The sequence below is a fragment of the Notothenia rossii genome (genome assembly GCF_949606895.1).
Source record: "Notothenia rossii genome assembly, chromosome: 2".
Taxonomy (NCBI): Eukaryota; Metazoa; Chordata; class Actinopteri; order Perciformes; family Nototheniidae; genus Notothenia; species Notothenia rossii.
Genome location: NC_136904.1, coordinates 66,650,743 through 66,939,100, shown reverse-complemented (window position 1 = coordinate 66,939,100; position 288,358 = coordinate 66,650,743). Strand labels below are relative to the sequence as shown.

At 40.8% G+C, this 288,358-nt stretch overlaps 6 protein-coding genes and 1 long non-coding RNA gene across 11 annotated transcripts; 5 read left to right on the top strand and 2 right to left on the bottom strand.

The window, feature by feature from the left end:
- The first annotated feature begins 8,171 nt into the window (after window positions 1–8,171).
- On the top strand, window positions 8,172–128,979 carry LOC307030687 (tomoregulin-2-like). Of its 2 annotated transcripts, XM_079667267.1 has the most exons (10): window positions 8,172–8,909; window positions 20,094–20,203; window positions 53,289–53,418; window positions 69,612–69,638; window positions 106,632–106,728; window positions 117,224–117,372; window positions 119,432–119,479; window positions 119,741–119,870; window positions 124,486–124,644; window positions 128,204–128,979. In XM_079667267.1, exons 1-10 carry the CDS (start codon window positions 8,720–8,722, stop codon window positions 128,298–128,300), a joined length of 1,137 nt encoding a protein of 378 aa, XP_079523393.1. In that variant the 5' UTR covers window positions 8,172–8,719; the 3' UTR covers window positions 128,301–128,979. The 2 variants fall into 2 exon arrangements, with proteins under 2 accessions (XP_079523393.1, XP_079523394.1); XM_079667268.1 differs by lacking the exon at window positions 119,432–119,479.
- A 20,515-nt stretch (window positions 128,980–149,494) lies between these two features.
- LOC307029048 (caveolae-associated protein 2-like) lies at window positions 149,495–176,037 on the top strand. The gene is made up of 2 exons (XM_079664626.1): window positions 149,495–150,211; window positions 172,318–176,037. The coding sequence occupies exons 1-2, from the start codon at window positions 149,663–149,665 to the stop codon at window positions 173,173–173,175; spliced, it is 1,407 nt and encodes a 468-aa protein (XP_079520752.1). The 5' UTR covers window positions 149,495–149,662; the 3' UTR covers window positions 173,176–176,037.
- Window positions 176,038–177,524: 1,487 nt separating this feature from the next.
- LOC307028096 (SOSS complex subunit B2-like) lies at window positions 177,525–182,664 on the top strand. Its single transcript, XM_079662865.1, has 6 exons — window positions 177,525–178,705; window positions 178,886–179,024; window positions 179,214–179,285; window positions 179,713–179,797; window positions 181,046–181,097; window positions 181,766–182,664. Exons 1-6 carry the CDS (start codon window positions 178,612–178,614, stop codon window positions 181,960–181,962), a joined length of 639 nt encoding a protein of 212 aa, XP_079518991.1. The 5' UTR covers window positions 177,525–178,611; the 3' UTR covers window positions 181,963–182,664.
- Window positions 182,665–185,819: 3,155 nt separating this feature from the next.
- On the top strand, window positions 185,820–189,665 carry LOC307030525 (C-X-C chemokine receptor type 2-like). Of its 2 annotated transcripts, none has more exons than XM_079667014.1 (2): window positions 185,820–185,941; window positions 187,878–189,665. In XM_079667014.1, exons 1-2 carry the CDS (start codon window positions 185,935–185,937, stop codon window positions 188,924–188,926), a joined length of 1,056 nt encoding a protein of 351 aa, XP_079523140.1. In that variant the 5' UTR covers window positions 185,820–185,934; the 3' UTR covers window positions 188,927–189,665. The 2 variants fall into 2 exon arrangements, with proteins under 2 accessions (XP_079523140.1, XP_079523139.1); XM_079667013.1 differs by having other exon boundaries at window positions 185,840–185,941; window positions 187,851–189,665.
- A 10,932-nt stretch (window positions 189,666–200,597) lies between these two features.
- LOC307030508 lies at window positions 200,598–202,628 on the bottom strand. The gene is made up of 3 exons (XR_013805674.1): window positions 202,252–202,628; window positions 201,340–201,402; window positions 200,598–201,238 (listed from the first exon to the last, which is right to left on the bottom strand). It is a non-coding gene; the product is annotated as an uncharacterized lncRNA (long non-coding RNA).
- Window positions 202,629–210,790: 8,162 nt separating this feature from the next.
- Window positions 210,791–257,675, top strand: spegb (striated muscle enriched protein kinase b). Of its 3 annotated transcripts, none has more exons than XM_079666310.1 (41): window positions 210,791–211,894; window positions 224,449–224,532; window positions 225,026–225,092; window positions 225,256–226,745; window positions 226,914–227,057; window positions 227,169–227,351; window positions 228,103–228,269; window positions 228,482–228,570; window positions 230,168–230,343; window positions 230,464–230,724; window positions 231,643–231,801; window positions 231,980–232,169; window positions 232,289–232,518; window positions 232,964–233,083; window positions 233,187–233,291; window positions 233,821–234,027; window positions 234,124–234,247; window positions 235,648–235,820; window positions 237,218–237,330; window positions 237,416–237,584; window positions 237,733–237,829; window positions 238,156–238,356; window positions 238,468–238,525; window positions 238,646–238,723; window positions 238,834–239,006; window positions 239,087–239,113; window positions 239,249–239,401; window positions 239,887–239,929; window positions 240,067–240,135; window positions 240,247–242,929; window positions 243,052–243,195; window positions 246,647–246,763; window positions 247,120–247,287; window positions 247,446–247,568; window positions 247,812–247,976; window positions 248,588–249,410; window positions 250,458–250,697; window positions 250,771–250,994; window positions 251,881–251,956; window positions 252,215–252,364; window positions 254,698–257,675. In XM_079666310.1, exons 1-41 carry the CDS (start codon window positions 211,477–211,479, stop codon window positions 254,951–254,953), a joined length of 10,737 nt encoding a protein of 3,578 aa, XP_079522436.1. In that variant the 5' UTR covers window positions 210,791–211,476; the 3' UTR covers window positions 254,954–257,675. The 3 variants fall into 3 exon arrangements, with proteins under 3 accessions (XP_079522436.1, XP_079522435.1, XP_079522437.1); XM_079666309.1 differs by having other exon boundaries at window positions 243,046–243,195; XM_079666311.1 differs by lacking the exons at window positions 225,026–225,092; window positions 225,256–226,745 and having other exon boundaries at window positions 210,793–211,894; window positions 243,046–243,195.
- Window positions 257,676–267,059: 9,384 nt separating this feature from the next.
- Window positions 267,060–279,666, bottom strand: LOC307029659 (uncharacterized protein; the record flags this gene model as incomplete). The annotated part of the gene is made up of 6 exons (XM_079665738.1): window positions 267,060–267,699; window positions 267,836–267,926; window positions 269,390–271,290; window positions 271,394–271,480; window positions 271,619–271,660; window positions 279,575–279,666. The coding sequence occupies 6 exons, from the start codon at window positions 279,664–279,666 to the stop codon at window positions 267,060–267,062; spliced, it is 2,853 nt and encodes a 950-aa protein (XP_079521864.1).
- Between the last annotated feature and the right edge of the window lie 8,692 nt (window positions 279,667–288,358).

The window sequence follows — 288,358 nt, the reverse complement described above, 5'->3', positions numbered from 1 at the left end:
GTAGTGCCCCCTATTGTGTGGTAGTTACATAGTTTCTCCGAACTTCACGAATTTTGGAACAGACATTCCTCATTGAATTGCGGACATATTTCTATTTGGCTTCCATAAGCCCCGCCCCCCAGAAAGTCGGCCATTTAGAAAGATTCTGTTGTGTTTATTTTATTATCTTTGCTTTTAAATGCCTGTCTTTAAATGTCATTTTATACTGTGCTTCCACTGTATTTATTCTTAATTGTCTTTTATTTTATTTTGTAAAGCACTTTGGGTTGCCGTGTGCTGAAAGGTGCAGTATAAATAAACTTGCCTTGCCTTGCATAATTTCCGGAAATGTCACCAAAGACACCCGGTTCCTAATACTGCAAATACTTCAATATTGCAATACTTTCATGAGTGGTCCTTACACACCAAGCAGATTTTGGCCTTCGATAGATGTCGATAGAAGTCTGGGCGTCGATGAGCGTCCTGTCGCCCTACTCAGATTGGTGTGTCCCACCCAAGCGGCAAACTGTGGGGTAAAGCCGGTACGCCAATACGGAAGTGCCACACACTGCAGTTCATATATTGGCCGTTAGGGACTGACTGCAGAAAGGAGCAATTTCCATAGACCCCCATGTTAAAATGTCCAACTTTACATTTGCGTTAAGTGAAATTTGAGTGCTTTATTTATGTGTTAATGATTTTAATCAGCTATGTTATGAATGTTAAGGCTTGGGTTAGCGTGTAAGCGAGTGGTAGCTACATCGGTGCTAACGATGCTAATCGTAGCCTCCAAGTTAAAATCATAGACTGTATATATAAAGGTTAAAACGAAATAGACAAGTGTTAAGCGTTAAGTGGGATAATACTGTTGAACAAACAGCTTCTGTTTGAGGTTGATAAAATAAGGTCATCCTTGTAACTTAGAGAGATATTTTATTATGTAGGTAGGAACTGTATGCATCGCTAAGGTTAATTTAAATTGGCTATGCTCAAGTATGGAGACAAGCTAATGTCGAAGTAGTGTATGTGAAATCAACCTCACAATAAGATGTGTTGTATATTACAATTATTAATGTCATATTTCAAGATGATTACTAAGATATTACAATATGGTTGGTTAAGCTGGAGTTCATTATTGAGCTTACACGTTAACGTCACAGTCATCTGAAGAACGAACCCAAAACTTGTTGTTTTTATTAATTGCATTACCAAATGGGTATCAAAGAAACAGTAAGCATTGGTAACACAACTTCCAAAGTTACAGTAAAATAAAAAGGACCCTGACTCGGACAATACACAATCCAACATGTTCAACAGAAGATAATCAGTTATATTGTTTGTGTAACAGGGACAGTTATGTCTCATTTGTATATAATATATTATGTAAATATGTCTATATAATTACACAAAATCTGTGTTTATTCTTGTTTCATCTTGTGTTAATACCTGACGCAGTAGGACTCACATCAGTATGTTGAACTATAATTTTAGCGTGTACCCCTACGTTCCTTATGTATGTGACACTGTTCCCCTTTTTTTCGCGGGGTTCATGCATCGTTCTCCCCTTTTGATACTGATCTCTGTGGGAGAGGTAGGCGGCTCTTCAGCCAGAAGCAATTTCCGTGTTTTAGTGTCGACTTTATGCACTTTAAGTTACTTTTTATTACTTATTTTTGTTGTAGTGTCTCACGGGTGTTCACAATGTATTTCTGTGTTGTTTAATTTGTATAGGGGCACGTTAAAGAGAGTACTGACTGGAGAAATGTTTTCTTTCTGTCGCTGTTTCGTCAGGTATGTTGTGTTACTTTTTACGTTATGCCCTTTTGATACTGATCTCTGTGGGAGAGGGGCACGTTAAAGAGAGTACTGACTGGAGAAATGTTTTCTTTCTGTCGCTGTTTCGTCAGGAGTGAAAATAAATGTACATCCTGAATGAATACACGTCTGGGTCGTCGTCTTTCTACACAACACAACGCAGAGTCAGACACAGCCGGTTACATTTGTACACATGGTACTTTACATATATATCTGTTTGTTTAAGGCAGGGGTGGGGAACCTTTTTCCTCTCAAGGGCCATTTCAATTTTTTCAACATCCTCCGAGGGCCGTACAAATTATTGACCTCTGCTTAAAAATACTAAAATCACAGCCCATTAATTTCGCCTTTCTTTCATGCCGTGCAAAGAAAAAGCAACCTCTTAATCCAGATATCTTACCATGACTCGTGCATGCATGCACGTGCACGGTGTGGCATGACCACCAAAACAGAAAGTATATTGGACACAAGATGTGTGCAAATGTGTTTAGTTTCCTATCCATGTGGACATGATTTAAGTGTGTGGGGGGGGGGGGGACCTAACCTCCTCTAGAGGGGTCCTCACCTCCTCCAGGGGGGTCTGGGGGGCATGCTCCCCCTGGAAGATTTTTTTTTAAATGTTGAAGTTGTAAGCATCAATCTGGTGCACTTTGAGAGCAACATTAGGAGATCTGTGGATACATCTCTCAACATCCATATGAAACAGAACTCTAAGCAGATTTATTTGTCTTTATGGATATTTTACAAATCACTCCCCTTTCAAACTGTATTCTTGTTTATTAATAACAACTTGTATTTACTGTCATATAGTATTTTATACCTGTTTACTTTATTCTCTTGTTTTTTTATAACTATAATGATCATATAAAGTTGTGTCTTTACCTCACTGGTTGTAGAAAAAGCTTCTTATATTCGTTAACATAGCTAGCTAACCAGATGCTAATAACAACAAAGTTATTGACTGTATGATCAGTATGACAGATGAACAGATCGCCACTGGGCTTTCAACTAAAGACACAGCCACGCAAAAACTGCGGCATGTGTACGGCTCCTTATGGGTACTGCAATTTTTGGAAGTGCCGAAGCGACGTTCTGGTGCTCTCCGTCAGAACTGCACCCCTGTCAGACAGACGAGACATATACCACGTGATGACACGTTAGGCTCGTGTTGTGTTCAAGGACCCTGACCTTGGCCAGGAAAAACAGTCACTCGCTTGTTTAATTTTTTTGCGGTCTAGATTTCTTTAAAAAAAAAAATCTTTTTTACGTGTGTTTATAAATTACTTCGAGGGCCGTACCAAATGGTCTCGCGGGCCGTATACGGGGCCGGAGGTTCCCCACCCCTGGTTTAGGGTGTCCAGGTGATGCAGACAGGCTGGACATGAGTGAGGGACAGAACTGGACTCCTCACAGCAGTGAAATTCAGCTCAGGTACAAAGACTCTTTTTTTCGTACTGTACAAAGAATCAAGAAAGATATTGGTTTAAATGAATTAAGTATTGACTTTAATACACTGATATACTGTACATTCCATTAAACAATACTAGATCACCTACACATCAGTTAAGTTGAGGGTTTTTTCCATGCAAAAAGTTACATTTAGATATTTAGCAATATGACTTTGTCAGCTTTCTAATTTAATGTATTAAAGGCAAAGATATTTAACACATAGTGAGAACTGCTACTATTTATCTCTCAATATTGTCTGTAAAAAACGTGGTAAAAGTTATTCTTTCAGTGAGACAACAGAGCAAGCTTCTACAGTTGCACTACGTTTTGATAACAGTTAAATATTATTTTGATAATAACATATATTTCAATGTTGATGAACTTCATACTTTTCATTCATAATCAGATTGTCTTTGCAGCTCACTGTTGAAATAAAAAAATAAACATTAAAATTACAAAATAATTATATCTACAGCCCCTAAACACACAAACACACTGCTTTCATAAATAACACACTTGTTCTGCAATAATATGTTTTATGTTTCCTGTAATTTTTGTTAGGAAAGGACATGCCTGAAAGACACAACATTTTCTCCTTCTCTGAGGGTCAAGAAGAACATCCAAGAGGAAAATTAAAAGCTGATGTTATGAGATTTTAAGACCAGTACACTAAGAAACTACTTTTATTGTAAAAACAGTCAGCTGATCGAATGCACCTATTTCCACATCTCCATCAGCTGATTATTTATATTTGCCTCACTTTATGAGCTTCACATCACTTGTGCCTTGTACCGCAGAGTTTGCAACGTGACAAATAAATGGGGCCAATCTTCGGTCAGATGTGAATGTGTAATCTAACATTTTCAGTAAGAATAATGGACAAAAGGACTGCAAATACAAATACAATTTATTGAAATGTGAACCAAAAGTTAATCAAACATGTTTTATATAAAAATCCCATATGGACAGAAGGTGTAAACCTATTAAATGTATAAGTAAACACATTTAGTCAAATAAAGTGACAGACTAGGCCTGTGCAGTTGGTATCAGCTTTGCCCAGCATGGGCTCCTCCATCAGGCTTGGTCCTCCTCGCAGACGAAAGACCCTCAGTCCTCTCCGGGCCAAACCAATAGACAGGACGTCCATCACACGGAGGTTTCTCCCTGAAGTCTCTGCAGCTCTCTGGACACAACGCTGTCTCAATCCGTCCAAACTGAATATGAGAGGGGGAAAATGAAAATAATAAATGCTTAGTTTAGACAATAAGAAACATGAAGTTGACTGTTGAGTTGCTCAGTTTTTTTAGATTGTCAATACTATTACTGTATAACTAATATATCAGGTTAAGAGGCACATTCAAATAAAGATTGGTCTTTAAATAAATGTTGTCTTTTGAATTGTTTGTCTAAAGTCAAGGATCTAGAACTGGTACTTAGTTTTAATGATACAGTCTGGTTATTATGCTGTTTGGAGGAGGCCTCACAGATAAGAGCACTAACTAGCTACCATCACATGTACCTTAGCTTGACTTACATTTATTAAACGTATAGTTAAGTGATATCAAAATATAAATAACTAATTTCATGCAAATATATTAATATTTGCTTGATTCCAGTGTTGAATTTAGCACAATTGCATACAAACGTTAAGGGATTTTAAGATTCTGAAGTATTATGCTAAAAACTCAATAACTTAGATTATTATTTATAGTTTTGCTGAATAGTTTCATGTCCGCTTACCTTAGAAACGTAAAATGCCACGGCAGTGTGCAGATGGGGAGCATGATAGCTCTGGAACTTTCAGCTCGGTGGCAGCAGGTCCCGCCTCGGCTCCGCCTCTTTGCCCTTATTTGGAGCAGGCTGGAGTAGGCGGGAGTTGAACTCTGACGTCAGTATCGAGCCGTTAGTGGCCGACTCCGCCTACTAAGGGCTTCTCGGCAACTCTGCAGAATCCTATGGGTGACGTCACGGACCCTACGTCCATTTATATATAGTCTATGGTCCCACCCTGTCGTGTCTTTTCGGCCGTGCCGACACCTGCCGCCGCCGATTCAACATGTTGAATCGGGAGGGTGTCGGCAAAAGGCCGTCGGCCAAAGAAATCACTCTGATTGGCTGTTCAGCTTAGCGGATCAGTGCATGAGAAGCGAAACACAAGTGAAAGACCCAAACAAACTATTAAAGGTCCCATGTCATGGCCATTTCGACTGATCATAATTCCATTGTTGAGGTATACTAAAATAGATTTATATTGTGCAATTTTCCAAAATCACATTGGTTTCTCTGTATAGTATGTGTATTCACTCTCTGTCCTAAACAGTTTGTTGGAGCCCCTTCCCCCCACCCCCCCCCCCCCCCCCCCCTCCCTATGAGCCCAGCGGCCGTCTGCGAGACACCGAGACACAGCGAAACCCAGCCCAAACACACACACCCGCAGCCTGGCTGGGAGTTTGTGTCAGAGTTCCCGTTAGAATATTTTTTCGCCGGTCAACATGTCCGTTAACACGGGAATAATAAACGGACCGCTCTCTCCCTCTCCTGAAAGCATGTCAATATCATGCAGGTTGCGGATCAGTAATGAGTAACTCGACAGTAAAACTAAACATATCTATAACTAGTTTAGGTAGTTTGAGAGGTAATTAAAATAGCTCCGTGTGATATTCTAACCTGAAGTGTGTGTTTTGTTCCGCTCACCGCTGCAGGTGATCATGCAGAGCTGCGTGTCGACTCGTCAGCAGCAGCTGATCTCTCTCTCCCGTCAGATTAGACTTTACTCTTGTTTATGTCCATATTGATCAGATCTAGCTAGTTCTAGCTAATGATAGGACTACCTGCTTATTAAAAGACACCTAAACAATAAGCGTCGCTATGCAACCGGTTGAGGCCGCAAAGTATAGCGCAGCATTATGCATTTGTTTACATACCCACCGGAACCCCGAGGCATTACCAACAGATCAACGCACAATCAACCCATACAGGACATCTCTTTCTCCACATTAAGTGTTAGATATTAGAATGTACTATTCTTATCTGTCACATACTCTTTTGTCTGTCACATAAGTGGCGCAAGTTGCTCAACTGATGCGGTATTGCGTTAAAGGGAAATTATTTTGACCGGACACTTTGACCAACGAGGCATTCCGGGGCAGCATAGACAGATATTTTCTGTGTTAGAGTTTTACTCGCTACAGGGTGTACTTTGAGGGTTTGTGACTTTGCAGATCGTTTACATGCATAAACACCTTCATAACACACAAGGGGATGGGTAATAACCGGAAAAGCATGACATGGGACCTTTAAGAAGGCAAATCTGGTATTTAATTTATCTCCAGCTCTCAACACAGGTTCGGGAAAGCCCCATGAGCTTCTCGCTGTAGAGTGAAAATGGAACGCACACGCTATTTGTTGTTTGTTTATATCACGCAGTCTGTCTTCCGGTTGCATCTTTTGAATGACGAATACACACTACCGCGGCCTGCTTGTAAAGAGAGTTATTGCCACTCACGCATGCGCAGTTCGTACGTGCTACTTGGCCGTCGGCTGAAGTCTTTGCGGTGTGTTCCAGTGCGACTGTTGGCCAAGACGCAGGAGACGTGAGGCGACACAACAGTCGTGTTCCGTCGGGACGTGTTCTTTGGTGTCAGTTTGGTGTGTAGGCCCCTGTAGGCTCCATCATTATAAGGTTAGATGATTGGCCAATATTGATTAGACAGAAATGAAAACCTTAAAGGTTATTACTTTACACTACAGGATGATTGAAACCTTTTTAGAACAGCAGTGTTGAGTGGGAATTCTCACCAACTTCGGCACTTCACATTACAGTAATTTAATTCAATGACACCATTGAGAATACAAATATAGCCTTAAACCAATAAGTGTCACAAGATGTTCACACTAGATTAAAGAAATTCCTAATGTGCAAATGGAGCCCTGACATGAGATGAGTTGCAGCATGAGATTGTTGATGGGGGGGCATCGTGTGACAGTCATTTATAATCATTATCACCAACACTTGAGATTCGTCTTGGTGCACCTTTGTGTGTTTGTGTGTAAAGAAATCCATATTTTTTCCTCATTACGATGCCAAAAAATACCTCTAGCGTGCAGGTATGTGTGTCCGTATGCGACTAGTTGCAGCGGCAGATAAAACATGACCCCATTACCGAAGACAAACTACAGATATTCCCATGTAATGACCTTAAAGTGAAAAGCAATAAAGGATGTATTTGTTTACAGGCAGCTGCAGCTTTGCTTCCTTATAATCATGAGGTCAAGTGTCTTTATAGTCGTTACGGCTCTTAACAGCAGCCCCTTTGTTTTCCTGGGCTTTTCCATGCGTGTGGCTTCTAATTTCCGCGGTTCAAAGAGGGTGAGTGTTCTCAACCTGATGTTGGCCCCTTTAGCTCTGCACAGATGCCGTACACTTCCTACGTCTTTTTTCCTGGCCAAATGCAAGTCAATCACTGGCCGCATCCTGCGTGCCCCGCGTGACACAGAGAGGTTATGTCCAAACAAAAAAATGAATAATATTGAGGTCTCTCTGGAATGCCTGGAGGCAGAGACCCAGAAATAGCGTCTGTGTCGTTTCAAAGCGGGGCAATTATCTGAGGCCTGGCTGGACGAATCGATTTCTGCAGACTTTTTTTTAAATGCTCCTAGCCAATTATAAAGGCAAGCGCATCCCCCCTTCTCTTATCCTCCCTACTCCCCATTCTGGGTGTAGCCAATACCTACCAACTGATAGCGCCAGGACTGTGGTCCCTTTTCCTTCTTCACCTATCTCTCATTCTGACTAACTCTCTTTTTTCCACCAGTAAGATATTCCAATTATTACAAGAGCAGCCTCCCCCCCCCCTCCCTTTTCACATCACGTGATCATAAGCACAGTAGAAACCAGCTGCTGGTGAGAGAGAGAGGGAGAGGGAGAGGGAGAGGGAGAGGGAGAAACTCGCAGCGCCACTGAACGCACCACACATACAAAGTAAACGAAAGGACCGCTCCGCTCCTGCAGGAGTTCTGCTCGTGTCACCCGTGGATACTATCACCCAATCGTCTCCGAAAACCTCTCCGTGGGATTTTTCTGGCTACCTCCTCCTCCTTTTTGTATCACCCCCGCTTCTTTTCTTTTTTTATTTCTCATCTTTCCTCCCCTGTTTTCACCCTTGAGCATCCTCAGGCTTCCCGCAAGTACCTCTACCTTGCCTGGCTAACTTTTCCATCCCACTCCTCCATCGCTCACCAACCCTCGGCAGTTCTCCCCCCCTTACACCACCACCTCCAACCACCGCCACCCTCTTATTGCAGCTTGGAGCCACTCTTCCCCCGGGGCGCACTGCTACATGGGGCGCACGGTGTCGCTCGGAAAATGGTCTGCTGTCGGTCTCTAGGCGCCCCGCTGAACCTGCCGGGATTGGAGTTGTCGGTGCGAGTCTGCGTCTCTTCCCCAGCTCGCCCGTGCGGTCTGGGCCAGTGAGATATGGGTCTCTCCGTGGCGGCGCAGGCACCGCTCTCGGAGCCCCGGCGGCCGCGCCAGTGGAGCGGGACGGCGGGAGGCTGGCTCCGGATCACCCTGGTTTCGTTCCTCGCCACTTTACCTGTGGAGCAGCTGCGCGCCTTCCCGTCCTCTCTCAGCGACTGCCAGACGCCAACCGGCTGGAACTGCTCCGGTGAGAGTCCTATCATACGGGCAGAGTTTTGCCATCTTTGTGCCTTACAATAAAGACGCGTGTTCTGACTCTGCAAAGTTTAGAGGACCTCTCAGATAAGATATCATTGTGGGTCGTTTTCCTTCGTGTGTTTGGACTCTGCGGTGTGATCCCGAGTTCCGCAAAGCCCCGTGATGAGAGGATGCAGAGTTTTCTTTTGGGGAGGGGGGGTTGCTTGGATGTGCTGGTTGAGTTTGTCTCGGAGCATGGCAGCGAGGCATGTCAAAATTATCACCTGGCAGGCACGGATCAATGATTTCGATCCGAGAGAAACAGCAGCAGTGAGGGGCATTTTAACGGGAAATGTAGCTGGATAAGGACTGGGAAGCGGGAAAAACGCGGTGTGCGCCACAATAATAAAAGCAACACTGTTATTAACAGGAGATAGTTGAGGTTTGTGTACTTAATCTGTCACTTACATTACAGTCAAATTGGAGATATTTATACTAATCATGCATTAAATTCCCTTAATTTCAATAAAACGCACTGATAAATCTTATTTAATTGGCTTTTTTGATATCCTAGTCGTTCCATCAAGTGTACCTTTAAATACAAATCTACTTGTTCTCTTTTATGGGACATCGAGCAGTAAACTTGTTTTCTCTGCTCCTTGCCCAGAGCGATAAAAGCAGAAGGAGCGGACCAGGCTGCAGCGCCTCCTCGCCTCCCTCTGTAAATCAGAATGTGCCGCCATATATTTCCCCTGTCGCCTGTCCAAGTCTGAGCCCTTAAAATAGCTCCGAGCCGATTCCACACACACTCACGGCCACGGGCAGTATTGATATTATAGCTCATAACAGCCACACGTCAATATGGAATCATGACTGCCGTTTGCAGCTCCCAATACCAGCAGGGTAGGCTCGGATGTTGAACTAAAGAGAGTGCTGATATCAAACATCATAGAAAGAACTCGCAGGAGGTTTCAAGAAAACAAATCTATGTATAAGAAACAAGAGACCTCATTTGGATTTCAAAATGAATTTGATTATGATTATAAGTTAATTAGACGGAACTAAAACTCAAACATGTGAGGGTTTTAATGTAGCCTATTAGTGATTTAAAAGGAAGAAAAAATGTGAAATTAGACACCCCGGTAAAGTATACAACAGTTGAGAATAGGATAATTCCCTAAAAGTAAAGCTTCAAAATGCATGGTGTAATCCCTTAAATGCACAATTTTAGATTTAAATAAAAAAAGTCTATTGATTGATTCATTCATCTATTCCAAATGTCAGTGGTTGTGATGCATGAGCTGATTTGTCTTTAATATGTTAATTTGAAGTGGTTTTTGGTGTGTGAGCATATGTTTATTTAGATGCTCCTTAATGATTATATTGGAGGATGCTTTAGTGTTGTTGTCGCTGGTGCTGATGATCTGCTCGTGACTGATAATAGTGCACATCCTGTATGTACACACTTTTCTCACTTCCTGACACTCATATGCATCTCAAGGCTTTTATCCAACACGCCTTGAGGAGGCTTAAGAGCATATACTGAGAACAAAGCACACGTACACACATGCCCCCAGCATCAATTACAATTAATAGGACAGAACAGGTGACACGTGGTCTGTCGTAAAAAACTCCTTTCAGAAATAATAACTATAAAAGAAAAAACTCACGGTAATTGCACCGGGCTTAATTATCCACTCCTTCCTGCATATCATGCACTTTAACAACAACATTAATGTGTGACAGTATTCAGCTAGGGAGAATGAGCCAGGCTGGAAAAACGGCTTTGTGATGAGTTCCGTGTCACCTCGGTGCTAAGACTCAGATAATTATGGGCTGTAGTGTCATTAAAATGGGGATAGGGGTACCATGTTGAGCAGTACTGGCTTTGAACTCTGGATGACTGAGATTCTGTTTGGTGGAATAGAAGAGAAAGGGAAGAGCGTTGACAAAGATTGGCATTCTGGTTGGTTTGTATCTGTGGATGGTCATGAATGACTGTCATTTGAAGGCAGATCTGAGGCAGATCTGAGCATCTTGACACTAAGTTAATCTTTGTTCTGTGGTGAGCCCAGGGATAGACTTGGTCTTGAGATGTCTGTGGTGAACAGAGTGTGTCACCAAGATACATGCATTATAAGGAGTGTTCTGGAAAATACATCTTGATCGACTAAACTGTTACAGAAACAACATTTGTTCCTATTTCTTTACATGCTGTATGTTTTTGCAAATTAATGCATTTATTGATGTTATGTTTGGGTAATGGAACCCGTAATTTATACATAGGAAGTGTTAAAGTAAAACTTCACAAGTCTTCTAAAAGAACTGTGAAACCTTTCTGTCACCAGCCAACGTATTGAGGAAGTGATATAACTGCAAGTGAAGTGATTTTCACTGAAGACATTTCTGACATGCCAAAAGCATACATAAGAAATATTATTTAGCTATTCAGTTTTAGGTTATTGATCAAGCTGGCTCGCTGTCACACTGTCATGGCATACTGGGATAGTACTGATGGTTGGAAATAAGTTATTTTAAATTTGTTTTAGATTGGAATTTTCTACATCTTTTAACCAGGAAAATATACTTGTTTTAACGGATTACTCTTACAAGAAATACCTTACTGTAGGGGGGAAGCGTGGCACTGGTTCTGTCATACTGTGGGTGCACATTAAAAGCTGGAAAGTACTTTGAAGTACTTAACATTTATGACAGGTAAATTCAGTTTTTCTGTGGCCACTAGAGGGCAACACAAAATGCTGTACATATATTGTGAAATACAATATTTCACCAGGCATGTTCACACCAAATATTCAAATATTTTATCTAAAGAGCCTGATTTAAATGCCAATCTCACAGTCAAATCATCGTACTGGTGGGAAAACGTGGTTCTTTGTATCTGGCTGGCATCTGTCCCGCACTTTTTACGCGTAAGAAAAACTGCTTCGTTCCACTAGAAAAAGGACAAAGACACAACAATGCGATTCGACAATCAGTCTAAAATAGGCAAGAGTTGACCAATTAGATTTAACTTGATGTATTCTTGGTCAGTTACACCCCTACTAGTTATTTGTGAAATGTTCCCATTGGTTTATCAGAACTTTGTTGCTGAAATCAAATGTCTGTACTTCTGGCAGTAACACTGATGAGAGCCATGAGACTCAACCTAAACAGTTGTGGGCTGTAAACCAAAACATTGTGCCTGAAAGACGCTAAAACACTAAAAAAACTGCTGAGTCAGGGGATAATGTTCTCCGGGTTCAGGACAAATTCATGCTCGATATTTCACAAGCCCAATAAGCAATGTAGTTTTTGAGGTCTTATTAAGATGCTAATTTACCTCCATTGAAAAGCTGGTTCTCCATTAATTAAGCATCTGCATGGAATGGTAATGGGGAACCACAGCTTTTCAAATTAATTGGACAGGTTTTTTTTATATCCTTTCGGCACAGTTGACTGTGTATTCAGCATTTTTTGTAATCATCACAGTGGTGGCATTTTGCCTATAGTCTTTTTTGGCTTGTAGGCCTATTACTTTAGATAAACAAGCAGAGTCTGTGTTATCTTTAAAAGGTGCACTTAATGAATGTTCAAGAATTTGTGCCATTTTATTCATCCGTATCAAAAACAAGTTTAGGTGTTAATATTCATCTCTTGCCTTCCTAAGTACCAGTTGCTCCCATTTCATTTTTAGGATTCCATGATTGCAGTATTCCAAGAATTTAAATCCAATGATATGATACCGTACATTCCCTGTGGCAGAATTTCTGAGCAAGAGCCACAATCCCTTCTTCTCTGAACCCCCCCCCCCACCCTTGATTTTGTTCACTCTGAAAGGCCATGTGACGCTTTGATAGTTGAAGTGACAGGGATGAGTGCAGAATATGCAAAGCTGCCTGTAAATCCCATCAAGTGGAGTGAATTACCAGTAGTCTGGAGAGAATTGGCCATCTGCTTTCAAGAGTTGTCAACACGGAGGTCAAGAGAGCTTCCTTTGCAAGCAGGTCCACACCTTTGAGAGACAACAGCGGCAGAAAAACATGAAAAAAGACACGTAGGGAGGTCTAATCAGAAGAGTTACTAATTAGCAACGAGCATGGAGGGAGTTGTTTTGTTGCTTTGTTTCCTAAATGTAATGCTGTAATTAGAGCACCCGTTCTGATCAAGCTCATTAATAACTTGTAATAACATAATAATGGCTGAAGTGACTCTCCCTATTTGAAAACCTGTTGCAAAGTCATAGAATAAAGGGCCCCTGGCTTAAGGGAGGTCACGAAAGGATGTCTCACCGCTGTGGTTGTTCAGCCTTCATTATTAATTTAGCCTACTTAATTATTTATCAGAACAATGCTTAAGACAGGGAGGAAGGACTCCTGGTGCTTCTTTAGTGTTGTGAAATTACAGGTAGGTAAGGAGGAGGAGATGCATTTGGCTGACAAGCTCTCTCTTTTAGACAAGTAAGTGCTTCGCTCGCCATCTTAATCGTTAGCATATAAACATTCCCTTTTCAATATTTGATGTTTGCTAGCTTGTTTTCGTTAATTATTCAGCTCACTGTAATCTCCTCCTGGAACGGCAGGAAGTGTTAGTTTTCCAGGCCTCTGACACAGGGCAACTCAGGCTGTGCACAGAAACCCCCGGATCAACCAGCAGCATTTTATGGAAGACGGTATGCAAGAGGGAGTTTGCTCTCTAATCAGTGCGCTTATAGTGAAATGGTATCAATTATAAACAATAATTTTTCAAGATAGTAATAAGACAAGAACACACAAAGCAAATGAACAAGACCCCACCTAGAGATTTAACCACAAAGAAACACATGTAAACAACGGTGGGTCATATGTTAACACTATTGCACAGGAATATGTCCCTACAATTGATTTATGTAACATTAATGATGTCGGAATAAGAGTATGTTCCATTTATAGAGTATTTTAGATGTAAAAAAACATGTTAAAAAGCTAATATTTCAGGTAAAAATACTTCATATTTGACTCAATAAGAGGAAATTATATATTTGTTATAGCCATAACAGCAGAAATGTGGACAAAAAAATGACTTTGCTTCATTATTTTGAGTTGGATTCGCACAGCTGTGTCAGAGTAATGTATCACTTTTTCTTGTACTAGTTTAAGTATGTATCTTAAATCTTTTGATATTGTACAAGCTGCGCAAATTCCAGTCCCTAATGTCCACAATTTTCCGAAGAAAATGTGCTAGCTTTTCCGCCCAGAGCTTTATCTGAAACACATGATTTCTCTCTCTTTGCAGTTTGTCTCTTTCTCGTACTGTGCTGTGTGCACCATAAAAGGGTTTCAGATTGTATTTTGAATGTGTGAGACCATAGATGTGTAAAGAGAACTTGAGAACTGCGCCAGGCATCGAACCAATTGGACATATTGGCCAAACCGAGGACTTAGATCTTCCAAGTCCGTCATATTTTGCCAATTGGCCCACAAATAAGAACACTGAAATAGCACTTCATTAATTTAAATAATTATGTTCGAAAAGTTTGAATTACTTAACAAATCAAAAGTGTGTAAACCGTTTGCATGCAAACTGAGACCAAGCAGTTCAAGGAAATTCTAGTGTGCCTGCATTATGGGCACATTACATGACATGTTACTTGTTAGACGCTTTTATCCAAAGCGACTTACATACTCAATACTGTCGACAATCCCCACAGGAGCAATTTGGGGTGAAGTGTCCCAGGGACTCAACAACATGATGACTGCAGTGGGGTTTGAACCTGTGCTCCCCTGATCCGAACACCAACGCTCTATCCACTGCACCACAAGCCTCCATATATGCTAAAGACCAGGAATAAACACTTTAAACTGTTTTCCTTATTTACCCTTGGTGAGACACAACTTACTTTCAATCAGTACCCGCATTAACAAAATATAAGACAGCAAAAGGGTAGACTATTTCATAGTTTTCTTATACAATACTATTATTTTCACTACAAGTTCTGGTACTGCCTGTAATGTGGTAGCAAACTTTACAACGTTGTGAATTAAATTGTCAAAACATGACACACTACAACTTCATCTTGTCCCTTAACACAGGTAAAATGCTTGTAAAATATAGTCCATCTTGTGCGTATTGATACATAATTTTCTTACTTCATCAGCGTGAAAACTAGCATTAGGAGTCAGATTTCATATTGTATAACTTGATCTAGCTTTACATGTGACACCATGTCTAGTTGCTTTGTTTACAGTTAGAAAAGTACTTCACAAACATGTAAATAAAGTGTACTGCGATAGATTAGTTTAAAAATACTCTTAACAAATCACTTTCTGAAATAATAAAGCCCCTGGTATCAAAAAATGGTTTGGTGTTCAAAAACTTTGATGGATTAACTGACTTATCAAGACTTATCAGTTATACTGACAGTTACGGTGAATTTATATCTTGGGATGATCCTAGTTCTGCACATTGGGAATGTTAATCTTTGAAAAATAATTCATATCTTGAGGATGTAGTTTAATCATGATTTTCTTTGCCAAAGTGTTTGAAGGAAAGTGTTTTGCAACACTTACTGACCCCTTTCAGAATGTTTCTTTTACTACACTGGCACGTTATTATTTCTGCAGTTTTTTGGACAGGCTCCCTGTAGATGTCAGAACTGAGATTTAGCTCAGAAATGGATCTGAGGTGTTGGAGACAATAACAGTAAATGCTTTACTTTGTTAAATGGTGTGGATGTGGATGCTACACTCCTCTCTGAAAAATCCATGGGTGTGCAGAGCTGTCGGCAACCGCTTCTTTACCTGCTCCACAAGGAAAACCATTTGTGTTTAGAAAACCCAAGAAGCAGAGTAAATGTGAAGAATTTAAAAAGGAGCTAACGGCTTGAAATTCACTCATCATGTTTAGATTTAAGCTACACTTTGAGCTGTTTCTTATAGACAATGTACTTTTCTCTGCAGTGAATCTCCCCTTATTTTAGCAATGACTTATGCTCCTTTTTTAGTGGCGTAAAGAAAGCTTTTTTACAACAAATCTTGCTCTAGTGCTGTTGATGTTCTCTGAAATTATGCAGTCCGATTGCTGAATTTTAAACAGTTGCTACCTCTCTGTAAAGGGAGTGTAGCACTTGCATGTGTGGGTGATTGTGTGTCATTTATAACTGTGACACTAACCACATTTTTTTAAGAATATTGCGTTCCCAAGAACTTAGCTGACAAGTATGAGAAATTGCCTCCCAGGTTGTAACAGTTCTGTAAATCTATATTTTCAGGCGCTTTAAAGCAATCAATGTCATATAAATAATTGAGATTGGTGGTTTATTTTCTTTGGAACCAAAACCCTGTTGGCCCAGATTTTTCTGAGAGGTGATCATCTGGGACATTTATTCTATTATGTGTTATACTTGTTTCACTCAGAGGCTTGACATCCCTAACAAAAGCTGATGCGTCCTTGTAAACATTCCGCGGAACACTCTTTTGTCATTCTAGTGTCGACAAAGTGTCCTTTTTATTTCATCTATCAGTCTTGATTGCTCTGTTGCTCATATAACCAGCTGCAATGAATACCTAAGTTGTTGTTTACAAGTGATACATGTGTTCTTCTTGCTCATGTCTGCTGAAGATATCCAAGCTGCACATCTGTTTATTGGTAAGGAAGACGGATTAACAGAATGTTCAAGATTAACTTTCTCTCTTTTTCCTTTCATTTAAAAACAATTGCCTGCTGTCCAAAAAAATAAAAAATCAAACGATGAAATTAGTAGCTTGGAGTGACCAAAAACAAACCCATCTTACAAAGCTTGTGAGAAAAAGGATCTGAAATGTTCCAACCATTTATATACACCTAGCCAGCGGTATGATCGTCATTATAACAATGCCTCTCTCCAGTGGGCATTACAGTGCCAGTTGCCTGGGTGCCAATTTGTTTTGGGCTATCCAGATTGCCTGGTATGGCCCTCTTTGGGCTAAGGGCTTTGTTCCATCCATGCACTCCAAGCGTCAATACCTCTCATGTCCCTGTTCTTGGCTCAATGATTGTATATTTGCATGGAGAGCTTGCACTTTATGGCCATTCAGGACCCTGGCAAATGGCAGGTTCGTTTTAACACTGGGCCTCTTTTCCATGGGGTATTATTGCCTGATGGGTTGTTCCATGCCAAGGAGGGTTTTTAGAAGTGGAAAAGGGGCATTGGTTATTAGAGTCAGGTTACAGAAGGTGCAGAGTCTGTCTCCAATATAATAAGACTAGCGTGATGATGTTGAGTTTCTCTTCTTTCTTTTGGTGATTGAATCTGTCGGTTTTTTACCAGGGCAATAGGGATGTAGTACCATTAAACTTGAAGTATGATAGGACCTGGAACAAAAATATAAAAGGGTGATTTCAAAGTGCTCCTTTTGATGGAGTTGAATCACTTGTGCAACTGTGAATGTCTTTTTGTGTTATTTCATTCTGTTGTGCCAACTGATTGTGTGGTGGCTGTCTTTTGAATACAACTATTTGAAGGATGGTTGAACCTTACACAAGTATGACTAAAACATACAGTAGAGCTACATGCTGTGATAGTGGGTTGTGAGAGTCAGAGGACATGGTGCGGAGGTGTCCTTGAGCCTGACAGTGACACCATACCTTCTCCAAGAGAGCTTTTAAAGCTGAACATGACATGTTTGCTCCCTGTAGAATAGGGATAGGTATCGTTGGGATTTTATCGATACCATCACTGCTTATTGATACTGGTATTTATTGATACTCTACTCATACCTTCATCATTTTGTGCAAATAATAACGTGATGTTGCGTGAAAATATGTGAAAGATTAAATATATATTTATTTACATAAATAACTGTATTGTTAAAGTCTTTGAGAAGAACAAAAACAAAAAAGGTAACAAAATAACTTATAAACTAAGATTTTGGATGTCTCATGTGTTTTTTATTCAGCTATTATTGTGGTATTTCAGAATGAATCAAAGCATTAAAACATGAGGCTCAGTATTTTAAATGGTTCGAACGCCTTCATCACATGAGTGTTTCTCACCAACCAGAACGTAGCGTAACATACATACAGATAGCAGCCATGATGTCCAGCAGCTTACCAGTATCATAAGGCTGACCAATCAGGTACCAGTACCAATTTATTACCGGTTATTGATACCCATCCCTACTTTAAAAACATAATCACTAAAGAGTGTATCTGTATGAGATCAATTTAACACTCAATTAGAAGTTGTTGATACTCGAGTTGCAGCCTGGTAAATTACCTGACATTCAAATATATTTCTTCTAAGAGATGTTGGAGCATCAATTAGTATTTGCTTGATCTCAGTCAAAAAGGTAAAATAACTTGCATGCAACCATTTTCAGTCAGGCTACAAGCATGAACTGAGACAAATAAAGGCAAAAACTGCACATTGTTCATCTTTGAACATCAAAGATAAGTATCTTTGTTCACCCTCTGCTTGAAATTCAAATTACACCACACATTCTGGACTGCAGGCTTTTCTTGAAATACAATATTTGTCATATTTAATGCTTCATTAAACGGTTTTAAATGTTTAAAACTACCAAGCCCTAACGTTGCTGCTGCAAAGCCACATTTGAAGTTAATCTCTCCTAATCAGCTGGAACAGTAATATATAAGGTGTTGCATTGTTATCATTGTATCAGTTTCCACAGTTCTCTTTGCTGTTTTGCTGAAGAGTTGGACATCTCTGGCTACATATGTATTTCTCTTTAATTCAGGCGAGTGAGACACAAAATAGTAAGACACAGACACTGATATGTTATATAGGAGCTCAAGTGTCCCTGATGCACTTGATTTACGGCGGTGGTTGACGTTTAATCAAATTTAGATACAAATAAGACGCTTTGGAAGAAACACATGTGTATCAAAAGTGACAGTTAAATTACGTCATGAAACTACAAATTGGCCGATAAACATTCAAGGCCAACAGTAAAATACAGAGAGAGTTGGCAATGATAATTGCATGTGATGCCAAACTTAATTGCAAATCAATTATTATAGATGCTAAACAAAGATGCTCAACATAAGAAAAAATAAGGGTTACATTCCAAACAGCAAAGCAGCATATCATTCCTGAGTGCAATGTAATTTTTATTTGCATAACTGCTGGTATCAGTCAGGCTCTAGTGTATTTTAAAGCTGATGTAGCAGATTGTATAGATGCATAATAATGACTTATAGACTAAGCCCTCCAAAGATAGTTTAAACAATCTGATAGTCAGAGAAAGAAATCATGATTTACTGCACAACGTCCCAAATCAGGCTGTAATCCGACCCATGTGTTATCATCAGCAGTCAGTAATTTGTCATTATAAACAGAGCAGTCTTTTTGCTCATAACCCCCCCCCAACAGCTGAAGTCTTAAAGTTGATAAAAAGTAATGCTACTGGAAATGTTTTGTGTTCTGTGCCAAATCTTCAGCCACATAGCAAATTGGAATAAAGCCTTTGCGTCTTTTACCTTGAAATTAATGAGATCATACTGCTGGCCAAATATTCCCCCCAAGGATAAATCATAATGCTCCAACAATAAACATGTCCGACTCTATTTCAGCTGGAATTCAATCACATTTAGATGTACTTTTGAAATGCAAAAGACTGCATGTACATAAGGTTGTCTTTTGTAAGCAATCAGTTCAGGTAGACTAATAGCCCTGGGCTCAGTCTAGTCTCATGCCCATGTGACTCTTTGATTTGATTCAGGATGCTTTGTTGGAGTCATTTGAGATCCCTAACGCAGCCTGAATCGGATCATATCCCAGGTTTGCCTCTCCAGGACAACGCCCAAGAGTCAACCTTGTTGTACACAAACAAATATCACAGGACAAACCTAAATAAACAAGTAGAGAATCAAATGCTACCGCCTATGTGACGTTGTGGGCCGATATATTTAATCAGTGCTGTCCACCACCATCATCCAAACACCAAATGAAGGAATAACTTTTGTTCATCCCTCCAGAGACAGGTTTTTTTTTAACCGTCTTTCATCATTTTGGCAGCTAAGGACAAGCATGTGTACTAGCATTGTCTTTTTTAAAGTGCACAGTAAGTGATCAAAGAGTGCATGGTGCTTTGGGAGCCATGACTAATGGTGGACACTCATTATGGACGACCCTGGATGGGCCGAGGTTACAGTTGCTTGAGGCCTGAACACAGAAACACTTAGTCACTGATGTCTCTTGTTGGCTTTGGTCCTCCAGGTTTTGATGACCGCGACACAGACCTGTTCTTGTGCGACACCAACACATGCAAGTTCGATGGGGAATGTCTAAGAATTGGGAACATGGTGACATGCATTTGCGACTTCAAGGTAAGATCTTTTTATACTTTTTTTTCACTGTTCTATTTTCCTTTTGAGGTGTGTTTGGTGTTAATGGGAAGTTCATTAAACAACCTATAGAAATGCAAAACGGCCTCAGTTTAGACAACATAATTATGTCCTTCTGCTTACCGCATCATTTAAGAGAAAGCATTTCATAACATTAAACCGTAGGCAGGGGCACCGCCAGGGATTTTGGGCCCCATGAAAAGATATCACATCGGGCCCCACCACCAGGCCCAGGCCACGCCAACCAAGCACAATTGCTGTAACCACGCCTCCAGAACCCAACCCCCTCATTTATGCTTTAAATAACTCTACCTGTACAGGCTCGCCTCTATCTTGTCGTCCAATACTAACCGCACAATATTTACTGACACTGAGCGGTGAACATATAACACTGTGCAGACTGCAAATTCTATTGCAACATTCTGCTGCAGTAGAATTCACTATTTGATATAACACTAACATTCCTGACAATAGACCTCAATAGTCATCTTTTGTGGTGTACATGCCTTTTTAATTAAATTTTTCAATGGAACATTCATAAATCTAAATAAATATAACTTAAATATACATGACCTCTTAAATTAAAATAAAGTGAACATTAACACCAATATTATCATTTATAAAATGCTATAACAAAATAAATAACATAAGCAGCAGATTTTTTCAATTAAAATATACATACCAACTACAAAATAAGCAGGTATTAAAGTGTAAATGGACAACAAAACGGAAATGGAAATGAAAAGGCCTGATGGTGGTGCTAAATTAGAGCCTATTACCTGTTCTGTCTTTTTCTCATCATGCGTCTTCTGTGTGATCCAATATCGTTACCATAGCCTTTCCCTTCAACAGTTATTACGAGCCCTTGCTCAGCCTTCACCAAGAGCCCAGCGCCTAGCCTTCTTACAGGCAAAGTCACTGATCAAGTCCTTGAAATCCAGCTTTCTAGCCAACTGGCTTTCAATGGACAGCATGGCAAGACTGCAAAGCCTTATGGGGGGACAGGGCTGCTGAGCCTAGAAATGGATCTGTTGGTCCTGACACCAGGGGGAGGGACAACTGATTTAGTATGAATAGCTGCTAAAAATGTACCTGCATTTATTAAATGTGAGCTAAAAGAGGAAGGAAATGAAAAACCTCTGAGTTTTCTGTGAAGATATTGACAGTACTTAATGTCAGCAAAACATTACAATTATTATTTACAATGGACTAAGCTTAGCTAACAGACTAATTTCCACCATGGACCACCCACCTTTTCTTTTGAAAAACTGGGTGACATACTGTCGCCCTTTAGTCCCTCTCTCCTGTCTTTTCTTACTTGAAAGCTTGACTTTGTGAGTGGTTGAGAGATGGCACACACATAAGTACTAGCACCCCTCCTCACATGCTCCCACTCTCTGCCAGAAAGTGCGGTGCCGCACAGCATTTGGAGGCAGGACCAAACCATTACATGTAAATAGAGAGGGGTGTACAGAGGCTTTGAATAATTAACTTTTGGCAGACAAAAAGTGAAATGAATCGTAAGTGTAGTGAGTACATTATGAATTTAACGTTATATTAATGTTAATTGTTGATGGTTGATGAAAGGTTACTTAAACATTTTTTCTTAATGTTCTAAAATTGTTTGGGGCCCCTGTCAGTCATGGGCCCTTAGAATCGTCCTAACCTTTCACCCCCTTACGGCGCCCCTGACCGTACGAACACAGATTGTCTTATTATAGCTTTAGCTGTAAATGCTTACGGGCTGTCAAGCTTTGGATTTTCTCACATGTGGAAGCAGTGTGCATTGAGCTGTAGAAGGAACAATACTCTGCATTCAGTTGAGAAATGTTTGTCTTTTTTTGAAACAACTCGAAAGCAAAAGCACAAAAAAAATGTTAAGAATGGATTAAACGGGGTCTTATATACTTACACAAGATGCAATCGTTAGCATTACTAACTAGCTCAAAAAACACTATAGTAACAAAGTCTTACTTACACAAATATTTCATTAATAGCTGTTATTGTTTGTTAAGAAAGCCCTGTTTATGACTGGCATATTCTTTGACTAGTATTACTCCACTGTCTGGAGATCAACATTAAACGCTTTTTTTGTTACGCTTTTGGCCAACGCAGGGTTGGGGTAGATAATCCATTTGTATTCTGTCCACGAGAAAATAACCCTACTTCTCACTTGATTTATTCAACATTTTCCTGTTCAAATCTCCCTCAGTAAAGCATGATGTTTATTTTGTTGATTAAAGTCCTATTTAGTACAAAGAGACAATCAAATGGGTATGATTTAGGGCATGGCTAACATCCAGTTGGGGAGTTAGATGTATTAGTCTGATAATTTTTACCTTTTTAAAGCAGGTTATTCATTCATGAAGGCAAACTGTAATATTTATGTTGGCAAAAAAATGTTGTTCAGTGTTCATATGTCGGGTCCACCCTCTCATGTCTCTTCTGGTTCATAAAAAATAGGATGGCGTTGGCCAAAATGCCAAATTCCAGATTTCAAAAAAGTCTTTCACAAAACATTGGATGACTTAACATGGGCTACTTCATTTTAGATAGTGGAAAATAATAACAAGTGAGGGGAATACAGCATTTTTTAACCAATCCATCGAGCCAAAGTTAGGTTTAATAGGTTATTAGCCATAACCGATAACATCTGGTTTAGTCAACGATTAATCAAGTGTTGTGGGTTGCCAAATTACTCGTCCAAGATTTTGCCAAATAGATAAATCATCTTTCTTATAGTCTAAAAATGTTTGATTAGAACCCAATATATAGCAAAGGTTAGTGTATGCTTGCATAGTACATCAACAACAGAGTAAATGCATGAAACAGAGGAGCTTAGATCAGTTTAATACTTTTATTAAATGGTATTATGTTGCTGTATCTACTTGAAACTTAACAGGTTTCAATTGTCAAGTGTTCACATCGTGATATTCACAGAAAGTGCTCTTTAAGAGCAAAAAAAGCTTACGTTAAAATATACTTACTTGAAAATGGTTGAGATGAAAGGTTACATGTATAAATACAATTAACATAGATCGAAGTCCATTGTCTTGATTGGACAATATTAGCCCCAAGGGGTGGTGGTTTACGGCTCCTTGTGAAATTGTATTAGACTATGTTGGACCACTGTTCACTCTCCACATTCATAAACAAGTCTTCCCCCGATAAGGCTAAAACTGAAAGACCCTCGTTAATGGCATAAATCTGAGAAATTATACCCTTCTTGATTATGACTCATACTTAACTTTACGACCACACCGATAATAAATAAGGAGCAAACCAGTCAGCCGAGTATTGATTTTAGTGTAACGTTTGCCAGACTAATACGCTATGCAGAGCCCTACATAAATGAAGCCGCAGAGATCTAAAGACGTAGCATGTGTTCTCATCCGTCGCTTTTATCAGAGCGTCATCAGCGCAGCCAGGCACTCGGCAGGCTGACACTCGATTGGTCACCAGCTTTTATCTCAATTTCGTACTTCCCTGGGAGCCAACGTTAACAGAGGCCTTGCAGATAAATGACATTACAGCTCCATTCCTCTTCAGGAGATCTCACACTGATAGTGCTGTCGCTGTACACCGAGCAGCTCTCTATGCCTTTAGAAAAGAGCAGGTTAGACCACAATTTCTTGCTTAATACCGCAGGTCTGAGGTCAGCTCATCCATGCATCTTCTGTTTGTTTGTGGGGGAGGTTTTACCGGATACCTTTGTTTCATCAGTCAAAACGTAAATATGACCTTCCTAGCCTAGCAACTGTTGCTTTGTACCGGAATAATCAGTCACTCTCAATCAGTGTCAAATAAATGGGTCCAAGATTCGTCTCATAGCGGCAGTTCATTGAGCACTGTTAGCAGGGACATGAAAGTTGTATAGATTCTAGTCTTGGATGGATTTTCTTTGTTCTAGCAGAATATATGGATGTGTGCGTGCAAACTCTCACACACAGACGAAAAACTCCAAGGAAGAGACATGCAAGGAGCTCTGTGAGGAGGAAGTGAGTTTGATGTGTTGGAATCAATGGACACTATTCATTGCCAAGATGCATTAGATTCGTCTCACACTGGCCCTTGAAAGAGCCAAGACTTTCACTCACTAAGCGGAGTCAAATAGCTACAGAGCAACGCACTCTCTCGTACCTGAAAATGAGTTTTTTCTACGAACGCCGTAGCTTGACTAATCACTAACAGTCCTTTGTAATTCATCTCACAATAGCTGTTGGGGATAGCTATTGTTGCCATTTTGGTTTTGTTAATGTCAGGTCGCAGTGCTGATTCCCAAAAGAGTCGCCCATTCTAAAAATATGTGTGCTCATGGCGCTGAAGCACTTCAACTAGAACTGCCCACCAAAGGCTAAATGGCACATCTCATTCCTTTCTGGTGTTTTGTAATATATTCCTGTGGTTTGGGAGGCACGTACAGTGTTTCTCATTACAACACTGTACAGTATGCAGCTCTGATTTTCTGCTATATTTTGTACCGTTTTGTTCCAGAAAATGTTGCCTTGAGTTCTATATGAATGCAGGTTGGATACAAGATACAGAAATGTTTTCCATTGCCAACAGATTGTCCTGTTGCGATTACGTTATTGACTTATTGTACAATATATAGACATTACCTCAATCATTTTCACTTGCCTCTATATTAGCCATGTGTTTGTTTACATATAGTTGTCACCAATATTTTTCCAACAAGGTTTTTCATTGGCGTCTTGGGCATTACATCCATAATAATGTCAACAGAGCCATTTTCTTTGATTTGTTTATTTAGGATTTTTTTTCCTTTTTTTTGCATCCCAATTCCAATGTCTAGATTTCACTGATCTTTGAAAAGGTGAATTTGCATTATATTTTCTTATGTTATCATTGTCAAATTGATACATTTTACAACATTCTTTGTATTTATTTCTGGGACAATTTCAATCAACAAAATTGTCTATCATGACAGGTCTTCAAACATAGAGTCTTCTGGTATGCTAACATTTTTCTAAAACATTTGACAAGTTAATTGCATAACATTAAGCTGTTGCCTTGACAAATGTATCCAATAAAAAGTGTGCAAATGTGTATCTTTAAAAGTTTATTGGGCAGTCATTTCTCAAAAATACTTGAATGACATGTGAAAGACAGAAAGTAGTGTAGAGTAGGGTGGTGGAATTTACCCATTAACCAATGAGGAGCAAAATAATCCATACATGCATGCTCTGGAATAGGATTTGAATTAAAACTGTAAATATTAATATTGTCCATCTTTTTTAAATCATCATTTTCCAACTTAGTATTCTTTTCAACTATGAAGTTATTAAGAAAGTTGAAATCTAAAGAAAAAAATCTATGACAGTAGTTGACCATACGTTTTTGAACATTGTGCATTAAATCTTGTGAATTAATGACAATCTGCCAACAGTTAGGGAAAAGGGCCAACTATAGAAAAATTCATCAAAACGAGAAAAAAGATTATTGGCAGAAAACGCACCCGATGCATCCAATAAAAACATGTGCCAGCACATCTTTTGTGCTTAAGTTCAATTTGCGGAAAAGAGTCTTGATGTTGACATTTGTTTGAAAGGCGTTCAAGTCGTAAAGGGCAGGGAGTTGGACATCTCAGTGTGTAGTTCTGGAATAGACACAGCAGGATGTGTACAAATGAGATGCAGCAGATTGTTAGTGGAATACTAGTGCAGACGTCCAAGATTTTAAGGATTCTCCTGCGGAAGATTTTGCAGATGAATGGGAGACATATGTGAACACAGCAGATGTAATGTGATGGGTGATGTAAGTCAGGATTACTTACAGCTCAGGGCTGCTGACAACAGGCCAAAAGTACTTCCAGTTTTCTAAATAGGAAAGATTTACTAAATGTGTCAATGAAACAAGTACATTGAAGTTCGCTGCAAATTATTTTTCTGTGGTTGGCAGGAGTAACCTCGCACGAACTGAGTTGTCCTGATATAATACGGCTTAATAATGTCTGCATGAGTTTTGGTTCACAGTCAGGGCACAGAATTGTGGCGCCAGAGACATAGCCTGCAGCCTGGTAGGATATATTTGGGTTCAACCCAAGAATGGTGCTGTGTTGTTTTGAATGTTTTGCAGAATAAACAAGACAAATACTCCCAATTGTATGCAGTGATTCACAGGCTCATGGTGGTGTGGTTTGATTTCCCAGGCCCTGTTTCTGGCTTTGGGCTTGTAGGGAGGATGCTTAAAATGTCGTCGTAGAGGACATCGAGCTTGTTTGTTGAGATTTTTTGGGGTAGTTCAGTTCATTACACTGTATTGAATGATGGTGATGATTGTCATTTGGGCTAAATGACATAGAAATGTTCATTCAAGTGCACATGAATGATTGTGTCAGTGAGCATTTCCACATTTCTGTGAGTAAAAGCACTACAAATAATTAACAGGTGATCCATTAAAAGCAAAAGGCAATAGTTATTGTGATTACACGCTTCAAGAAAGATTTTCAAACTGCATTAAAGAAAATATCCACCATAGTGGTATGGGTGCAGGATAGTGTTTATAGGGTAGTTACATTTAAATGAAAAAGGCAATAAAATCAATGTTAACTCGGAGAATTTGATGTGAGGGCTATTTTTTAAACAGAAATGCTCTGATGATTTTATTCAAAAGTGCTTCGAATAGTGTAGTAAAACATCCATTATTGACATTGCATTCACAGAAATGTATTATTTGTTTCATTCACAGATATTGCCGGAGCACATATAAATTAAACACTTGCAGTATCATTGGTTATATTGGAACATTTAACACAAATGCAGTCATGAAAATGTTTTAATGGATAATGTTGTTCTCCCACAAAAGAAAACCATTACCATGATCTCCACCTGACTTTAAAACCAAATCGTTTTAGTTGCCTCAACTTAACTTTGTAGTCCCATTTTGTCATTTAGACTTGGTGTACCTTTTTCTCTAAGCCTGCTTTTTCAAAAATGTCAGGGATGTTAGCTCCCGGATACAACTAATCTCACTGGATTTAACAGCTAAATCTGGTGTTCAATTTCTGTCATTTCATTTCCTGCCAAAAAAGTAATGTCTATGGTTATATAATCCCAAATAAAAGCTGATTGCGGAAATATATAAGTATCCGTTTGTATGTCAGCCAATGAGTTACAACACATTGCAGTACAGATATACCAAACTAGGTTTAGAGTCACTTTGAAACAGTTTCCCCATTCCTTGAATTATCCACGAGAGAACATTGTGAGTTCTATTTTAGATTTTAAAATGTCCCATCAGTATGTATCATAGTCACAAAAAAAGTGTATTATGTGTTTATGTTAAAACAAAATTACTTTCGTCCAATAAATTCTAAAATTACAAATACTACATCAGATTTCTTCCATTCCCAAATATCAATATCTGTGTTTTTAAAATCCAGTATTGATCAGAGCTGTAACAATCCTTCAATCTGGATTGATGTAAATGTCAACAATCCAATGTCATCTATAAAAAGCAACCACATCGATACACATCAACTTTAGTGAATGCCTTTATTTTGAAGTTTCCATGGCACGTTTTTCATCATTTGATTCCAATGGTTCCTACAGAGCCAGGTCCTAAAATTGTAAAATCATATTTAAATGCTTTTTGTGAGTTGATATAAATGTAACTGATGGTGTGAAATGGGCATGCTATATGGTCTCATATTGATAACAGACCACTGAAATGAAATGAATCAAAGTTGTATTATGGCAAACATTGTCCTACGCTAGAATCGATATTGTGCGATATCTGCATTCAACTAGTGATTTACACCCTTAGCATTGATCAGGTCGTAGTGGGCATATGTAGACGTGTTTGGTGCACTGGACGTGGGAAGATGAGTAAATGTACTTCACAGCTTCACAGACTGGGAACATATCAGCTTATGTCAAATTAGTTCACACATTAATGGCGTATAGTCATTTGGAGATAGTAACCTCTGACATCATAATGAGCATCCGACATCTTAAAGTACATCCAGTCAGCATTGCATGGTTATTGACTTCATATAAAAGAACTTCGGGTAATGCTGGCAGCACATTTGGTCTTCAATATACTCCCTGCTGATTAGTTGATGTGGATACTATTCGCTGTAATGCCTGACCTCAAGTTGCTCTGCCACCTTTCACTGCCGGAAGCCGTCCTAATGTTTGGGTTGTGATGGCTGGCCTGCTGAAGCTCGCAGCACTACAAAGAGGAATGAGCGCTAATGTGGGTTCATGATGTTGATGGAAGGGTGTGGAAGGGCAGTGCGTCCTTCACATTGCACTAAACAAGGACTTGTGAAAATGCTTTGGAGTGCACCTTTCAGAAAACACGCACAGGCCACAAACGCTTAGCTCCTTAAAGTGCTAAACCGCCCTCTCCCTCCATCTTACTCCATCTTACTCTCCACCTCCACACAAATAGGCTTATACGATACAATGTAAAATAATGATAGGGTTACACAGCTACACACACATTCACCGAGGTCCAGGTGGTACTGACACCAGCGTCTGATGCAGACCCCATTCCATATATTTGCATTCATTTACCATCCTTTTATCCAAGGCCATGTGAACGGACAGGGGCTGAGATTTTGAGTAATGGTGAATTTATTTTACTGATGCAAGCCCATATAAGCGGCTGCACTTGGAAGCTGTAACAGCAGAGACCCTGCCAAAGATGATGATAAGCATTTATCTGTGACGAACGAGACAGAATGTAAAAGGCCAACCTCATCTCAGGGCTGGACAAAATCAGTTACTGCAATGAGATCGCTGAAGAAGGACCTTCACTTTATTTTGAAGCCACAGCTAAAGGCTAAAGGCAATTGGATAAGCCCGACTTTTTGAAAATAAGTACTTTTTTAACAGCTTTTGTAGCAGATTGTTTACTGTTGATTTGTTTAATGGCCACATTGACCCAATGGTAGTTTGATACCTTTGATATTTCTTCATGTAAAAGCAAGTTTATCTCCAGCGTCCACAAGCCTAAAAAAAAATATTTTTTCCACAGTAAATCAGTTTATTTTTGATTGAGTACCCCTAAAGTGTGCAATTCAGTTTCACACTGCTGCGGTAGATACAGCTGTAATGTTATATGTACATTTGTAATGATTCCATTAATAATCAAATGCTGGCAAGTGGACAACTTTGCTAACACAGCCAAACTGAATTCAAGTGCAACAACACAAGACACAGCTAGTTAGCTTATATGACTAACCAGGTCTGTTGTCCATAGGACTGAAAACATCCTTCGTCCAGCAGTCCGAAGCTCAAGTGCTTTATTGTGAGTTCTAAGTTGTGGCAGAATCACTGACTGAGCTTACAGCTACTGTTAGCATCAGTTAGCCTCAATTTAGCAACAGGTTAAGCTTTCTGTTCATCATGAAACTCCGTAAATCACAGAGGGATGAGGCAAAGCTTCTAAAATAAATCATAGCGAGAACAAAAAACATGAACATTATTTTGAAGCAGTTTTTTCCCACAAGAACTAATAACACAACATTAGTTAAAAATTCTCTCATAACTGTAGCATTACAATTGTACTGTTACGTGTACCTCGCGTTTCCTAGGGTTGTTTGTGTTGCTAATAAAAACAAAACGATTAGTGCTCATTTAGGAGGTATTTGCATGTATATACAACTGGTCTTCTTTCATTAGATTATTGAGGTTTTTTACAATTCTACAAATGCTAACAAAGACATTTTAAGAAAGACAACTGATTTGATAATGCTGTTGGCTGTTAATAAAGTCGATTCAATGCCCTGTTTTCTTTGCTGAGCGTTTAATGTTGTCCTCTTTTACAAATGATAAACACTGGATTTATTTATCAGTATTTAACATAGCCTAATCCTCTTTGTCCCAACGCATTCAACCTTGCATATCATACAGTTTCCACATTGCCAGCCATCCCTCCCTTCCCTGTCTTTTCCCAATGTCTTCTGCACTGCATGTTGTCCTTAAGCGAGATTCTCTGTGCTTGTAAGACTGTTAAAAGCGTTCGATTTTCAGTTCATCCAAATTAAAAAATACATATTTTACAATCTACTCCTAGTGGCTTCCGTCCATGCAGATGGATTTGGTTTTATCTGCTGAGGTTTTAAAATATCCATCGGAGATTTCTGCTGCAACTGCATTATAATTGTGGTGATTGAAATGGTGTAGTTCTAAGCATTTTGTTCTGCTTTAAGATGATTGAAATTACTTTATACAGAAAGTGGAGCACTTTTGATTATCCTCAATAGTTCTTGTAAAGGTTACTGAGTTTTAAATTGTAATTTCTTTTGTGAAAGAAAGGTGAATTCCGATTATCTTCAGTTATATTAGAATGGCAACAGAAGTATCAGAGTTGGATATCTCAACACCACAACATAGACAACCAAAATGATCCACAGGGCCAAACACCAACTGTGAGAAAGTGTGTTTGCTTTTCTCGTAATTTGGGTACATTTATTGCTCAGGTTTTCCCATTTCTCCCGTCAAATTGCTCTGTGGTGAGAAAACACCTCCTCTTGTGTTTGCATGGAAAATCTACCAATTACAGTGAGCAAGATGAACCCAAGTTTCTGAACCCCATTTACTTGGGCTGAATATCTGAAAGCATGCAGCTCTAACAAAGCAGGTGATAATGAAGGAATTGAGCGTTTGTCACACGCTGGTGTGTTTCATGGAGTGAGCAATTGACAATTGACAATTGACAGTTGACAATATTTAGTTTGTTTGCCATTATGTACTATTTAGTTTACCATACATCCATACATTGTCTCTCGGACAGGGATTTCTTTATTAATAATTTAGTAAACAGCATGTATGATTTGTATAAATGTGTGTGGAGACCGAGGTGCTATAACATTGAACTGGATTTCTCCACAGTTAAAGCAATGTGCTGCTGCAAACACAGTAATGGGGAAGATTAAGTGATATTAATTTGTCCAAAAGTGTTCAAGTGCATGGTGCTAATTTTTCTCTTTAGAGGTCGCTCTCTCCTTTGTGGTTCTGTGTGCCACTGATGGCGCCACTTTCACTAACCAGGGCTTGATTGTTATATGTTTTTAGTTTGTTATTTTGCTATGTTTTCTGTTTTTACATGATGTTGCATTTCCTCAATTATTACACTCTCTTTGATGTTGTGTTTCCTAACTTATTAGTTTTAAAATGCATAATTTGTTAGTTTATCATCTGGGGGCATCTGTATTAATGCACGGTACATTATTGGAATAGGTTTTGATCCCGTTATTCAATTAGATTTTTTTGTCCTAATTAGAATTTGATTAAAACACCGCAATGAGGCAGAATTTGCCCAAGAGAGGCTGGCTCTTTTCACCTCAACTCCATCACCAAGGCATACTGTATATTTAATACATTTATCAATGACTAAATTAATTTCTACTACATTTGGGTATGTTGCCTTATCCGGGAGTTGTGCCGGGCGTCTCTCCTGAAAAACGGAGCATCTGTGTCAGCTCCACTGTGGCTCTGCTGCCCTGTCAGACACTATTACAGAGGAGCTTGTCTCATGTGACTCTGCTGGTGAGACTCCGCAGGGACCTGCGGGCTAGGCCCTAATCAAGAGAAGACTGCCAAGCGGTTAAAGAGCAGAAGCACAAGCCAGCCACCTCCCAGTCACCCTCTATCTCTCTCCATCTTCCCGTTGTCATAGTAACTCCCCCTTGTTTTCCATTGCTCTCTCTGTCTATCCCTCGCTTGTCCAAATAGCTCACCCTGCAATGTTTTTGTCATCTCTTTGTCTTTCCTTCCATTGTGTTTGGACTTGACCAATGTTCGTAAACAGAGCAAGGCATCATGGGAGAAGAGTTTGTCACTTATCCCGAAAGCGTTTGACTGACCCTCTGTCCAGGAGGTCAGTGGAAAACAAGACAGTGCCACAGATGTGTCCCTCTGACGACGCTCTTCAGGGATCTATTGTATTTTTTGTTGGTTTCTTTTTACATTCACCTTCTTCGACATCGACTGCTTCTGAGTGTCTTAGGTATGGTTGGAATGGTTTGGCTCACCTATTTCTAAAGGACAATACAACTTTTCTTGGCCTGTGGAATGTAGCATTTGTCTGCAACTCTTTTTCAGTTGGCACTACATCAAGAACAATCTCTCCGGGAAACCAAGTTTGAAATAATTGATTAATATAATTGGCCCATCTCGGCCGGAGATCTTTATCTCAGACACATCTACCACACTACTGCTTTTCTTCCACACTGAACCATCATTAGGGCGTTGGTTGCCCCGGTTTCCCACATGTAAGAAGGTCAGTCCCACAGCATGAGGCTAATAATCTGACAAATACCTGTTTCAACACAGTGACACAGGAAACAACAGGTTGACCTTTATGGATTCAACACATGTTGTCCAATCCTACCGTTGTGAACCTTTTCCCCACCATTACAGGTGTCATTATCTGATTTCAATAGATGAATGTTAGAGAAGATAATTAGTTGAATGCTTTGTTCCAAGCGACCTGACTTCTCGACATCTTGTTTCAAAAGGGCAGTGATGTGGCTCACCATAATACATATCTTAGGGAAGTAAACTCTAAAGAAATTACTTGATCCATCTTCTTTTCTACCCAAGTATGAATACCGTATTTAGGCTATGGACATGTGTTTTTGTCAGGTAAATCATTTGAGTCATCAATTAAAAACATCGATTGAATTATCAATAAAGGGCCAAACAAATGTAGAGAAAAGCAATTCTGCACAACTTTTACTTTAAGTAGCATACATTCATTTCGTTTTTTAATTATTATTTATTTAACACAGGCAGGAGACACAAATAAGGACACAGCAGTGTTAGGAAGATGTCATTCCCATCCCATAATACAATTAAATAACAGTAATAACATTCATGAGAAGAAAATAGGATTGCTTCAATCAAAAATACACAAATAACATGGCAGGCAAGTTTATTATTTCCTCTCTTTGTTAGAGCTGATTGTTTGCCATTTCATCTTGTCTTTGCAATATGTTTTACCATAAATTCCATATTCCCATTTTTTTTTCCGTGTTAAGGTTTGAATGGTGCTCTTAAGATTATGTCTTCTCATTGCATTTTCTTTTTCTACAATGGTAATGGTACTGATTCATATTATCATTATGCTACCAACTCCCAATACTCACTCAACAGTACTTTCTTCACAGATTTTCTTATATTTTGTAAAGACTCAGGTTGATTGGCCTCAGTGAGTGATGCAATAGATTAACCTGTGACAGTATCTTCATATGAAAATCTCAAATAGAATTGTATCTATTTACTTACTTCAAGCACAGCAATTTTCTGTTTTAATGCACACTCCCTTTCTTAGCTCCCTTACTATCTCACCCCGGCATAAGGTCATGTCATGAATGCTGTCCCAGATTTCATTCAGATGACATACAGGGTTTGCTAATATAAAGGAAAGAAGGCGCATCAGGGACGCAGAGGAATCTTGGACGAGAGCGTCTGTCTCTTGTCAGGAGCCACAGGTGCTCAATGCCACCACCAGAAGCTCAAAAGACGTCTCTGTCAGAGCTGATAAAGCTGCAGCTTTGATAAGTGCGAGAAGGCATAAGTAAAGATTGCGCCTGGGGGCCCCGAGTACTGAAGGCAAGTCGTGTAGAAAGCAAATGCGAGGCTCAGTAGCAGTGAGTGGGTTTCATCAGAAGTAGAACGTGCTGGGCGGTGCCGTCTACTTCCTCCGAGGCTAGCCCTAGTTTCTTGGAGATGTTTATTATTGATAGAGGTGGATGATAGCCTTGGGATGGATTGCATAATCTAGAGCCGCCTCTAATGGATACAGGAAATGGATCAGGCTATCAGTCAGGTCTCTGTGGATGAAGGATGTGTCTTGGTTGGTTTGTGTGTATGCGTAGTCTGCGTACCTCTTTGTGTGTTTGCGCTAAGGCTGGGCAACCTAACCGCCAGCGCGTATAGAGAATCCCTAATAATATGCATTCTGTTGTTGTGATTACTTCAACTGAAATGCATCATTTAAATTCGAAGGAAGGGCAATTTTTACATTTTAAAGGGTAAATCTCGTCACAGCCTTGAAATAAATAAAGATAGAAGGTTGCAGGGCTGTCCCAGCGGGAGTCTATAGCACAGGGTTCTGAAACGTAGACACACACGCAAACACACAGGAAAAATCCAGCAGTCTCAGAGGAATGGTCTGTGAAATGCCAAGTTCTAAATACGTTTGAAATCAGCTTGAACACAATAGTTTTGCCTGCATTTGCTTTCATATTTAAATATAATGCAACAAAGGTGCCCTCCTAAAAATACAAAAGATCAAGTTAGGATTTAATTACAGTAGAGTACTTAAAGAGCATCTTGCAGGTTTTTATTTTGTCTAAATTTATGCTTAAACTTGCTTGAAAATTACAATTAAAAAAGTGAATGCAAGATTTGATATGTTTTACGAGACATAAGGGCAGGAATTCAGAGGGAAACGAGCAATTTTGAGCTCTGCTCTTAAAAACAGCTTTTTTTTAAGTTCATACGTCAAACGCGTCATATTACATCACAAAGGGTAAACATCTCCGCTCTCTGACCGCGGGTATAGTAGAGTTGCGTTAAGTAGAGCGGTTGTGTTTTAAGGAGCTGGTATTTTTCGTTAGTTTTACATTGTATTTCACCATTTGTAATCATGGTGCAGTATTGTGTTTGTGCAGGTTGCACAAATACCAGCCTGTCAGGACATCGAGTCCACAGTAAAAAGGACCTGAGCTAGCGTTCGTTCCTGGGTGCGTTGTGCATCCACCTCCCTGCAGCACATACTCTCCACAGCTTTATCAGGAAACCATATTACTTCTCTCTCCCCCCCCCCCCCTTCGCTGCTCTCTCTCTCTCCCCTCCGGTGCACGGCACCGTAAGACGTAGTGTGGAGTTGCATTAGGTAACGCTGTGGTGGCTGTACTGCTCCAACCGTCTCCTTTGTGTTTGTTTGTTTCCCCCTGTCTGTGTCGTTTGTGTGTGCGTGGTGGCTGTCACTCCTGGCTCCCGGCTCAACCTCCACTCACCTGCTGCAATCAGTGGTGCACCCTCCCCGACTACACACCTGCTTTCCATCAAGCCATTTACAACGGCATATCAACGGAGGCTCCACAACCTTTCTCCGCCAGATCGTCAAGTATCAGCCGTATCTCGCGTCTCTCCTCCGATACACAGCACCGGAGTGTGGAGTTGCATTAGGTAACGGGAGATACGGCTGATACTTGCGCATTAGTTTCTGTTATGGATCAGTATCAACAGTCCTGCCAGTAACGTTACTATATTATCAATGCTGCTTTAGTTATAGCCTGATATATGATAGCTAACTTTACAATGTTGTGATGTGACGTTAGCTAACATTCTGTAGCTAACGCCGGTCACTCACCAAGATAGCTGCCCAGTTCTCCACTGGTTCTCCTCACACCACAGCTCAATTTCTCTCCGATGGCCGTTATTTCTTCTAATCCTTGGCTGCTCCTGGTCTCTTGGACGCCTAGCAGGCTCATAATTATAAGGTTGTGGTCCGTCATATGCATTCGAATATTCATGTTCAACTTCTTCTGTGTCTTCTGTGTCGAAACTAGCATTGGGATCCATGTTTATTAATACGTTATACCGGCCGCTCTCCCCCTTGTTTCCCCTGTGTTACGTCACACACGGAAGGTCACGTGCCGAGGCTTTTTTATGCGGAAGTGAACATTTCTTACAAAAACGACGCCAGATGTCACTGTAGTGTATATTTCTGTATATTTTTTTTTAAATCTAGTGTATACATCATTTTCCTACACATTTATTCACAGGTGTCTTTAACCTGGAAGTTGCTCTTTTAAATTGTGTCCAATTACTCTAAATACTGTCCAACTTGGTCTGGTCTTCACCTTATTGCTACTCACTCATAATAACAAACTAAATATTGAATCACATTTTTTGAAAGCACTTGCAACATGAAATGCAACACAACATACTAGATCCAACTGCCAGATATTATCATGGAGGACACATCAGATACGACAAAAAATGCAAAAATAACAAGAGGTTTGCAACATAGTCTTTAGGGGTGTATTCAGGCAGGATAAGTGAAAATACCTTTATTGGTGGACTGTGTGGATAACACTTATCCTCTCATTGACACAAAACATAGTAAAGGTCTCACTATCCGGAAGAATTGAACTGCCAAGCTTTGTAAATCAAGTGGTGTCATAAAAGTACTTTGTAGAAACATAAAACTGAGGTATACAGTAGTATCATAAGTATATCCTTCATGGCTAACACAATATTTTTCCTTCAGTAATATGTGTCTCAAATACACATTAATATTCACATTTCAGTGAAACCTGAAAGAATCAACATTGATGTGTTAAATGTCACATCTAATTATTACGGTTAGAGCAGCGTGTGCTGCAATTAACTCCGCAAAGTGACAGAAAGTATACCACGCACATAATTTTTATTTTCACCTCGGAAGTTGTTGATTTGATTAATTTGATCTCTCAGTTACCTTGAAATGGAGTGGTGCTTATGTTTGTTGTTGGACAGTTAATTAAGCTTCAATAAGAAAAGTCTGCAGTAGTGGTGACTTTGCTCTAATGTGTGACTAATTGTGGGTTTGGTTGGAAAAAGTGGAAGAGGAAAATAGGGGCTAGAAGCCTGTGCAACAACCCTGCAGACATTAGCTCCACTAGCTGAGTGAACAGCATAGTTGTAATCAATTTAACTATTGATTCTTTATATACTGTATACCATAATGCTTCCATTTTCTTCTTGCTGCTCTGCTGCTCTTTTCAAAAACGTCACCAACCTGCCTGATCACAGTGATGCCTTACCACATAATGTCTTTTTTGTCCTGAGTGGAGCAATATTGTCAAGTTAGCTTTCAAGCGTAGAGTCGAAAGTATTGATCAGTTGGTGTGCAGTTTTGCTGCTTACGCCTGTGTGTTTGGAAAAAGAAAATGATGGGGAGAAAATAGATTATCACAAACACCAGTTTCGTTTCTAGGTTTAGTGGATATCCACGGCTTAACCCAGAAACCTGTGGATTTCTAGGTCAAGGAGTCTGGGAATACCATCTGACAGATAAATACAGAAAAAGAAATATGGCACACTTGAAAAAATAGGTTAGAAGGATGAATTGAATAGTCCTACATTACACAAACCATGTATTATTGATCACTCAAGCAATATCCCTCGGGGTACATCTTTAAGTATGTCACCTGAATATGTTCAGCGAAAACCTGACTTTACATTTAAGTGGCCATTGACAATAAAAATCCGAGCATGATGAGAATCAAGCATCCAGTTCTTCCTGACAAGTATTAACTTATTTCTTAGATAATTTAATATTATTAAAATAATACAATTGAAAAAACCATAGAAACTATAACAAGTTCAATTAAACAAAAAAAGACATGGCCCTCCAGAACAACAGTTAAGTGTTGTGTAATCTGATGATCCATTATCAGCAGTGAAACAATATTTGTCTGTGACCTATCAGTTTAAAAAATAAAGCTGTGAAGCTGTGTCTAATCTGACATACTAACCAATAAGGTTAGTTAGGTTTGGTTAGGGACCAATCATGGTTTGGCGTCAAATCCCACAGTTATGGATTGATCATGGTTTGAAGAATCTCATGTTGACAGTTGATGGGAAAGGAACAGGGGACTTACTGTCCAATTTTTTCCATCCATGTGATTCCCTCTGCAGTCATTCTTGATCAGAATCAGAAAATCAGAATACATGTATTCATCCCACAGGGGGAACATTTACATTTGTAACAGCAAGTAAAGAGCCAAAGATATAATATCAATAAAGAAGAATGCATACAAATATTAAGGATAGAACTAGAAATTTCACAATTTACAATATACACATCCAATACCGGTAACAGTTTAACAATATAGCGGCAAGTGGGAAGTATTAAAGGTGGAAGTAAATATATATATTAGGGATGGGAATTTTGAAAGTAAAAAAACAGTTAACCGATTAACCGAAATGTACATATCCTATAAAAAATAATAATAATGTGGGAAAAAATTAACACTATTACAACAGAGATCAACAACCTAAAACAGGGCCTATGCACAGAATGCAGCTATTCAATACTCATTCTTGTTTAAGAACGGAGACGAGCAAAACACACCTTTAGACCTAACACATTTAGCTATGGCACTGTTATATTCATTGAATTATTCCATTTGATAATATGTAATCAACTTAGGCACCCCTCCCAAAAAGAAAAAAAATTACAATAAAAATATGTATGACTCATATTCGAATACCTGAATACCTGAATAATTTTGAATATTCGATTAATCGTTCCCATCCCTAATATATATATATATATACTGCAGAGCTATCTACATTCCTTTTCCTCCCCATCCACAAGTCCAACATCCAAGGGCTGCTAAAGGCTTTTTCCCTTGAAAGTAAAAATATGGGTATATCGTATGTAAACATTTTGTCCCTATTGCTGAAATGTCAATGCTGTTTTGTAATGCAGATCCACTGTTCTGACCAACTTAGATAAAGTCTCTAGTAGAGTTTCTAGCAGCCTTTTCATATGGGGTGGCGGCTCCAGGGAAAAATATTGAACATTAAAAGGTGTTGTGAGGCTTATTGTAGTCCATCTACAGCTAGACATCACAGTTGCATACATCCGTTTGAGGTGAAACTACATTGAACTTCAGTCTAATTATCATGCTAGGCTGAGGGGATTCTAGAGGAGTTGGCGACGGGTGGATGAACTCTTTCGGGTGTATTTTATGGGTACACAAACAGTGTTCTACCTGCTACCAGCTCTATATGCCTCTGCGTCTCCCCTCAGATGTCTTTGGATATGCTCAGACGTTTCAAAGGAAGGATTTGAAGGCCATGTAATACATTTGTGCATAGCACCTTAGCTCTCAGCTGGGATCAGTGGATTCCATCCTCTTGAAACACTTTTCTGCGCCCCCAGAAAATGTCAAGTTGTCATTGAAATTCATTCTATATGCCACACATGCTGATGAAGGGACAGTGTAGTGAAGCATTTCATACCCCTGTTTTATGTTGGGGTAGTGCCTGAGATGCTTGCAAGGAAAGGTTCCCAGGAGTGTCCTTCAGCCGAATGAAATCCCCTTTCAGCAGTTCTGAGCCACTGACTCCGTGTTTATGAGGATACTCATCAAGCCCACCCGCGCTATCTTTCTCTGGAGAAATGAGCATTCCTGTAAAAGTTGTTGAGTTTGCCCTTTTGTAAAACTTTCAGTATTATCGTGTATACCTTAGATTACTTTTATCGTTGACTTTATGAATCTTTAATTGTGGTCTACCATTATTAAATATGTTATGTCTTTCAAACAAGTTGGGGAGTGGACGTAACTAACAAAACTACAATCTGTCAGATTTTTTTCAAAGCTGGAACTGATATTGATCTGATTCGATGAAACTATTTGTCATCTGACATTTAAGCACTTTTAAGGATAAGTATACCTTAAATGTTGTTGTTAAAGAGATTTGACCAAGGTATGTACGAATGATATTCAAAGTTTAAAACTAATAGATATACGTGAAACAGTGCCACACTTTTCTGTGATTTACTTCACTTAAAATTGTAGCAAATAACTACAGCAGCAAAAATATATATTAAAATAGTTAAATAGCCTAAGATTCAGATCTTTATCAAAATCGTCTTACAACTACAATATTAAAAAGAACAGTACAGTGTGACCTCTTATGAACTCTGTAGTGAGACGACTATAAACTGATGCAGTATGAGACCTAAGCCGGAAATTAGTTAGCATTTTTAACCTTCAGTGCTCCTTTGCTCGCCTGTAATGATGGTCTGTGGTCAATATAAGGCTAATAACAACCCCACACTTGAATTTCTGAACCTTTTATGTATGTTACAAAACGGTGTTGCTAACCATTGGCTAAATACGATTACTAAATGTCATGAGACCTTAATGTAGTTTGTATATAGAATAACTTTCTTTTTCATTTTTTACTTCTGGCATTTGCATTTACGCTTCAACTATATCAACGTGGTGTTAATATACAGTACATGTGGAGATTATCCTGCTGAACAAAACCTGTAAGTACTAGATGCGTATTTGCCACAGACCTTATTTTCTACAATACTCCAAAATGAAATGGTGAAATACTATTGCTTTTGTCAAGGGTTTTGTCTTGGTCGACCTGCAAGAATACATCATTACTGACACACTTTATTGTGTGGACTATATAGTATAACATTGTGGCTGAAGAAAGATGGTGAAGTCTTTGTTCAGAGTCAGCCATGTGGTGGACACAGCATGCTTAAGATGGTGAGTCTAAGGCAGCATGGACTTTGCACAGGTTTTAAGTTGCAGACCTGTCATTTAGATAGATGGTCCTATTTAAACATTAGTCTTGTGCGTGAGACACAGGGAGTGGAGGCATTCAGCCTGGATGTAAGTCCACACTAGTAGCCGTCCTGGGACTGAGAGTCGCTGACGGAAAGGCAGCCACAGTGAGTCCATTTCAGTTAAGGCCTTCTCAGAGGTATTGCATAGCTGCATACGCACCAGTCCCTTGTCGTTTTAGCATAGCAGCACTCGGCTTTTGCCCAACTGAGCCAGTCATATCATGAGCCTGTGATACTGCCTCTGTTGATACTTGTGCAGCTGCTGTCTAAATGCAACGTGACAGGGAGATCTGGAGATCTTGTGCTGGAGGACAATGTTAGAATATATTTTCAAGAATGGGAGTTGCCTGTAATCTCTTGTTGATGACAATTAGTGAATCATTTATAACCTTGGACATTTGGCATTACTTCAGCACTTGTACAGTGACATATTCAAGCGTATATCAAGCGTCTTTGAGTTTTGAAAAGCGCTATATAAATAAAATGCATTATTATTATTATTATTATATTTTTTCACTCTGTGAAAAAGAGCCTTTGCATAGAAAAGAAAACTTGCAGACTGGCCTAAGTGCTATAATAATACCTCAATGTTTAATGTCAGCTATTATTATATTAGGTATAGTAATAAAGTGTGTTGCAACTCAAAGGGTAAATGTTTTTCTTAGATCCATATCTAATATTTACATAACTCTTAATTCATTTATAGATGGTCACTCCTTTAAGAATTGCATTATATCTGTATAAATGTTGTTCAAATTAGGTTCTGCAAGATTTGGAAGAAAACATTATTATGCAAATATATGAAACTTTTGAAACATTATAAACATTATTAATACAAAATATATAATATTGAGGAAATGTACCAACAAATATTTTTGTTATTAAGTCTGTAGCATGATATTTGGACATATTTTTCCTTTACCAAATAGTGCGCTTATTGTTATTTACAAATTACGCAAGCCCATTTGGCGATTTTGTTAACATTTGAATAGTTTTGCAGCCCTAGAATACACTTTTAGAAAACATATACGTACATGTATATTCACATTTGGTCTTTCCACTTCCAGAGTCCCTAAAACCAACGTCATTTGAAATGTCAATAAACACAATCAACTTTGTTTGATTGTGGAACACCTGCAGGTTCTTCGTGATTGGCCATCAGTGTAGAAAGAATGGCTGTAGCTTATTAGTTGCGTTAATCGATGTGATTGTTGGTTGTGGAGCTTCTGGTGGTGGACATGGTACTCCATAGGGGCAACATATGGACCGCTGAGAGTCAATGATGTTTGATCTGTACAGATGTTTTCTTATTCATGATGTTTAATCAACCCCTGTAGAATGTGTACTGAAGAGGAAAAGCACGAAGGGATAGAAATCAATGTTATTTATTTCCGTTTCTTTTTTTGTTATTTTCACATACGCTTCACTTAGCCAGTTCTCAATACGGGACATGGATCTGTCCTGAGCTCAAGTAGCCTATCTAAGACTGTAGAAGACTGCAGTGTTTCTCCTAGGTTTACTGCTTTGGGGGGGTGCTGCCTATATTTTTGAAATCCTCTGGAGCAGAGAGAGGAGCTGTGGATTATTGTTATTGATGAATGCATCAGTGTTTCTTAGGGTCAACATTTTTTGAAAAGTGACAGTAGATATAGATTAGTTGCAATTTGGTGCTATATATATATTTAAAAAATAATAATACAAAAAATACATTTTTATTTATTTTAAACCCCTTGAATTTCAGGGGGGGGGCGCGGGGCTCCGTTGGCGGGGCTCCGTTGGCGGGGCGCAGCCCCACAATGGTAGAGGAAACACTGGACTGAAATGATGTGTTCCTGACAATGATGGAACATGATACATGGCAAATTTTCCATTGCAAAGTGCAGGCATGAAATACAATATATTGAATTCTACCTGAACACAAACACAACTTTGGCTTTCTGCCGAGTTTGTCCAAAGTAAGCAACCGGACAGTTTCACACTCACGCTGTTGTTTGAAATTCCACTCGTGAATTTCCCCAAATCTTTATGTATTGTAACCCTTTATGTAATGATCACACACTGAACCCTCTAACAAGGCTCCAGAGGCTCAGCCACTCATCTTTATGCAGCATCTGTGCTCTCAAAATTAGCCATGGACGTTGGCTTCTGCCTCAGAGGATTGCTGCTGACTCCCCCTGCAGTTTGCAATAACACAGGAAGAGCTCAGGAATAGTACCAGTGCAGCACCTGCTGTCTTGGTGGAATGCTTTGTAGATGCAGATCCTCCTTTAGGGACATCTGTTTGCTCATGTTCTGGCCAGTTATACACATGGTACACTGTGCATATATGGGAAGAAAGTAGAAGCCGCATCGCTAACTACTGATTTGGCTGCTTACTTTGCCATCAGCAGCCAAACCATTTTAAACTCTGCAATTCAGCTATGATATTGTTTTACTACTAATACACCGTTTTTATTGTAGTACAACAATCTGCACATTTTTATTTCACGTTTATATAAATATTTGGATATTTTAGTTTAACTTCCTATGTTCCTTTACATATCTTTATTTATTTGTATTTTCTATTTAACTTGTTATGTTATTATTCATATTTGTATTCTATTTTTTATTTGTATTTGTCTTTTATTTATTTTATTCTCAAATGGAGCAACTGTCAAGAAACCTAATTTCTACTGTGGTTTTACTAATATAAATGTAGGCCAATGCATTCTAACTGTGCCATTTAGCTGTTTTATAATGTATGTTTTTAGACCAGCCTTGGTGTCAGCAGATAGTAATGAAGAATGTAATTGGAATAAGATTGGGCTCATGACATGTAAAGCAGACATCTTGGGGAATGTCATCTGGACAGCATGGCACGGCTCTGACCCAGGCCAGATAGGGTGCTGTGTCCACACTCTTCAAAACAGACAGTGAGGTCAAGCCAAAGCGGGAAGAGTAGAGATTCCTGTATCTATCGTGGCGGTTGTCTGGTGGATTGTCATTATATACTCAAGTCAATTTAATAATATTCAATAATCCTGGGATTAAATGAGAGCTACGGCAAATTACTGCATTTACAGTGTGTCATTCAGGATGAAATATTTAAACATAGTAGGGCTGGGCAATATATATATATATATACAGGACTGTCTCAGAAAATTAGAATATTGTGATAAAGTTCTTTATTTTCTGTAATGCAATTAAAAAAACAAAAATGTCATACATTCTGGATTCATTACAAATCAACTGAAATATTGCAAGCCTTTTATTATTTTAATATTGCTGATTATGGCATACAGCTTAAGAAAACTCAAATATCCTATCTCTAAATATTAGAATATCATGAAAAAGTATACTAGTAGGGTGTTCAACGAATCACTTGAATCGTCTAATTAACTCGAAACACCTGCAAGGGTTTCCTGAGCCTTGAAAAACACTCAGCTTGGTTCAGTAAACTAAATCACAAGTATGGGGAAGACTGCTGATCTGACTGCTGTCCAGAGGACCGTCATTGACACCCTCCATCAGGAGGGTAAGACACAAAAAGAAATGTCTCAAAGAGCAAGCTGTTCACAGAGTGCAGTTTCAAAGCACATCCACAAAAAGTCTGTTGGAAGGGGGAAATGTGGCAGGAAACGCTGCACAACCAAGAGAGATGACCGCAGCCTTAACAGCATTGTGAAGAAGAGTCGCTTCCAGAATTTGGGGGAGCTTCAAAGACAGTGGACTGAAGCTGGAGTCCAGGTATCAAAAGTCACTGTTCACAGACGTGTCCGGGAAATGGGCTACAATAGCCGTATTCCCATGGTCAAGCCACTTCTGAACTCAAGACAACGGAAGAGGCGTCTGACTTGGGCTAAGGAAAAGAAGCACTGGACAGTTGCACAGTGGTCCAAAGTCCTCTTTTCAGACGAAAGCAAGTTTTGTATTTCATTTGGAAGTCAAGGCGCCAGAGTCTGGAGAAAGGCTGGAGAGGAGCAAAATCCAAGTTGCTTGAAATCCAGTGTGAAGTTCCCACAGTCAGCGATGGTTTGGGGAGCCATGTCAGCTGCTGGTGTTGGTCCACTGTGTTTCATCAAGCCCAGAGTAAATGCAGCTGTGTACCAAGAGATTTTAGAGCACTACATGCTTCCGTCTGCTGAAAAGCTCTATGGAGATGAGGAATTCATTTTCCAGCATGATCTGGCACCTGCCCACAGTGCCAAAACCACCAGTAACTGGTGTACTGACCATGGCATTACTGTCCTCGATTGGCCTGCAAATTCCCCTGACCTGAACCCCATAGAGAATATGTGGGGTATTGTGAAGAAGAAGCTGAAAGACACCAGACCCAACAATGCTAATGAGCTAAAGGCCGCTATTGAAGCATCCTGGGCATCCATAACACCTCAGCAATGCCACAGGCTGATTGCCTCCATGCCACGCCGCATTGATGCAGTAATCCGTGCAAAAGGATTCCCAACCAAGTACTGAGTGCATTAATGGACATTTTCAAATGTTTGATTGTGTTTTGCTGTTATAAATCTTTTTTTTTTACTTGGTCTGAGGAACTATTCTAATTTTTTGAGATAGGATTTTTGAGTTTTCTTAAGCTGTATGCCATAATCAGCAATATTAAAATAATAAAAGGCTTGCAATATTTCAGTTGATTTGTAATGAATCCAGAATGTATGACATTTTTGTTTTTTTAATTGCATTACAGAAAATAAAGAACTTTATCACAATATTCTAATTTTCTGAGACAGTCCTGTATATATACTACATTGATATAGATGTGGTCTTTCTACTTGTTCTATTACTGAGGATCTTTTTCTTAACAGTCTCATTATGGTGTTATTTGTGAGGGCACCAAAAGTCAACGCTAACAAATCGTCACAATTTTTATACTGAGGTATTTGCTCCAAAAAAATCTCCAAATGGTTCAGCCCTGAAACAAATACACAAAGTTACCTCATCTGAAAAAGAGCTTTAGGCACCTGGTGAAGCTGTCCCCCTGGGTGCCTCCCTTTAAAAGGTATTTAAAGTACTATTAACCTGGCATCAGACCCACGGGGCAGACTGCAGGGACCATCAGTCTGAAGGGACTCCCAGCTGAGAGCACAGCATTTTTTAGATCTCATTAAGGTAGCTGCAAATACCTACTGTTCTGCCAAATTTGTCCTACCAGATGGATTGCAAAATAGTCAATTATGTAGTGTCTTTTACTTGCTGTTTATTGGTGATAAATATTTAAGATGCACTGATACTGAGTCAAAAAGTGGTTGTAAACTAACCACATAATTGTCAAAAATATTATAATGAACATATAATGAACAGGTGTTGATTAAAGAGCTGACAAAGTGATACAAGTTTGACTTGTTCATCATACTGCATCAAATTCTGCTGTCAGGGAGCTGCATATTTACCAGCATGCGGTTCAGAATACAAAGCTTTATTTGTTAGAATGTTGACTTGTAGTTCCGCTTTTTACTTTACAATTAAACATTTCATGACAATTATTGTATGTAGAATACTTATTTAAAAACAAACTATAACAAATGTTTTCAGTTGATATCTCACTCCAATATGATGCCCCCTGCTGTGCTGCAGTCCACACACACCTCAGTGTGACTCCAATCTGCACCAATGGCATGTCTGACTAATTGTTGCTTGGAGCGATGATCATTTTTGCATATGTGCAGATTGCGTGGTTTGGGCTGGAGCGGGGCTCCGTTGGACGGACCGTTGAATCATTTGTTTTCTCGCTCATTGATGCTGATATGCTGTCATGTTTGTTCTGGCTGCATTTCGCAGAGCTCTACCCCTCAAATTGGCAGGCTCCTTCCCTCCGATACATAGTCACGCTGATGCGTGCACTCGCCTTCACTTTGCATCCCTCCTCTCCTTTGTCTCCAACTCGTACGGTTTCCTGTCGTGCCGTTTCTGCTGTGCTAACCCTCGCCGCTCCCCCTCACTGTTCTCCTCGCCACACTCCTGTCATCCTTCCGCCTCCATCACTTCCACTTTTTCACCTTTCAATCTCACCCTTCTTAACTCCTCTCTACCCTCCCCCACCATGCTGGCCCCACATCTCGTTTCTCCTCCATCCCGTATACATCCCTCCTTTTTCTCACTCTTCAAACCTGCTTTTTCACTCTGCATTCCCCCTACTCCTCCGCCTCCTCCTCCTCCTCCTCCTCCTCCTCCTCCTCCTCCTCCTCCCACCACCTGTCTTTGTTCCCCCACTGTCAGCCGGCAGTTATGTCGGACGCTCTGTGAAGTCAGCGTTGGGAGCTGTTAGAGGCACAAAATGAATGATGATTGTTGGGCTTGTTTTGCAAGGTTGTTGTGTGTTGTGACCTGGTAAGGTGCGGATGCCTATTTGCTTTTGTGCATTTCTACAAAATGCTCATACGGAAAAAAGTGCTGGTTGCTGTAGTTGTGCATTTGTCTGTGCATGTGTGTGTGATGCAGCGTTCCCAGGCAGGTAGAGAGACAACAGGTCCTGGCTGCAGTCCCAAAGCTTAACTATTGGAAGTTGAGGGAAGGCAGAACCACAGCAGCCCCTGCAGGAGGATAGTGGAAGATTTCACAGAATAGAATGTGTTGGAAAGGCTATAAAATTAATTAAAGAATGGAAATAAATGCCCAACGGATGCTGCAACTAGAGAACATACTTGTATGACCAGGTGCACACACAAAAGAAAATGAGCACACAAACACAGGACTGTTGACACCTCTTGCTGTGTTCTCGGTCGAGATGCTACGCCACTGTCCAGGTTTTGTCACAGCAGAGGTGTGGGGCAATGTCTGCAACTTTTGCGGAGCTTAAGCCAGCGGGCACATAAGGCCGTACCATATGGCCTGACCGATGGCCCCTGCTACCCTGTCTGCAGAGAACCATGAAGAATCACATTTTCTCACCTTCTGTCTCATTCACTTTGTCTCATTTACATACTTCCTCCCCTATCTTTCAAAAACACATCTCCAGACTTTCTTTGTTGTTGGCCCCTTTCTCCTTTCCTCCATTAACATTTAGCTGACAGTCCTCCTGCCCCGACTTACGGTAAAGTGCAACAGCTGACGAAGCTTATGTTAGCAAACCGCCAGCATCACACGCTGCCAGTTATCAAGGAATTCAATGATCAAAGCTTCGACGAAGGGCTTCAACAAGAACGCCTTTGTCTCTAATATGGTCATGTGCTGTGTAAAGCATTGCCACGCAGAGAAACTCAAGTCACTTTGAAAAGTTTGAAATCCATAACCTCAGCTCGCACCCTTCCTCACTGTCACGTCAAGAGAATTCCCAGATGAATAAATAAGAACTTGGCAGATAAGTGTCAAGTTTTTTCAAGTAGGCCGGTTCAAGATCAGTTGAGAGACTCAATATAAAGACAATGTTTTATGTCTTGTCTTGTTTTTCTGTTTGGCAATCTATTTCCGCCCCATACCTGTCTAAATCGCTCAGTTCATCTAAAATATAAAAGAGATGCTTTAAGACGCAGGATCCTCCTTCAAACCCTGGTAGGAATATTGGGTAAGACTGTAATTTGCACCCGTCTTGCACGTCCTCCTCAGGGATACAGAGGTTTTAAATCAGCCATCCTCTCATCACTCCTCTCCTTTCCGCAAGGGGGGAACGCCAAATACTGGAGAAGATCAAGAGATGGGGGGTGGGGGGTCGTTTTAATGCAAAAGAAGGCTCTCTTAAAAAGATACCCGTAGGGTTCTGCCGGGCAGCTTTCCCTTCCATTGCATCATGCCTGGCATAAAGTGAGAGGCCCCAGGTTAAGAACAGCCTGAGCCAGATGGGAGAGTGTGTGAGCGAGGGGGGGGATAGAGGATGGCAAAAAAAAGTGCGGGCCCTGTAGTAAGCTATTCCAAGCGCCTTTGTGGGGTTGCCATTTTTTCATTCTCCCCTTTGAGGGGATTTTCTATTCCTCTCTGTCTGTCCGTGTCCCCGTTTCTTCCCCTCATTCTTTTTTATATTTTATTTTGTGATGTTCTTTTCTTTGCGTGCCGTGGTTCCTTCAGGCACTATGGTTCTTTTTTATCTTGCCAAGTTTGTTGAGCCAGGCCTCAATCTCTCCCCGTGGCCGTCTACATCTCACTTCTGTATTTCTCTCTACATCCATTACCCCCTCTTACTCACTCTCCATTTCCACTGACTTCTTCTCCCCCTTAAGCCCAATTTCACTCATGGTGTTTGCCTCTCGTCTTCTCTACACCCTCTTCACTTCCTGTGTCTCAATCTCTCTGATCAAGAGCCATGCTTGCGGTTTCTCCTTCCCTTCTTCACTCCTCCTCCTTTTCTTTTGACTGTCTTTGTGTGCCATCTTTCTCCCTCTCAGCTGGTTAAAGACAGTGTTCACACAGGATCCTTCGGATGCTCCTGAATCGATGGTGTGGTTATTTTAGCGCCCCTCCCTGCGGCCATCAGACCTTGTGTGTGTCTGTGTGGGTCTCAAATGACATTCTCACTAAGCCAGCTACATTTGAAAGGCAGTTATTGTGTGAAAACGATGTGTGTTCACACTACTGTTTTCAAGTCTTTCCGCTCAAACACCTAAACCAAAGGAAAGTTGCTGAATCTCTTCTTCTTTGTTGGTGGTGAAACAACAGAACTCTCAGCCAACCTCTGATGAGGAGCGATACAAGCTGATTCTACGATCAGTCGAGCATGTTCTAATACAGCCTAATTTCCTAAGATATCTGATAACTTACAACATAATCAAAGATGTCAAATATGTTCTTTCAGAATTGGTGTCCTTTGTGGACTTTACTAGAGTCCAAAAGTCTGAGTAGGCGGAATTGTGTTATGACATTAAATAGTGAAGAAAAATTGAAGAACGTAAGAATATTATTTTCTTTACCTCCGCAAGGAGGTTATTTTTCGGTTTGGTATGTTGGTTTGTTCGTCAGGAAGAGTAGGAAGACTTCTGGCCTGATCTTCATGAAACTTGGTAGAAGAGTATCATGGGCAATCACGGGGCACTTAAACCCATAAACTTAAGCAAAAAATGACCTCCTGCTTTGTTATTATGACCCACAAGAGATAGATATACATATGTTTGTGGACCTTTTTGTATTTATATTTTTGAGTTCTCAGCTTTTATAGAGAAGTTTCAACTGGTGAGACAGGCTTTCATACGATAAATATTTCTGAGTACAACGGGTTGGACAGAGATATAAAAGACTGGACAGGTTCGAAGCATCAGCACAGAGGTGAAATGTTTGTTATTTGTTGAGTTTTTCCCCCCAAAATATAATAGCAGTAGCTCAGATTGTAGGGACTTGGCTTGGGTACTGAAGGGTCTCCGGTTCAATTCCTGATCGGACCTGAAATAAAATATGTTGATTGGTAGCTGAGGAGGTGGCGGTTCACCTCCTGATCACTGCCAAGGTACCCTTGAGCACAGAACCTCCAACGCTTTGACCAAAACTGGCAGTGTCTTCGCTCTGACACCACTCCGTAACGAAAATGCATGTGTGTATTCAAACGTGAATGTTTATAGGTCCTGTGCATCTGTATTTCTACCCATGTGAACAGTTACTGCTGGATGAAATGTCACTTAAATCAGTGGTTCTCAACTGGTCAGGCCTCGGTACCCACTTTTTACTTTGTCAATAAATCGCGACCCGACATTTTGAACCACTCAAATGTATTCAACAAAAAATCATGCTGTAATATATACGCTTTTCAGCTTACAATATGAATTAAAGTGAAGTACAGTGCATATATCCCTTATATCCCTTCACAGAACAAAAGTATGCTTTAAAAAGGTTTCATGAGATGATGGAATCATAGCTGAACTGTATAACATCAAAAGGCACACATGCTGAAAACCCGAGATTTTGAGAAATACTAACATAAACTATGCATTCTGGTACACTCTGAGAAGAAAATAAATTAATATATTACTACCCGGCATATTAATAATATTTTATGCCATTGTTTGTGTTTCACTTTGTTCTGACAGCTGAACTTGCTGCTCCTCACAGAGAGAAGAGTAAAGAGGAGATAGTCTGTGTGACTTACTTTAAATTGTGGGTAAGGGTAGATAGCTCCCATTGTTCTGTGACCTGTCAATCATCAAACCGGGGGTCATATTTCATTATGTGTTCATTTTTACCTGAAGTTGTACCCATGGATGTATAAAGAATAGTTATACCGCAAAGTTATTCGCCGTGGGGACCTCCGGCAACAATCTTGATTCTGATTGGCCGGACTTGAAAAAAAATCAGCAACGATGTTTTATTGAGAAGATGATCGCTACGTGACAGAAGTTATCAAAACCGTTTATGGTCTCCGGTACTTCCAGTCCAACGCCTAGCTACTACTGCATGCACAGCGTTAGAAAATCGGGCCTCCAAAATAAAGGTTTGACTTCACGACCCACCAGTTGAGAACCACTGACTTAAATCACTATTTAATGATCAAAATGTTTTCTAAGTCAATGACAAGACCGTATTGCGTGATCGGTTACACTTACACTGAACAAAAATATAAACGCAACACTTTTGTTTTTGCTCCCATTTTTCATGGGATGAACTCAAAGATCTAAAACATTTTCTACATACACAAAATAACCATTTCTCTCAAATATTGTTCACAAATCTGAAAAAATCTGTGATAGTGAGCACTTCTCCTTTGCCGAGATAATCCATCCCACCTCACAGGTGTGGCATATCAAGATGCTGATTAGACAGCATGATTATTGCACAGGTGTGCCTTAGGCTGGCCACAATAAAAGGCCACTCTGAAACATGCATTTTTGCTTTATTGGGGGGGTCTGGGGGGGTCCGAAAACCAGTCAGTATCTGGTGTGAGGGTTAGGATTAGGGTTAGGGTAATGTTGTGAATCGAGTGGCCTGTGTTCATCGTCCATAAAATACGCCTGCCCATACCATAACCCCACCACCACCATGGGCCACTCAAACTAAAACTCAAGGCAGACATTTTAAAATCCATTTACTTTGGCGAATGTCTTCAAACGGCTTACTGTGAGTCAAGGGCAGAATGGAAAAATGTAGTGTATTTTCATGCTGGCTTAGTGTGGATGTACAATCAGCCTGTATCTAGCATGTTGTACATGGGAGTGTCATATGTCTGTACACATGTAATGCTTGTCTGTAGTCATGTGCTTTTGTGTGAGCCATGTAGTGTTCTGCGAGGTCACACACTGATGAGAACAGATTCCAGTTCAATCCATTAGAGATTTAAAGGGGAACAACAGTGGAGACAAAGAGCCCTGAGCTCCTTAGCCTCAGTCCTGTTGGGACACCCAAAGAGCCCCTTTGTCCTTGTGATGTCACAACCAGCAGCAACACAGTTTCACATTTTGCTCATTTTTCAGCACTTTTAAATTAAATCATGATATGGGCTGTGACTGCCGAGCGACAATTTCTCTGGACCGTCTGATAGCCTTTCCTTCTTCCCAGGGAATAGAGGGGAATATCTCTCAATTGAATAATCACGTTTGTTATTCCTGCCGTGTAGCACGGGGGAATCGATATTAAATCAAATGAATATCTCTCCTCCACGGCCCGAAAAAAGGAAAACGGCTGTGAGATCAGGCGCTCTAGTGACATCAGTCATGTGAGAAATCTAGAGTTGCTTTGAAGCCAACAAACCATGTGGGGAATGAATGTTAAGGGTCTCTTGTAGCATAGCAGCCATTACTAACTCAGTGCCCTTGAGCAAGTCACTTTACCTGCTGCTGCTCCAGATGATCCACACTAGAAGCAGATTTCTAAGGGTTTTAATGCTGCATTTAAAAGAATGTGAATCAAAAATGTGGTAAGAAAAAAGGCTAAATAGGCAACAACAAAGTAACAATCCTACACAGGTATTACTTGTCAATAATTTAAGATTCAAATTGACAGTCTGCTTCATCTTGATAGCCAGGGTGTGGTTTGACGTTATTTTTCGAGGATTTCCATATGCACCATATGACTTCGTTTTTTATACCAACCTGGAAGTTAGCATCGCAAAAGCTCTCTTCGCCTTTTAATGACCAGTTTTATATGTTTATAGTTATCATTTTATAATGTGATTCTTCATATCTTAATGCTCTTAATGTTTTTCATTATTTGTTTAGCACTTTGAATTGTCTTGTGTTGAAAGGTGCCTTGCCCTTCCTTTAAACAATGTACTCTACTTTGTATGACATTACCATTTGTTATAGAAATCGAGCGTGTTTGATTTAATTTGTTTCTTTATTATGTAGAATTTTTGCTTGTTTAACTTTGTACAGGAACTCTGTGTTGTGATAAATGTATATCATATGAAGATTAAAGGCTGTATTTTATGTTGTTTAGTGTTTAAAAAAAAATAGTGTGCGAAACAAAATCTACTTTTATACAAAAAAAGGTAAAATAATGTCTATTTTCAACTACATCTTGATTTCCCTTTTCAATTGTAAGCTATGTGTATTTAGATTTTTAATTCTTAGATCGCATTTGTAGGTTTTTTTTGGCTTTTCTATAGGGTGAACAAAAGTTGGTGCGTTTAACATTCAGTTTAACATTTATTAGTGGCAGCAATAAAATGAAGTTAACTTCTTACCATGGCCTCGCAAAGAGCATGTGTTCAAGCACTTCAAATAAGTACTTACCCTTTCCGAAACAATGGCATCTATCGTGAAATTAAATATTGAACACTTTATTACAGAATCGTTTTTTTCAGAATGCCTCCATGTGTCGTCCTCGACTTGTTACCCTTCACCCTCTCTCCTGTTTTCTCTCCTCTCCACAGTGCAACAATGACTATGCCCCAGTGTGCGGCTCCAACAATCAGAACTACCAGAACGAGTGTTTCCTGCGCAGGGATGCCTGCAAAAAGCAGTCTGAAGTACTCATTATGTCAGAGGGCGCCTGTCCTGCTGGTATGTAAATTTACATTATGGCGCCTACACAGATTTATAAAGACACACACACGCACGCACGCACGCACGCACGCACGCACGCACGCACGCACGCACGCACGCACGCACGCACGCACGCACGCACGCACACACACACACACACACACACACACACACACACACACACACACACACACACATACACACACACACACACAAACTGGAGCACTGACACTAACATTCCCCTGCAGTGAACACAACATATACATGCGGATGGTGTAAAGTGAGCGTGCTTGAAATGTTATCCAATCTGAACATTGTATAAACAGTAGTTCAATTTTCAGGCTTAATTATTATAATGATCAAAACACGCAAATGCTTCCAGTTGATGGCATTCAGTAGTAATTATAGAGTGACGCATTACTTCAAAGGACTAAAACCAAATGAGGAAAAAATTGCTAGAGGTGACTGACTGATGTAATGTTCTCTAGTTTATTGTAACAAGCACCACTACAATGACAGTGACATCCATTCTCATTGAGCGGGAAGATTTCATCAGAGCCACACAATGTCCCCAACATAAACCTGCATTGCTGTTAAACAAGTTAATTATACACTTTATTTAAACCTGCGGTGTTAAACACAAAGTAGAAGAAAGCTTGACGGCGGTGACCTTTCCTTTTGTAATGTGTAAATATGTGTCAAAATATACAACAGAAATACTTGGCGAATTGTCATAGTTAGTTACTGTAACACTGTTGCCAAGAGGCATGTTCAGCAAAGCGGAAAATTGAATGGCTGAATCACACATCGTCTTGATGGCCACTACATTCTTTTTCTGGGATATGTGGACATTTATTTTGCTTTTGTGTTCTTCATGAGACCCTGTTAAACCAATTATTTAGAATGCATCATGGGCAATCAGATCAGAGGTGGACAGCAGGAAATACAAGTGTAATTTTAACCAAACACAATCACGAGTACCGGTACCTCTCGCCAAGGTGGTCTAAGATACATTTGACCAGACATATTTTTTGTGTAGTTGTAAGAAAGTATCAAAGCTTTAGTAACAGATTTGACAGTATGTGTAAGATGGTTATGTTGTGTGCGGCAGGAATATTGAAATGATTTTTTAACTAATTAGCATGTCCTGTCTAGTGTTGAGTCTGCAGTGAGTCCAATTTAAGGGGACAAAAAGTAGAGCTATCCCAAGAAATTCTCAATCATGTAAAAAGGTTGATGGTCTGTAAAGATTTTATTAGTTTGTTAATTGGATTTAATCTGTATTGGCAGATATTTGAAAAGGACAAATTGTTTCGTCCTGGTTTGGTGTGCCGGTCAGGTATGCACCGGTACATCTGGTGCAGGGCATATCTCAATGTCGATATTGTGACAATATTGTATGGTTCTCTGTTAATGCTTTCACAAAGTACTAACACAATACCATTGGTATTTTTTATATAATAACGAATTTGGTAAATGAAAATACAGAACATTTACAACATGGTGAGTTAAGAAAGGGTCATCACTTTACTGTAATGCAGCCCTTGAAACCAGAAAAACACAACACTTCCAATATTAAAGTTTTAGACCATACCGTGTCTCATATCACAAAATCAATACAACACAGATATATTGCCAAGCTCTATTTATAACGCATTTTTCAAAACAGCATCCGATTTGGTCTTGGAAATTGAAATATTGTACATCTTTATTTGCATATAGAGATAGGTAGTGAAATCTTATCACGAGTGATCACTGGGGACCCTTTTTTCATTCCTGATGCTAACTGTCGTACAAAGAGCTTTTCATTGGATCATTCATCATGTATGTTGATGCTAAGGCTCCAGTGAATACAGTTTATGGTGAAAACACTGACATTTCTAATCTGTGATGCTTTCTGTTTGTGGTAGAAGTGGCCTTCAACGTGACTGATTCTGTGAAGTCTTTAATTAAATCTGTAAACACTTTGATGTAATCATTTAGAATACTTGTTTTACAAGCAGGATAAAACTTTTCCTGTAACAAAACAATACTCCACTGAGGCAATCCCTCTCTGCTTCACATCAATGAGCCTTTTTTTGATATTTTTAGAAACTAAGAGCAAAGTTTCCTTTTGTATACCTTTCCAATTGCTTTCATCTTTCTTTCGGCTGGAAAGAAAAAGCAATCTGTGTAATTATCCAATGTAATTGGAATTACTGTTTGCTGACATAGTTTGCTGGAGTTTAAGCAGCTGAGTGGGCGTCTTCAGTCGCAAAAGGTCAAGCACTTCATTAGCCGTGTTACGGAGACTGGGAGTGCTGATCGGAGTACGCACTGCCATCAAGTTAATGTTAATCATAAAAAAGTTATATGAAATAAATCAATGAATTAAAATCCTCATAAAATTAATGCATTGTCATCCTGATGACTTGGCATAAGGCGGTACTGTTTTAATTAAGACATTAATTTTTTTCACAAAAACTGTGAGTGAGCTCTTCTAATCTAATGACATATAATACACGTTTCTATTTACAAGCAGTCCTTTACTTCGGAAAAAGCATTCCCTCGCACCCACAAAGGAATTCTTTCTGAATCTACCAATTACTGAGTCATGTTCAGAGTAATTCGTTTAGTTGTGAATGAGTGAATCCACTGGCAGGGCGATGTTGACTGTTTCTGAGAAATATGTGAATCACTGCTGAGGGTAAGGTAGTACCGCTGGCTTGAGTTGAGCAGTCACTGAGTCAGTTACCCTCGGTTACAGGCAGCAGGCAGAAGTCCATTAAAAAGCCCTTGAATGGGCGCAGCACTGCAGCAACAGTAGTGCTAGTTGTGTCTGAGTGCCGGGTGGCAGCACTGTGTACAGTCACATTAAAAGTCCAGCCTTTTGTGGCCTGTATGTGTGTGAGGTCATTGTCAAGACATGTGATATTGTAAGCGTGTGTGTGTGTGTGTGTGTGTGTGTGTGTGTGTGTGTGTGTGTGTGTGTGTGTGTGTGTGTGTGTGTGTGTGTGTGTGTGTGTGTGTGTGTGTGTGTGTGTGTGTGTGTGTGTGTGTGTGTGTGTGTGTGTGTGTGTGTGTGTGTGTGTGTGTGTGTGTGTGTGTGTGATATATATGGATTTGTGTTTCTTTTCATAGCATAGAGATGCCTTTCTCTCAGCAACAAGCAGTGCTTTTGAGAGATGAATGCCGGGTTCAAACAACGATGTGTTTGTGGTGAAGTCTTCACACAATTAGACCGTGACAGTGGTTCTACAGTATATTCTTTATTCAGGGTCAAATGTGACACTCAGATGTACACTTTATTCTGGTAATAAGCTAGAACAAGGCCACAGTTAACAATGTTTGTTTCAGAGGATAGTCATTTGCTAATTGAACAGAAATAGCACTTTTGTGACTTGAAGTCATGAGTAATTATTGCGGTCATGTTACATTTGGATGGGCAACAGTGTCAAATTGGTTGTGACACAGTGAAAATAAATTGTTTTGTTAACTTAATTATATGTAACCTTGAGAAAAACAAATGATGAAAGACTGAAAAAGATGTCTTTAGAGAAATTAATGTTAAATGTAATATTAACGCAGCATTGGCCCAGAAAATATAAATAAACATAATGAAAGACTATTTTAAGTGATAGAAAAACTGTGTGTTGCCTTTGGAATAAAACAACAATTTTGGGATTTTTATGGTCAAACTTCATAGAGGAAAGAAGGCTTGAACCTTGTCTTCATTTGGAATTTTAGTCCAATTTTAATCCACTCATTTGGTCAATTACCAACATTGCGTCATGGACCCCTGCGTCGAATACTGACACACAAGTTACCCTTTTGCATCTTTTTGAGACAAATCAGGCTCTCAACTACCTCCAATGTAAACATATCCAGCAGGGGGCTCAGAGCAACTCCTCAATACCTCCTTTCTTCATTCTGCAGCTGGGAAACATACTAATGTGTTGATGTAGTAAAAAAGAGCAACACAGTCCAAGTAGGTAGGTATTTGAGATAGAGGGGGTGGGCCAAATAAATGCATGTCTTGTACCCAGGAGAGCGCTGCTCGTGTTCGGTAAAAAACCAAAGGGCAACAAGACTTACTGTATCAGATTTCATGATTTGGATCCTTGAGGGTAATAGAGAATAATGGTTTCATGCTTATGGCTTCACAGTGTGTTAAAAGGGTAAGCCAATGGGCTCTGGCCGAGCGTCCATGTGACAAGTTCAAAATGACAACAAATTGGTCTCCTGGTTAGAAATCATATTTCGCAAAGACTGTGGCTGCTTCCAAATGCCAATATACACACTTTGCAGCAGTATCTTAGCCTGTAAATACATGCCAGATGTGCCATTTCCTTTGAGGATGTGCCCTTGAGCAAGGCACCGATCTCCCACAATGCTCCTGGGGTGCTGAATAGTAGCTGCACACTGCTCCAGAGAGAGAGTCTGTGTAGAACGATACAAATCCTAATTTGATGCAGTATCCTATACAGATTGTCCTCTCAAACAGGTTTTGCACTTAAGTGACCGGTAATAATACGAGCAGTAAATAATATAGTAAGTGTTCTGACGCATGTCAATCAAACTGCCACTTTGGAATGTCACTGCTAATTAAACTGAACAAATTGACTTCGCTCTGGTGACTGTGAAGGACAGACTATGATTCAACAACTCATCAAACCGTTCAGGGAGTCCTTGTGAGGACAGCTTCTGCATTCATTATTTTTCTCCAATTACTTATTCCTTTCCTTCTGTCATCAGTAGTAACTTTCATAATGTGACCATTGTTAGGCTCTGTTTGTAGTGGCCACTAAAAGGTCCAAACAGGTGCAAACAGCTCTAGGAAGTGGACAGGTATCACTAGAGAACTCAGCAATAATTGAAACAATACTATTTAAAAAATAATTTTAAGAATCTGAAAATAACATAAAACTTTAAACTTTACTCATTGAAATATAGTTCTCATTTTTGTTTTAACCTGTTAAGCCCGGCGGGGACCCTGTTTTTTTTTTCAGGACACTGTGTCTCAGGGGATCTTAATATTTAAGAACCTATTAATGTGTTATACCAGATTAATTGAAATAATCTCAGCTAACTGACGATATAAACCATTCTTACCAAAACAAAACACAAGTCTCATAAGAAGCATCTAAATGACCCCTTAGCGAAAACTGCTAACGGACATTGGCACAGAACTTAAGATAAAAGTACTTATCGTAGCTGCACATACAAGACATCCGATTAAAGCTGAGGTTCCACAGATTATTTAGGTACATAGTATCATCACTGAGTTATCCGAACTTGCGACAGGGGAAGCAAACACAGACATCACAACACATACCTTTACGTAGCTTCTAGGGAGATTGTCTCACTGTAGCTGTTAATCTGATCAAAAGACGTGTTCAATGGCATTAAAATTAGAAAAAACGCGGCTGAATCGGTTAATCCATAGGTTTATAAAGTTTCTGGGCAATGATTTGAATTATTTATAATCCATAATTCCATTTTTATGTAAAAATCGCAGAGCAAAAGTTAGCTGCTAATGGTAGCCACCAGAGTGGCTGCTGCTTCCGGTCTTGGCAATGCAGCAGCCTAACACACACACATGACCAAATAAGGACTATGTGGGAGTTCCCCTCGATTCCATTGGCTCTGACGGTTAGAAAGAGATGTCACATGTCAAAATCCAGCAGGGGGAGCCAGAGATATGAAAAATCCACCCAAATGGCCCCAGAAGAGGTTTTTTTCTGCTAAATCTGTCTAAAAAGGTCAAATATCCCTTGTTTTGCATCAATCTTGATACAGGGTACTTATTATATGTTGTACTTTGGATTCCTAAAGCTTTTAGTCTACTAACCCTTCATCCAAGGTTAGTTTTCACTATAAGTACAACATATTTTTGGGACGGACACTATAATTTACCGTTTTTTTACCATGTTCAATCTGAATTTTCTTTAAAATAAAAAACATCTATATTGAATCTGACTTTTTTACATCCAACTGACAGGTTTATCATTACTTTGAGAAAAAAGATTATTAATTTAACCCTTTTAGAAGGGAAGATATGGTCATTTGTTCTGGGAATGTCATTTTCGAGCCTGAAACCTGAAAAACAGGCTCGGGTTTAACAGGTTAAAGCAATCATGACTTAAAATAGTAATGTATTAAGTAAAAAATGCCATACACAAATAATGGCTTTCTGTCACGAACTTGGAAACACAAGGTAAAGAACTCAAATGCACGACCCGGGAGACAGAGGTAAAGTATGAGGAAAATACATTATTTCCAAATAGGTTTACAAAAAATGATCGACACACTTAACGAGGTGAAAAAAGGCTCAAAAAAGGCACAAAGAAAATCGCTCACTAAGTGAGGAACAAAACATACAAAGTAATTCAGGAGCATGAATCGGGCTTGAGATAAGATACGTGATCACTGGTAAGCAGACTACTGACATGGAGACAGGACAAGTCGAACTGACACAAGACAAAGGAAGGCTGGGGAATTTAAACAAAAGGTAACTGGCACAGGTGGAAACAATCAGGGGCGGGCTGACGCTGATGAGAGCGGGAGACACAGGGGGTGTCTCTCAATGTCGAGTACGCTTGCTTGGTAGCATATGTCTTCCGAGCGTTTTACTTCAGAAGCGAGGCAAGAATACTTCCTGGCATTCAGAAAACGAAGAGTGAAACAGGCTAACAAGTGTGCAGGGGTGCGTCATATGAGAGGCCCCGCCTTACATTTTCCGCCACAGATTTTGTTAAATTGGTCCGTGCGCAAAGCATTGTGGGGATTTTAAGACCGCGGAGTCTACGCATGTGCTCGAAATGTCTCGCTATGAAGTTTTAGAGCCACTATTTCAAGCATAAGCACTATTTTGAGTGCCGCCGAAGGACTGTTCCAATGTCCAGCATACTTGGAATTCTACCGAGCCCGGCGTACTTGGTAGCGAGAAATTTCGAGGTCTTAAAATCCCCACTATGCTTTGCGCACGGACCAATTTCACAAAATCTATGGCGGAAAATGTAAGGCGGGGCCTCTCATATGACGCATACCTGCACATTTGCTAGCCTGTTCCACTCTTTGTTTTCCGAATGCCAGGAAGAGTTCTTGCCTCGCTTCTGAAGCAAGTGACTCGGAAGACATGTGCTACCAAGCAAGCGTAGTCGACATTGAGAAACACCCACACACAAGGATAGGGAATGAAGGGGCTTGGAATGAAACACAAAAGGTCAGTATCTTTTGTGTTTAAAATAAAACAGGAAGTGGGAGACAAAAACATGAAACATGACTGAACTCAACACTTTTGACTGGACACAAGGGGCACACTTTCCATCAGTCATTTTTGGGAAAAATAAGTGCATCTTATATAGCTTTTGTATTTTAGGAAGAAATTCACATTTTCAAACACACTCCTAATACAGTCAATTTAAAGCATTGTTTTCAAAGCTTTAAATGCATATCATGAGGATTGCAACGGCTTGCTTTTCATTTTAAAGTGTGAGGTTTCTGTGTGGGAGCTTTGTTATGTAAGCAAGTGTAGCACACAAACCTTTCATGTGGAAAAGTAGGGCAGAAAACTTGTTCTGAAGTGTTTCCTCCATCCTCTCCTTACCACTTAGCCATTTAGCTGATACTCTCAGATAAGCTAACTTAAAATGTGTGCAGCAGTGGAAAATGTTTAGATATAAAGAATACCAGCGATACCAATACTCGTTTTAACAACCCTAAAAACTACTTTATCCAAGCTGTACATGTGCTGCTACAAAGCCTCCTTTCTCTTTCCTCTTACTTCTCTCTCTCGAGCTCCCCCTTTCCTCCTTTCCATTTCCATCTCCCAGAATCCCATTAGCCCTGACAGCACAGAGTGTAGTGGATATATGTCAGCTTGCCAGTGCCAATACTTGTTTTCATGCTGGGGGGAGGAACGTAAGGGATTATTAGGTAAACTGGGGTTTTAAAATTTGAATCATTATTTCAGTGTTTATGCTTAACAAACATTACCTATGACCACGTCCAGCAGACGCTCATCAACATTAGAATTAAGTTGAAGATGTTTCTAGTCACCTGAAAAAATCCAATATTTTTTCCTTTTCGCTTGGCTTTTGGTCTCCAACCACGAAATATGTGTCCCTTTAGCGGCTAAAAAAGGTTCACCCGGTTTGTCGCTAAGCTGTGTCTGTCCGGGCTACCTTTTTGCTGAAAACACCTAATTCACACACATTACAATGTTTGATATTAATTATTGCTTTTTATTATAGCCTATAGCCTAACATTAAGAAGCATACTGTACATGTCTGCCTGGATAGTTGTAACATTATTCAACCCTGACATAGGATCCATGTTTTGCTATCCAGAAATAAAGTCAAATAAAAGATCAAATTATCAATCTTTCATTATGCCACTTATTGGCGTCATTGATTGTGCATGTACTATGCACAAATACGATAATTATCTCACATCTGGTAATGCTGGTGAACACAGCAATTTTAGTGAACACAGCAATTTTATAGCCACTATTGCCAGCAATGGGCAGTGAGCTGGTATAAAAATAGGTTCAAGAGATTTCAGTGTGAACTCAAAGAATAGTGCTCAGTAGGGATGGGTATCGAGAACCGGTTCTAAGTCAGTACCGGTACCTGATTGGACGGTATTGGTATACCGTTAAGCCGCTGGACAAACGGTGCTGCTATCGGTATATGAATTACGCTACTTCCTTAGTTTAAACAATTCTGGTTAGTTGGGAACCCTCATCCCGTGTGACGTATCCGGTTTGACCAAATTATTGAAAAGTATCGATAAGAGTATGGAAAAATACCGGTATCGATAAGCAGTATCGGTATCGATAAAATCCTATCGATACGCATCCCTAGTGCTAAGAATTCACATTCTTTTTTTGAATTAACCTTTGAAAAACCTTGTGACTCATCTCTACTCACATTACCAGGCCTCTGCTTGTGTTACTGTGCTGTACATGACAGACCCCGCAGGATCCTCCTCTGTGTTTACCCAACCAGACAGCCACCTGACAGCACAGTTTCATCCGCTCTCATTAACCCTCCTGGATGCTACTGAGGCCAAGAGGCCAGACGTTAGAGTCTGCTGTCATTCCAAACAGTAAACAGGAGGCCTGCTGAGGTGCCAGTTTCATGCTAAGTGACAACACTGAGGCACAGACAAACATGATACCATGGCCTTCTGCTTGTTTGTCCCCAAGGAAAAGCATATTATAACGGCTTCTTGAAAAAAAATGTGGTTTGCCCATTATTGACCCATCAGCGCACCTTTTTTTACAGCAGATTCTTCTTCCTTGATTCCAGTACATTCTAGTATTGTATCCCTTTGTGTCACCAACAGATAAGGAAGTTCTGATTCAATGCTGATAACAGGAAGTGCTTTTAGTGGTACAAAGCCAATGAACGCTGATTAACACAGGATGGTTCCACCTTTCTATCACAACAAGTGCTAGCCCAGCCGAGTGAAGCTAATGTGAAGCATTAGCTTATCGAAGTGAAACAAACTACAATTTTTTCCCAAAGGAGAGAGTTTAGCTAAGGCAAGCGCTTACATAGCACTTTCTAGCTCAGTTCACAAATGTGAACTGAGGTATAACTTCTTTTTAAGTCATTAAACGAGGAGTCGGAGAATGTTTAATTGACGCATTGTTAAAATGTTGATGACATGTTTAATCACCATTTTGTCGCGCTGCAATCCCAGAGCACCAACAGATGACAGGAGCCATATGTCTGTGATGATTTAAGAAGTAGACAAGGAGCCAAATGAGAATCAGTGTCAGTATAATCCACATACAGTACAGGAGAAGTCATCAATACACCATTAGGTCTCTGTGTACAAACAAATCTGTCTAGTCAGTGCTAATTGGTTGCAAATCTGGATTTTAAGTACTTTAAGTAATGATAATGTATTACTTTATTGATCTGTAGGGAGATTTTCCTTTTGCCTACTCTTGTCCAGGGAGGTCAGAGGTCTAGATGAGAAACGTCCCACAGGAGATTTAAGGTCTTCCTGAAGGATAATTTTGCATTGGGAAAAGCATGTCACCAGAGTGAAATGTCAGTGTTTGATGATTTTGAAAAACCCTGCTTTACATCCAAATACCAATGTGTGCTTTATGCAATATCTTACATGGTAGTAATTGCAGATCTGTGATGCCAATTATCACCTACACCTCCACACTAACATGTTCTCCCTTGCTACATAAATGTAATGCTCGCATTGGACGTAAAACACAACATGCTTATTCATTCAAGAGTACTCATAAATCCTTGAGATACTGGGCTGGTTGAGGCTTTGAACCTGAAAGGTTTTCTCCAATGGCAATCGGGGAGGAATCGTCAGCAGTTCCGGCAAATTACAAGTTAGAAAGCAATTATTGTCATTCTACAGATTACAACGAATTTAAGAGCGCTGCTGCAATCAGTGTTAAAGGACAGACTTAAAAAAGGAGAAACAAAGCAAAACTGCATACTAACATCCACAGGCAACAAACACAGATTCTAAAATAGTAAGAAACATATATAAATATAATGTTGTTATGCAATTATAGTGTCATACAGTGAGTTTTGGATGGTCCAGTATTTACGAGGATTCTTCCAGGATCCCTGGAGGCACCAGATTCCAAACCAATGCTGTCTTCTGAGCTTGAAATGTTTCTATCGAGTTCTGATTTGTATGGTCTACAGGTGCAAACGCGCTCCAACCGCCCAAAACATTTCCATTACGAGAAATGTGCTGCAGATTCAACAAACGATTCAAATATTAGACACAAATGTGCTAAAACACTCCCAAATGAAGAGAAATCTTCATCAACTTGACAACATATGCACAACAATTAGAAGACATTTACCAACTTCTAAAAACATGCGCATATTTTACTAAAAGCGTTGAATAAGCGTTTCCTTTGTGTTTTAAGCTTCTTGCAGCATTTTTTTATTTGCAGCGTTCCGTCTATACAGCACTTTTAGTAAATGTTTCGTCAAGTTGGTGAATATCTTCTTGATGCTACACATGTGCCTTTAAGTTGGTTTCCACCAGTGGGCCACCGTAGTTTTGACAGAACAAAAATTCAAATGTTAAAAAAAAGTGCTGCTTATCTGCAGACACCTACTAGTAAAACAAACAAAGATTGGGATATGTACATAGCACGGCCCAACATTACAATAACTGCCTCTCGTTGCTGTCAGAAAAGCACAAGGTTTGTGTTTGCCAGTATACGAGTACTCTATGCATTTACCCATTTAAGGGATTTGAAGTTCTTATACAAAGATAGAAGTGGTGCTACTTGTTCATCATAAAACACACCATTGACCAGGGTTCACAGTGAAGATAATATGAGCATAATTTTACATAAAAAGTAGTCTCTGCAGCTACATCTTCATTATTTAAAGCCTTGTTTACAGTAGGCGGAAAGTGTTTTCATGTAAGCTTTTACAGTAGGGGTGTGTCTGCAATATCTTTTGATGTTAGCAGCACAGTAAGGTTAATAGCTGTTCCCCTCCTTCTAGGCGCTTCTAATCAATCGCTCCGAATCTGAAGAAAATCGCCCTCCATCATTCTGTCTACCGAGGGAACTATTTTTTCTCTTGGCAATCCTCCTCTGCTCTCTTCCTCGCACTTCAGTGCCTCTCTCACAGTACAATTGTGTGGTATCTCCTCTTTGTGACCCTCCATTTGGCAGACAAGCGGGCAGAAAAGCATGCTTGTGCCTATCTCCCTTGCCATTTCCTTCTATTTTCTAATGCCAGTCTTTCTTACACAAAACCTGTGCCCTTTTGCAGATACTAAAGGTTTATATTGATCTCTCGTGAACCTCCTCTGACTTCAGCCTGATCCTTCCAGCTAAGCCTTTTCATGAAACACTGCACATTTAGTGTCCCACGTGTACCAAGGTCAGTGAAATTCTGCAGATTTAAAAGGAGGTAAGAAAGTGGAGGGCAGTTTCTACAGAAGGTGCACAGGGGTATTTTTATTCCTACATTCAAGGTGAACTGCTGCGTTTACTTGAAACGGATGTAGAAAAAATGGGTTAAGTTTATATTTAACTTCTGTTCGCTCATTTATGTGTGTATCCTTGTCAGTTCAACAACCATCTTCTAAATTGTACATTGTTTGGCTGGCTGTCTTCTTCTTTGCCTTTATTGGAGCTTTGCTACGAGTATCCAATCATTTATGTCGCCAATTCTTAATCATTAAAATTATGTGAAACCGGTGGCAGGAATATGCATTTGCAGATGTGCCAATGTTTTCTCTTGCATAATACAAAGCAAACAGAGACTTACTCATAAAACAAACCATAAATCCACAGACTTTTGACCAAGTCTTTTTAAATCCTTTTTCACGTTTATCCATTCATTGACGTCGCCAATTGTCAATCAGTAAAATGATGTTAATCCGGTGGCAGAGATGTATTCTCTAGCGTTATGCAAACAGAACAGGGGCCTACTCGTAAAAACTCCCGAGCATAAAAAGTCCACAGGGTACCTTTTTAAAGTCTTTCTTCAATGGGTTGGCACTTTTGTTCACTTTGTTCTGCATGAAGTAACCTTCACTCTTGTGGAACCTTGAGTGGCCCCAAGGAGCACTATAATAAAAACAGTGTGTTTTCTTTTACGGAAGATCAATCCCCTACTCTTATTTTCATTATGTTCCACAAAAATAGGAAGAAGGGCAGAGTTGCATCTACTGTAGCTACTCGCTTTAAATTGTTTTTTGCCTCATTCAACTCATGCAGAGTTTAGTCTGGCTGAACTCTAACACACCTGAAACTTTTGAGAGGGATTCTGAATAAATACAGCTTTCAGGAAGGAACTATATACCCTCTGTTCAGGACGTTAACTGTGTTGGCTATGATGGCCCTGATTATCATAACTGCATGCTTTAAGAGAAGAGATGCTGAGAACATTTATTTTCGTTTATTTGGATTCGTTTTTACATTGTCAACAACTTTTCCTGGCATACATTGAGAAACATTCTGTGTACAATTTGAATACTAACCATGTAACAATCTCATCCTTACTCCAAGTGCATAGAATGACATGACAATTGATAAAAAAACAAAATATTATAACAAATCTCTATTACTAGAAAACACATTGGGAAATAAAATGATAAAAGATGTATTTTGCCTGTGTGTGCTGTAGGGCCTATCTGTAGTTGTTTCTAAAGAAGCTTCTTGAATACTTTTGAAATATGTGACAACTTATTCATTGGCTTATTTTCTTAACTGTATTTTAAGTAGGTGGGAGTAGTCTTTGAATGTTGACATATGTTTTGATATAGCAAGTTCCATTGGAGGCTGATCCCTCAGGGGATTAGTGTGCGCAAATAAGTTGGTCAGAGGTACGATCCCACCCCATGTAGTCAACATGTCGGAGTCACCTTGGGCATAACTACACTATAGCTATTGTGCATATGCCAGTAGGATCTTGAAAATGCTGAACCTCAAATTGCTCCTGTTGTAGAGATGTTAAGATTCACCGATTCGCATCGGTGCACCGGCATAAACGTTCAAGATGCGAGTGCACCGGTTGAAAGAGTGCACATCGGCTACAGTTTGGGTTGAACTCGCGATGCATCGATTGCGTAGCGTCTTTGCATCGGTAAAAAAACGATTCATTCATATAAAATCCCCTTATCTTGTCAACGTTCAGCAGAGACGATCTTTGATATTTGCTTCGCCACTACGGAGAACGAGAGTCTCAGTTATCAACACACACGGAAGTTGAGGAGAAAGAGAAACACAGCGCACCGAAAAATACCTACAAATCAAACGTTTGGCAACACTTTGGATTGTTCAAGAAAGACGGTGTAATAGTCATTTATGCTATATAGTTGACCGCAGGTCATGGAGAGTAATAAGGTATCCGTAGACCTTTATATGAGGTATCTTTATTACTTAACAGGTCTACAGCCATGATACATAGATCCGTCCTAGATGCGGACTTGCATACACACAGTATCACTCCGCAGCCGCACCCCATCAGTAACGTCCTGATGGTATATGTGCGCGGCACTATTACTACAGACGGTCAACTTGAAAAATCACTCGCAAATTGTTAACGATGCCGAGCCACTTTAAAGTACACAAGTAGTACGAGGAACTTGGCGACGCACATAAAGAGGCGACATGGGGTCTGCGGCTGAAAAGAGAAACCTGAAAGTGAGACATATGAGTTAAATCACTCAGTGAGGTGTTCTGTCAGAGAGAGGTGTTTAGCTTACAGCAGCCTGTGACGGCCAATAATAATTTAAATGTCTTCCTTACTGTAAGCAGTTATGAAATACCTGTTTGTGAAAGGTTATTTGTTTTCTTTATTGTTCAGATAGAAACCACTGCTTTCTGCTCACTGGTGAGTTAGCCTCTGAGTGTTAAGCACATCAGGCTGGCAGCTGTATGGGCATTGCTCTATGGTAGCTGTTATTTGCACATTGTTAATCATGAGCAATGCATCCTTACATTGTTTAACTGTGAGGTGTTATACAATTGTACTCTGGAGAGCTTTTAAAAGGTAAAAAAAATAAACGGCATGATGGGATGTGCAGTACCAAATATGTAAAGCACTTTTTTGTTAATGTATGATTTGCTGCATATAAGGAATAAAACAAAAATCCTCTGTCGTACCATATTGAAGTATCATTATTTTTGCATCGTGTTGAATCGCATCGTATCGCCCCGAATCGCATAATGTTGAATCAAATCGTATCGAACTGTATCGCAACAGGGGTGAATCGTATCGTATCGCATCGCCTGGTGTTTCAAAGGTATCGTTAATGTATCGTATCGTGGCAACGTATCGAGATGCGCATCGCATCGGCCTCAGTGATGGAGATGCACATCCCTATCCTGTTGGCATATCTACTGTACTGAGGTCGCTTTGGATAGAACCGTAAGCTAAAGGGTCTTCGGGTCGGATAGGGAAGGAGTGGTGCCATTCAGGGCTGGGCAACATATTTATATTGTGACATGAGACTAAATATTGTCTTAGATTGCAGATGCCGTAATATCGTAGGTGTAATATTGCTTTTCTTAACAGTAAAGTGATATCATTTTCAGATTTTAGGATGTGTCCTATTTGCCTTGCTGCTATACCATATATCAGCATAACTAATGATTATTTATAAAAAATATTGTGTTATTTTTTGATGGTGCTAATAATAATCCACGATGAACCCTTCAATAGCGTCTCATTTTGGTAAAAAATATTGTGATCATTGATTTGCTTCATATTGTGTAGCCTAGCGCCAGTGTATTTTATTTATACTATTATGTCTACCACCAAAACTGCATATATAAAGTGAATATTATACAATGATAACAATTCTGTCAAACAAAAAGAAGGAAATGTTTTTTCCCCAAAAATGTGTTTCAAAATGTCCCTTACATTTGTGTATTTCTAGAGACACCACACTGGTGTACACATCCCACACCCCACTGGTATAATTAGGAGATTTGACTAGTTACTTTCCCATGGCACAACTGTCCACCTGCTATACTGACCTCACAGAATCATCACACTAGAGACTTAGTTTTATCCCATCACAAATGTATTTCATCGACCATAAGCTCACGTCATTAAAGTATCAGTAGCGCTCGCTGGTGGGCCTCCGTGCGCCTAAGTGTGTGCACCTCTTCTTATAAAGCCCTCTCACATGAGTATCCATATGGAGCAGAGCTATTATCCTCCTACAGTCCTCAGAGGCTGAGTCTCTGGCCCTGGGCATTTTAGCACATCGCTTTACTCCGCGGCTCAAGTTACACGGTGCCTGTTCTTCCAAGTGCTCATCCGTATCCCTTTCACAGCCATATTGTTAAACAGTTCAGTGAGCGCAGTTCTAGAGCCGTGGAGAAGGAGTTGCTGGAAACAATTGGAAACACAGTTATTTCCCGCAGTCCTACCACAGAAAGTTCCACAGTAGGAGGTGTTATCTTTGATGGGCTGCTGTACAAAAGAGAAGATGCCTGATGCTAGAAGCCCCAGGGCACCCTGCACTCTCCTCTTTTTGAAACCTGACTCCCAGCATCACTTTCCGCTCCGTCTGTGGAGAAATCTCGCCTCGCCCAAATGCATCCACCAGCGCACAAAGTGTTTTGCTCTTCACTCACAAGCACATCTTCACTCTTGCCCAGACACACAGTTGCATATGCAGACACACACACTGATTCAACTAATGTCTGGCTGTGTGAGCCTCTGGTTAATAACTGTTTGTTCTCTTCGCAGATGCCGGCTCAGGATCAGGAGACGACGGTAAGATTACTCACCTCCCTCTCTCTGTTCTTAATCCACATGCGCTGCTTTTTAATGTTCTGCGCTCAAGGCCTTCCTCCACTGACACTTTGTTTGAAATTGCACAGCATATGAACAGAACTGAAAGCTAAGACAAGCTCAGATTTTTAAAAGAATAATCAGTGTATTTTATGGCTTTAAGCGATTGTAGAGAAGAACCAACAATTTGAAGTTTCATTCTCAACGTTGAGATACTAATTTTAAATCAACGTTCGATTGCTGTGCAGGTTGTTGTTTTTTGGTGTTATACTATTTGTTGTTGACATTCTCAAACCAAATGTTGAGCTTAAATTCATATTTGTTGCCGTTAAGCCTTCAAAAAACACATCTTCACGGTACTGGCTGCACTCTGTGGGAGCCACGCTCCTGTATTAACAGAGACATTCAACAGCACCATAAAGAACATTTATGCAACCATAATAACAAAGAAAATCTATCCCTCCCCTTTTTTCAAGGTGAAGACATCATAAAATAACAGGACAGACATTGAAAGCTTCAATAAAAAAACATGAAAGAAGCTTTCAATATAAAACAAAATAATGTTCGGAAAACAATATAATATCGATTCTCGAATATCAAACAGATTGAAATACAGTATAAAACAATAAATTAGGTCATTTTGATCATTAACCCTGTTAGGTTGGTACCAATTCATTTAGTTGCATTTATACACCTTATTGTTTCATTTTAAGCTGCTGAAACCAATTATGGCATATTATTTTTGATCACGTGACTCCTTGAATGTGAAGGGGTCTCTAGTAGTGATGCATCCACTGAAAAAGTGTCAGTAAACTCAGCAGTTCCCCTCAGTTCTTCTGTTTTAGCGTCTTTGAGCTCTTTGTTTTGGCTTCAAGTCCCACAGTCTTATTCTTTTGATTCAGTGTCACCACAATTAGAGCTGCACAATGTATCAAAATGTGATCAAAAACATCTAAATAGTGCAATATTGTAATATTATAACGGGCTAAATGTGTTAAATAACATTTTGAATGAAGTATTGTGGTGCTGCAGAGATATCCTTGGCCGCAAATGGTATTCTACAGACTTAACAAAACATATTTGTTTGGAGACTTTAGCAGCTAGATATGGCTCTCATATAAATGCATCACCAAATATAAATGCTAATGTGGCTCTATTTCTGCTAGATGTGAAAAAAGAGCAGCTGTTTGCTAACAAGTTTGCCATAGAGGCCTTATAATGTGACAATATGTTAATGTGGTGTTTACAGTGGGATACAACCATTTACTTTAAGAAAAGATAACAGAAGACAAGATAAACCTTTATAGATCCCAGCAGCACAGGGATAGCAAAAATACAGGAAAAAAATCCAAAAGGTATGAATAATAGGGTTATTTATAAAACAAAAATACTATACGAAAGCATATGGAGACAACAACTGCAAAGTAAAGCGACAGTAGTGTGATTAATGGCAGCAGATTCAGCATGTCTATGTTATTTCAGTCTTTATGAATATTACTTCAGCTTTCTAAATTGACGCCAGACGGGCCAACTGCCAAGCTACAAAAGAGCCTCCTCCGCCTGCCAACATTCTGTGTTTGGCTATATCTATATCAATACACATTTCATTGCTTTTATTTTTATTTTTGCACGGTTATTCAGCAGAAAGCAGGGAATGTTTACAAAGAGAAAAAAACATATCAAAGTGGCCTTGATTGCATCATAAAAGAGAGTTTCTTGTAAATGGTCTTTGCTGGTGCATTGAATGATAATGCAACTGTGACAGAAAATTATAATAACAATAATAAAAAGGCTTTTAATGGATTTGCTGTCGAAAGCTAGTTTCAAGTCTCAGCAAGATCATATTCCTGGAATTGATGGCCTTGAAGGCAGGAAATAATGCTTCGGAAAATGGTCAGAAACGTTTGTGTTCACTGTATTGGCACAGTCTGTTGGGAATCTAATCTCCAACTGATTTATTTTGACCAATGTTGTTTTTTATGTTGGGAGGCTCAAAATGCAAATCCACTTATTACAGCACATGTGCACTGCCTCTGTAAGTGTCCCACTGAAAATACTCCATTTCAAAAAGGCCTGCCAAGACAGCGCTTACAACAAATGTCCCGGAAACTATTCCCCTCAACTCTCTCATTTAGGATGGTGTTCCTTCTCACGCTGCTGAATGAAAGCAACAGTGGCCGTTTTTCTACCAAAGGCACTATAACAGATGTTTGATCTGTAATTGGATTGGTAGAAAGAATTAATGTAATAAGATGGAGAAGAGCTTATGGCCGTCCTTTGAATAACTTTTTGTATGAGTAACTAATCATTATCCAGCTGATTAATAATCTGCCATTCAAGAAAGACTGTAATTTGTTTCCTAATTGACTAACAAGACATCGGCCCAGACTGCACGCGGTTGGGAGTCGGGCTCATCTGTCAGTGCGCGTTCGTCCACATGCATATATTTACTCCGTCCGTGTCTATCTGTTGCCCCTGTGTGTTTACCCATGCAGGCTCTTCATTAACTCATGCACGGAGCCTCACCGAGCATATATGAGAGAGAGATTGGAAAAGAGATTAGCTTCCAAATAAATAAAAAAAAGATGGCAGACAGACGGATGAATGAGCGGAAATGAAAGTGGTGCTAGGTCAACCAGAGAGAGAGAGAGAGAGAGAGAGAGAGATAGAGAGAGAGATGGGTGGACAAAGAAATGCCCTGAGGAAAGCCGCAAAAATAGATAAGAGCACTGAGGGAAACAGAAAGTGAGTGGAGCGGAGGAGGGCAGACAGTGATAAGAAACATGCAGAAGAAGAAACAAATGATACATTTTTATATGTCTCCTGTACACACTATTTACTCTGCTTTGCATTGAATTCTATAAGGATGCTTTTGATGCTGTGCGGTAAGAATTTGCATTCGGTATTCACACGGGTTGTAAAAAACGTCTCCTTGTTTTTATTCCATCAAGCAATGCCATTTAGGTCTAACTGTGTTGCATATTGGATAAGGATCACCCTTCCCGGGAGTATTTTCCAGCGTTTTTATTGCAAGGCACCGTCATAACTTCCCCTACAATTGTAGATAAACAAAGCATTCACAGCGCTCTTGTTTAAATACTCTCTGGCTTCACAACAAAAAGAGAATAAAACTAGGAGAAAGTGAGCCTGATTTGTTCTAGCAAAACAAAGATATGAATCAAATTAATATAAATAAATAACCATATTATGACTATCTGTTGACAATTATTACAACAGAAAATAGTCATTAGTAGTATGATTATATTACCCATTATTATTATTGCAATAGTGAAGTTAAGCTGCACACGTTAGCATGCCGGCTAATAGCTAACTACCTAAAGGAGAGCAAACAATACTTCCATGTCCAAGGGGCATTGTGGGGTTACATTTTAATATCCGTGTCTACCAGAGGTGGAGTACTCAGATCATTTGAAAAAGGAGTTATACCACAATACTCAGTTACAAGTAAAAGTCCTGCATTAAAAATCTTATTATAGTTAAGGTCTCAGCATTCAAAAGTACCTTAATTCCAAAAAGTAAAAGCAAGTCATTATTTGTAACATAATAAAACATTATATTGATTTTATACATTAGATTACATTTGATTTAACTGACACTTTTGTCCAAAGCGGCTTACAATAAGTGGGATCAACCAGGAACATGCAAGATGCATTGGCTTTCAAAAGCCCAACCGTTATAAGTGCTACTGCATTGGCTTTAAATAAGTGATACATACATACATACAGTGAGTAGATTTACATTTAGTACATCCAATGTTTTGGAGCCTGTACTTTATGCTTTAAGAAGCTCAACAACAGCGGCCCTACTCTTAATTCAATTTGGCGAAGTTCACACTCCAGCTGCACCAGCCAATGTTACCAGAGGTCTTTAGTTACAGATTCCAAACAGATCATTAAGTCCTCATTCTGAAAGACTTATTACCTTTTGTAATGTTACAAATTAAACACTCAGTTATAAATACAATCAGTAATCTCACCTCTGTTAAAGTGAGATGTTTGGAGGCTGCAGAGCTTAGGAGGAAGAAATACAAATAATGAGTTGTCTCTCTCTCACATAAATGCAGTCTTCGTGATGAACAAAGTGATGCATTATAGCTAACAGGGTCTCAAAAGTTTACTCCAGGTCAGACCTGCCACATATATGTCTCACCAAACTTTTCTTGTAATGAGGCGATTTACTCATGAAAGTCTATAAAACTTGAATTACGAAAATGATCAAATATTTGCATATACTTATCGTTTTGTTAGAAGCCACGTAACATCATATACATGGCCAAACACATGTGATAAACAGAGCGCAGAACATGCAAAGCTTCCTCATGAAAAGTCTAAATCAACCAGCCGGTCCTCCTACAAAAAACGACCATATACAGTAGGCCGAATTTTGATGCCCTTATTACGACCCAGAGACACATTTGAAAGTGTATGTTGTTTCTTACACGACCACTAGAGGTGCTCTAGTGGTCGTGTAAGACACAACATGCTCCCGGCCCGTTCATTGCAAACGCTCCGGAGGGACGTTTATTCACAAATAACCCTCTCTGGAAAATCCTAAATTGTGGAATAGTTTGGCCATTAAAATGCTTTTTGATTCGATTTCTGGCGAGAAGTGTATATTGTACTCTTAGAATCCTCGTCCAGTGGATGTGTAGGATCTATAGTTTGATAGATATTACGAAAATGATTTGAGGTCTCACCAGGATAACGTGTATGCAGCTTCCATGTACAGTTAGCGTGGGTGAAAACAGTTTTTCCGGTCTCGGATATATTCCCCTCACTGTCAAATGATTACACAGTAATATCTGCATTACTCATCCACTAAAAAACATAATTCCTTGTTAATTACACAATATTGATTGGTTTAAATTGCGTACAATGCTTTTGTGTTTTTAACCTTCGATTCAGAGAAACAAATAGTTTTTTCGGAGTTTAAACACTACTGTTTCCGAAGACACTACACTACCCAGAATCCCCAGCTATCGTTTGGGACTACAACATCCGCCTTGCTTTACAAACCCCGTGATTAGTCATCAAGCCCTGTGATTGGATGTTGGAGTGGCAGTGCGACAAGGTTACGCTGAGCGTCAACAGCTCTTTGAAATGGAATGGAACCACGGCAGACTTTCCAAAACTGGAATTGGACGGGTCCAGCCCCCCCCCAAACTACACATGCTGGCTATTGTGTGTTTCGCAACATGTTCTATGGCACGTCTCTTTATAAGACGTTTTCGTATTTCCCACAATTAGAAGTTGCCAGTATTAAACTGTGTACACCCTGGGGGTTTAGGGGATACGAAACACAGTGGTGTTATCAAATTTAAAACATATAATTAATAAATGGGTGAATTAATATACCCACATGACACCTAAGGTCAGAAGAGCTTTATTTAACAGCTGGTCTTATGTCTGTGACCCCTCCTGTTGTTCATTGATAAGCCTGAAACATGCACTTGTCAAGGTTCAGAGGCAAATTTTGCAAATATGGCAGTAGCTATCGATCATCTTAAGATAAGATATACTTTATTGATCCCAAGTTGGGAAATGTTTTTGTTACAGCAGCATACTACTTTGTTCTACTCCACTACAATTCAGAGGTTGACCTGGTATTTTTAATCCACTACATTTATTTTAGTTACTTTGCAGATTCTGATTAATGATGTGAAATATAAACAACCCTTCAATCAGACTTTAGTTACAACTGGGTCAAATTCAGGGAAGGTGATTGTCAAGTGCCAAAATAAACTATGCAATATATTGGACGTTAAGTACTTTGTCAGACTTCATATTTATCTGTGGATAACCCCAACGTTTTTTTCTTATTCAAACGAAGACCTTAACTTAAAGTGTTCTTTAATGTTTAAATAAAGCCTTATTAGTTTGTCTGTTGTGCTCATCCTCCTGTTAATATCTTTGGACATCCTGCACTAAACTGTTTTATTGTAGCGTATCTTCTTGATATTTTCAATTTTGTATGTAGGCTACTCTTAATATTTAAATGTTTTCATCAAATAAAACGTATTCAACAACAAAATTCAACAACAAAATTAAATAACGTGCTTTAACCACTAACCATTAAAACATAATAATATCAAACATAATATGACTATTAACTTTATTGTGAAATTAAAACAGAACGGTAAAGGAAAATACAGTTTCAGTCTCTCGATTTGAAGATTATGCATTGTACCATGAACCTGTATAGACCTGTAACAGTCAACTGCATGAGGGGTTGTTCAGTAAATAATATCTTTAAAAACTACAAAAAAATCCCTTTCTATCAGCTGTGCGCCGTTATGGTGTAAATATAGCCTATCTATCAATTGGATAAAATATGAAAGTCAGACGAATTAGTGTTGATATTGCCAGGAGACGTATTGTGTGAAAAGAAATGGAAGATGTTGTTTAATTGCTAATATATTTATGATCAACGTCACAAATTCAGTTTTGGCGGCATTTCTTACAGTTTGTCAAAAGGTCTTCTGATCAGGGCTCTATAAATAAATATCTGCGGCAGATCTGTAATATGTAATGCAACCGTGTATTACAATGCCGTTATGTGATGACTTTCAAAGAGAAAAGCAAGAACACTCGGAATAAAGTATTATTTTATTTTAAAAAAATGTTTTTCCGATTTCATATCGGATAAACACCATATCCCGACATGCATTGCGGCGATGTTTTAGCCTATCAAAACCTCTGAAAAAAGAAAGGTGTCTCAGAATCGAAAGAGAAAAACCTATGGGAAAAACACAAAAGCATTGTTCACAATTTAAACCAATAAATGTTGTGTAATTAACAAGGATAAAGTGATGTTTTTTAGTTGATGAGTACTGCAGATATCTGTTAAATCATCTGATCATTGGTTTTATTATGAAAACGTCGAGACCGGAAATACTGTTTTCAACCCGTAACTTTACATGGAGGCTGCCGCATACCTCAAATCATCTTCGTAATATCTATCAAACTATAGATCCTACATATCGACTGGACGTAGATTCTAAAAGGACAATATACACTTCTCGCTAGAAATCTAATCAAAAAGCGTTTTAATGGCCAAACTATCCTACAGAGGGCGAAAACTTTAAAACGTAGTTATAGGACGTATTAAGCGCTTGAACAAACGACATATTTGGTCGTAATAAGGGCCGGAACAATCGGCCCATTTGGTCGTATGAGTTGGAGGACTTGTTGAAATAAAAACTGGAAGTATAGCTAGAACAAGACAATGTTTCTTTATGTATTAAAGTGTATAAATTCTGAACACATTTGTTCCCTTGGAAATGAATAACAACTCACTTTGTGAGCCACATAAATGGAACATCAGGCAGGTGAAGAGTTTAGTGTCATTATCCACATTAAAGCCAGACAGTTTTTATTCTGAATATCCCCACGGACGCTCATCATGATTGCTCGACTTTTGAGACCTCTGGCTGGTGTAAAATAAAAGCTGCAGAAGTGTCCTTATTCTCTAACTGTCAGATAAATATGACGAATCGATCATTCAGGAGGTAAAGAGACAATTAAGAAGAAATAGCTCGGGGGCAGAGAGGCTATTTGAGTGAGAGGCGAAAGAAGAGGGCAAGGACAGGAGGAGGAGGAACACAAACACGAGCTATAAAGATAGAATCATAGCAGAGGTCAAACAGATGGAGAGATACAGTAGAAGAGAAGGGAGGGAAGGAGGGAGTCAGCAGAGGAGGAAGAGAGAGCTGCTGGTGTTTTATGAGCAGGGGAGAAGGTTAAAGAAAGTGGTTGTAAAAGGTGAGGTTGACTCCTATGGAGGAAACCAGCATTGGCGAGCCAGCCAGAAGAGAATTAAATGTATTTTAATGACTAATGATAAATCTACACACATAAAACTCCGGTGAGCTGGGGAGTTGCCAGATTCTTTGCTGTTAATGTGTGTGCGTGGGGTGCAGGCTATAGTTAAGCATGTATGCCTGTTAGAGTGTCTGTGTATGTCTGTTTTTAAAATGTTATTTTTATCTAATAAGTGAGACCACGTCAACTGTGAAGGGAGATGCCCGTAGGACATGAGTCTGGTCACATGGCCCCTTTAGTCAGAATCAGACATTTGTGCAAATCAAATTGTACAGTGGAGAAATTGAATTGCACTCACATGATTTTGGGGGGGGGGGGGGGGGGGGACAAAGGACTAGCAAAGCCTTAAAGGGATAGTTTTTAGTTTTAAGTGGGGTTATATGAGGTAATTATTAAAAAGTAAGTGTATTATTCTCATTAAATAACTTTCAACACCCAAGAGTTACAGCATGGAACCAGAGCCATGTGATCAGCGAAACCGAACAAATCTCTATAAGTGTACATAATACTAGAATATTTTCACACCTCTACCTTGCTGTCAGTTAGACCTTTTGCAAGGGTTTACAGAAGCAGTTATATACGGTCTCTTCCAAAAACGAGATTCAATTGGAAACATTTGAATGTTTTCTCGCAAAATAAGGGGACTGCTTGTCTACCGCTTCCTCAACCACTTGGTTTGATTCTCTGTTGTTTGAATGTTGTGTGACTGAATGCACGTTTACCCTTAACTTACCCAATAGCTAACCGATAAAGTTAGCAAGCACCCAATATCTCCTGAGTTCTGCAAGGTGAAATGTAGGTTTTTCAATTTCAATGGAGTTTTTGAAGTGTATCACATTCAGTACCCATTAGAAAAGTGCTACTAATAAGAAGTTAAAGCCAGGAAAATATTCTAGCATACACTTAAAGTGATTGACAAGTGTTTTATCTGTCGTAAATACGTTTTGCTACATAGCTTTGCTTTTGTGTTGGGACCACTGTATGTCTCTCTAAACTGGGGATGGATAGGTAACTGATAGAACCCCAACAATTTGAACAAAATGTAATGGCAATCCATTCAATTAAATATTCTAGGCTGTGGTGTCCTACGAACATTGCCATCATGGCATGACTTAAAAACCACTAAATATCTCTAAAATATGTTTTTCGCCAGATTGCAGCCTGTTGTTGCTGTTTCTCTTTTCTAAGATCTAACTTTACTTTACATCTGTGCTTTTTTCTGTGAATCTTTTCATTCAAAATTATACACACTCTTGCCAAGTAGAACCAATAAAGTCCTAAATAGAACTATAAGACTGTTTAGTAGCAAGCAGTACACATCTGCCTCAAGCCCCGAAGTTACAGAGCTCTGTCATGCTCTGTCGGCTTCCGGCATTAATGTGACCTAATTTCACAGCAGTTTTTTTTCCCGAAGGGTAACTCTTATCTAAATGAAGTGCTTTGTCAAGGTCAAAGCAGTGTCCCGTAACTTATCGGAGCCAGTTCTCTGTTTGAATGGTAAAATAAGCAGCTCCATTATGAGCCTTTAGCGGCAACGAGACAGCATCAATCGGTGTAGTAATGCTAGTATTTATGAGGCATTCATCTCTTTTCAGCCACCTGAGCTCCATTGTGTCACTCTCTAATTATTTGCTGAGCTTCGTTCAGGCTTAGACTTTTTGAGCACCGGTCCTTCAATACTATCAACACTTAAAGTCACTATTGTGTCATTCTATCATTGTTGATTCCACAAAAGTGTCTCTAAATAGATGAAGATTTTATATTTGTCTTGTGCACATGCCCGACCTTCATTTCGCAGTTTCGAGTGTTGACTTGCGGAGAGCAAAACACTGTACTTGGTTTAATTGAAATACAATGACCTGATTGGGGTAATTAATCTCATGATCAAACCCACAACACTATGGATTTGCAAGCACTTCATTAATCTGAATTATAGGGTGAGGCTCCACTATGGTGCAATTATGAGTTCAATTTCAATTGATCTCCCTTTCTTCGGCGTGCAGCAATACACAACATTGATCACATAAGACAGCACTCGTAACATTATTTTATCGACTTTAAAGGGGATCTATCATGCAAAATGCACTTTTTTATATCTTTTATACATAAATATGTGTCCCCGGTGTGTCAGGGAACTCATGCAGCGTCAGAAAAATAAAACCTTCTCTCTTTTCCTCCGTACCCAAATCTCTAAAAACGGGGGTACAACGGAGCTGATGCAGATTTGCGGCCGATATGACGTAATATCAGCAACGGACCCACAGCACTATCAGAAACAATGCCTGACTGTTTTGGACGTAATATGGTCGGTTCATGTTTACATTAGCATCGCTAACACTCAGAGCTAACCTATACTGGAGAGCATGTGTGTGAAGAAGCAGGAAATAAAAAGGAACTCACCTTGTGGTATAACCGGCAAGAGAGAAAGCCTTTGAGCTCCATACTGTTTCAGAAATAATCCTTGATCTAATAATCCTTGCGTTTCATCACCGCAGCATTTTAGACAGTATCTGCCAGGTCCCGCATGAGCTGGCATAAGCAGGTGAAAATCTCAAGAGAGACCTGTTTATACCCAGAATCAGCACTTTTGGAACAGGAAGAGAAATAGAGGGATATGAGGCATGGCTAGAATGGGTGATCTGTTTGTTTTTTTGACCAAAACACTTCATAGACATGTTTTCTATATTTTTATATATATCTGAGACCTATGCTATTCCCTAAAAATAGCATGATAGATGACCTTTAATAAAGATATTGTGGTAAAACAAGATCAGTCAATATTAGTCATAGGCCTTATATTAGCTAAAAATTAAGAATCTCTGCTGATACTGTGAAACATAGGATGAGCTCATTTGCCCCCTCTGACTTTGGAAACAAGTGGAACATTCTAGGACATGGTTGTACAGTATCTGACCTGCAGTTCCCCTGGTGATTGTTCCACCTCCCATTCCCTCTCCAGCAGCCTCCACAATTACCAGCTGCTGCCCCGGTCACACTGCTATTGCTATGGTAACCAAGTTAGAGGTTTAGGGAAGTGAGTAATCTAATCTTCCCACTTTGTGGCCCAGCGATAAGGCTCACCACAGCCAGCCCACCCGTGTGTGTGTGTGTGTGTGTGTGTGTGTGTGTGTGTGTGTGTGTGTGTGTGTGTGTGTGTGTGTGTGTGTGTGTGTGTGTGTGTGTGTGTGTGTGTGTGTGTGTGTGTGTGTGTGTGTGTGTGTGTGTGTGTGTGTGTGTGTGTGTCCTATTTGGTCATTCTATGCTGCCTGTCTTACTCACACACACGCACACTTTTATATCGACCGCGGCAATGGTAGATTTAGTCCGATTGTATAGAAGTCTATGAGAAAATAACTTTCTTGAGTTTACCTCAGTTACATTTTCCTAATACGTTTTTGGTCTCAATCGCTTGTTAATATAGCATGATGTTATTATGGTAAATAATGGTCCCATTTAGAGTAAAATAGACAATAAAGAAGGGTTTGCTTTTGGGCGTGGCTACATTGTGATTGACAGGTCACTGCCACAGTTTGAGGGTTGGCTATACTTTTAACGTTTTCATAGTGTGTTTTCAGTCCATGCACGTTGGTTGTAACAATTTGGATGCCTAAAATGTCTTGGTAACTAGTTATTGTACTGAGCAACACCTCTAGGTTCACTGAGATTGCATGACCAAAAGCCAAAATGGAAGTTGCCAAAATGCTAAAATCCGCGCTTAAAAAGGGTAGGAGGGATTGCACATAATTATTTTATGCAGTTGTTAAAAAATTGGTCATTTAAAACATTTTAAATCCGACAGCTTTGTGCATGATACACATTGCCTCGGGCTAAGCTACAGTATTTCACTCATTTGCAACAATTATCTCTTCATTGGTACAGCAGCATGAGAAAATCAATATATAAGATTGGCTGATGATTGTAGAACAAAGATAAGGAACTTTTTCTTGGTAAACATGTTGCACATGGAAAGGAAGGGGTGTTAGAACATATTGTAATGCAAACTAAGATAGTACTTACGTCCAAACAGATGTATCTCACATCTCTCTGGACATACGTTCAGGAGGCACGCATGAGAGTGGCTTGGCCGGTAAGCCTTTACTTTGGCACGGGGATAACGCGGTAATATAGACGGAGAGGGATGGGATCTGCAAATGAGATTGAAGCAAAGTCAGTCAGATCCTTTCATCCGCACACGTTCACTCTCTCTCACATCCGCTGCTTTTGCTTTTCCTCCGTCTCTCCACGGGAACGTATCCAATCATACCACTCTGAAATTATTATAAGAATTTCCATCACCCGTGTGTGTGTGCGCAGCAGGGGCTCTGAATGAGATGAGATAGGGTGGTGGTGAGACTGTCTGGTGTGAGATGGGAACGTAAGTGGCGAGGTGGCAGCCGTCGTGTGTCAGATCCATCAGTGGAGGCGGGGGGGAAGTGGGACGGAGGCTGATGAGAATAGCAGGGTCACCTCTGGGCCAGCCCTCGCTCTCACCGGCATCAGGGATTTTTATTGTCATTTTTTTTTTGTCATCTTGAAAATAATGGAACAAGGCTGATGCGGAGACAGTGGCGCGGGAAGGGAGTGAGATTGGGCCGAACTGGGGGGGCCACGGAAAGGAATGGAAGGACAGATATTGGGATAGAGAAATGTTAGACTTTTTTCTGTAATGGTAGGATTTGACTGGGATTAAGAAGGGCAACAGGTGGGCACTTTGAGAAAGCTGGCTTTTGTGTGAATGGAGTTGTGAGGCCTGAAATAAAGTTGCTGGTTAACAAAGCTTAAGAGATATTCATGTTTTGTTCTACAACATAAAATATGTAAGTAGATACCCTTCTTGCAAATGTCTAAAGCTTTTGTTTTTCATTGAAACACTGGTTCCTAACTAGTATTAGAGAGTAGTTTATACTTTATACTAGTTAAAAAGAAAATGCTGAAAATGAATCCACTTTTTGCTAAGCATGGTGATGTGTCTTGCTGTGTCTTCCGACCCTGATATACACAAATATGTCATTAATAGAAGCAGTACTCAGATCAAGTAAATGTAGCAATACTCTATTGTAAATATACTCAGTTTCAAGTAAGAATCCTGCATTCAAAATCTTATTTAAGATTACAATTACAAAAGTATTGCCATCAAAATATATAATAATACAAAGTAAAAGCCCTTTGCCCACTTCTGAATCATACGTATTAAATTAGGATTATTGATGCATTAATGTGTCTATAACAGCTTGTATGCAAGATATATGTCAATTTTTATTTATTAGTTACATTTATATTTTGTATCAGCTAATCTAAATCTGTAAATTAACTAAACCTGTCAGATAAATCTATTGGAGTAAAAAGTACAATATTGGCTTCCAAAATGTAGAAGTATAAGTCACAAAAAAAAAATATATATTTAACGTACCTCAAATACGTACTTTTTTACATTCCACTGGTCATTACTGCATCAATCTTTGAGTGTGTGTTAAGGGGCAGAAGGATTTACACTAATATAAAGTACCACTGCCAATGTCAGTCTTAACTGTGAGTCAGCATTTACCTCAAGAAAAGTAGATTGTAAAAAGTGCACATAGAGGAGAAGTTCTTCAAATTGCCAAAACATACACTGGATAATAACTCAAAGGACAGATTGCATCTTCATCTTCCCAAACCTGACGCACTGTATATCAGCTCAGTGATATTCAGTTATATAGTGCCATAACCATCTGCTGAACACAGTCTTGCGGTGTGAGTGTCACGGCTTTAAAGACAGGGAAACAGATAGGACGACCCGGATAAATCAAGGCTCATAATCCTTCATACAGCAGCAGTGGAGGCATCAGCCGCCCTTTTGGCCCTCCCCTGGGGATTTCAGGTCAGGCCTTCTTATGTAAGCCAGCTGAAAACACTTGTAATGGAACATTAACGCTCAACTCAGCTCAGTTTCTCTATTTCTGGATATACTGTATGTTAAGAGTATACACAGTAGAAATGTGTGCACTGGTGAGGTTTGCAATACTGTTTCCACCGTGATAGCTATACTCACATAATCTTTTGTGACCTCGTGTGAACTCGCAAATCCAGCTGCCTTCCAATGTAGCGTTATTGGCACAAAGTATGAATGCAGAGGACTTTATTTTGCCTGTTTTTTATCAGATTTTTTAAATGAAAGCTGAAAAACTCCACTAGATATCTGTTTCATTTTTCTTGTGTTACAAAAGAACACAAAATACGAAATATTCAATTATATATTTATCGGAGTCTCTTTTTTAAAGTGTTGTCTCATGTGAAGCAAGAAAAATAATAAAATGTGATGAAGTATAGTACACATGGGAGCAAGCCATCTCCGAACGTCTCGGCTGCGCCCCTTTTTGGGTGAAAATATTCGCTGTCATTTGACTGGCGGTAAATACAGATTCTCAAGTTGTCGCCAACCACATCAAATAATTTAGAAGACTTTATCTACAAGGACCCAAATTAGGATTGTCAGCCAGGCAAACAATTACGTAACGTCAATGAGATGGATGATCGGCGTCAATTTATGAGCAGTCTCTTCTCTGAATTTTAACATTACAAACTTTGGCTTAACCTTGATGATTGACGTTACCCTTATTAGCATCATAATTTAGCTGTGATGAGGTGTTTCCCATAGACGAACATCACTGACCGGGTCCTTTTGGATATGATCTTCGTCCTCTTCGTGGATGGCCACGGTTTTTTAATGTCAAAGTATAGAAAATCTCTGCAATTGTTTTTTTTTTACCAGAAAGTGGGAGGGTCGCCAGGCAGTGACCTAGCGTTGTTCTCATCTATGGTTATTCAAACCATTTGTTAACTGAATGTACAGAACACTGTATTCACTGCATTGTCATATATACCGTTACTATAAAACTACCATAAAAGAGAATTTGGGCATACCTTACAATGTGTAAAATGCCCAAATTATGCATAACTTCATAGGTTTTCAGTTAACCAATGTATTACACTTTAGATTTTACTTTCTAGATAATGGATTCCAAGCTCAATAGATGTTCCCTTTTTTTTATACTTTCTCCTTCCCCAAATTATTTTCCACAACTTTTAGTTTGGTCATGTCCCAGATTTCTCTAAGCACACTGACTGTCATTACCTTCGTCACTAGCAAGCTAGCTCTGCTCATTACAGGCTGTGTGGGGCTGGGTGATGCTAGCAAAGCAATTTGAGTTAAGGGCTCACAGAGAGATATTGGCCTCATTTCCAGATATGAATAAAGAAGAAGAGGGGAGAGAAAAGAGAGAAAGAGAGGGAGTAGATAGTGAGTTCTTCCTTGTGAGTCGTTCTACTAGAGAGAACATTTTCTCATTTGCTTGAAGATAATTGCAGCAGTTATTATTCTGCTGATGCTAAGCTGAGCAGTAACCCAGAACAGGTCATTTTAAATGGGGCTCACAGTATAATCACAGCTGAGGTGTATTATCTGCCGGACAGCTTGCGGATATTTGTTTGATCGTTTTTTTTTCTCACCTTGTTGTTGACAGAAGCCATTAATTTAGTACGCCGTTATAGTAGACATGATTATATAACACGTGTTTCACCAGTTGACTCTATTAGTGCATTTAATGTACTGTTGAAATCAGAAACCATGACATGGCTTATAGATACACATATATATACTGTCTCTTTAGTTTCATTCCATCCTCAATGTCAAATTGAAAACGATCAACATTTTCATTACAAAATCACATTGATAATGTTTATAAGATAATATATGAAAAAATACACATTTTCTTTAAAGATGACCACCATTATTACAGGCAATATCAGAGCTTTACTCCTTTACCCCCCCCCCCCTTTTTTTCAGTGTATTGTTTGTATTGTATTATTATTACACTTATCTTTAACCCTTACCATTATTATTTATTTTTATTTTATTAAACTTGCTTGGCCCATATTACAGTTATTTTTGTGATTGTTCTCATCAGCAGTGAAAATAAGCTCTCCTCACTCTCTGCGGGCCTTCCACAGCGTCGAGCTCAGTCTGAAAACATCTGAAGGCTGTTTATATTTGGGCTTCAACACTCCTCTCTCGGGGGATGGGCCGAGTCCCTCTTGGGGAGGTGTGTGCTAATGGCTTTGTGTTTTGAGAGCAGAACTTATAGGTTGTGCTTTGGGAATGCCTGGCATGGCGGTTTGCTTACATTAGAGAAGCAGAGGATATTGAGATTTGGATGATGCATTGGCAGGAAAGGAGCAGTCAACGTGTTTGTTTACTCTCTGAAGATGCATATACTGACGCAGTGGGAGAGTGCTGCGGGATTACATGTGTTTGTTCATAAGAAGTCATCTCCATCAACTTCATTTTCTCTATATATATTCCCTTAATACTTCTTACAACTTCTCAAGTACATTTACTGTGTCATGAGTGGAGCTCTTGTGGTTTTTCTGAGTCAAATGTGCGTCTTTGCTTCTTCTTGAGTTGGATTTCTTCCTGTATGTAAATGTAGATGCAAAATAACATCCTATAACTGTCCTTCACTGTAATTTTTGAGCGTCACTATGCAGGATGATGAAATCCACTCTAACGGCTCCTACACACGGCGGCGTGCGTTGTCGCTTGCCGGCGGGGGGGCTGAAACTCGACCAACAACCAATAACATGAATCTCCCGCCCCAGACACACAAGCATGCGGTTTGATTGACTAGAGCTTGCAGTGGCATATGATTTGATTGGCTGACGCCTCCGTCGAGGCGGCAAAAGTAGAACATTGCTCTACTTTTGCAGCGAGCACCGCGAGAGAAGCTACGCTTTGCTCCAACAATGCAGTTCGGCGAATCGTGACGTCACCCCATTCAAAGTGAATGGGCAGAAGCGTTGAAGCGGCAACGCACGCCGCCGTGTGTAGGGGCGGGAGGCGCTTTTTCTACTGTAGGTGGAATGTCACATTTAGTCTCAGTTTGATACGTGTGATTCTGTGATCACAGTTATAATTTGGAAGCCGACTGTGTGTTCAATTTGAAAGTGTGTTGTTGAAACTTCAAAGCTCCACTGCACATATATTACAACGAGAAAGGATATATTTTTCTCGTGAGCACTAAAAAGTTCAATGTCCTTGCCATGTTCCATCAGAAAGTGTCCTTTTTAAAGTATGACTGAATCACAAAATTACCATTGTACATCAAATCATCACCTTTTGTTACTATTAATTTTGCCAAATGAAAGTCGAGGGGGGGAACTTTGTACAAAAACAGACTTTTGAATGAAAGATATTGAAGATAATTATGTATTTTCATGCAAAAATATCAGAAATTCTGTGTTCAGCCTCTCTATTATTGAGATTTATCACATCAAAGTTAATATATTTGGGTTCAGACTGACTACACAGACATTAGGAAAATAGGATTGGCATATTTCATTATTTTCTGATGTTTATCGACCGAAGTCAAGAAAAGAATGGGCGGATAAATAGTTAATGAAAATAAATGAGTAGTTGCCACTCTGGTTTTTAATCGTTACTTCTGTTATGTGCTTTTTCAATGATAGGCTTCTTGAAAGTACACATTGCATAGGTGTCAGATTACCCTCTCTTCACACAATTTATAACAGAACAGCAAGGTTTGTTTTTAATAACTGTTACTGACGTTTTTACTGTAGGTGATGATGGTAATGCCACCAAGACAATTAACACTTTTTATTACAATTTTGCACCTTTTGAATAACTGCTTCCGTTAGCCTCGTAAACTGTGAATTATATAAATAAAAATAAAACCCCAGCATGAAAAGACAAAAAAAACGCCACAAATGTACTTCTCTCTCTGAGTTTCTTTTCTCTGCCTGAATGTCACCCTGCCCTATTGTTTTACCTTACAATCCTTTTCACTGCCATAGAAACAAGAAACAATCTTTGGCAGAACATTGTTGTAATGTTACACAATCAACCCAACCTATAAACAAAGTGTTTCATGGACAACTTGTGTCTAAATTGATATTCCACATAGATGAAAAAATCATAAAAAGGGCACATGTTGAAAAGGAGGGAACAAATCGAATTGAACTGCTTCAAGGTAAAAGGATACAATACATGCAATGAGTCTGAAGGAATGCATGAATGTTCTTTATTGGTCATTCTCAACAATAACTGCGTTGAATAAGGCTACATTTGGGAATTTAAAGTAGAAATGGCTTGAAAGTGTTTACAATGGTGCTTCCACATTCTCTTTTTCTTTTAAAGTTGAGCTATTTTCAAAGCTGTTTGGCACTTCTTGTAAAATGACAGGGCTTTTTGTATGTGTGCTAAAGACCCTGTATAGTTTACCTACTCTGTAGTAAATAGCAGAGAGAAAGATCTAGCAACTACCTGTGGATCAAGGGGACTCTTCAACTGCTAAATTGCCAGATATTCATCTTAGGACAAGAAGGAGACCCAAAATCAAGCCCTTCCAATGGAACACCAAAATACATTGATAACTGTCCTTTAGAAAGACACACAAAGCTTTCTGTTCATACACCTCTAACTGTGTAAACTACTGTATTTATGAAGTCATTTTGTTGTATTATGTAGAACTCTAGTTAAGGTTTGGTTAGGGTTAGGTACAAAACGACCCTTGAAGTTTACAGAAAAACAAGGTTAAGGTTAGGGAAAAGCCATGGGTATTGTGGATTTGGAATCATCATATCATCAACGTTAGGATTATCATCAACGTTTAGTCACTTGTTGGCAACCGCCATTTTTCAGACACATAGAAGCTTGAAACATTCACGAGTGGGGTATTTACTGACAACATTTTATTTTCTAGAACCAAACGTGAACGTTTCTTCAAGTTGTGTCAACCATAGACATTACTGCAGGCTTCTAACCACGAACACGTTAAAAAAACAGTTGACTTTGAGGCGAGGATACCGGAAGAAGTGAAATGATTTATCATCTCCAGGATTCAGGCCTAATTTCTGTACCACTCAATAATTACATTACATTTGCTTTGTTAATATTTTGTTACAGCGCATATCTCAACTACCAGCTCCACTCATCTTTCTCTCCCCCACTCATATCCTTAGCACCCTCATACGGCTTTACTCTGCCTTCCCTTCCCCCAGATTCTCTCGCCTGGTCTTATCCCCAATCCTCTATCCCCTGTAGCTCTCTCTTTAGCCCCGGCCAATCCTTTCTGGCGGTCTTGTGCACCCAGGATTAGCCATTAGGCCTGTAGTTTTCTCTTCCCCAAAACCCTGCCACTGCTAACCCGCCGTCCGGCTGTCCGAGGCTCCTCTCCAGCACTCAGCGGTGTAAGATTGTCCTCTCAGGCTGGCGGCGAGATAAGACGGTGGGGCTCAGCAGGCCGCCGGACGACACCGGTGGAGTTTGTACAGAGTAGCTGCAGGCTAAAGGCTGACATTTCCTGATTTCTGTCACCCCTCCATAATGAAAAAAGCAGGTGATGGGGACACAAGGGACCATACTGCGCCAAGACCACTAAAGTGTGTGTTTGTCCAAGGACAGAGGGGTCAATAGATGGGGATGTCCGAGGAGAAGGTTTGCATGCAGGTGCATGCATTGTTCAATGGCAAACATTCTGTCGTGATTAATTATTTCTATGATTTGATATCAATATTTAATACTAGGCTTTGTTGAATATCTGATTCTGATTGGTGAACTATAGAATGTTGGTATTTCTGAATACCAGGCTGCTGCTATAAATATTAACAGACCATTTCTATGGAAGTACAAGTCCTGCATTTATTTAATCAAAATGATTGATTGTATAGTAACATTTTCCCGTCAGTTTTTTTGTATTATACAATATGATGTTTTTAATGAAATTACTGGTGTAGATGTCAAAGGTTTGGACAGTTTGTTCTCCTTTGTATACGGTTGGGTAGATTTACTGCAGTAACTAATTCAATTCCATAAGATAATCACTTAATTGAAGCTTTGTTGTTGTCCTGTGAGAACCAAGTATAGTTTTTAGCTCTGCGACTATGGGTTTTCTAGGTAGGACACAAGTACAGTGCTTGAGTTAATGTTTTTAGTTACATTCTACCACTTTCTCTTCCCTAAATGTATATGTAAGTTTCTCATTATCACATATAATAAATGATCGAGTATAATGCTGAAGCTCTTAACAACCAAAGTGATAACCCTGATGTCTTCCCTGCACTTTAAAAGCCCTGGAGAAATGCACATTATGATCGTAGTGCTCCTAAATGGCTCCGCTAAAAGTAGCGAAGGAAAATGTACCTTTTTAAAACAAATGTATCATACTGGAAGTCCATGTGAAAGAAAAAGCTTCTAAATAGTAGCATCCTACGTGAGGGCTGCTGCCTTTTTGGCTAGTTGTTGGTGATATCTGCCTCGGTATGAAAGCTATGTTTAAATAGATCAGATTCAATCCTGGACTGCAGCGATGGACCAGCAAGTAAATACAGGCTGAAGGTGAGGGGAAAAGAGAGTTTTAATTTTTTAATGAGCAAATTTTGATGCCAGTTGATTTTTAAACAACATCAAGGGTCAGTAAAGGCTTTCAATATCCACCATAACTGCCCACTATCAATGCACTTAAGCATTTAATGAAATGCATTTTTAAGGATAAAACAATAATTGTAATAATATTTTTTATTCAATATTATTATTTTCTTACAAGCATACCGTTTGAGTATACACTACATGCATTAGTGGTGTAATAAAATTAAGATACACTTGATATTATGTTTTGTGATCCTTTATCAACATTTAATGAATAATTGGCATGCAAGACATAGGGCAGGTAGTGGTTCATTTACTGCAGTGTTGTATTCTATCTTCAGCCAGTTGACTCTTCCAATCGAATTTAACAAATTCAACTGAGACAGGAATTAGGGTTAATGGCTCAAAAGTAAAAATAAATGTTTACTAAGATTTTATAAAGGTATTTGTATTGTCGGTACCAATTTACTATAAGACTACCCTTATAAAGGGTTTACGAATAGTTTGTAATTCATTTATTAATTAGGTTATGAACAGTTTTTAAATCATTAATAAGCTTTTATAAGACATGAGATAAACAGGGCAACTGTGACCGGCTGCTTGCCAAATAGTGAGCCCACATTTATCTGTACTGCTAAGCCTTATATTGGCTACTTAGCTTACTTTGTCTTCTTCATCAGCCAGCATCCTTGGTATCTTTTGTTGAATGAGTTGATTCTCGCTAAATAGCCAATATAAGGCTCAGTCATCTTGCCAAATAGTGAGCCTTTGTTGATGTATGAAAACTATGTTAGATCTGGTTTATAAATGGTTCTTAATGATTGATAAAGTGTTTACAACCTAATTCATAACCTAATTATAAACCCTTTATGAATCCTTTATAAGGGTAGTCTTATTGTAAAGTGGTACCGTAATTTCTTTAGACTTTTACTGTTCTGCAAAGTAATTACAATATATCGTCTTTCTTTCGGTATGGAAATATATATCAAACTATAATCCCTGTGAAATGTATTGTATTGCCACAAATATATTGAATTGTAATCCCATTATCATGTTATGCATGATGTCGCCACATTCTTGCCTATTCATATCCCTCATAAGAATATGCCTTGACAATACATGCAGAAAAACACATTTACTCACACTAACCCATATATTCATATTACTTTACCTTTGAAGATTTTCACTTAACCCTATATTTCAACTGTGAAGAGCATTAACACTCGTATACATTTACTTAATGTAATTCTCATATATAATCTTGGCTTAATTCCTATGAAGAATTACACACAAACCTCAAACACACATGCTTTTGCTCCCGTTTATCGTCATTCTGAAGACTTTTCATTATGCAAGATGGATATATTTATTTGAAGGGTCGATTTGGCTGCTTTTCAATATTCAGCCCAGGCTTTTGTTAAGGTAAAGTAAAGAGAAAAACGTTGAGATTAAAAACTTGGTTCTAGAAAATGTCTGACCTTTGTCATCTTTGCTACAAGATGATACAGTTCAAAGCCACTAACTGACAGTGATGCAGTACTTGAGCATATGGACAAATATGACTCTTTTGTACTGCTGTGATAATTAGCTACTCACAATTCGAACAATGGCTACTTGGAAACCACTTTAAACATTGTCTGAATCCCCAAATTTGCTCTGAGGGCTAGCTATTAAGCAGCCACCCTAGCCATGTTTAGCAGTAATAACCAGAGCAAATGACACAATACGTAATGACTTTGCTGGTCAAACGTAGCATTAGTTTACAGTCAGCTTCTGCCTTGTTCGTTTGCCATGTGGGCTCACCATCTGCAAAGAAAGGAATAAGGGTCTGCTGTGTTCACAGCTGAATGCTAGGAACCAGTAAGCCGCAAAATATGGATATGCCTCAGCTTCTACTTTGAGTGGGGTCTTTGTTTATGTTGAACTTTGAGCCATTAATATAGACTCCAGCACCACCTTGACAAAATAATCACCAGAACCAGCAACATGGATAGCAACCACACTTGTTGAAATGAAAAAAATACAACTATTCAAGTTTCAAAGTTAACTTGTGCTTCACCTAGCCTTCATTCAAAAAGGTGTTTCTGCATAAAGGCCTTTTTTTATTTTGCTTTTTTAAAAAGCTTAAACATACTTAAAGGTACTGGGTCTACTCTGGATTGATATGTACAACTCTAATTGTAACATTTGAGTCCTTGTCATTTAAAATTAAATAAAGGATAATTTTGTAGAAGTTTACCCCCCATAAGATATTGATAGCACAAAAAGTGGACAAACAGCTAGCCTAGCTTTGCTCACAATGACACAAGACTTCAGGTATCAGGTAGCTTTCCATAAAACTTCTCATTTTAAGATATTGGATGGTGAACGGAATTAGATAAAACATTTTAGCTAGCTTCCCTCGCTTCTCGTTTTTAAACTATGCTATTTTATCATCTCAGCACTCCATAATGCCAAGATATGAGACTGTAGCAAACTTCCAATACAACTTTCAACGAGAAAGAAAATACATTTTCTAAAATGTCCAAATGTTTATTTGAGTTGCATTCTGGTGAAAACATTAGCGAATGTCATTTCTAAATAGCCTTACTCACAATATCCGTGTAAGTGTTCCTGGGAATACTTTAATTCATTATTTGCTTAGTTTTGTGGATATGTTCAACACACAGACAGTACAATGAGGTGTCTGTCCAGTAAGGATCTACATTGGTCAAGACGTGCTAATTGCGGCCCATATGGCACAGGATATGTTTTTGCAGAAGGACCACTCGACAAACAGGAGTCCATCACAATTTTCCAGCAGGGCGAATGGATAACAATGGAGGCAGAGAAAGAGAGGATGCTTGTTACTCCCTGCCAGCTCATTCCTGTATTTTCCTCACATTGTGCAGGGGCTCGGAGAGTAAATATGCCAAGGTTATAGAGGCCTAGCTGCTAGTGCGAGCTGAGAGGGAATTTAATTGCATTTCCAACGAGCATGCTGATGTGAGATATGGATTGGAAATTCAAAATCCTTGTGAGCTGTATATAAGGGACAAATAAATGTAGTAAAGGATGGTAGAAGAGATAGACAAAAAGAAAACATTGACCAAATAATGATTATCCGTTGCATTTTGATTTCTTGGTTGTGCTATCTTTAACATTCATTTAATATTAAATAGACTTGAAATTAGGAAGACACAAAGGCGTGAATTATTTAGTGCAGTTGATTAATTTTTCCAGTTGAATAGACAGAGCGTGCTGTGGGCCAGGGCGGTGTCTTTGCCATTATGCATTGGTAAAGTCAGACTTTAAATAGGAGGGTGTCCTCTTTAGGGAGGAATAGCCTGCGTTGCTTTCTCTCTGTGTTGTTTGAAGTCCAATGTGACTTGCTTTAGGCTGCTTCAGCTTATTTCCGGATTAAAACAGGAATCTTGTCTTGGACACAACACAGGAAGGGACTGTTCATAAATAGGGCTGACGGAAATATGGAGAGAAAAAGACACAAAGGCTTATTCCACACTCTGTTGTTGTTGAAGCAAGGCACTGTGAAATGCTTTTAGTTTAAAGCTGAGCTGTTCAAAATTGCATATGCCCTATGCTTAGCCCATAAACTGTATTTGATATGGTATAAATCAACATTAACACAGAGCATAAATTGTGATTTTTCTTTCTATACTATAAAAATAAACTAACTCTGATATCTCTCTGGTTAGGATTGAAAGCAGAAACAGCAATAAATGATGGATGACTTGTTTGGTATTTGATGTTCTGATCAAACTTGCAGAGGTCTGCTCTTTGCTGCGTGTGAACATATTAAAAAATATTCAAAATGTTCTGGCCCAGGTCGACATACCATAGGCATAGAACATCATTCTTTAATCTTTACATTTAACACTGAATCATTTAGGTTATGTTTTCTATGGCTAGCATAGAATACATTAAATACTGATCATTTGTCATTGTTTACTTATGTAACTTATGTAATGTTTTCTCAGGAAAAAAAAGTAAACATTATTATTATAATGTAATACAATATAATTGTAACAAAACTCAAAGAGTCAGATAGGCAGATCAATATCAATCACGTCACGGCATTATCTCTCAATAATTGCAAGGCCGTGATTAGATTAGCTTAAAGTGGACCTATCATGCTATATTTGAAAAATATATTGTAGGGCCACACCTACAAAAACATACAAAACATGTGTGTGAAGTTTTAACCAAAATACCAAACAGATCACCCATTGTAGCCATGCCTCATACTGCTCAAACCCCTCTTTTGAAGCCCTGTTAAAGAAACACAGATTTTGGGTCTTTATCTTGAAAAAAATAAAGAAGAGGAGGCGGAGCTAATGCCTGATCAGAATTCTGCCGGAGATAAAGTTAATTTTGATTGTGATAAAACGCCATCCTGTTTAAACCACGTCAAGGATTATTTCTGAAATAGTATGGAGCTCAAATGCTTTTTCTCTTGCGGGTTTATCACAAGGTGAGTTCCTTTTTTTATTTCCTGCTTTTTAAACACATGTGCTCTACTCCAGTACAGGTTAGCTCTGAGTGTTAGCGAGGCTTGCTAATGTAAACAAAGGCGAGATTACGTCCAAAACACGTCAGGCATTGTTTCTGATAGAAACTTTCCGTGGGTCCGCCGACGTCACCACGGATGGACACGTCAGTTCGGATGGAAATCTGTATCCGCTCGTTGTACACCCGTTTGTAAAAGACTTACGGAGAGAGAGGGTTTTATTTATTTTCTGAAGCTGCGTGAGTTCCCTGAAGCACCGGGGACACATATTTATGTATAAAATACATTACAAAGTGCATTTTGCATGATAGGTCCCCTTTAACTAAGACTGGAAAGAGGAGGGGAAACAACTAGTCAGTTAAAAAAAAAGTATACAAGCACATTTAAACTCACTTATAAACACATACGTTGCTTGTTTAATTTCTACCAAAACGGTAAAACAAAAACAAAAAGTTCTATTTAACTTGCACAAGTTTAAAATATATTACAATTTCCAGCCATAAGGACACAATAAAGTTTCTCGTGGAACAGTTGGTTTCTCCTTTTTGGAATATAATAATTTGTATATTATTTGTTATGTATTAATATAATAATATTGTATTAATATAATAATATTATATTATTATAATATTAATGTAATGTAATGTAATTATTCAATGGTGAGAACTACAGGTATCCATTCTGACTGTCTCATGCTTGGTTCCGAATGAAAAAAACCGACAGTGTAGACAGTGTGCTTTAAAACCTTTTCTGAGCAACCTGAACACACTTTTCCACAGCTCTTATTGACTGCAGATAGGTGACAGCATTGGAAGACAGTCACAGAGCTATCCAGGCGAGAGGAGAGCAGAATGCATGGTCTAATCCTCTCTAAGCTGGGAAAGATGAAGGTTCAAATCCATAATTCCTCCTTTTAATCCATTCTGAAAGGCTCTGACCCTGTTGGGGACCTCGTTCGTTGATTTGTTAGCAGCCACACACCACCAATGCTGGTTGTACCTGGCTGAAGCTTCACCTTGATACGTTGGATTGTTCAGGGATCATCCAGGATTTCAGCCCAACATTCATGAACACAGCTGATCTTTCCTGGGTTTACCATCTTGATTTAGCATCCCGAAGATCCATCGCACAAAGAAATGCTAACAAACATTGTAGGCTAAACGTGTCTATTTGAAACTAATGTGCATGCTCATTGTGTCTCTTGCTTAGACTGCTTACCTGCCCGGACGGCTGACATCTTGAAAATTAAGTGGCTACAGTTTCAAAAGGCCAAATTTGTCAGAAGTCTGAGCTGCTGTGTGCAAAATACATTAGCTACTGTCTAACAGTTGCATTCTCATTTAGTCAAATTCATGTTAACATGTTTTCTCCTAAATATACTTCTCTAAAGGTCCCACAGAGTTCATTTCAGAAGCTCAGTCTCCTTATGAATATTTAAAATAAAGTTTTTTAGAGTGACGACTATTTCCAACTTGTGCCCAGTTCGACGTGGCTCTGCCATCACACCACTACCTGCAAAATGAACTAAGAGAACCATCAATATGTTGTGACTCTCGAGCTGCAAGGTCGCATGTGAATCATCTCTCCAGCATGCACCTGCATGCCTCAATTACAAATTATCGCTGTCATTGCATTGATTGGGTCTTGCTAAAACATGAGAGCAAGCCAGTAATAAATCCACCATGCTGAGGTTAACCCTTGATTATGATGTAATTCTCTGCGGCACACAACCCTGCTTTTCTGCTGCTTGTTTTATTTTAATGTGCTGTTATAGAGAAGGATATTAACAATCAATATGATCTGAATGAGAGGTCAATCCCACCATAATTGGCTGGGCATTGAAAAAGCCGGCTCTTTGACTTGTCAAAGTTCCGATTGAAATGGTTTAATCCATTTTGGTCAAAATAACTAGTCAATATTGGACGTCTTTTTGTCCAAAGATAATGAATAAAAAGGGCTTTGTGTCCTCACTCTCCAGCATTTTGAAATATTACTGGATGGGTTTTATTCTGGTTAAAAGTGAGCTGCTACATAATAATACGAATAATATTGATTACTTAAATGTATATAGGGCCTTTCATATACCCAAGGACACATAGTTTGTGTTTCCCTGCCAATACCACCAAGCATTTTGATAGTACGATTATTTATATTGGTGATTATTGCCCCATGCCTGATTAATTGTGTCTTTTGCGTCACTGGAACAACAGCCCTTGGCTCAGATTTTGGAGAGGCTCACCTTCTCCTTAACAGCTTCATGGCTGACAAATGACTTTGTGAAAAGCGATATGTTCTCCCGCACAAAGAAAAAAGGATAGAAATTGAATCCTTGTCTCTGTCGGCAGTTTCATCTGTCATCTTTTCAATATTGATGTCCATTACGTGTATGGATTATTTGGCACTCTTGTGTTCTCTGGCCCAGCTCGCCCTGTCAGATGGGCCACTCGGGACGGTGGCCCATTGATAATGCCATTTTGATTGATGGGTTTCATAGTTTAATTGTCAGCAGTGTTCTTTTAATGGAGCTCCGCACAAAACTAGAAGACTATATCTAAGTCAAGAGTTCAAACAGCATGGCGTTGTGATGACGATACAATGTGACCGTATCATGGATTCAGTATCATCATCCCGGGCCATTATCAGCTATTTGGCTCATGTTAATGGCTTCCTGTATCACCTTTCAGGGATCACATGTCCGTTTACGGGAAGAAAACAGCGCTCGGTAAGATTTGTCACAGCTGCCAATAGGCATCATTTTATATCGCTGGTATAATGCAATTATTCTGTAGCCTGTGTACAACTCTATTGGAACACTCAATCTAATTGGGTATAGATATAGGGGAAATGTATTCGGCACACAAAGATAAAACTAATGCATTCCAATCTAACAGCCTACAAAAAGAGTGTTGATTCAACCTTACGGTCATTGGTTCTGCTGTTATACTAAAAGGGCTTTCCAATATTTGTGTCATAAATATCAATGAAGGTAGTCAATAGAATACTTTATAAAGGACGTTTTGACATGAATGTTTCTGTATTGATATTTCCATGTACAATAACCCTATTCGCTTAAAATGCTGAATTATTGCATTTCCAATTCCATATTGTTATAATAGCTATAACACTTGCTCATACAGTATGAACCAAACCAATCGGTCGTAGCTTCAGGGAATTAAAAAAAACATTTATTGTGAACCTAGCATAGACCGGTTTTAAAGGGTGGTTCAGTAACAATAGGGCCATGTGGGGTTTACACTGTCTCTGTTTTAGCGGCCACACACAGCCACATGTAGGATGTTTCAGCCCCCCCCCCAGCACTCTTATCCTCTCCTCCTCTCCCCAGTGTGTTTGCAACCAAGGTCGTAGTGGTCCTGCTCTGTTTTTCAACGGTGTGTGGGCTTCATTCATCATTCGTATGATAGCCGCATGCTAGAGTGCCCTAAATCTCCTGTCTGTGTTTGGGTGTGTGTCTTTTTATGGGTGTGTGCTCATTCAAAGACATGTTATCTCGTTCTCTCCGTATGCTGCCACAAATGAATTATCTCTCTTCCTGTTTCCCTCCGAAAAACTCTCTTTTGTTCTTTGTGCTCTCTGCGTGTAAGTATTGATGTAAATACATGCAGGGAGTCTTGCTAGCACAGTACCGTGTGTCTTCATGTAGAAACAATATGCTGTACTCTCATAATGTGAGCTGTAATATCCTGTGCAAGATGAGATGAGGAAAAAAAAGGGCCAGACAAAGAGGTAGAAAGACTAACATAAGAAAAACAAGAACATTCAGCCCTTGTGTCAATGCAGTAGAGGCACCTTTGGCAACAGTTACAGCCTTGAGTCTATGTCAATAGGTCGATGAGCTTGGGGACGAATTGGACACTGCAGTTAGTCCCCCATTCTTCTCTGCGAAAGGTTGCATGAGGACTGGGAAATTTGAACTCTTGATACTATCTATTTTGTTTTCATTAGAGCATAGAAACAGCCCGAAAGCAGGTGACAGGTGAATCACCCTGGCAACAGTGGCTTGATGTTATCTTCAGGCCATGGATGTATAAAGAGAACTGGGTACAGTGTCAGAGGTGGGGCCTTGTTCGTTCCTATGAAGGTTGCTCAGTGGCAAAGTCCAAAATGGAGCGACTGTAGATTTACGATACGCATACTGTATCTGGGCCCATAGAGCGTGGCCTCTTGAGTTTTCTCAGTCAAATGAATGGAGAGCGAAAAATAACTGTGGATTCGGCTTTCAGCACATCTTAGAACTTTTGAACCTATTGATTTAAATCAGGGCTATAAAAGCGTTGGTACTGGGTAGTTATTTATTTCAATACAATGATATGCTGATTTACAGACGTCTCTTTCCAAATGTTATTCAATGGGTTAAAGTCCATGTAATGTCCAAAATAAATGTTATTCTGTGTTAATAAATCGCTTCATCACTTTCCACTGTTTCATTTGACATATCAACATCAATGATTCTTTCCATAAATACCCCCCAAATAACATGAAATGTGTGCCACTTTCCCGTGTTATTCCGCTCCGGTAGCGAAAAGCTTGCCAGCCATTAACCCAGCTGTGTGACGTCACACGTGGCAAACACCAGCCTCGTCTAGATTGTTTGTTTTGTATCCTTCCGCTATTTTCGCTCAACATATGTGTAACCGGACCTCGCTAAACTTTCTAACAATTCATGATGGGGAAGCGATGTGTAGTTGTGAGCTGTGAATGTTTCCTGATTGCTATAAACATTGATCATGGGTGCTGGAAGATTGTGCACAAAACTCGGGTCAGAATTAAGTTACTACAGGTGTTATGCCAGCTTGAGCTAAATGTCACCAGAGTACAGTGAACTTGCCTAGTGACTGAAATATATAAAAGTTGAAGTGAAATAAGTAAGGCCAAAAATGAATTACGTCTGAATATCTTTATTATTTTTACCACTTTTAATTATTTGTGGGCTCGCACATACCAAAATAGACTAATGTACACTGCAATAAAGATCAAATGATACAAGTGAAAAATTAACAAAAGAACCCTTTTTTATTTATCAAACAGTAAATTAATACAATCTTACAAACTTGTGATTTGGAAAATGTTGTTATATTTACATGTTTCTTTGGAAAAATAATATTGTAAATGATGTACTTTGTAAATTATTTACATCATGTGAAACCATTTTAACCAGTTCAGCTGCATGATTTATGTCAAATTACAGATTTGGCCATTGAAATCCCTGATAGCGGCCTCCCGGTTCAGGGTAAGTCTTCCGTATCTCGGTTACAGCACGCAGCGGGACTCTGATTTTTGGGCCGAGTACACCCCAGCACCAACGTACAAACTGTCGATAAGCTGTAGGCTATATCGATACTTCCTAATGAAAAAAAAGTATACAGATTATAAATATATTTGGAGAAAAATAAAATGTTATGTAGTAGGACTATTATGTAGCAATGGTTACAAATTGGCTTATAACATGATATTTGTATTTTACTTGTACAAAATAAATATGAGGTTATACATGACTGCTTGACAGAATCATAGACCTCTTATATATTTCCTCACATGTGTAGTTGTTTCTTTTCCCAAGCATACATTGAACTTGCATACACAGAAAAAATAAAAGCCAAGCTGTTTTTGACTGCTTGAAAGAGTTTAATGGTATCTTTAAAAGTGTACTATATCTGTAGCGACTAAAAGTATTATATGAAAGCAAAGCTGCAATAGGCAGTTGAGTCAATCAATATTTACTTACTGGTGTAGTGGGCCATCAACTGCTCTGTGTTGTTGTTTGTATTGAAGATACGCTATTTTCAGTGTCCAAACACTGAGACAGCCTTCTCTAAAGCCTGGGTGGCTAATAATGCACCTTGGTTTCTCGTCGGTGTCTTCTATCTGGCAGAGTCCTGCACGGGTCTGATTTTCAAGACCCGCTCCCGCCCCGCACCCGTGACGTGCAGTACCGAACCCGCCCCGCTACCCGCACATATTGCCAATTAGTTCCGCAACCCGACCCGACCCGCCGGCACAAGATCCGCAACCCGACCCGAACCCATATATAAGCAGTGACAACGTGCAATTATTAACACACGCAGTTGCATATTTGGCTCAAAAAGCCTGGGATGTTGTTTATTTTCTCCATCTAGGTTGACACCAAAAGCCTCCCAGACGTTGGATTTCGCTCTTGAAGAAGAGTTATTGAAAATTGTGTATTCTCCGCTAGAGAGCTTCACCTCAGCCATTCAGAATGTGGTGCGCTCAGCAGCAGATAGATGCGCTGCAGAGGTTATGATTATGCTCGGTCCCGCGGAGGAGAGGTCTGAGGATTTAAACATTAAACTAAATTATTATTGTTTAAATATATTTATTATGCAACACCCGCAACCGGACCCGCATCATCTTTGTTTTACCCAGAAGCGAACCCGGAAAAAAGCGTTTGAAAAAATACCACCCGCAAATCACCTTTTTTGCGGGTCACCCGTCGGGTAGGCCCACCCACGGATACCCGACCCGATTCAGGACTCTGCTATCTGGTCAGTAGGTTGCAAACTGTCTATTTGTTCCATCACCTGCCAGATCTCTCTGCAGCATACACATTCATCTGCAGTGGGCATGCTTTCACAGCATTGACATGTAGCCTACACCTGAATATTGTACATAACATTAAAAAAAAAACAATATCTGCCGGACGTGTGAGGAACAGATGACAAATTAAGATCGACATTTAGTGCAGGTCAAATTAAATAAAACTGAATTTACCATTCAGTATTGCTGACTCGAGTCTCGCCGGCTGCGGAATCCGCTTCTCTTTCACAAGTTTCTGCCTCGTTGTTCGATTGCCGGGCAGGAGGCTCGTACTGATAAGGCAAGATGCCTTGAAGTGAAAGGCTAGCTGGTTCACTCTCTACTTCTGTAACTGAATCCAGATAACCCACCGAATCTGAGCTTGAATGATCGCTCTCGCTGTCGCTGTCTGAAGTTGTCGCGTTGCTTGCCATTTGGACTGATTTGATCAGATGGCAATGTTTGCCACGTGTGACGTCACCGCTCGTTCGGGAGTGATCGGGGGCGTACTCGGCAAACTTCGGAACCAACATCGGTTTTTAACGTATATGTCATTTAATTATGACCAAACTTTAAACATTTTTATTTATTTTTATTCTGGTGATATCTAAACTACATGTTAAAAAACACCTGTGTTAGATGCATTACATGGCCTTTAAGTATTTTTTGCAGTTTAACGTTAGTGTCATGTAGTTTTACAATTTGTTTATCTTAGCCCACTAAAGTCTTGATACAATTCAGTAGCTTTTATTCATTTTAAAGCCATGCTTTATATCAAAATGATGACTTTTGGGAAGCTCTATTACAGCGTCTTCCCTCTGAATGCATTTTTTGATGTAGTTGACATCCTTGTTCTCTGTTGGTACTTTTTATTAACTCGTGTCAAGGTGTGTTCCGACTCAATGCTGTGATTGCAGATAAAGTCAATGCAAATGCATGGGCGGACATGAACAGTAAATTCCTGGTGGGCGGCGTGCAGAGAATCGAATTGGAGTTGGAGTTGAGTTGTTTAAACTCATCCGAAGGCTCTATGACCCTAATTCTTCAATGTATGGAAATACAAATAAAAGAGAAGTCTGGAGGACGGTTCTATAAATAATTTGAGTTCCTTGAGATTGTTTATAAGTGAACTAGCTAAGAGCACCAGCTAACACATGTGCATTCTGTACTGCATATAGAAGGGCACCTGTATTGCTTGTATCTTTCAAAATGCATTTATTTGAATGATTTGACATATATTCACAGATATTTGTATAGTTTGTGGAGTACAGTGGCCGTCCCTGCTTTTATTTTACAAATTCAAGCGGTAGAGAAAAACCTTTCCTATATCACAGTGTTGAATTGTATGAATATTTACACCCCTGGCAAAAACATTATTTAATATTTAGTTTGCATCCGTAGATCTATAAAAGATAATTTGATCATGAGTTAAAGAACATTTGAATCAGACTATCATGACACAAATAGGTGTATTTTTTGCTTTAGACAGTATTTCCTTATGGAGTGATTACAAAATATATTATAAATGATTCCCTCTGTAGAAACCTTTGACTCTAATAGGGCAACAAGCTGTATCTAATGTTAACATTTCTATTTTGTGCAATTTAGAACATATTTCATAAGATAAGGCCTTATTTATATATTTAAAGTTAACATTTCAGAACACTGATATGTATGTTTTTCCTACTCACCGCGGGTGTCTCCTCCTAACAGCATGTCCGAGCTCCAGACACCAGTAAGGGGATTAAAGTCACTCTTTAACCCCTGGAGGAAGCTCTATGTGGATGATCCACTACTTTTTGCTGCTCTGTCGTTTTATCTCTTATCCTGCTCATCTCCCCTTAAAAACATCATTTCACTCTGATCTCTTCTTGGGTGACTTCATTTTCATTTGTTTTCTTGCCTTTGCTTTCTCTTTTCCCTTCTTCCTGTTGTTGAAAATCTACACACTTAAAGAAGCGTTTATCAAAGCGAGCTGCGTGACAGGGGAGGAACAAAGGTAGGACATGATTTGGTAGAGATGAAGGTGAGGCTGTAGGACGGTAGTCACCGAGGAGGCTCGTCCGCCGGTCTGGCCCGAGCGTGGATCGATACTGGGTGATGTAGGAGCTGGTGGGTGTTTGATCGGGGGGGCAGAGGATGGGCTAATCATTTCAGTCATTACCCGGCCGTGTCTCCTGATTCCAGGGATTAGCAGGCGCAGAAACAGGGGAGATGTTGTGTTAGTGCTACAGGAGACTCTATCAGGGATTTGAGGAGTGGAAAACACTACCCCTCCCCAGTCACCTCCGGTAATTGTGCCTGCAGCACGGGGATCTGGGGAAGAGGGTGTGTGAGAGTTTGCATACGAGATGTAGCGTTGGAGAGCAAAGGACAACAAAAAAGAGAGAAAGAAGACAATGTTGGCATTTGTAGAAGCACACATGAAGGATATACAAGCAGGCGTTACAGAATCGTGTTCAGCTTCTCGTAGGAGGGGAGTCGTGGGAGAGCTTACATGCTTGCCTACCCACGAGCCTTTTCGTGGAGCTGATCATTTGACAGCACTGAACAGCTCAAGAGACTGACTAGCTCCGGTGCCAGCCAAAGCCCTGTGAACATTTCACACAACGCAAAATACATGACGGGTGGAAATAAGGGAAATTATATTTACGTCAGCGGTCAAAGTTTCCGAGCTGGCTTATTCAATCCGCAGTCCCAGAGTCTACAGCACCTTAAACTGTAATGTATGTGACACAACAAAACAAGCCCAAGTAATTGAACCGTCATGCACATCCGAAGACTTGAACAACTCTGACAAAACACCTTGAAAGTATATGAATTAGAAAACATGGGTTTGTAAGTATTTGGTGCATTAGTGAGTTTAGAAGGGGAATTGTACCCATTTTGCTTAAGGTTGAGAACATTTATATTAAAGGGGATAGTCTAACAACATAAGACACTACATTATCATAAGTGCAGGTCTAGAGTTCTAGGTGATATAAGAGAAACTAGCTTCAATCGCATAAATATTAACACATGATTTCCTTCTTTTTTTTATGTTTCAGTGCTTTTTTTGTTGCAGACAACTTTGCTGCTCTTTCTGTCAGCACTTAGTGTTGATTTCGATAACATAACACCGTTGTTTTCATTACAGCACCAATGTCATTAAACACTAACTGTGAAAAACAAAGCAGGAATACAATACAGTTATTTTTTCACCAAATCGTCTCACTGTTTCTCGCCTCGCCGCTCACCACTAATGACCACAGTCATGAGGACTCAGGAGTATACAATGCATCTTTCATTAAAAAAATTGCCATTATTACAAATGTATTTGAATCATTATTGTTAGTCTAGATTTACTCAAATGTTAAATATAATCTGATAACTCAATCATTTTCATCATTTTCTTTGAATAAAAGACTCAAACTGATAAGGTTTTCTTTGACTTAGATAAGAACATAATGCCCACATTTTAGTCAATTAAAACTTGACTAAAAAGAAACACGATGTGGTTGACTATATATAAATATAAATACAAAAGTTAACAAGGACAGAGGAGTCTGACTCATTTAAAACCTACCTCTACATCGCTGTGAAAGTTTAAGCCATAATTATTTTTATAACTAAAAGGCTATTATTTTCAGACGCCTTCACTGTCACACCTTTACCTTCATTTCTGCGAAAAAGCAGCTAATTATCTTTTGAGAAGGGAAACCTTTGGAGAAAATGTCACATTTTGAAAACAAATAAAGCTCCAGTGAAACTTTGAGTAGCTTAGACTCTAGAATATTAAATGGGAGTATTTGCAGAAATTGCTTTTTGCAGATGATTAGGCGTTCAGTGCCAACGCAGCTTTCACACCTTCGTAGTACTGTGACCTGAAGGTAAAGCGACCCAAAGCTGTGAATACAGAATGTACATCTCCCCGCCTGACTGCAAATGTTCAACATTCAGAGGACATAATGCCTCACCGCCATGGCTTCCTTCCAACACCTGCAGCTTCAGACACAGCTTCAAATGGAAAAGAAATTGAAAGCAAAGGCTGGACGTTGGAATGAAGCTTAACATCTTCGACAAAGGCACTTTTCAATCTTATAGACAGCATTGTGAGTTTGGGCTGAAAAAAATCCAATGAAGCTGTTGGGATTATCTGACCCAACAGCCACACAATCCAGAGTTATGAAGAGGAAAGTCACAAGCGAACTGGATTCAACTGTGAACGACAGCTAAGACACGTTAACCGGCTTCGACCCTAAAATAAGAGTCAAACCAGACTTAAGCTAGAAAGCAGAAGATCAGGTTAAATCTCTCTACCAGAGTTCTTTCCAATTCATCCAGCATGTCACCAGGGATCACAAGAAATAACAAAAGCTTCAGCAGGGGAAATGAAAGAGGCCACACAAGGGAGCAATGCATGCCGAAGTATGTTGGGGAGATTAAACAGGGTGTCTGCGGGGTCTTAAAAAGTATTAAAAGTTGATAAATCAATTTAGCCAAAATTAAGGCTATTAAAAAGTATTAAAAAGTAATAAATGGCATTTTCCAAGGTGTTACATTTTGTAGCTTGTTTTCAATAAGTATATAGATGGTCCAAAGAGGTTGTAATCTAAAGTTTGCCTGAATGCAATCATTGCGTAGGTGTGTAGTGTGATTCTGTGTAGTTTATTTATGGCATCCCGTTGGATTTGACGTCATCTGAACAGGACATCGCACGCTCACTGCTTGATAGCACACAAAGGTCCGTTTACGCCGGTTGTTAAACAACATCGTTATGGGGAAATGCAAGTTTGCGTCCAAATGGTTGGAAGATAAGGAGGAAGGACAATCAATACTGTATATAGTAAATGTGAGGTAAAGTGTGTTGTCAATGTAACCGGTTAAAACTCCAAGTGGCGTGGAGGTCTTAAAATGTATGGTAAGGGTCTTAAAAAAGGTCTTACAAGGTATTACTTTTGACTTCAGGATTCCTGCATATACCCTGTTAAAGATATGACATGTGGAAATGATGCCAAGTAGAACCTCTTCGTCTTCTTTTCCATAGTAATCCTCACGGGCCCTACTAAGTTTAAAAATAGAGTGCCGAGGGGAAAGCGAAGAAGGGCGGAAGTGTGCGGAGACTTGAGGAGTCCTCAGTGGTATGAGAATGCAATTTGAGATTGGCCAGATTGCTTTTTTTCCCCCGCTTCCTTCTCCCCCTCTGGCCGCTCATGAGGTGTGATATGCACCGGCGGGGTCCCTAAGCCGCCATAAGCCAGACGCCAGTACCATCACCGCGGCCAAGGAGTCGTCGCACTCACAGCGCAAGAAAATCAGCGTGATGAAATAAAAGAGGGACTCCAGATAGATCAGCGGGGATATTGGGAGTGATGGATGAGAGTCAGGCGAAGAGCAGTGGAGGGTGGAGGAGAGGGGAAGGAGTGAAAGGATGAAGGAGATGGTTTTGTGTGGGATTATGGCGGGATATGGCAGAATACAAATGTGCTTGAGTTGTCCAAGGGTGATTCTCACAGTCACTTTGCATTGTGAGAGATGCATTGTAAGAGCCTTTGTTACTGCTTTGGTGTCCCTCTGAATGAAACTCGAAAGACAAATATAGTCACAGATTTGTTCTAACAAATCTGTCTCGGATGATTACCGAGTTAAACTCTTTCTCTTTCTGCATTTTCTAGGAGAAGATGGCTCAGCTGAAACGGCGCAGAAGGAAACGTCCACCTGCGATATTTGCCAGTTTGGGGCTGAATGCGATGTGGACGCAGAGGATGTTTGGTGAGTTCAACACAAATGTTTTTTTTGTCAAGGTCAAGTTGAGACATCTTTTTTAACCTGTTCTATAAAAATAAATACCTCTTTTTTTTGTCATTTGAGACTTTTTAGTGAGTTTGCACACTAAGAATTTAGATGAGAACTCTTCTTTGTATACAGATAATTCAAGACATTCGCTGCTGAACACCCACTGAGGTTTAGTGCATGGTTGACCATTTCATTTAACCCCAATTACTAGAGCAGGACACAGAGAGAAAAGAGATTTTCGCTTATTCTGGAAATCCAATTACTATCCTTACAGGACTCGCCAATGTCAGGCCAAAAATGACTTTGACTCACAAGGGGGAAAACTAGTTCAGCGATGAAATAACGTTTGTCGTGAATTTAACCATTTATTGCACATGAAACAGATGCAAGTAATGTTATCGGCTCCCGCGGGGGGAAGCGTCCAATTAAATGAAGGCTCAACTGGTGAGCTGTTTCCAGACCGTAGCTTCAGTGTTTTTGCCTTGTACAGCATGAATGAAGCTTAAATGAACCAACATTACTGAGTTGTTGTGGAAGAAGGATCAGCTGGTGTCAGCAAAAGGCAGGCAGCGTTTATAAGAAATCCCAGTAGTACCGCCAGAAATTAGAAGTGCCCTGAGAGTATGACTCTATCAAACTGCCTGATGTAATGGAAAGATAATGTACCCTAGTGTGCAATAACCGTAATGCCAACGAATGGTTTCATGATGCTTTCTGAGCCTTGTTGCAAATACCAAACAGCTGGAGTCCACTCCTCTTGATGCCACCCACTTTCACAAATGCGCCTTAATATTCTCCCAAAACGCAGGAATGGATTTATTGGTCATTCTTTAATCCCCCAAGGTAGAATTCATAAGGTCAGAAACAGTGCGATGTACTGTCGATGATGGGTGAACACAAAGCGGAAAACATAAAAGAAAATGGAGCCTCAAGCATGTGCAGCATAAATGGAACCAAGGCAATTACACAGTATATACATAAGAACATTTACTCCGAAGGAAAACAATGGATAAGAAAAAAAAGACAGCCAAAGTCAATGATGTGTCTTGTTAAAAAAGCATTTCACATAAACAGACGTATGAATATTTCAGCATGCCTTCATGTAAAACGGAAACTACGCTTTAATCATTCAAAAGCCCCACGGTGTTTTGACAAGAATGTTTCTGGTGAATAATCAGACATGTGATTGCAAACCAACAGCAGGTAATTTTCATCAAACTGCAGCCAACCGCTGGCGTGTAGCGTAGGATCATTTTGATTAAAATGACAGGTTATTCCAATCAGGCGGCAGCTGATTCTTAATCAAACAAAACCGTCACTTAATCAAAGAATGAGTGGAGGGAGATGACTGTAATCAAAAGCAAGGTGACGGGAAAGTGATGTTTCAGACACTGAGTGTTTTAGTGTATGTAGAACTAAAGGAAGTCTGATAATCAGACTGAAGCACCATTTTGTTTTCTCTTCATCATTCAGACTGGCGTTTTATCCAGTCGTGTTCTGTTGGAGAGCAGTTTTTCATTTTCCTTAACCAATTACCGTAGTTGTGAGTGATATATCCCTCCTCCCGATTTTGTTTACAGCGGACGTAGAACCTGTGTCAAAAGAGAAGTTAACTTAAATTCTGTTATAAAGGAGTTGACATTTTAAGGTCGCATTCACACCTAATAGTCTGCTTAGTCTGGTTAACAACGCAAATTCCGACAATTTCTACTGGAGCCTCCGCCATGGAGCATCGGCACTTTCGGCAGGTTATTTTCATGCTGCTGTTAATCTGGAGATCAACAGACACTAGCGGCCCGCGCATTATATAGTCAGACAACGTCCGTTAAAAAACATTATAACACATATAATGAGACGTTCTGCAGTAAGGAGGGGCATTTCACCGACGACAGGTGTTCCTAATTTTATGTATAGTTGACGGAGCATTTTACTTTTACACGACACTGTTCAATATTTAATTCTGCTTCACGAAAGATTTTGAAGACATCCACTTTCTTGTGACTCGTAAATACTACACTTCCCAGGCATTGGTGCGGACTGCGTTCACACCGATGAACAGCTCCAGAGTTCGCAAGCAAGCGTTCCGAGACCACCTATTTTAGCGGACCAGAGTCCGGTTGTTTAGTTCACTTCAGAGGTCTCGGATTGTGTTCACACCGACCCAAATGAACCCCACCAAGCCGCTAAACGCACCAGGCTTCGATTCAACCGGACTATACTGTACAAGGCTGGTGTGAATGCGACCCAAGGGTGCATTCACACCAGCCTTTATAGTTCGGTTGAATCAAACCCTGGTGCGTTTAGCCTCTGGTCCGCTAAAATAGGTGGTCTCGGAACGCTTGCTTGCGAACTCTGGAGCGGTTCATCGCTGGTGTGAACGCAGTCCGCACCAAAACATAGGAGGCTTAGTATTTACGTGTCACAAGAACGTGGATGTCTTCAAAAGAGTCTTTCAAGACATCCGCTGTTGTTTAGATAAAGAGTGAAGCAGAATGAAGTGTTGAACAGTGACGTGTAAAGTAAAAATGCTCCATCAGCTAAATAAAAGTAAGAACACCTGTCGTCGGTGAAACGCCCCTCCTTACTGCAGAACGTCTCTCATTATATGTGTTATAATGTTTTTTTAACGGACGTTGTCTGATTATATAATCATATGCGTGGGCCGCTAGAGTCTGATGATCTCCAGATTAACAGCAGCATGAGAATAACCTGCCGAAAGTGCCGATTCTCCATGGCGGAGGCTCCGCTAGAAATTGCCGGGATTTGCGTTTTTACCCACTTAATGTCTGACCAATGGTTGAACAGCATTTCCGTGGACATGACTTGTTTTTAAAGTTTATAGTCCATTTGAGTTTTGTGTGAACGCAAACCGAACCTTCTGAAAAATGTAACAATGTAACAAACTGTTGTCTGGTGCGCACCAGAAAACTGACTATTAGGTGTGAATGCACCCTAAGAGTCCACTTCATCACTTTTTGAGAGAAAATATACAAAGATAGATTCAATTTAAAACAAGGACCCTTGCAGCTGTATTGAATGTTTGCCATTGATAAAAGCACACATTTTCCATTGGCCAATACAAATCTTACAAAGACAAATTTCTCCTTTTTGTTTGTAGCACTTAAAATGGTTTGGCTTATTTAACGCTGCATTTTGTTTGCGTCCTAATTGATTGCACTTTGTGTGTTGATTTGGATAAAGTGTCAGCTAAATTAAATGTAATGTTGATTCTGTCAACGCTTTTCAACATTTTAATGGCAATCTTTTTCGTCTTTGGTACAGAAAAACGACCTGTCCCACCTTAAAAGCTTTGATTGACTGATTGAGCACAACATTAACTTTTTCAATTTACTCTAAAATGTGGGCAGCAGCTCACAGCTCAAAGGACTTTAAAAAAAAACATTAAATTAATGCCTTACTTTTCAAAATAAGACACTTGTAACTGCTGGTAGCATGGACAACATGTTATATTGTCGCTAAAGAAAGAAACCATCACTCTACTCTTCAGTGCAATCATCATTTTAAAAAAATGTTGTAAAATGGTCTGTAATTTAACAGTGTAATAATAGCAATCATTCAAGACTTACAATCTGGATATAAATTGGAAGAAAAAGAAAAATGTGCTCAGTGATGTGAAGAAAAGGGTCTATGTAGGTTGAACCACTTTTTTGCCCCCCTGCTGTGGCGAAGCGTTGCTATCCTTACATCATCCTTCTGTAGCTGTGTGTACTCAGCTGGACAAAAAAGACCAATTTACCCCTGAAGGATCAATAAAGTGTCGCAAAAAGCCATTTAGATCCATTTGTGGTGCAAAACTGTAATTACCCAGAAAAACCCATGCTTTCAAACCCATCAATAGCACCCATCAGTGTTGATATAATTAAAGCCGGAGAGGAGCAAATAGCGAGACAGTCAAAGAGATGGGCTGTGTGTACGCTGGGTTTACTCCTCCTGAGAAAAAGAGCGGAGGGCCTTTCGAAGCTGGCACCTGTGTCCTTATTAAAGCTCATTCTATGGAGGGCAAAAGGGAATTTCAATAAAAAGCCAGACAGACGACAAGTCACAGGCCAACAGGCGAGTAGGGAGACTGCCTTTATTGTTTTTGAGTTGGGTGAAGCCACACAAAAACACACACACACACACACACACACACACACACACACACACAAACACACACAAACACACACACACACACACACACACACACACACACACACACACACACACACACGCACACACACACACACACACACGCACACACACACTGGAAGCCCTCCTCACATTACTGACATTCACATTGTGAGACAATGGGCTAAGACATGCACAACACGCTACTGATAAACAAGCCAATACATAATTGTGGTAGTTTAGACTTTTCTTTGAATCCATTTTGCATTTCTTTTGTGGTTGAATAACGTCTTTTTGTGGTCATTTCGTGTTTCCTTTGTGTAAGATTTGAATCTCATCACTTATTTAACGTCTCTTTGAAGTTGTGGTTTGAAAGTATTTTTGCTTTTTTGATGGTTGTATTTCATCCCTTTGTCATAGTTGTTTGACTCGTTTCACTTGTTTTGTGTCTCTTTCTGCTTATTTGTCATGTCTTCAGTGTTGTTTTGTGTCTCTTTGGTCAGTTTGCACTCTTTTATGGTTGTTTTTCTGACATGTTGCACGAATTTAAGTCTCTTTGAGGTTGTTTTGCATCTCTTTGTAGTCTTATTACATCCCTTTGTGTTTTGATTTATGACTCTCTGCACTTATTTGGCATTCTTTTCAGTTGTTTTGCCTCGCTTTGTAGTTGTTTTGGGTCTCTTTGTAGTCATGTAATTGCATTTACAACAAGAAATGCTACAGCAACAGTGAATTCAATCAGAGGCCAAGACCCCCTAACCCCTCGGGCCCTAGGGTCCATCCCCGGTAGACAGAACTGTTCTCCTATAATGATTCCTGATTTCACAACATTTAGTTCCACCAATCACCCCAGCATTATTTCCATGTGTTTGTATGTGTCTTTCCTTAAATCCTGGGACTAAATATTTAAATAAATATAATGTTTTCTTTCTGTTGTTCTCTCTCACTCAAAGGATTACAGTGAAATGTGAGGCTAAGGAGTATGAAAATCAATGTTATGTTCAGTTGCAACATGCTAAGGATTTATACAAAATAACCAGAGGCAGTCAGAGAATATGTTGACCTCAGCTTGTGTGTGTGTGTGTGTGTGTGTGTGTGTGTGTGTGTGTGTGCGTGCGTGCGTGCGTGCGTGCGTGCGTGCGTGCGTGCGTGCGTGCGTGCGTGCGTGCGTGCGTGCGTGTGTGTGAGATCTTGTGTGTAAAGGGGCCTTTTCCATTGGTAGCCAGCAGACAGTCTGGGGGCGTGGGGGCGTTGATGGGAGGGGAATAATTGCAGTGAACTAATCAATACGACACATCCTGCTAAGACAGTATCCTCACGCACATGTGACACACACACTATGATAGGTACTACACACGCTCACACACATAGCTAACACTTCTCTTCTCTCAGCAGAATGTGTGAAGGAATGATTCGGTGTGTGATTTGGGAAAACGAGGTTTAGCACATAGCGGTGCATGTATATGTCTGTGCACGCCTGTCTGCAGGTGTTCAGACGTGTGTGCAAGTAGCATTAGGATGTGTTGACGCACTGCAGTCCAGCGCTATAGTGCATATTGTGGGGAAAGTGAGAGGCCTCATTAAAAATGTATGAGGCCCAGACATCATCCACCGACCAACAGCGGCCTCTTGGGATGGGCCGAGACTCTAAGAGCCCTTTACGATGGGAGGCTGTGGGGGGGTGGGGGGGGGGGGGTGCATATATGCATGTACACGTGTAGTGCAAAGCTTATACCCCCTGTGTGGACATTTCCTTTTAGCTCAGAAGCTCTTAAGATGTCTTCCTCTGATTCTCAGTTCCTCACAATTCTTCTCACTGCCGCCCTTCATTATAAAACTATTCTAATTTAGATTTTTTATGATAACGCAGAGACTTTAATTAAATGCCTAATCTAGTCTTGAGGGTAGCTGTTGCGAACATTTGAGTCTGTGGTTTTTAATCTTTAAAGGTTACAAATCGCACTTGCCTCCTGGTAAGTAGCTGTGCAGATAATTTGGGATTTTACTGTGTGGTATCTGCATCCACCCGAATACAATGTGAGACGTGGGATCTATCCCTCTTAGAGGATTTTATACTTTTCTAGATATACTGTAGTGATACAAAAATGATAGTAGGTACCTTTGTTGAAGAACACTTGGAGAGTGCAGATCCCGCCAGGGCCATTTCCATAAGGAATAAATCATTTGTGTATCCCCTTGATTTTAAATCTGCTCCAAACTTGGTTCCTCTCTAGTCTATGATACACCCTTCCACCAAGTTCCATGACAATGGAGACAGCTGTTTCTTTGTTATCCTGCTCACAGACAAATAAACCAACCAACCAAAAACATGACATCCTTGTCTAAGGCAACAATACAATATATTGAGATTTAAAGCCAATTTCGTATCAACCAATTAGCTGCCTTCAAACTACATGTTTATATTTTTGACCATGCAGAATCTGTAAGGAAAAGAGAAAATTATGTTTTAAACCGTATTTTAATCAAATACTGAATGAGAGATACTCAAGAAAAGTATGTCTACTGTGACACTGTAAACCATAAACATAAGGAGTGTTAACTGGGAACTTGTTTTTGCCTAAATCCTGCAAAATCAGCACTGTGTCGATCTAACCAGGTCAGAAACCTGAGTTTCACATGTACAGGTTTGCTATATGTAGAGTCCTTGAAAATTAAATAGTTTAGGGCTTCAATATATGAATTGAACCAATTGGAGGAAGGAGACGGTTAACTTCTAAGGGGGAATCGCCTGTTGCAGGATGTACGTATATTGCCAGCGGTACATTTATTTTCACAATGAGTGTTTTGCATGCTGAGAATTGAATGGAAACATGTCAGGCATAGTTGTACATGGTAGAGTCTGAGCTTACTTTAATTGAAGGATTTCTTTTCGAATAAAACCTTGGCAGGCATATGTGAAAAAAGATTGTGACAGGCACATTAGAAGCAGAGGAGCACAGAGTGAGAGGATTGAAAATATAGTTTTTTCAATCAATTTTTGCCATGTGTCACAAAGAGTTTGTGTTGGATATGTGGTTAGGTATCAGTGCTGCCAACCATTTAAGTCATTTGTACGCCTCTAGTTGGGCAGGTAATGTGAATGTGTGCAATTTGTAAAGCCATAAGTTGTGGGGGAAAGAATTGGGTCTGTATGATTTGGAAAATAGTCTATATGTGATTATTTCAATTGATTTTGCAATTGCGATATAATTCTCTGTATATATATATAATATAAGGATCTCTACCGACCAAATGTGTTTTTTTAAGTCTATAGAATATGATTTGTACGCTGGGATATACTTACAGCTCCACTTAACCTCACTCAACATTTTATTTTTGGGGGGGGGGGGGGGGGGGCATAGGGATATATATTTTTAAAATCCTCTGGAGCAGAGAGAGGAGCTGTGGATTATTGTTATTGATTAATGCATCAGTGTTTCTTAGGGTCAAAAACACTAAACTCACAACTTCAAATGAAAGCGTTTAGTTTATTTAATAAAAGAGCACATGTTCAATGTGAAAAGTGACAGTAGATATAGATTAGTTGCAATGTGGTGCTATAAATATATATAAATAAAAAATAATAATAAAGAAAATAATAATAATTATAGCCTCATCTTTTTTTTAAACACCTTGAATTTCAGGGGGGGCGCGGGGCTCCGTTGGCGGGGCTCCGTTGGCGGGGCTCCGTTGGCAGGGCTCCGTTGGCGGGGCTCCGTTGGCAGGGCTCCGTTGGCGGGGCTCCGTTGGCGGGGCTCCATTGGCGGGGCTCCGTTGGCGGGGCGCAGCGCACCTCCAAGACAATGGTAGGGGAAACACTGGACAGTATCCTCTTTTCCCAGGATAATACACAGAAAATGCCGTCAACAGTTAATTCAGACTATTTCTCTTTTTCCATATATACCCGTTGACAGCGAGGTCTTGGGGCAAATATCTCAAAACCCCTGCAAATAAAACTGGCATTAAATTGTCTAGGGGTAAGAAGAAGTATATGTTTTATATATTGTGGGTGAATTGACCCTTTAAGCTGTGTTGTTAGAGTCTCTTTGTGTGACCCTGTGCAGCGGCAGGTCATTCTGTGTCTCCTCTGAGGCACAACGAAGCCTTTCTTCACATCATTCTTACTTTGCTGATCCATCATTACAACAGTAGCTGAGCATTGCCACGCTTTGCTGCACGCCGCTTCAATCAACGTCAATGTCAGCAGTACGAATCATCATGGCTGATTGAGAAGGCGTCTGCGTGTGTGTGTGGGCACAATGTTTTGAGTCTGTGGCAGCCCACGTGGGGTGTATGCAAATGCCGTTGTTAGACAGCTGAATGCCTGTGCTTTACTGAGATGGAGGCACCATGGGAAAATGAAAAGACCGGGAGAATAATGACAGATTTATAATTACAGAATCTAGCATTCAGCACTACTCAGCAGCAACTGTCTAGGGAAGGCAATCTGGGTGTAATTTCTGCTGATCAGGCTTGACATAAACTTAAGGGTCACACTACACGTTTGCCACACACAGACACGAATGCACATGCACGCAGGTGTACGTGCTAACTCTCCTTTGTGCAGTTGTGAGAGACCCACACACAGAGACAAATACAGAATGTGTCACACTTACAATTCATAGAAAATTGTGGTGCGACAGCAAATTGCCTGGTTAATTTGCGAGAGCTAAAAGCATCAAGTAAGCGCTGGTGTCACTGATGAATGAATGTATTACAGTCTGTCTCTAAATCACACCAGATACATCCGCTTCATGGAAAGGGAGGTAACTGATTCAATTTATAGAGGAGACAAATTATATGGTTGTAAGGAGCTAAGACAAAAACAAGCACACTTTTAATTTTACTTTTAGACTGTTCCCAAACTTTAAATCGAACAACTTGCACTTAGAGTAATCATAGGTCGCGAGAAGCAAATGCATTTTAAACAGGCTATCAGGATTATAACTAGCTTGTGGAAATAACTGCGAATGTTCCATTTCCATTCCATTTGAAGGTAATGTAGGCCACACTTTAGTACTCAGCTCCCAAAATAATACACCAGAGATGCCTGTGGCCTTGGAGCCAGAGCTTTGCAAGCACCGTCGTCTTCTCCCAGATCATTTTTTGAATTTCTCAGACGAGTGGGTTTTGTCGAAGGACATTCAAACGAAACAGTGTAAAAGCAGAAACAAGCTGTTCTGCAATCTTCACTGACTTTGTTTTCCATCAAGCTGTTTCAGTGCGAACTATGATAGTATTAACCCTTAAGTTATTATTTTCCATTTAAGCTATTTTCAATGTTATCTAAAATAAATGACAGCTTTAGACTGGTGGCTGTTTTTGAGGCCAGAATTCTCTCTGCAACACAAAAAAAATGTGGAGCTGTGTTATCTACAATTCTTTCATTATTAATTGCTTCCTGCCATTGTAGGAATACATCATTTGTCAATCCAGCCCTCTGTGCAGCCTGTCGCTTTTTGCAAAGTTAAATCCATTTTGCTATTGTGTCAGATTGAATGTGCCAAAACCCAGTTTGCTCAGGATTACTATGCATGTTCCAACGTCCTGACTGAGTGCAAGCTGTACTGTTTAGTTTTTTTTGGTCTCATTTGTAATCCTCGAACAAATTTCAGTCTCTGTCCCTCGCAGTCCAACAAACACACAAGTCGGGCAGCCATATAGTTCACTCGGTTGACCTGGCGCCCACAGTGAGGCCCGCTGTGGAGGCCCTTGGTTCAAATCCAACCTCAGGACCATTTTTGCGTGTCATCCCCTCTGTCTACCCCATTCAACTCTGTTTCACTGTCACTGGTGGCTCCAAAAATGGTGTTAAAAACAAACACACAATTCTGTCAGAATCAAGAACTAAATGACTGACAACTTCTGAATAACTTTATTCTTAAATATATTTAGTTTGTACCTTTTATTTCCCCTTGCAACGTCTCATTGTTTATTATATCTTAACTATTAAGGACCTATGTTACTGATCACAATTTGGGACCATTAAGCAGTTAGACTAGTTTTGTTTTTGGGGTATTTCATTTAAAAGGTGACAACAACGAACAAACATCACTATGAAAAATAGTGAAATCATCTTATGTCAAATCATGCAAGAGAAAACATTCTAAGTTTTGCTTTAAATGTTAAACTGAGCCATGGCCCAATCTCAATCGTGATTGATTAAAGTCAATGTTTGGTCATGTCTTTGAAAACACTTGAATAAAGCACTCCATAGATTCAGGCAAAATCTGAATGTGGGTGTTCCATTTCACATATCCCAATTACGCCTTTGACTTTGACATAGATACTTAATAAAACTCCAGGAAGCGTACCACTCTGACGTGATTTCTTTGCTCCGCAGGTGTGTTTGCAACATCGACTGCTCCCACATCAGTTTCAACCAGGTGTGTGCCTCAGATGGACGTTCCTACGACAACCCCTGCCAGGTGAAGGAGGCGTCCTGTCAGAAGCAGGAGCGCATCGAGGTCAAGCACCTGGGCCGATGCCAAGGTCAGAGCCCCAAACAATCACTCCCAAAGTCACAACAACACCTGCAAACACTCAGCGGAAGCCTTTAATCTGGCAGGTGTTCACTCGGGGTTGAAGTGAGGCCGTGGAGACAGACGGGACTAAACACAGGCAGCACACCCTATGTTTCCCTCAAACTGCAGCTCCAAACACATTTCAAAATTACACTTCCACTCAATTATATTTTGGAATAGCGTGCGAAGATAATCCCCAAATCCCACATCCTCCTCTGCTATGTATATTGATTATTGTACTGAAAGGTAATCCACCCTTTTTAGTGTACTATCTTTTATTTGGGTGCTGTTTTTGTTTGTTCTGGGGACAATGTTATTTTAATAATCTCTGTGCGGTAAATCCCTCAACCGAGTCCCGTTGCTAATGCCCATGGGAGAAGACAAAGGCACATCGTTCGTTTGAGGATGTTTTTTATTTGATTTTCTTTGAGGTATGATCATCCAACATCTTAATATGGACTCATTTGGCTCTATACGAAATCTAGCTAACACTGGTGGAAAGGGAGGCAGTGAGGGGGGGGGGGTTTATTGTGTAGGGGAACATTTGAAAAGTGTTTGATTGGCTTGGCATCACCGGGGACCAACAGGACAATTGATCGAGATGTGAGAAGCAAGATGTAGGCTTTGAGAGGTAATGGGGAGTAAAGCAATCAGGGCTAACCAGGTCTGGAACACAAATGGAAATCTGTATTCCCCCACCTCACACCCTGTGGATCGGACCACCCCCATCGATCCACTCCACACATTCTGTTTCAATAAGGGACAGTGGGGACAGAAACAAATGCCAAGACACCAAGGGACTAAAACCTGAGTAAAAGTAGACCTTGTGTTAGCCACAGATGTAGCACCTCATTTTGGACGTCCCTTCCGCAGTGGGGCCGTGATCGGCACGGAGTCCATCCTCGCAGAAAGGAAAACCCCCCGCATGACTTGATACGCCCCCTTGACAAATTATAATGAAACCAGCTGCAATGGATCATGTATCCACCAGGGGGAGCCGTGATTAAAAAGCTGCCACACTGGAACTCATTTGAAATAAACAGCTGATAGATCTACAGATATCTGATATAGCGGACCTTTGTTAAGATCCATATGTCACGGATCGGAAAATATTCTGTGCTAAATAAGAGACATGTAATCATTTACTAAACATCACCATGTTTTTATTTAACAAAATAATGTTGTTTAATCCACGTTGGCGTACTACAATTCTACAAAAAACAATCGGTATGTTTTTGCATCAGGAAATCCAGCCTGGCCCGGCTCAGACGATTTTTAATCATCATCCTCACGATCATTTAATGTATCATATGTTCATCGAATTGACATGTAAGCACTTAAAAATATGAATTTGCTGTGTGGAGCACAATTAAAGTAGGAAAACATTTATTTTCAAAGTAAGGCATTTTTGCAGCTGTAGTCTTGTTTAGCCTCTCCCCTCTGAGCAGTAATTAATTTAGTCACATATTTGATTTTTAAATATAAATAAGTATTTAATACATATAATACTCAAGGTTCTGATCTCGCTAAAACACTGCTTTGTTTCCTAAATTGTAATCGTCGTCTGAGTCAATAAATAATAAGAAATATTCACATCAAAATCCTGGGAAATACTACCTTCTTTTGAGGCAATACATTCACAGACTTATGGGGAGAAACATAATCAATCACTATAAAATGCTAATGGTTGAACGGGAGATTTTTTCTAACCATTGTGAAAAGAGGAATTCAATGCGGCAATAAGGCGAGCAAAAAAAAACAAACATTATTCCTTCTGATCTTTTCTTCCCGGCTCTGCTCCATTCTACCTTAATGCTTCAGGGGAGATGGCCTCTCACTTTTGAAGAGAATGGTTCTCATAAATACGCATGAACTAGATGGGTGCACTCACCGATTGAACCCTTTTGTTGAGATAATAATTCACATTCGACTCTCTGCACTTGTAACCCTTAATGGAGGGCCTTTCAGCTACAGGAGAGGTTGTTAGTGCCCTGAGATCCGTTTGAATGTGTTTTTGGCCTTTCCAGGCGACATCCCAGGCGGAGACGGACACTTCGCGAGGACCGACACCACAGGTGAGTGCATGTGTACCCGGGGGCTCATTGCTTGATAACATGTGCTGCCACTCAAAGCTGCATTACTTCTGACTCTCAATTCTTTTTTTATCTGTTGCTCTCAAGACTTCTTTTCTGTTCTCTTTATTATTTATCTCTTCCTCTCTTATCCTCCGCCTTTCTTATGCAGCATAGTAATGTATGTTCAAAGGCAGCCTGAGGCACATGTGCTTTCAGTCTTAATGGATGGTGTGTGTCCCGTGTGTGTTTGTGTTTGTGCAGTGGTGAAGGAAAAGGACCCGAGGAACGGGCTGGCCATCGGCCTGTACATCCCCTGTCCGGACCACTTCAAGAACTACTGCGTGCACGGCGAGTGTCAGTTCCCCAGCATCGTGGCCCAGCCCTCCTGCAGGTACACACACAGTGTTCTGTGAAATATCACTGGGCAAATTAAACATTTCTACAATGTATTCATGTTATTACTGGCTACTTCACTCCTTTATACGCTAACTCTCTCTGATAATCCTGCTACTAATCTTTTTACCCTTGAATTTGTACCTATTTGAATCTACAATGCTGCTTTTTTGATCTGTGCTGTTCCCTTTGCTGTAAATGTTACGATGTAACTATACTTAGGAGAACAAAAGCACATGCAGGGAGGGTGCAAGTGAATATATGGCTGATATCACTATTGTGGTATTTGGGAAACTGGATTGTATTAACGAGCGGGGCATCCTTATTAAGCTTTGGGGCTTTCTTAAATACAACGCTTCAGGGCTGAAAATGGAGTGAAATCTGGTTGCTTTAAAAATGAGAAGCAGAACATTAAAGAAGCCATATTATGCTCTTTGGGGTTTCCCCTTTCCTGTAGTGCGTTATAAAGGTTGTTGTGCATTCAGCAAAATCCCAAATAATGACATCACTATGTAACACTTTGCACTCCAACACGTAGTATGTAAGCTAAGTGACGGGACATTTTCTCATCACAACAGAGCCGGCCAGCTAACCAATCAGAGCAGACTGAGCTCTGGTTTCACACAGAGGGCGAAAAGAGGTGCTGCAGCACAGGCAGTATGAGAAAAACAAAGAGCTTTTTGAACATTAAAGCATGGAGACATGTCACAGTAGAGACACTACATACAAGTATGAACCTGAAAAGGAGCCCAATATGTCCTCTTTTATATTCTTCAGTTTTAGCGTAATGAATTGAGTTGGCAAATTCACCAAGGTCTATTTTTTATTTAATTTTTTTTATTATTTCTTCTTGTTAGGCTTATTGTCATAAAACTTGTGGGGTGTGGCATGGGCCATGGACCTTTTGGAGTGGACCCATATCACAGGGAGCATACACACATTCTTTTTCACTTATGGAAACGGACTTGGCCCTTCTAGTTCTTAATTAGTTGAATGGGTTTTTAATAGCTAGCCATCATTAAGGCTTTATTTGTAATAGCTAATTATAAGCTACAGTGCATGGAATGTTATGTAATAATCAATTAAACCATATTCATCCAAGTTATTATTGGCTACAGAGGTTTTACATTGTATCTCTGACTGACTATGGCTATAAACAAATCCTACATAGAACAAGAGGACTATCTTTTCACTTCCAATTTGACGATGCTCTTACTTCCTTAAAATGTAAGATGTAGGATGGCTAGTCAGTTTAATGTTTAGTGTAAGAGCCTGTTTATTTTTAATCAGGCTTGTTTATCTTGAATGAATACGAGCCAGAGAGCCAAGAAAGGGAAGTGTATGAGTTCTGGCTGGAATTCTGCACTGCTTCAAATGAATCATGTTGGTGTGTCCTCCTTCCCTTCACATTATGATTTTATTACACAAGCTTCATTTTGATTTGATGATGATTTCATCTTGAGGACCCACAATTTGTTGCACTGTCATGTCTGCCAATGATAAAACTTGGCTGTAAACACACCACCGTCATTGGCTATTGACACCTTGAATGTGTCATCAGAGTCTTCCCAGAAGCTGTGAAATGTTGTAGTATTGTTAACAGCAGCAAACAAGCCTAAACAACAAGATGGCTTATTCTCAACATAACTAATTCTAACAGTCTTGTACAATTCTAAGCGTTGATAACAGTTTGTTACGTTGTTCCCAAGTGGCCAAAAAAACCTGGCGGAAACCAATGCCTAATTCTAGCACTAAACTTAATCCATCCCCATTAAGAATAATTGTGGCTTTATTCCTACTTGGATGACACTTCTGTTGGTTTGGCCAGCATTTTAGCTACGATAACTTGTCACCAAACGAGCTTGAAAGATTTTTAAAAAAAAGCGACCAAGTGTGTGCACATCTTGGCAGAAATACTCAGGTGCATGACAAAAAACACTTCACTGAAGGAGACAACAGTTGTTGGCACACTGTTTGACTCCAAACAAATCATTCGTTCCTCTTTTTCAAGGCAACGTTTTGAAGGAAGAGATCTTTTTAAACTCGGCTAAACCAAGAGTTTAGATATAACTTGTCTGTAGAAATCCCTCACTGCAGTGAAACCGTGTGCTTGGAAGTCAGTCTGTGATGGAGGCACACACCTTAAACAGAAACATGAACTAAACTTAGACGAGAGAAGTCTTCGAAGTTCAATTTTTTTTTAAATGGATAAATACTGACCGGCAGTGGCTCAGTCAGTAGGGGCTTGGCCTGTGAGCCGTATGGGTCGTCGGTTCAAGTCCCCGAACTGACCTAAATATGGAGTGTGGACTGCTACTTGGAGAGGTCCCAGTTCACCTCCAGGGCCCTGCCGTGGTGCCCTTGAGCAAGGCACCGGACAACCCCCTTCCCCCCCCCCCGGGTGCTGTACAATAGCTGCCCACTGCTCCTAGTACTAGACTCCTGGTACTAGGATGGATTAAAAGCAGAGAACAAATGTCACTGTGTGTGCTGTGTGCTCTGCATGTGTGACCATTAACAAGGGGTTTCATCCCTCCGATTCTATTCTAGAAAATGGTTCAGCAAAATGTCATCACTTTGAAGGACATACTGTTCATATTTTGTATAGAAAAAACTGGAAACTGCCACAAATTCAGACACACTTCACACACACTTACAGAACAGCAGTCTCACAGCTGAAAATGATAGCTCTCGTACATATTCACACAAAATCCACAAGCATTTACATAGAGACACAATGAGGAGCGGTATTAAAACCCAACACACACACACACACACACACACACACACACACACACACACACACACACACACACACACACACACACACACACACACACACACACACACACACACACACACACACACACACACACACACACACACACACACTGAATGTCTTCTCCAGCCTGATTGTGTAGCAGCCAGGGGGTCCTGGTATCTCTCCCTCCCTTCCCTCTATCTCTCTCTAACCTCTCTCGTACTGCCACACATCCTGCGTGCATACAGAGCATTGCTCAGCGGGGAGGGGGTGTGGAAGGTCTCTGCTGCCCCCTGCTGGCTGCAGGATCTAGAGGCTGTGTGTCCTAATGAGAAGGAAAGCCGAGCACAGTGCGAAACGGAGCACAAACCACAAACAGAACAAGGTTGCAACGTCGATCTTTACCAGCGTTAGGTCGAATTGATAGAGAATGTGAAGGAGACTGTGTGTGTGTGTCTGTGCTAAATGAGGATGTGCACGTGTTGGTGGGTAACAACCTCCCCGGAGACAGGAAGACAGGGGATAGAGAGGAGATGGAGAGAGAAAGAGAGATTAAAAGGGGAACCATTTTAGCTCCTCTCTGAGGACACAGATCATCTCCATTAGTCTCTCTATCTGTGTGTGTGTGTGTGTGTGTGTGTGTGTGTGTGTGTGTGTGTGTGTGTGTGTGTGTGTGTGTGTGTGTGTGTGTGTGTGTGTGTGTGTGTGTGTGTGTGTGTGTGTGTGTGTGTGTATGTGTGTCTCTTTCAAATCTCATCCACACTATGCTGGTTAAATTGGAGAACACCGATGATATGCTTTTTCAGGTGTTTTTTCTCTAATACCTGAATAATATTAATGTTTTCCTCTTCATCCTCTTTTGGCCCACAGGCAACAACGCTGTGGACCGTCACATAATACCTGTGACGTAGTTCATATAGCCCAGTTACAATTTGGATTTCAGACGGTAAACTGTGACCCCCTCCTGAACAGAGATATTGTTATTCCCTATTTTATGATCACACATTCGTATGATAAATACAGTCACGACGACACCTGAAGTCTGTTTATACGCGAAATACTCAAACATATAAAACCTCAAAATATACTGACATTATCCACAGATATGAGGTCAAGACTCTGCGTAATATTCGTGTTACCAATTTGCAAGGATGCAGACCTCCGCACTTACCCACCGTACCCACATAATACCAGTCCTGTGTTTTACTGACAGTAGCATCCCAAGATAAAGATAGTCAATCACAGTGGCTGGCATCTCCGTAGCTTCCTTATCTCTGGTGTTAAGTGTGTGTCTGGTTTGTGTAGCCACATTCGCGATCTACGCTATCATCCCGATAATACAAATATGCTTAAAACTCTTCAAATGATACTCTAACATACAGAAGTAATATTACAATACATTTAATGAAGTAATAGATATACTGTTCATATTCAGTATATACAAACAAAAATGGAAATTCATCACAATTACTTTGTATATTTTATCTTCCCATTCCTAGTTACCTAGCCTGCAACCTATATTTATATTTCCAGGTTTAGTGTTGACAGAGGACGAAAACCAAGAGAAAATCATGATGAATGTACCTGCTAACCTCAAAATTACACTCTCTCCCTCCTTCCCTTTAACACCGCCACCTTATCAGTCATCTACACCGTCCCGGCAAAGAAAAAGCACACTCACCACACACTGTCACACAAACACATTGTTCCCCCTCAACAGCTCTCCAACAGGTACCCACGTCTCCATTAGGAGCACGGAAATAATTAACCTGTCTCTCAGTGCGAAGAATGACTCTATTCCCCTCTCTTTCTCTTCTTCTCTGCATGTGTTTGTGTGTGTGTGTGTTCCCAGCTGTCACTCGGGGTTCCGGGGCCCCCAGTGTGACATCAAAGAGTATAACGTGCTCTATGTGGTGCCAGGCTCGGGCAAACTGCACTACGTCCTCATCGCCTCCATCATCGGAGCACTGCAGGTGGTGATCATCTGCGTGGTGGTGCTCTGCATTACAAGGTGAGTCTTGGCCCTCACACAAACACACACACACACACACACACACACACACACACAAACACACACACACACACACACACACAGCTCGCTAATGAACCTGGCAGCAGTTATTTCGATGTCGTCTGTATTTGGGAGTCACGGGGGGAATGCGGAGCTCCGGAGAAATCAGATGAAAGGTCACCTTGCTTACAACACAGAGAGAAAGCACTGTCAAATTCCCCTGTGGACACACACACACACACACACACACACACACACACACACACACACACACACCTACATACAAGCGCAGATACATGCTGATATCTGTGTAGGTTAGCGCACTCTTTTATCTGTTTTGTATTCACAGTAAAGACCCACACACACATATATAGCCTGCGGCTGTCTGCCTCCGGCTGACCTCAGCAATTTATGACTTATAATAAAAGATTTTAAAAGACTTTTGGCCAAGACGAAACTGCTCCTCTGAGCAAAGAAAGGGGAGGGACAAGATGAGAAAGAGACGTTTTAAAGGGGAGATAAAGAAAAGAAGAAAGGAACACTGAATACAGCCACTGTTCCATTCATGTTTCCTCCTGCTCAGCGATATGTATTTAAAACCAAAGAGTATAAAAATAGTCCTTGTAAATGTAAAAGAAATACATGACACTGCTCTCACTTGTTACAGTGGAGCCAAATTAATTAATATATATAAAATGAGATAGGAAGCAGTTTTGGTTATTTATTACATGGCCTAGTTGAATACTCAATTCTCATTGGTCAATTGGATATTCAAGAGGTTGTTAATAACACTTACACACCTCTGCTAAGAAGGATTTATGGACTATGTGCAGTCATATCAATCCACAGAAAGAAGTCCGGTCCATTTAACGTCAGCTGTTGACAATAAATATTAGTTAGAAAACTGTGAAATACTTTTTGAACACTCATTGCTATATTTGTGGAGAGCACGAAACTTTGGATTAATGGATAAACGGTCCCTAGTAAAGAAAAGAAAAAGAGTACAAGGGAAGGAAAGAGTTTAAAAGACAAAGCACTGGACTTCAGATAAATCGGCAGAAGAAGAGAGACAGGAAGTAAACACTAAAGGGAACAGCAGAAGAAGACAGACAGTAAGTAGACACTAAAGGGAACAAGAGAAGAAGACAGACAGGAAGTAAACACTAAAGGGAACAAGAGAAGAAGACAGACAGGAAGTAAACACTAAAGGAAACAACATAAGAAGACAGACAGTAAGTAGACACTAAAGGGAACAAGAGAAGAAGACAGACAGGAAGTAAACACTAAAGGGAACAGCAGAAGAAGACAGACAGGAAGTAAACACTAAAGGGAACAACATAAGAAGACAGAGAGGAAGTCAACACTAACAGGAACATGGTTTAAAGACTGGTTAAAGGAAAATAAAATGTCAACAGACAGTTAGAGAAAACATCAATCAGTGAGGCCGTCTTTTTAAGTTATGTTGCTTTCACCACAGTTCCAGACGTTGGAACGTCGTGGGGGAATTAAAAAATATATAGTATATCTTAGCAGAAGCAATACAAATATTTTGAAGTCAATAAAATAATTTTAAATCAATATTGTGAGTCAAGCCGTCGGTTTATTTAGTATGTGGCCGTGATATAAGCGAGATAATGTGCAACAAGGCGGTCGTTAGTGAAAAAGGAACAACCGAAGCTAATGATTCCTAAAATATATAGTTCAATAACTTTAAAATGATATATAACGGATAAAAGCAACACATCTCCTTATATAAGAGGAGAGAACCAACATTATCTGAGATATTTGCACGAAAACGACTTTGAAGAGTAATCAATTATCCAAAATTATTCTCTGCCATGTTAAATGACTATTGTTGCAGCTTTACAGTTTATATAGACGTAGATTTGAGTGCCTATTGTCCTTTCTCTGCTGGACAGACTGACTTTGTGTTCTGAACTAGCAGGGCGAGTCACATCATTACCCAGCATGCTGTCTGGCAGTGTTACGGTTAATAGGAGTCCACTCTAAACACTCCACTGAGTGTAAAGCACAACTAATATGTATGTCTTATAGAGCGCCAACCCTGAAACTGCACTTCCTCTGGTCTAAAGCAGGACGCCCACTATCTGTGAAGTGGAGTGGATGAATGGTTATGGACAGACATACGGAGAGTGCTTCCATTTAAGTTAGATCGTAAAGACTTACCGCTCACTTAAAGGTCAAACATGTGGGAGTGGAAGAAGGTCAATCCTATGTTTGCCACCTGTGTATGCCATCCTGCCAAATGTTGGAGAAGGTCTGCTGGAAGGAGATTCACTTTGAGATATAATGTTGTTACCACAATATCGTATCCTTCCTACTGTAGACACATCCACAGAAAAAAAAGAACAAATCCATAGATAAATACCCTTAAACACAGCAGAGTCATTTAAAAATATGGACTTGCGCAATGTCCAAAGGCAAAATGTGTGAAAATATACTCAAATAAGTATTGTGAGGCTGCGGAGAAGTTCCAGCAAAAAAAACTGTATTCTACAAATGTAATACAATTCTTGTTGGGGATAGATCCTCTTAAAACTCCCGCCATGATGGTGTCAATACATTTTTCAATGATAATGTAAATACTGTCAGTCCCCGCTTAGTTGGACGCAGGTTAGAATCGGAACATGAAGCATTTCATCCCTGTGTCTCAATCTGTGTTTTTACTGTTGTATTTTCAAATGTCACAATCTATCTTTGTTTCCCTGTTTTATTTTTGAAGAGCTTTCCCCCCCTGTGTTTTCCCTCATGTTTGATTACCTGATCTGTTCACCTGGTGCCTTTGTGTTTTCCCTTCAACCCCCCCCCTCCCCAGCTGTGTGTTGTCCTGTGATTAGTCCTGCATGTATTTAAGTTCTGGTTTTCTGTTGGATCCTTGATTTTACACATGGGAGTGGTCTGGTCTATTGGCTGTATACGTATTGTATTGAACCTTGAACAACGGTATTTTTCTCTTAAACCATGATACTCCTTTAAAACCCCCTTTCAAATCTATCTCGAATAAAGGCTAAACTGATCAACAAAAAAAAAAAATATATATATATATATATAATAAATTCCTCATATAGCAAAACATATAGCCAGAGGTGGCAGGAGTACTCAGATTTTTTTTAATGACTTTGTATACTGCAGGGTAGCTTGTGAATTTACTCCAGGTGTAACTAAAGTCTATCTAACAGTCGATTATATTTCACATAATTAAGTAACTAAAGGTAAAGGTGGTGGAGTAAAAGTACACGATAAACCTCTGAATTGTAGTAGGGTAGACGTAGCAAAGTAGCAATAAAAGTAAGTGCAAGTATCTAAAAATTGTACTTAAGTACTGTACTTGAGTAAATCTACTTAGTTACTTCACAATTGCATATTACATAATCACAGTTTTCATCATGCAGCCCCAATTATTAGCCAGACGTTAGTAGTTACGTTTTTTTTGTCAAATGGTAGAGTGGCTTTATTCAGTCCATAAAATAGAATTGCTTCAGAATGAACTTGTACAGCTGTAACATGCTTCTCCTTGTCCCCCCCCCCCCCTTCACAGGAAGTGCCCACGGACCAACAGGATCAACCGGCAGAAGCAGAACAATGTCCACTTCAGTACGGAGAACACCATGCGTGCCTCCACCCGGCTCATCTGAGCCCCCACACACCGGACAGAGCCCCCCCCCCCCCTCCGCTTTACGGGGAGTGCTGTGGCGTTAGATGTCCCCCCCCCTCTCCTTGTAGGATCTGCTTCCCCTTCACCCCCTCTCCCCTCTCCTCCCAATGTGAACTCTAATGAAGCCCGGGGAGGACAGTGGTTCTGCAGAGACAGTGATGAGACAACCCCCCCCTCCCACACACATACACAGATGCAGATGTGTCTTCCTGCACCTTCCGCCCAGGGTTTCTCAAACGGACTGAACCATGAGGTGTCGTGGGGGGGGGGGGGGGGCATCGAGGAATGTGAGCGTGAGTGTGTGAATGTGTATTAGACGTGTGAGCTTTGGTAGAGGCGGGCTAGCCGGTGTCTGTCGTTTCTAGATGGGGGGGGGGGCAGAGCGGGGTAGTGCAAAGCAGGGTAACGGCCTCTAGCTGAGGTGTGTGTTGTCGGTCCGGTAGGGGGTGGGGGTGGGGGGGGGACTACACGTGATGCCTTGCACCTTGTGTTATAGGAGACCTTTGACAGAGGGCACAATGTTACTATAGAGCTCTCTGTTGGGCGGCAACGCCAGCTTCTGTATCTTGGGTTCTATTTCCAATAGTTATTACTACATTGTCTTGATGGGGTCATTTTTTCTGTAAATGTAAATAAATAATTTATATCACGAAATGTAACATGCTGTGTCGCTCATTGTTCTTATTTTACAATTATTTTAACACAGAAGGCTATTAGCAATTTTACTGGTAACAGGTTTTTTCTTATTTTTCTAAATTCAATGTTCAGAAGCTTTATTGTCATATTAACAACAGGTACATGATTAGAGCATACAGTATATTTAAGACAAGAAATTAAGAATTAAAATAGTGCTAGTTACATAAAAGTATGTCAAATGCAGGAATAAGTTGTGAAATAGAAAAAGATTAAACAGAATGTAAAATGAAATACTGTACAGATGTTTGTGCTATAAATATTTAAGCGATGGCACCTCAAAACTCACTTTGCTTAGCCAAGGGGCCACTTTAGTTAATAGATAGAAGTTAATAAACACAGAACAGTGTGGGATGTGGTTTGGATCTATATGAATTGTATTTCTATTATTCTATTTTGATCCTTTTTCGTGTACACTGGCACCATATGTACACTCAAATAACACAACGGTTTATAAATTAGAAAACAGTGGCAGGGTCCCCTGTATCCTGGCCTGTGGCTGTAAGTACTCATGTTTTGAATGCGTATTACTTTTGTTTAGAGATTATGTTTTTTTTATTTTGTTATGGGATGCGAGGATTACAATATACACACCTTTTCAAATGTCCAAATATTTCCATGCCATTTCAGTTGCTGTCTCCTTGCAATCTCGCTTTATGAAAGAGGGAAAAGCATGTAAAGGTCACTTAATACACATTATCTTGCACGATTATGGCCAAAATGATCATCAAAATGATTTTGATAAATATTGAGGTCACAATTATTTACCAGTATTATTCATTGGTGCAAGTGAACATTTTTAAAAATGAGGGCTCTCCGATAAATAAGCACAGGAATTATTAAGGATAAATTCAAGATAAATGTTGCATTTCAAAGTTAAATGCAACAAACTTGTGCACTTTGAGATCAACAGTATGTGATAGAGTGAGATGATAGAGAATCTTGTGATATTGTTAACATTTTAATCATAAACACACATGATGGGTGGATTTGAATGTCAATGGTGCAGCATAGAGGCAGACATCCACACAGCATGGTGAACGAGACGGCTGCGTGTTTCAAGGTCGGTGGAGTTGCAAGCTACCCAGAAGTCAAATCGAAACATGTCTAACACTCATATTGTACTTTTTTCATCATATTTTTGCCATACTATACTATGACTTTTACTTTTGTTTGACATACTATGATTTTATAAAATAGGACTTTTTGATGATATTTTCTAAATACAATATGTATACATTTTTATGATACTGTGACTTTATCATACTGGGACTTTATCATATTTCTGACATACTAGGTCGTTTTTCAGATTTGTTGGACATACTATAGCCTACTGTCACCTTTTATGATATGTTTTGTTATACTATGTTTTTCTGGCATACTTTTTTTGACATCTTATCTTAATATTATATTTAGTTTTATTCAACATAGGCCTACTACATTATGATTTATTTGTTTACATACTATATTAGGACGTTTTTTCTGCATTGAGTAGGCTACTTCTAAAACTACTACTTTAACTTAAATAACACTGTAATTGCAGAAATCTAATACTGTTTATATTGTTACAGATATGCGAACCAAGCAAAGGCTCTTCATATCACCTCCACCAGTGTTTCTTCGTATCCATTTTGACACACACCGTTTCCAAAACCCCACAAACCCAACAGGAAATAGCTTCATCAAAAATAATGAGAGCAGCAAAACTGGTTAAGATATCATTCTATATACATTCATGTTTTATCTTGGCCTCGACATATTGTGTTCAGTTGTCGCTGTTTTAACCAACGTTTTAATGTGGAGTGCACATAAAGAGAAACGTCACTGAATGTTAATCAGCAACATGTTTCCAAACACCGCCACTAGATGGTGCTGTGCTCCCTTTAACAGCAGCTTTTCACCACAGGCAATAATTCTAGAAGCGATTGTGCATGATTGTTTCCAGTTTTTGTATCACTCAGCAACTCGAAGTAAAACGTTTTATCACTACGTTTATCTTCCAACTTTATGACATCCATGGTATCAAGTTGTAGCCTACTATTTATATGGCACCGGCTGCCCGATCTGCAATCTATAATCCAATCATGATAATTGCTGTCCATTGTAGATGGACCTAAGCCAATCACGCCGCGAGTTCACAATGGACATAGCCAATCACGTCACGGCATCACCTTGGACAGAGCCACTGTATTTATTATAACACAACATTGTCCGCTACTACATCGTTAATGAACGATTTTAGTACGTGTAATCCTAACATCTTCCGCGTTGCAAGCGACGTGTCCCTTACAATAACGCTGATATTCATACATGTTTATCATAATTTGCTTGAAAATACCACTTTTTCTTCTGTTATTTCCTTGTCAACGCTGTTGGAGATGGAATGGGCGGGTACCATCAGTTTCAATGTCACGCGGCGATACACTGCCCTGCCATTGGTCGGTTAGGACCTGTTGGGACTTGGGTCGGTAAAGTGTTAGGAATTGTTAGGACTTTGTTAGGATGTTGTTAAGAAATGGAAGGAATTGTTAGAAATAGGGTTAGGGTGCAACGTATATATAATATGAAGTTGTCGTGGCCGAGTGGTTAAGGCGATGGACTAGAAATCCATTGGGATCTTCCCGCGCAGGTTCGAATCCTGCCGACAACGTATCTTTTCTGTTTGATTTCTCAAAGGAGAAACTTCAATGGTCAGACAAAAGGCGTCGAGAAAGCAGTTACAGTCCCCTTCGAAAAAAATGTGAGGTAGGGTCAGAGGCGTTTTTGTGATGTGTGAGCTCTAGTGATGATCTACTTCAGGGGTGTCAAACTCAAGGCCCGGGGGCCAAATCCGTCCCGCGACTTCATTTTATGTGGTCCCACAAGAGCTTGCAAAGAATATAATATGTTTGTTATACGGTTACATGGCGATTTACAGAAGCACGTTGCCCATACATGGAGCAAAATGCATCTCAAATTTGACTTTTTTCTCAGATTCGACTTTTGTTCCTCTAAATATGCCTTTTTTTCTCCGAATTTACTTTTTTTTTCAAAATGTCACCTTTTTTATTTTGCGTTTCTTTTTAAATAATTTTGTGACATTCTCACTGAAGAGACTTGCAATTATTTGCCCTAGACTTCTTATTTCAGACGTAGTTAATTATGAAGTTATTACCCTATCCGATAATAATCCAATGCAGAGGCAATCATGTGATGTAAAACATTATTTTATATATATTAAATATTTGTATATGTATATTTATATAGTTACAACCGGCCCTTTAAGTTCAACCATAATGCGAATGTGGCCCGTGATGAAATTGAGTTTGACACCCCTGATCTACTTCATAAACATATAAACGCGGAAATACATAAATTCAGTACATTACAAAAATGTAGATATTTACCCATGTCAACTATGAAGGTGTATGTATTAAGGCATGTAAATACATTTTACATGTATGGTAAGTAAAGCAATTATGCATTTATACTTTTAAGAAACAATATTTAAGTGTTTATATGCCGCGGTCTGTGTGTGATTAATCTGAAATAAGGAAGCATTTGTATGAACTGAAATGCTCATCGTAAAATGTCTAGGCCCAGACTCTTTATCTTTTATCTCCCTGCTATTAACTGTTAAGCCCCATGCCCCCGCAGGCGGGTGCAAAACGCAACATCTTGCAAGAAACAGCGTCTGAGGGCTTCTTACCATTTAACAAACTATGAATGTGTCATATCCACTTAACGGGAAGAAACTCAGCTAACTGACAATATGAACATTTTTAGCAAAATGAAACACAAGGGTAATAACAAAGGCTTTGAATTAGCCCTGAGCGAAAAAATGCGAAGGCACTTAGCACAGAACTCTCGGTAAAATACCCTTATTACTTATCGGATCTGCACAAACAAGATATCGATTAGCAAACTGAGATTCCACAGATTCCAGAAATATAAGTATCATCACTGAGCAACCAGAACTCGCGACAGGGGAAGCAAACTCAGACATCACACAACGTAGCTTTACGGGTCAAACACAGAGATATTCTTACCTTTGCTGTTGTTCTGATCAAAAGTTGTGTTCAATGGCATTAAAACGATAACAACGCTGCTGAAGGTTAATCCAATGGCTAATCCAATGTGTCTGTGTCACTTTGAAATGATTACTGATAATCCATCTTCATATTTACTAGTTTGAGCCTAGGTTTCAGTTTTCAGTGCATAACATCGCTTTTGACTGCGTGCACGTCACTCTCACTCCTAAATGGTAACGTGTGTGTATGTGGAACCTCCCCTTCGATTCTATTGGCTTTAACGGTTGAAAAGAGGTGTCAATCACCAAAATCGACCAATGCGTTCCAGAGAAACGTCAAATACACCCAAATACACCCAAAGGTGATTTTTATTTTGCTAAACCTCTCTAAAAAGGTCAAATGTCACTTGTTTTGCATTAATCTTGATACAGGGTACTTATTATATGTTATAGTTTGGATTCTTAAAGCTTTTAGTCTACTATCCCATCATTCAAGGGTGGTTTTCACTAAGTAATGTGTTTTTTTTGGACGGACACTATCATTTAAAATGTTTTATGTTCAATCTGAATTTACTTTAAAATAAAACAATTCTATATTGATTCTGACTTTTCTAAACCCAACTCAGGTTTATCATTGCTTTGAGAAAACAGATTATTAATTTTCCCCTTTTAGAAGTGAAGAAATGGTCATTTGTTCTGGGAATGTCATTTTCGAGCCTGAGGCCTGAAAAACAGGCTTGGGGCTTAGCAGGTTAATGCATTTGAGAGTCTTATGTGCACAGGCTACAGGATTGGTTGGTTTTTCAATAATTGATTTTAAAATGTGGCAAGCGGAATGAGAACGTTTCTCATTTCTAATGATGTTATGGCTCTGTGACCGGATTCCATCTCAACATTTTGATTCATCTTTTCGGCAGTAGCACTAACATAAATATATGATTATCATTCAGCAATATCAAAGGATTTTTACTGTTGGCTAAATGAAACATATTAACTGGAATATGTTGTTGGAAAGCTGTGTGCTTTTCAAGAAAGTGTTTCCACTATGTTTTACTGTTTCTTTATGCTGTTATAAATATAGACAGCTGTTATGTTATATGTGTAGCCTATTCTGTTTCAGTAAATTCAATGTAAATGATCAGAACTGTCAGTCAAAACTTTTCTAACACAGCCAAACATTAAGAAAAAGAGCAACAACACAAGAAATAGTTACCCAGCTAGAAATGTTTTGTTCTAAAAACATTCTGAGAATGTTACATTCATTGTTCTTAAAACGTTTTCAGCGGGAAGTTTTTGTTTGGTTCCCAGAATATTCTTCTGAAAGGTAGGATAACGTTCTCTAAAAACATTCTTAAAATGTTTGGCGATTTTGATAACATTGTTAGAACATTATGCCCAACTATTTTTAAAACATGTTCAGCAGAAGCTTTTATTTTGGTTCCCAGAATGTTCTTCTTAAAGGTAGGATAACTAATGAAATAAATGCGTTATGCAAATGTCTGTGGTAACAATTTACTAAAATATGTTTACATTATTAGAACACAAAGACATAATATTCCTGTAATTGTTCAACTCAAAATTCCTGCGTAAGTGGACTGCCCACTGTGGTCATTAGGATGATTTTGATAGTTTACTTAACTATTGGAATTTGACTATTAACACAAGTAAAAGGATGACTCGGAATCAGCTGGTGAAAGTAACATTTGTTTATTAGAAAAGGGGAGATGGGAGTGGAGGTTGGTTATGGCAGCAGTGGGAAACAGTTGTTCCAGGGTGGGTAGAGAGACCTGGCTGGTCTTGGGAGTGTGGAAGGCCTTGGATTCCTCCTGGGAGAGACACAAAAATGAGTCTGAGGCAAAAGCAGGCAAAGTTGTCAAAGAATATGCTGGCTAAAAGCTAGAGCGGCACGCAACAAACCGTTCACGGCAACAATCCGGCAGGGAATGAGTGCAGGCTGCAGGCTTTCATAGTGTGGCTGATGAGCAGGTTGCAGGTGTGGTTGATTGGAGATTGCTCCCAGCTGTGTAGAGCAGACCAGCAGGCAGGTGGGGGGAGAGAGAGAAACACACAGTAGAAGCAAACACATACTAACACTAACAGGGGTTTCAGGGACAGGCAGTGATAGTCGGTCCGTTCTTCTACACTGAACAAAAATATAAATGCAACACTTTTGTTTTTGCTCCCATTTTTCATGAGATGAACTCAAAGATCTAAAACATTTTCTATATACACAAAATAACCATTTCTCTCAAATATTGTTCACAAATCTGAAAAAATCTGTGATAGTGAGCACTTCTCCTTTGCCGAGATAATCCATCCCACCTCACAGGTGTGGCATATCAAGATGCTGATTAGACAGCATGATTATTGCACAGGTGTGCCTTAGGCTGGCCACAATAAAAGGCCACTCTGAAACGTGCAGTTTTGCTTTATTGGGGGGGTCCGTAAACCCTAACCCTAACATGTCACCCATTGAGCATGTTTGGTCGTACACGATCCAGAGCATCCCAAACATGCTCAATGGGTGACATGTCAGGGTTAGGGTTAGGGTTTAACCCTAGGGTTTTCGGACCCCCCCCCCCCCAGACAATAACATCCTGAAAACATCCTCTGAATGTTGCTTGGAGAATGTTCTTCATTTGTTATCATGTAACATTGAGGGAACGTTTTATAAAGAACATCGTTAATGTGTTACCCAACAACGTCCAAAACACATCCTTAGAATGTTGCAGGCAAAACGTTCCATCTTTGTTAACATATCACATTAAAGGAACATTTTATAAAACACTTTGTCATCTCAGGCCTCAATAACATCCTGAAAACATCCTCTGAATGTTGCAGTTAAAACGTTATGTCTTAGTTAACCTTAAACCTTATAGGAACATTATTTGAAAAAATAAACATCCTAAAATGGTTTCTTTGAACATCCGATTAACATGTTTCTTTAAACCTTTTTAGAACCTGTAGGCAATGTTAGCCAAAGTTGTGAGAATGTTCCCCGCTAGCAGGGAAGCCAGCTAATATGACTTACTTGTTCAACCCAAGAAGGCCAGCTTGGTGTCAGTCTTTTAGCCTTTTACTGCCCTACCAACATTTCTCCTGCCCTGGGGCTAAAAAGCTAATTCTCCAAGCAGTCTTAATCTCACCAACACCCCCCACCCCACTGCTCTGAGCTCCCAGTCCCAGCAGCATGGCTAACTGAGCTAACAGCTAACAGCAGCAACCGTTAGCCACCGTTAGCAGTTAGTTTTACTTTAGCAACAAGTAAAGCTTTTCTGTCCATCAGGAAACTCCGTATATCACCAATACTTTTGGCAGAGCACCCTTAGGAGATCAGATGGAAAATGACTTCACATCGTCATGCACTTTTACCTGGAGAATGTATAACCAGCTCACCAAAAGCCCAAGTCACAGAAACAGGTGTTCAGGGTGGAAAGTGGGACTTACTTTAGCATCAAAACAATTTAGGCTTTTAGTTTAAATGTTTGTGGAAAAGTCAGTGGGACTAGAGTTCATTCCGATTTTATTCATCTTGCGAAAATTGCCATTACCTGTTGTAGCTAACGTATGACGCTTTGGCTTCGGACATAAGACTGATGTTTGTGACAGGCTGACAAAAAATTGGTGCCCAGGTTGAACCCTTTCCAAATTGGCCCTGAGACTGTCTTGTGGAAAAGCATTATAATGTTGCTTTAAGGTGCTGATCCAAACAGCCAACCAATGGGCAATTTCCACATTCATTCACGAGTTGTATCCTATTGTTTATTTTTGTATTGTTTGCAGCGGCAACATACATCTTGTTACGTGCCAGGCAGGCTGTACTTGTTGTGGGGTTTTCTTTCCCTCCTGTTTTTCTCTCTTCTCCCTGTCTTCTGCACAGCTAATCAGCAGCTGATCGGAATCTGCCTGTGCACCTGAATCTGATGGCTGATTGGATCCTCTCACCCTCAGCTGGTCTATCAGCAGCCAGGGCCGACCATAAAGGAGGCACCCAGGAAGTCTTCTCTCTCACTCACTCTGGGCCTGTTGCTGATGAAGGAGCCTGCAGTGTTTAGCAACTCATGATCTTTGTATTGTCTGACCTTTGTCAAAGTGTGTGTGTTGAGAGGTGGAGGAGTTAGGTAAGTCTGGGGTACCCTGTACATTTCTCACCACGTAGCTAACTAATGTTCAGACACACTAGGTTAGCGGATTGTTGCCACCCCTGTATATTGTTTTGTCAAATTCTTTGTAGTTTAGTTAGTGAGGGGTTTTTTTGTTTGAGTTTTGTTTTCAAAGGATAGATGTAGAGATAGGCCTGGTTTTTTTATGCTTGTTTCTTTTGTTTGGCACAATCCTTTGACTCCTCCTCCTCCTCCTCCTCCTCCTCACCAACCGAGTGTTTCAATTATATGTCTGTTGGATTCTGGGTTTACACAAAATAAACCTTTTTTCAACTGTTACACTGACTCCCTCATTCTTTGGTTGTATGTTATTGTCTCCAGGTCCCCTAGACCTTAGTGGGGACGTAACACATCTATACGGTATATTTTTAATTAAGGAATGGCTTTGTTTGGCCGGTAAGAGACAAAAAAACAATATTAAATCGAGAGCATGAAGTAATACAAAAATAGTCTATTGTCACAATGTTTTGATGTCTCTGGGACTTATTCTTTATTTTTATTGTATGTATTTGGACTGTTTGTGCATATATTAATATTATTTCTCAATTATCTGTTTAATTAAAGGTTAATTAAATAAAAGTTATTTTGAAGCATGTATTAGTTTGTTTTTTATATTCCTCTGGTCCCCCAGGCATCTGTAGCTACCCTGCATTTCAACCCTTGGGTACACACTTATACTTACCCACGTGTGTGTCTGTAGCACCCAGCAGACCCAGTCAGTGTAATCCTGTCAGTTTCCTGTCTTCTCCTGCTGGGTTCGGCTCAAATCTATAGGGCCCGAGGCCAGGGAGGAGTAGGAAGGACCTTTCTGTGAATGTCTGAGTATCTGCTCTCATCTGAGGTCGAGGAATGTGGTGAATGCTATCATTAGTGGACAGCAAGGATGGTCTCACAGTGGATTGCACTTTTACTGACTCAAACATTTGCACATCATGTGAAATACACAGGTTAGTTACTGAAAACATACATTATCATCAAGGTGGTATGATGAGGCAGCTACCTGCACAGTCACAGTCACGTTTGCGAACGGCCACTATACAACTATGTATGTTTTTTCTCTGACAAAATGTCACTGTCTGTGCCATTACATTACCGGTGACATAAATGAGTGTGTGTGTTGGGGTAAAAAACATGAGTAAAAGTTTGGCAATAGTTGACAATGGCAACAAAAAAAATACACCCACTGGTCAGCTCCATGATAAACACCTGTGTTCGGTTCAATCGGTTTCTCATTTTAAATACATATAGCCATTTCAGATAACTGCATAATACATTTTGCACAAACCCTAGTGTGCCTTGTAGGGTGACCTACATGTATCTGTTTGAGACTTTGTTTCACCTGCAATGGAATGTGTACCATCTCTTCGTTGGCCAGCACCAAGAGACCCATATGTTGTAGGCTTACATGAGAGGCTGGGGCTCGGAATTTATGACTTCAATAACAGTTCATATTGTGTTCAATGAAGAGTAGAACGTTTTTGGAGATGTTTAGAAAGTTGTTGGGGAAGTTGAGCTTGCAATCCAATCTGGTTAGATGGTAAGAGCAACATGAGCACAGCTTCGACGCAACCCCTTTTTGTTGTCAGTGATGCCCATGGTTACATCAAGACATGGCTCCTCTTGGGCTCTAATTTGCAGAACAACAAACAGGTTTTGAGGAGGTTTGCAAGTTGAGCCAACTCCTAATGAACATTGTTACGGAACTTGAATTAAACATCTTTCAGTGGAAAAAGGGTTTGTGATCGCAATACACCCAGCAGCGCTTCTACTCTATTCTTCACACCCAAACTAACATTCTGTTTTTAACACACTACAACTAGTGAGTGTTCACAGAAACAATCCCCTATGCGCACATTCCCAACACCTCCTGAGCCGACAGATAGGCACTCAGCTTTGGAATCTGACTCTTATCTTAGAAATGCATAATTGCTTAACCTGCTCCTTATGATTTTCAACTGCATGCCTTAACAGGCACGCTTGTTTTATTAGGCATTCAAATGTAAATAATGTACACAACACTGAATAATACAATGGCCACTACTTGATGGATCAACCTGGGATATATTTGATGGTGGGAATACCGGTGATGAATGAAATAAAAGCAAAATCAAACAATTTTGCTGGAAGGCACGTAGCTGTCTTCAAGGAATACACACTTTCGGAACCATTGGGCCAGGAGAGCCTTCAATATTGATTTTAAAATCAACAAACCACAACTCAACTCCTTTGGCAGGGAAGGATTGGCCCATTGGTTTGAAAATTGATGGTGTTGGACACTTGAAAACATACACTCACACAAACAAACACACACACTTACACAAGGCATTTTCTCACATTCCCTGTGTGTAAAGCTCAACACCTTGGAAATTGGTCCATTAACTTCAGAATTGATAGTTCCACAGAAAAGACCCTGTGTGTGTGTGTGTGTGTGTGTGTGTGTGTGTGTGTGTGTGTGTGTGTGTGTGTGTGTGTGTGTGTGTGTGTCACATACATACATACACACACACACCACACAATACAATAGTGTACAAGGCCACCTTTAAGTAAGTGTGTGTTAGACACATGCTGGTCTGTGAAAAAGGGTAATTTGAAGATCCATTGCCATCTGTTTGGGTCCCAGCATGCCATTTTCCTCTCTGTGGGGGCCTTTGATTTAGCGACAAAAGGGTACCATTGCTCCCCCTTTTCCCACTGTGAGACCAGACACCAGTCTGACCTGGTTATACAAATCAAACACTGCCGGGCATCCATCGTATCATCATAGGCATGACCACCTGTGTGGGACTGTTGTTGGTAATCACAAGAATTACAGGTCCCATTTAAAGACTGATCAGGGAAGCTTTTTGTTGCAAATATCACATTACCTGGAATGAGCAAAGCTTATTACTGTGAGGAAGCAGGTGCATGAGCAGTTCTGTAGAACAGCCTTTGTTGAAAAAAATGGAGGGCAAAATCTGTGTGCATCCTTCGGCCATTATTGTGGTAAAATAACCTTGATTTTCAAATGACAGTCTATCCTTCAAATATGTAAATCTAAAGTATTGCATTGCCTTGAACTAAGAAGGCAATGAAAACTCCTGCATTCTTTGGCTACCAGTTTAAAAAACAAAAACAATTCCAAAAATGTCTAACCATTGTGTTTAAGTGCATCGCTACCTAAGGTCTTTTGGCAGGACCTTGCAAATGGAGGTGACACATACTTTTACACATTTGTTGTCCATTGGACTGATGTTAATATTGGCCATTGAAACACCGGAATAACACACAATATGCTATAGTCATACTCTGGTTGTACTCAAAGACCTACATTGTCTAAGTAGCCTACAAGTCGTGGACTTCGGGTCGTGGCTGGGCCTGTCTCTGCGGTCCTGCCTGGGTCTCGTCATGCTGCTTCCCTGATGGCTCCAACAGGACTGTTTTTTACATCTTCGTGGATTCATCTTCTTATTACAGACACATGCATTTCCAAACATTTTGGTCTACCTACGCTGTAAAATGTATTATCTTTTCGATTTACACATTGTATCTATTGCACGTCTGTCCGTCCTGGGAGAGGGATCCCTCCTCTGTTGCTCTCCCTGAGGTTTCTCCCATTTTTCCCATTAAACTGTGGGTTTTTCTCCGGAAGTTTTTCCTTGTACGATGTGAGGGTCTAAGGACAGAGGGTGTCGTTTTCTCATACTGATATTCTGCACAAACTGTGCTGTTGTATTTGCTGTAAAGTATCTTTACTGTAGGTTTTTTTTATTTTTTTATTACAGCACTTTGGCTCGACCAAAAATCGTTAAAAATGTGCTATACAAAACTTGATTTGATTTGATTGTTCACTTCACAAGCAGAAAACAAACATATTTTATCAAACCAACTGTCTATGTGGGAACCGTCATAAATAAAAGTCCTCGTGAAGTTTGCCTCGAAGATGTTTCCGTTACGTTCTTGTATCCATCCTAAGCAGGCTCTTAGATAAATAAGCATGTGGCCTGGAGCAACCCGAAGGGCAACAGCGACTCTGATCATCTTCTTCAGTCAATGCATGCAGTCAGCAATGAAAAGGACTGTAGAACATGTAAAGGTCAACAAAGAAAGGGAACAATTGAGGAAACTACTCAGTGCAGGTGATTAAAAATGTGTATTAAAAGTTTAATCTAATCCCATTTGATCTCCTCCATTTTGTTTGTAAAACACATTGTGAGTTGGTGCTTCAGGTCAAAACTTTCAGGAAAGAAAAAGGACCTACATTTCTTACTTTTGTAAAAGTTGCTTATCAATAATCCCACCGGACAAGATTGATTTTAATGCTCAAACAGAACAGTCATCCGCCCTGGTAGTATGCCAACAGCCAACGGTTACAGTGATGCCACACCTCCTGTTGAAGGGTTTAGAGCAACTCCAGGAAGGTTCCCAGCAAACAAAGCTCATTCATTTGATGATGTGACGTGCAGCGGCATGTTTGCTGAAATTATAAAATTGTTCCTCCTGCAGAGCTGAACTCCTTTGTAGTTTTGTGAGCATTTGAGCATGACTACGTTTTTTGGCAAAATAAGAAATCGGTCAATCATGAACACCTTGAGAACAATACAAAAATACATGAATTATGATTGAAGTTGTTGTAATGGCTCTGATTTAACTTTTTATTTATAGGCCTCCAGAGGGCAAATTTGCCAACTTGTTAAGATCTCAATCAACTATCTCTTATTTAACCCATTGACAGCATGTGTGTATGACATTATTGCATTCTATATGTAACTGAAGGAGGATTGATAGCAAAAAGGACCCTTAAATAAATAGTAAGTGTTGTTGTAAAATAGGCACAGCATTCCTTGACACAACACTGGGAACTTGTGAAACATACCAGACGATTGGGAACACTGGAGGAATTCAGGAAAGCAGAAGATATGAGAGATGAGGAAAAAGGGTAGAGGGAGTGATGGAGATAATGGGGAGCAGAGGGATGGAAAGGAGGGGGACAGCTGGAAGAATTACAGGATGGGAGCACCATTCCCTCCGTTCTATCCGAGGGGTGAAAGTGGGAAAAGTCAGGAGTTCGAGCGCTAGGAATGGAAGGTCACACTTTTATGTTGACAAAAGTGTGTGCCTCCAAGGAGAAGCCACGGCAGAGCACGGGGTCAGAGATACTGGGGTTTGAGTTTTGAGGAAGGACATTTGCTCAGGCGAGTGTGTCTAGCACTTCCACTCTACTCCGACAGCTTTGAAGCTTGTCGACCGAGTAACCTCCAGAAGAGGTGTTAGTCCTGGATATTGGCATGGGAGAATCTGTCAAGAGCACTTCTGTCTATGTGTAGCTTTTAAGAACATTTGGTTATAAGAAAAAAAAACAATGGCTTATATTTAAATAAAGGTAGGCCTACTAGTTTACTTTTGAAGGAATAGTTTGAAAAATAACTTTTTTAGCTTATGAGAGACTGACACAGTCGATAAGCTTAGCACAACAACTGAAAACAGCTAGCCTTGCTTATTCACGTCACGCCATTGGTATTAAGTTTGGCATTTTGGCCGTATTCAAAACCGGAAGTGGTGAAAGGGTGGATCGTGCGAAAAGTAAGGCACAGCAAACCCAGGTAGCCTACTGTTAGTGTTAGCATAAAAAACAACCGAACTAACCCACCTTTTTAGCTAACATCCACGCTAGCTAGCTCGGTTAGCAATGTTAATCTGTAATTCATCATGTCAAATTCGATATTCATTTGGATGTACATTATCAAAAGAATAACAGGCCACTTCCTAGAGTGTCTTTTGTATGTTGTAGCAACTTTCCATTCATACATTTTACTCTAAATGAGACCTTAATTTGCGAACTGATAATGCTGTATTGAAGAAAACATGAAACCAGCTATTTTGACCATAATCTCATCAGGAATATGTTTACTGAGGTTATAGGTCAAGTGAAAAGGAGGGTCACTTTCTCATAGACTTCTATAGTTTAGAGAACATTTGGCTTCATTTTTAGGACACAGAGGTCGCCCCTTGTTTTCGCTTTGTGCTAATAGGCTAACCTTTCAGCGGGAAATCAAATACAGTGGGGCAAAAAAGTATTTAGTCAGCCACCAATTGTGCAACTTCTCCCACTTAAAAAGATGAGAGAGGCCTGTCATTTTCATTAGGGATGCACCGAATATTCGGCCACCGAAAATTATCGGCCGAAAATGGTTAAAAAGGCCCTTTCGGCTTTTGGCGAACGTGTTGTTGTGATGACGTAATCAAAACGCGGCGACAAGCACGGCGCGCGACCATGCTCGCGGCTGGCTCATAGCCAACATGTCTGCCGCTTGGAGATATTTAAAAATATCAGAGAAAGAGGCGCGGATTGCGATTTGTAAAACGTGTTCAGCTGACATTTCTCGAGGGGGTGTAACTGCAAAGACTTTCACCACTTCGGGATTACTCCACCACTTGAAATCAAAACACCCGGACAAATATGCGGTGTATGATCAAATCACAAGCACTGACAGCGAGAGACTGTTCAGCGCTGCCTCTCATGTGCTTGATGAGAAGAGGAACAGACTTATGGCTGATAAAGCAGAGAAGCTAATGTTCATTAAAAAGAACCTTCCACTTTTCCTTAATAAGTAGACAAGGCTGGCTTATCATAAGCTTATCTAGTTCTACATGTCTACTCTATACCCACTTTCCAGTTATAATTCACCATCTCAGGTTATCATTAGGGGGAAATGAAAGCAGCACAGTGTTCAATATATTGTACTTTCGGTATCTAAATGATACAATTTTGTTTACATTGCTCATGAGGACAGACCACCTTATTTGCAGATTCTTGAAATTGTAATTTAATTTGTAATTAATTGTGGATTTTGTATCCAGTTTTCACTTTATGTATCTTTATACAATGTTTACTACTTTGTTTATGAGGACAGACAGCCTTATTTACAGATTCTTGAAATTGTAATTTAATTTGTAATTGATTGTGGATTTTGTATCCAGTTTTCACTTTATGTATCTTTATACAATGTTTACTACTTTGCTTATGAGGACAGACAGCCTTATTTACAGATTCTTGAAATTGAATTGTAATTTCATTTGTAAATAGTTACATTCATGTGGATTTATCCAGTTTGCACATTTGTATGCATGCACTTATAGGTGCATTTGTTGTTGTTGAAGGCCCGGCTTTTACAGTCTTTATTTACACTATTTTGTTGTAGGCCTACTGGCCTAGATGTTTATGCAGTTTTAAAGCACCTTGGCTTTGTTCTGAATGCACTTTGTTGTAGTTATCCTACAGAGAAAAGAAAATGCACTTGACTTGGAATTAATGTACTGTATGCATTCAAAAGTGCTGAATAAATGTTTTATGGACCCATAATAGTGATTATTATTTAAGTTAAGTTTTGCCATAATCATTTATTTTTCCATAATCAGGCAGCTGAACAACATTGGTAAAAAATGTATACATTATATATATATATATATATATATATATATATTTCTATTAATCATTTTCGGCCTTTCGGCATTCGGTTTTCGGCCAACTGTTTCCTATTTTCGGTATCGGTTTCTGCCAAGAATTTCCCATTCGGTGCACCCCTAATTTTCATCCTAGGTATGCCTCAACTATGAGAGACAAAATGAGAAAAAAAAAATCCAGAAAATCACATTATCTGATTTTTAAAGACTTTATTTGCAAATGATGGTGGAAAATAAGTATTTGGTCAATAACAAAAGTTCATCTCAATACTTTGTTATATACCATTTGTTGGCAATGACAGAGATCAAACGTTTTCTGTAAGTCTTCACAAGGTTTTCACACACTGTTGCTGGTATTTTGGCCCATTCCTCCATGCAGATATCCTCTAGAGCAGTGATGTTTTGGGGCTGTCGTTGGGCAACACAGACTTTCAACTCCCTCCAAAGATTTTCTCTGGGGTTGAGATCTGGAGACTGGCTAGGCCACTCCAGGACCTTGAAATGCTTCTTACGAAGCCACTCCTTTGTTGCCCGGGCGGTGTGTTTGGGATCATTGTCATGCTGAACTACCCAGCCACGTTTCATCTTCAATGCCCTTGCTGATGGAAGGAGGTTGTCACTCAAAATCTCACGATACATGGCCCCATTCATTCTTTCCATTACACGGATCAGTCGTCCTGGTCCCTTTGCAGAAAAACAGCCCCAAAGCATGATGTTTCCACCCCCATGTTTCACAGTAGGTATGGTGTTCTTTGGATGCAACTCAGCATTCTTTCTCCTCCAAACACGTCTAGTTGAGTTTTACCAAAAAGTTATATTTTGGTTTCATCTGACCATATGACATTCTCCCAATCCTCTTCTGGATCATCTAAATGCTCTCTAGCAAACTTCAGACGGGCCTGGACATGTACTGGCTTAAGCAGGGGGACACGTCTGGCACTGCAGGATTTGAGTCCCTGGCGGCATAGTGTGTTACTGATGGTAGCCTTTGTTACTTTGTTCACAGCTCTCTGCAGGTCATTGACTAGGTCCCCCCGTGTGGTTCTGGGATTTTTGCTCACCGTTCTTGTGATCATTTTGACCCCACGGGGTGAGATCTTGCGTGGAGCCCAGACCCGGCGGCAGAACGAATCTAAAGGGAGGGCATATGATTTTCATGGGAGGGCACACAAAACCGTCATGTGCCTGCGGCACAATATATATCAAACAGCAAGGCCAACAGCAAGGCCAACAGCATTGCGTAAAGACACACACTTATCGCAAATAAATACACAAATAAAGGGCAACATATAAACCACTTTTGAAACATTGTTTGCGTGTCAACACAAACACTGGTAAATCACGAGCGAGGCACACACTGGGTAAGGATGGCAGCTTCCTCATCGTTGCACTCGGAGAGAAATAGTAGAGACAGAGACGATGAACTGTTTAGCCCTCCTTGGGCATGGTTTATTTTCCTATGCACTGCAGGTGCATCCTTTCGCTCAGCCGAGGCGAGCTAACTTAGAACATTATTTTGTCCAACTCTGCATCTTTGTGCAGCGTATAGTCAAACAGCGATAGGAAGAGCCCACTGCCTGACTCGGACATGCTGTGGAGTGAATCGTGGTCACCTCTGAGAGGGAGTTGGTTGACAGCTAAAAAAGCTATAATATCAAACGACAGCTGACACGTAGTAACGGTTCCGTGCCAACTGATCTGTGTGCACCAAAGTACTCATTTTCTTATTTGTTTCCTCGCGTATCTGTCTCTCTCTCCACAAACTCTCACATAAAATGTATTTTTTGATGCGGCATGCCTTAGCAGTCCTTTATTAGTTTGTAATGTGTGTTTCCAGTCGCAAAAACCTTTGACAGTAAAAGCCGCATCAGATGAAGACGTATTTACTTTAAACTGTCTACAGGGGAAACAAAAGGCTGCGTCTGCTTTTAACGAATATTCAAGCCATGGCCTGTTGTAGTACCATGCAGTGGCAAAAGTGCGCTTCTTTCATGAAAACAATCAGTTTCACCTGGTTGGGTTTATTAACCCCAAGATCACCTGATGCTGTTGGTCTTTGAGCGGTAGCTGGCCCAAAAGTAGCCTACCTGTTGATGTGCTGCAAGGTAGCGTCTGTAGTGGAGGCACCGGCACGGAGGAGGAGGATGGCGGGTGTGGTACAGGGTGTGGCAACGCAGGTGGTGATGGCACAAGGAGCTGTGCCTCGGAGGACAGCGTTGGTGGCGGCCGCCTTGATGAGTCAAGGGCTCGCTGGGCTCGCTAACTCAGCCCCAGGGTTTGCCGAGGTCAAGCTTGTGACATTAAGGCGTGCTGCTGCAACGGCAGGTGCAGGGTCGCCAGCAGCACCATCGGCTGCAGTTCTTTCATCGCTATTTCGTTTCAATAAATCCTTAGACCTTTTAAGCCAATTTCTGATGTCAATTTTGTAATTCAAACAGAAATGGGAGTCTACAGAATGTACAATAAACAATAAACAAATCCAGAATAGGCGGCAGAGTGTGACGCTGTGATTGGTCTAAATGTGGACGAATCACAAATCACAACAGACACATGAATTGATTTGACGTAGCCTGCAATTTTTTTTTAGTTACTATCTGACATCACATACATCGTCGCATAAAAGTTCACCGTTTATTTATAATTAAAAAAAAAAAAAATTAAATCTTAAATGTTATAAATAATAAAAAACGTGTTTATTGGGGGAGGGCAGGAATGTCAAATGGGAGGGCCTGGCCCTCCCTGGCCCTCCCACGGCGCCGGGCATGGTGGAGCCCCAGATTGAGGGAGATTATCAGTGGTCTTGTATGTCTTCCATTTTCTTATAATTGCTCCCACAGTTGATTTCTTCACACCAAGTTGCTTACCTATTGCATATTCAGTCTTCCCAGCCTGGTGCAGGTCTACAATTTTGTTTCTGGTGTCCTTTGACAGCTCTTTGGTCTTGGCCATAGTGGAGTTTGGAGTGTGACTGTTTGAGGTTGTGGACAGGTGTCTTTTATACTGATAACGAGTTCAAACAGTTGCCATTAATACAGTTAAGAAGTGGAGGACAGAGGAGGTTCTTAAAGAAGAAGTTACAGGTCTGTGAGAGCCAGAAATCTTGTTTGTTTGTAGGTGACCAAATACTTATTTTCCCCCATAATTTGCAAATAAATTCTTTAAAAATCAGACAATGTGATTTTCTGGATTTTTTTTTCTCATTTTGTCTCTCACAGTTTAGGTATACCAAGGATGAAAATTACAGGCCTCTCTCATCTTTTTAAGTGGGAGAACTTGCACTTGGTGGCTGATTAAATACGTTTTTGCCCCACTGTAAATGCATTTCCCAAATATTTTTTCTTCAAAACTCATTGAAATTAGTAACAGTGAAATAAGGCAATTTTAAAAGTAAATGCTTTTTTTTTCATTGTGGTTTCAATCTGAGGACTTGGACCTTGCCAAAATAGTTGAACACAGTTCTTTGGTGTGTCTTTTCAGTGTGTAAATACAAGCAGTAGCAGAAAATCTAATCGCAGTCTAAGGGTGTAAATACTCTGTATTGATCTTAGGTTTGATGATAGCTGACCAAGCCTCTGCTTTATCAGACAGAATCCAATAAAACTCAGGTGTGGGCTTGGATTCCTCCCATAGTCTGCAGTGATCAAATAGATCCTTGTCATAGTTCTAATGCAGTAGGTTTCCACACCTAAGCTCACACTCTTCCCTCACTTTATGAAAACGCACAGACACCAACACTTGTTGCAACACACTGACACATACCACATATTTATTTGATTTCAAAACAAGTTGAATTGAAAGAGCGGCTGTGTTACTGTGAATTAAATATCTACAGTGATAGTGACAAAGAGAAGGATTGAGAGAGAGGCCATGCAGGGCATCATGCCAGGGCACGGATGAGCTCATTGTTGAAACAGGGATTTCCACATTTCTATGTCAGTGTGTTCCACTCCATGTCACAGAGCTTGAAAACAAGAGGGGAGAGGAAAGGGATGATCATAGGGCACACACACACACCCAACAATACACTAATATAAGCATAGGAAAAGTCATGGGCGCATAAGGAGACAATGCCCCCCTGGCCACAGACAGGCCAAAGTGTAGTGTTGTAGTCATTTTGGAACTGTTGTAGTCTTTTGTATGTCTTTGTATTGTTATATTTATTTGTGCTTATTTTAAGTCTCTTCCTGTTTGGTACATGTCTCTTTGAGTGGCATTACTGCAAGTGAAGGCCAGGAGCATCCTGACACTTTGGGCCCCTGAGCCTATGCACAGTAAGCTCAATCTGTAACACATCCATGGGCATAGGGACACATACATAGACTTTGAAATAAAGACAATATGTTCCAGGATTTATCTACAGCATGTGAGTGGAAACACGCAGCTGTAGAAACACTGCCTTTCTGATTTGCATTGTACTTTTATCTTCACGTTATTGTTTGTGTGGGTCACACACACACGCCAATGCCCCTTGATACAATGCAATCCCGTCCAATTTGGTAGGCTGCAGTAGGCTACAACAGCACACCAGTGAGTGCAGTAAACAAAAGTAACCTTCACGCATATTTTGCAAATGCAGCGAGGCTTGCACAAAGTGGAATTGTTGGCAGTCACATGAAAAAACAAAGCAGACTAGCAGCATACAAGGAAGGACACACACCAACTCTACCTCTTTTCTGTCAATAGGGCTTGGCCTGCACGGTTCCCATAGCAACCATGCCCCTCCCTTGGTTTGTAGGGGAGGTGTTTTGAAAGTTCACAGTGTGTGTGTGTGTGTGTGTGTGTGTGTGTGTGTGTGTGTGTGTGTGTGTGTGTGTGTGTGTGTGTGTGTGTGTGTGTGTGTGTGTGTGTGTGTGTGTGTGTGTGTGTAACGAAAAAGATAGAAAGGGGCGTGGACGTCGAATTAACTCCAAGAAGTAAAACACCCAGCCTCCAGTTCTCAGCTGGGGCAAGTGACAGCAGCACTAAGAGAGTCAAACTCCTGCTAAACTCTTAGGTGAATTACCCCTGTAAAGCGGGACATTTGACCACCTGTGAACCATGGCAGAAAACGGGTCCCACGCCGAGGGCAGCAGCATCACCGGCAGCACACACACCATCCCGCAGCAGCAGGCCGAAAACATGGAGATCCTCATCCCGAGCCATAGCCTGTCTTCTGCCCCGTCCTCCCCGACCCCGACCGGGACTCTCTCCCGGCTGGGCTTCAAAATGCCCACCAGTCCCACCGCGGCCGTGCCGGGCAGCCCCGTAGCCGGCGGCCAGGTGAGTGCTATCACCGTGGTGGCGCTGCTCGACAAGCTTGTGAACATGCTGGAGGCGGTGCAGGAGAACCAGCAGCGCATGGAGCAGCGGCAGGCCGACCTGGAGGGCGCCGTGCGGGTCGTGCAGGGCGACGTGACCCGCCTCTCCAAGACCCACCTGAACACCTCCAACAGCGTCAGCAAGCTGCTCGAGCGCTCGCGCAAAGTGAGCGGGCACCTGAAGGATGTGAGGGAGCGCATGGACAAACAGGCGGTGCAGGTGAAGAAGTTGGAGGCCAACCACAGCCACCTGCTGAGGAGGAACCACTTTAAAGTGCTCATCACCCAGGTGAGAAAACATGGTGAAAGGAAGAGAAATTAAGCAGTAGCACTCAATGTTTCAAATTGTGGAATCTTATAGCGGTACTCCACTGATAAAAGGTGATTCTTCCTACTTTTGAGTGTCTAATCTTTCAATGGAAGGGGTGGGGGTGCTAGCTGTATTGAGGCATAGTATGTGTAGATAATAAAAGCTTTTGTTGCAAATTTAGTACGCAACTTGATAGCTTCTAATGAAAGAAAAGCATAATGGGAAAAGTATGAGTCGGCATTTTGTAGTTGGACATCCCCTACCTGTTGCACGTTTGTCCATGCCTTATTTTTTCAATGATATATATTTGCATCATAGGGGTTCATTTTGGTGTGTGTTTGTGTATGTGTATGTCATATTTGCATACACATTTGACTGCAGAATTGGGTGTGTTCGGATGTGCGCACATTTATTGTGTGCCTAGTTGGCACAAACATGTGACACAGTGTAGCTGAACATAACTGTTTTACATTTTCAACACTTAAAAACTTGTTGAACCAGACTTAGGCAACCTGTAGAGCTCATTTCACACATGTGGACAGAGGTTTATTTTTTTTCCCGACTCTGGAAGTACATTTCAAGCGCACCTTTACAAAACACAATTAAAAAGTGTAAAAAGACTGATATGATAATGGTTGTGAATGTAAGTTAAGAGTTACATGTGCATGTGGCTCTTCCCCCTCTCTTCCTCTATGTGTGTGCCAGTAGAAGGGTGTGTCTGGGAATGGAGCTGTAGAGGATAATAGAGGAGGACTCAGACACTGACTTTGACTAGATCTGTTTACACCCCACAGTCATAATTCAGAGAGACATATGGCTTTTGCATGGATTTTCCACTTTAACTGCCATATCACACCTGTGAGGGTATAACTCTATACTGGCACTTAAAAATGGATAAACTTCCCGATATTCCCAGGGAATAACCAGCTGAAAGTATTCTTGCATAACCCATCTCTAACTTAAACTGAGACATAAAAATAGTTGAAACCTAATATGACCCATTGCATATCAATTACTCACCTTGCGTAAAACCTGTCTTTCTCCTTTTACCTGCACAGGAAATTAATTATTCAAACATTGGTTTTTTTATGTGGCTTAAGTTCATCAAGCGTTTTCTTCAGTTTTGGATTCTTTTTACACTTACGACAGTTTGCTTCACAAATCCAAAGTAATTATCATTTGGAGGGTGTGTTCCTTTTAACTCTGTGTCTCCAGCCTGGATTCACGATTTGCATAATTATCATGTGGTTGCCATGCAAGATAAAAGCAGTTCCATATTGTGTTTGACGGATGCATTTCCACTCAACCGAATAAAACACGATCTACGCATGGTCTCCGAGTATGCTTCGTGCATGAATAAGTGCATGGTTTTTCATGCTTACATTTGTGTGTGTGGGTGCGTCTGAGCATGTGCGTACAAGTGTGTGCCCAGGCAGCAAAAAGGGGGGGAGCATTGTTGACACAGCCAGAGCGACCGAGGGCTTTTAACCGCCGTTGTTATCTGGTTTCCCAGGTACTGAGGCTCTGTTGTTCAAATGCAACTGGTGCCAAGAACTTACCCTGTACAAGGTGGCTCCGTGGGTGAGGCCCTAAAGATCGATTTGTTTGAATCCCCAGTCAGTTTTTATGTGCTGAAAGGGAGTGTCCTGTTGCTTTGGAGATAATCAGAGTTGATCGAACTGCTTGTTTTTCATTGGATTGTCAAATCAATGCGTCGCCTGGATTTGTATTGTCCTTTTGCAAATATCTCAAATTTGTCTCCCTTCTATGCACCATGTCAATGTATTTAAACTAATATGAGAACATTTAGCATAACCTACACTTAAAAGTTAATCAGGATTTTAGTGTTGCCCTTAGGCCTCTAGTTAAACGTGCAGAAGAGTTGAGTTTTTCCCTCCAAGATGTAGCCAGCTGAGTCATTCTATAATTAGGGGTACATGTCATGTCCATAGGTTGTGGTAATCCATTTTATTAAGTATTAAATTAATGCAATGATCAATTTTATATTGGGGCACATATTTATTTCATTTAATACAAAAAGCCGACAGATCACATAATGTATTTAGCAGAAAATGCATATTCAGTGCTGGAATTTGCTGTTTTGGTGCTGTCCGATTTGCTAAATGTCAGGGTTTGCTCTTCAGTTAAGCAATAACATACATATTTTTGTAAATAATTTTCATTATTGTTTAATTAAAATAATCATTAGAATATAAACAAGGTGTTTTCAAAACTATTTGGCTCATTTGTGTACATAAAATCACCCATTTTGTGCGTGTCCAAGAAATCTCTGTCAACTGTGTTACCCATTAAAAACACCCCTATAAATTATCAATGGTTTGCTCCAAAGTCATATTTACAGTATCAAGTGATGTCATTTCCTTTTTGGAGGGAATTCTGAAGACAGTGAGGCAAGTTTGTACTTCTCCTCTTCAATATTTCATCAATATTAAAGTGTACGCATAGAGTGGGTTAATTGATCATCAACTGTGTTATCAACATGTTTTTGTGAACTTACTTTAGATATTATATTTACAAATATACAGAGAGGATGCATAAAAACATGATTTTATCAAGGTAATGTGGTGACCGGTTGAAGGTCTGCAGTTAGCACAAGACGCTAAAATGGCGGAAATGTCAACTGTGTTACCTCTCAACTGTGTTACCTATCAACTGTAACACGGTTGACAGGGATAAACACAGTTGACAATGTTGGCAGTTTATTGTCATAGTTTATGCTTATATTGAATGTTGAAATGAAACTTCACAGGGTATGGATGATTTTGATATTCAGTGGTTTGACATGATCCTTAAACCGAGTTATTTGTGTTTTAGAGCGATGAAGTTATCTGCTGCAGAGAAGCAGCGCCAGTACAGGGCACGGCGTAATTCTGATCCTCAGAGACGGGCAGCATACTTACAGAAACACAGAGAGACATGGCATGACAACAAAAACCTAGGGAAGGTGAAGACAGTAAAAGATTTAAGTGAGAGGGAGAAGAGAAGGAAACGAACATACTGGAGAAGAGCCCAACACCAGAGCAGAGAGAGAAAGAAAGTGATAGAGAATCAGGTTACCCCACCCCAGAGTCCTGAAAATGTTCCACAGCCTGATATGCCAAGGTAAAGATTTATTGAAACACAGAAAACAAGTTTAAGAATAGATTTGATTATGAAATGATAATACATGATAAGACACTAGTAACTGCTTGTCATCATTACTCCATTCAGTAAGCATATAATACATGATCCATTGCTTTGTGTATCACTTCAGACAGAGAATTGCTGGAAGGAAGAAAGTCAAGAGAAGGGAGTCCAAGTTATACAGGGAGGTTCAAGCTTTGAATGAATTACTCAAACAACAGAAGAGAAAAACTGACAAATATAGAAAAAGATTTACAAGGCTACAGCAAGTGTCAGAGTCACCCAGATCAAAAACCAGGCGCCTGTTAGGAAGGATTTCTGTGCCTACAGAAGTGCACAAAACATTAGTTTTCCACCATGCCCTAGTGGACAACATTAGTACAAAGTATGCCTCTACCACACACAAAAAGACTAGGCAGGTAATTGCAGCTCTTGTGTCAGGAAGGATCTTGAAAAAATACAAGTTCAAAAAAAGAATCCAGGAGACCCTATCAATTTCAAGAAAACAACAGAGCCACAGTGAGATATCCACCATCCCCAACAAGTTGAAGTATAGATCTTTATGCTATAAACTGGGCAACAACGTTCTGTCCTTCATGACAAGGGATGAGAATAGCCGTCTCACAGCTGGAAAATCCCAAACAATAACAAGAGGGAAGAAAAAAAAACAGAAAAGGTTCTTAAACGACACCATGAGAAACCTGCACAGGAGATTCCTCCTTGAGAGCCCCAACTGCAGGATCTCATATTCTTTGTTCTGCCGTATGCGGCCCTTCTGGGTAGTCCAGCCATCCATTGCAGACAGAGAGACCTGCCTTTGCAAGGTACATGAAAATCTTTGTTTTCTTGCAGAGAAACTACATTCTCTCCGACTCATTGGGAGAACTGACTTGGAGGGAATGGCAGAGTCAATATGCTGTGACTCAAAGTCAAAAGACTGCATGTACAATGAATGTCCTAACTGCAAAGATAGAGACTTTCCAGTCGCAAGTGAGGGAGATTTGCAAGCAAGTGTTTTTATCACACAGTGGAAAACGGAGACTGTTCTCAGAGAGAAGAAGAACAAGGAAGGTGAAAAAGAAAAAATGGCTGTCAAAATGACAATGAAAAAGAAGACAGAAACGACTCTGCAGGATGTACTCGAGCTCTTCCAGCGCCAACTTACACACTTCAAAAGACACCAGTTCAACATAAAGCAGCAATTCACCTACTACCGGGAACTAAAGAGGAGCATGACAGATCATGAATGCTTAATTCATGTCGATTTCTCCGAAAATTACGCCTGCAAGTACTCCTCTGAAATCCAAGCTGTACATTTTGCATCAAACCAGCAGCAGGCAACTCTCCACACTGGAGTTCTACATGTTGGTGGAGTGGAAGAGCATGTGTGCTTTAGCACAATCAGTCCATCAAAGGAGAAAGGCCCTGCAGCCATATGGACCCACCTATCCCCAATACTCAACCTGGTCAGGGCTTCCTATCCCAAAGTGACTGTTGTGCATTTCTTTAGTGATGGGCCGTGCACACAATACAGACAGAAAGGCAATTTCTATCTGTTTTGTACTAAGCTGCAAAAGTGTGGTTTCCAGTCAGGCACCTGGAACTTTTTTGAGGCAAGCCATGGTAAGGGTGCTCCAGATGGAGTTGGAGGCCTCCTCAAAAGGACTGCTGACAGGCTTGTTAGCCATGGGAAAGATATCCCCAACCCTGAGCTCTTCTTCAACTCACTAGTGGATGCACAGACCAAAGTCAAACTCTTCTTTATCAGTGAGGATAGAGTAGATGAATCGACAAAGAGCATGCCAGATCGTCTCCCGGTGGTGCCATCAACCATGCGCATTCACCAAGTGGTAACAGTGACCCCGGGACGAATCAGTTACCGGGATGTGAGCTGCCTTTGCTCAACAAGACAGACCCTGGAGTGTCAGTGTTACAACACGAAAACCTTCACCTTTGAGGCTCAGGCAACAGCACCCACACAGGAGGATGAGAGTCTGCATGAGGCCCAAATACATTGGCAAAACACAGACATCAAGGGCCAGTGGTGTATCTTAAATTATGATGACAACATTTATCCTGGAATAATACAAGAGGTGAATGAAAGTCATGTTGAGGTTAAATGTATGCACCGGATTGGAGTCAATCGCTTTTTCTGGCCTAAGCGGGAGGATGTTCTGTGGTATTTACATGAGGACATGATCAGAATTATTCCTCCACCAACTTCTGTGACCTCACGACATGTGGAGATCGACAGAGACATATGGTCAAAGATCTCGGCGATGTGAACTGTCTTAAAACAAAAGAAACACGAAACATAAAAATGAAATACAAGAGGATGAGTTATAAATGTTTTGTGCATGAGATTAATAAAAGGAAAAAAATGTTTTTTAAATGTAGAATATGTTAAAGTTAAAGATGTTTGGATTCTACTTGAGTTAAGGACAGAAGTTAGGGATGTGAAAAGATGTATTAAATAATTTGTTTAACTATGTTCACAGTAGCTATGAGATGAGTTTAAGTATTGTGATGTTTTTTAATCTTCTTAATTCATCACTTTTGTGATCAAAATAAAAATGTTATCTTTAAGAAAGGTTTCTGTTGTTCTCTTAATGCGTCCTGTCACCTGTGTTACTTCATCAACTGTGTTACTGTGTCTGTCAACTGTGTTCCGTGTGTTTTTTTGTGTAATAAATATTTGAAATGTTGGTTTATTTGTAAGACAAATTATGGGGTATTTCTCTAGAAAGGGAAGTTTTACATAAGGATGGTGAATAACTCTAAAGTCAATTTAACATGGATTTACGTCGAAAAAGGATTCATCCTTGATGATAGCACCTCACAGAATGTCCATCATTAAGCTTAAATTTCATATTTTCAGATCAGTTAGACAGAACATCTCCAAAACCCTAGTGAATAGACTTAAAAACTTTCAAACAAATGTTTTATCAAATATGTAGTACTTCATTCATGTTTTATATGACATATCATTTGTCTGTAACACAGTTGACAAAATAATGCATTGAATGTTTATTTTCATTAAAATGTTTTAAAAGTCATCAAAGCTTAAGCTTGGCAGTTGATGAATTTAGCACGTTGAGAGAGTATTTTATGAAAACAACTAGATTATTTATTAAAAAAAACAGTAATTTCTTGACTTTTTGGTTGATGTGAAATGTACCCCTAATTATAGAATGACTCAGCTATGAGCAAAGCATGGGTGTAGTAGGGCCAGGTATGTGTGTGCAGCATGTGTGTGCGTGCAACTTGCCCATTGGACGTTATCCTGATGTGTTCGGTCAGGTGTATGCAGTCACAGAGCTGGTAAATGAGACTTGGCGTGCCTGAGGGGAGTGGGAAATAAAAGAACCAATCAGCCTTTGTTCCGTCTCCTACTTGACTCCTTTCAGCGGCCATCACTTTCTGCTTCACCTAATCTCTTTTTGGCCTCCTGTGTTGTGTGTCCTTTTCTGGTTTACCTCCATCTGGTGCTGTACGCTAATCTTCCTATCTGATATCTTTTGGTTTGTTTAACTGTTGTTTTCACTTCTCACATCACTATCTCCAACTGTTTCTGTCTTTCTATACAAACTCCATATTGCGTGTGAGCATTTGTTCTGTCTTTGGTCCAGCCACCTGTCCTGATTCCCTGAAACAACCTGAAAGGCCACGCCGCATGCCTCACGCAACTCTTTGATAACGCACATTTGCTGCACATCCAAGAGCCAAACTCTGTATACCTGTCCTGTAGCCCTTGGCCAAAAGGCACTCCTCCTCCTCTTCCCGCTCTACAAAATTGATCCAGAACACTCATCACCCTGTACCTGCCAACCGAGGTGGAAACACAGAGGGTTTCTGGGGTAAACGCCCACTCCTGCAGCCAGGGAGCAGGGGTCTATGCCCGCTCCAGGCTCTGGCCCTGGTCAGTCCGAAATGGCAGCGCTGTCTGCCGCTCCGCTGCGGTCCTGTGCTTAACAAGGACTAATGAGGACTTCATTACCGATGCTTGGCCCTTGTTTGTTTGTTGTTGTGCATCAGTGCTTTTCCTGTTCCGACATAGCCCTCCCCTCTTGCACACACACACACATGCAGAGCACTTACAATTCCCATGACATCTGGACATTCCAGTGTGTACAGTATGGAAATTGTTTTGGTAATTACCGTTTAGAAAGGTAAAATGTTTTGCCTTGGATTGCAGATGTATTGTCTTTCTATTATTTGTCAAACAGATTAATTTATAAGGCTCATTACCTGAATGTTTAAATATCAACAGTCACCCCCCGGAGAACTTATCTAAATTGCATCACAGTGGCATGCAGCATGAAATACGCCATATTTGGAATTCAATTTCCTGGGACAGAAGTCATTTATTTCTGAGTAGATCATAATCTCCCCATCTGTGTTTATTTCACAGTGGAATTTCATCACAACAAAGTTCACCACTATGGCTAATTGAATTTGAACACCGTGAGAATTGCATTTGTTCTCTGGCCTTGTACATGCGGGTTCAGAGGGAAGCTCGATTTGTATCAAGGTAAAAGGGAGTTGTTGTGTTGGCCCTCGTGGTGGGGTGGGAAGAGGATGTTTGTGTGCGTTTTTGGGATCCCTAATCGCCAACTAGCAGGGAGTAACAGTTCAAGCTCTCACAATCTATAAAGGGACATTCATATCACATTCTGAAGGAAAGAGGAACTAGCTCCCCAGCCAAACTAAACAAAGACAAGGTTTCTCATTTCTCTAATTCCCCTCCTCAACTCCTATCCTCTTGTCTTAGTCCCGCCCACAGGAGATGCGAGCAGAGGAGTCGAGGAGGGGAGCCGAGGAGAGAGGAGGGGAAGCAGCAGGCGGTTAGAGAAATGAGAACTCCTCTCCTCTGAGCGGTCATTTTAAAGAGATGTCCGTTAATGATGACAGGAGGCACAGCAGCCCTCTGTCTGATGGACAGATGTGTTCATGATGACTTATATATGTACTTTTAATTCATTCACAGTGCGGTATAATGAGACAATAACAGGCTACAGATGCAGACATAAATACACACACACACACATACACATACATACATACATACATACATACATACACACATATATATATATATATACAATTTCAGAATCAAACAAGTATGAGAGCACTCAGAGACTGGATATACCCCCCCCTGAGATAAGTCCGGCCGTGCGTCACAACTCTTTTAAAGATCACTGTTGCCGTAAATACATCCCAGGAGGATCACTACTGAAGGACCGAGGATTGGAGGAGGTGAAATTAGAGAAATGAGAAACCTTCAATGACTGCAACATTGTTTTTGTTGATGCGCTGTAGGTGGAAATTCATTCTTAATAGGGATGCTCCGATCGATCGGCAGTCGCTCGATATCGGCCGATACTCACTGTCTGCCGATCGATCGGTGCTCTCTAAAAATTCCGATCGCGAGAGCTGATCGCATGACGTAAAATACATGACACTTTTCTCAGTGCGCGGCAAAACAAGCTCGCCAAAATGGCTTCACCAGTCAGGCAGTATTTTAAGGTGTCCGAAAATGACAATAAAATAGAGGTATGCAACGTGTGTGAAGCAGAAATCCTGCAGCTCCACCCGCTGTGAAGGACCGGTGAGTGGAGCAAAGCACACACTAACGGCCCGTCCACACAGCGGCGTGCGTTGTCGCTTGCCGGCGGGGGGGGGGCTGAAACTCGACCAACAACCAATCACATGAATCTCCCGCCCCGGACACACAAGCACGCAGTTTTGGCTAGAGCTTGTACTGGCATATGATTAGATTGGCTAATGCTTCCGCCGAAGCTTCAAAAGTTGAACATTGCTCAACTTTCGTCGCGATCAAATCTATGCTTCGTTCCCACAATGCAGTTCGGCGAAATGTGACGTCACCCCATTCAAAGTGAATGGGCAGAACCGTTGAAGCTTCAACGCACGCCGCTGTGTGGACGGGCCGTAAGAGTTAGACCTAACACACTTAGCTATTTTATCTACCTCTGGAAGAAGCTAAACTAGTTATAAATATATTTATTCTTCACTGTCTGGTCACTCACTGGATCAGTGAGCCGCATGAGACGATACTGACAGGCTGTCAGGAGAGAGGGAGGGAGGAAAAGAGAGCGCTTCCGCTCATTTCTCCCGTGTTATTATCCAAGGTTAATGTAAACTTGAATAATTTACGTAATTTGAATGTAATAATTATGTTGGTTGTTGTTTGGAAGCGCCAGTGAATGAGCCCCCATTAACTTTTAAACATCACTTTAAATGGAAGATCCCCATAGGCCCCGCCCACTCAGTTGGATCGGCGATCGGTATCGGCCGATACTGATTACGGCGATCGTCCCCAAAATTGGTGATTGGAGCATCCCTAATTCTTAACTAATTAAAATATGTGGTAGGCTACAGACAAAACAATGTGCTTAACTCTTTCATATTTTTATTTTAAAAAAACACCCACCAGAAATTTCAGCTAAAACCACAAGCATTGAGTTAAAAATAACTATTTCAGAGGTTGTTTAAAGTTTAAATAATCTTAGTCACATTAGCATGGTTTACCAGCTAATGTTAGCAAGTTATGCTAACGCGGCAACATCTGGTTGGTGATGGCTTCTCTGTAACGGCCCCTACACACGGCGGCGTGCGTTGCCGCTTCAACGCTTCTGCCCATTCACTTTGAATGGGGTGACGTCTCGATTCGCCGAACTGCATTGTGGGAGCAAAGCGTAGCTTCTCTCGTGGTGCTCGCTGCAAAAGTAGAGCAATGTTCTACTTTTGCCGCCTCGACGGAGGCGTCAGCCAATCGAATCATATGCCAGTGCAAGCTCTAGCCAATGAAACCGCGTGCTTGTGTGTCTGGGGCGGGAGATTCATGTGATTGGTTGTTGGTCGAGTTTCAGCCCCCCCCCCGCGCCGCCAAGCGACAACGCACGACGCCGTGTGTAGGAGCCGTAAGCTATTTTGGCTTTCAGATTTGGACTCTATAACGCTTTCACTTATTTGGACATATAATACTGTATGTTCAGACCTCAGACAAGCTTTAAATTGAGAACAATCCCATGTTTGTCGGTAGGGGTAAATTGGACCCAATATCAGTTATCCTCTATTGTCGGCTCTCAATGAGTTGAATAGAAATAGACTCTTCAGATTTCGAAACCACATTCTGACTCGTCATTGCGTACAGCAAATGTTGACAGAGGTTTTGAGTGATAGGCTTCTCTTCAGGCATTGTCATTTTGTTTGCTTTGCTACAAACGTGATAGTTCTTTTGTACATCGACACTCGACCAAAGGTTGTGACTTAATCTCACCTTCCAGCAGCAGGAAGTAAAAGCTGTGTTTCCACACTCCATTCATACTCCAAGATGGAGGACAAACTGGTAATTCTGTTCCCAGCCCCAAGCTCTTACCTTTGGCATGATGACTAAAAGTGCATTATCCTAAATACAAATTAAACTATGATGGAGCTTGTTCCTGTCCATACATCCAAAGTGACACAAGTGAAGTTTTACTACAAACTAAACCCTTTACGCTGAACCCTAAAGACGCAAGAGAGAGAAATAGCATAATAGTTCAGAGAACACTTATTCTGCTTCATCCAAAACAATGTAGGGGAGAGTGGGGTAAGTTGAGCCATTTTTTTGTTATGATGTCCTCCAAGCAAGGAGAAATGACACATAGTAAAAATGAAAACACACACCTATAATTCAGGATTTCTCCTATCAAGGGCAGTGAAAATATTACTTCTTTAAAAAAAAGACTTGCCCCAGTGTAGGGCTAAGTTGATCCAGGTCAGGGGGTAAATTGAACCACGGTTCAAACCTGGGCATACCTGTTCAAACCTGGGCATACCTACAACAAATCTTAAAGGTAACTATAAACAATAAATAACAAACCAAATACAAGCTTAGTTTTTCAAATATCTTTTATATAAATTTCGATTGAATTGATTGATTTTAACATGTTAAAAGGAAAAGTAATCATACAAATGGTGATACAATTTCATACATCTTACCAATCAAACACAGGATAAATTCAACTTTAAATGTAGCCTACAATGAGCTCTTATCATCAACTTGGCATACTTTCATTCATTTTTCCATTGGAAAAACTGGCTCAATTTACCCCAAGGCCCATAGTTCACTTTATCCCATAGCCACCATTTTAGAAAAAATAGCCTAGCATTTAAATTCAGAGTCATCTTTAGCTTAATGATTCACATGGTTTAATAAGCTGCCAACACATCAACATATACTATATATGTGTTTAAACCTGGATACTTTTTTTTTTGACATGACAGCCGATATAGCTGACATCTACAAAATGTACTTTGACAAGCAAAAAACGTTTTTTTGTAAACATGTTTACTTACCAGACCACAATGAGTATCTCTCTTTCACAGGCAATGAGAAATGGGTGGAGCTTGCATAATTTCTGGTCACTTGATTACAACTATAAGGCATTGCCTGGTTACAAGGGGTGGTTCAACTTACCCACTGGCTCAACTTACCCCCTTCTCCCCTAACGTATGTTCAGCAGCAATACAATATTTGGGTGTGATTGAAGTTCCCTATTGCATGTGTTCAGTGCAGAAATCTTTTCATTTAGAACATCTTATTCCTTTGGACAGGTTGGAGCAGGCTGCTAGCTGTAGGCTATAGTGGAGATTTCTTGTGTGTGTCCCTCGACCATGTGATGTATATCACCAGCTTGTAGCCAAAAGCAGGGCTAGCTGTTTCAGTGCATTCCAACATTCTGGATCTTTATGTTACCAAGCTTTAACCCATGGACAAGTGAAAGGGTCATTGACTCAAAGTGACAGAATAGTTCAGTTGTAAACCTTCAATAATAGAGAAATTATTAATTATAAAATATTTTGGTCCTGGACCTACTGTAACATTACATAAAATACGATGTTTGTATTGAATTTATAACCAGTAGTGCCGGCATGTACATTAGCATGTAGTGTGGTCAATAACAGTTTCAGAATCAAGGATTACTTTACATTTAAGTAACCTTTTTAAAAAACTGGGCATTTTATTAGATATTAATTTCTCATGTCTGAAAGTAGTTAGATGGGACAGTTTATGTACATTTTGTCTCGGTGTGTTAAGTGCAGAGTCAGACACAAGATTCATTAGCTTAAATTAGGGGCTGTAGGTTTAGGGAGGCGACCAGTTTCCACAAAAAGAGGAGAATTACACATTCCAGTAACTCCAAAGTGGTCTAATTTACATGTTCTGTACTTTAATGTTGGCCAGTGCTTGGCCTACATTTTGTTTAGGGTGGGGAGTGTGTAAACTCTACAGCGTTATTGAAAAGAGCACAGCTAGCTATTCTAGCTAGCTATTTTTAGCTGAGCCCAGCTGTTAGTCAGCTTCATTGACAGCTGCAAAATAGTCAAAAAAAGTTCAAAGAGAGAGAGAGGGTTTGTTCACTTTTTCTTCATGGCATGACATTGTTTAAGTCACAGTAGAAAAAGCTCAGATGTAATTGATATAATTAACTACAACTACGCTCAGGGCATAGTGCATGGCACAGAGGAACGGCTTGTTGAGACACTTTTAACGGAAATAAACAATTGTAAAAAAAAAAAATACCCTTCTGCTTTTGACAAGTAAAGATAAGGCTGAATGGTATTAGAAAATACTGAAAGACATTACTGACATATTTTTCAGATTATTGATGTTGACTAGATGATGATAAACTAGCTGTTTTTGGTCTAATTGTTATTGTATACACAACACGATGGATATCGCATTTTTGTTGGTTTCAATGTGTGGTTTGTGACTACCTGCTTTGGTTGTTGGATTAATTGATCAGATCATTTGAGTCAATTATGTTCAATGAGACCGTCTCATTAGAAATCTAAATCGTGTGAGTTTTCCTTTACAAGCCTGGGGTTTATATTGAATGTTTCAACTCAAATTATTAGAAACATCACAATGATACATTTTTACAAATGTGTTAGCCCTAAAAGTGCACACAAGTATGACATTCATACATTGTGTCCTTGACAAGTTGTAAGTGTGACATGTTTTTGGCAGAATTCCATTGGATTGGAGTAAAACTGGTCTCAGTAATAATAGTCAAACATGGCTGTGAAGCCTTTTATACATGCCTTCAAAATGAACAATGAGGTTTGTTTGTAGTATGGCCTTTAGCTTTGTTGTCATCTTTCTTACTCTTTCCTTTGTGGTTCATTCCTCTGGTGATCCTCTTGGTTTGCAGTAAACAGAAAATAAAGAGCGGAGAAGTGTGAAATTGAGATTAATATGAAAGAAAAAACAATGGGCAGAAGGAAAAATACAAATCTGTCTGTTTTGTCGCCTAACGATTACACCAAAAGATTGAGCTTTGACGAGAGAAATACTTAAGTTTGCAACTTGTATGGGCGAAAAGTCAGGGCATGCATGTGGATTGGGAAGTAATACTTTAAGTGCCTGCTCTTCACCCTGGTGTCTCATTCAGGTTTGACAAGTCTGCTGAACTGAGTCAGTGTGTGAGGCGAAGGCAAGTTTGCAACTGCAGAATCCTGCAGCGGAAGACTAGTCGTAACAGCTTCATTGACATAAAAAAGTGCTGACAAAGTCTGAGAGAGCACACTCGACTGCTGATGTATAACTTGCCATGCTTATGTTGGTCATATTTTATTAGCTGTGAACCAAAAAGTAAACGCTTTAAAAGAATATTCAACGTTTTCCAGATGATACACCAAAGCTGTGTTTACAAAGAAGAATAGAAAGTAGCAGATCTTAAGGTACTTTATGCCTCCCAGTATTTCCCATGATGTACTTCACCCATTTGTCTTCAGAACTTCCAAGAGCACATATTTAGCATGTTATTATTTTTGCCACAGGTACAAATAAGGTTATGTCATCCAGCTCTTTTGTTCACTTACACTCACATGCTGTCTTTCACTCTCTATTCTTTGGAGCTTTCTCTTTTGACTTTCTCACACATTATGACGTGTTAGACACAGGTGATGACTTATTAAACTATTATAGTTATTATAGTTTGAAAAAACAACATGGGAGTTCATTATGCTGAAGCTCAAGGTGTTATTACGCAATAAAAAAAAGAAATCAGCTTTCCTGTTTAGACTCCTACTGTCACCTCCCTTATTTTCTCTCACATGAGACAACATCTACGTGTCTGCTGCTTCTTGACATTTCCAACCTTGGTTTCCATCCAATCCACTGATCAAGGCCGCAATATCCATGGCAGGAAAAAGGAAAACAATAGCCATGCTGATTCTCAGTTTTCTCATTTCTCTGCTCTTAAATAAAAACACAAATACTTGTTTTGAGATAACACGATGACTTCCGGGCTTCTCTGCAAATCCCCCTGACCTTTGGCTTCCACACGTGGGGTAAACATTTTGACAATTGGTGGTAGCCTTATCAAAAACGCTCTTGGTATATCCACACAGACCTTATCAAACAATGGTTCTGATATGCACAGTTTTGGATTGTGCTTAAAACAATGTGTGTAAAGGGGGGATTTGAGAGATTTGATCAAAAAGGCTAAAGGAGATTAGCGTAGCCATGGGGCAGAGTTAAAACAGGACCAACAAGAACTCTCAATGTATAGGAATTTGTTACGGTGACACTCCTGAAGACGTTGTACCTCATTCATCATACATGTAGCGTGGATGTTGAAAGACAAGAAAGGGAAAGTGCAGGTTTAGCATTGTCTCTGGTTGATGTTTAGGAAGTGCATTTAGTGTCAGGCAGCGCAATGATCCATTGTATTAATATAATGAATACCATGCCATGTATGAAATGTAATTATGCGAATTCTAGAGCACAGAATACAAAACGCTTCATCACCCAAAGTGCTAAGACTGCTGTCCTGTAAATTACGGGCTGAGCGAACAGACGTCCTAATTTATGTCATCAGCGATAATCGGCGCCTCTCTAGATTGCCACGATCTCCTTTCTGTTGGCACGTCAGCATGACATCGCGTCTGAATTGGTCATTGTGTTGCGGGATTACACAAGCTTGCCGGTAAACAAGTCATGTTTTCTTTTGGTGAGGCAAGCATGGGAGGGGCCAGAATGAGGAAGAAACTTGTTATGCAGAGCTACATAAGTATAAAGCCAAGAGGCATACATTCAGAATTAACGATAGATTTATTACTTGAAACCGTAATTTATGTGACAAATAGAGCGTACTTGGTAAGTTCTCATCATACCATGTACTCAGCATACTATGTCTGTACAATCATTGGTGGGAGTCAGCGTTTAGACTGATACCGTGTACAGTGCATTGAGAGTTTATCATGTAACCCAGTCCCATGACAAATAGCAGCATTCCATTTCCTTTCCTTCCTTTCCTCCTTCCTTCCTCTGTCCACAGATGGTTCTTGGTGCACATTGGGGTGCAGGGGGGGGGCTATTATGCAACAAGCTGGGTAGGGTTGAACAGTGGAACAACTCACAGCGCTGTTAATGGGAAGGATGTAATCAAAACATATGCCGGCAAATGTGCACAATCACTCGATGTGTAGAGACTGTACTGCTTGTTAACTCAATGGATAAGGCTGTGTGAGAGGGTGCAGGGGAAGAGTTTTGCTTGGACATCTTGAAAAAAGAGAGGTTGTATTACAGGAGGATAGGTGCATTGAGACAGTAAATTGAGGGTGGGTATAATTTGGAGAACAAAAAAGGGGAGGGTTCCAAAGCCGTTTGTTTGAAATGCGTAGTGCAAACAGGTCTGATATCAAGCTATAAAAAGCTTTTGATTGATTTTGTGTGCAATCTCTGTTCTCCCTGTTTTTTTTATCTAAGCCTCCTGTCTTTTTCATTCTGTAACAGAATAATTGCAGGGACTTGGCAGTAGCAAATGTGAACACACACATTTGTGTGTGTGTGGTGGTGATGGTGTACCCTCTCATTGGCACCTGACTCACTGTGCCAACACACCTGTACTAACCTCACCTGTTAGGATTTAGAAAATCTTCCATTCATCATCTGAAGGGCGAGGGAAACACTCCTTTTTGAAGTTGCTAACACACACTCCCACTTACAAATGTGCAATACCAACTAACAGTTATTATTATTATGTTTTTATCTCACTTACAGGACAATATTTTTATAGCAATCCGATATTTGCCTTCTCCAGGATATGATTTCGATATTATTTTTGTTTCCAATCCAACTTTATTTATATAACACATTTAAAAACAACAGAGTTGGCCAAAGTGCTGTACATCAATAACTATATTAAAAAGCAGCATAAATACATTTAGACAAAAATAAACTAATGTAAAAGCATGAGACAATAAAGCCATCCTTCTAGCCACAGACTGAAAACCCTCATACATGATGTCAAAACATTTAAAAACACAACAAAATAGAAAACCCCAATTTAGAAACAGACTGATTCCATTGAAGGGCCTACAATAGATGCCAGACAATATCCAATGCTTTTATAACATAATCAGTTATACCAGTTATATCATCTCGCTAAAATTCACCTTCTATTGATGTGTTTTTACTGGGCCCTTTGATAATATTTGTTTCTAAAAAAAAGTAAAAAAAACTCCTATCAAATTCATTCACCTACAATAATAATAAACTGTACAGACCTTTCACTGTTACGTTCTAGGGCTGTCCCGAATGCCATTTTTTGGGCTCCGGATATTCTGTAGTAATCAGCAGCGAATATTCGGCCCGCGCCACTGCTTGCTATCGGTACTGTGCATCAACACCAAGATATACAGTATATCAATGTTTTTACTTTGCATTGATGATGTTGGATTAATAAAAAAGATTGTTACTTCCATGGTAATGACGTCATAAGATATGCTTCATGCTTTATTTGAAAAATAGGGGGGGAAACATGACATTATATGTTTAGTGTGATAAAGTTTGTTAATTAGCACCCAACACCTAGTACAGCTAAGAATGATGGGATTGTCATTAATTACACACACACACACACAAATGCATAAACAAAGGCAAGAGAACAAAAGGCAAAGTAACATCATAGGGTATCATTACACATTTGGTATAAACAGAGACACACACACTCAGAGTAACATGATCCCATCAGTGGAGACTCTGTGCTGCCCCGCCCTGATCTCTCTCAGTTTGAATAGAGCAGAGACTCCGCAGAGCGCCCTTACAAAAGCTGTAGCTTAGTAACACCTTGCAGGACTTGCAATTAGATGGTAGTTTCACCATGCAACTGTTAAATGAGACTATTACATAAGCGTTCCGAATGTCTTTGAAGTGCGAACGTATCAGTAAACTTGCTGTCACGCTAAATTAACATTGTTTCCTTGGTTTGCTCCAAGTGTTTTAATTTACTCTCATCTTGCTCTTTTAAACACTTTTTTTTAACTATGACTTATGTCCTACATGGTTGCACATATACATACTGGCACACAGACACTCATACACATACGAACACATACTACATTCACAGTGGCTAATGAGTGCTTGCTTAGAGGATGCATTCATTAGCAGGGTTCCCAAGAGAAAAGTTCCAGAATGTGAGATCCACACACACACTCACACAGAGAGAAAGTAGACATGGGTCAAATGGTATTTAGGAAGATTTTGTTTGTTCTAGCTTGTTCGCCAAAACTGTTGTGGGTTTAAACTGAGGACACACTCATTTCACTCCATTACACTATTGGACAATCAAACAACATATTTCCTATTCAAACCAAATAAAACAGTATAAAAAGAGCCATATGCATTTAATGCTGCTGATAAAAAGGCCCGGATGAACACTTGAGATTGGCTGTAGGACTAGTATAAAACTTGTCAATTACATTTGACAAGTGAGGCACGCATTGATTGTATTTATCAGCTTGAGTAAGACATGCCCAACACTGCAGCATGTTTAGGACAGCATGCATTAGGAGAACTTGGTTTTCATCGGAGGGTGTTTGAGTTTCAGTTGCTGCCTCCCACACACTCCAGCACCCACAGTGATTATATAAAACATGTTCGAGCCAAATCAGAAAATCTTCGGCGTGCCTAGACTGGAGCAGAGGAGCCACGATTGAAATCTTTAGAAACGTTAACACCACATGACGAGGGGGATTTGTGTTCATTATCAGGGAATGTTCAAATGAGGGTCTGGAAAGGCCATATTGGACCAGTTTCTTTCTAATTCTGAACCTAAAATGTCAAACGTCATACTGACTGTGTTTGACCTGAAATGTACACAGAGAAAAAAAGATAAGCATAACTTCTAAGTAATATTATCTCCCTTCAAGTAGCTCTCCTGTATTTATTTACACGTAACTTGCCCAGTACACGGGCTGTAACCCACCTAGTTCCTAACTCTGATTTGATTCTGCTTGACCATGTTGAGATCCACACAGTTTTTGTAGGTTTGGTGCCGTGTCAGAGCAAGAAAAAACCCCAGATACTGCTCATTCAGATTTGACAGGAGAGAGCTACAGAGAACAAAACCAAAAGGGACCTAACCAAAGGTAGTGGTAACAGGAGCTGTGGTTCCCCAAGGTGCTACTTTTGTCTTTTTGGGGTTTTCAAGTTACAAACCTGCAATTCAATACAACTCCCAGCTTTTTAGAAAGGCGACATAACCTTTGTGGTTGTTGGTGGTAAATACATTCTGACACACTGTCAGCACATACAGTATGTCCAATGTATCCACCCTAACCCCTATTGTACGATATTTTGTGCTATATATTTATACGTTTTTAAAACTGTCTTTTATCTCTTTCCGTGTAAACGTGGCTCTGCACTTGATGATGTGCCTTTTTAAGAACAGGCTGACAGATCTATGAGCATTTACTGGGAGATACCACACATGCTTGGCACACACCTGAACTCATGACTGCATGTTTGGATCAAGGCTAGAGGTATCGGGTGTCTGCAAAGTTGAAAAACAAGAGGTTTTCTAAATGGTGTCTTCAAGTCTCAAGAGCTTTCCATACACAATGATATTGTTTAGGTGCCTAAAAAGAGCACTCTCTCAGGCAATGTATGAAATAAGAGAAATGCATAACATGTTGCAAAAGTAACTTAATAATATGTAGGCTATAGGACCTTTCAATCTCTGATGGAGTACTTCCTTTTGCATCTCATTCTCATATACTAAAACATAATTTGCCCAAAATTGGCTTGAATGGCCGAAAGAGAGATGGCAGGTTTAAATACCCTCATCCTTCAAGGCTGAAACACACCATTGAGTGTTTAGTGAAGAATGGACTGGAGGCAGGACTCCATCTGGTTGGCCCAGTGCTTAAGTATGTCTTAATGACACCCCAGGAAAAGATGCATTGCTCACTCCTTCTAAAACCTATGGCATGCTGTAAGTAAGTATGCTGTAATGTCTTAAGAGCTTTCGTGCATTCTTGGAAATGCATTCATACTTTAATGCAGACTCATTGTTACAAACATGGTGAACAGAAACTACTATCATTTAAAAAGTATGTCATTGCAACATACAGTATACTGATGGTGACAGTGGCCGATACTAGCGCCTCACATTGATATTTCATGAGGGTAAACATCTTATATTTGAGAAGTTTGACCTGTGACTATTTATAGTTTGATTCAAAATATTGTTGCTTCTGAATCAAACAGTGAATAATCTCATCGTTGGAAAACCCCGTTTCATTATGCTTCTGTAATCCTAGCCCAAAAAAACAACAACTATAAAGCTTGGTTAGCACTTTGGGGATCGCAAGGACTCAAATCGATTCATTCAAGCCTTTGCTGGACTCATACCTAGACACAGGGCCGTATCCAGGATTTCCTAAATACTGAGGTCCAAATATGTTCGGGGGACACCCCCCGAGATTTTGGGGATTTTCATGATCTACTTAGGTGCTTTTTAAGTCCTGTGGAGGGGTCACACATTGGATAATATATTGATTTCAAACCATGTCAGTGGGCTGACAATGTCAGCATAAATTATTTTTGAAAGTGTAATACATAAACATCAGCTGATTGTTACTATTAATGATCTGGAAATGCAGAAGAGGCTAAAATGATCACAAAACATTGTCAACATTCATTTTCCATGTCTCTCTTCTTCCCATAATCTGTAGCCTCTCTTCCATCTTCTTGAGTCTCTCTGTCTTCTTCCTGTTCATTACTCTCTCTGTCCTCTACTCTTTCTCTCTGTTCAATCTCTCCCTCGTTGTTCACTTTTTGCTCCTCCTCACTTGTCGCTCCTGCCAGTGAATTAAAAGCAATTCAGCCATTTAGTTAATTTCACTTGTTTGTTTGCATTCTTTTTGTTTTATACAATTCTATGTTATTATGACATCATAACTGCAATAGATGTACAGTATGTTGTTTTACAGTTATGCCTATTGTAAATTAAGATTATATAGATAGATAGATAGATAGATAGATATAGATAGATATAGAGATATAGAGATATAGATAGATAGATAGATGGGGTTATTAAGCCTACATTCTTTTGTGTGACTGTACCTGCAGTTCCTCCCTGACTTCCATCACTTTCTCTCTCTCTCTTTCTCTCTCTGCCTGTCCTGTCTCTTCCTTACCAAAGCTGAACTTCGACTGACGTAGTCTTTTCATTATATCTGAGTCAGTGTAAAAAGAAAACAATACAATGTTATATCTCCATTGTTTTACTCAAATTGAAATGAAAGAAAAGCATTACAACATTTGTTAAAAGGTAATCCTTCTGACATTGGATGAATGTAATTCACTTTAGCTCTCTAGCTAGTTTATTCACGCAATTTAAACCAAAGTATAGCTGCAATATAAGTTAGTGTGCATGTTGTCGGACGTCCACTGACTAAAGTAGAGCGTTCACACAGGATCTGCTGGTCATATGATATCCTGATGAACAGAAACACAAGCAGCCCGCTGGACTCAGATCTCTAGATACCTCATCACTCCTTCGCGGCTCCGGTACAAGTCCGGGCTGCTTCGGTGGTTTGTTGATGTATGTCGTCTTCTTCCTTTTGCTTTAATCAAGGCTACGTAGTTATGCAGCGCCCCCATCGGCAGTAAATGGAAGTACTACAAAGAACCCCGTTTTAGTGCAATTATTTCACATGTTTTGTATGCACAGCTCGAAATATATTACCGAGGTCCGGACCTCGGTGACCTCAATGGTAGATACGGCCATGCACATATCTTGTACCTGAACACAACAATGTGCAGCACACTGTGTTGTATTTAGTCAACTCAAACCCAAGTATCCACTGGTGGTACTTAAAGCTGATGTCACAGGAAGGGTTTGTCTACAAGCCTTTCAAATGTGTAGTGGAGTATGTCAACCACTGAAGCTGCACCTTCACTCTCCACTCTCCACTCACTCCTGGGTGTAAAAGAATCGGGGCTATGGGGGTGGGAACACTCACTCATAAATCCCTAGTGGAGTGGAACATTGTGTATGCGTGTGCCTGCATGTGTGTGATTGCGTGATTGTGCATGGATGAATGGGCAGCAAAGCAAGGGGGAGGAAGAAGAGACTGAGGAAAAACAAATTGAAACTCTGGATAGTGAACCTACTGCTCTCAATTTCACTGTTTATGGCCATTGATGTGTTCTAGCATGGCCGGTTAAAGGCAGAGAGCAATACAAGAGGAAATAAATTGAGCGAAATGTAAGACTCCTGCTGAGAAACAGGTGGAACTCCTCAGATGGCTTGAGGAGAAGAAGGGGGAAGCATGCAGAGACTGGTTTCCTCAGTCCTCTGCAGGCAGACCAACTCAATATGTGTAGTGTATTACAATGGCTAACCATGACATAAGACATACATTTACATTTTGATAGCAATATGTGTTTGAAAGTACTCATCATTGGAGCTAGTGAAGTTGTATACTCTAACTGTGACCAGAACCAATTCAAACAAAGATACCATCAAGGTAATTCCTTGTCAAACTAAAGCTTTGTTCAAGCAATAAGGCCTATATATGACTTTGTAAAATAACCACCCACTTAACCCTTATGTTTCTGTCCTTCTGTTTCCCTATAGGAAGACCATGAGATCCCCACCAGCGTGTTTGTCAAGGACTCCCTCAGGACCCCCCAACCAAGCCAGTATGATGCAGACTCCATCCTTCCTGCTCCGTCTGTTACCGGCTCTATTGATGGCAGCCGTGCCAATGATGAAGGTCTTCTGACCATCAGCCTCTCCTCAGACGACGATGATCTTACAATACACCATGAGGAGGACGAGATGTTTGAGGGCGACGCCGCAATGGGCCTGGGCCCTTCCAGCCCGTATGAGAGAAGGTCTGACAAGTTCAAGCGCAACAGCCTGAAGAAGGTGGACAGCCTCAAGAAGGTGTTCTCGCGTCAGAGCATCGAGAAAAAGATGACCCAGATCACCACAAGAATCGTGCCTCCGGAGCAGCGTGAGAAAATAAAAAAGAGCTTCACCACTAACCATCCCAAGAGCCCGACTGCCAAGGTGTCCTCTTTCAAGGTGTCCCCCATGACCTTTAACGTCAAGAAGGTCCGAGACGGGGCGGTCCCCACACAAGAATTGGGCTCGACTGAGGAAAAGGTCCATGTGGAGATTCCTGCTCTGGGAAGCATGGATGGAGAGTTTGTCCTGTCGGAGGAGCACATCCGGGAAGGCGTGGTGGAGCAGATCCACGAGATGCTCGGCTCCACCTCCAGCATCAAGGCACAGCTGGCAATCAATGGAGAGGCACCAAGCTTTGAGTGCGAGATCAATGGTGATCATGTCGCTGGCCTGGCAGTCGCAGAGGTTGATGATGGCGAGGATGGAGAAGAGGAGGATGAAGAGAAACAAAAAACCCCTGTTGAGAAAGCAGAAGAAACGCAGATTCCCACAGCAACAGTTGCTGTAGAGCAAGTCGCTTGATTGCCATTATATATATTTTCTTGCACAAGTTTCTACATTTATGATTACTCAGCAGGCACAAATCATCCCTCCACTGTAAATAGTCTTATGTTCTTGTTATTAACACCCGTAAACACTAGAAATATACTCTTGGCATCCTATAGTCCATACTTGGACCATCAACCCTAACCCTAACCCCTTACCACTACCTTATTACAAGCTTAGTCTAAAACACCTTGAAACCGACTGTTTAAGCAACTAGGTTAACACATACACCTACAGTGTGTCCGAATGAAAGTGCTTCCTAAACCCTGTGGGAGGGTTGTCCAAAGAAAGCACCAACGCACCAGTGTACTATAACTCACTCCCCTTAAAAGGTGCCCACCTCCTCAATAGCAGCACATCTCCAGGGCACTGGGCAAACTATCTCCATCCTGATCTGTTTGTCTGCCTCTGACGACCAGCCTCTTCATTCTTTGTGTTTGTTTTTGTAAAAACAGTAAATCTTCGGCTGCAGCGGTAATGCCCACAGAATGTTGAGGCGGTGTGTTGCCAGGTTGTGGAAGCGTTGGAATGAGAAATGTCAGGGTTTTCAGTGAGAAGGTTCTGGGGTGTTTTGTTGTGGACTAGAGGTTGTTTACTAAAATCTTTGGAGCTATGTAAAAAGATTTAACTAACAGTTGAACTTTATTAAGTTGATTGGCGCTGTCTTGTATCCTGTCCTTCACTTGCGCCCGTAGAAACACTTGCATAGTGCAATCCAATTGGTCAATTTCACCTTTATCATTTATGTTCTACCTAACTTACCACGGGAGGTGCATGTAGGGCTGTAAAGTATTTGATTAATTTGAGATTGCCAATTGAGTATCCTCCAGGTGTAAGAAAAATAGATGGCATTTGAAAAAGTCTAAATGTTTATGCAAATCATGCCAATCATTAGCCTAAAAAAGCTAAAGGACAAACGCATTTACTAATAAGCGCTCACACAATTGTGCTAAATTACACTGGTGCAACGAAGGACATCGTTGCAGGATAGAAGCTACTAGAATATTGCATTAGTAACACAAAGAACCCTGCAGGTTTAATACTGACATACTAAATGTGCCTTGTACAGCCCTTTAGCTTTTTTGCAGGGCAACTTTATATGTTAATGTATAGGATTTATTTTCTTCTGTGAGGCAGACTAGCAGCTAACACTTTACGGGGCATAGTCATAAAAGCTGAGAAGTTCATAGAAGGTGTAAATTATATTTCCAATCATTCCCCATACACTTTTTTTTTGTAAGTAATGCTTGTAAGTTTCAAAAAGTGAACTTGCTCTAGTTGCGCACCATTAGTGCTCTACCAGCCATAGTTACAGATGTCTAATGCGATGACTCCCTATAAATAATTGAGCAAGTGGTACCAGGTGCCAAGGATCCAGAGAGGTCAGCAAAGTGGATAAAGGCAGAAGACAGCATTCCTAGCTTTGACGGATGACTCCTGCTCAGCCCATTTTTCATGCTCTGGCCGCCTTGTTGAGACGGTGCCGAGAGGAAGACACAGTCTGGAGCCACAGGTGTTCCGCCCCTGTGGAAACTACTGGACATGTAGTGGAAAGAGGACAAGTCTGGGTGTTGGGAAGTCTGGGAAAGGGGGATGAAATTGCCTCAGGGTTAGGCATATATGTGTACAATTTTAAAAATTAGACCTTCGGAACTGAAATAAGTTGTAGTGAGTATTGCTGCCTCCTATATTACAAATAGATGATTAACTATAAGTAACAAATATAGTGCCCCAATTTTTGTGAGTATTTTAACTATGCAAAAACTGTATTGAGGTCTTACAGTGGATAAGTATGAAATAGCAGAAATATCTTCAAAATGACTTCACATAAACCTTGTATCCATGTATTACAGAATGTTACCTGCCGTTAACCTGCAAATCTGCTTAATGGGATCTGTATAGTAAAATAAATGAATGATTTGAAAGAAGTCGTTACTTGTGTTTATTAAATGATATTATGATAGTCCTTACTTTCTTTTTATTTCTTCTGTGTATAAATAATCTTGCTGAAAAGGGATTGAACCCTATAGGCTTATGTGAACATGATTTGAACTGTAGAGGTTAATATGTGACTGGCTAAGAGGCATTGTCTGCTTATTCATGCAAATCTTTAATGATATCTTTGTCTGCTAATGTTAAAAATGAATATATAGATTTGTTAATGTCTGCAACAGTCTGTTATTATGTGTCCTGAAAGCAGACTGCTTATGTCTGGATCATACTGTATGTGGGAGCTGTTTTAAGCAACAGATCTTTGCTTATCAAGTAGTGATATCATGTTTAACGTCATCTGTGTTTATACAGAGTTCTTTATAGAACATTTATCTAGTTAAAGGTGGGGTAGGTCATTTTGGAGAAACCAGCTCGAGTGTGCTAGAATTAAAAAAAAAAACATACACAACCGGAAAAAATCTGCCACTTCCTTACAGAGCCCCTCCTCCAACACACACGAACATGACCAATGAGGGCACGAGATACGTTTTTGTACAGATGGAAGGCTGACAGGCAGGTAGGCCATCCAGTTATTTTAGCCGGGCCGGCTAAAGTGATTGGTCGTGCTTTTTACAGCGCTACGGCTTCCGCAGATGAAATTGTTTTATGTATTTATTGTCAAAGCATTTAATATATTCATTGCTATCGGGATTTTTAGAGCATTCCATGTAATATAACAAAAAGTGTTTCTGAAATAAATTACATACCCCACCTTTAACCACTTAAACCAAAGAAGTTTCCTTAACCGCAGTAATTCCTAGAGGGTTTAAATAATCGCCTTCTGATACTTGTTTCATCTAGTAATATAGTAATGTATACATCAATAAAGATTGTGTAACATCCAAATATTGTTTTTGGTCTTGTTTTTGCAGTCTGCGATGTCAAGGGAGGTAAAACAAAAATGACATCCTAGTTGTTTAGTGTGGCTTAAATGTGATCCTAGTGACTTGCATGTTTGACCTACAGTGCACAATAAACCGTATTTAAACTAGCTGCAGGTAAAAGGTAGATTATTCTCAGCGAAGGGAGTGGTTCAACTGCTCAACCTTTATTTACATAGCAAAGTTTGAGCTCTATATAAAAACATGATAGAACAGGTGTTAGGATCAGAGCTACAATATATGATAGCTTCACCCAAATTACAAAATAACTATTCCCGAGTTGTTTTAAATTGTTTTAAAAAATACAACTGGGGCACTATACTCTTGAACACGCTTTAGGCAATAGCTTGGAACTTGTTACGACAGGAGAAGAAGTCCATTTGAAAAACTTTTGAGTTAAAGTTTTCTAAATTATTTGGTTAAATACCTGAGTTTTTCTATACAATGAGCACCATACATTCGAATAATTTCCCCGCCTGTTTATCGGGAAGCGGACGAAATATTAGACAACAATAAAGAGATCGATTTTTACAGAACTCGGCACATCCGTAAAGGGGTGTTGCTTTTTACAACATAGTTAAACAGTGATCATGTTGCATAGGTGTGTTTTGGTGAAATACATATACATATTGCCTTTCTCAAACTAATCAAAACTGTTATGGTTAATCATAGGGTAAAGTCATCTCCAAAAAGGTTTTCTCTGAACTTCCGTGAGGAACTCGAGCAGTTTTGATGGTGTTTGGCTCCCTCTTGTGTCAAACTTACGACAACACTTAGTGCTTCTGCCATCAGCTTACCTATTGTCCCTATTAATCGTACCACTAGAATTAGCCAGTTAAAAGGAATACATTATACAGTAAGTATATGTCTGTAATACGTCATCATAATTAATATGTATACAGACTAATATATGCATATATAAGTCACTTCCTGACTCTAATGTCCTTTTATACAGTCACGGTGGCCGAGAGGTTAAGGCGTTGGACTCGAAATCCAATGGGGTTTCCCCGCACAGGTTCGAATCCTGTTCGTGACGATTTTGCGTCTAAAGAAAAAATGCTTCAAAATAACTTTATTGTTCTATGTTTACAACACGCAGCCTAAACCCTTAACATTAGCAATTTATATCACTATGTACCATGGATTACTTCTATGGGGACGCATCTAACACTCAATGTGATCAATCTGAGTAAGTGGTCGGTCACACTGGCCTTTATTGGATGTTTAATAATAGAAGAAGCAATTAGTCGTGATAGCATAACAATAAGGGGACTATTTGGCTTTGTATAACAATTTACAGTCGTTAGTCGCAGATTTGATACTGAATCATGGATCTATACTGAACTCTCACATGCTTATTCTCGCGTTGTTTGTGAATGAGATTAATTTGGTAGAAACCAACAACTCTCTTTATTTTTTCCAAACAGGTCAGCGAATTGTTTGCTTGTATTCGTGACTGTAGTGTATTTATAAAGAGAAGCTTGGTACTTTGGTACCTTATTTTGTCGACTCGATTGTATAAGAGCACAAAAAGGAAAGGTCTATGTAATGTGTACCCCTTCCGAAAGTATAATGGAACTGACCGAGACATATAAATAAGGCCGGCAACGCACATTGACGTAGCTTTTGGGGCATTGTTTGAAGCATGAGAAGTCGTTTAGTCAGCAACGTGTACAGATTGTAGACAGCGTTTTCGGCTTTAGAGTCAAGGCATACATAACCAGGTCCTTGGATATAATGGTCACAGTTTTATATTTACACACTAGTCTTTTTGTGAATAACTTGTCCAGACCGCGTGCTAGCAAAGCTAAAATACGGTTTTGTTCATAAGAGGAAACACAAAGGAAATGCGCTCGCTTTAACAACACTATCGTAAACTTGAGTTGTCTTAATGGTCGAGGAAGATAATTGTTACCTTCAAACAGCCAGCAACACGGACAATATCTCAAGCTCTGGTGTTACATACAGACAGTTGATGTATCTGTTAAAACAGAAACATCTCAGATTTGAAAGACGATAATACAATTGTTTCAGAATTTCACATTTAGTCCAACCGCCTTACTAAATCGTTGAGATCTTATTCGTGCTATCGTTGAGTGAACAGCTGCTATTATGGCGATAATCGTAAAAAGATATATGCACAGAGACGCGTACAGTGAAATCAAAAGAAGGCAGCCAGCAAACTAGCTTCTTGCGCTAACGATTAGCTAAGCTACTCTGTTCGTAATTCGCCCACCCTGCTTGTGTGTAAGCTGTTTTGAAGAAAGCAGTCAAAAGTCACTGGTATGTTTCAGCTATATCACCCAGTGTCGGTATTTATTGTGTTTGACTTGGACGAATACCGTAGAAGCCGGCCCCTGTGATTAAATATTTGCGCTAACGTTAGTGTTTGTAGTAGGGTGAAGTTAGCATTTGGCTAAAGGCTAATTTGTTAGCTACGCTCAAGCTAACGCTTTTCTGTTGTAGCTACAAACAGTGAGTACTGAGTTGAAGTGAAAGTAAGGGGACGAGTAGTGTTTATTTTTCCTCTTGAGCAACAATGGCAACTGCAACAGGCGAGGCCGTGTTCTTGCTAAAGGATGTGAAGCCCGGGTCAAAAAACTTGAGCATCGTTTTCATCGTGTTGGAAATAGGTAAGTTAGTTGAACCGTGACTCTTATCTTAAGGAGTCTATCCATGTCATCAACGCGTGTATTTTTATTAAAGGGGCCAGTGGAATTGTCGGTAAAATGTAGCACCAAATGGGACATTAATTATGTATTATCCCTCTGTTAATTGAACTATGTTAACATCTTTTTGTTTGTTCTCCTTAGGAAGAGTAACCAAAACGAAAGATGGTCATGAGGTGCGCTCGTGCAAGGTGGCAGACAAGAGCGGGAGCATTGCTATATCTGTGTGGGACGAGCTGGGCAGCCTCATCCAGCCGGGGGACATCATAAAGTTGACCAGAGGGTAGGAGAGATCTCATGCATTCACACTGGTGACATGAACAGCACTGGCTCAGTTGACTGTAGTGTGTACTATGAACTGACCGACAAATGCAGATAACTATACTTTCATGTTCAGGTGGTTATGTAGATGTTACACATTTCATGAATAATGTATTTTTTCAAAGTTTAATTTGAGATGTTTTATTTTTAGCTATGCATCCATATGGAAAGGCTGCCTGACATTATACACTGGAAGAGGAGGGGATCTACAGAAGATTGGAGAGTGAGTACCTGGCCACCAATACATTTTTCTTAACCTTCATAGACCAGTAAAGTTGTTATGCCTGTTAGAATGCCATAAGCAGCATGCAAGACCCAAGCAATTTTCAAACTGTATCAGGAATAGGATGTTATTGCACAGTTTAAATAATATAAATACACACCTATTTATTCTATCATGTAAACATAGACAATAGACATTGTTGAATAATTCCATTATCTGCTTTTTTCTGTTAATATAACCTTTAATCTCAGGAAATCATATTTATTACTCTGTAACATGCACTCTGGTTTTTACAGAACAGATGCATCCTCCTGTACAGTTGTATTTAAGAAACACATGATCTAAATCTTAAAACGGTCACACAATGAAGATGTAAACCAACACCATTTCTGAATGTTCTCTTCTAACTCTGGTTTTGTCTCCACAGGTTCTGCATGGTGTATTCAGAAGTGCCGAACTTCAGTGAACCAAACCCAGATCTGCTAAACCAAACAAACCAGCAAAACAAGTCTGTGAGTAGCCATGCAAACACTTCATCAACAAATGTGTACATAATATGAGTATTTAGCAAATATAGTGATCATACATACAAAGAAAATCAGTCCAAATTGCACCTAATCCAGCCTTTAATACACTGAACGTTTCATGTCTATTATATTGCAGCAATTACGTGCTATTCCCCATATGATACTTGTCATTAAAATATGTATACTGGAATCTTGTTATCTTTCATGGCAAGACACAGATTTTATTGCATTACAGAAGGCACATATAATTTTTTGGGGGGGAAACATTCCTTTTTGCATGAATATTCTTTCTTTCACAATAGTTGCTGTTTTCGTTATTTTTAGATTAGAGTCCACTATGTTATGGCGCATTTCCACTGCGGGGCCTCGCACGGCTTAGTACGGTATAGTTAGGCCTTGGTAGGCCAGGCTCCCTTTATGCTGCGTTTCCATTACAGTTTAGCAACTGGGGTAGTAACTATAGTAACACACTGTAGGCGGAGCCTTAATGTCATCTTCAATACGAACCACAAAACTAACATCAGCCGTTAGCTGTTAACACTCAGAGCTCACAGCTCTTCATATCTGTTCAGAAGCTAGACAAAAGTGAAACAAGTACAAACCACAGACTGTCTGTGTCATGGCGAATACAGTCGCTGGTTTATTTATAATAATAATAGATTTATTTTGTTAGCGCTTTTACAGGTGCTCAAATACGCTTTACAGATATAGTGAAAAGAACAAATAATAAATATATATATATATAGTTAAAGTCACACATTAAAATCCAGATTGAAGAGGCGAGTTGTTGTGAGTTTCTTGAAGGTGGTGAGGTCAGTGCAGTCTCTGATGGGTTGGGGGAGTGAGTTCCAGAGGGAGGGGGCAGCGACGGAGAAGGCTCTGTCCCCCAGGTCCGGTGATTGATGCGGGTGGGGATGGATAGATTGGCTTCTGATGATCGGAGGCAGCGAGAAGGGGTGTGCTGGTGTAGCAGGTCTGTGAGGTAGGGGGGGGGGCTGATTGTTGAGGGCTTTGTGAGTAATCAGGAGGATTTTGAAGCAACCTAAAACGGGTCGTGCACGGCACCCTTAAACCGTGCTCTGCGCTTTAGTAGAAATGTGCCATTAGAGTAAGAAAGCTAATAAGTCACCTTCTGCAGATACACCTAATTGTCCTGATGAAGGAAGTCTGCACTTAAAAGTCCTATACTGTTCCATATTCAGTGTTAATGTTGACATTCTCTTCCACTTACAGGGTAAACCAGACCAGAATCAGAGGGGAAACTCTCCACCCAATCAGAATTCAGGTACACTTGCCCCAGTACGGTATAGCTATTCATGCAAATGACCACAGCTCTACCTGTTACTCATTCATAGGAAACATCAGTCGTGCATGTCCTGTGGAGTGGTAAACATCAATGGTATCCGTTCATCTAAAAGGACTTTTATTGCACTATTTAACTTCAATTTAGCTTGTATAAGTATTTTTTTAAATTCTCAAATGGTTCCACTTCAAATAAAGTGTTCAATATCAAAATGACTGGAGCATGTCAGTATAGTGATAGGATTACAAAAGTGTTTTACAGCACACATTGTGACATGCATTATTTAGGTTAGATATACTAAATCATCCATAATTGGGAAATTGCCACAGCAGCTGAAAGGTAACAGATATTACACATGAGTTTAAAATGCCAATCAATGCACCTGGAAGAAAATGTATAAAAAATATTGAAAAAATACTGAATTAATTAAAATATGCTTTAATAGACAACATTAAAACATTTTAAGTGTCCCAGTAAGCCATGATAGTTTGACAGTGAGTCAGCTTTAACAATAACTGGACCATGAATCCAAAGCAGCCAATGAAATGCAGCTTTTCATTGATCACACCTGTGCGTGTCTTATTGTGAGATCTCCAAAGACCCATTAGGGATGTTTCTGTGAGTACTTACCTATGTTTCTCTACCGACAGGTAATGGATCTTTGTCGTCGTTTAACAACAACAACCCATCACCCGGTCCCCCCCGTGACCCTACGTACGGGGGCATGGGGCGACCCAACGGTCGGTCACCTGGCAACGGAGCACCTCCAGCCACTGCAGCAGGACCCCCCACAAAGTCTTCAGTTACCATTAGCAACGGCAGGGACCCACGGCGTGCCAAGAGATGAGATCGCGGTCGGGGGGGGTCATGTGGGAAAAATATGGACATGCCCATTTCCCCCTGCTTTTTTTTTTATATATAGAAACATTTCTGCCCCTTCCCATCACAGCCCATGTTGGCTTGCAAAACTATGAATTATGGACATGTCGTGAAGCCTTAGTGGTCGAGTGGTACTCAGCCTTCTTTACTTGTCATCTCACTGCATTTTGCCAGTTTTTTGCCAGTGCCCCCCACACCCTATACACTGTCCAAAACCCATTTATGTTCTTTCAAACTACACACCCTACTTGAACACTTGATGCACTTTCTTCTCCTAATTTATGTCGGGGCAAACTTGGCTGTCATTTAAATCAGGAAACCCCATTTCTGCTTTTTGGTGGAAAAGGCCTTAAGTTGGTGAAAATGGACTGAATGCACGAGCAAACTTCTTGAAAAGGGCCTCCTCCCTCTCAACAGAACTGTATCTGAAGTGACTCTCAAAGGAAAGGTGTTAGTTTAGAATTTTTAATGATAAGTAGATAGACCGATATTAAACAGTTTTTCATAGATACATTTTTTTTTTTGCCATTTAATTGTACCGTAATCAAAGTGGGACCATTTAAATATGTTTCGGAATACATTTTATTATAATTCAGCCACCACATGTAGTCTGTGAAATGCATGTCGAGTTGATTATACTGCCCCTAATGAAACATGGCTAACAAACACATTGTGACTGCAAGAGTACATTTTTGGGGGGGGGAATTTTTTTTTTCAAACTTAATCCGCAGGTACATTTAGCCACAAGTATTAACTTGTGCCCCCCCCCACCCACACACACACACACAGTATATAGCCCTCTAAGTGAGCTCTACACACCTCACCATCTTTTAGACCTCCATGCTATCGCTAACACATTTTAAAATAAGCCTACCATTCAATTCCATGTGATGTTTTGACTATGGCACCATCTAGTGCCTATTAAAATAAACTGCATTTATAAGTAAAACTTTATTTATATAGCTCCCTTCTCAACACGGATGTACAAAGTGCTGTACAGGACACAATTCACATTACAACTATAAAAGGCATAAAATAACAGCAGGTAATACATAGGATAAAACACCAATGAAAGACAGCTACTAATTCACCTCCTCCGGCGCCCCAAAGGCCTGTCGGAAAAGGTGGGTCTTTAACTGTCTCTTAAGAATCTCTATTTAGGCAGAGGCTTTTATTTCCTGGGGGAGTTTGTTCCAAAGCCTTGGGGCCACCGCCTCAAAGGCACGGTCACCCTTGGTCTTTAGCCTGGTTCGGGGCACCCTTAGGAGGTCTTGCTCAGAGGACCTCAGGGCCCGGGTTGCGATGTGAGGGTGGATCAGGTCATTAATGTAGGTTGGGGCTTGGCCATGGACAGCTCTATATGTGAAGACCAATACTTTGAATTGGGATCTGAGATGGACGAACATGTATGTGTGTATCTCAGTGGTACCTGATGTGTGCCTCTTTTTTTATCAGGTTGTGGCAAAAATCACACAATTAATCAAACATTAAGTTTAAGATTTGTACTTGTGCAAACCAAAAGCCTTTGTGTTTCATTTTGAAGCAAGTCATTGCCTATAACAAACCCTGTTTCCTCATATTCTTTGTTGCACCAAGCACATCAATGTTAAGGACTCCTGGTGTCGATGTTACCCCATTTCACTTTTTTCTTATGACTGTTTTTTTTTTCGGTTGAAGACCAACAAAATCTGACAAGACATTACCTACAATACAGTACATTAATGTAATACTCTTGTGAGGAAGGATATTGAGCAAAAAATATCTAAACGGAATACATACATTGAGCAAAAAGTCACTTTTTCTACCTGCTTATAGCCAGCCATCAATCCCTCACACTCCCTCTCACCACCTCCTGTCATGCTTCAGACACATCTCAGTATTTATTTACTATAAAGTCAATGAAAGTCTCCCAAATACATTTGAAGGCTTTCCTTTAACCATATAAATGATTATCTCCATTTAAATACGGAATGATATATCCCTGACACTGTCTAAATAGTGGTTTCCTTACATATTTATCAGATAAAGCTATTAGCTGCTTAGCATGGTGGAAGCACTTGCTAATTAAGGCTATTGTATTTATTGTACGTTAAGATAAGATGGACAAACATTTCATGAAACAACTTAGGGTATCTAGGTAATTGTATGCCTATACCTCACACCAAAACTAATCTCTCCACACTTAAACTACATCAAACTAAAGAACATTTGAACCACATGTATTGAGTTGTTGAGATATGCATTAGCTTGTGTGCTGCTGTGTCACCATCACATGGGATAGGGAAGTAGGGAACTTTCTATCTAGTAGAAGTTACTAGAAACAGTGTTATTGTTTGGAAACCCAATCATTTGTCCTGCCCATACGTTCTCAACATGTTTATTCCAATTATGACTAAATTGCAGTACTTGTGACACTGGAAGTTGAAACATATGAGAAGTGGTGGCAGGAAATGTGATGCTTGCCTCATGTGTCGACAGATGCATGTCATGAGCCGGGGAACTTCCTCTCAGCAGGGTCACTCAGAGATGCATCATGTGGTATTTTTCATATTTCACTTAGTGATAATAGGCAGAGGAAAAGTATTTAACCTGTTACGAGTTTTCTTCCAAGAGTTTTAATAATTTGTCCGTTACATACATTTCAGTAGGTATATTGAAATGTTGCTGCATTCAACTCCGAGGCAGGGAACAATACAAGAATAAGACTTGTGAAAAATATGAGTTAAGAATATGACGGATGGAGAAAAATAATAACATTTTACAAAAAGTAAACTTACATGAAAATATTAACTGTCCATATGTATATTTTTACTGTTAAAATTATTTTCTATTTTCTTTATTTTATACTCAAGTACAATGCTTTGTTTACATGTTACAAAAGAAATTCCCATATTGGGATCAATACAGTAAAGGTAATTTTATCTTAACTAACAACTAACTTCTTTTTTACAATATGTATGCAAGTATTTATCTATGTGTCTTTTTGAATACATTTATTTACAATCTAGACAAGAATAAAGCCCTGTTTACCTGGACTGATTAAACAGGGTGTGGAAAAGCAGGGAACCTAGCACAATTTGAATAAACAAGATACCTTTTTAAAATACTGTATATCTTTTATATATACAGCCAGTGTTTATAATGAATTCATGAAGCTGTCATGAACGTATGGTTTCTCTTGTGATTTGGCACACACAGTGACAGCACATCTCATGACTGACATGAATCGGATGACTGAGCTCCGGATTGTTTACGGGGAAGTATCGTGGTGGAGGAATAACCAAACTATGATTATTGAAAATTGTGAGATTTAACTGCAAAACACCTAACAAAACAATAGCTAGGCCTTGACAACATTTATTCATTTAACCAAATAATATTTTAATATATAAAATGCCTTTGGAGTGGGCTAAATCTACAGAATATAAAACCTTAAACATAAACTTCAACTTACATTTTTAAATGTGTGATCTTCGTCCTGTGAAATGATATCTTCCCTTTTGAAATATTTAGGTAAGAGTGTGTGTGTGTGTGTGTGTGTGTGTGTGTGTGTGTGTGTGTGTGTGTGTGTGTGTGTGTGTGTGTGTGTGTGTGTGTGTGTGTGTGTGTGTGTGTGTGTGTGTGTGTGTGTGTGTGTGTGTGTGTGTGTGTGTGTGTGTGTGTGTGTGTGTGTGTGTGTGTGGGTGGGTGGTGGGTGTGGGTGTGGGTGTGTGTGTGTGTGAACAGGAAGATAAGTGTGTGTGTGTGTGTGTGTGTGTGTGTGTGTGTGTGTGTGTGTGTGTGTGTGTGTGGGTGGGTGGTGGGTGTGGGTGTGTGTGTGAACAGGAAGATAAGTGTGTGAGAGTGTGTGATGGGAGGGGTGTAGAGAAGAAGCTGGCTAAAGTGTGTGTTCCCGGTGCCTTTATGACATACTCAGAGCCTCTACACAGAACACTCCACAATGGGTGGTGAGTAGTCATCCTTAAAATAAAAATTTACAATTTATTATCCTGATTGAAATTCTGAAAAGATTTAAAGAAATGACTGATTTATCATTCCTTTCAAAACTTTAGAATAATTATAACATAGTTATATTGTTTCATGCTAGTTACAGGATATGTTAACAACACTGTAACAAAATAATGTTTAAACATTAATATCGTCTTTGCCAATGTTGAAATGTAACTAAATACATTTACTCAAATACTGTACTTCAGTGAAAAATGTAGGTATGTGTTCTTTACTTGAGTATTTTAGTGTTTACAGCTTTGTACTACTCATTAGTTACATTGAAATCAAATTAATTCATACATTATACTTTATTTGTATAGATAAAGCTGCCAATATGAAGTCATGAAAAAAAGCTTCACCCATAGTGGCTGTATTATTAAATGCATAAATTGTAATAATCCAATAAAATAATACTACTCTGCATAATGAGTACTTTAACTTCTGGTAATTTATATGTTAATGATGCTACTTTAGTTCATTTACTTAAGTAGGAATTTAAACACAGGACTTTCCCATCTATCAGTGTAGTTGTACACTGTGGTATTTCTCAAAGTACTTCTTCCACCGCTGGCTTTGTGCTCTGCTGTCTCACAGTGACTTTGTGTGTTCAGCCTACTGCATGCAGCCTGTCAGATCTGTTCAATAATACATTCATGTTATCGTGTTTATGTTAAAGGTGTAATGTGTAAGACATTTCATTTGAAAACACTTTCTAACAAGTTGATCAAAAGAAGCCCAATAACTTAATTGCATAACAAACCAGAAATATACCCTTTATATTTCTGTTTTAAGGAATGAGCTGCTAACACTTTTTGAAGCAAAATAAATGAAACCCTATGGAGAGCTGTGATAGGCTGTTTTCTTTATTAATGCATATTCAAGTATCAAGCATGATTTACCCACATTTGATTGATTTTGCTCACTTAACTTATGAGGCAATATACCTCACCTCTACTGAGTGGCCCAGCCCTTCCTATGTCTCTGTATGTTGCCCTCAGTGAAAACGTTTGGAAACCAGTGGGTTATAGACATGCAGGGTTCGAGTTATAATATAATATATTACCAAGAACCATTATTTTAATGGGGCGCCAGATCTGGGGGGGGGGGGGGGGCGCTGCGCTGGCAGCTCTGGGAGGGAAAAAACATTTTTGACTGTTTGCGCTCATCCTAATTTTCAGCCTTGATGTAACAACATTCATAATTAAGTAAATGTAACACCCTTTTCACCCCGGTTACACTTTTCATTTGCCCTGTACGATGGGCGCTGTGAAAGTGGGGGGTGTTGGTTTATCAGGCGTCCGCAGCTCACAGCCAAAATTGGTGTGTGAGCGAGCAAGAGAGATAAATGCAATTTATGTAAACAAATTGCCAGCTAAAATCTCGCCTCGGGCAGCAAATTGGTTAGAACCGGCCCTGATGGTGTAGGAACCGTGCTCCGTGTTACAAGACGGGTCAGGAGTTTGGCAGTACCGCTGCAGACTCTCCGTGTGTGTGTGTGTGTGTGTGTGTGTGTGTGTGTGTGTGTGTGTGTGTGTGTGTGTGTGTGTGTGTGTGTGTGTGTGTGCAAAATGGGGGTCTTTAGTTTTAAAGACCCCCATAGAGCTTAGTTTATAACTCGAACCCTGGTTATAGAGTCAAATATGTCAATGTATTATGAGAGATATATACAGAATTTAAGCACTTCAGTGTAATTGTCCATATTCTTGCCCTGCAGTCTGTTAGTCTTTTTTTTAATGAAATGATGAGTCATTTTTGATTTATGGACCCTATAGTACAGGTGAAATGTAAAACTACACATTGCACCTTTAACAGATTTATAGTAGTAGTTTTACATAACTAAAATCTTATCCTGATTGCTATCCTCAGATCCAATCACATCTCCCTTTGTTCTAGACTTCGGCGCCATTTACGATGAACTCAACTTCACATACAACGACTCGGAGTTCACCTTTAACCCCGACACGCAGCCCTGCAAAGCCGACTCCATCCCAAATGCAGCCATGGTTGTCGTCAGCGTGTTTTACATCCTCATCTTCCTGTTGGCCATTCCTGGAAACCTGGTGGTGGGGCTGGTGATCGGCCTGAGCAAGCAGTCGCTGCCCCCCTCTGACATCTACCTCCTCCACCTGGCTGTCGCTGACCTCCTGCTGGCCTTCACCCTCCCGTTCTGGGCTACTTCCGTCACGCAGGGATGGGTGTTCGGAGACGCCATGTGCAAAGTCGTCACCATCGCCCAAGAGCTGAGCTTCTACGCCAGCATCCTCTTCCTGACTTGCATTAGCGTGGACCGCTACATGGTGATCGTGCGAGCCATGGAGGCCCGCAGGGCGAACCGGCAGCTGGTCAGCTGGGGAGTGTGTGCTGCCGTCTGGGCTGTTGGAGCTCTTCTGTCTCTGCCGGGGCTTTTTAATTCCTCCTTCAAATCTCTTAACTCCAGTCGGATGGAATGCTCTGAAAAGTATGATCCCACTAGTGCCAACGAATGGCGTCTGGCCACTAGAATTCTTCGCCACACGTTGGGTTTTTTGATCCCCTTGGCCATCATGCTGCCCTGCTATGGAGTAACCATCAAGCGCCTCCTTCACATCCGTGGAGGGTTTCAGCGGCAGCGAGCCATGAGAGTGATCGTGTCTGTGGTGGTTGTTTTCCTTCTCTGTTGGATGCCGTACCACATCGCAGTGATGGCAGGCACCCTCTCCAGGGCCAAGATAGCGCTGTACCAGTGCTCGGCGAGGATGGCTGTGGACCAGGCCATGTTCGCCACCCAGAGTCTGGGGCTGCTCCACAGCTGTGTCAACCCAGTGCTCTATGCCTTTGTGGGGGAGAAGTTCAGGAAGAGCTTGATGCAGATCTTGAGGAAGATGCACATCCTGGAAAGAACGTCTGTGACCAGAAGCAGCAGGTCTTCAGTGTCTTCAGAACTCACCTCCACATTTATGTGATAAACCCAAAGAGACACTTCGAACTATTTACAGGAAATAATCTTGTCACTGCTGGACAACAAATAACTAGTTTTGATACCTCTCTATTTTTTATTAAAACTCAACATTGGTGGACTTTTGAAACTCAATCACTCAAAAAAAAGAGATATATATTAAAACGCATATTTTGTCATGCTTTGTTATATTCTTTCTTGCATGGACTTTTACCCTATTTTTTAAAATATTTTTTCTGTTTTACTTCTTTTTATACATATTTAAATGAGACATCTTTGAGGGAAATTTTGTAAAGCTGTAGACATAAAGAAAATCCCTTTCCTCAGACATGTCTAGTTGTGAGGACATTCTGTCAAGTTTCAATTTTGTAACTAATGCAATGTCTCAACATAAAGACAAATGATCCACATATGAACACCTTTAGCAGCTGATATCTCTGGAAAAAGGTAGAATTGGACATTGAGTTAAGATACTTTTTTTTTAAATAACATATAAATGTGATATCTCAATCCATGATTCCAGCTAAAAGTGTATTGCATCCATTGCATCAGAAACCTTAAACCATACTGTACAGTACTACAGTCTATATATAAATCCATACACATGTTCATGGCAATGTAGAGTTATTTACGTTTTTTGTAATTTCTTTGGTTTAGTAAGCTGAAGACAGCAGGTTTTTATTGAGATACCACACAATTTGTAATCTTTGCAAAGTTGCAATCATCATAAAAGTATTTCAAACATACACACTGCTCTCTGTTTCTGAATATTATATAACTCTTTTGAGTCACCTTATATGTCCCAAAACTGATAAGACGAGTAATGTGTTTAAAAAATATATATTTATAGCCATAGCCAAAGCTGCTAGTTCGGAAAAAGTAGAAGTTGTGGTGAATGCTAAAGCAACACTGAAGCAATCATTTTAAGTCAGAGAAGCAAGATTTGCAGCTCTATATTGGGAAAAAATAATCTTTAAAAAGCACTGATTGGTTACGAAATGATCCCAGGGAAGTTCTGCTGACAGGCACCACTGCTATTTTAAAAGCAGAACAATATTTTTGCAGTAGCCTAGCTTTGGCTAATGCATTTGTTACACATTTAATTAAGGAAACTAAATTTTGCCTAGAAATAATTTCAAATGTTCTTCTATTTTTCTATGAAAGATATTGATATTAATAAACATATTCTATGTTATATTACAGGCAATTATTAAAAAATAAATATAGCCTTGCCACCCCAGCTGCGACCCCAGTTGGCAGCTTTGTTTTGAAATAAAAGTTGTGGCTCATCGGACATTGCTGAGAGAAAATCCCTAATGTTCGAGTGCAAGTGAATGCAGCACAAGACGCACGCCTTGTAACCCCTCCCCCGGCCCTAGCGCGAGCGAGGAAATGTGATTAGCGGCGATTTCATTTGAACGGGACGGCGCATTCGGACCCAAGTAGACGGAAGGAATGAGGTATTTACGGTCTACAATGACAGATCAAAACACACTAAAGCTTTAGATCTTAATAAGTTTGCGAGGCTTTTTGCTGAACAACATGGTAATCGCCGCATTCAGCTGTTATAGGCATGCCAACTTGATGCTCTGCTCACGGATGACTCGATGAGCATAAACAACTGTTAAGATGATGACCTTACGTGTGTAAATATATATTTTTCTTTGTGGGGGTCTGCCCCCAAAAAACTGTTTTAAGTCCTGAGAAAGTCAAATAAGACGATGTGTAAAACTCATAAACTGTATATATAAATGGATGTAGGGTCCGTGACGTCACCCATAGGATTCTGCAGAGTCGCCGAGAAGCCATTAGTAGGCGGAGTCGGCCACTAACGGCTCGACTGTGACGTCAGAGTTCAACTCCCGCCTTCTCCAGCCTGCTCCAAATTAGGGCAAAGAGGCGGAGCCGAGGCGGGACCTGCTGCCACCAAGCGGGAAACTCTGGGGAACAGCCGGGACGCCAATACGGAAGTGCAACACACTGCAGTTCATACATGGGCCGCTAGGGACTGACTGCAGAAAGGAGCAATTTCCATAGACCCCCATTGTTAAAATGCCCAACTTTACAGCAGAAAAAAACATGTTTCTACCCATGGATGCAATAAATATTATTCTCGATATAGTTAGATTCCAGCTTCATGATTATGAATCTGTGAGTGAATTGTTTTCTAACACGACCCTTTTATTTATATTAGGTCTTAAAGTTTTTTGCATAAATTAGGGCGTGGTCACTTTGATGGACATGTACATGCCTCACTGTCAGCTAACAGCAACTTGTCCACTCTGCTAGGCTACAACCATAGAGGCTACAACGTTAGTTAGTCATAGTACTGTACTTGACCCTTTAGCTTTAGCCGTGTTCGTGGTGATTGTGCCTTTTAGGGAATATTGTTACAAATACCAGACAATTAAGATGTAGTGCTGTGCGCTTGAATGTACTAACAAAACTTCCAAGAAGTCTAAAATGATAATATTATACATGTTAATCCCGTTCGCAGGTGTTTGGTAGCTTAGCTTGTGACTTATTAGCCAGCTAAGGACGTAACTAACCCTTTATACATACATATACATTTTAGTTTATGATTCAGCCTTGGGTAAGACTTTTATAGTCTGGCTATGACGCCCATAATGCTAAACGGGAGCAAATGTTAATAGGGGACCCAATTATCACAGTGGCGGCCGCCGGAGCTAACGGAGCCGCAGGGGGCTAGCTCCAGCCGGCGTCCTGGAGCTAGCCCACTGCGGCTCCGTTAGTTCCGGGCGATGGAGTCTGTCGTTATAACTGGAGATCAAGGAATGCAGTGAAACGCAGACTTGGTTCGCCTGCTGTAGTATTAGCTAAATAAATTATGTTGAACAAGGCTTATTAAGCTGAACATCGCCACAATTGTTCTGCTATGTATCGGTACTTTGTTTATATAGGGGAACTACACTTTTAGCAGTAACTTGGTATGCATGTATTTCATGTTAGCTTAGCTTCTTAGCCTGAGCTAGCTCTGTTTACTTCCAGTTCGGAGGCAGCAGGTCCCGCCTCGGCTCCGCCTCTTTGCCCTTATTTGGAGCAGGCTGGAGAAGGCGGGAGTTGAACTCTGACGTCACTGTCGAGCCGTTAGTGACTGACTCCGCCTACTAAGGGCTTCTCGGCAACTCTGCAGAATCCTATGGGTGACATCACGGACACTACGTCCATTTATATATACAGTCAGTAGCTGTGTCCTAATTCAGCGGCCGCATCCTCCTGAGGATGCATTCGGAGCCCGCATACGTCACTTCCGCCGAACGAAGGCTGTCCCAATTTAAAAAAAAGACAGGACTCCTCCGAATGCGGCCCGCAAATGCAGCCTTCTTTCCCCAGATTTAGATATATCTGATGTACACTCCGCGGTCTACCATATCCCAGGATGCAACGGGTGACGGTGACGAATGAGTTTTTAAAAAAAAATAAGGTTTGTAACGTCCCATCAACGGCTACAACGGTTTCAGCTGGATTCGTTTTTAAATGTACTCACCCAAATAGTAAACGACATGAAAGAAAAGTAAACCTATTTAATTTGTGTATTTAAATATACGGGCAATTGGAGATGTTTTCTTTATATTACATACATAAAATAATATGAAGTAAAATATTTCTAGACCCTGTTTGGTTTTCATATTGTTGGGATTCATTATAAAGCTAATTTATTTATTTAACTGCTTTTGTTATACAAATCTTACTGCAACAATTTTGTTTTGATAGGGAGCAAGGAGCAGATTGCGCAATTTATCCAGATGCGCGGGGAGAATGAAGCCCTCTTCACGGGGGCCTGTTGCGACCTCGGGAAAATAATTTAAACATAACACCAAAATAAGTACAGCTAGATCTGACTCCATATGGAACAGTTTTGAAAACAGTTTGAAAACAGTTTGAAAATATGTTGCCTAGTGTCAGATATTATTACCGGCACTTGTGACTGCAGCTGGTTGCTAGGTGACGGGGGCGGCAAAATGTAGGGGTAACTGCCGGTGACGTACAAGGACATGCTCCGTAGACCGTCTCATTTCGCAGTCCGCGAGGTCCCAATTCAGAGGCTGGGTCCTCAGGAGGACGGTTATGGCTAGAAAGGATCCGTCTAATGTAAATATGACGTCACGTTCTCGTTCTAACTCTCGTTGTAATCGGAGCGGCTCGGCTGTAATCGAAAAGGGTCGGGGTGGGCGGGACGCGGGAAAATCGCGGGAAGATCGAGAAGAGGCGTCGTTCTATTTCGTATATGGCTTCGCCCTCTAAGGCTATCGCTATTGGGTAATCCCCCTGCGCCCCCGCGCAGCACTGAAACACTTATAGTCCACGCCCACCCGCAAGGTGGGCCCCACCCTCGGGCCTCCTTCCGGTATAAATAGGAAGGTGGCCCGGCAATCTGCTCCCTCTTTTTTTCAGCAAACCAGCACAGTTACTGAAGCACAGCAATTGAGAATCATCATGAGCAACAACTGCGTCCGTGGTTGCCCCTCAGTATGCAAATCCTGCCGGGGGTCAGAGCACGCGTACGCGGCTCTAAACCAGCAGGTAGCATGCACTGCGCTCGTCTCCCCTCGGGCGACAGGAAGCGGAGAGCGGACACTCTTGCTGCTGTGGCCGAGGAGGACGATTGGCCCGTCCAGGCTTACGAGCCCGCGGACGGGGCCTCGTGTCCCTGGGGCAGAGTGCCGGGCAGGAGTCCGAAGCAACTCCTGCCCCGCCTCCCTCCACGGTTCACCGTTCGGTTCTCCCCTCCCTCCTCTCCCCCGGACGGGGGAGACAGAGTCGGAGCAGGGTGCCAGCTTGGCGGCCGAACATGCTTTCCCCCTCTCCGTCACCACAGCGCGGCGGCGTCTGTTATGGAGACGGCCAGAAAAGTGCTACTGGACGCTCCAATCAGCCCGGACGGGCTGTTCGGACCCCAGTTCATGAAGACGGCCACGGAACAGGTGGACGGCATTCGCCAGCATGTACAGCTGCCTCCAGTCGGCTGAGCTGCCACAGCGGCACCAACGCCCGCAGCAGCCGCGATGTCCACAGGAGGCCGCAAGCGGAGAGACGCCCACAGCAACCGCCCCGGCGGCTGCAGGGGCTCCGTCCCACGTCTCCGCTCCCCCGACACCCCAGAGACAGGGTCTCCCGGCGGCGAGTCAAATGGGAGTGAGGCTCCCCCGCTCCTGGTCGGCTCCGCGAGAGCCTCCGAGGAAGCGGAGCCGGTAATTAAGCCGGCTGCCACTAATCTGTTGATTAAGTAGGCAGCAGGGCTCCCTGCAGAAGCCTGCTGGTTTTAACCTATCGGTTAATAAACCTGCAGAGCTCGCGGCATTCCTCTGTCCGAGATACGCCTCCTACACACGGTCATAACCCATGAGCGCCGGTATAACGCCTCATGTGGACAGCACTGCACACACCTCCACTCATCCCCTGAGCGTGTACACGCCTCATGATGACAGCCGGAGTAAAACGCAGCGTGTGGAGGTTTCCTCGCAGCCCTTTCGCCTCACGGGCAGCGGCGGCGAGGGCAATGCCCCGCCTCCCTCCACGGTTCACCGTTCGGTTCTCCCCTCCCTCCTCTCCCCCGGGCAGGGGAGACAGAGTCGGAGCAGGGTGCCAGCTTGGCGGCAGAACATGCTTTCCCCCTCTCCGTCACCACAGCGCGGCGGCGTCTGTTACGGAGACGGCCAGAAAAGTGCTACTGGACACTCCAATCAGCCCGGACGGGCTGTTCGGACCCCAGTTCATGAAGACGGCCGCGGAACAGGTGGACGGCATTCGCCAGCATGTACAGCTGGCTCCAGTCGGCTGAGCTGCCACAGCGGCACCAACGCCCGCAGCAGTCGCGGCGTCCACGCCGGCCACAGGAGGCCGCAAGCGGAGAGACGCCCACAGCAACCGCCCCGGCGGCTGCAGGGGCTCCGTCCCACGTCTCCGCTCCCCCGCCACCCCAGAGACAGGGTCTCCCGGCGGCGAGTCAAAGGGGAGTGAAGCTCCCCCGCTCCTGGTCTGCTCCGCGAGAGCCTCCGAGGAAGCGGAGCCGGTAATTAAGCCGGCTGCCACTAATCTGTTGATTAGACAGCAGGGCTCCCTGCAGAAGCCTGCTGGTTTTAACCTAGCGGTTAATAAACCTGCAGAGCTCGCGGCATTCCCCTGTCCGAGATACGCCTCCTACATAGGGTTAATAACCCATGAGCGCCGGTATAACGCCTCATGGGGACAGCACTGCACACACCTCCACTCATCCCCTGAGCCTGTACACACCTCATGATGACAGCCGGAGTGAAACGCAGCGTCTGGAGGTTTCCTCGCAGCCCTTTCGCCTCACGGGCAGCGGCGGCGAGGGCAATGGCGTGGCTCGTCACCATGACGACCATTACAGCACATCACAGAGAAGCCAGAACGGGGGAATGAGCAGTGTTCCAGGCTGAGTGCCCCCAGCGGAAGCGCCCGCAGCGCCACGGCGCCAGGGTTCGCTGCAGAAGCCGGCCCGTTTTAACCTCGGTTAATAACCTGCAGAGCTCGCGGCATTCCTCTGTCCGAAATACGCCTCGTACACACGGCCTTAATAAACCCATGAGCGCCGTTATAACGCCTCATGTGGGCAGCACTGCACACACCTCCATCCATCCCCTGAGCGTGTACGCGCCTCATGATGAGAGTCGGAGTGAAACGCAGCGTGTGGAGGCTTCCTCGCAGCCCTTTCGCCTCACAGTGGCGGCGAGGGCAATGGCATCACAGAGAAGCCAGAACGGGGGAATGAGCAGTATTCCAGGCTGAGTGCCCCCAGCGGCAGCGCCCGCACTGCCACGGCGCCAGGTCTCGCTGCAAGAAGCCTGCTGGTTTTAACCTATCGGTTAATAACCTGCAGAGCTCGCTAATTAAGCCGGCTGCCACTAATCTGTTGATTAAGTAGACAGCAGGGCTCGCTGCAGAAGCCTGCCGGTTTTAACCTCGGTTAATAACCTGCAGAGCTCGCGGCATTCCTCTGTCCGAGATACGCCTCCTGTGGACAGCACTGCACACACCTCCATTCATCCCCTGAGCGTGTACACGCCTCATGATGAGAGCCGGAGTGAAACGCAGCGTGTGGAGACTCCCTGGCGTGGCTCGTTGCCATGACGACCACAGAACATCTCGAGCATGTGCGCCCGCTTAGAGTGTTTCTCAGAGTGGCAGCGCGTGTGTCTGATGGACAGATGGATGAGCAGGCTGATCAGCAGAGGATACGTCCTGCAGTTCGCCTCTCCCCCACCCCCACAGTTCAATGGGATACAGGAAACACTCCTGTCCTCCCAGAAGCTATGTCTTGCGCTCCAATCCGAGCTGCTGGAACTCCTGTTGAAAGAGGATATTTCCAGGGTTCCTCAAAGGGAGGAAAATCAGGGGTTTTCACTCCCGTTATTTTTCTAATCCCGAAAAAGACTGGGGGAATGAGACATCCTCGATCTGTCAGTATTCCACATGCTGACGATCAAACAGGTGCTGGAATGTTTTCACCAGGACGACTGGTTCACTTCCACCTGAAAAATGCATACTTCCACGTACCCATCATCCCGAAACACAGGAAATTCCTGCGTTTTCCATTCAGGGAATATCAGACCAGACAATCGTCTGCCGTTCGGATATTTCCTGGCTCCTCGCATTTGTGTAGAGAAGGCTGGAGCCACTACACAGAGGAGGGATGAGAGTGTGGTTTTCCTCTGGACGACCTGCTATTTGCTGGCTCGCCCCAGGGAGGAAGTCGCTTTACAGACGGTACATCTCGTATCGCATCTGTCAAAGCCTGGGTTTCATAATAAATTGGAAGAAGAGCTGTCCTCTTCCCTCTCAGACAATTGTTTATCTGGGAGTGGAGTTAAACTCAGCCAGCATGAGAGCGCGACTCTCGCGGCAGCGAGGGGAAGAACTGACAGCTCTCCTCCGGCGTGTCACAACCCACACAGCCCTCTCCGTGACGCAGCTGCTCGGCGTTGGCGTCAGCTGGTCACGTGATGATCCCCCTGAGTCTCTTCCAACAGGGGGACACTCCAGAGGTGGTTCATTCGCTGCAGAAGCCTGCTGTTTTAACTTATTGGTTTATAAACTGCAGAACTCGCGGCATTCCTCTGTCCCAGATATGCCTCCTACACACGGTCATAATAACCACGAGCACCGTTATAACACCTCGTGTGGACAGCATGCACACACCTCTCATCCCCTGGGCGTGTACGCGCCTCATGAGGAGAGACGGAGTGAAAGGCAGCGTGTGGAAACTCCCTCGCAGCCCTTTTGCCTCACGGGCAGTTGCGGCGATGGCCTGGCTCGTCACCATGAAGACCATTACGGCACTTCGCAGAGAAGCCTCTCCCCCCAGCAGTTCCATGGGATACAAGAAACACTCCTGTCATCCCAGGAACAGTGTCTTGCGCGGTTTTTACCCCCGCTATTTTTCTAAATCTCCTCTGTCCGGTGCGTGCGCTGTCCTGCTATGTAGCGCGCACGGCGGCCTGGCGCCGTTCTCAGCGCCTGTTCGTGCACTATAGAGAGAGCTCGATCGGGCAACCTCTGTCTGCACAACGGCTGTCACACTGGCTGTGTGAGGCTGTGTCACAGGCATATGTCTCCTCTGGGGTGGAGCCCCCGGAGAACATCAAGGCGCACTCCACCAGAGGAATTTCCTCCTCCACGGCTTTGCACGGAGGAATGTCAGTGGAAGATATTTGCACGGCTGCATCTTGGTCTTCCCCCTGTTCATTTATTCATTTTTATTTGAGGGATGTCTCCCATTCCTCTCTGACACACCCTGTACTGGGTGTCCTGTCAGGGTGAGTGACGTCAGGGAGCCAGCTGTACGCCTCTCTCCTGCCTTTTGGCACGCGGAGAGCGGCCCATTTCCCCTCCTTATAGGCGGGATGTTCCTTTTTCCTCTAACACACTTTGTACGGAGTGCCTGGTCAGAGTGAGTGACGTCAGGGATCCAGCTGTGCGCTCTCCTGCCTGTCTGCACGCAGAGAGCTGCTGTTCCCCCACTACGATCGCAGGACGAGGTGGGACTTTCGTCTCTACTTTATCACAGCGGCCGGTATGTATTGTTCCCAGCCTTCACCCCGTCGGGAAGATAGGCATGTTTTGCTATGTTCCAGGTACGGTGATGAGCCATTACGCATGGCACATAAGGCAGGGGGGTGTTATTGAGCAGGTATGTCTGTGCTTCTAGTGCCGGGCGGACCCAGTGGGGCGCAGACTACATCATGCTTCGCCCTTAACCCAATAGCGATAGCCTTAGAGGGCGAAGCCATATACGAAATAGAACTGAGGTTACCTACTGTAACCCCAGCTTCTATGAGTAAATGGCGCAGCCCTCTAAGTGCGGGGCCCCACTGGCTCTACGAATAGCTGAAGAAAAGTTATGTTGTATGGGAGCAGATTGCCGGGCCACCTTCCTATTTATACCGGAAGGAGGCCCGAGGGTGGTGCCCACCTTGCGGGTGGGCGTGGACTACAAGCAGTGGTCAAGTTGTAAAAAAAAACCAGGGGGGATGGTGGATCTGCATGCCCCCCCCCCCCCCCCCGGAGATTAAAAACAAAAACTAACCTGCAATTCAGGGTAGTTGAGTAGACTGGATATATGTTTGGTGCTGACTGCCTTAAGGGCCCTTAATTTGATCTGATGACAGCGCATTTGGTGGGAGACCAACGTTGTACCCTTTTGATTAGTGTTTAAGCACAAAGATAATTATTATATTCTATTACTGTAAAACAACTTGCATGCTATGGATATATTATGTGTCAGATACTCCTGTCATTGATCTTGACCAAGGCACCTCAGAATTAGAGTTGGTCCCATGGCTACCACTGCTCCTACATAGTTAGGGTAAATGCAGAGGACACATTTTCCCACTGGGTGCAAGTGCAACTTCAACTTCAACTTCACACTCACAATACCTATAAATCTACTGGGAATTCATCCATTAAATGTTGAAACAAAACCTCACAAAACATTGAACATGAATCCTCTCTAGTCAAGTCCATTTTAATTCAAGTGCAAGAACATGGATTAAACAAATATACTATTTACAAAATCTGAAAATAATACATATATTCTGAAAATAATACATATATATATATAACATATATTATGATATACAAATAGAAATAAACAGTTTTATTCAATGGCTACCAACCCAATTCTCCCCTATACTGTAGTATCTCATAGGATCTTCCAAAGAGTTTCATAATCATGTTTTTTAATGACAACTTTCCGGGCTCTTGCTCTCAGATCATTAGCCAAGCTATGACTTTGAAGCCAAGACTTGACATAAACTTCTGGTTTGAACATTTGTAGTGGAGGGCCAACACACTTGATGAAAAGCAAGGCTGACATACTTTTTACCTCTAGCGTGCTTCTAGTTGTGGTTAAAATGTTCATCTGACTGAACCCACGCTCACACTCAGCTGTGGAGATGACCAGTGTGTTCACTGCTTGAAGGAGGGGTTTTAGCTCTTCTGGTGCTTGTGGTGTCATTTCATCAACAGTTTTGAGTTTCACCATATCAACATATTCCCTCATTCCTCTCTGAATTTGTCTGCCATCATCAAGCTTGAAAAAGGAGCAGAGTTCCTGTATTTCCTTTTCGGCATAACGAACACCACACACATCTGGCCAGTTTGATGGCTGCAGCACTTTGACATTGTCAAGAAAGCTCTGGTACTCTTCTTTGCTTCTCTGTTTTCCAGGCAGTGATCCCATTCTTGTCTCAATTGAAGAAAATGAAAAAAATGAAAAAAATGTTGGTGGTTTATTTCTCTGCTGTGTCTTAAATTATTTGTTAGTGGCACCCCTTTGAATAGCTTCAAACCGATTGCAGTCTGAGCCACTTCTGCCGCTGGTCCAGGCTGCTCTGCCATGGACTTCAACATACGGACCTGCCGACTGAGTATTGCTACAGCCTTGGGGAGCGTCATGTTTCTGTCTTGAAGAGAGAGAGAGAATTCAGACAACTCTTCTAAAGCATCATACATGATTCCAAGATTGTGCACAAAGGTGACATTAGAAAGGCGATCTATTAAACCACTGAACATGCATTTCTCTGTTGAACTTCTTTTAGGATCAACTGAGGCATTGGAAAAGTGCTTGTGGATTGCAGGGTACTGCTGCCATACAGCTTTAATGGTCCTGTAACTGGATGCCACCCATCTAGTGCTGAGAATTCTCCCTATGTTCAGACACTGTAAAGCAAGTTCCTCACAACATTCAGTGAGCTCACGGCGGTTTTTGGCCGATGCATGATAGAGACTGTACACTTTGTCAAAGAAAAACTGGAAGTCATTCATCCCTACAGTTTCTTCAACAGCATCTCCAACACTCAGCTCAAGACGGTGGTTCATGCAGTGCCACACCATCACGTTTGGAAACTTTTCTACGATTTTGGTTGCAACACCTGCTTTACCTCAAAGCATTACAGAAGCTCCATCTGATGCAAAGCAAACAAAGCGTTCACTCAGAATAGCTTCAGAGAAGCCATGATGTGACAGATTTTTCATTAGAGCTTGATAGATTTCACCTGCATTGGTAGCAGAAAGCTCAACTAGATCCAAGAAGAATGTTAGGGGCTCTTCACTCATCCCTAAGCTCGCTCTAATATAAATGATCAATACTGATTTTTCTACTGTCAGTTGTAGCTTCATCTATCATAACAGAAAGTTTTGTTCCACTTTGAAGGACCTTTCCAACTACTCTCTTTCGCATTTCATTTGCTATGTGTTGGCTGATTGTTGCACAGGAATAGTCTGAATGTAAAGTTCTTCCCATGTCTAGTCCATTCAAGACTTGCAGATCAATATCGGACGGTAGATCTGTGAAAGGCCTTCCAGATTTCACAATCTTGTAAACTGTACGAAATACCCTATCAGTAGTTAAGAAGTGATCCCTTTGCATTTCAGAAGTCAATGTTTCCAATGTCTTTTCTTTTGCTTTTTCCATGGTTTTCTCAGCTGCTTGGTGATAGTCTGACATTTTATGCTTGTGTATTTTCTTACGAAGAGACTGCAGCTGTGCTGCTCGGTTTGTACCATAGGCTGTAACCTTAACGTTGGACCACTCCTGAGCAATATGCAACTGGCTGCTCCCACCTGTACTTGGCCCAACCACTTTCATTTTCTGGCAGGTTAGGCAGCCAAGTTTTTTGCTTTGACATATTAGCCATGGATAATACTTTTTTTCTCTCCCTGAACTTGGTAGATGTCCAGCATTCAGGGATATCTTGCTCATTATCTCCCTGGTTATTTTGGTCAGAATCATCGACACTATCTCGCCCTGCTTCTGCCTCCTCCTCTCTTCTTTTTTCTACCACAAAAACATAAAATCTGTTAAAACCCCCCCTTGGTAGGATTAGCTACATTTCCCCCTCTTCGAAAAAGAAAAGTGTCTATTTAGAAATATCAAACCTGTTCCTTCTCCAGCTCTAGTCTCCTCTGCTCTCCTTCCTGCTTCCTCGCCATGATTATCCTCTATATGAAGAAAACAACGGCATTATGGTTTTGTAAGAATGAGCAGACAGTGAAGTAGGCCTACTGTCAAGTTGTGTTTTTTTTTCATATAAAATAAGAGCGATGACATTCAACCACCAGAAGCCGCTATCACACGATTCGGAGGCATGCATCACATTTAAAGCTTTTTAAGTAATACATTTTGGTCGCTCACAGTGACTAAAGGTGCAATTTTCACACTTAATTTATATTATATGATCTCACTAAAATGAATGGAAAGCTTATCAAACAAAGTGCTTAAATCACTAGTGGATACATGATCATCAAATTGATACACAAAATCAGCCTAAAGATCCTCCAGGAACCTTAATTCAAATGGGTTCTTTCGGAACCAGTTTTCATACTGAAGAATCCCAAACTTGGACTATCTACCATCCTTAATTGAACTTCACCGGCTGTTTCAGGAACCGTCAACGACACCTGTTCTTCTCTGTGTTCTTCTGCCCCTGTCGTCTCTGCTTGTACACTAGCTTGCTCTGCCTCATCCTAAATTACATTTAATTTTTTCCCCCGACTGAACATGTCTAGGCTAGTTAAGTGTGTTACTTATGCGGTCGCCTAAGCAGTAAAGAGCTGTGGGAAACCCTGCGAGATATTCCATGTGAAAAAGAAATCAAATCTGACATTAACTTTGTGAATATAAGAAAGGTCTAACCTGACGTTGGTTACTATAGCAGCTAGTACTAGCTGCCTGGCGTTAGGCTAGTTAACAAGAAAAAAAACGTAAACTCCCAAACTATAACTCTGTTGTTATCGCCTCTGTCCAGAGATTACACATTTGGTGACATATCAAAAGTATTCTTGACTTACCTTCAGTGGTACTTTTTGTCCTCTTAAAGCCGAAGTAGTCCCTCAGGTCAAGCTGTCCTTGTCGCTTACTGGCCATGATGCTTGCACAGGCTGCGCTGCTATCGTTGACGCTGACTGACTTGACATCAATTTCGTGATCGTGATATGTGCACGAGCCCCTCGTCAACAGTATTTTAGCGGCTAAAATAATGTGGACGAGGGGCACGTGACGTGCACATATAAAATGTAGAATGTTGAAAATTAAACATTGGCAATATTTCCACATTAATTGATCAAATAACAGGGGATGGGAAGGGGGGATGGCCGTTTCATAAGGGGGATGGTTTTGACCATTTTAATACCTAAGGGGGATGCCATCCCCCCCCATCCCCCCTCAACTCGACTACTGACTACAAGTGTTTCAGTGCTGCGCGGGGGCGCAGGAGGATTACCCAATAGCGATAGCCTTAGAGGGCTGCGCCATTTACTCATAGAAGCTGGGGTTACAGTAGGTAACCTCAGTTCTAACTCTCGTTGTAATCAGAGCAGTGGTAACCACTCAAAGTCCTCAAGAGATAGGAAACGACAGCAGTGTGGGACCTTATTGCGCGAAATTACTGAGCACACATACCACCTACAGGATGAGACGTTCATGTGTACAGTGATATCAAGACTAAATGATCTTTTGGAGGACGTAAAGCAACACACCCCACATGACAGTAGTCTTCCTCTCACTTTCACGCCCCCCAAACACAAAAGGCAGAAGAGGACCATAACACCTCTCAGTACCAGCCATCGTAGACACCCTTTTTCAGGCCGGGTGGGTCATAAAGCTGAGGTCATGAGATCCAACTACAGAGTGGACAGCTTGAACAAGATTTTAAGAGCTAAGTCCCCAGAGTCTAATGCGGGAGGAGCAGGCAGGGGTACGAAGAGGAGGATAGATGCTTTAGGTAAGAACAAAGTATATTTACTTTTGCCATCTCCTCTATATTCACAAAACACAGCCAATCATCCATTCCAATCCTATATGACATGGCACAGTTAATTTCACTCCAATAGAAATTGGTATAAAAGAGACCATTAGTCTTCTCATTGTGCTTATTGCTGTGGATAGGTGTTAACTATTGTTGTTGTATTGTATCATATCAAAAGTTGTTTTCATCCAAGGCACCACCGCCAGGTGAATGTTGGAAGCTTGGAGATGAATGGAGCTGTAAAGAGGTGGTAAGTAAAACAACGTTTTTAATCCATTGCATGTGATTGATGTAGTTATAAAAAGTATATCATAAGCTGTCATTACAGTCTAAATATCTAACTGCAAAAGGAGGAGAGTCTGAGGAGGAGAGGAGATGAGGAGAACAGAGGAGAGGAGACAGCAAAAGGAGGAGAGTATGAGGAGAGGAGAACAGGAGAGGAGAGGATACAGCAAAAGGAGCATAGTCTGAGGAGAAGATGAGAGGAGAACAGAGGAAACAGGGAAAGCAGAGTAAAGAGCAGAGTTGAAAGAGAAGTTGAAAGCAGAGCAAACAGTAGAGGGAGAAGTAGAGCAAATGTAAAAGTAACTTTGAAAAGTATCAGCAAGAAGATCAGAGTTGCATAATGTTATTTTGTTTTATTCGTTACTGTTATATTAATGTTGTATGTTCATTTTTGTACATAGGATAATAAAGATGATCTTAACCTTGAACTCGATTCATGACCTCATTTCATTATTAAAACCTTAATATCAAATTACAGACTGGATTCAAATTAGGATCTCCAAATGTGTTGATGTAATGTTTGTGATAAACTGAAGGATAAAGTGTTCCTTTATGTGTTGAGAAAATTCCCCTCCCTCCTAAGCCAAGTAAGGTGTTTAAAAAGCCTCTTGGATCAGCTGGAAAATGCATCATCACAAAGCTGAAAACAGCTGTTTCACTTTACTTTTGAAAGATACGACAGAGACAAAGCTACACATATATGATGATATTATAGAATATGATGCATTGCTGCAGATTAAACTACCCAACGGGATATAAAAGAGGTAAACACATCTACAGCAGTAACATGCAACATACATTTTATTGCACCAGGAGCTATCTTGGGAGTTTTACTGCAACAACGTTGACTTGCCTGTGAATACAAAATAAACCATTGTGTTGCTGATCTACAGTGTTGTCATTCTTCTTTCAACAGCAAGACCGCTAACAAGTATTTACATACTTAATATAGTTTAGTTTCTCGCCATCCCAAACGTTAACATTCAGCCACGTGACTGCGCTTCCGAGCCGCTCCGATTACAACCGAGCCGCTCCGATTACAACGAGAGTTAGAACGATGACTGCGCTTCTTAGCCGCTCCGATTACAACCGAGCCGCTCCGATTACAACGAGAGTTAGAACGAGAACGTGACGTCATATTTACATTAGACGGATCCTTTCTAGCCATAACCCAGGAGGACCCAGCCTCTGAATTTGGACACAGCTTATGGCTGCCACCGAGCTGAAAGTTCCAGAGCTAGCTGAAGCTACCAAGCTAAGCTAACATGCTCCCAATCTGCACACTACTGTGGCATTTTACGTTTCTAAGGTAAGTGGACATGAAACTATTCAGCAAAACTATAAATAATAATCTAAGTTATTGAGTTTTTAGCATAATACTTCAGAATCTTAAAATCCCTTAACATTTGTATGCAATTGTTCTAAATTCAACACTGGAATCAAGCAAATATTAATATGTTTGCATGACATTAGTTATTTATATTTTGATATCACTTAATTATACGTTTAATACATTTAAGTCAAGCTAAGGTACATGTGATGGTAGCTAGTTAGTGCTCTTACCTGTGAGGCCTCCTCCAAACAGCATAATAACCAGACTGTATCATTAAAACTAAGTACCAGTTCTAGATCCTTGACTTTAGACAAACAATTCAAAAGACAACATGTATTTAAAGACCAATCTTTATTTGAATGTGCCTCTTAACCTGATATATTAGTTACACAGTAATAGTATTGACAATCTAAAAAAAATTGAGCAACTCAACAGTCAACTTTATGTTTCTTATTGTCTAAAGCATTTGTTATTTTCATTTTCCCCCTCTCATATTCAGTGTGGACGGATTGAGACAGCGTGGTGTCCAGAAAGCTGCAGAGACTTCAGGGAGAAACCTCCGTGTGATGGACGTCCTGTTGGTTTGGAGAGGACTGAGGGTCTTTCCTCTGTGAGGAGGTCCAGGCCTGATGGAGGAGCCCATGCTGGGCAAAGCTGATACCAACTGCACAGGCCTAGTCTGTCACTTTATTTGACTAAATGTGTTTACTTTAATAGTTTTACACCTTCTGTCCATATGTGCTCTTTATTTAAAACATGTTTGATTAAGTTTTGGTTCACATTTCAATAAATTGTATTTGTATTTGCAATCCTTTTGTCCATTATTCTTGCTGAAAATGTTAGATTACACATTCACATCTGACTGAAGATTGGCCCCATTTATTTGTGATGTTGCAAACTCTGCGGTACAAGGCGCAAGTGATGTGAAGCTCATAAAGTGAGGCAAATAGAAATAATTAGCTGATGGAATGTAGATGTGGAAATAGGTGCATTCGATCAGCTGACTGTTTTTACAATAAAAGTAGTTTCTTAGTGTACTGGTCTTAAAATCGCATAACATCAGCTTTTAAAGTTCCTCTTGGATGTTCTTGTTGACCCTCAGAGAAGGAGAAAATGTTGTGTCTTTCAGGCATGTCTTTTCCTAACAAAAATTACAGGAAACATAAAACATATTTTTGCAGAACAAGTGTGTTATTTATGAAAGCGGTGTGTTTGTGTGTTTAGGGGCTGTAGATATAATTATTTTGTAATTGTAATGTTTTTTTTTTATTTCAACAGTGAGCTACAAAGACAATCTGATTATGAATGAAAAGTATGAAGTTCATCAACATTGAAATATATCTTATTTTCAAAATAATATTTAACTATTGTCAAAACGTAGTGCAACTGTAGAAGCTTGCTCTGTTGTCTCACTGAAAGAATAACTTTTACCACGTTTTTTACAGACAATATTGAGAAATAAATAGTAGCAGTTCTCACTATGTGTTAAATATCTTTGCCTTTAATACATTAAATTAAATAAATGTAACTTTTTGCACAGAAAAAACCCTCAACTTCACTGGTGTGTAGGTGATCTAGTATTGTTTAATGGAATGTATATCAGTGTATTAAAGTCAATACTTTCTTGATTCTTTGTACAGTATGAAAAAAATAGTATTTGTACCTGTGCTGAAGTTCACTGCTGTGAGGAGTCCTGTTCTGTCTCTCACTCTCTGGTCCAGCCTGTCTGCATCACCTGGACACCTTAAACAAACAGATATATATGTAAATTACCATGTGTACAAACAATATAACAATATAATATATGATTCTTTTCTGTTGAACATGTTCGATTGTGTATTGTCCGAGTCAGGGTCCTTTTTATTTTACTGTAACTTTGGGAGTTGTGTTACCAATGCTTGCTGTTTATTTGATACCCATTTGGTAATGCAATTTATAAAAACAACAAGGTTTGGGTTTGTTCTTCAGATGAGTGTGATGTTAACGTGTAAGCTCAATAATGAACTCCAGCTCAACCAATCATATTGTAATTTCTAAGTAATCATCTTGAAATATGACATTAATAATTGTAATATACACACATCTTGTTGTGAGGTTGATTTCACATACACTACTTCGACATTAGCTTGTCTACATACTTGAGCATAGCCAATTTAAATTAACCTTAGCGATGCATACATACTTCCGTATTGGCGTCCCGGCTCTTCCACAGAGTTTGCCGCTTGGTGAAACTACACTGCCCAGCCAATAAAAAGTAACCACTTTGATTTAACTAGGCCAGTAGGTAAGGGCATTCCACTGGATAATAATACCCCTGCATTATAGCTACAACAACAATAATAATAATAATAGCAAAAATAATTGGGAGGGGGGCACGGCTGTTCTTATCTTCTCTGAGGGTAGGCTCACCTTCCAACACTTTGAAAATCCCTGGTTTAGGGCGTACTACACACGGTGCCGCAAGTGTTACGTTACCAGACCTTCCCGCTTTGGATGTGTTATCGTTTGAGGGCTCCGTTTCCTCGGTTCCGTTACGGCTTCGTGTGTACGAACCGTCCATAAGATAAAGAACTATAGCGGATAACACCCATTTCGTCTCCGTGTGGACGGGGCCTTAGTTTGTTCGCTGCATGGCTGATATTCCCAAGAAGTTACCAACAAAGGACCACCAAGTGGGGAGAAGATTGGAGCTGAAAATGTTTTCTAAATATAAAAGTTTGTTTGGAGATCCACTTCAACAGAAAAGGAGCTGAGGAGGATAATTTCTGCAGAGGACTACTTCATGCAATAATCCCTCTCCTCTACAGATACGCGTATCAAACCCACACAAAAAAACACACTGGTTGATGAACATTGACTTAATATTTAGTTTTATTTTCAAATCTCCTAATTATGTTTTATTTTGGTTTATTTGGTTTATTCCTCTTCAACTTGAGTGAGGTAAATGGGTTGAAGGACACTGGATTTCACTGGGGTTAATAAGGGCTAAAGAGATCAATTGTTTATTCATTGAATAATATATACTGGTTGTATTTGTAATTGTAAGTTCTCTAGCTTCATCATTCTACTCCTCATTTAATTAAAATGAAACTATTACTATACTACATTTATTTTTACTATTAGTGATTTGGAATACATTTATCCCTAACATCATACATTCTACTTAATATTCATAGTTGACCTTGCCATTTAACCAACCATATTGCTGCATGAACTTATCACTACAAAAAACGTATTTTCAGTCCAGCTAAACTGGGCTAGCCATGCCTGACTTATTTTCTGCTTACCATACTTTATTGAATCGACTTGTTGTGGCAGTATTGTTGATATCTCTTGGACTGATTTCAAGTTCTCTGCTTTTCTTTCAAGGTAAGGTGTTTATTTTTTTAATGACGTTTGTGTTATGCTACTTGTTTAAGCTACGTTAGTTAGCCATCTAGAATAAGTTTTGTTGTTTCTTTGTAGCCTTTATTTAACCAGGTGGAAATCCCATTGAGATCAACGATCTCTTTTTCAAGGGAGACCTGCAAGTTATAATAATGTGTTGTTCGCAAAATACAAGCAGTGTGTGTAGAAATAGGCCTACTAAATGTCCATAGTAACATTTGTATTTGAGCTATTAGAAGTATTTTGACTTTTCATATCCTTTTTTTAAATTTCTTTTTTTCTTTCAAGGTACGTTTTTTTTTTTACAACATTTGCATGTTTGAATTAAGCTACTTGTCTCAAGCTATTTTAGCTAGGCATCGTTTACGTTTGGTTAGTAACAAGCAACCATTGCGTGTAGCATTACTAAACTTCCATAGTTGCATAGCATTGGAAATTGTATTTGATTTATGAAAAGGGTTTTGACTTTATTTATATAATTGTTCGTATATTCTGCCTTTCTTTCAAGGTAAGTCTTGTTTTCAATGGTTTGTGCGTCAAACTTACTGTATGCTAGTTATTTCAAGCTACTTCAGCTAGGTAGCTAGCTATGAAAAGACAATTTATCATAGTTTATAAAATCAAGATTAATTGGAATATGGCCTGAAGATAAAGATGAGTCTTTAATACAATTCCTCCTTTTTCAGACTCGTAGTCTTACTTTTGAGTAGCAAAAGGAGATGGCGATGTTGCAGTTGGAACATGATAAAATAGTTTGGTCAATGATATGTTGCATTTTACTGATGGCTTAGCTATCACTGGAGTTTTTTTTACTTGTGAATGATAATGTGTTGTTGTATTTGTAGCAATATTCTACTAATATGCATAACTACTGAGTTAGCAGCAAATGTGTTTATTTGAATTGTCGAGAGCTGTATCTGCACTCATTTGTTTTTAATTTGATTGAAAATTATGTCAGTTTATTAGAATGAATGTGGGAAGGCATACCTTGTGCTAAGCTTTTTTTCATTTGTTTCTTGTGTTTCAGGTTTTTCACTAACTAAGCAAGCACCAATTTTTAATGGATAGAACTACTCTGACGTCTACTGCATCATGTGTGCTGGTAACCTTAGAAGAACATTAAACCCAGAGACTGTTTTTCAGGTTTCAGGCTCGAAAATGACATTCCCAGAACAAATGACCATATATCTGCCCTTCTAAAAGGGTTAAATTAATCATCTTTTTTCTCAAAGTAATGATAAACCTGTCAGTTGGATGTAGAAAAGTCAGATTCAATATAGATGTTTTTTATTTTAAAGAAAATTCAGATTGAACATGGTAAAAAACTGTAAATTATAGTGTCCGTCCAAAACATATGTTGTACTTATAGTGAAAACTAACCTTGGATGATGGGTTAGTCGACTAAAAGCTTTAGGAATCCAAAGTACAACATATAATAAGTACCCTGTATCAAGATTGATGCAAAACAAGTGATATTTGACCTTTTTAGACAGATTTAGCAAAAAAAAACCTCTTCTGGGGCCATTTGGGTGGATTTTTCATATCTCTGGCTCCCCTTGCTGGATTTTGACATGTGACATCTCTTTCTGACCGTCAGAGCCAATGGAATCGAGGGGAACTCCCACATAGTCCTTATTTGGTCATGTGTGTGTGCTAGACTGCCGCATAGCCAAGACCGGAAGCACCAGCCACTCTGGTGGCTACCATTAGCAGCTAACTTTTGCTCTGCGATTTTTACATAAAAATTTAATTATGGATTATAAATAACACAAATTATTGCCCAGAAACTCTATCAACCTATGGATTAACCGATTCAGCCGCGTTTTTTCTCGTTTTAATGCCATTGAACACGTCTTTTGATCAGATTGACAGCTACGGTGAGACGATCTCCCTAGAAGCTCCGTAAAGGTACGTGTTGTGATGTCTGTGTTTGCTTCCCCTGTCGCAAGTTCGGATCACTCAGTGATGATACTATATACCTAAATAATCTGTGGAACCTCAGCTTTAATCGAATATCTTGTATGTGCAGCTACAATAAGTAATAAGGGTACTTTTATCTTGAGTTCTGTGCCAATGTCCGTTAGCATTTTTCGCTAAGGGTTCATTTAGATGCTTCTTATGAGACTTGTGTTTTGTTTTGGTAAAAATTGTATATATCGTCAGTTAGCTGAGATTATTTCCGTTAATCTGGAATAACACATTAATAGGTTCTTAAATATTAAGATCCCCTGAGACACAGTGTCGTGAAAAAAAAAAACAGGGGCTTAACAGGTTAAATATCTACTGTATGATAGGGCCGCAGCTGCCAGCTTTCAATGTTGATGCAGTGATAATATTTTCGTTTTCATGATATCTGACCACCTCAACACAATTGGGAGGCCATGGTCAGCCCCTACATTTGACCTACAAATTAAATATCTGTCCCAGACCAACCAGCTTCTCCTCTGTGCCAAGTGTTGCACCATCTCACATGTTCTACTGACCTCAGGTTGGCTAAAAATGACAAGGGGGCGGGAGCCTCACAGTGAGTGGGCAGACCGACCACCATGCAGCTGTCATTGTACGGCTTGCTAGGCTGTGACTGTCATTTCCCCCTTCGGACTGACTGGCAGTGGTAGGGGGAGATCATGAGTGGGGTGGTTTAGCTCATTGGACAAGGAGGGGGGTGCTGTGCAACTTGCTGGATGGGACTTGATGCTTGCATTCAAACAGAAGACAAGCAAAAACAGAGTTCAAAGCTGCTGGGAATTAAGAGAAAATTCGCTGAAGAATCACCTTGTTCTGAGGAGAGATGACACGCTGATGGGAAATGGTTTTAAAAGGCTGAAAAGTCAAAGAACATCGGAGAAAGGAAGGCAGTCACTTCCAAGAGAAGAGTCAAGGCAAGGGAGCTGTTAATGCAACATGATCCAGTGGGTCTTGCCCTAAAAATACCTCAGGACAGAAGAGTGGCAGCAGTTTCTTTCTGCTTAATTACTTGGTAATCACTTATTTATTTTTCTTCTTTTGAAAACTGAGGTTAGAGAACAAAGATTTGAAGATATATGTTTCAATATATTGTAATTCGGTTTTCCAAGTAAAAGAAAGTTATCTTAAATTTTAAAATGTGATCATTTTGTTAACTAAGTTATATGTGAAGCCTTCTCATAGACTCACTGTCCTCAATTGATTTTGGTTTTCTCTAAAACTAATTCTGAACAGGGACAGTAGTCCGATATACACAGTAAAAGATTCCATTGTAGGTTCTACCCAATAAGTTCAACCATGAGGAAAGCTGAGGTGCAAATGACCCTGAAAAAGGGGGCAGATAAAGCTGCGACACCCCCGAGCCCCATCATCCCACCAAAGCGGTCCAAAGCGGGCCCAGTTCAAGTTACCCCGGACCCTCGAGGACCCGGCTATCCCAACCAAACTCCACCTGTTTTTGCACGCAAAATGAGGAACGCCGCTGTGGGGACGGGCTGCGACATCCGTCTGAAGGTGACTGTGGCCGGAGACCCTCAGCCATCCCTGTACTGGTACCACAATGATGAACTCCTCAACATGGAGAACCAGGAGTACGGAGGCCTCTGGATTAGGGATTGCAAACCAAGCGATGCAGGCCTCTACACCTGCATCGCCAATAATCACGTGGGAGAGGCACGGAGCAGCGCTGTGCTGGCTGTCCTGGATCTGGGGGAAGGTAATACAGCTGAACACACTCAACACTTCACACTTATTTTAAAATGTGATTTGGTTTGAAATGAATTAGTGTAAGGAACTAATGAAGCTTAATCAGAATACTTTATTTATCCTGGGGGAAATTGGGTTTTTTGACACTTGCTATATTTTATCATGAAATTAAATATATTATACTTATATATATTCAGAAATTTGGCAAGTAAATGGATTTGACTAGAAAACAGTTCCTCCTTCATAATAATGTAGATAGCCTCAGATAAAGCTGATATGATCTACCACATTGTTCCATGTATTTAAGAATATAAGTAAAGTCATTTTAAAGCTAACAATGAGGTTTTAACTACAACATATTTTGTTTTAAATTCCATGAAAATTACCCAGCATTCCAAAGTCATTTGTAGCTTCCTGCTCCATTTGCTGGACATGAAGTGTTTTCTTCTGATCCCAACCAGGATACAAGCTACTACTGAGACCTATGTTAATGCTATCAGTCATATTTAAGGATACAAATCATCAGAATACTTTTTACTCCGGTTGCGATTGGGTTTCAGACAGTTGCTCAATTTTATAAACAAATAGGATACAATATTTTGATAAACATATGAAAAAAAAGACCCCTAGGTGCAAATAAAAATAAAAAAGTATACTTTCAGTTTTTATTTAGTTTGTTAAATTGTTTCTTCAATTGTTGCTGTACTTGCCAGCTAATGCAAAACCTTCCCCCCCAAGTTATTCGGAAAAACACATTTGATTGGATTTACAGACAGAATTGTATTTCTTTGAATGCTTCAAAACAAAGTATAAGAATGTACATTGTTTTTAGATACAACTGCTCTATATGAAATGTATATTACTATTTGTTTCTTTTATACATCTGTTTAATTTAACATATACAAATAAGATTTAGTTGTCCTAAAACATCTGAACATGTGGACAAAAGCTACAAGCATAGGTAAAACTGGTATTATAGAGAGACATCACTATCAGAAAGAAACGATTTTCCTAACCATATGTTTGAGTTAGCCGGTTGGCCTAATCCAAAACATACGCGCTGTCACTAAACTGTACTACGACGCTGGTTATCAAGTGGATCGCTCAAGCCAGCCGTGTCCTATCTAGTTAGGTGCGCGTTCACATGAAAGGGGTGGTATTTGGAGCATTCGACCAATCACACACATGGAGAAGCGTACTGACAGCGCAGCGTCATACTTCCTGAATGAAAAGTATACTATAATATTAGTCAAATATGAAGAAGTTAAACTTTAAACATCCATGACTTAAACACTTTATCCAGGATAAAAGCCACATAGCTGCACCTGCAAGGTGAATACAGCTGGTAAAAGAAAAAGTGTTTGAATGCGTACATTAACAGGTTTATGATATCACTGCCCCGTCTAAGACACGAGTGGATCTGACTTTAATTACATTTGTCTCGAGTGTTTCGTCAACTGAATGTGTTGCTTAAAATAATACTTCTGCATACAGTAGGCCTATGTGACACTGTGAGTGTTGCACGGCCAGATACGGCTCAGCTGACTCAGATAAGGAGTTATATGATACATTATGATGTGATATGCCGCGGACTGTACATAATGTCACTTTGATCCGGTTACTTATGTTGTGGCAGATATTTAAGTAAGCTTTCTTAACGCTAATGTTATAATAGTCAGATTGCTCTGAAGATGGGAGGTGATATTCTATTAATGTTCACGTTCACACAGTCGGTGATTTTTGCCGGCCGTCTTTTCTGCAAAGGCAAGCTTTTCTGTATTTCCTTTCTCCTGTAATATGACTTGATCGTTTTAAACTCTGCACACTGAGCTCTGATTGGTCAGCAGGCAATGCTTTCACTGAGTTGAGCTCTTAGCCTGCAACCTAACCTGCTTCGGAGCACAGACTAGGTTCCAGGATAAGTCACCATGGAGATCAAGCCCGCTAAAAAGTGAACCAGCTTCGTAGTACCGGAAATCCCAGAAGTTATCTTGCTAAACGAAAATCCTGCTTCGTAGTATACCCCCCTGGTCCTGACCAGGTTAGCCGCCCAGCATAAGTTACCATGGAAATCTAGCCTGCTAAAAAGAGAACCAGCGTCGTAGGAACGGAAAGCCCAAGCTTTCCCTGAAGTTAGTCGGCTAAGCGAAAATCCAGCTTCGTAGTACAGGCCTCTGGTGTCTTGTAAAGTTTGGTGAATGGATAACCATATACTGAACACATTGATAGTTGAATAGGGTCAGGTGTTTATCCAAAATGAGTAAATGATTGTTATTTCCATCGTGCAGAGGATAGAAAGATGGTTGTTGTAACACACAAGTGACACAGAGGAGGCCTATACGATTCCTAATTAATTGTTTGTATTTAAATCATTATAATAAACAAAGTATATACGGGACACTATTGTGATAATAAGTGATAATATAGAATATATTTTGAAGTTTGAATTATAAAACTGAGTTTCGAATACCATTTTGAGGAGAACATTTATTATACTTCCACCATGTAAGCAGAGATGCTGATAAATCATTCTTTAACACACGCACTGCAAATTCGGCCAAAGGGAGATTTTGAGTGTATTACAGTCCCATTTCTCAAGAGAGCTCCGAAGGCCTCTGTAGCTCGGTTAAAAAAAAAACTCCACTATGATCAACAGCATCTTGTGATCTCCAGCACTGAGCTAAATTCTGCTCACCTGAGAGCGTTTTGCCAAATCGGTTGCTTTGAAAAAGCTCCACAAATATCCTCTCATATATCAGCTCAAGTAGTCTGTCATTGTTCCGCAGTGTGAATGCGGAATGAGGAAACTCACTCTTCAATTTAAAACAGCTGAGAGAGGATATGTAAAGACTCTTCACTGCTGAATGCAGTTTAACACGAGTAAAGTTTCTGCTTTCTCTGACGTAGAATAAAGGACTGGCTGCGTACATATTGATATCTGCTTAGTGCAAGCTCAGGAGAAGAAATTGGTGATAAAAAAGTGGTGATGACTGCAGACTGGGCAACGTGATGACAAGGATTCCTTTTAGTGTGGGCACCGAGAAACCACAGTGTGTTACATTTTCTTAACAGTATGAATATGGGATGCTTGGATAGAGTCCACACCAGCAATGCACCATCAATTCAGTACTGCCACATGAACAACATGCTTAGTTTACAAAAAAGATGCCATTTCAGGGTGGGTCTTGGGAAAGTAATTTTCTTGTAAAATATTTTTTTTTCAGAATATAGCATATTAGAAAGTGAAGCAGCTATCATTTTAATAATGAAATAATACCAGTTTCTTTTAGCGAATAGTCATTTGTTGGTTAGTATCAATCTTGAGTTTGACAACATTTATTTTCACCCTTGATCCGCAATTTAAAATATTTGATGGCAGAAATGTGTTGTTTACACATGTTTATCAATGTTTCATAATATATACTATTATTGCGTGCGTCCTATTAGGTGAGCCCCTATATTTTGAAATACATAAAATAGAGAAGTAAGATGAAAGGGCTATTTCATCACAACCATGTGATACTGTATGATGGCAGTAATCATATTCACACAGTTCACTGAAGACATTCCAAAAAACAAAGCAACAGAGATTTCCATGGCTTTTTGTTACGAATTCCTGCTACACAATAGCATTGTTAGCATTAACAAGCACTGAGGATTATACAATCCATTTGCTCCTTTTTTGTGTTGTGGTAAGGGCTGTATTATTTGGAAAAAATAAGTAATACATTATTTTGAGTGATATTGCAATTGCAATATGTTTCGCAATATTGGAGTGACTGATCATTTTGAAACATTCACCTTATCTTGTGATTATTTTTTGGAACGTACAAAACAAGGCTTTTCATTCAGTCTGTAGAATAGCGTTCGGCCAGTTTCTCTGCAGCAACACAATGATTATTTGAAATATTTTGAAATGTTGGCCTTTACCCAATGTTGCGCTCACTACGATTTGGATGTTGCACTAGTCAATAATGTGATGTTGATCAAAACTTGTTTAACTATGAAGCCCTAGTTGTGGTAGATGCAAAGTGATCTACAACTAGACCGATTTTTAACCACACAGGTTATATTATAGGGAATTCAGAAGCAGTGGTAGCCCCACAGTATTCCTAGTATTCAGTAGTGATAATCTTCATATCATATTCTCTAGACGTGGCTAGAAAACAAGTTTTTCTTTGGTTCTCCATTTTAACCTTCAGTTTGATTCAGCTCTCTGCTGCTTTGCCATGTTAGTATCTCCAGCTGTCCCATCACTCTCTGAAACTGCTTGAACCCTTTCTCTCTCTCTCCCTCTTTGAAAATGTCCCTCTGTACCGCCCCCCTCGTCCACCAACTCTCCATAGTTATTTATACAGCGGAATGTGCCAGGCCTTAGATTTTTGTGATGTTAGCAGGCCAACGTCTCTCCTATTACACAGGAAGACATCACTGCTAATTTTAGCCCCGGCCCTCTATGACTATTTTTCCCTCCACTGATCAGTAAAAAGAGCTGATTCCGAATCCAGAACATCGACTAAAAACGCAGGAGCATAAATAAGTCTCCCATATGTCGAAGGTCGTGCATTTTTGACGATCTGTATTGTTTTCTCCGAATAATGTCTCTATAGGCTTACAGTTCTGCTTTTGATGTGCGCTCAGTTGATTATGAAGACAAAAAAAAAAAGGAAAATGGAAAGGTGAAAATAATTAAATCAAAGCTAAAATTAAATAAACATAATCAATCTACATTTTAAATTCAATTTAAAGAAAGGGAACTAAAACTGTAAATTTGAGGCCCTAAAACCAAAAGAAATACCTGGATAAGTTTGCTCCACCCAGTGGGCGGGGCTTGTTTTGGCTCAACTGTTTTGAACATGGAGACAACATTTCTCATTCAACAACTAAACAGTACACTAAAATGTGTTTCGGACATAAGAAATAGTAGGGATGCACCGAATATTCGGCCGCCGAAAATTATCGGCCGAAAATGGTTAAAAAGGCTCTTTCGGCTTTTGGCCGAAAGGGTTTTAGCACCGAAAAAATATCACCGAATGTCAGAGAACAGGGTTACGTTGGTAAGCTAACGTGTTGTTGTGATGACGTAATCAAAACGCGGCGACAAGCACGGCGCGCGACCATGCTCGCGGTTGGCTCACAGCCAACATGTCTGCCGCTTGGAGATATTTAAAAATATCAGAGAAAGAGGCGCGGATTGCAATTTGTAAAACGTGTTCAGCTGACATTTCTCGAGGGGGTGTAACTGCAAAGACTTTCACCACTTCGGGATTACTCCACCACTTGAAATCAAAACACCCGGACAAATATGCGGAGTAAGATCAAATCACAAGCACTGACAGCGAGAGACTGTTCAGCGCTGCCTCTCATGTGCTTGATGAGAAGAGGAACAGACAATGGATGATAAAACAGAGAAGCTACTGTTCATTAAAAAGAACCTCCCACTTTTCCTTCATAAGTAGACAAGGCTGGCTTATCATAAGCTTATCTAGTTCTACATGTCCACTCTATACCCACTTTCCTGAACAATTTTCATTGTGAGTTATAATTCACCATCTCAGGTTATCATTAGGGGGAAATGACAGCAGCACAGTGTTCAATGTATTGTACTTTCGGTATCTAAATGATACAATGTTGTTTACATTGCTCATGAGGACACACCACCTTATTTGCAGATTCTTGAAATTGTAATTTAATTCTTAATTGATTGTGGATTTTGTATCCAGTTTTCACTTTATGTATCTTTATACAATGTTTACTACTTTGCTTATGAGGACAGACAGCCTTATTTACAGATTCTTGAAATTGAATTTTAATTTCATTTGTAAATAGTTACATTCATGTGGATTTATCCAGTTTGCACATTTGTATGCATGCACTTATAGGTGCATTTGTTGTTGTTGAAGGCCTGGCTGTTACAGTCTTTATTTACACTATTTTGTTGTAGGCCTACTGGCCTAGATGTTTATGCAGTTTTAGAGCACCTTGGCTTTGTTCTGAATGCACTTTGTTGTAGTTATCCTACAGAGAAAATAAAATGGACTTGACTTGGAATTAATGTACTTTATGCATTGAAAAGTGCTGAATAAATGTTTTATGGACCCATAATAGTGATTATTATTTAAGTTAAGTTTTGCCATAATCATGTCTTTTTCCATAATCAGGCAGCTGAACAACATTGGTAAAAAATGTATACATTATATATATTTCTATTAATCATTTTCGGCCTTTCGGCATTCGGTTTTCGGCCAACTGTTTCCTATTTTCGGTATCGGTTTCGGCCAAGAATTTCCCATTCGGTGCACCCCTAAGAAATAGTAATTGCTGAACCGTAATTATGATAGATATTTTGACAGTTTGATGGGAGTTAACGAGAAGGGATGCAAATCCAATCAAATCAAGTTTTATTTATAAAGCACATTTAAAAGCGATTTTTGGTCGAGCCAAAGTGCTGTACAGTACATGTAATAAAAACACATTATGCAGATTTAAAGCTTGTAGGTAAGATACTCTTTTGAGAGATCTAATACCGGGAACTGGAGATGTCACAACTAAGCATGACCATGGCACCTTTCCAGTATGTTCAGATAGTTTCCTCACCATGTTGTCCTCCTCCTGGACCATTAATGTGTTTGAGCAGGTGTAGCTGCTGTGGAAATCCCCTGCCGCCCATGTTGCTTTAACAGGAAGTTAGAATTGATAATAGAAGATCAACAAATGAACATTGTTTATTGTGTAAGAAGGTGATTATGGAGTCTGTTAGAGTTTAGTAGCAGGCTCTTTTGTCATAATCACAGCTATCTGAATTAATGACTAGATTAGGGAAACCACTTTGAAAACAATTGTACACTTTAAGGGTGAACATTAGCTAAACATTGCAGCAAATTGCAGAAAGTTCGGTTTGCAAAATCAGCTATATAAGAAGAGCTTAAGGAATGTGTTTTACCTTTTTGAATGCTACTCATTTTTTGTTGAGAACCTATAATCAGTTTCCGTATGTAGTATAAATTCACTGCCCATTTATCAAAATGAAATAACCAATATAACCAACTGTAATTAGTTTTACTTTATTGGAGTGCTTATCCATAGTTAATGTATTACCTACTGTAGATGGCGGTCGGCATGCTCCCAGTTTAGAGGGGAAACGTAGACTTATTTTGCCACCGTTAAAAAACAATATCAATTTAAATGTATACTACATTTAGTTTATTTTCACTTCGTTACCGTGACGTCAGACAGCCTTTTCTGACTGGGAACCAAAGGCATGATTGATCCGACTGGACCCCATTAAAACAAAAACAAATTAAAATATTTACTTTTCTGAATATTGAAGTTACTTACTACTACAGCTGCTTCGTGACTTTTCTTATCATAGATTTACTGAAGTCAAACAGCAGTTATGCACATTTTCACATTAAAGGTGCAATTATAAGCATTATAGAATCATTATGTAACAGTAACCATAAGACATAAGGCTGTCAGCCTCTATATCCATTTGTTAACACATATCGTGAAAAATCACTTAAATATAACACATTACTTAGACAAACTGATATTAGTTTACATGTATGGATGCATACATTTCAACACATAGCCTTTCTCAAACTCCCCCCTGCTAAAACACATTTTTGTAACAAGACTGAGGATCATGACATCTTCAGTTGGGTCAAATAATGTATTCACATATAATAATAATAATAAATGGGATTTATATAGCGCTTTTCTAGCCCCAAAGACGCTTTACATTACGAGTAAGGTCGACAAACAAAACAAGAACAAAAACAAACAAAAAAACAGAAAAGCAGTCAGGAGGATGTTGGTTCAGAGGGGGGAGGGGCGGGTTTAAGGATAAGCAGAGTTGAAGACGTGGGTTTTCAGACGGGACTGGAACAGGGTGAGGGAATCAGACTCACGGAGGTCTTGGGGGAGGGAGTTCCAGAGCTGCGGGGCTGCCACAGAGAAGGCTCTTTCCCCGAAGCTCCGGAGTTTGGCCTTGGGGATTGAAAGCAAACCGGCTGAGGTGGATCTGAGGGACCGGTGTGGTTGGTAGAGGATGAGGAGGTCAGTGAGGTAGGGGGGGGGGCCAGATGGTGGAGGGCTTTATAGGTGAGGACCAGGAGTTTGTAGTGAATGCGGTGTGAGACGGGGAGCCAGTGGAGTTCTTTGAGGACCGGGGTTGAGGAGGAACAGCCCTCTCCATAGTCCTCCATAGTCCTTCATAACATAATCACAAATAATGTAATTAAGATAAGATCGAACTTATAGAATTAAGCCTGTATTTGAAATTATAAAAGTGATAACACAACATTTTGTGGCTGTAACCCTCACTTATTTACTGTGAGTTATTATTAATGTACCATTATGTTTTACAAAGATCTTTAGGTTTATTAAAAACATGTGAATGTACCTAGGTACAGTGTTTGATAAAACAGTCAGCATGCTAGCTTTGACATTTTGTCATGAGCACAGTGTGCTGCTAAGTGAATTGAAAGGCCATTTCCAAGCGTATGTATATAGTGTACCGGCTTATATTCGGTACGGTGATAATATGTGTAAGCAGTAATGCCTTTTCCTTTTCTCAGGAGAAAGAATCCTTAGATATTGAGTCATTCAAACTGTAGCATGTTAGAACATTGAAAATGTATTACATCAAATGTATCAAACAGAATGTATCTATTATCTTTTTGTGTAGCGCAGTGAGTAGAGCAATTAAATCCATCCCGTCCTTTGGACATATGATTGCTTTGTGTCTAAGCAGCCAGCTCACACATTTGCTGTGAGAGCTAACAGTGTTTGAGTGATGCAGAGAGCAGCGAGGAGGTCCCTTTAGCTGTTGCAGCGATTTCCCCCCTTTCTCTTGCCGACAACACAACATCGGCTCGTTAGACCAGTTGAAAAATAAGACACAGACACATGGGGAGGAAGGGAAAAATGAAAAATGTCAACCAATGCTGTAGAGCAGTGATCTCTAGAGGGCTGGATCACTCCCACTGGCTTTTCTGCCTATCGGTGTGCACTGCCTGTGGGGTGGAACACAGCGGGGGAAGATGCTTACACTGTCGCTGGCTATTGTGTGGACAGGGGGGGCTCCCTCAGAGTGGATGATATGCATTCAACAGACATTTCCACCTGCGGATGGAGATCTATGCTCCGTTCTATTCAGAAACGGATTATTTTTGAAGAAGTGCTGCCACTCTGAGGTGCAACTTGTTATATAATGGACCAAAGTGCCTTTTTCCATTTTCCTTTGCATTTGATTGAGAAGCTTTTACTTGCACGTTACAGTATATAACAAGTTGGAGCTGTTTCCTACGAGTCAGATATTAGTAGCTGGCGTTTTGATAGAAAACGTCCTGATTTAGGCGTGTAGTAATGGCTCGGAACCCCCAGCGTATCTCGGGGAATACCCTGCTGCCGAATGTAAGCCGAGACAAAAAATACCTTTTGAGGACATACCAACAGTGACCATGAAAACAAATCCAGACCAAAGAAAAGATCAGGCAAGTGCTATTTAATGTTGTCTTTGTCGATCATCTTACTGTTTATTATCAACTGATTCAACCATTTACTATACGTAGAACAACAATACAGTCAAATATTTTGTGGAATGTGGACCATTTTATTAGCATTACTGCTTCATTTCATTTCATTTCAAACCTTTATTTAGACAGATTAGTCCCTTGAGATCATCGATCTCATTTACAAGGGAGACCTGCATCATTTAGTTCCACATGAAACATAAAAACAACATACAAACAACAGAGGATATCATATTTACATATTCAACATTTACAAATACCCAGAGTGTCAGAAAGCATTTCATTTAGACATGCCTTAAATACATTCAAAGAAATAAAAATGCTCAATTTCAATTTTGCCTGTAGACTGTTCCAAGCAAGTGGAGCTGCGCACATAAAAGCTGTCTTACCTAAGACAGTCCTTACTCTTGGCACATCTAACAAGACTATATCCTGTGATCGCAGACAATAGCTGCTTGCAACTTTCTGCTTTATCAATGAACAGATATAATACGGGAGTTTGCCCAACATAGCTTTATAGATAAAAGTGTACCAGTGACTGAGCCTCCGTACAGTGAGTGATGGTAAACCTGCCTTGGTATACAATGTACAGTGATGAGTAAGTGCTTTACAGTTAGTGACAAATCTCAGAGCACTATGATACGCAGCATCTAGTTTGCTTAAACTGCTGAACTGGCCGCTCAATGTTTTGTCAACTGACAATATCAGATACAATGACAATGTTAATAGGAAATGAAGCTTCTCTGTACAGCTTTAATCAAAACACAAAAAAAGATACCAATGTTACGGTGGAATATAATCACCTTGGCCAGAAGAAAATAGAATTAGAAATCACCAAGCTAAGCACAATGCTACAGCCTTGAACTTACTTCAAACAAATGCCAGTTATAAAACTATTACAATTATCCTAAACTGGAAACATTTTCTTAAATTAAGCAGAATTGAAAATAGAATCAAGAATCATCATTGTTTTCCTCTTCATAAAAAGTCACAACAACAAAGAGAGCAAAACTAAGACATTGACGTGGTACTCAACAAAGTATAAAGCTCCTTTTGGGGGATTTCACTTGAGCTATGTGGCTTTCTGCAGGGATTCCAATGAACGTTTTATGAACCATACTTCCCTGGGATTATTGTGGGATGTATGCACTAATACCCCATGTGCTGCCGTCATACACCTGTCAAGCCAATAGCTAATTGAGCTGTGTGATGATGTCTCTTCTTCTGGAACTTGCTTACTACTCAAAAACATTTTCTGTTCAGTAATTTAAAATTAATAAACACATTTTACTATTATTGAAAAGAGTCTCTCTAATATGTTAAGAAAGTTAATTGTGCACTGCTTCTCAGACAATGTGAACACCAGAATCCCAAAGGAAGATACTAGGATTTGTGTAAGGAACATGGTTGTTAGTCAATCAAATTTCTGCCGTTGCTAAAGGTTTTGCATTGTATTCAGTGCCTCACAAAAACATTATGTGTGTGATGCATTTTCTTTCATAATAATTTGCGATGACAAATGTTCATTATTTTGAAACCTCTTTGTCTACATCAGTTTGTGCTACCTTCTTTGCCGTTTCGGGTCCATTGATGTTTTTGTTTATTTTATTGCTACACTTAAGTCATTAGAATACATGGTCTGGGAACAATTAATGTCTGTATCAAATATAATGCCATCCACCTTGTTGTTGTTAAGATATTTCATTTGATGTGTGGAGACTTGACCTGGCTCTTTAATGAAACCTCATGGAACCCCAAAGTAAGACACATCCTGAATGATTCCATGTATTCTTTTTTTCTTTTCAGTTTGGACTCAATTGGTGGGACATCCCTCAAGCAACACCAGCATGGCTAAAATTAGTGCACATAGTATAAGTAGCAATATCTTCGTTCTTATTTAAGGCAGAGTGAAGACAGACACTTTGCCTTGCTAACTGACTGGACCACTTTTGGTTTTCACATCCTATTTTTATAATCAAACTAACAAATGGCTTGCTATTAGAATCGCTGTTTCGTCATTAGACATTTTATGACTTTTCTGATATAGAACTGGTTACTGTAATAGATATTCGATATTCTTGGATCAAATCTGCTGATGCCCATGAATAAAGCTTTGTAGATATTTTGGGTAATTCTGGGAAAACAATTGTGTTGAAAACACTTATTTGCGAATGTATCGTTTTGGTTATACAATACCGTGTTTATATGGCCAACAGTATGTATTCTCTTACTGCAAGGGAACAACTCATAGCTGCTGTTTTTATAAATAAGTCCACCTACCGAGCAAATACCTCATGAGAGCTGCTGGGATGCCGATGACTCAATAAGGCTTTTCTATTTTAAGTTCTACCAATGACTGCATTTTCACTCAATTTTTATCAATGTTTAGGGGATGAAATGTAAATAAGGATTGTCTCTTTATGGTGTTGCTTCTATGTGCAGTATTATATTCCCTTCCTTCAATTTAACTGGCAGATGCTGATGAGAAAATTATGAATAATAAAGACTCAGCAACTATTCAGCTGCAACAAACTGAGTACATTTAGCTTAGCTGTGATAATGAGACCCTGCGGGAAACAACGTTTTAAGTCCAATAACATATTCAAGTATAGATGAGGTCCAATGCAACAGAAAATGTAAGTGGGTTTTTTTCATAGCTGATTGTGTTATAAAGACATTGCTGGATTGAAACATCACCTTCAACATGAATATGCTGTGGGATTTTTCAATTTCCTTTCTCCAAACACTAATAAAGAGTAAAGTGAGAAGGATAATGTAGTATATTGGTTCCCATGGTAACAGCATGCTTGCTCCCTTTCTGCAGATATGGACTCCTGGGTTTCCACTAGTGACGAAAAAAAAAGAATTCATTTTGTAAATGTTTTTATACAATGAGGGATTCTCTTTACACTTGTATTCAAGCACTTGCATTATAATTCTCAACTAATAGTCATCGTCAAACCTTTCTCCAGTCAAAATATAATCTTGGGAGAATAGATTTCTTATGATTATTTTCTATATTTTTCAGATTCTGAAACAACAGAGGATGAAGGTGACCAATACGAGACCAAAGAAGATAGTTGGGATGTTGAGGACCAGGCTATGCATAAAGGTATACACCATGTTTTAAGATGCAATTAATACTTTAGATTTGTGGATTTACTTTCTGTTTTATTGATGACCATTAATGCTACAATAGTTCAACATTTATAGTCATTAATGAGAATCCTGAGATGTAAGGGGGTTAGGGATTAGGGTTAGGGTTACCTGGCCACCTGTGGGCTGCAAACAGTGACCTATTATCACTCTATTAAGTGTTTATGATAAAGATGTTAGAAGTTATATTATTCACATTTACCTGTAATGGTATTTGTATGCATTTCTTTCATTTAATTAATTCGCTCTCCTTTTTTGCCTTATTATGGAAATACTGGCTTTTTGGCTGCTAAATGTGTTTACCATACTAGGTTTGTCTGTCTGCATTTGGTGCTGGGTTAGTAATGTACAGTCAGTTAAATCGTGCTTTGGCTGAAAAAATGTGCCTTGTTTTGTACTTTATGCAAGAACCTGATTGCTTTAATGTTTCCTCTTTACATGAAATGCAGTGATGGACACATGTGCAGAAGATGACAGTAGAACACATGGACATGAGGATCACTCTAACGCAACCAGGCAAGAAAGACATGCAAATAAAATAGTCGTTTCCTCAACGACGTCAATGTGCTGATTGTATAATTGGACTAAAACTCCATACTAAAATACAATACTCAGCAGATTGTGAACAAGTAACAAACTACCGATTCAAACAGATTTTGCTTCAAATCCTCTATTTCAGGAGCCAATCAGAGAATTTTTCAAGAGAATCTCCCCCACAAGCCCTCCCACCCCCATCGCCAAGACTCATCAAACGTCCCTCCACCTCTCCAATGCCAAGTCGCTCTGGTTCAACTACACCTATCAACTTGCGGAAGAAAGCTGTTTTGCCAACTGATTACCAAGACACAGTTCCCGGGGAGTTTGAAGAAAAAGTCAAGCAACCAAGATCTCTGTCTCAGAGTAACCCCCATGAGTCACGATCTCAGACTCCACTGAGCGAGTACTCCAGGAAAGAGTTCAATCTCAGACCGTCCCCAAAGCTTACGAGGGCGAGCTCAAAGGTTTTTGAGAAGGTCCGTGGTTTAGAAGAACGGAGAAGAAGCCTTGATATTCCAGAGGGTTCGATCTCTGCAGGATCCTGGGCAGGCTTCAATCGCGCGGGATCTGTAGATTCAGATGATGGGGGAAGTCGATTGGGTATCTCTAGAGAAAGTTCAAGGGAAGATCTGAGGGAGGCTTTGAAAGAGGATGCCGCTGAGCGGAGATCTATGTTTCGACAGAGAGCTGCTTCCCTCGAGGACAAACCTCGCATCACCCAAAAAGTTCAAGACATTGAGAACAAGTTCACTGAGGAGCTCCAGCGCATTAAGAAACTAGTGGGTAGACCTCATATGAAGAAGTCGTTCTCAACTGAGCAGCTCACCCTAAAGAGCAAACAGCGCCAGCCGTTCAGGAAAATCGAACCTATTCCACCACAAGTCCTTCAGAAGCTCCAAGAAAGGGAGCGTGCCCAGTGGGCAAAGGAACAGAAAGAGAAGGAACACAGTTCTCAACCAATTCAGCAACAACAAAAGATAGCAAGAACAGGTTCAACTTCTGTAACCATCAGTAGATTTGGAGAAGTTGCAGGCACCCCAGAGTCCATGCAGTTATCTGACTTACCAGGACAACGATCAGTCAGAGAATTAAGTAGAGTCAGTCCAGTAACGGAAATAGTTCAGAGATCATCGTCACCATCATTATATCATCAACAAAGGGCAGAGTCGCCATTTCGCAAGGTTGAACGAAGGCCACCTAGTCCACTCGTACAAAGAGTGTCTCGATTGCAAGAATCCCCGCTCTTCCAAGAATCTCTCGGGTCTCAAAAAGATGAGACTTCAGGGAGAAAGACGCCAATTGAGGTCGCATTGAGAAGAATTGAAAACAGACCTGAAAGCCCACTGGTGGAAAAAAGAGTCGACATTGTGGAAGAGCTCTCTCCTCAACGTCCTTTGAAACCCCCGAGGATGTCCCCAGTTACTCCAACGGAGAACAGAATGGAAATGGATCCAGCTAAAACTGCCATAAAGATGCGAATCCCCGCCATTATTGTTGAAGATGAAAAGATGGATGTGGATGTTCCTGTGAAGACAAGTGAGCCTCAGCAGATCACTGCTAGTGGCAAAGAGGGACGACAGACGAAGACCAAAGGGAAGAACCGTCGCACTCGACCCTTGTCTCCAGAGTTAGGTCAGATTTGTTGAGCTTCTTTCATTTGGCTGTCTGTTGTAGTGTGAAGATCCAGTGTGCTTGCTTTTCATGTTTAACCAACCAATAACTCATTCCTTACCAGAGGGGAATTTCCTCTTATTTGATCACAGGAAATGAAATGACTCCTGGCTTGTCTTTATTTAACAGACTCTTCAGATGATTCTTACGTGTCTGCTGAAGAAGACCCAATGGAGGCCCCCGTATTTGAGTTTCCCCTGCAGGACACTGTAGCATCTGCTGGTGCAGATGTGCTATTAAGATGCATAATTGCTGGCACCCCAATTCCTGAAGGTACTGTTGCGTTCGTGTTTAAACAATTAAAAATAACCTCATAGATTTTTTTTTTCATTTAGGCAATCAGTACACAAATAGCTTTATTTCTGTTCTCTGTTCTCTCTGAAGTTACCTGGACGAAAGAGAATACGGAAATCGCCGGCATTGCAAATTACATGGTGAAAGTGGAGGGGGAAAGACATACTCTGCTCATCAAATCAGCTCAAATGAGTGATGGTGGGAAGTACTGTGTGACTGCTGTTAATCAGACAGGCAGAGCGACCAGCAGCGCCGTCCTTCTAATCAAAGCAGGTACGTTGACTGGGATATCAGAGGAGACTTAGGTCCCTATACACAGTACTGTTATAAGGTGGTTTAATTTTATTAAATAAAGTGTTTATTATTTGCTTGGTTTGTCAAAATGATCATTTTCATGTAACTAAAATAATAACATGTTTTTTATTGTTTTATTATCAACACTGATGTCTGCCCACGCCACTTAGATGAAATCAGTTGTTATCATAAACTGATCATTTGTATTACAGCCAAAATGGAATCAAACACTTCCCCCCTCCCCCCCCCCCATAAGGACATTTTAAAATATCCTACATATTAAAAAAAAAAACTTATAATAATTTTGAATTCTTGATCTTAACAAAACATGTTGATGGTATCTTCCTGACAATGCATTGTGTTTCAGATGATTTCTCTCCTGCTCCCTCGTCATTATCTCACTGAGCAAAATGCCTGTGCCATATATTCCAGCTGAACAACCTCACTTATAGTTACCATAGCAACTCAGAGGCAAAACTGAACCTATAAATTGCCCACTGAAGCTTGCTGGCTGCACCCACTGTGAATCCACTATTGTTTGGAGATCACATTTGACAGCTCAGACTGTAATTACATTTTAAAGACCACTTTGCTTTCTTTAATGGATAAAGTCATTGAACTGTTTTTCCATTACGCCGGGCTCACAGTCACCAAAAATAAAGTTTAACTGAAAAAAGCCGATGGATAAGAAAAACACTACACCATGATAATAATGTTGTTGCTTTTACAGAGTCTGCACAGGAGCCAAGGGGCAACCTGGGCTTGCCTCGGGATATCAGCAGCCCTATCACATCAGATGAGGAGTATCTCAGTCCCCTGGAGGAAGGCATGGATTTTGGAGGGCCGGAGCTCAGGAAAACTATTGACACACGATTCAGGAAACCCCCTGCATTCCTGGTGAGACTGCACAGAGCTCACTCTGATTCAATATTCAAATTGCCCTTACCTTTTAGCTTATTACTTTTATATTTTATATAAGTATATTTACTCAACTGTATTTTGATGGTATGGTGCAACATATCAAGGGAGGAAATTTGACACTCAAATTTCATCAAATATTCAGGTAGAAAGCATCTTTCACCTTCTAACTTGTATTACATGCCCAACAGGTAACGATGAGTGATCAAGCTGTCATTGAAGGACAGGAAGTCACCATGTCTGTCCGAATGATTGGACAACCCAAACCCATGCTCTATTGGTAGGTGCCCCTCCTTCATCCAACTACTTCATCACATTGCTTGCATGGGAAACAGAAAAGACTTCCTCTGTGTCATAAACCCCGAGCAAGCCTGCTGGAGTGCATAGTTTGTTCTCGGGCATGCTGCTTTAATGCATCAGTTATAAAGGAAGTGGAAGATTCATGTTTATTGCCGCGCACTCTCAAGGCTGACAGAGAGAGTCCTAATAGGAAAAAGGGAAGAATAACAACACACTTTCTCCATTCTGCACAGTGCACAGAAACACAAATGTCTTGTTAAACTAATAAGCTCCTAGACAACTATCTAGACTGCACATGCCATGCTTAGGGCATCCAAAAAAGAAACAAGGGGGATTGCACTTCCTTACAATGGCTGTCCTTTAGTGTTTGTAGGACGCTTCCTTATGTGTTCATTCAGCCAGTGGTACTTTAATGCTGCCGCTATATAGGGCAGCATCCGGCATTACTTCTATATTTGTATTATTGTCAACAAATCCAATGAAGAGACCCAAGCCTCACATATCTTATTCCTCTGTGCCATAAAGCTCTGTAGTTGTTAAGAAACAATTCAAAACACATCAATAAGCCACCCTTAAACAGGTGGCATGCTCTCTCATTCTTATAGGTGTTGTTGTTGATTTTAAGGTAATCTCACATACACCATTCTGCTGCTGTAAATATTCACTAGTGGACAGTCTTTAGTGTTGAATGAAAATGATCATGATTCATCAGTCTTGATTATCTATTGGGCACAGCTTGCTACCTTTCTCCATTTTGCTGAGAAGTTGTCCCCTGTTGCCTTATCATTAACAGGGAATACACTGGGTCTGACAAACAGTGCTTCCCACACTGACAATTGAATTTTCGGGGAGAAAAAAGGTATTTATAATGCCTATAATATAAGTATTTAATATTGAATTGTTCTCACTAATGGAATGAATTAAATATGGAAAGTAGCAGCATTCGTAGGAGAGACAAGCTGACAAACTGGGCTCACACATTTTAGGTCATTCAGACATCATACAAGTGATATGAGGAGATGCTTACACAATGTTAATTTGAATAAATGTCTGTTGAATCACCATCTATTGCTGGATTAGGAAGCCCAATGTTGATAAAGCCTACGGCCAAAGGAAGAAAGCATTAGCAATATTACTAAGCAGGTTTGTGTGTGGCGACAGTCCCAGGTAAAATTACTATCGCCAATTTCTGGGAAGTGAGATCCCAAAAAGTGCACTGCTCTATCACTAGAGAAGAAGCAGAGATCTTTTCAATTGTAGCTTTAATATAGCAGACAAGAATAGGCTGGACTTCACAGGCAGGTTCTGTCATTGGAGTTAGTCATGACCCTCGAGAGACAATAGCAAAAAAAGAACCTGCTAAGCATATTGTTGGCAGGATAATGTATCCCACCCCCACCCCCACCCCCACCCCCTTCATACCAGCCAGAAGAGAGCATGTTGTTAAATAAGCATGTGCTTGGTCATCTTTCATTATATAAATTAAGTTTAAAAAAAGCTCTGAGTGGTTTATGCGTGATTCATCTCTTGTTTTAAAACAAAGCAGCCATTGTTCCCCTATTTCTACTCTTTTGTAGGCTGAGGGACAGAGTCACAGTAAAAACAGGCCCACGCCACATTGTACGAGACACAGAAGACGGCAATTTCGAGATGACCATCAAGTCGGCTGTGAAATCGGACTCTGGGATTTACACCTGTAAGATCATTAATGAGTATGGGACGAAGCAGTGTGAAGGAAGGCTCGAGGTAAAAGGTACGCTTCTTTTTAAAAGTCCAGGAATTATTCAGAACGTACAAAACAATCATGACCAGTGACACAATTCAGGTATCACTAAACAGCACTCTTTAGAAAATGTCCTGTATTTGCTCCCAGCTCCACCAGTTGAGCCAGGCTTGGCTGTCATCCGCCCGGTCAGAGACATCACTGCCAAAGCCGGGGAGACGGTTCTGTTCGAGTGTCATGTCATCGGACCCAAGGACACTGACGTGGACTGGCTCTCCGACGGGAAACTGATCCAGCCCGCATTGCTCAACTGTAAAATGCACTTTGATGGAAGAAAGTGCCGGCTGCTGCTCAACTCCGTACACGAGGACGACAGCGGCACATACATGTGCAAACTCAGCACCGCTAAAGGTAGGTGTCAGGAATAAATGTCACAATATCTCTAATGAGAAAAAGACGATTTCTCATCAACAATTCAAATCAAAGTTTAGTAAGATTTTATTAACCGATTACTCAAACTAAATTCATAACTAAGTATAACAGTAATGACGCATTATCGTAAGCAGACCCGGATTTTTGCATCGCAAGGAGCCCCTCTGCAAAAGCCAATGGGGTTTTTCCATTGGATTTTAGAATGCTGCATAATATTAGCTCTGTGGCAAACACTCGTTTATGATTTTTACACGTCTTGTTCAGCAGGATAATGTCCACACATTAAAACCACTTTTATGTTTTATATGCATTAATGCAATTGTCAGCATTAAAAAGCTAACGTTAGGCTATTTACTAACCACATCATGGTTGCCTGACTTTACATCACTACTGCTTAGCTAAAGGAAGCTAATGTTCTGCGTGATGACGTTTACTTTTGTGTTTATTGGCATATTTGATGTCGTAGCACAAAACGTGAAAAATCTCTCAAGCTTGTGTTATTGATGTTATTTACGCATCAAACCTCAAATGCGTTAAAAAAACCATTGACTTTAAGGGAAACGAATGGTGTAAATTGTCAACTGATTTACAGGTTTTAGGACTCATTCCTGCACCAACCTATTTTGACTTTCATTAGCTCATTCAACCAATTATATGTATCTCTAGAATAGAAACTGACTTGAATGGTTTTTTTAATTTGTTAATTGTTAAAAATGATTAAATAGGGTTATAGGCATACATGATACTTATAAAGTGTGTAGTTATTTCTCCATTATATTGAAGTTTTATGAACAAAAATGATGTAATTGCATAACTCACAGCCTTGCTTTCTTACCACCTGATTTAACTTTAGTTTGTCTCTTTTGCTTCTTCTGAATTGACATTACTACTCTCCAGAGGAAGTGACTTCATGTGGCAAACTCAAAGTCATCCCTTCGATTGAGCCTCTCTTCACCCGTAAGCTGGACATTCTGGAAGTGATCGAGGGGCGTAACGCTCGATTTGACTGCAAAGTCAGCGGGACGCCGCCCCCTAAGGTCATCTGGAGCCACTTTGGTACGATGCACTTCATAAGTTATGCATCTACTGTAGCTGTATCACATATCATCTGAACCCAGCCTTTTACCTGTTCTAACCCTTTTCTTTATTATCTCTGCCTCTGTTGATTTTGTGATTTGTAACACACTTTCTATCTAAAGGGATGTATTAATACAGACTCTTATCTTCTTTTTAGACCATCCGCTGACAGAAAGTGAAGACGTTAGAATTCTTCGGGAAGGCGGTCGCCACTCTCTGTTCATTTCTCATGTGACCAATGAGGATGAGGGTTTTTACACCGTCATAGCCCGTAACAACCACGGAGAGGCAGAGAGCTCAGCCGAACTTTACATACAAGAACCGCGGCCCGCTATCTCCTCACAGATGTAAGAGTTATTCTTTGGATACTGAGCCATAGCTCTTGTGTATTCCATTGACTTGTCTATAAATGTTATTTTATGCCGTAAGAGACATACAGGGATATTTCATCCTCTCTTCCCTTTAGGGCTAAACTGGAGAAGATGCCATCGATCCCGGAGGAGCCCGAGGTCCCAGAGAATGAGGTGGAGCGTTTCACGATGCCGGACTTCATCAAACCGCTTTACGACCTGGACGTGATCGAGGGGAAGGAGGCGGTGCTGAAATGTAAAGTGGCTGGTTTGCCGTACCCCACCATCGTCTGGTTTCACAACGGCAAACGGATTGAGAGCACCGAGGACAGAAAGATGACACAGTGTAAGGGATTTAAAAACATGGTTAACATTCAGCCAATGCTCAGGCCTGTAATGGGTACATAAGCCTTCACAAAGCAAATGCACTCTGGGTCATTTCTTTCAGATGCCTAATATTTAGCTTTCTTATTATTACAAGAATGTTTTCGGCAAGAATGAAAATAAACTATAACTTTAACCATTTTAGCTAACACATTGATAACATTATATTACAAATATAAAGGTTTATGTCAGTATATGAACTGTATAATATTCAGACTTATACTAACCATAATTTAGACAAATAATTTTGGGATCAATAAGAATAAATAGAAAATGTACTGTATTGAATTTATAATGAATGACATATATTTGAAATTCGAATACAAAACCCTGTATATAAAAACGATGATAAAGATGCTAACTGGCCAGTATACCCAACTTCGTATAAATTCCTTTCCCTCCTGTAGTTCGTGACGTCCACAGCCTGGTCATCCGCTCCGTGTGCCACGCCCACGGCGGAGTCTACAAGAGTGTCATCTCTAACAAAGTCGGCAAGGCCACCTGCTACGCTCATCTCTATGTTACAGGTGATTCTCATATAAACCAACAACTTGAACAAGCAGATTTGTTTCGGACAAAGGCGGATCAGAAACATTTCTAATCTTCTAATTCCACTGTCATCATCTCCAGATATACTCCCTGACCCTCCGGATGGCACTCCAGTGATCGAGTCCATCACCGGGAAAACCATCACATTAAGCTGGAAGAAACCAAGGAGGCTGGACCCTTCCATCGGTACGCAAGAAAGATGATCGAATGTATTTGTTTACCAGATCAAATGTGTCAATTCTAATTTATTTTAAATGATAAATATATATTTTTTGATATTTTGTTTTAAGCTTCCTTTGGAGTTTAGGTCACGCAATTGTTTTGTTGTTGTTGGATTGAACAAGAGTAGTTGTGAACACTGTGTTGTTGCATTTTGCAAACGTTTTCCGTTTCAGTTTATTCAAAAAACCAAAAGAAATTGCACATCTTGATCATTCTATTTGAAGCTTGATAACAGGGGCCCAGATACTAGGAAGACGGTCAGTTAATCTCTCTTACTTTGGACGTCTGCAAACCACACTGGAGCCCGTACATTTGTAGTTATTTTATAAGATACTTTTTCTTAGCCTTCAAACATGCACACATCTCCAGTATATGTGAGGGAAAGTACACTGGAAGGTCACAGAGTCTGTTGTTAAGCATATAAACATAGACATTGTGAAAGCTGTAACATTCGGTAAGGTTCAGAAGACAAACTCCCTGTTTTTCTCTACAGATCCCATCTCCCTGATGTATGCCATCCAACAGCAAGCCCTGGGCTCCATCCAGTGGACCATCATAGCTTCTGGCCTGAAGGAGACCACCTACATCATCAGCACCCTCTCCAAAGGGGTGCGCTATGCCTTCAGGATCCTGACCATCACCTGCAAAGCCTTCAGCAAACCCTCCCCCAGCACCGACTCAGTGCAGCTCCTGGACCGAGGTACACTCATTCATTTCTTTTTGAGAACCCATCCATTCATCAGTGCGCTCAAACCGTTTTTTAAATATATGTTTGTACACTTTGGTTCTCTTCTAGGCCCCTACCTCCAGGAGGCTCCAGTGATCATTGATAAGCCAGACATTGTGTATGTGATGGAAAATCAGTCCGTCGCCATCACTGTGACCCTCAATCATGTCAACGCTGCCGTCCTCTGGAAGAGGTATCAGTGTCTCTTTTGTCAAGTTTCTACTATTATATATTATTTTACATTTATTGTACATTCATGTAATTTTCCTGTGATATTTCTTTCCACCATAAATAATTTATATATTTATATGCATGCATTGTTTTATTTAAAATGTGATTTGAACATTACAAATCAAATACAAATTGTAAAACGCTTCAACTGGTATACCCACAGGTGTATACAAACACTGGAATGCTGTTGTATTTGTCGTTTTCCACAGAGTTTGGGGCTAACATAGTTATATGTTATGGCGTTATGTCATTCAATTAGGAAATACATGTTATTGTAATCTATCAAAATTAAATGATGTGGCTTTATTTATATAGCCCAATATAACAAAGAATACATTTGTCTCAGGGAGCTTTACAGTTTTCACAGATCAACTAAACATGAATGACAGTGTTAAAAACATAATAAAACTACAACATAGACAATCCAAGTGACAGTATTGATAATGTGGACACATATAAAATAGCATATATCGTCATGACTGAGTAAAAATATACAATTGAAATAGTAAACAAAATGTTACTGATTACAAAGTTGATACTCCTAGAATTTCCTTTCAGTCAAAAGATTAAAGAATAAAACATTATGTTATATTTTTAAACTTTTAATAAAGGTCAGTGTTCAGTACTGCCTGTTGCACTGATTTCAGTTTTGTGTTCAGGACTTTTTTATTTATTTATTTACCAATTGAAAACATTTATTAAAAAAGCAATCAAAATAAAAATGACTTTAAAGAACTAGTAAAGAAATGTATTTTTTATTACATATTAAAGGTGGGGTAGGTAATTTTGGAGAAACCAGCTGGAGTGCACTAGAATTTGAAAATACACAAACGGAATAAATCTGCAACTTCCTTACAGAGCCCCTCCTCCAACACACACGAATGCGCACATGACCAATGAGGGCACGAGATAAGTTTGTGCACAGATGGAAAGCTGACAGGCAGGTAGGCCATCCAGTTATTTAGCCGGGCCGGTTTCTCAAACTTTCCTACCCCACCTTTAAATAGGGAACGTAATAATCTCAAACCATTTGTTGAATTAAGTATTCATAGTTACATCCATGTGGTTATCACATGATGAGTTTGTTAAACCAAGTCAGGTGGTATCTGGTAGAAAGGCTTCCAACTTGTGGGCTGAGTGTGTGAAAGGATAGTCTGGGAGTATGACTGACAATATAAATACAGTATGACAGTGCATACAGGCAGCTGTTTGATTATAAATATCAAAGATTCCAGAGCACTGAAGTCTATTATTGTGTCCTGACTTGCACTCAACCAAGACCCCTTACACCTGCCCACTGTTCACTCACTGCTCTCCTATCTATGACATGATTAAATGTAACTTGTAAACCCTTCTCCACAGGAGGGGAGCGGTCCTCTCCAGCAAGCCAGGCCTGTACGAGATGACCATGCCAGATGATGACCAGCAAACGCTGAAGCTGCTTAAAGTGAAGAGTGCTGACATCGGAGAGATGATGTTCGTGGCCTCCAACGACTTCGGCAGTGAGAGCTGCACCTTCAACGTGGAGCTGGCAGGTGGGTGGGACACTGATTCATATACAGTGGGGCAAAAAAGTATTTAGTCAGCCACCAATTGTGCAAGTTCTCCCATTTAAAAAGATTAGAGAGGCCTGTAATTTTCATCCTAGGTATACCTCAACTATGAGAGACAAAATGAGAAAAAAAAAATCCAGAAAATCACATTGTCTGATTTTTAAAGAATTTAGTCTTTCAGCATGACAATGATCCCAAACACACCGCCCGGGCAACAAAGGAGTGGCTTCGTAAGAACCATTTCAAGGTCCTGGAGTGGCCTAGCCAGTCTCCAGATCTCAACCCCATAGAAAAATCTTTGGAGGGAGTTGAAAGTCTGTGTTCTCCATCGACAGCCCCAAAACATCACTGCTCTAGAGGAGATCTGCATGGAGGAATGGGCCAAAATACCAGCAACAGTGTGTGAAAACCTTGTGAAGACTTACAGAAAACGTTTGACCTCTGTCATTGCCAACAAAGGGTATATAACAAAGTATTGAGATTAACTTTTGTTATTGACCAAATACTTATTTTCCACCATCATTTGCAAATAAATTCTTTAAAAATCAGACAATGTGATTTTCTGGATTTTTTTTTTCTCATTTTGTCTCTCATAGTTGAGGTATACCTAGGATGAAAATTACAGGCCTCTCATCTTTTTAAGTGGGAGAACTTGCACAATTGGTGGCTGACTAAATACTTTTTTGCCCCACTGTCTATGACCTGCTCAATCACAATCACTCACACTGACCCTGAAAAGCATTTTGAGTTGCATACACTGTTGAATAGATGAGATTTTAAAGCTTTCCAATGATATTGAAAAATATTGCACGTATCACGATGACTGTTTGCTGACAGTTCTTTGGCCAACTTTATTTTAAAAGAGGGCTCCAGGCTTGATATCATGAGGGGACTTTACCCCTTGCCCACCGGATTAGCTATGATTTTGAAATCTTTCTGAGTCTATAACAAAGCTTGTAAGCAGGCAGTGCCTCTCATAATGTTCAACAGTAAGCATCCATCGAGCGGACATATCAATTAGGCTAACTCAATTCAACACAGCACACACCACCTGTTGTAATGCCGCTGCTGTTAAGTTTCTCCGTTTGCTTGTTGTAGTCCCTTTACAAGATTCAACGCTATATTTAATATCCAAATTTGATCAGACTGGGAGCTAATGGTGACCGATGAAGATGTCTTCCCTTTCTCTACAAGCAATACAACTTCTGAAAGCCAAGACTTTGTTTGTTTAGAATCAACCAAAAACCCAAAATGACAAACAGACGTTTTTGACATGAATCCATGCGACATCCAACTGATTTGAATACAGGGGCACAAATCTATCTATTTCTATAAATAAATAGAGCTAAATCTAACTTGGTATTGCAATGTATCCACAGCTCCACCAACATTTGAAACAATCATGGAGGACTTGGAGGTTTGTGCCGGGGAGACTCCGCGCTTTGCTGTGGTTGTGGAGGGCAAACCCGTTCCTGACATCCTCTGGCTCAAGGTTTTCATCCTTAAGTTTAATAGTGTTTACAGCAGAGTATAAATCTTTCAAGATCAAATCAATATGTACCGTTTTTTGCTTCCAGAATGATATCCTGCTGTCGGAGAGTTGTCATTACACATTTGTGTACGATGATAATGAGTGTTCCCTGGTGGTCCTGAACGCTCGCCCTGAAGACTCCGGGGTTTACACCTGCACCGCCAGGAACTTGGCGGGATCTGTGTCCTGTAAGGCCGAACTCACAATACATGAAGGTGAGAGGTCAATCTATCCGAGCCATACAAAAATCGAACAATCTTGACTGCATGGCTAACAAGCGTAGAAATGGAACAAACATGACCATTCTATCTTGTGATTCTTTGGAAGTCCCTTTGTTTAATGAAAACGTGCTTATTATTGCAGCTACACGTAAACAGGAGCCAAAGGATGACGAGGAGACGATTCGAAGGAAAATGCGCAGACTGACAGATAACTATGACATTCACAAGGAAATTGGAAGGTAAGGCATTTTAAATCCCGTATTTTTGATTAAATATAATGCAAGAGAACCACTGTCTCTATTGGAACCATCTTAATAGAATGCTGGAAAGGGTTTTCCCTTCCTGTAGTGTGTTGTATACGTTTCTGTGCCTTTAAAATGGTCTGCAAATGCGAAAAATCCCAAAGTTCCCTCTCCAACACACATAAAAGCATTGAAACACGTCACATCACAGACACAAATTACAAACACGAACCTGAAAATTAGCATGATAGGGCCCTTTCAATCCCTTCATCTAGCTATTTTGAACACATTTAAGTTAATTTGTTTCTTTTTCTTTTCTCCAGAGGTGCCTTTTCCTACGTGAAACGCGTGACCCAGAAGGTTGGCAAGATGGAGTATGCTGCAAAGTTTATCTCCACACGGGCCAAGAAGAAGGAGTCTGCTCGGAGAGAGATGAACCTGCTTTCCAAGCTGGACCACGAGAGAGTCCTTTACTTTCAGGACGCCTTTGAGAACAAGAATGCAGTCATTATCATCACTGAACTGTATCCTTATTTCAAGCTTTGTGCACGATTAGCCTTGGAGAGTAAATACAAAAATATATAAAGCGCTTCTTCTAAAGTCACAGTAAGAAATACCTTAATAAATATATGAAGATGCCATGAGGAGATTCTTGACAGATTCACAAGGAAATCTATTGTAATGGAGTCTGATGTAAGTCCTGCATAGCAATCCTATACTAAATATTTCAATATCAATGTCATGACCAAATGTACATCATTGAATTATCTAATATACTGCTATAAAGCTAAGTTTTCATTTTGTATCCACCAGGTACGCTCATGTATAAGACAAATGCTCGAGGGCATGGATTACCTTCATCATCAGAACATTATACACCTGGACATTAAGGTACATCCTCACTGTCCTTTGTCGTCCTGTCTAACTTTATATGTTAAGTGCACTGGAGCCCTTAATATTTGAGAAAATGTTATGAAATCCTTGTTTTATTCTTTCATCAGCCTGATAACATCCTCATGGCAGACTCCCAAAGCGATCAGATCCGAATTTGTGACTTTGGCAACGCACTGCAGGTCACACCCGACGAGGCTCAATACTGCAAATATGGCACGCCAGAATTTGTTGCGCCAGAAATTGTCAGTCAGACGCCTGTGTCAAAAGCAACAGACATCTGGTAGGATAGCTTTACTTCAACATTTTGCTTGTTTTATCTTAACACATTGCCTTTTTCTAATTTTATTTTTATTTTCCTAGGTCAATTGGAGTAATTGCATACCTGTCGTGAGTAAAATTGTTCTTATTATGCATTCATTATTAAATGTATTACAGAATGATAATTATCAATGTCAGTTTTCGGCCTGTTCAGGACTACCCGTGGGCTTGTTATTAAATGCAAGCATTTTTTTCTGCTTTCAGTCTGACAGGAGTTTCTCCATTTGCTGGAGAGAATGATCGCAGCTCCGTGCTGAACATCAGGAACTATAACGTGGCTTTCGAGGAGAGCATGTTTGCTGACCTTTGCCGAGAGGCTAAAGGCTTCATCATAAAGCTGCTGGTAGCAGACAGGCTGTGAGTCACATTACTGGGTCTCTATGTCAAGATCTGTTCTTGTAAAATGATTGTGTAAAATATATCTATACATTCAAAAGTGTCATTCGGGACATTATAAAGAAAACCATTTAAATAACAATATTTTTGAAGTTTAATCTAATATACACAGGTTTTATTTTTTTGTTTTTTAAATTATTTTAGTTCTTTTACTCTGAATTTAAAAACGTATGTTATAATTAATACTTTCTTTTAAATCAGTTTTACCAGCTCTGGAAGATGTCACAGCTTTCACCACATCTTGTTTCTTATGGATTGAATCCTAATAAATGGTTATATTAATGATTTATCTCTATATGAGATCCTTATTAAGAACATTTAGCATTCATATAGTCCATTATTATCTGCAACTTTCACATATTAATCCATTGGTGATATTCATTCAAGATAGCAAAAACAAATTTGCATAAAGTTGATGACTGAAATCTGTCATCATTTTCTTTCAGGAGACCTGATACTCAAGGATGTCTCAGACACCCCTGGTTCAAGGTAAGACAAGACCAGTGGTACTTCACTATTCAGCGTTAACCATACTTAACTCTTTCTCCAGTAACTACTTATTGACTATACTGAAAGGCCCCATTTCTACTTTTTTAAATCACGTGAATTGTCTTTTGTTTTTACAGATACTTAGCAAGGGGAAGGCCATAAGTACAGAGGCCCTGAGGAAGTTTGTATCTCGGAGAAAATGGCAGGTGAGAGATGTTTGTTGCTTATAGGATATTTCTATATTGCATTATACCTTGAATGCCTAGTATCATTCAATGGTCACATCTTTGAATGTTTTCTTACTTCCTCTCATACAGCGTTCACTCATCAGCTATAAATCAAAAATGGTCATGAGGTCCATACCTGAGCTGCTGAATGATTCCTCCAGCCATATCTCCATTGCAGTCCCCAGGAACCTCAAAGAAACTTCACCTATGCCATCTTCATCTTCAGATTCTAATGAAGACATTGATGAACTGCCACTTATTCCAATGCCTCTTAACATGGAATTTTCTGGATCAAGGATGTCGCTGAATGACATCCAAACAAATGAGCAAGACACAGGGAAGCAGGATGGTACGAGTAAGTTGTCTGGGTCTCCTGTTCAAGGCCAGGAAGCAATGGAGTGTGACACTAAGGAAATGGATAAAGAAGGGGTTGAAATAACAGGTAAAGGTCGCCTGCGTAAAAGGTCACCAAAAGACAATGATAAAGGTTCCTCAGATGAAGAATCACCCGCTGAATTGCCTCAAAAGTCACAGGTGACTAGAAAACCCCTACGCAGGGGTTCGAGTATGGACTCTGACAAACCAGACAAACCAGAAGGTGGACGACGAAGAGGAGAGCTAAGACGTGGAGGCTCTGCCGACAGTGCATTGCTGCTAAAAATCACACCTGAGGAAGGAACTGGAGAAGGAATCCAAGAGGATGGAAGGAGAGTTCTCAAGAAAGCCGTCTCTATGGAGCTACCAAGGAGGAGCACCAGTCCAGGAACTGCCAATATGAGTCAAGAAGACTATGCTCTTAAACTGGAGATGATGAGACAGCGGCTGCTTCGTGGAGGCTCTGTAGACAAAAAGATGAGTGGACTAAGAGGACCTCTGTTGGAAACATTAGGATCTTCAGATCGCTACTCTCGTACTGCACGTTTGGGCCCACCCCCGCTAATTAGAGCATCATCCAGCGATTCTGCAATGGAGGATGATCTAAAACCAAAAATCTTGCGCAAAACTGCTTCTTTCAGTCAGGGTGATTCAGAACCCATAGCTCTACACCGCCGGTTGGGAGCTCCCTTGGAGATTCCCTTGGCACAGGTGGAAGAGAGAAGGCTTAAGGAGGCTATATCTATGTCATCTCTCACTGAGCAAATCAAGCTAGACTCCCGTCCAGTGACTCCCAGGGATCCTTCGCCAAAGCCGCCAACACCAGACTCTGTTGTGCAGGAAATTCCAATCAAAGCGGAAAGCGAAGAATCTTTCATGGAGAAGGAGATAAAGCCTGATGACAACATGAATGAAAAGATGGAAGGGATGACCACAGATAGTAATTTTGATGAGAGATCGAGCACTAGTGGTTTCTCAGAGAAGGACATGAGCATATCAGAAGAAACAATGATTGAATCAGAGTACACCGGCCAGATAATTGCTACACCACCTGTTGTGGTTCAAACCTCTACACTAGAAGAGAAAATGGAAGAAGAAGTAGTGAGAGAAGATGTGCAAGAAGAAAAAGAAGAGATGATGAAAGAAGAAGAAATAATTGTCGGCACTGTAAAAGGAAATGTTGAAGAAAAAAATATGCCTGCTCAATCTTCTGATATGATCATAACCACAAGCTCAGTTATAGTGAGACCAACACAGGAATATTCCCATCCATCAGCAATGGTTCTGCCTACTTATGTTAGATCCTCTGTTCCTGTAGTAACTCTTCCAAATGGAAGGACTTCAGCATATGCAAGCATTATGCAGACCATCATGGTCCCTGCAGTTCAGCCTTTAAATGACCAACCTTTAAGCCCCTCTACACCTGTTGTGGTTCCAGCCATTATGTCACCCTCAGTATCAAATGTGCCCACATATTCACCAGCCGGCATGTCCTCTGCTTTACCTGGTCAACCAAAGCTAGCCATCATATCAACCACAGAGCACCCTGCTGTATTCTCCAGGGTAGCGTCACCAGAAATGATGACAAAAGAACCCACTCCACCAAGGACTACCACACATTCATCATCCCAACAAGAGACCCCAGCAGGAGTTGACTTTAAGGACATATCCTCTGAAGAGGTCTTTGAGGCCCGCTTCAAAAAAAGGGAGTCTTCCCTGTCAAGAAGTCTAAAGTTTCTGTCACGGTCAAAGCATGAGGACAAATCACAAGCGATGTCATCGGACTCCGCAGAGTCCGGCGAAGAGATATATAGACCTGGGCCGATTGGTGCACCTTTGGAATTAGCACCGAGGAGACTTGAGGAGAAGTGTAAGTCAGTCCAGGACCTTCGTGAAGCTCAAAAGGACCAAGGCTTTATGAAAAGGCTCTCTATGCGCCTGAAGAGAGCGCCGTCAGCTGAACGCAAGGAGGAAGCAACCAAAGAAGAAGATTCTTCAAGACGTAGGCTTTCTTGGACTATCGGCAGAAGGGGGTCACAGGAAAAGAAGGAAGTGGAGATGGCCCACAAAGATAGTGAAGGTAATGTGTTGTCGGAACAAGGTGATAAGGAGCTCAAGAAACCTAATGAATCACCGGTCCTGGCAATGCGCAGAAAGATTGAATCGACGGTGGCTGGGATTTCCACAAGAATTCGAAGCTTCTCAGAGGAAAGGAGAGCATCAGAGGACAAGGACCCCAAGAGGACGCCCATTTTTTCCATGCTTCGTCGTGCAACATCAGAAAGCCGAGCTCCGAAAGTTGCCAGTGTTCCTCAGAACCAGCTGGCAGCTCAGGCCAGTAATGGAGCATCTTCAGAGTCTCTAGACTCTATGGCCAGCCTGAAGTCAGAAACAAAGGGTATGAAGCAAGCTAATACATCTTTATTCGGAAATGTATTTGTTTAACTAGAGTATTATCAATTGCACGTTCTTAAATACATGACGATTTCTATATGTTGTGTTCTTTTCGCTCAGCTGCAGAGGGTGAGCGTAGATCACGATGGGATCGTTGGGGCCTGACCAGAGGAAGGCGTGACAAGACGGTATCACAGCCTGACATACCAACAGCAATTTCCAGAGAAAATAGTTCCCTACGTTCGCGCCAGTACTCCAAACTGGCTTCCGGTAAGTTTCACAAGAGTGTGTATAAATATATTGTGATTGCTCTGGTCAAGGGTTTGGTAGCAAGCAGGGTAGAAATTTCACGGCGGCCATGACGGCCATGGCCGTCGTTGCCCCTCGGTCTGGCCGTTATGCCCCACAAATAATTGTACGTCCTACGGCCACCTTGGCCTTTGTGCCCCTCACACGGTTAACATCTCGAAGTTGCTTTAAAAGCGTCAGAGCAGTGGTCTGGTCTCTGAACTGCATTATGCTGCGTTCCCACCGGTGAATATTCGCATTGCTCTAATCGCTGGAGTTTCATCGCAGCTGTCAACTGTGTTTACTCCTGTCATTCAAACAAGACTCGCTGGAGAGGGGTCGGGGCTTATATCCATGTAAATACTTTGGTAGAAATCAACTACAACAACATTAACATATTTTACAGTGATTTAATTGTAATACACGTTTCAAAATGATGCCGAAGTAACAAAATACTGATGATGATCAGTAAAAACCATGAATTAATGCTTTGACAAGTTTGCAGACAAGACGGCAGGCAAAAAACCTTTTCAAATGCATGTTTTCTGAATGGAGATCGGATCGATCAGGCTAAACCTGTAGCTGCTCCGTCCAAACTCACAACAACGTCCTAAAGACAGAAATAATCCAATAAATAAATAAAGCAGTGAGAATATTCACCATGATACAGACAGTCTGTGGTTTGTACATGTTTAACTTTTGTCCAGTTTCTGAACAGATATGAGGAGCTCACAGGAGCTCTGTGTGCTAACAGCTAACGGCTGATGTTTTTGTTTTCTGATTCAACGTCAGTGGCTGAGATCCTCACTGCTGATTGGCTACCACGAGAACGCGCCACGCAAATTTGACGCTCAAGTTGAACAATTTATTAAAGAGACTCGTACACACACACACACACACACACACACACACACACACACAGGCTTTTGCATTTCAAAGTATTGCTTGTTCATGCAGTTGAATTTTGGAGCTTCACTATGCACTGCTGAATGATGTACAGTATGTGCAGAGTTTGACCCTTGAAGGCTGTTTCTTCTGATCTGAAATTGAATATATTTGTTACATATTAATAGAATTTTAGATTTTTTTATTTGATTTCGGATTTGTGAATGGGAGAAGTAGTAGATGGAAAACATACCAAACACACATTATTCAAAGTAGAGTATTTCATTTTATAATTTGTAATACTCAGGAGGCATAGGCCTATATGATTATAATGTTTGACATTATTGATATAAAAAAAGTGATTTGTTTTCCATGTCATTCGTGTGTTTTTCAGAAAATGTAAGTTATTTATTTGTAAGCTCCAAATCCTAATGTTTCCCTCAATGGCCTGTGTGCCCTCGCATGTGGCCTTTGTGCCCTAAACAAAATGGTGACACCAAAGGCCAAATGGTCTTGCCCCTAAAATGACGAAATACCAAGCCTGTTAGCAAGTAATAGTTAGACATTTTGGGAGGTGCGGTTTTCTCTATCTCATTGAGAACTAGATAACAAAAGACCATCCTTGTATCTGTCTGTTGAATATAGGGAGCTTAGCAGAAAGAATACAAACCCAGTCGCTCTTGTCATCACCGTGAGATGTCCAGGCAACCAGCACTTCAGGAAGTGACTGCTCTTGGTCCACAAATAGCCGGCCACATAATCCCCTACTAAAACACTGTATCTTAAATGGCCTGCCAAACCATAACACATGTGATGCCTTTGTATGTCATAAAAGTGGAGTTCTTCATTGCAGTAGCAAAAATGAATAGGGATAAGTTGTAGAAAGGAAATAAAACAAAGTTTACCAGCTGATCTTATGCCAGAAGTTGCACAGTGTTTATAGTGTTTGTTTTTGTATTAACCTTCACTGTGTACAGTCAATCATAGTTTTTAAATGTGCTTATAAAGAAAACAGTATGGACATAATATTTAAAGAGCAACTTCCAGGTTAAAGACACCTGTGAATAAATGTGTAGGAAAATTATGAATACACTAGATTTTCAAAAAAATATACAGAAATATAAACTACAGTAACATCTGGCGTCGTTTTTGTAAGAAATGTTCACTTCCGCATAAAAAAGCCTTGGCACGTGACCTCCCGCGTGTGACGTAACACGGGGGACACAAGGGGGAGAGCGGCAGGTGTAACGTATTAATAAACATGGATCCCAATGCTAGTTTCGACACAGAAGAAGTTGAACATGAATATTCGAATGCATATGACGGACCACAACCTTATAATTATGAACCTGCTAGACGTCCAAGAGACCAGGAGCAGCCAAGGATTAGAAGAAATAACGGCCATCGGAGAGAAATTGAGCTGTGGTGTGAGGAGAACCAGTGGAGAACTGGGCAGCTATCTTGGTGAGTGACCGGCATTAGCTACAGAATGTTAGCTAACGTCACATCACAACATTGTAAAGTTGGCTATCATATATCAGGCTATAACTAAAGCAGCATTGATAATATAGTAACGTTACTGGCAGGACTGTTGATACTGATCCATAACAGAAACTAATGCGCAAGTATCAGCCGTATCTCGCGTTACCTAATGCAACTCCACACTACGGTGATGTGTACCGGAGGAGAGACGCGAGATACGGCTGATACTTGACGATCTGGCGGAGAAAGGTTGTGGAGCCTCCGTTGATATGTCGTTGTAAATGGCTTGATGGAAAGCAGGTGTGTAGTCGGGGAGGGTGCACAGCTGATTGCAGCAGGTGAGTGGAGGTTGAGCCGGGAGCCGGGAGTGACAGCCACCACGCACACACAAACAACACAGACAGGGGGAAACAAACAAACACAAAGGAGACGGCTGGAGCAGTACAGCCACCAAAGCGTTACCTAATGCAACTCCACACTACGTCTTACGGTACCGTGTACCGGAGGGGAGAGAGAGAGAGCAGCGAAGGGGGGGGGGGGGGAGAGAGAGAAGTAATACGGTTTACTGATAAAGCTGTGGAGAGTATGTGCTGCAGGGAGGTGGATGCACAACGCACCCAGGAACGAACGCTAGCTCCGGTCCTTTTTACTGTGGACCCGATGTCGTGACAGGCTGGTATTTGTGCAACCTGCACAAACACAATACTGCACCATGATTACAAATGGTGAAATACAATGTAAAACTAACGAAAAATACCAGCTCCTTAAAACACAACCGCTCGACTCAACGCAACTCTACTATACCCGCGGTCAGAGAGCGGAGATGTGTCCCCTGTGTGATGTAATATGACGCGTTTGACGTATGACCTTAAAAAAAAGCCGTTTTTAAGAGCAGAGCTCAAAATTGCTCCTTTCCCTCTGAATTCCTGCCCTTATGTCTCGTAAAACATATCAAATCCTGCATTCACTTTTTTAATTGTAATTTTCAAGCAAGTTTAAGCATAAATGTAGAAAAAATAAAAACCTGCAAGATGCTCTTTAAGTGATTATATGTCTTTCCTCACAGATTTCCCTCCAGTATTCCACATTAAGCTTAGAGACCATGTCCTGCTGGAAGGAGATCCAGTCACACTCAGCTGTCTGCCAGCTGGCAGCCCCCACCCACACATCCACTGGATGAAAGGTAAGGGTCTGTAATGTAAATAAGGCAGTGTTACCTAAGTGATGGTCTCACAGATGGCTGGTCAGAATCACTTCACTTGCTAATTACAACACTATACATCATTATTCATGATTGCATGAGTGCAGCAGAGGCATACATGTGGCGTGCATATGCATATATTGCAATAGTAGAGGAGATAAGATTTCTTATTACTTATGAAATGGATTCAAACAGTTTTGTATTCTTACACATGTTGTTTTTAACCCTAGCAGAACTTTGAGAGATGAAAGAGTCCACCCTTAAATTGTTTTAATAAACCTACATCATCATTATTATAAACTCATAATAAAATACTTTTTTAATGAATGTTTCCTCAGATAAGAAGCCCCTGGAGATTGACGCCAGGATGAACCTGATCGCCTGCCCTGATGGCCGACAGCTACTGATGATCATGCAGACCACCAAAAAGGATGCAGGGGTCTATGAATGTGTTGCTACGAACCCCCTGGCCGCAGTGTCCAGCTCTTGCACAATATCTCTTGCTCGTAAGAACTGACATCACTTTTATTATCAGATTATATATAATAAGGTAAAGTAACAAGTGATGTTATAGGCTACAGGGTAGACAACAGAGATCCTAGAACATAAAAAACAATGGGTAAATGATGTAGACACTTTATTATGACAATATTTGTTTATACAGGTCTGCCCAACCGTCCTGGGACCCCTGAAATACCTCAGAAGTACAACAACACAGCTCTGGTACTGTGGAGGCCCTCAGACACAATGGCCCCCTGCACATATTCTCTGGAGAGAAAAGCAGAGAGTAAGTTTCTACTAACAATTACTTCATGTTTTATTCCTTCTTTTTAAAGGACAACCATTTAACAGAATGGAGGATTTTTGTATTCTAATGAAAGAAATCTATACGTCAACACAGAAATGGGACTAGCTTATAAATAGCAACACCAGATGTGCATGAATTTGATTTAGAGTAATCGTGCAAAAGTGTATAATAAACTCTATCTCTAGTGTTATGAATGAGACTGATCTTATGTTCCCTCCCCAGGTGAGAGCAACTGGCTGATCGTGGCTACAGGGGTGGCAGACTGTTATTTCAATGTGTCTGACCTGCCAGCAGGGAGCGCCTTCAGGTTCAGGGTGGCATGTGTAAACAAAGCTGGGCAGGGCCCTTACAGCAACCTCTCAGAGATAGTAAGCCTGGATGCTTCAGGTATGTATTCAAGTATAACAAATCTCTGTATTTTGTTTTGGCTTTCAATGTACTTATTTATGTGTGTCCTTTCAAATGTAATCGTTCTTCCGAGATACACCAAAGCGCCACAGGAATCCTTCCTGCCTGTGGCCATGACACTTTTTAACTATTTTTAACTCCTCCCAATAGACTTGTATGTATATATAGTAATACATGTGTTATAGATCTATATTTTAGAACATAGTACACATGTTTTTTTTTACTTTGACTTCTTACATTTATATAAATATTTTTATTAGATTCATTGTTGTTGTTGTCTTATTGGACATTTCTATTTTGACTTCTTATGTTTATATATATTTTTTATTCTACTTTATTTTATTTGACATTTAAACATGAGCAACTGTAAAAAAAAAAATGCCGTTTTCTGTTTCAGTGTAGTTTTTGTTCTGCTCAAGACATAATTGGGTTTGAATTTGTATGTTGATAGTATTGTTTGTTGCACATTAGACATTATTCAAACCTGATGAGGTAAAAAAATTGCATTCTAGTAATAGATCATTACATTTGATCATTTGTCTTGTTCACGTATCAAGTCTTTGAGTTTTGTCCTCTTTGTCTTTCCTTAGAACCAGCTAAGTCCAGTGCTACTGTTGTGGTGAAGACTGTCCCATCAACGACTCCTCCTGCCCCTGTGGTGATGATGTCATCTATGAAAGTGCCTCCCATCAAACCTGCTTCCAATAAATCCTCCCCGGTAACACCTGCCCCTCCCTCGGCTTCAGCTCCCGCTCCATCTGTGGCTCAATCTGCCTCTACAGTAACCACTGTGAAGGTTGCTGCTGTTACTCCGCCCGTTAGCACAGCTCCGACCACCACAGCTGCTCCAGTCAAAGCCAAGAGCACCCTGACTATCAGCATGAGCAAGCCCCAGACCAAACTGGCTCCTCCCCCTGTTGTCCCACCCAAACCTCAAAGTCCTGTGCCCACCTCAACCAGGAAAACCCCTTCTCCTCTACCACCTGCACCTGCACCTGCCATAGGGAAACCTATTTCTTCCATTCCAATGTATGCGCCAGCTGTGACCGCGTGTGTTACTCCACCTTCACAATCTAGTTCCACCCCGGCAACCATCACCCTTACTGTTACCCCTGTGATCGTCTCACCTCATGTGATCGTCTCACCTCATGTGGCCGTCTCACCTCATGTGACCGTCTCACCATCCGTGACCATCTCCCCGCCCGTAGTGGTGGTGCAGAGCTTGACACCACTAGTGCAGGGAGGGGACAACCGAGGTACCCCATCAGGACGAGTCACACCATCAGGACGAGTCACACCATCAGGACGGGCAACACCTTCGGGCCGCAGGACGCCGTTGGGACGGCCCGGAGAGGGATCCCTGCGCCAGGGAGTCCCACAGAAGCCTTACACCTTCATGGATGAGAAAGCAAGGTAATGACTACTGTAGGGACCGGAATTTAATATACAAAAACAATATAAAATAAACTTACTGAAATGTTAGCTGAACAAACTCTACCTTAGAAACAAGAGACAGCAACTTTTAGACCGTAAAGCAAGCGCTTTAGGAAGTTGAAGCAAATGTGTGTAGTGGCCAAACACTGGTACTACAACACAGTCACATGACATCATCAATTCACTTCCCAGGATGAATGCGTTAATGCCAATATTTTCCCTCTCCATTAATTTCACTGCGCTGAGACCGCTTCATGCACCACGGAGCTACTTTAGGAATGAGCGGAGTCCGGCCCCCAAAGCTGTATCCAGTTCTCTCATACATCATGGTGTAAAGCTGCACAATTGTACAAACGCTAAACCAATAGACATATCAACTAAAGAATGTGATGCATTGCTGTAGATTCAAATACCCAAAGTATATTGAGTAAAAATGAGCACAACTTCTCCAGCAGTAAAATGCAACAAACACAACAATTATAATCATATGCTACGGAGTACATTCATCGTGTTTTTTAGGTAATTATACTTAAGTAAAATATATGCATTCTTAAACTTAAACTGTTGGGAAGTAAAGAAAACAAAGACAGGCTTTATTTATAATAAAATGTAGCCTTTAATATGACATGTTGAAATTCGTAATTTTGTACTTAATTTTAATAAAAGACGATGTTTTAAAAAATGTAAATGTTTAACAATGCAAACTACAGCTGCTAACAGTCATATGATATACAATGATCACCACACATAGTTGCTGTAGTCACACAAAAATGGAAAAACACAAACAGAAAAAATGCTACACAATTGACACAAGGTTGAGTCAAAAAGGAGTCAAAAATGATCTAAAATTAAACATGTGTCATCTGTATAACACGCTTACTCAGTATGCAGCGGAGCGAAAAGGACAACTTTTCAAAAGCGTGTGTCGTCTTTGTCAGACATGCCATTAATATTTGTTCAAAAATCTCTGTGTGCTCGTACAGTAAAGCATTTCAAAATGTAATATAATGGGGTTTTTTCACACAGGGGTCGGTTTGGTGTGATCCGTGAGTGCCGGGAGAACGCCACAGGAAACCTCTTCATGGCTAAGATCGTTCCATATGAGGCGGACAACAAGCAGACGGTGCTGCAGGAATACGACATCCTCAAATCCCTTCACCACGACAGGATCATGGCTCTGCACGAAGCTTACGTCACACCGCGCTACCTGGTGCTCATCTCCGAGTACTGCAGCGGGAAGGAGCTGCTCTTCAGCCTCATAGACAGGTGAAGACAACGGATGCTCAGATGCATTCATGAGCCTTCAAATATTCTCCCTCTAACAAGCTGTGTGTTTCAGGTTCCGTTACTCGGAGGATGACGTGGTCACCTACATCGTACAGATCCTCCAGGGTCTGGATTACCTCCACACACGACGCATCCTCCACCTGGACATCAAGCCGGAGAACATCATCATCACCTACATGAATGTCATCAAGATCATCGACTTCGGCAGCTCTCAGAATTACAACCCGCTCTTCCTCAAGCAGTTCAGCCCTCCTATTGGAACACTGGAGTATATGTGTAAGAGCTCTTGGTTACACAGACCTATCAGAGTTTAGATACACCTGATATAAGTCATACTTCTTTATGTTAGCAATAGATTACATGATAAATGGAACAATTATTCACTTGTATTGTAAGTTATTCTGCTCTACATTTCAGTAGTAAGGGGCATCCTAAAAATACAACGATTGAATCAAATGTATTCAATGGATGACTGACGATGTCAACGTCAGAACAACTTTAAAAAACATATTTAAATTAAAGTGGAAGCACAAAGCGCTTCAGAAAACGTGAGAATTTTCAGCTGAACACAAAATGCAGAAACAGACAAAAACACACGTGAGTCAGTCAGATGTGGAAATAACTTCATCAATAATTTAAATCGGTAAACGACTACTTGGAATGTAAAATAATCTAATTAAGACTATTTAGAATATATAAATCAAATCAAATGACAATTAAAACCATGAATTGACCTATAAGAACATGTATATAAAACAAATAATAGAATTTTGCATCAGAACACATTTTATTGAAGATATATTAGACATAATTTGTAGCATTGTGATTTTTACACCTTGAGTGTGTATTTTTAAATATCGTTCTGTGCTAATTTATTAGGAAGAAAACACTCATAATATATTCTATAACACAGAAATATCCCAGGTAAAATATAGAACAATGGAAAGATCTCACTTTTCGTTCATTCTCTTGAGAGTATTGATACAGAATGGATGTAAATGTGTATGGTTTTGAACCAACTTAAACTGCAATCACACACTAATAATCATAAACACAGAATCATAGGGAATATGTCACGAACTGAAGTCTTTGTGTGAATATTGAATTATTGTTCTGTGTAAAATAATGAAGGCTGTGCGTTGTTCCTCTCTCCTGTGTGCAGCTCCGGAGATGTTGAAGGGGGACGTGGTGGGTCCTCCAGCTGACATCTGGAGCGTGGGCGTGCTGACCTTCATCATGTGAGCCCTGCTTCCACAGCTTCCACCCAGCAATACGTCTTTACATAGAAATGTGTTCTTTATGTGATATAAGGCCTATACGATTGAAATGAGCATTTTTGATCTTTTCAGGATACTCTAATTACACATCATGTTAAAAGCCACTTGTGATATTCAGTTCCTTAACAACTAGCCTAATGAACTGTATTTTGTTATGCATTGTTGACATGTTTTGAGGGGTTTTGTAAATGTCTAAAATCCCCCTCTGTGATTTTCCAGGTTGAGCGGCAAGTCGCCTTTCATTGAAATTGAGCCTCAGGAGACTGAAGCCAGGATCCAGGCGGCAAAGTTTGACCTGTCTAAACTCTACCAAAATGTGTCCCAAAGTGCCTCTCTGTTTCTTAAAAAGATCCTCTGTAGCTACCCCTGGTAAGCTGAACGTGAATGCTTTGTTATTCAGATACTGTAAAGAATATCCATCAACTCCTATTGCTATATCATAGATATACAGTACATCACCTTTTTTCACAAAATATATATGTAAGGGATAATATGCTGCAAGTCGCTCATTAGATTAAAGAGGCCCTATTATGCTTTTTGAACATTAAAGCGTGGAAAGATGTCACATTAGAGGCACAACATACAGATATGAACCTGAAAATGAGCACAATATGTCCTCTTCAAGGAACTTCAACAGGGTGATATGACCCTGACACAAAGTGGACAGGTTTAAAGGGTTCTTTCAATATAATACCCAGCTTACTGTACATTATTCTGCTGAATACATGGCAAGTTACTAAATGCATCAATAATATGAAGCAGCATATTCATTTTAACATGATTGTATTGATTGAAAAATGTATTATTTTGCTTCCGCAAAAAAACAACGTTTACTTACTTTGTCGTCCAGCTCTCTGTGTCTTTTAACCTCTTTCCTTATCTTGTTTTCTTTTATTTGTACTCTTTTATGTTATTTACTGGGGACCGTTACGCCATCATGAATCCAAAGACTGCTGCGCTTCAGAAATTACTAAATGACTATTCAAAGAGTATTCCACTATGTTTTCTGATAAAAAACGAATTTGTGCCACAGCAAATTTCAATTGACCGGATTTCTTTTTACGGATTGATATGACTGCAGGCTCTTCATTAGAGCGTCTTAAGCAACAGTCTGATATCCATAGCAACAGACTGCTTCCAATAGCAACGGTCTGCTATCCTCAGCAAATGTCTGCTATCCTTAGCAACGTTCTGCTATCTTTGGCAACGGGCTGTTATCCATAGCAACGGCCTGTTATCTGTAGCAACAATCTGCTATCCTTAGCAACGTCTGCTAACTTTAGCAACTATCTGCTATCCTTAGCAGCGGTCTGCTATCCACAGCAACAGATTCAAGATTCAAAGTCTTTATTGTCATACGCAGAGTCGCTACAGTGTAGTTATGGCAGTCAGTTAAACAAATAACAGTCTGCTATCCTTAGCAACAGTGTGCTATTGAAAAAGAGCAGAGCAATGAATGACCAAATTCAGGGCCGGCCCTTGGCATAGGCAGTATAGGCGAATGCTAAGGGCGCATCAATCAATGGGGGGCGCCAAAAACTTAAAAATAAATACATTTTAAAAAAGTTAGACTTTTTTTATTTTTTTTTATTTTTTTATTTCATCACAACACAATTTCCCGATTTTGGATCAACAAAGTACATCTTATTATGTTATACTCACAGAACTATGCCTATATTGCGTACAGCGCCTATAAACTATGGCGCACCCCCCCCCCAAATCAAATTGAACTGCCCCGGCCCCAGTAGTAGAAATAGTTATTTTTGGAAATAATGGTTTTAGTGTGCAATTATAGGTTTTAAATGTTGTATTTGTGTTAATTTAAAATAAATCAAACTCCCAAAAAACGTATACAGCTTTTATTAACATTGGAATTTACTGTGTAAGCAGCCGCGGAGGGGAGAGCTTTAGAGAGCTCTCTCCTGAAAGACTGAGAGGCTCTGATAACCTCAGCTCAGTGAGGTAAAGGCACACCTTTATATGATCATTATAGTTATAAAAAAATAAGAGAATAGATTTTCATCTATTCTCTTATAGTATAAAATACTATATGACAGTAAAATAAAGTTGTTATTAATAAACAAGAATACAGTTTAAAAGGGGAGTGATTTGTAAAATATCCATAAAGAAAAAGAAAATCTGCTTCCAGTTCTGTTTCATATGGGTGTTGAGAGATGTATCCATAGATCTCTTAATGTTGCTCTCAAAGTGCAGCAGATTGATGCTTTTAACTTCAATATTTAAAAAAAATATCTTCCCGGGGAGCATGCCCCCGGACCCCCCTGGAGGAGGTGAGGTCCACCCCCCACTTAAATCATGCTCAAATGCATAGGATACTAAATACATTTGAACATAGCTTGTGTCCATATCTTTCTGTTTTGGTGATGCCACAACCGTGCATACATACGCAAATCATAGTGGGTGTCTGCATTTTGGTGGGGGGGTGGGGCGCCAGCTAAAATCTTGTCTGGGGCGGCAAATTGGTCAGGGCCGGCCCTGACCAAATTGACCAATCAGAATAAAATATTCTACTAATCTGTGTTATAAATATATTTAAGTACTTTTTTATAGTAATATTTTATTGCACATTTTTGGAAGAAAAACATAACAACAAAGACGTGGACACGACACAAGGACAATGACAAAAGAAAAGCTGTGTAATAAGTCTCTCTCAAATCTCCAAATATGTTCTTCTTCCACAGGGCCCGTCCCTCCATTAAGGACTGCTTCAATAACTCCTGGCTCCAAGACGCGTACCTGATGCGGCTCCGCAGGCAGACCCTCACCTTCACCACCACCCGCCTCAAGGAATTCTTGGCCGACCAGCAGCGCAGGCGAGAGCAGGTCGCCACCAAGCACAAAGTCCTCCTGCGGTCCTACCAAAGCTCGCCACAGACCCCCACCAGCCCCGCCACGCCAAATGTGCCAACCACACACACCACAACTGTCACCCAGTGAACACAGGCTTCCAACACGGAATGTCAGGAGGGGGTGGGGGGCATCCTCAGAGCGACACAATACTTTGGGCTGCGGGATGGGATGGTCCCTTCAGGATGGAGTCGTTGAACTTGAAAATAAAACTCAAGAAACCAGCAGTGGCAGCAGAGATGCCCTTAAGGGAACTCTTATAAAGTCACATGAGCCTGACTGTATTTTTATATGGTGGACCTTGTTCACACAAGGCAGGATGTTGTCTTCAAGTTAGTACCTCAAGGTTTGTAACATTTTGGATAAACCCTTTCTCACCGTCAACTCTGCTAGAGGGAATGCATATTGGTACATAGTGACCCACCATGGAAGGCCTGAAAGAGTGGTAATAGAAGTTTGAGGTTTTACTTAAGTTAAGTTTTTCACCACTTTCCAAAATAATGAAGCACAATTTCAAAGCCTGGAGTGCTAAAACAGTTGATGCCTTGTTTCCCTTTATCTCTTAGTCTCATATTCAAATGTTTCCCGACCAGGGGTTCATTCTATGATGGCTAATTCTACGCCCACGATTAATCACTAAAGCAGTGTTATATGTGCTACAGTACCTACGTTTTTATACTGCTGTAGCATCTTGAATATTGTAGCATGTCCGGTTACTTTTTAAATTCAGAGGACATATGAGAAGATTTTTTACAAGGGCTATTAGAAAATGACTCTTACTATCAGCACAAAACACTTCCCCTTATGTTATGTATTCGATCATTGAAAATCTGATTTTTGTTTTGCAATTTGTAATAAGATTTTGGCAAATTAGCTTCCAGTTTAGCTAAGTTCTTCCACTTATCCCAGATTCCACTTATCTGCAGATTCCCAAAGAATCTGCAGTGATAAGCTATATGTATCCCATCTCTGAGTTTACTAATATGAAGTTTACAAGTTTGCTGAGTCAGTCAGCTAGTGTATTTGTAGACTGTGCATACAGCACTTTGCCTGCTATCCAAGATCATTGTCATTATGAATTATTCAGGGGGGTTAGTTGTAAAGTGAATCACTTTAGAAGCCCACTGGTGATACTGGGGTTCCTCCAAGTGCCCTTAACCAGTTAGCATACAACATAGCCTCTCCAATTCATTGAGAAAGACAGTTTATAAAGACATAAGCAAGTGGTTTAGCTATTTTTCTAGCTGTAATATTCAATTGCTAACAGCTGCCACTTTTAAAAAAAGGTTTGGTTTAATTGGATTTTATAATGGCCAAATCTTGTATAAATAAAGTTAGGTAAGATTGAAAATGGTGATAATCCAATTAAAAAATATAATGTAAATGTTATTCCCTAAATGAAGCGTCTTACACCTTGTTTACGAGGCCATCCAATTGACCAAACACAGTGGTCCACACATAAATATCAACACATGCAGCTCTAGGAAATATCATTATTATTTGTAAGAGACACCTACTCGTATCCCACACTCTTTATATGGGATATTTTGAGGAATTTACCTTAAAATAAATATTGTTAAAAAAAACGTGTCATCTTCAAGAGGATAGAAATGAGAGGTTTACTTTTTAACAGTTGCAGAATGGTTAAATATTATATATATATATATCTATATATCTCTTTGCCCCTTATAGCATAAAACTTGACCTCTAAGTTTGAAGATTATAATCAAACGCATACTGATATTGGCTCTTTGATTGGATTGAAAGTAGAATATGACTGCGGCATATTGGTGTTTAATGTCTGTTCCAAAAACAATTGTGTGAATGCCTAATATCCACTTTTGTTCTGGAATTCTATCCTCTGGCGTCGGTACCAGCACGTCTGCTATAACTTTTTTTTCATGAAATCAGTGATATTTTCTCTGGTCATTAAACGGCTAAATGGTGTTGTTTCTTTCATGTTGCTTTGCCTTGTGAGGGTAAAATCTGTTTTAAAACCAGCATGTGAAACTTTTGCACAAATGTCTGATCACTTTGTGTTTATATAAGGTACAGATTTGCACACTAAACATGACTTAATTTCCGTGACATATGACTATACAAAAGAAAGTAAAAAGGACTTTCACACTACATAAAAATGCTTCATACATCCAGCTTAATCAAGATATGTTTGAATCTGTGCATTGACTAAAAGAATGTTTGTAATTCTATGAAATGACTTTGCTAGTTCTATATATTCTAAAGTACGGAAGATGATTAGTGCCACATGTGACATGCCACATCCTCTTCTGTATGCTATTGCAAGATAAATACTGCCCTTCTCTGCAACTCTTTTTTCATTTTCCTATATGCAAAGTAATGTTTTAAAGATAAATGAAAACATGCATAATCAGCATGAAGAGTGCAATTTTGCATTCAATTCTCAACGTCAATATAACAAATGTGCAATGTATTACGTTATTTAATCATATACAAATACAAACTATTTGTAAGCAGACAACAGGGTTTCAAATTTTTTTTAATGCGCCACATTTTGTTATACAATGCCGTATTTTGTGGAATGTGTTGCAGTGCCTCCTTATGGATATTAGACCCACAGAGAAAATAGATTTGTTACATGAATGACAAGTTCTTTATTTGGATTATATGAATGTGACTGCTTCGTGTGTGTTTCGCAATTTGTTCATTTATTGAGTGACTGTGTTTGTTAAAGCTGCTGCTTTTTATTTTGTGATCCTTCTGAATCTGGCATGGAAAAAAGGCATGACAGCTCTTATGGCTATGAACAATAAAGGAAATGTGACAAAAAACATATGGATACAACGGTCCATTTTGTTCGTACAGTGGATGGAAGGATGATAGGAAAATTGGAGCAGAGCTATGAATTTAATATGAACCATTCTAAATATAAAATACAATGATTTTAGGTTATTGTCATACAATGTTTTTAGTTCGGATGACCCTGACATCGAATTATGTGTATATTCTCCCCAGGGAGGACTGTTCAACAGCAAACAAACTCGCTTGAAATGCTCAGGAGTATTTTGATATGAAAGCTTTATAGGGACAGGAAATTATCTCCAACACGTGGTGCACGTCTTGAATACATTTCATCAAGCTGAGTATTTCCTGATATCCAACGAAGGGACAAGAATGTCTGTTTGATGACATGTTCTAACTGATCCTTGAGGACCTTTTCATATTAAGCTTGAAGTGTTTTGAGGGTGCTGACTAAAGTGGATCTGAAGGAGTGCAACTTCGAGGGTTTCCAAGGTAAGAAATGTAATAATAATTTTAAAAAATGGGTGGAGGACTCGTCGGCGAGCGTCTGGTGGCCGGGCTTGCCACGGAGCCCGGCCGGGCACAGCCCGAAAAGGCGACGTGGGCAACACCTCCGCTTCTCCGTCCCGCGGGCCCACCACCTACGGGAAACAGCGATGGGGTCGGGTGCGCTGCCAGAAGGGTGGCAGTGAAGGCAGAGGGTCTCGACGGACCAGACCCGGGCGACAGAAGCTGGCTTTGGGGACGTGGAACGTCACCTCTCTGGGGGGGAAGGAGTCGGAGCTTGTGCGGGAGGTGGAGCGTTACCAGTTGGATCTGGTTGGGCTCACCTCTACGCACAGCGTCGGCTCTGGAACCTTACTTCTGGATAGGGGTTGGACTCTATTCTTCTCCGGAGTTGCTCAAGGTGTGAGGCGCCGGGCGGGTGTGGGGATACTCACAAGTCCCCGGTTGGGTGCTTCGTTGTTGGAGTCTACCCCAGTGGACGAGAGGGTTGCCTCCCTACGCCTGCGGGTTATGGGGGGGAAAACTCTGACTGTTGTGTGTGCTTATGCACCCAACAGCAGTTCAGAGTATACGGCCTTCTTGGAGACCCTGGAAAGAGTCCTGTATGGGGCTCCTGAAGGGGACTCTTTAATCTTGCTGGGAGACTTCAACGCACATGTGGGCAATGATGGAGACACTTGGAGGGGAGTGATTGGGAGGAACGGCCCCCCTGATCTGAACCGGAGTGGTGGTTTGTTACTGGACTTCTGTGCTAGTCATGGATTGGCCATAACAAACACCATGTTCGAACATAAGGATGCTCATAAGTGTACGTGGTACCAGAGCACCCTAGGCAGAAGGTCCATGATCGATTTGGTTATCGTATCATCGGACCTGAGGCCGTATGTTTTGGACACTCGGGTAAAGAGAGGGGCGGAGTTGTCAACTGATCACCATCTGGTGGTGAGTTGGGTCGAGTGGCGGGGGAAGCCTCTGGATAGACCTGGTAAGCCCAAACGTGTAGTTCGGGTGAACTGGGAACGTCTGGAGGAGGCCCAAGTTCAGGAGGCCTTCAACTCACACCTCCGGCGGAGCTTTTCGGGCATTCCTGTGGAGGTTGGGGACATTGAACCAGAGTGGTCGGTGTTCAAAGCCTCTATTGCCGAAGCCGCGGCGGGGAGCTGTGGTCTCAAGGTCCTAGGTGCCTCAAGGGGCGGTAACCCTCGAACCTCCTGGTGGACACCGGTGGTCAGGGAAGCCGTCCGACTGAAGAAGGAGGCCTTCAGGGATTTGTTATCTCGGGGGACTCCCGAGGCAGTTGCAAGGTACCGACAGGCCCGAAGGGCAGCAGCCTCAGCCGTGGCCGAGGCAAAGCAGCGGGTGTGGGAGAAGTTCGGAGAAGACATGGAAAAAGACTTTCGGGCGGCACCAAAGTTGTTCTGGAAAACTGTCCGACACCTCAGGAGGGGGAAGCAGGGAACCATCCAAGCTGTGTACAGTAAGGATGGGACGTTGTTGACCTCAACTGATGGAGTGTTAGGGCGTTGGAAGGAGCACTTTGAGGAACTCCTGAACCCGACAACTCCGCCCTCTATGTTAGAGGCAGAGCTGGAGTATGAAGGGGGATCGACACCAATCTCCCGGGGGGAGGTCACTGAGGTCGTCAAACAACTTCACAGTGGCAAAGCCCCGGGGGTGGATGAGATCCGCCCAGAAATGCTGAAGGCTCTGGGTGTTGAGGGACTGTCATGGTTGACACGTCTCATCAACGTTGCGTGGAAGTCGGAAACAGTACCGAAGGAGTGGCAGACCGGAGTGGTGGTTCCCCTTTTCAAAAAGGGGGATCAGAGGGTGTGTGCCAATTACCGAGGCATCACACTACTCAGCCTCCCCGGGAAAGTTTACTCTAAGGTACTCGAAAGGAGGGTCAGGCCGATTGTCGAACCTCAGATTGAGGAGGAACAATGCGGATTCCGTCCTGGTCGTGGAACGACGGATCAGCTTTTTACTCTCGCAAGGATCCTGGAGGGGGCCTGGGAGTATGCTTATCCAGTCTACATGTGTTTTGTAGACTTGGAGAAGGCGTATGACCGGGTTCCCAGGGAGTCACTGTGGGAGGTGCTGCGGGAGTATGGGGTGAGGGGGTCTCTACTCAGGGCCATCCAATCTCTGTACTCCCAAAGCGAGAGCTGTGTCCGTGTCCTCGGCAGTAAGTCGGACCCATTTCAGGTGAGGGTTGGCCTCCGCCAGGGCTGCGCTTTGTCACCAATCCTGTTTGTAATATACATGGATCGGATTTCGAGGCGTAGTCGTGGGGGAGGGGATCTGCAGTTCGGTGGACTAAGGATTGCACCACTGCTTTTTGCAGATGATGTGGTTCTGATGGCTTCATCGGTCTGCGACCTTCAGCACTCACTGGATCGGTTCGCAACCGAGTGTGAAGCGGCTGGGATGAGGATCAGCACCTCCAAATCTGAGGCCATGGTTCTCAGCAGGAAACCGATGGACTGTCCACTCCAAGTAGGGAATGAGTCCTTACCCCAAGTGAAGGAGTTCAAGTATCTCGGGGTCTTGTTCTCGAGTGAGGGAACAATGGAGCGTGAGATGGGTCGGAGAATCGGAGCAGCGGGAGCGGTACTGCAGTCTCTTTACCGCACCGTTGTGACGAAAAGGGAGCTGAGCCAGAAGGCAAAGCTCTCTGTCTACCGGGCCATTTTCGTTCCTACCCTCACCTATGGTCATGAAGGATGGGTCATGACCGAAAGAACGAGATCGCGGGTACAAGCGGCCGAGATGGGTTTTCTCCGCAGGGTGGCTGGTGTCTCCCTTAGGGATAAGGTGAGAAGTTCGGTCATCCGGGAGGGACTCGGAGTTGAACCGCTCCTCCTTCGCGTCGAAAGGAGCCAGTTGAGGTGGTTCGGGCACCTAGTTAGGATGCCACCTGGGCGCCTCCCTAGGGAGGTGTTCCAGGCACGTCCAGCTGGGAAGAGACCAAGGGGTAGACCTAGAACCAGATGGAGGGATTATATCTCTTCTCTGGCCTGGGAGCGCCTTGGGATCCCCCAGTCAGAGCTGGTTGATGTGGCCAGGGAAAAGAAAGTTTGGGGCTCTCTGCTGGAACTGCTACCTCCGCGACCCGACCACGGATAAGCGGGAGAAGATGGATGGATGGATGGATGGGTGGTGATTGTGCTGCGACTAACATTTATTTTCTTTGTTGTTTAATTGTTCTATTATTGTTTTGATCCATCCATTTAGCTGCTTTTATTTGGACATACATTTGGATCTGCCTGTATTCACACTCCAAGCTCAGCACCTGCCTCACTGACATTACAATTTGGATACAAAACTATTTTCTAAAACTTAACTGTGACAAATCGGAACTTGCAATCATTGGCCCAAACTCACTTAGCCGCTCAACCCAAGATTTTTCTCTTACCATCGATGGCTCCATTGTCAACCCCTCCACTCACATCCGTAACCTTGGCATCATCCTCGACCCCACCCTCACTTTCCTCCCTCACGTCAACCAGGTCACAAAAAACGCTTTCATCCATTTAAAGAACATCGCCCGCATCAGACCCTCCCTCTCATCGACCGCTGCTGAAACTCTGATCCATGCCTTTATAACATCCCGACTGGATTACTGCAACGGCATTCTTTTTGGATCACCTGCATTCATACTAAAAAAACTTCAATATGTCCAAAACTCAGCTGCCCGCTTGCTCACCTCCACCCGACGCTGCGACCACATCAACCCCTTTCCTCCATGACCTCCACTAGCTCCCCATCAAACACTGCATTGACTTTAAAATATTACTTTTCACTTTCAAAGCCCTCAACAACCTTGCCCCCCCCCCCCCCCCCTACCTCTGTGACCTCATCCAACGACACACCCCCACCCGTAACATACTGCAGCCCATCAGGACAAAGCTCCGGACCTGGGGTGGCAGGGCCTTCGCAGCAGCCTCCCCCACACTCTGGAACTCCCTCCCCAGCCACGCCAGATCCACCAACACTCTTCAAACAATCCCTCAAAACTCACCTTTTCACTCTTGCCTTCAACTCCTAATCAACTAACCCCTTGCCCTTATTCCACCTAGCTTAGCACTTTCTACTTTTGTTGTTATTTTTGTTTTACTTGCTTGTAAGCGCTTTGAGCACCAGGAAAAGCGCTTTATACATGTAATGTTGTAGTGCCGAGAGATAGGGAGTCGAAGGCGGTGCAATGAAGGTACAAAGCTGGCTTTAATGAGTTGCAGAAACAGACATGTTGTCGGGAAGACAAGAGAAAGAAGCCAGGGTTGCGTTCCGATAATCCAAAAATCAGCTCCTAATTTCTAACCCTATCTCCTATTCCTTGACCTCTGAGTGAAACGTCACGGGGTTAAGGGATAGTGGATAAGAGAATTCAAAAGGACTTAGGAGAAGAGACTGCGGTACTTTAGAGAATCCGAATGCACTTTCACTATCCAACGTGTTTATTATGCGCCAGCGGACGTCATGAATGTGCGTCTGCTGCTGTGGGGAAACTATGGAAACTACAGTTTTCTATAGCGGACTACATGGATGTATAATAAGAAGGAGGGACTACTGTAAACCATTCTAGAGACTCTGCACCGTGCTCTGATGCTGTTGTTTTATGCTTTATGAACGTGGACAACAGAGAAACATATTCTTCATGACAAAAGTTGGAATTGAAATAAAAAAGGAAAGTGAAACTTATGCTCGTCACCCTCTCCCTCCGGTCCACATTAATACAAATGATCCCAATACGTATGATTGTATGAACTGTAACGTTCACAAAGGGAGTCGGAAACAGGCTTCAAGTTATTAGGCTTTAATAACTCTTCTTATTCTCAGATGATCACAGGTTCATGTACAGCTTGTGGGTTCAATCTCTAACCTCTAACCCAACTCACACACTCACACCTATTTATAACAGTGACTACGTCACAACTTCCACGCCCTCCCCCGTCTGCTCCCCCAACCTCAGGCCCGCACCTAAACCAGCATCACTGTGCAGCTCTGTGATTGGCAGAGAGACGGGGGATGTCTGAGTGACACCCTCAGCATCCTATCAGGGTCGCTACACTACCCCCCCCACTACAAAGCTCCTCGCCCACGAGGAACAAACAACACCCAGCACAAACACTACAACTACACACTAAACTGTGACTAGGAAGGTCTGGGTGGACTACCATCCCTTCCAGTGAGATCAGGGCGCATTCTTGCCCTCTGCCGGAAATGAGGGGTCTCACTATAAACTTTACTACTAAACAAAGTCTCTGAAACGACTCGGGGGTCGTGACTGCCTTCTCGGCAGGGGGACAGGGGTGGCCGGTTCTGGTCCAGGCGGGGAAAGGGGGAAGAAAATGGGGGGACACTCAGTCCCTGATGAGGCACTGTTGCTCCGCTCGCCGGGGGACCTGAGTGAGTGTGTCGAAGAGGCGGCTGTGGGCCCCGGTGTTCCTTGGGCCTTTGGGGAAGCGACTCCTCTGTACGGAGCCAACCTGTTTCTGTGGAGAACCACTTTTCTCCCCTTTGACGGCAGATGCACCCTGTAGACCACTTCCCCCACCCTCTCCAGTACTCTGCAAGGACCAACCCACTGGCTGTCCAATTTTGGGCACCGGCCTTTCTTCCGTTGTGGGCTGGAGACCTACACCAGCTCCCGGCCCGGAAATGCTGCCCTCTTGTCCTGGTGTCATAGTTCCGCTTCTGTCTCACCCCAGCACTTTTCTGCTGATCGCGGGCAAAGGCGTGAGCAGAATCAAGGCGGTCCTGAAGTCTCCTGGCGTACTCAGGCCCTGGAGGCGTGTCCAGGGAATCTGGTGGCTGACCAAACGCCAAAACAGCAGGGGTTCAAAGCTCTCTCCCCAACATGAGGAGGGCAGGAGAACAGGCTGAGGACTCCTGGACTGCAGAGCGACATGCCATGAGCACCAGGGGCAGATGCTCGTCCCAGTCGCGCTGATGCTGAGACGTGAGGATGGCCAGCTGTTGTCCCATGGTGCGATGGAATCTCTCGACTAGTCCGTCGCTCTGGGGTCTCAAGGGGGAGGTGCGTGTTTTGTGCATGCCCAGTTGTGTGCACATGGAGGCGAACACCCGGGACTCGAAATGTCTCCCCTGGTCACTGTGCAGGGTCTCCGACACTCCAAACCGGCTGAACATGCCGGCCACCAAGGCATCTGTGACTGTCTCTGCTTCTTGATCAGGGAGGACATATGCCTCTGGCCATTTTGTGAAATAGTCTATGGCTGTGAGAACGTAGCGGTTACCCCTGTTTGACAAAGGTAGAAGACCCACCACATCAACCGCTACTCTCTCCATCGGGGCCCCCACGGGAAACTGTTGCAGTGGCGCATGGGAACAACCAGGGGGACCCTTCCGAGCCATACACGGGTCACACCGGTGACAGAAGTCTTCGACATCCCTCCGGTACTGCCCCCAGTAGCAGCCCTGACGAAGGCGCCGGAGCGTCTTAGTGACGCCAAAGTGCCCAGAACCTGCCGTTCCATGCATGGCCTTGAGTACGGCCTCTTGCAGACCCCTCGGGACCACCACTTGCCACCTCTTCTCCCCCGTTGCTGGCTCCTTCCATGCCCGCTGTAGTACGCCCTGACACAGGCGTAGAGCCTCAAACTGCGACAACAGCCCCTTGGTCGCTTTAGAGAGCACGGCCACTTCCTCCCACGGTGGCCGCTGTTGCGACTCGACCCACTGCAGTACAGGCTGTAGAACGGCGTCCAGCTCCTGCTGTTGCTTCCACTCTGCCCCGTCCACTGTCAGGAGCTCCCTGCAGACAACCTCTTCCACTGGCCTCGCTGCAGCACAGACGACGCCCTCCTCCAGCAGCTCCTTTTCACGAGTCTCTCTCCTCTCGCAGTAGTGACATCCACCGGCTGCACACGGGCGGCGGGAGAGAGCATCCGCATTTGTGTGGCGCACCCCAGCCCGGTGCTCCACCCTGAATTCGAAAGCTTGGAGCTCTTCTATCCACCTGGTGACCTGCCCTTCGGGCTCTTTGAACGTCATGAGCCACTGTAATGCAGAGTGATCCGTCCTCACCGTGAACGCCTGACCACACAGGTAGTATTTAAAGTGCCTGATGGACAGCACCACTGCCAAAAGTTCCCTGCGAGTGACACAATATCGTCGCTCTGCTTTGTTGAACGCCCGGCTGAAGTATGCCACCACCCGCTCCCCATCTGATGTAGTCTGGGAGAGCACTCCACCTACACCCACAACGCTAGCGTCTGTGTCCAGGGTGAATGGCAGATTGGGGTTGGCTGGGGCGAGAACTCAAGGCATGCCGAAGGCTGTCAAACGCTGCTTGACATGGCTCAGACCACAGGAAATCCCTGTCCTTCTGCAGCAGCTGGAAAAGGGGTGCAGCAGTGCAAGCAAAACCACGTACAAACTTCCTGTAGTACGAAGCCAGGCCCAGGAAGCTCTTCAGCTGTTTCTGGTTGCGAGGATTTGGCCAGCCCGCGACCGCCTGCACTTTCTCTTGCAGGGTGCCGATGCCCTTTTCCCCCACTTTGTGGCCCAGGAAAATGACCTCTCTCTGCATGAAATGACACTTATCTGGATGTAGCTTCAAACCAGCGGCTCTGATCCTTTCCAGCACCACTCGTAGAGATCCCAGGGCCGCCTCAAACGAGCTGCCATGCACAAGGATGTCGTCCAGGTAAACCAAGCACTGCTGGCGGGGAATCTCCGACAGCACCCTGTCCATCAACCGCTTGAAAGTGGCAGGGGCGTTACAAAGCCCAAAACTGAGGACCTTGAACTGCCATAGTCCCCGGCCGGTACAGAAAGCCATTTTTGGTCTAGCCTCTGGGGCCAAAGGAACTTGGTAATACCCACTGCGGAGGTCCAAGGAAGAGAACCACGACGACCCTGCGACCAGGTCCAGGGACTCATCGATGCGGGGAAGGGGGTACGAATCCTTCTTAGTGACCCCGTTCACCGGTCTGTAGTCTGGGCACAGCCACCAGCCACCTGTCTTCTTCGGGACCATGACTACCGGAACTGCCCACGGTGGGCTGTCGGAGGGCTCGATGATGTCTGCCTGCAGCATGCTCTGCACTGCCTTGTTGCAAGCCTGCTGACGAGCTAGGGGAAGTCGGCGCGGGCGACACTTGATGGGACGCGAGTCCCCCGTATCAATCTCGTGTTCTACCAGATGCGTTCGGCCCACCTCCTCCTCCTTCATGGCGAAACTGCCCTGGAACTCTAGCAGCAGCTGCCACAATTGCTCTTGCTGCTCGGGACTCAGGCCGCCACAGTTCCTCTTCCACAGCTCCACTACTGCAGACTGCGCCTCTTCCACCCCAGACTGGGATAACTGAGGGGGGGCTGGCACGGGTGGCACAGGATGGGGGTGACAGGTGCGGAATGGGACTGAGTGGACGTCACCGGGAATAAAGGAAAAGAGGGAAGATTTTCTTCCATTCCTGGAGTACTCACAGTGTGTGTAGGGGATCTCCCCGCAGGTTCAGCAGGGACGTGGATACGGGTCATAGTGATCACAGGCCCCCCATGGAAACTCACTGTGCCTGCTAGAAAATCCAGATGGCAGCCAGACGCCCTAAAAAAGTCCAGACCCAGAATACACGGGTCCTGTACATCCGCTATCCACACAGGGTGCTGCACTTCAACTCCCCCCACCGACACAGTCAGCGTGCCTCTTCCTTTCATAGGTGCCAGCTCTCCTGTGACTGTGCGGAGACGCACCGCTGTCGGCTCCAACATAGTCCCACTGGGCAACACATCTGGTCTCAACAGGGTTACTGTAGAGCCTGTGTCCACCAGTGCAGAGCAGGGCACCCCTTCTACAGCGACCGGGACCTAACAGGAATCCCCACCACCTGCACGGCCCACCGCAACGATAGGCTCCACGCATGTGCTGTCATTTTCTTCAGGAAGGTGTAGAGTCTGGCTCCCCCGGCTGTGCTGCCGGGCTCCTTCCTCTGATGTCGGTGTTGATGACAATAAAACTGCAGTTTGGCCCCACGTCATTTCCCTGGGTCCTGCGTGCCTTGGGGCAGTCTCTGGTCAATTGTCCCGGCGGACCACACCCCCAGCAGACCCTGGTACTTGGTCCGCGTATTGGATGCAGAGAAACAGCCCTTATCATTTTCGTCATCTCGGTAACCCATGCAGGCTTCTCCTCCTCTCTGCAGCTCCTCACCGCCGGTGGTACAGGCCCTCCGTTGCTCCTCGCAGCTACACTCCACACATCCTCTCTCTCCACAGCCATCTCCAAGGCCCCCTGCAAGGACTGTGGATGCTGCAGCTGTACCTCGACCCTCAAGTCCACAGGGAGGAGAGCCCTGATGAACTGATCCCGTGCCAGCTCACTCTGCACTCCGGGTGGCATGTGTGCGTACGCCCGCCGCGTCAGGCTCTCCACATCGTTAGCCAGCGCACGCAGCGTCTCCCCAGACTTCCTACAGCGGTTACTCAATTCATTTTGGAGCAGCTCTGGCGGGAAACACTGTCCAAACCACCTCTTCAAAGCCCCCGCTAACGCTTCATAGCTGTGTCGGTCCTCAGGGCTAAGCAGTAGAAGACATGAAAGAGCCTCGTCTGTGAGGCACAAAGCTAGCTGTAGTGCTTTAGTCTCTGCTGACCACCCCTCGGCATGTGCAAGCAGTTCAAATTGGGCATGGAAAGCCTCCCAGTCAGCCTTACCCGAGTACTTGGGTGTCTTCACGGACGCGGCGGCTGCTACCGGTTGCTGGATACCCGTCAGGATAGACGTCCTCCGTTCGAAAAGTCACTTCTGACACCAATGTAACATTCACAAAGGGAGTCGGAAACAGGCTTCAAGTTATTAGGCTTTAATAACTCTTCTTATTCTCAGATGATCACAGGTTCATGTACAGCTTGTGGGTTCAACCTCACACACTCCAACCCAACTCACACACTCACACCTATTTATAACAGTGACTACGTCACAACTTCCACGTCCTCCCCCGTCTGCTCCCCCAACCACAGGCCCGCACCTAAACCAGCATCACTGTGCAGCTCTGTGATTGGCAGAGAGACGGGGGATGCCTGATTGACACCCTCAGCATCCTATCAGGGTCGCTACAGAACTATGAAAAGATCTTAAAATCAATACAAATGTATTTATTATAAACGTTAGTCCTTAACATCTATCACTGTGTACAGGGGCGCAGCTGCCCTGTGTCAGGGGGGTATGCAGCAACAATTTTGGCGCCCCCCCCCAAAAAAATTTTTTTTATATATATATTATATATATATATATATAGTAATAATAAATAAATAAGTCTGCTGGACATGGCCTTTAAATAATAAGGGTTTATTTTAAAGCATATCAGCCACTGTAGGTCTACCATCATTAAATAATAAACAAATTTACACATTTACAATCATTATAATCAATGCAACATAAAACATTAAAACATTAAAATGCAAAAGTAAGCTTACAAAGATCCATTAGAACACACTATGTTAACAACAACCACAGATGTAAATCACTTTATAGCTAACTCTGGTACCTGAACTGTCTTGTACACGGCCCCTGACAAATAAGCTAATAAATTAAAAAAATTAAAAAATGATGTAGCTTATGTAACAATTTTGCTACCTGAGATTGTAGTAGAGCACTCTTTAGTTGCTACTAAATCGTAACATGGCGTGCCTTTGCACTTGCCCATTTATCTAGTATTGCATCGAATGAAACAGTTCGTGCCACACTGTTTTCAATTGAAATGACTGCTAATTGGGTTAAGCGATCATTGCTCATGTTGGAACGAAGGTATGTTTTAATCAGCTTTAGCTTGCTGAATGATCTCTCGGCAGAGGCAACTGTCATAGGCATTGTCAGGAAAACTCTCAGGGCTACTGTCAGATTTGGGAAAACCAAATCAAGGTTCTCCTGTAGGAGGACATTTAGTTTATCCAGAGCCTTTTCATGCCCCCTAAGTAGACGGCTTGCTGGGTAAATTTCCTGAATGATATCCCTTGAAACATCATCGGTAGCCAGTGCATATCTTGTCACTGATTCCTCCAACTCAGCTTTTGTCATGTGTTCCATTTTGTAAATGAACTTAAACTTTTCGGACACAAGCTGAAGATTGCAAAATCTGTCAGACAACTCCTGAATTACAGTGTCAACAATAACATTAAAAACCATGCACCTAAAATGGGTCTCAGGTTCCTGTTCAAAATGGCCAGTGCTTGAATCATCTCCATGAAATCTCTTTTGCTTTCTGCAACGTCTTTCCTTAAAGTCAGGGGAAGCATCCATCTCAATGGCTAGTCTGCGTGCAATGTCAAGGGATTTCTGAAACCCCTCCTCTCTATACTTACAGAAGAATTCTTTCAGAGAATCGATCATCCTTATGGCAGTGTCCATCGAAATGTTCACTGCTTGCATTGCCTTGCTAACAAACGTGATCTCTGACAATAGATCATACCAAATCAAGAGGCACATCAGAAACTCCATGGTAACAATCTCGCCAGAGAGCGACTTTGCCTCTGAGACTGTTTTGCCGTCTTTTTCCACTTCCTCAAGCTTTTCCAAAGCGCCAAGAATCCCCCCTAACTGGAAACGCACAGCTTTGACAGAGTCTATTTTCGCCTCCCACCTGGTTTCACTGAGAGGCTTTAGAGTAATGTCCACAAACTCTTTGAGGATATCCCACCTCTTCACCGAAGCTGAAAAAATGGTGTACAGTCTCTGGATAGTGCCAAAAAAGGTAAGACACACTCTGTTTGATGATGCAGCATCACATAGGAGAAGGTTGAGACTGTGGCTACAGCAGGGGATAAATAGTGCCTCTGGACACTTCTGCTGCACCAAGGCTTGAACACCTTTGTGTATACCTCTCATATTCGAGCCATTGTCATAACTCTGTCCCCTACAATTCTTCAACTCCAACCCCAGGCTATCCAGCACCCCAGTCAGTGTTTCTGTGAGACCTTTACCAGTGGTGTCCTTCACAACTATGAAGCCAACAAAAGACTCATTGATGGTGGCTTTCTTTTTGTCGTCCGTATGAACATACCGGATTATGACTGAGGCCTGCTCCTGCTTTGAAATGTCAGGAGTGCAATCCAACTCCACAGCAAAGTACTTGGAGGCTTTGACCTGGGCACAAATTTTACCAAGTACACAGTCTGCAATTGAATCTAAAAATTCATTCTGAGTGCACCAGGAAAGATATCCTGTGGTTTTTTTAGCCGCTACCTTTCTAAGATGCTCTGCTAGTGTGACATCATATCGTGCTATGACCTCAAGGACACCCAGAAAATTTCCATTTTTAGGATCTCCTAATGTAGCATTCTTCCCCCTCAGTGGCAAGTTCCTTTCTGCGAGAAAGAGTATGCAATCGATCACTCTCGTTAACACGCTTCTCCAGTGTGCCTTTTCAGCTTCTATGGCTTTTTGCAAGGTACTGTCAATTGTCTTACCAAGGCGTAAGCGAGATGTTAATTCTTTCCACAAAAGATACGCGTTGATGTGTAAACCACTGGTTTCATGGTGCTGCAGCGTTTTTGAAAGACTCTGCCAGTTATTATATCCCACCACAAAGCGTGTGTCAACAACGCTAGCTCCACCGAAAAGTTTACACGCAAAACAATACACCTTATTCGTACTTTTAGAATACAGTAACCAATCTCGTGCAACTTTCTCTCCATTTGACATTGTGCGAAAACAATACGCTTTCGAAAAACACCTTCTAGACTTCTCTGATCTTGGATATGGCCCATCAGGACATTTGTGTGGGCCATTTTCAACAACACACTGCCTAAATGAGTCCCCAATCTGATGTGGTGGTGGCCAGTCTGATGGATCTTCTGAGTAAGGCCTTGACTCAGCCCTCTCCTCTTCACCTCTCTGTTCCACATTCTCTTCCACCTCATCTTCACCTCTCTGTTCCACATTCTCTTCCACCTCATCTTCACCTCTCTGTTCCACATTCTCTTCCACCTCATCTTCACCTCTCTGTTCGACATTCTCTTCCACCTCATCTTCACCTCTCTGTTCCACATTCTCTTCCACCTCATCTTCACCTCTCGGTTCGACATTCTCTTCCACCTCATCGTCACCTCTCGGTTCGACAATCTCCTCAAATTCCACCTCTGTGGTGAGTGGCTCTCCATCTCTGTCTGCACTATTATCCCCAAAAAGGACACAGTGAATAGGTTGGTCAACAGAACTTCAAACCATACTGGACATTGAGTTTTGTGTGGTCAAACTAATAGAACTCCTACTACCTGACATCATCACTGGTCTCATCTCTACTTGATGCCATCGCCGACCTCATGTCTGTCTCATTCACTCCTTGCCTGTGTTCTTTTCCACTAAGATATATTGTCAAACAAACATTATGAAATAGATTTTCCATATTAGTTTTTCCTTATTAATAATATTAAAATAATATTAAGAAATGAATCTGTTGGTATCAAGACCCCTACACTTACACCTAATGTTAGACCTACCTGTTGCCTTCCCCTTTCTTTCCTGAGCCACCATCCTCACACCTGAATAAAATGAATTCACTGTTAAAGCAGCTGTCTAAATTAAATTATTATATCAGCCCAGTGATAAGGCAACTTAATAATAAAAAAAACAACACTATTATGCCGTGTAAGGTTGTGCTGCTGTTGAAAGTACATTCACATTTTGGATTTTAAAAGAACAAATAAAAAACACTATTATGCCGTGTAAGGTTGTGCTGCTGTTGAAAGTACATTCACATTTTGAATTTTAAAAGAACAAATACGGAGAGCTACTTAGCACAGACCTGTAAAGAGATGTGACCCTGTAATAACAGCTTCTGTGTCACCAAACAGATGTATAGCCTGTATGTCTGACAGCACAGCTAACATAGACAGCTAATGGCAGCACAACATATTTAAATGATTCCATGGTTAGCTATGTTTTCCAGCTTCTTGACATTTATTGTGCATGCTACCTTATATTTACCAGTTGTTATTTTACCTTAATACAATTTGGACGTGACATGCATGGGGTTTAACCAAAATCTAAATGTAGCTATCAGAAACATCGGTTTGCATTAAAGCTAGCCGTAAACCACACTTCAGCTGCTAGTGTTAGCAAACACTAGCCAATCTGAGAACAGTCTGTTAACATGAACTGACATTTGCAAGCCTCTTATTTGGTAGCAAATGTGTGCATGATTCCATGATAAACCAGAGTTATTGCATTAGTTATGTTTTCCAGATTCTTGTCATTTATTGTACATGCTACCTCATACTTTCCATGTCAGCGCTGGCGCAGCAACATTGGTTTGCATATTCTAAGCTAGCCATAAACCCACCCACCTTTGGCTGCTACATGCCCAGTGTTAGCATACGCTAGCCAGTCAATATTTCCAAGCACAGACAGACGTCACACTTTAAATCATCCTATTCCTACCTGTTGCCTTTCAACATCCACTTATTTAGCTGTTGTCGCATCCCTTGACACGCCGTCTCCTTTTCCCTCTTTCTTTTTCTATTTTCTGCCCCCGACCGCTTTTTTGGTTTATCCATGATTTCTTTTTGACGTTAACTCACAACGAGCGCCTGCTCCTCAGTGTTCACGGCGTCCCTGCTCGTGCTCCCTCCTCTATGTCAAAATTCTATGATGGAATCTTATGAGATAGGGCGCCCTTCTCTAGCATATTACTCCTCTAAAATGTTTTAAAACCTTAAGGAAATGCAGAAACTATTTAGAAACATAAAGAAAATACCATTTTATTTTTATTTAATTTAATTTTTTTTTGTTACCATCGCTTGTTGGGCGCCCCCACTGGTGTGGCGCCCCTATGCGTTGCATATAGTGCATACCCACTTTTTGCGCCACTGACTGTGTATATCACCATTCAAACATCTTTTAAAAGTTGAACAAACTCCACACAGCTCAGTAAAGACTGAAATGTTGACTTTATTTGATCATTTCAGTAAAAACTAACGTTCATATTTCTCTTTTTGATTATAATACTGATGAACGTTCAGAACAAAGCACTTTGGCAACTTACCACATACATTTTAAAATGCTTAATAAGCACCGTAACGTTGATGATATAATTTCTCGGACATAATCGGTTGTTTCCGTGAACGGCCGACTGTTGAGTGACGGAAAATGCTGCGGCTGCATTGCATTGTAGGGCAGCATTTTCTCCTCTCCTTTCGTCAAGGGAGGTCCAGTGGTTCCTAAGCTAAAGGAGGTTATAGAGGAAGTTTGAAACCTCCTTTCCTTTCATTTGGAGAATTGGAACGGCACTTAACATGCCACTGACGTACTTCCGGGTCATTTCACTTGGTTAGGAAGGTTCCTAAGCTAAATGGACTGTTGGAACGCAACCCAGGAGGGCACACAATATATATAGTTAGCAACATATATGTCCGTGTGGAAACAATAGCCCCAACCCATAGTTCCATGAGTGAATTATGTACATAGAGTAAATTAGTGATCACTACTAGTGATGGGAATTCCGGCTCTTCTTGGTGAGCCGGATCATTTGGCTCGGTTCACCAAGAAGAGCCGGCTCTTTCGGCTCCCAAACGGCTCTTCAGTTTACCACATTATACCTTTTAATTAAATCAAATGTAGCCCTGTTTTTAATAATGAATGATGTATATGTGTACACATATATCACTTAAATTATTCAATACATCCTTTGTACTGAAGTATTCAAAAGTAAAGATTACATGTTTAATATAAATGATTTGCTGTGGCCAAATGTTTTCATTGCATTTACAGACCCTTGTAACTCTCTGATACCACCCAATGAATGCACTGACTTGCTTGTAGAACCACGCTACACAAAACAGATAGCAACGCCTATAAAAACTATTTAAAAAAAGGGGCTACTGTATCGACATTTTAAAATTATATTTAAAGAAAAGGCCCTGACAAAACAGCAGGGCTCTATTTCAGTAACTATTAGCTATAGAAAAAAAGACAGCAACAGCGGACATCAAATCTTTGCTGAGCCTAAGGATAATCATAAATAAATAACATAGTGAAAATAAATATATTGCAATGCTCAAAACAGCAGCATCCAACCGTCTCTAATCCTTGGATATTACATGTCACTGCATGCATGCACGGAGCAGCTGTAGCACGGAGATCATCACCATCATTCTGTCTTGTATTACTTAAAGTACCTATATTTTGAACAATATATTGTAGGGTCATACCTATATAAAGTATATAAATATAGTTTTCTTTTCAAATTACCAAAAAGATCCTGCATTTGAGCTATGCCTCATTTCGCTCTATTTGCTCTTTCCAGCGCTGTTTTTGCAGGGGGGTGATTCTGTGAGCTGCAGCTGACCACGCCCCCCTGCAGGAGAGGGGAGCGTGCTTTGAGATCAGCTGCTTGGCTGTCAGAAGAGGGGGAGAAAAAGAGATCTCCCTCCTCCGTGTTTTATTCTTATAGAAGTAAGAAGAGAAGTAATGGGGCAGAAACCCTCCTTTTTAAGCAGCGGTCCAGACATAGACATCAAACGGCGACACATATTAAGTGTGCAGTTATTTTGGCATTAGGGCAGGGATATCAAGATACTTTCCAAGGTTTGACATCATGAATTGTGCTACTTTTAAAGCAAGCAACGATGTTTTCAAATCTGTAATCAAAAAGCTCCTGAAAAACGCTATCGAAGCAGTTCCTGCCGTTGCTACGTTCAAACCGTTCAAACAGTAACGACGGACTATTTTTCTTAGCAGATGCATGTCAATTTAAATAAAGGCTACATACAACTATTTTTAAATCAATAAAATCATTTTCTAAATCCATAAAAGCATTTCAATTAATATTGGGAGTCATGTCGTTACTTTGTTGAGAATGTGGCCATGTAATAAGCGGGATAATGCGCACATTGCATAATATGCCTTCATGCCGAGCTAGATCCCTACGCAAAAAATAAATAAAAAACGGCTCGTTCGCGGGCGCAAGCCGGTGTTGTGTCAAATTATGCCCCCCCCCCCCCCCCCCCCCCCCCCCGTCATGAAATGCCCCCCTTGTCACGGGAACGCGCATTTCTATCCCGTGACAAGGGGGGCATTTCATGACGGGGGGGCATAATTTGACACAACAACGGGGCGACCGAAACATCACTAATCACTACAATGTATTATTATTATTCAAGTGGAAGGTTGGTGCTGCAGATCGTTAGCATTAGCTTACATGTGTTGTTTTCATAAGCTAGGTTCAGGAATATAAATTGTGGTTGATGTGGCACGCTTGGAGGAACAATAATGTTATCCGACAGGACAGCTTTTGTTAATTTCGGACGGAGCTAGGCGATCAGATTTCATCTATTTCTAGTCGTCTTTATGCTAAGCTAAACAGCTGCTGACGTATATTTACAGGAAAGATATGAGACTGGTATTGATTGTCTAATCTAAAGTTGATAAGAGGTTTCCAAAAGTCTAGTATTGTTGCGTCACCTTCCACCTGTTTATGCGCAGTTTAAAATGCCTAATACATTCACATTCTTTAAATATCACTAAACAAGTTGTTATGCTTGATTTTGGCGGAAAAGACAATGAACAATAGAAATAGGATTAATAAACAAACGAATATGTACATGTAGAATGCGACTTTAAAGATCACTGAAGTCCACTGTAGATTGGTTAATACATGTTGCATCTGGATGATATGTTATCTCCACCAAATTATATTAATTGCATGCCGATTGTCAATGGCAACAAGTGTTCATTCACATTATCTTCTGTATATTTTCAAAAATTAATAAAACAAATATATACTTTGTATTTTGATAGAAAAGGTGAACCTGAATGGAATTGATTATAGTCCTGAGATGTTTTGCAGATAGCACCATCTCGCTGTGGTCACAGGAATTACAACTTGTAACATGTATGAAACAATTTTGACTCAGCTGTGTGTGTGCTGATTGTTAAATTATTTAAGAAAGAGTAAATATAGACAGAAAGTTGCATCAAGGGGTTAGATTTCAGCTTTAGTTGATATAGTCACGTGGATCAGTTTGCCTCTACATTATTCTTTATTATAACAGGTTGTATATGGGTTGTAAGCAGTCCAACTATAAGCAAGTGTTAACTTATCACATTTATTTTTAAAAACAACAACTACCCAACATAAAAACAATAAAATATGGAGCATTTTTTGATCAAATACAAATAATTTGTATTGCAGAATTTTTTTTTTTTTTTATAATTTAAATATGTCAATGTATGTCTTTTAGTAAACTGCTTTATACATGCAATACATTATTATTATCTTATTATATTATATTATATAAAATGTTTTAATCATCCTTGTTTAAATATGGGAGGATATTTCTGGAGATGTTTCCCACAGAGGAGAGTTACTCTGATTTTAGGTGTGGGCACTTTAAAGACAGTCCCTAACTTCCTCTTTCTCTCGGTCGGTTTCAAGGCTGCCCCCGTTAAGCGTAAGAGTTGTGCTTGAACTAGCCTATAGGCTACAAGTAACCTTAAAAATACGTCACTCGCAAGAAACGTCTCTTAAACGCCACAAAACTGTGATGTTTTTCACTCTCGACAAAACAATAACAAGAATATCGGTTTTATACTTTTTGTAGCACTTGTATTTGGTGAATGTATAGGCCACCCACAATAAAATAAAACGCAACAAACGTATTGAAACATCCCAAAACAATATCCCCCAAGTAGACGAGTAACCCGTTACACGTACTGTGCTGTTTAGTGAAAAGCTTCACATCCTGCATTGTGGCTTTAAGAATGGGGCTTCCTTGAAACCTTCAAGTTCCATGTTTGCATGGTCAAATTGATTAACTTCTTCAACGTAACTTTTAGAAACAACTATTTTAGAAACTTTAAAACGTTAGCATTTTTAGAGTAGTTTAGTCGGATATGTTCGGTTTTGTAGGCTTTTCCGCCGTTTAGAGCTTATTTTTAGTTTTGCACTCAGTATGCCCGTTTGCAGACAGGGAGTGGCAAAATATAAATAATTATTTTGCACAACTCTTCGAACTAACTTTTTTACCGCAGAAATACAGTGTTTGTTTTTGAGTGACGGACCTAATGGACCATTCGCCGTCAATAATCACTCAAGTAACAAGAGACGAGGAGGAAAATGCGACTTATCGACAGGACGGTGAGTTTGGGAAAACTTTCAGAACTTTTTTCCGCTGTGTATGACTGTCAGTGAGGCACGAGACAGCGGTGTTTTTAGGAAGCCATGGTTGCACTAACGCTAACTAGCTCCGTGAACGAGCTCCACTCGTGTTTTTACCACTCCGAGAAACATAAGCGTGTCCTTGGCTGACATTGTTGTGAACATTTGACTATATTTTACTAAGTTTGATAGTGGTTGCATTCTTGGTAGGCCGAAGTCGAAGTGGGAAGCCGTTTAGGGGCTTCATATGTACAAAAAAGACCGCATTTTGATTTGAATGACTATTTAAACTAAACATGTCAATGTTTGGCAGAGTTTAATACGGTTTTATGCTATAAAACCGTAGATATAATGTTTCAATTTAAAGGGGGCGTGGTCACTTTGACAGTACACTGTTATTGTTTTGGACTTTGATGTTCAAGCTGCTACTGTTTAACTCATAGAGTTCTGACAAGAAGGTATTTTTTTAAGTATATGAACATATAACTATATTAAAATCATTATGGGCTTGCTTTAACTACTTGTATCCTGCCTATGAGGTCTGGAAAGCATACATTCAAGTTACACAATCTCTTTATGCGATTTGGATTAATAGGACATTTGAAGTGTAAGTATAGCTGTATTAAGCATCGGGAAACCTTCTAATCCTCTTGTTATCTTTAGAAATAGAAGGCATACTGTGTTGTTTATAAACACTTAATTTACAGGTCAAATACACACATGCACAAACACATGCATTTGTATGGAGCAGTGTTAGAGCGAAAGTGATGCCAGGTGCCCAGGAGCAGTTTGGGGGTTAAGTGCCTTGTTAAAGGACCCCTTGGCAGTGCCCAGGAGATGATGGCTAAGACACAATGTCTTTTTAAATGTTCAAGCCAATCTCCTACCGACTGAGCAAATGCCAATATAATATTGTTCTGTTTTCAGTCCGCTGAATGAGGTTGAATCCCTCAACTGGGAGGGGATTATATATCAATAACAACAATTTAAAAACAATACAGCTGCAGGATGTTAGCTCTCTTATTATTTTGATTAGATCTTGCTAATAAAAAAGATAACAATATACATTCATAGACTAGAGTAACGTCACAGTACATAAACAGGGTCAATGATGTCGTAGAAATCAATATCGCTTAGGAATGAAAATGTCATGAAGTAGACCTGAAGGCAGGCAAGATGACTCTCTTGTTAGCACTGTCTTCTGCTATTTGTGGGCTGCTGGCTTCCTACCATACTAAAGAATAAAGATATGTAAAGCATTAGCAATACTCTTTCGCATTGTTTAAGGACTTAGATATATATTTAATCCAGCTTCAGTAATTAAGTCATTCTAAATGTGTAATTCTTAATTGCATAATGTCGCAGTTGTCTCTGTATTCTTGTGGGCAAATAGTCGATCAGTGAATGTGGTGCTCCAATAGGTGTTTGAGTTGTTCTCATGCGAGTGTCAGTTTTATTAAATGATGGTTGGACTTCAAACCATCTCTGTCACTCCAATTAGGATTATTGACCAAACAGAAAGTTTAAATAAAGATTCTTTTGGTGGAAATTAGTTGCTGAATGAGCCTACCTGTAGTCCCTTTTTGGGGTCGAAAGAGTTTGGTGATTGACAGAAAGAAGATGTAAGATGGGACTGATGGTTAGTGATAGTAAAATGAAGTGTTTTATCACACCACCAGGTGATGTGCCTCATTGCCATTATCCATATAAACTAAACAAACTGATATCATCTGAATCAATGAGTTAATGTAATGTCTTATCCACAACTAAACAGCATTACATTGGACTGTAGCATGTGGGAAAGCAGGATCAGGAAAGAAAACCAACTCACAGTGCAGTGATTCTGCTGTGACCGTTAGTATCCAGAAGGTGGCGGTCCTGTCCAGTTTACTGGTACAAGCTAGCTCCAGCCTGCTTTCAGATTTTTTTTCTTCCTGGCCAAGAGGTCATGAGTCCAAAACATGGCTGCTACCCAGAAGTGAGGGGCCAGTTCGATGGGAAAGCGGGGGCTGTGGTCAGCCTGTAGTTTCAAGTTACTGCAGCCGAATAGGCTTCATTTCAGGAAACATTTAGCTTATTTTATCAAATGTATCCCAAGTCACCTGAGCAAAACTAATATGCAGTTGATTTTGCTATTAATTATGTATATTTATTTAATGTGATAATTTTCTACAAAATGCTGTCTACTGAAGTCGTTTTTTCTGTCATGAGACAGTCTGTAAGGGGAATGTTTTTAGATGCAGAAATGTATAAATCTTGATGTGACCTGACTAGCTCATCTACCATGAACCTGGTGTACCATTTGCCGTGGCCGGGTGTGAAGCGAGTTGTCAGATTGTAGCGGAGTGTCGGATGTCGCAGCGGTGGAAAGTCTGTCGTGGGAGGCATCATTCTTTCTGTGTCTGGATAGGAATAGAAGCAGCCAACTACAGAGGCATGGCTGTGCCCATGCTGAAAGGGTCCCAGATCAGCCTGCTTTCAGCTAAGTAGGCTGAAACTTGCTGATGTGGCGCGAGGTCGTTGCTGCCCCTTCGGATATGCTGTAGCCTCATTATCAGTGTCTGAGCCTCGGGGGGGAGAGGTGTGAGGAATGTGACCATATACGTTCCTTCTTTACCATTTCTGCTGCCTAATTATACATGTGGGCCCGATTTAAATGAGAGCTGAGGGGCAAGTCGTTGGTGTCAAATCGATGGTGGCATGTTCATAACTCAAGTAATGTACTTAGGTACCACTTTAAAGTACTTGTACTTGAGTATTTTCATTGTATGCCTCTTTATACTTCCACTACATTTTTAGAAACCACCATTTGACTTCTTAGCCAACTACTGCACTGGCTGAGAAGTGAAACTGGCTTTAATGGCCCACAACATTTCCATTTGGAGCAACGCGATGCAGCTTCAGAAACGATGCAAATATCAAAATACAAATGTGCTAAAACACATGCAGCCCATGTCTTCCTCTTAGCCAACTTGACAACACATGCACAACAGTGTCCTTCTAATCTAGCTAAGCTACTAATATTGGAAGGACTCATGCATTTGCATTGTTGAAATAAGCCAATAGCTTCTTGCAGCGCTTTTAGTGAACACATGTTTTTAATTTGCATGTGTTTTGGCACATTTGTGTTTTATATTGCCCTCATTTCTCCGAATTATTTTGGCATTTACAGTGTTTGACCTGTAAACTCATTGTTTTACAGCTTAAGTTACTTTTCAGAGTAACTTTAACAACATTTTGCGCATCAATATACGTGATCAACTTGTAATATGATGCATCTCTAAAGATGAACCCAGTCAGTGGAATCAATGTTTGAGCTCCCATTCATATATTGGAATATATATATATATACGGTACAAGATAAGGAAAAAAAGTCATACAAATCAGAAGTTTGTGTATTTGTCTACAAAAGTGATATGCTACTTTATTTACAATATAATATTGTCAAATATATAACAAATGATCACTTATGGGGGCCATTTGTTTGCTTGGTCATTTACTTTGGTATTTAAAGTATATTTTGATGATTATATGTATGCACTTTTACTGATGTTAGATTTCCAATGTAGCTTTATGATTAATAAAGAATGCAGAAATAATTGAAGTGTTGTCGTCATTGCAATACGGACTAGTGTGATATCCAAATCACATTTGGCATAATATGAGTAAGTTGAATTCGGAATGAAGTATTGTGATAGTGCCGAAAAGCCCCCTTATTCAACTGACTACAAAAACATCCTTGCGTGGTACAGAACATCCCACCATGATCATTTCAAACATATTATTCAATGATATTGTTGATTCATGTTTCAAAAATGGTTGTTCTTTATAATATCATGAGTCATCAGTCAAGATAATCTGAACTAATTATTCTTTCCAATTTCCAATTCATAATCATATATGATAAAAAATGATTGGCGTATGGATTACTTTCACTTTTCTTTGTTAAGTTTATTTTGATACCAATACGTTTGTACTTCTAGTTAAGCACAATTTTGAGTGCAGGACCTTTATTATTTGTACTATCTAGAATTGCTTCTATTACTGAAGGACATTTCTTCCACCAGTGCATCTAATGATTAAGCCACATTTGCTTTAATGTGAATTTTCATAAAAGTTTTGAATTAGGTTACTTGCCAGAACCCCTGCAATCGTTGTTCGTGTTCAACTTGTCTAAGCTAAGTTTGTAATTTCCCCCGTGCTCTTTAAAATCTGGGTGCAGACAACTATGACAAGTGTATAGCTCTTAAATTCCAGCGGAGTGTCAGTGTTTGGCGGCGCTCCAGCGTGTCATGTGGACGCCCCACCTGCAGATCGCCATCCAAAAGGCACATGTTAAAAAGGGCAGCTCAGAGAAGAACTGTGGATGCTGCACATGCTGTGCAATGCGTGACACCATTTTATTTTTGCTGGTATATATATATGCAGGCTAGTTTATACCCAGTTTATTATCTATTTGTAAAATGTTGTATCCCACCCGATTTAATAGCTGTTAAGTGTTTTGAACTGAATTCATCCTCTTGTGTTGATGCATGGCTCCAAGTCACGCTCCCACTTTATTTTTAGCCGCCATAGTGTCGGGGCTCTAGGGATGGAAATGTTGTTGGTAAGTCCACTGCTTTGGTCCTGACTGAACAACTGTTGAATGAGTTGCTTTGACATACATTCATGTCCATCTCAGGATGAAGTGTAACACTTCTGATCCCCTAAGCTTGTCCTGTTGCGTGATCATTAGGAATTTACTCTGAAAACTTTCATTCCTGACAAATATATCTGCAGGCTAATGGCATTTCCAACAGCCACTATGTTTAGTACTAACATGCTAAACTGAGGTGGTAGAAATTATCAACAGTATCTGCTATTTAGCATGTTAACATTGTGATTGTGAGCTCTTAGCATTTGAACATTAGCATGTAGTTTGTGCTGTGCATATAGAGAAAGGCAGAAATTAGTCCTAAACCTGTAAATGAGTTAATTTTAGCTTCTAGGTTATTTTGTCTCGAAGTCAGCACTTTTTTTTGCAAATACGTTTTCGGAAATGAACCTCTTACATAATGTTTTTGTCAACACTAGCTTAAGAGATTTTCACATTTTGGTGTATGACATAAAATACCTTGGTAAGTACCACACTTGTAAATGCCCTAAGCTTTTACGTGCAAACGGCGTTTGCTAAGAAGGGAATAAATGAGACTAGTAAATGTTATCAAGCTAAACATCAGCCGCCATTAGCTTAGCGGTGGTGACTTTCAGTTATGTGAACGTCGTTCTTTATTCACTCCTGCCAATTCTAATTGTAAAATCCCAGTTTTTTTCCCCTTGCGATGCTAACTTCCTGGCTTGCCTACAACAATGTGTCATTACTGTACCACTCTTTAGGCACAGTACAGCCTCACAGATGGCGGAAATGCTTTTATATCATGTGTTGAATTACATAATGGGTTAACCAGAATTTGTATCCTATTTACAATCACAATCAATGATACAATATATTATCTCTAATAGCTGCAAGAAAAACTGCTAGCATGAAATTAAACTTTTTGTAAAAAAAAAATAGATTTTCTTCATACAGTATCACCCAGCCCTAATCAGATCATTATCTAGCCTATCTTTATTAGCATTCGAGAAACAAATTGAATTGTAAATAAAAAAAACGTTAAAATGACTTTTACTTATGATGGAGCCATGTGCTGTCTGTGACACTATACATGCACGCTGTGGTCTTTAGGGACAGTATAAAGTGACAGCCCTTTAATTTAGTTATTTTTTCTTTGCAGTGTACACATACAGTTTGTTGCCTGCTGTGAGTATGCGGCAGTATATACGTACACATAAAATATCGTCATTAACTGCTGTCAGCGGGTTATCTGCCGGGCTATTTCAGGCGCTGCGATGTGTAATATCAGAAGAGCTAATGCTCAGAGCAGCGTGATGTTTTTTAACACTACAAGCTTCACCTGCCCAGTTCCTTCACACATGTTAACACACAAACCTTTACTCTTGGGACTAAGATAGGCATTTCTCAACAAGCATGTCCAGCCCTTACTGACAGCATTACAGGGGCTGCATCCACTTTCAGCACCGATGAATGAAGCAGTCAACAGGCCAAAGTAATTGCCAAAAACTCTTGAAAGTAGGTCACACTTGTTAGCTTGAAAGGTAAGGTCATAAAGTAGGATTCTTTTAGCTGTGGCATATTCTTTCGTGTGATTTTGGTCAATGTATAATGACCATTGAGTTATTTATTCCATATTTCATGTGTTATTTGACTCTTACTGTTATGGGGGTTGTTATAATGAGAATAATATATTTGAATGCCAGAATTGATTTACAATGTCAATGCTTTCTTGAGTGAAGCTAGAATAGAAAGGATACAAAGGTTACTATAAAAGCTGCCTTTGTATTTTACAGAAGAGGAATAGGGCCACATGGTAATAATTGTTTAGATCTGCCCAAACGTACCTTTTTTTAGTTCTGAGATTAATGTCAAAAGGAGGAAAAAGTGAGTATTCTGAGTTTAAAGTCAGCCCTGAGTTTTTTCTCAAAGTTCTGACCTAAAATGAAACAGCCTTTTGCTCAGATCTCAGAAACGGATTCACATGTGGCGTTAGTCGTATTCCGTAGTATCTATAATTAGCATTGCCATTTTCTTTTGTGTTGTTTTGTCCATAGTATTTTCATGCAATTCTTCAGGTGTGTTGAAAACCTGTTGCCTTAATTAGTATGAGGTTCATTATTTAGAACATATTAGTTATATGTTGGTATAAAAAAGCCTGAGTTGCTAAATTAAGTAGTATTTATTTACCATACATTTATTATTTATTATTTAGCCACTTAAGAGAAGTGTTTTCGTTATCCAAGGAGACGATAAACTAAACATAATACATTCATGTTGTGAACAAACTTTTCAATCAAAAATAAAAGTCTTCAAAGTGGGTCAGCTGTTTGTGGATAAAGCTGGAATCCAAAGATTACAAAGGTTATTCTAAAAGCAGTTTTAGTGTTTATAAGTAGCTGTGCCATTTTCTCTTGTGTGATTCTTACACTGTTCTATGACTTTTGAGTCATTTTGTCCATGTTTTATGTATTCAGGTGAATTTGCCACCTGTAACCTGAATTATTATTATTATTATTAGCTTTTGTATCATGTATATAATACTGTATGGTTTATGTTCAGATAAAAAAAGCCAGAATTGCTCAATTAAATTAATATAACCCACACAGGCAAAACTAAAAAATACTTATCAAGATAACTTAAACAACAGAGCCATGAAAATAAACATTAAAAAAAACAACAACAAAAAACATAAAAATAAAACCAAGAAATAATTATACAATACAGCGACAATGACAACACCACAACTAGCATTTCCTGCCGTCAGGACTAATAGCCACAGAATGCACCGTTCCATCACTGGTCATATCTCAGAGTGGAATTTATTATCAATTTCAATGCTTCCTGTTTTCCAATATCACCACATTAGAAAAAGTTGTTCAGAAACACAAGCAGTCCATTGCCCATCTGTACTATTTCACAATCATTACACATTTGCAGCAAGCTGATGGGTCCATTCTGTGGCTCACAGTGAAGGAACAGACTCTGTCTGAGCGGCATGCTAATGCCTCAGCTGACAGCTCCGACTGCACATCAACTCTCGGCTAATTTGTCAGTATTTTCTTTTTTAGAAAACTCTCTCATCACTCTAACACCACTTGATGAGGTGTTTGCACATGCGCCACATGTGTGAGAGGATAACTGTTGTTACACCGGTTTGTGATGTCAGAGTGGATTAATGCAAATACAGTCATAACACATTGTCTTCAGTATTCATCTTTTTTTATTTCAAACTTTAATATATTCGGTTTGTAGTGCACAATGTAAACAAATGGAGTAAGGGGAGAATTCAAGTCTAATCCATGATTATTAAAAGGTTTATGTGTTTATATTTAGTATAATAAGAGAAAAACAGCACAACACTTTACCCATTGGTTTTATATATCTATGGTTTAAATGCTATTGAACTGCTACAGTCATACGTTATATAATATATATAATATAACTGTATATCTTTTCAGTAAAATACATTAGACCACATAACATTTCTCACTTATATCAATTCTCAAAGTCATGATTAAAAATTGAATAACCGTGTTTATATTAAATGTTTTTCATATGTGTACATATCTCAACTTTACTATACTATAATTAGTCTTTAGGCTCATGGGTCTACTGTTTTGTTGCTAAAATATATAGAAACAGAAGGCTGTGCTTAAAGATTAAATATAATGTGAGAAAAATAAATATTTTCAGTGGTTTTGACACATTTAGAGAATGTCTTCATGTGTTTAGGTACCCAATAGAACTCTAACATCACATGTGTGGTCCGTGTATCACTGAAGAAAACATCATCTGCTGTTCCTCTTTAAAACAGTATTGCTCTGCCAGTGAAGACAACATTGTGTGAGATTAACGGAAACATGATCACAAAAAAAGGTACTTAGCCAGCAATACAGTTAAGAACCAAAATATTTATAACAAATGTTGCCTATGTTTAGATGTGTTTAATATTAACGTCATTTATTTATGTAGAGAAATAAAGCGATTCTTCTGCTTCCCAAACATTCTTTTGAACTAGTGGGAAGAAAACATCCAACATACATTTAAGTTTATTTCTCTATTCTTTTTGACACCTCTAGAGTTCTACTAAATTCCCAAAAGGTAGGAGTACACCATGCTTATTTTTTCCTATTCAAACCAAATATTTTAGAAAACTTACTTAATGTTGGTAATGAAATGATTTCTGAATACTACTAATACTGAATACTGGTTTCTTGGTAATAACTATCAGGTCAAATCTATCCACCCGCATTTCCTCCCCTTGAACACATTCCTGGTATTCGAACAGCAAAATATTCCCTAGAAAAGGACATTTGTCTAAGATGTCTTCAGCTGACTATTTCTGGGAATGTAATGTACACCTGTACTTTGTTATGCAATGTCTTTTAACCTTTTGCTGTACAACTGAAATAGCCATAGTCCAGCCGTACACAGCATGACGGAGCACAGTACGGGGTCCTGCTGACAGACCCTGCAGAGCGATGCACAGATCAGATATACCGAAACAGCATGACTGCCAAAAACTGACATCATGAACCGGAATGAGTCCTGGCCAGATGTCACTGGAACTGAATCACTACTGCATAAAGAACAATTCTATTGAAAATATCTAAATCAAAATAACCTGTTGCTGACTGGTTCTACTTCCATCTAAGTGGTCTCTATCCATCTACGTCAGTATGAGCGTCATTCATTATGTTTCTTCTCTGTGTCAATTTGTTCCAGGTGCCAGTGAAGCTTCCTCTTCAAAGAAGCCCCGCAGCAGAGGCCTTTTCAACAGTTTCTTCTGCTGTCTATGTCGCAAGGAATCTGAGCCACCTCCACAGAAAAACAATGCCCCCCTCTTGGTAGAAGAAAATGGGAGTCTGTCAAAAGTAAGTTTTCCGGGGGGGAATTGGATTCCTTCTAACCCCCCAGCTTAGATTCATTTATTTCCTCTGGACTTTTGTTACCTTTCAAACCCTTATCTCTCATTTTCTATACTGTCCTCTTTCAAATAAAGTTGGAGCTGCAAATCAATGTAAGTTCCTCTCTCCCCTTCTTCCTCTTGATATCAACTTTCTCACGCTGTTGAGCAGCATGTGGTCAGCTTGATTGGCATGAAACATGTTTTTCTTGGCTCAAAGCTTTCCTTGTTTACAGGAGCATCTTTTATTGGCAGGTAAGCAGTGTGGCAGTGTTGAAAAGCAGCCCATGTTCAGACATCCATCAAGATGACTGAACGACACAAGACGGAAAGAAATGGTGTAAATATTAGATGTGACCGAAGATCACTGCATCGCAATGAGCAATGAAACATCTACTGTAGATGTGTCACAAGCAAGGCAGATTACACTTATCATCAGGTGTGATGAAGAGCTTGTGTGTGTCAGTTTGAGTCTCTTTACCTCCTGGATTCATGTTGAGACTATCAATTATCATCAATATGAAATACTCTTCATACTGAAACTTGTTTAAATTTGCCACATGTGAATCATTAGGATGTTTACATATGCTAAAATGATTAGAGGGCCTCTATCCGGGATTGACCACTATCACATTATGTTACATTTTTGGACAATTGACAATACTCCCTGTGGTTTTACTGAAGATCTTCTTGGAAAACAGCATGACTTTTGGAAGTTATGGTCTACGGATCAAGTGGTCGAGGCGTTTTCAGGTGTCAGATGAATGCCTTAGTTCAGCCTTTTATAGAGATTTGATATTCCAGAAGTTATTTGTCACGTCTTTCCAAGTCCCCAAAATAAATGTCTTGGTCTCTGGCAAAGGGGAGGGTCGAGTCAAGTGCAAGGCTCAGTTTTGGTTGTGACAAGCTGTCATATCAACGTGCATGCTGCTCCTGTTGCTGTTACTCTCTCTGGGGGCTGAGGGCTCAGTGACTCCCCCCACCAGCACAGTGAATATCCACTCTGAATGGACCCTCCAGTTACCTGCCAGTCATTTGGACTTACACACGGCATGACCAGGAACCAATGCATGGAGTAAAACCGTTGGACTAACACAATTCAGATTGAGAAATCATTTCCTGATGTATTTGGAAAACTCCGATCAAAGTAAGGTCCCCGGGGAGGGGGAGCCGTCTACTCGGGCCATGATTGCGGAACAATGCCAGGTTCCAAAATTAACAGAGACTGCAGATTTAACCAGCCCCTCAAAGGGAAGTACTGAACTTGGCATGGAGGTCCTTGTGGAATATACTGAGCAGACTGTTATCAGCAAAGAAATTGACCCTTCTATCCTTTGCTTAGAACATTGCAACACGGACAGAGATGAGACTGAAACCTATTGCAATGGACACTCTGAGGGATTTGAGCAATACCCAGACCGATCTTTTGAATCCCACCAGGTCCTTGATCAGTGTGAGACTTCGGGGTTAAGCCAATCATTTGACGACTTTGAGTGTTTTAAACCTCTCAAGTCCTCTGAGCACTGTGATAATCATAGCTTAGCTTCCAAGTGTACTTCTTG

Coding starts and splice junctions, on each gene's coding strand:
- LOC307029048 (XM_079664626.1), top strand. CDS start 149,663: ATGGCAGAAAACGGGTCCCACGCCGAGGGCAGCAGCATCACCGGCAGC. Junction 150,212..172,317: donor TTAAAGTGCTCATCACCCAG/GTGAGAAAACAT, acceptor GTTTCCCTATAG/GAAGACCATGAGATCCCCAC.
- spegb (XM_079666309.1), top strand. CDS start 211,477: ATGAGGAAAGCTGAGGTGCAAATGACCCTGAAAAAGGGGGCAGATAAA. Junction 228,270..228,481: donor GGAAACCCCCTGCATTCCTG/GTGAGACTGCAC, acceptor CATGCCCAACAG/GTAACGATGAGTGATCAAGC. Junction 247,569..247,811: donor TCTGGAGAGAAAAGCAGAGA/GTAAGTTTCTAC, acceptor TTCCCTCCCCAG/GTGAGAGCAACTGGCTGATC.
- LOC307028096 (XM_079662865.1), top strand. CDS start 178,612: ATGGCAACTGCAACAGGCGAGGCCGTGTTCTTGCTAAAGGATGTGAAG. Junction 179,286..179,712: donor GATCTACAGAAGATTGGAGA/GTGAGTACCTGG, acceptor TTGTCTCCACAG/GTTCTGCATGGTGTATTCAG. Junction 179,798..181,045: donor CAAACCAGCAAAACAAGTCT/GTGAGTAGCCAT, acceptor TTCCACTTACAG/GGTAAACCAGACCAGAATCA.
- LOC307030687 (XM_079667267.1), top strand. CDS start 8,720: ATGGGTCTCTCCGTGGCGGCGCAGGCACCGCTCTCGGAGCCCCGGCGG. Junction 8,910..20,093: donor AACCGGCTGGAACTGCTCCG/GTGAGAGTCCTA, acceptor TTGGTCCTCCAG/GTTTTGATGACCGCGACACA. Junction 117,373..119,431: donor GCACCTGGGCCGATGCCAAG/GTCAGAGCCCCA, acceptor TGGCCTTTCCAG/GCGACATCCCAGGCGGAGAC.